Source organism: Elgaria multicarinata, chromosome 21, assembly GCF_023053635.1.
Source record: "Elgaria multicarinata webbii isolate HBS135686 ecotype San Diego chromosome 21, rElgMul1.1.pri, whole genome shotgun sequence".
NCBI classification, from domain to species: Eukaryota; Metazoa; Chordata; class Lepidosauria; order Squamata; family Anguidae; genus Elgaria; species Elgaria multicarinata.
In genome coordinates, this window is record NC_086191.1 from 10,981,969 (window position 1) to 11,233,582 (window position 251,614).

At 49.6% G+C, this 251,614-nt stretch overlaps 16 protein-coding genes and 3 non-coding genes across 23 annotated transcripts; 8 read left to right on the top strand and 11 right to left on the bottom strand.

The window, feature by feature from the left end:
- Positions 1-19,520: 19,520 nt before the first annotated feature.
- On the bottom strand, positions 19,521-29,542 carry MPZ (myelin protein zero). Its single transcript, XM_063145621.1, has 6 exons — positions 29,320-29,542; positions 23,969-24,135; positions 22,689-22,902; positions 21,847-21,982; positions 21,353-21,410; positions 19,521-20,263 (listed from the first exon to the last, which is right to left on the bottom strand). The coding sequence occupies exons 1-6, from the start codon at positions 29,384-29,386 to the stop codon at positions 20,159-20,161; spliced, it is 747 nt and encodes a 248-aa protein (XP_063001691.1). The 5' UTR covers positions 29,387-29,542; the 3' UTR covers positions 19,521-20,158.
- A 3,981-nt stretch (positions 29,543-33,523) lies between these two features.
- CFAP126 (cilia and flagella associated protein 126) lies at positions 33,524-38,658 on the top strand. Its single transcript, XM_063146268.1, has 5 exons — positions 33,524-33,561; positions 34,405-34,467; positions 35,090-35,170; positions 35,553-35,729; positions 38,011-38,658. The coding sequence occupies exons 1-5, from the start codon at positions 33,535-33,537 to the stop codon at positions 38,656-38,658; spliced, it is 996 nt and encodes a 331-aa protein (XP_063002338.1). The 5' UTR covers positions 33,524-33,534.
- A 3,399-nt stretch (positions 38,659-42,057) lies between these two features.
- On the bottom strand, positions 42,058-57,120 carry SDHC (succinate dehydrogenase complex subunit C). The gene is made up of 6 exons (XM_063146092.1): positions 57,053-57,120; positions 51,681-51,737; positions 49,566-49,667; positions 47,566-47,627; positions 45,314-45,477; positions 42,058-43,279 (listed from the first exon to the last, which is right to left on the bottom strand). The coding sequence occupies exons 1-6, from the start codon at positions 57,070-57,072 to the stop codon at positions 43,175-43,177; spliced, it is 510 nt and encodes a 169-aa protein (XP_063002162.1). The 5' UTR covers positions 57,073-57,120; the 3' UTR covers positions 42,058-43,174.
- A 7,054-nt stretch (positions 57,121-64,174) lies between these two features.
- LOC134412461 (U2 spliceosomal RNA) lies at positions 64,175-64,365 on the top strand. Its single transcript, XR_010026420.1, has one exon. It is a non-coding gene; the product is annotated as a U2 spliceosomal RNA (small nuclear RNA).
- A 2,678-nt stretch (positions 64,366-67,043) lies between these two features.
- On the bottom strand, positions 67,044-76,722 carry TUT1 (terminal uridylyl transferase 1, U6 snRNA-specific). Its single transcript, XM_063145963.1, has 10 exons — positions 76,640-76,722; positions 75,418-75,608; positions 73,488-73,697; positions 73,231-73,345; positions 73,014-73,144; positions 71,891-72,123; positions 70,419-70,528; positions 69,355-69,477; positions 68,828-68,920; positions 67,044-68,241 (listed from the first exon to the last, which is right to left on the bottom strand). Exons 1-10 carry the CDS (start codon positions 76,719-76,721, stop codon positions 67,181-67,183), a joined length of 2,349 nt encoding a protein of 782 aa, XP_063002033.1. The 5' UTR covers position 76,722; the 3' UTR covers positions 67,044-67,180.
- A 3,005-nt stretch (positions 76,723-79,727) lies between these two features.
- Positions 79,728-94,276, bottom strand: MTA2 (metastasis associated 1 family member 2). 2 transcript variants are annotated; one of them, XM_063145597.1, is made up of 18 exons: positions 94,148-94,275; positions 89,996-90,063; positions 89,666-89,759; positions 87,527-87,644; positions 87,161-87,224; positions 86,935-87,052; positions 86,722-86,824; positions 86,525-86,624; positions 85,237-85,425; positions 84,702-84,776; positions 84,442-84,500; positions 84,241-84,338; positions 83,843-83,982; positions 83,282-83,510; positions 83,099-83,188; positions 82,478-82,596; positions 81,734-81,882; positions 79,728-80,620 (listed from the first exon to the last, which is right to left on the bottom strand). In XM_063145597.1, exons 1-18 carry the CDS (start codon positions 94,173-94,175, stop codon positions 80,449-80,451), a joined length of 2,013 nt encoding a protein of 670 aa, XP_063001667.1. In that variant the 5' UTR covers positions 94,176-94,275; the 3' UTR covers positions 79,728-80,448. The 2 variants fall into 2 exon arrangements, with proteins under 2 accessions (XP_063001667.1, XP_063001668.1); XM_063145598.1 differs by lacking the exon at positions 81,734-81,882 and having other exon boundaries at positions 94,148-94,276.
- A 1,988-nt stretch (positions 94,277-96,264) lies between these two features.
- On the bottom strand, positions 96,265-124,862 carry EML3 (EMAP like 3). The gene is made up of 24 exons (XM_063146091.1): positions 124,684-124,862; positions 115,935-116,117; positions 115,095-115,191; positions 113,535-114,071; positions 111,934-112,041; positions 111,383-111,411; positions 110,598-110,633; positions 109,800-109,923; positions 109,140-109,289; positions 108,092-108,161; positions 107,233-107,343; positions 107,007-107,102; positions 106,285-106,419; positions 105,345-105,483; positions 105,033-105,184; positions 103,171-103,296; positions 102,936-103,067; positions 100,727-100,794; positions 100,323-100,411; positions 99,633-99,730; positions 99,089-99,176; positions 98,181-98,279; positions 97,902-98,032; positions 96,265-97,096 (listed from the first exon to the last, which is right to left on the bottom strand). The coding sequence occupies exons 1-24, from the start codon at positions 124,712-124,714 to the stop codon at positions 96,905-96,907; spliced, it is 3,021 nt and encodes a 1,006-aa protein (XP_063002161.1). The 5' UTR covers positions 124,715-124,862; the 3' UTR covers positions 96,265-96,904.
- A 5,530-nt stretch (positions 124,863-130,392) lies between these two features.
- Positions 130,393-138,096, bottom strand: B3GAT3 (beta-1,3-glucuronyltransferase 3). 2 transcript variants are annotated; one of them, XM_063146316.1, is made up of 6 exons: positions 137,976-138,096; positions 135,917-136,006; positions 134,607-134,784; positions 133,652-133,982; positions 131,945-132,235; positions 130,393-130,990 (listed from the first exon to the last, which is right to left on the bottom strand). In XM_063146316.1, exons 2-6 carry the CDS (start codon positions 135,996-135,998, stop codon positions 130,892-130,894), a joined length of 981 nt encoding a protein of 326 aa, XP_063002386.1. In that variant the 5' UTR covers positions 135,999-136,006; positions 137,976-138,096; the 3' UTR covers positions 130,393-130,891. The 2 variants fall into 2 exon arrangements, with proteins under 2 accessions (XP_063002386.1, XP_063002387.1); XM_063146317.1 differs by having other exon boundaries at positions 138,069-138,087.
- Positions 138,097-139,615: 1,519 nt separating this feature from the next.
- Positions 139,616-164,235, bottom strand: GANAB (glucosidase II alpha subunit). Of its 2 annotated transcripts, XM_063146314.1 has the most exons (25): positions 164,187-164,235; positions 160,912-161,013; positions 160,557-160,665; positions 159,396-159,523; positions 158,579-158,758; positions 156,661-156,726; positions 154,235-154,334; positions 153,233-153,326; positions 152,208-152,304; positions 151,798-151,978; positions 150,807-150,960; positions 149,944-150,179; positions 149,219-149,345; positions 148,224-148,303; positions 147,973-148,116; positions 146,980-147,076; positions 146,761-146,862; positions 145,715-145,958; positions 145,482-145,546; positions 145,005-145,081; positions 144,515-144,589; positions 143,472-143,585; positions 142,561-142,673; positions 141,366-141,466; positions 139,616-141,161 (listed from the first exon to the last, which is right to left on the bottom strand). In XM_063146314.1, exons 1-25 carry the CDS (start codon positions 164,210-164,212, stop codon positions 141,052-141,054), a joined length of 2,922 nt encoding a protein of 973 aa, XP_063002384.1. In that variant the 5' UTR covers positions 164,213-164,235; the 3' UTR covers positions 139,616-141,051. The 2 variants fall into 2 exon arrangements, with proteins under 2 accessions (XP_063002384.1, XP_063002385.1); XM_063146315.1 differs by lacking the exon at positions 156,661-156,726.
- A 1,715-nt stretch (positions 164,236-165,950) lies between these two features.
- On the bottom strand, positions 165,951-171,922 carry INTS5 (integrator complex subunit 5). The gene is made up of 2 exons (XM_063145886.1): positions 171,815-171,922; positions 165,951-170,378 (listed from the first exon to the last, which is right to left on the bottom strand). Exons 1-2 carry the CDS (start codon positions 171,901-171,903, stop codon positions 167,570-167,572), a joined length of 2,898 nt encoding a protein of 965 aa, XP_063001956.1. The 5' UTR covers positions 171,904-171,922; the 3' UTR covers positions 165,951-167,569.
- A 2,824-nt stretch (positions 171,923-174,746) lies between these two features.
- Positions 174,747-178,709, bottom strand: C21H11orf98 (chromosome 21 C11orf98 homolog). The gene is made up of 4 exons (XM_063145633.1): positions 178,609-178,709; positions 177,690-177,814; positions 176,652-176,749; positions 174,747-175,693 (listed from the first exon to the last, which is right to left on the bottom strand). The coding sequence occupies exons 1-4, from the start codon at positions 178,645-178,647 to the stop codon at positions 175,560-175,562; spliced, it is 396 nt and encodes a 131-aa protein (XP_063001703.1). The 5' UTR covers positions 178,648-178,709; the 3' UTR covers positions 174,747-175,559.
- A 968-nt stretch (positions 178,710-179,677) lies between these two features.
- LOC134412459 (small nucleolar RNA SNORA57) lies at positions 179,678-179,818 on the top strand. The gene has a single exon (XR_010026418.1). It is a non-coding gene; the product is annotated as a small nucleolar RNA SNORA57 (small nucleolar RNA).
- Positions 179,819-184,362: 4,544 nt separating this feature from the next.
- On the top strand, positions 184,363-184,553 carry LOC134412462 (U2 spliceosomal RNA). Its single transcript, XR_010026421.1, has one exon. It is a non-coding gene; the product is annotated as a U2 spliceosomal RNA (small nuclear RNA).
- Positions 184,554-187,597: 3,044 nt separating this feature from the next.
- Positions 187,598-195,004, top strand: CSKMT (citrate synthase lysine methyltransferase). Of its 2 annotated transcripts, XR_010026375.1 has the most exons (3): positions 187,598-187,722; positions 188,544-190,293; positions 194,887-195,004. XR_010026375.1 is itself a non-coding variant. In XM_063145638.1 (2 exons), exons 1-2 carry the CDS (start codon positions 187,599-187,601, stop codon positions 189,212-189,214), a joined length of 795 nt encoding a protein of 264 aa, XP_063001708.1. In that variant the 5' UTR covers position 187,598; the 3' UTR covers positions 189,215-190,741. The 2 variants fall into 2 exon arrangements, 1 of the variants encoding a protein (XP_063001708.1); XM_063145638.1 differs by lacking the exon at positions 194,887-195,004 and having other exon boundaries at positions 188,544-190,741.
- Positions 195,005-201,595: 6,591 nt separating this feature from the next.
- LOC134412178 (ubiquinol-cytochrome-c reductase complex assembly factor 3-like) lies at positions 201,596-202,967 on the top strand. The gene is made up of 2 exons (XM_063146004.1): positions 201,596-201,771; positions 202,566-202,967. The coding sequence occupies exons 1-2, from the start codon at positions 201,652-201,654 to the stop codon at positions 202,695-202,697; spliced, it is 252 nt and encodes an 83-aa protein (XP_063002074.1). The 5' UTR covers positions 201,596-201,651; the 3' UTR covers positions 202,698-202,967.
- Positions 202,968-206,104: 3,137 nt separating this feature from the next.
- On the top strand, positions 206,105-207,596 carry DMAC1 (distal membrane arm assembly component 1). The gene is made up of 2 exons (XM_063146005.1): positions 206,105-206,368; positions 207,244-207,596. Exons 1-2 carry the CDS (start codon positions 206,182-206,184, stop codon positions 207,300-207,302), a joined length of 246 nt encoding a protein of 81 aa, XP_063002075.1. The 5' UTR covers positions 206,105-206,181; the 3' UTR covers positions 207,303-207,596.
- Positions 207,597-212,866: 5,270 nt separating this feature from the next.
- UBXN1 (UBX domain protein 1) lies at positions 212,867-221,362 on the bottom strand. Its single transcript, XM_063145869.1, has 10 exons — positions 221,270-221,362; positions 220,563-220,654; positions 219,661-219,714; positions 219,431-219,552; positions 218,822-218,900; positions 217,596-217,787; positions 216,511-216,562; positions 215,433-215,561; positions 214,338-214,524; positions 212,867-213,227 (listed from the first exon to the last, which is right to left on the bottom strand). The coding sequence occupies exons 2-10, from the start codon at positions 220,616-220,618 to the stop codon at positions 213,175-213,177; spliced, it is 924 nt and encodes a 307-aa protein (XP_063001939.1). The 5' UTR covers positions 220,619-220,654; positions 221,270-221,362; the 3' UTR covers positions 212,867-213,174.
- Positions 221,363-223,694: 2,332 nt separating this feature from the next.
- On the top strand, positions 223,695-225,600 carry LOC134412365 (proton-coupled zinc antiporter SLC30A1-like). The gene is made up of 2 exons (XM_063146269.1): positions 223,695-224,229; positions 224,882-225,600. Exons 1-2 carry the CDS (start codon positions 223,695-223,697, stop codon positions 225,598-225,600), a joined length of 1,254 nt encoding a protein of 417 aa, XP_063002339.1.
- A 14,077-nt stretch (positions 225,601-239,677) lies between these two features.
- On the bottom strand, positions 239,678-244,436 carry LRRN4CL (LRRN4 C-terminal like). The gene is made up of 2 exons (XM_063145674.1): positions 244,276-244,436; positions 239,678-242,074 (listed from the first exon to the last, which is right to left on the bottom strand). Exon 2 carries the CDS (start codon positions 242,067-242,069, stop codon positions 241,209-241,211), a length of 861 nt encoding a protein of 286 aa, XP_063001744.1. The 5' UTR covers positions 242,070-242,074; positions 244,276-244,436; the 3' UTR covers positions 239,678-241,208.
- Between the last annotated feature and the right edge of the window lie 7,178 nt (positions 244,437-251,614).

The following is a 251,614-nucleotide window of genomic DNA, read 5'->3' on the forward strand; positions in this document are numbered from 1 at the left end:
CTTTTGGGGATGCCATGTTAAAAATGATATTAGCGCAAATTGCTAGTTCTGTTGTTCCTCAAGCTCCCTTCCCCCGAAACATTTGGCACCCGCAAGAACAACCAGTGGTGCCCACAAAGCTCCACACTTCCTGCCCCCTTCAAGAAAAAATTAAGAACAACTTAAACTCACTTTTGGTCAACCAGACCTCCATGGCAGCCGTTATGTCACTAGCCACGTCCTCTGTGGGAAACATTTTGTGGTGGCGTCCTCAGTTCCTCAAATTCCCAAACGTGTCCACAGGTCCAAAAAGGCTGGGGACTCCTGCTCTAGAAATCTAGTTGGTGCACAGATGGATTGTTTCTGGAATAGGGGTGGGCAGACTATTATTATTTATTATTATTATTATTAATTATTATTAATTATTATTATTATCTTGTATCCTGCCTTTTGCCCAATACTGGGCCTCAAGGTGGCCTTACAAAATTTAAAACATATACATTTTAAATCCTAGGAAAAGAAATGTACCCCAAAAAATTAAAAAAAAATTATTTTTAAAAGATTACAATATTAAAAACATTAAACCTTTAAGATACACAATTTTACAAGTCCTTAACATAGATGAAGGACCAGATTATTCCCCAAAGGCCTGCTAGAACAAACAAGTTTTTGCCTACTTCAGAAAGCCCATCAAGGAGGGAGCCAGTCTAGCTTCCCTGGGAAGAGAGGTCCAAAGCACTGGAGCAGCCACCGAGAAGGCCCTCTCCCATGTTCTCACCAAGCGCGCCCGTGAAGATGGTGGGCCTGAAACAAGGGCTTCTCCAGAAGATCTCAAAGCACGGGCAGGCTCATAAGGGAGGATACGGTCTTTCAGATAACCTTGACCTGAGCCATATAGGGCTTTATAGATCATAACCAGCATTTTGAATTGTGCCTGGAAACAGACTGGAAGCCAGTGGAGATGTTTTAACAGGGGAGTTGTATGCTCCCTGTAACCAGCCCCTGTCAACAATCTAGCTGCAGCTCTTTGAACCAGCTGGATTTTCCAAACACTCTTTAAAGGCAGCCCCATGTAAAGCATGTTACAGTAATCCAATTGGGATGTAACTAAAGCATGTGTCACCATGGCCAAGATCAACAACCCCAAGATCCACCAATTAGGAGCCAGATACAAAGCATATACTTGGAATTAAAGAATTCAGAGACCAGGAATAGTTTGATCAGGTACCAGAAATGAATGGAACTCACAGTCCTTCAGACACATTAAACCTTCTCCTGGTTATTCTAAGTTTTCTTCAATTCAGCAGTGCAATTTATGGAGCGGCGTTGTTTTGTTGCTGCAATTGTTAAATAACTGGGAATCAGAAATGCTAAAGAAGCTGTCCGAGGTGCTGAACCATACCTACCCACACACCCCCTACCTAATTTCAGCAACTTGGATAGCTCCCTTTGAGTTCTGACTGGTTCTAATTGAAACCCGGAGCACATTCACCAACCCAGAAGTGTGCCCCCACTAAATCCAGGAAGACTTACTCCCAAGGAAACATGCACAGGATCATGCTGTAAGGCATCAAAAACATGCAATGCCTGCCATTCCACACCCTGCAGCTGCAGAGAGATATTTTGAGTTGTGTTTCTGTGTATACCTTTTTAACAAAAAGAAAGAAGACAACTCTTGAGCTTTTATATTTATTTTTTGAATTTTTTTTCTCTCTTCAGCCCCCAAAAGCTCCTCCCAGAACAGCTTACAAAGATCTGTCATAAGACAGTCACAGCACTCGGGTTTGTAATCTAAGGAACAACACAAAAGGAAAAAAGTGTCCGGAGGGAGGAGGAAAAATGCAAATTCAGGGACTGGTTCTTCATTACCATGTTCTTATAAATGGGCCTTCTGGTAGGGAGGGGGAAAGCAAGCTCCTTGCAGCAATTTCTTCTCTAGCTTGCCATGATGCTTTTTCAGGGAGGCAAAGAGTGCTGCTTTGTAGTAGCCATTTGTCGTCTGGTCGATGGCAAAGACCGGAGGGTGCTTCCCTTCAGTGCCACAGTTCCAGAGCAATTTAAATCTTCAATCCCTGGAGGCTATTGCAAATACTGTAGCATTCCTGCAGAGCAAATAAATACTGATACACATTTTCTGGAGAGCAAAGCCTTCAGCAGTGTGTAGCCATGAGGGTGGGTAAGGTGGCAGTGCAAGCAGTGATCCTTGGTACGAAAAGGGGGGCAGGTGTGATCCCTAGTCTCCCCTGAGCAAAGTTGGAGGAGAGGCGGCACCACATTGAAAACCAACCATCTTAAAATGGGGAGGAATTTTCACACTTTAAAACACACAAAAAGGACTTTTCTCCCAGCTTTGAGGCATTACTGACCAAGAGGTAAGAGCTGGGCTTTATCACGGGGTGAAATCTCCTTGGAATCCAATAGTCAAGGAGCTACACCAAGAGACAAGCAAAAACAAGAAGATTGGGGTGAGTGGGAGAAATACAGTTTCTAGTTAAATAACCCTAAGTTGGTTGAAAAATCATATTGTCCTTCAATCCCTTTGTGTACGACCAGTTTTCGAATGCATCCAAAAAAGACACACCCTGGTTCCTTTTTAAAGTCCAACTATGGAGCCATTGTGGATTTTCAAAATGGCAGAAAGGCACACCGCAACACACATTGTTGAGGAAAGTCCAGGAGACCCAAACAGCCAGGCCCAACGTTCCTAAGAAATAGCAGCAAGCTCTTACATGGTGGCTCCCTTAGCGTGGCTGAGCATATGCCTCTTCAGCTGCTCGCTACGGAGGAAGGAGGCACTGCATTGGTTGCAGGAAAAGGCAAGGTGCAGGCGCATGTGTTGCTTCAAGGAGCGCTGATGGACAAACTGCTTGTCGCAGATGTTGCACATGTAGCCGCCCCGGTGCTGCTTGGCTTGCCTTGGTTCCTTCAGTTTCCAGGAGAGCACCGATTGCCTCTTTGTGATGGCTGCAGGAGACGGCTCATCCTCTTCTGAACTGCTTGACACAATCAACACTTCCTCTTTTTCCCAGTCTGAGTCGGAGTCCCCTCCCACATCACTCTCCACCTCTTCAACAACATAAGTCACTTGTGAACGGGCCTCTCGTAAGTTGTAGGACTTCGTCAAGGGTTCCTGATCAACTTGGGCCTGAGGAGGAGGCTGGAGCACTGGGGATGGTTTCTGGGGGACAACAGGCAGACACTGACTGGTTTTCTCTTGACCCTGTCCCACTGAATGAACAAGAATACAAGTTGTTACATGTATATCCTGTTGGAAAGTCCAGTGTGGCTTACAGCAGAGTTGCATCATACAGAGAAAGCATAGCAACGTAGCATTTGCTGGTCTAGCACATAGCAAATGGCCTAACCAAATGAGACGATGGAAATCTAAATGACAGAACGGAGATCTGATCTCCAATCGCTTTACATTATAGTAAATAGTAGTCACCAGTCAAGAGTGGAGGAGGAAGAGTCGGTTCAGGATTGTGGAACTACAGGAGTGGTGTTTCTTTAAATGTTCCCTTCCCAGTGTTCCGGGGTCCAGAAGAAGTCCCTGCCCCTTCCTTGGCCCCACCCACTTTCTCCCAAACACTAAGCATTTGATAGATTCCCAGCTTTTGTGTAGTGTCCCCCACACTCTGAACCACTAAAATGCCTCTCCTAATGTTTACTTAGAGTTTCAAGCTACAATATGCCAGTATTTGAACGCTGCCCTTTTCTGTTTAGCCCTTCCCCCTTTCCTTTAGCCCTGCCCCTTTGCCTTTGGCCACGCCCACCACTGGAATGTGGTCCAGAGAGCTTCTCCAGAATGAAATTTGCCCTCTGGCTTAAAGAGGTCCAACTCCCCTGGCTGAAAAGAAGAAGTCTGAAACAAGAACCGCTGGAGGATATATAAATGTAAAGCAGTTGAGAAAAAGGCAGACATACCTGGATTGCGGTGCAACATTTTGCAGTTGTGCTTCCCCAAATACTTGGTCTTGCAGAACTGGCACGTCTCGGGCGTCATGGTGGGCACGATTTTCTGATCAGGGACCTTTACCATGATTGTGGTGCCTGGAGGCAGTGTTGCTGGGTTCAGGACAATCAAGTCTGTATTTGGAGCCATGTTTACTGGGCTGAAGTTGCCAAGCAGGATGGCTGACCCTGGACTGTTCAATGGGATTGAGAGGGTCACCAGCCCGGAGCCCGGGGCCACCAGCGGGAAGGTGTGCGGCGGTTGGGAAAAGGGCCTGGCCGTTATTGGGGCTGCAGGCCAGGGCCTGGCAGGAGCGTTGGAAGACGGCGAGGCAACTGGTTGAACTGTGCTCGTAGGCTGAGCGATGGGCACGTGTTGGATGTGCTGGCCCACATTATGACCTTTGGTTCCTAGAGAAGGCTGGGATCCAATCACCATTGTCACAGGTTGAGGCAGCTGTGGGAAAACAACTGGCACCAAAGGGCCAACTCTACGTGAGGACCCAGGTCCTGCCACTGGATGAGTCGCCAGCACTAAGTTCTTTGATCCCGTAGGAGGCCTTGGATGAACTGGATTCTGGGTCAGGCCCTGAAGCCTAACTTTTACCTGGGTTGGTAACGGAGAACCAGGTTGGGGCAATGGCCTCTTGGGGCATTTAGCTGAACCGATTTCTGATGCTTGTGTGGCAGGAGCTTTTGATTGGGGCGTAGCTTGGGCGGGATTTGAAGGCCCGGCTGTTTCGTTATCTGGCAGCACAGAACTGAGTAGGCCTGAGGCCGCATTTGGCTGCACAGGCCGGACTAACTCCTGGGTAGTGTTTGAAGGCTGCTTAGGCTGTTCAGCACAGGTTGGATTTGAGGGCCTGCTTCTTTCCTTGCTTGGGAGCGTGGTGTTGGCTGGAACTGAGGGACGGTCAGTGGAGGAAGGCTGAACTACTGCCTGAGGAGAACCAAAGGGCTGCACCTTTGGGCATCTAGCACTGCCAGCCATGTCTGAAGGAGGCGCCAACCCGTCCTGGCTGCCGCTTTCAGGAGGCTGACCGCCCTGGGCTCTTCTCGGGCAGCGGTGCATCCCAAAAGCCCCGCAGCGTTTGCAAGGAGCCGCGTTGTGCAAGGCCTTGTGAAACATGTACTTGTACTTGAGGGTGAAGACTTCGCCGCACTTCTCGCACACAAAGCTCTGGTGGCGCTTCTGGTGCTGGTGGAGGAGCCGGGTGCCGGCAAAGGTCTTGTCGCAGTCTTCACAGCGCAGTAGGGGCCGGAGGCGCTGGGCGCCTTTTCCAAAGATGTGGACCTCCATGTGGCTCAGCAGGCTGGCCCGGTTGAAGAAGCAGCTATTGCAGTCCAGGCAGGAGAATGGCCGGATACCTTCGTGCTGGCGCAGATGGGTCTCCAGGTGGCTCCTTTCATAGAAGGCCCTGGGGCAGAGGGAACACTGGTGCTGGCGCTCACCTGTGTGGGAGAGCTGGTGCTTGGCAAAGTTGGAGGCGTCTGAAAAGGACTTGCCACAAGCGTGGCAGCCGAACGGCTTCTCCCCTGTGTGGATGCGCAAATGCTTCCGCATGTTGCTGCTGTTTGAGAACTTCCGGCCACATTCGGGACATGGGTAACTGCGGTCACCATCTGGCAGATTCACTTGCAGTGGAACGTTGGGAACCAGCTCTGTTTCCTCTTCTTCCTCCTCGGGTTCCTCTTCCTCCTCCTCACTTCCATCCCCAATGGGTGACCAGTCTTCCTCAGAATCTCTGTCAGACCAACCGTTTTCTTCTCCCGAATCATACCTAATGGCCTTGCTTTTTTGGCGGAAATTGTACCGTTTTGAGGAAGAGCCTTCTGGACTGGAAGCAGAACTTTCTGAACTCTCGTTGGTGTGACCTAGTGCAGAAGAAAAGAAACATAGTTATTTTTTATTAGTATATCAGGACTCTGCCCTTTTTTCCTCCAAGGAACTCAAAGCAGCTTCCATGATCCTCCTCCTCTCCATTTTTTATCCTCACAACAACCCTGTGAGGTAGGTGAGGCCTCCCAATGAGCTTCATGGCCATGGGGGGAGCAGAACCCAGGTAATCCCCCAGGTTCTCCAGGTAGGGCAGGAAAACCTCCTTCCTGAAACCTAGGAGAGCTGCTGCCAGTCAATGTCAACAATACTGGCCTGGATGGCCCAAGGGTCTGGCTCAGTCTAAGGCAGCTACCTATGTTTCTAGTGACATTTCTATCTCACCCTTCCTCAAAAGGAACTGCAGGAGGTGCTCACGATTCTCCCCACCACCGATTTACCTTCACAACCACCCTGTGAGGTAGGCAGAGCAAAGCCAAGTAGAGATTTGAACCCGGGCCTCTCCCACACACACACACACACTGGTGAGAGAAAACCAGCTGCAGCTAACAACGCAGGCAGGGATGCACTCACCTGCCACAAGTCGCTGACAGCCCCCAAGCGCCTTTTGGTCAGTGAACTTCCATCTGGACTGGTCCTGGCGCTCCCGTTTGCTCCCGTCAGCCTCAGTGCGTTGTCTCTTCCTCGGGGGAACGCCCGCCTCGTCTGCCTCGCTGGAGCAGCCGGCACCTGAAGCCCTTCTCAATTCCTCGCAGCTGATGCTCAGCCTCCTCAGGAGAACGTACGGCTTCTTGAGAGCGACCACCCTGCCACAAGGCAGCATGGCCATGGCTACGGAAGGAGAGGCGGGCCTTTCGGGCAGCACCTCCACCTTCACGCGGCTTCTGCAGGCTGGCGCAGCTGCGGCTCGATTCTGGCCCCCGGCTTCCTCGACGGCCACGGAAGCCGGCAGCTCTTCCAGTTGTGACAAGTAGTCTGCAACAGAAGAGGACAAGAACGATTTGGGAAGGGGCCATAATTATTATTTATTTATTTATATAGCACCATCAATGTACATGGTGCTGTACAGAGTAAAACAATAAAATAGCAAGACCCTGCCGCATAGGCTTACATTCTAATAACTCAGCATAATTTCTGAGATCCCAATTCAGCTCTACAGGGCTCCCAAAGTGGCCACACACCACCCTCAAGCCCCCTCCCCCCTGCTTTTTTTTTTTTGCAGCTCCCCCCCCCCATTCTAAAATGTTGAATAGCCTCTCCTGATGCTTAATTGCTGGCAGCCAGAGGTTTAAGCTAAAATGCACTTGCACTTTTGGCCCTGCCCCTTTTGCTCCACCCACCACTGGAATGCGCCCCTCCCCCCCAGAGCTTCCCCAAAATGAAATCCACCCCCGCGCTCAAAGAGTTCTGACACACCTGGCTTAGAGCTCTTTCCCCCTCCTCTACTCACTGCTCCGCAACCTCACCTTGCAAAGCTTCTCTTTCCACTCGCTCCTCGTCGTAATGGGGATCCTCCCAGATGTATCCATCGTTGAGGTCCCAGGGGTGACCCTGCCGCCACTTACCTAGAGAAGGGGAAATACATGAGGATTTATTTATCTATTTAAAGAAGAAGGAGGAGGAGACAGGAAGTAGCAAGACAAGCATTGTAGCAATCCCTTCCCACCCTGTAGGTGTTTGTTAACCCTTTAGCCTCAGGTCAGTGACCTGTAGCCTGAGTTCTGCTAACATAATCTACATCACATCTCCCAAAATCTTGGCCTTTCCAGGGTACAGGAGAAAGCTCTGACAAAGACAAGGGAGGGACAGCTAGTCCCATATCAAGGGGCTCTTTGACTGGAAACGTAGCCTTATCATTATCTTCTGAGTCAGAATAGGAACCTCTAGCAGATCCTCCACCTCCCACGGAAGTCTGAGATTACAGGAACAAGCTCTTTGACACTCCAGCCAGCTCTTCCAGAGGGCTGGAGGTAACAGATCATGGCTGCCTACATAAGGCTTCAACTTGCTGCTGAGACGATGTCCTCCTATGTTTCTCATAGGTCAGAGCACCAGCCAGGCTCACTTGGTGCTCTCCATGGTCCTGTTGCAGCTGCCCTTTTACACAAGAGGGCTTCTGCCTTGGCCTCACTTGGTATGCCTAACAGGACTCTACTGACCTGACTCAACCTGGCCTGCCTCCACCTACATCATCTGGATCTCCTTGCACAAATCTGACCCTACTAGTTGACATTAGCTTCCCCTGTGAGTTCAGGTAACCACAGAATGTTATCAACCATCACATCTTTAAATAGGCTGTCAACACATACACACACTCTCTAAGTACACTTTCTGTACAAAAGGCTCTCCGAATATGCCCAGGGATAGCTGCAGATGGGCTTTCTCTGCAGTGGCCCCACACCTCTGAAATAAGTCACCTGCCACTCCCAGCATAGACAATACTAAGCAAGATGGATAGATGCTCTGACTCACTATTAAGGGAGTTTTCTGTGGTCCCAGATACTATTGGGGCATCAGATAACAGGCCACTGGAGAGCCCAGCTTGAAGATCAAACACCCACCTACCCCACACCCACTCCTCTGACCATCATCCTCTTCCATGGCACTTACTGATCCTGTCGGTTTCGGGGCTCAGGTCTTCGTCACCTATCGATGGCCAGCGTTCCCAGGATGTCATGAGTTCTTCGATCTCTCTGTCTAGTTCCTCTGATTGCTCATCCAGTTCGCTCCTCCAGACTTCGAGAGATAATCGAGGAATTATCACGGATGCATGCTTCGAATCTGCAGGATCCCAGAAAGATGGAGAGAGAGAGATTTTATGAAGCTTGAGTTCAAGATCATCAAGCCAGTATCATGATAGTTTTATCTAGAAAAAGACGTTAGGATATAAATCTTATTATTTTGTTTGTTGTGGCTATGGGGATTTGCGCTTAAAAAATTACCATGACACCAGTATTAAGAGCCTACTGCGGGAATACCCCGATTCAGACATATGCAATGCGGCAACTCAGGAGCAGCAACTCATACAGAGGTACAATGGAGAGCCTTCTTTGAATGCCGTGTGAGTGCCTGGCAGGTTCAAACCACAACTGATGGAGAGCGACCCAGGGGAACTAGGAGGCCAACACGAGATGAGGCTGGGCCAGCACCGTGGACTCACACAGAGAGACAATGGGCAGCCTGCTGCATGCGGAAAAGGGTGTTTCCACTTCCTAGGAACATCGCATCTTCATTTCCCAAAATCCTCTCTGTTTGGATCCACCACCATTTCTCCAAAATGACATTTGGCCCTCGGGCTGAAAGAGTCTCAACACCCCTGATTAAAGGGAAGTCCCTAGAACCCAGTGGTACCGGGCATGCAAAGTGTCCCCCCAAGACCCTCTGTGTCCCCAAACAGCTTCCCTGAAATGGAATTCAGCTCTCAGCCTAAAAGAGCTTCTGCAGCCCTGCCCTACACGCCGCTCCGCTTCCCATAGAGGCACCCAGCCCGAGGTGAAAGCCAAGACGCTGGCAAACACAGGCCTTTCCAACTGGTGCCAAACAGAACAGCTGCTTCAAAGGCAGAATTTATCGCTCATATCCGCCCAACCAGCTGACAAAACCCCCCAGAAATCGAGAGAAGTAAAAACGACACAAGGATCACAATTTTCTTACTGGCTGGAGGAGGAGAAGGCAACAAACATTTCCCAGCTGTCCTGCTCTCTTGGGGAGGTGAGGAGTCATAACCAGGGGACAATGCAAGAGGCAGCTCATGCCGGTTACTGTCCAAAGGAACCACAGCAGGGGAGATACCTATGACACCAAAAAAAGCAAAAGCAGCCATGTCAGACATAAGAAAAACCCCAAAATTTGTATTAGTGTTCATACCTTGATTAGGCCAACTCGAAGATCAACCCCTCCCCAAAAAGAGGGAGCAGGGAATGAGGAAGACACATCCTGCATGAAGCCATGGAGAGATGCACGTCAGAGTACCCCCAACATGGTGTCCATGGGCTCCAAGGTCTCTACCAGGCTCCCTGCCCCTCCTGATTTTTATTTTATTTCCTAATAAAATAGCGGGTGGTTCATTTGTCCGGCAAGGTGATTTTTGCCCTGTCCTGGACGGGGTTGCACTCTCCCTAAAGGATCGGGTCCATAGTTTGGGGGTGCTCTTCGATCCAGAACTGTCACTTGAGGCAGTGGCAAAGAGCACCTTTTATCAGCTTAGGTTGATATACCAACTACGCCCTTATCTGAACAGAGATAGCCTAGCTACAGTTATCCATGCTCTGATAACCTCTCGTTTGGATTACTGCAATGCGTTATACGTGGGGCTGCCTTTGAAAACAGTCCGGAAACTTCAGCTGGTACAAAATAGGGTAGCCCGTTTACTAACAGGGACTGGCCGGCAAGATCACATTACGCCAGTCCTTTTACAACTTCATTGGCTGCCAGTCCAAGTCCGGGCCCGATTCAAAGTGCTGGTATTGACATTTAAAGCCCTAAACGGTTTGGGGCCAGGTTATTTGAAGGAACGCCTCCTCCCGTATGTACCTGCCTGGACCTTAAGATCATCTACAGGGGCCCTTCTCCGTGAGCCCCTGCCAAAGGAAGTGAGGCAGGTGGCTACTAGGAGCAGGGCTTTCTCCGCTGTGGCACCCCGGTTGTGGAATGAGCTCCCCAGAGAGGTCCGCCTGGTGCCTACACTGTACTCTTTTTGTCGCCAGCTGAAGACCTTTTTATTCACTCAGTATTTTAACACTTAATTTTAACTTAAATTTAAATTATACTGTTTTAATTCTGTATTTTAATCTTATATCAATTTTGCTGCGTGGTTTTATCCTGGTTGTGCTTTTTATATTGTATTTTGTATTTGTGTTTTTAACCTCTTGGTTGTTTTATGATGGTTTTAATTTTTGTGAACCGCCCAGAGAGCTTCGGCTATTGGGCAGTATAAAAATGTAATAAATAAATAAATAAATAAATTTAAATTGGGAGGGTACCTTGCCTCAAAGCATAGAGCTGCTCTCTGGCGCCATCTTGTATTTGGGAACAAAAGTATGGTTTTGCACTTTGGAGCTCACCCTCCCCACCTCAGCCTTACTTTTCTTTTAGCCTCACCACTTTGCTTTCTGGGAAATGAGTGTTTTGCCACCAGCCCCTGCTCATGGCATCCATTTTGTGATAGCACCCACAACATCCGCTCAAAGTTCAAACTGTGCCCACAGACCAAAAAAAAAAAAAAGTTGGGAAACCCCTGGAGTATATACATGAATAAACTGAACTGGTATCGGGCATCTTTCTATGTACTATTTTTCTTCTCCAGGTTTAACATGATTTCACATTACAATCCTAGACCTGTCTGTAATAATACTCAAAATGAAGCCCCTGTGAGGAATTTTGCATCAGCTACTTTGAGGGCAAACAATTATTCACCTACATGATGTAGAATTGTGGGCTGCAGCCCAGTACAGCACCCTTTCCTGGAGAACACGGACCTGGCCATGGTTACCCATATATGAGGAACATCCAGCTGGACTACTATGCCATGTTCTACATGGGGCTGCCCTTGAGAAGGGCCCAGAGATCTCCATTGGTTTGAACTTCATCTCCCATCAGCCCCAGCCAGAACAGGCAAAGGTGAGGAACGCTAGGAGTTACTATCCAAAACATCTGAAGGGTGCCATTTTGGGGAGGGCAGTAGGGCTACTGTGGCAAATAAGAAGGAAGGGGTGGAACACGTTTCTCACCATCAGCGCAAGTCGAAGGGAATGAGGCATCCGTCGGAGGGCTCGTGGAAAGCAGAGTGTGGACCCGAGGCTCTGACCAACGCCGTGTCTCGGAAGCCCTTGGCCTCACCAGAAGCCCACTGGGATCTATGCTCTTTACTAGCATGCTGAGCTTCTCCAGGAAGGAGCTTGAAAATGGCGGATCAGCTGCAGAGTTGCCGGGTGGGGAGAGGAAGAAAGAATGCGGTCAAGCAAAAGAGGTCAATGTAAGCAACGCAGGCACCTTTTTATTCCTGTGGGGAAAGGGTGGGTAACTTGTCACCCTCCAGATCAAGTCTAGGCATGGCTGGGTGCCTGCCGAGGGCCCACATCCCCTGTAGGGGCCCACCATCGAAAGCTCCCAGGACAGGCTCCTGCTTTTCAGCACTGCAATGTGCTTGTTCACCTCCATCATCCCGTCTGCCCATGTCCAGGGTGGAATATAACAACCTTCACCCAACCTGATGCCCTAGGGATGTTTTGGCTGCAACTTCCAGCATTCCTGAGCCAGGACTGGCAGCAGTTGTAGTCCAAAACCTCCCTCACAGGTTGGGGAAGGCCCGACCATGGTTGAGAGCTCAGAGTTGAGATTAGAATCATAGAATAGCAAAGTTGGAAGAGGCCTACAAGGCCATCGAATCCAACCTCCTGCTCAATGCAGGAGCAACCCGTAGCTTTATACTGGAAGCTGCCTCATATTGAGTCAGACTATTAGTCACTGTTAGCCCGATATTGTCGACACTAATTGGCAACAGCTCTCTGGGGATCATTTTTTCGCCTTACCTGGAGTTGCTGGGGACTGAACATGCAAAACAGCTGCTCTACCATTGAACTACAGCCTTCCCCTGTGGTTATATACTGACCCTGCGCCAAACAGCCCAGAGAGCTTCGGCTACTAGGCGGTATAAAAATGTAATAAATAAAATAAATAAACCCGAGTAAGGCTGCTATACAACCGTGGCCACAATTTGCTAAGAGAGGAAACAACCAGAAAAGTGTCTTGCGAACCCTTAAAACGCCACTTTATTGTGGTAGCCAGTTTCCTGGAGGCAACGCCCACTGAACTAAACAAGAAGCAAACGTGTCAGGCGGCAAAAGTGATCGCAGCTGGAGCAACCTCCAGTCCTTCGCCGGGCGCACCGCCCTCCCCAAACGCGGCGCGCTCTTTCAAATCTCCCCTCTCCAAAGCCGTGCGCCCTAGGCGCACGACCCTCTCCAAGCGGCGTCTATTCCGCGTTTTACAAACCGGGCACTCGTTCCCCTTCACACCAAATTCCCTGATGTACAATCCGGAGAAAAGGGGAGCCTTGCCCTCCACCCCCACCCTCAAGAAACCCTAGAAATTTAATTCAGATTTACTCTTCGGGGGAGGGGAGGACAAAGAAAAGAAACTCAACTTACCTTGCATTGTGCTTCTAATAAAATCGGCTCTTGATACTAACCGGAGATCTGTCCCCACTCGTCCTCTCCGAGTTACTTAACTTCAGCCGGGATGTTTCGCTCAAAAGGCCTTGGAGGGCCTCGCCGATACAGAGAAATCAGGAGGCCGGATGTGGATTGGGAAGGGTGGAGAGTCGAAGGATGGGGCGACACTTGAAAGCTGGATAGTTTAGATTAGCTTTAGCCACAGGATTGCGACGGGGGAATTCCAAGTTCGTTGATGGATAAGGCCCCCGGGGCATTTTGATGGGTTGGGTGGGGTACCAAATGTTCTTTACCATACCAGACGTTGGCGCGAAGGAAGTTCAAGGAAATTCATTCCTATCTATAAATTCATTGATATCCTGCAGGTGACAGACTTGACCTTGGGGGAGCTAGGGGTGGCGACAGCCGACAGAAAGCTCTGGCGTGGGCTGGTCCATGAAGTCACGAAGAGTCGGAAACGACTGAACGAATAAACAACAACAACAACAACACATAATAATATTGTGCCTTTCAGTCATTTTTTTTAAAAAAGCATGTTTGTGTGATTTATTTATTTTTAAAGAAATGAATGAGACTGGAAAAGGTCCAGAAATATATAACTGGTGCTCCTCCAAGAAAAAAAAAATGGACTTCTAATTCCAAAATCCGTATTAGTGTAAAACTTTTCTTAATAAAACCACCAAAATATGCAAGCTTCAGATTTCTACAGGGGCTATCTGTAGGAATATCTGCATATTCAGAATCTTAAGTGTTTCCCAACTATTAGAACACAAAGGGATCACTCCAAGAAGCTGATAGAATCTAGAGCCTAAAGCCTAAATTTCCTTTCCCCCTTTCTAGCTCCCAACCCCATTTCATTTTGTGTCATGTTTTTCTAGACTGTAAACTGGTTGGCAGGGACTGTCATAAGAATTAAAGCAAGCCGCCTTGAGAGCCTTTTCTGGCTAAAGAACAGGATAAAAGTGCTATGATTAGATAGATAGATGATAGAAAGAAGATGGAAGATAGATAGAAAATAGATAGAAGGAAGATGGATGGAAGATGGATGGACAGATGGAAGATAGACGGTTGATAGATAGATGGTTGATAGATAGATAGATAGATAGATAGATAGATAGATAGATAGATAGATAGATGAATCAGGGCAAATCAAAGGAAGGACTTCTTCACACAGCAGGAATGTAGTGATGGCTACCAATTTGGATGGCTTGAAAAGGGATACATTCCTGGAGGGAAAGGTTATCACTGGCAATGGTCATCATGTGCTACTTCCAGTATCAGAAGCAGTAAGCCTATATGTACCAGTTGCTGGGGGACATGGGCAGGAGAGCGGTCTTAGGTTCTTGTTGGTTGGCCTAATAAATGCCTTATACCAGCCTTCCTCAACCTGGGGCGCTCCAGATGTGTTGGACTGCACCTCCCAGAATGCCCCAGCGCCCCAGGTTGAGGAAGGCTGCCTTATACTAACATGGGTTTTGGAATCTTACTTATGGTCAACATGGCTACCTTTGCTTCATTTTAATGGAAGTGTCCTAGCCCCTCAACAATAATCCAAGGAGATCTTGGATTATGTGTTTCATGCAGAATTACATTTTTAATTATTTATTTGTGAAATTTATATCCCACCTTTCTACTAAAATAATGCTCAAGGCAGCTAAAAATAAAACATGAGGAGGGAGGGACATGACAACACTATAATTAACTTTGTTAATTTTTTCAGAGAGCCAGTGAGGCAGAGTGGTTTGAGTGTTGGACTGGGACATGAGAGACCTGGGTTCTAATCCTCACGCAGCCATGAATGGCATGGGGAGACTTTGCACCAGTCTAACTCCCAGCCTACCATCCGTTACAGGGCCATTGCGAGGATAAATTCAAAAGGAGGAGGATTGTGCATTACACCTTGGGCTCCTTGGAGGAAAAGGCGCAACATAAACGTAACTAAATAGTTAATTAATTTTGAGGTGTTGCCACCTTATGGAATTCTCTCCTAAGAGATATGAAGTTGGCTTGCTCTGTGGGCTTTAACCCTGCTTATTTTTAAATTGCTTACTTTTAAAGCATTTTTATAGTTTCACATTGTTTTCTTTTTCTTTTTATTTACTGTATTTTAAACTGCTTACAGATCTTATTATATAAGCAGCATCCAAGTATTATTACTAAATGAATAAATGTTAAACCATCTCGAGAAATTGAAAGGCTACTAGGAAATATATTTATTTGTTTTAAAGAAAGGTATTAAAAACCCAGCCAATAATAATTTGTCTATTAAAACACAAATAAAAATAAAAGCAATCAGAAAGAAAGAACAGCACATAATGAACCAAAAAGAACCCTCCTGGACTGGAGCACCAAGAACTGCAGCTCTGTAATCAAGCACATGCTTGTAACCCTTACCTGGAAAAGTCCCAGTATCTCCAGAGAGAGAGGAGTAAGAAATCTTGGACAGCTGCTGGCTTAGACGATCCAGTGGTTTGACCTAGTATAAAGCAGCTTCCCATGTCCACACATTAGTGATGGAAGACTCCACCCGCCCTAAGGAAGGCCTGATTCTTGAACACAAGCTGGGAAAAAGGTTGCCAACTTTTCTTTTCTTTTACTGCCCCAACTCCTGTGACTTTGACAACAACGACCCATGACGAAACACAGCAAGTGAAGCTTTCGCATGGAGACAGGTGGATAGGAGAGAAGCTTAAATTTGCTTCCTTTCTACATCTTAGGTTGCAATTAAAGGCACAGGAGCAGGGCTGGTTTTTAAAGTTGACCACCTTAGTTGCAATTGTTTCAGAGCTCAGAAGTGAGTGTTTCCGAGTCCTGCTGGTTTTTACTGCTGGTTGCTTCCTAAGTGAAACTTGCAAGCAAATGCATTTAAAAATGCTAATAGGACACTCCTGGGGTTTGAGATGTAATCAAGTTGGTGGCCATTGTGTTAACTAGCTAGAGCTAATTGGATAAGCCTTTTTGTTAGCAATGATGAGTGAGTCAGGCATGGTTTACATTTCTAAAAGGAGAGCTGTAAGTAGATTGTAATTCCAGCTTTCTACACTTTAGCTAAGACAGAAGCCTGTAAGAGATGCTCTCAGCCAAGATGGGAGAAGCTGAAATGCTTGATTTTAAAGGGAAACATATCTATAGTGGGCATAAGGGAAACCAGGTGAAACGGAGAGAACCTGTGTGTGTTGGGGGGTCATCTCTGGAAGTATTGGGGCATAGCATTTTGTCAAAGCTGGGCAAGTGGGATACACTGAGCCCCCATTTCTATAGGGCTCTCATGGGGGGCATTTTGGGAGGCCCATAGCTCCTCAAAAATGACTCCCAGGCCCCCCATGTCCTGGGGCCCTCAATAGGGGCTATAAAGTCCCCCACCTCCCAGAGCCCCACAGGATTCCCCAAATCCCAAAATCTCCATAGGTCCCCAGAATCCATTTTGTGCATAACCTGAAGGATTGTTGTCGCAGTAGAGTGTGCTTCAGCTACATGCTCAGTCCATTAAATAACATGAAAATGTGTTAAATAACGTGGTTAAACCAGGAGAAAATTCTTGTTGGATTTCCATCATTAAAAATCTCATGCGGAAGAGACCTTGTAAATGTTATCGGAACACCTGTGATGCATGTGACACAGATACATCTGTGTAAAAATTTTAAAAAACACCTCTGGACTTCTGAGAACCATACCTCTGGTCTAGTGGTGAGCAGCGACCCAGGCCACACTTCACATCTGTTCACCTTGGACTCTGCAAATTCCTGACCTACGAAGAGATGGACCCGAGATCTTTCCGTTATGGCCATGTGTACCCACCCTATCCCTCCAACCAGCCTCTTTCCATACGTTCAAGTGCTCTCAGGATTCCAGAGATTGGCAGGAAGGCATTTCTAGGCTGCTACAAGTTACTGTTAAAATCGCTGATTGCCTTCTAAAAGAAGCTTGCTGGCAAATGCATTTTAGATGGACTAGCACAACACTCCTGGGGGTTGTGATCTAATCAAGTTGGTGCCCATTATTGTGTTAACTAGCTTGAGCTAATTAATTAAGCCCTTGATTGGTGATAATCAGTGAATCAACCAGGGCTTGGTTTGAGATGTGGAGTCGTTTACTTTGCCTTTCAGGGCAGGGGCAGATTCCTTGTCTCATTCAAAACCTGAACCATTCAGTGTCAAAGAGATGCAGATATTTGGGAGGGGAGGTGAATAGATCCTTTCGAATCTCTCTGGCACACAGCTGTCAAAGGCACAAATCAGACTGGCCTGAAAAAAGCAACAGTCCCTTGTGCTCTTTTTGTCTTCATTTTGATTTCACAAATGTTGGACTTCTGCTTTTTCCCTCCTCCCTCCCCAGGCCTTTCCTTTTATGTCATGTCTTTTAGATTGTAAACCTGAATTATTATTATTTATTATTATTTATTACACTTATATACCGCTCCCATAGCCAGGGCTCTCTGGGCGGTTTACAGAAATTCTAAAATTGTGGTAAAAACAAGTATACAGAATTTAAAACTCTAAAACACAGGAACTGTCTCAGTATAAATCGATGTAAGCTGCTCTGAGAACCATTTTGGGCTGAAGAATAGGGTAAACACTTATAAATAAATTTGGGCAAGAAAGTTGAGAGCAGGAAGATAGACTTTGCGAGTTTTTCTTTAAAAGGCACAGCAGGAACAAATGGAAGGAGCCTGTTAAACATATTTCAGCTGCTTGTTTACACCAGGATCGCAGAACACAAAGGAGACTGTCTCTGTGTAGAAATGTCAGTCTTTTTATTAAGTTTTTTGTTTTAATTGTGTCATTTTTGGTTGTTGCTGTTTTAAGCAAATGTACATAAAGTTGAGAAAGCCCCACCACCCCACAAAGAAATAAAAGAAACACACCACCATACATAACATTAAAAACAACAACGCAGTTTAGTCTTCTAGGACTTTTCACTGACAACATTATATGCTACACAGAAAGCGTATGTGTATGTGTGTGGTTTGCTATATACATTTCTATAGCATCGCACATTGATGCTGTAACATTCCCCGCTCACAGTGGGTGAGCGAGATTCTCAAAGGTCATAGGAAGGGAGCACATACGTGATATGGTAGAAGATAAAATAATTTGTCCAAGCTCAGGTGGGAGATGGGATGGGGCCCATTCCTCAACAGTATGGCGTTTTGCTGGCCTAGCGGAATGGCTGCCCTCCAGAAAATTTGTACTTGGCGGCTGTCAGACCTACTGAGTTGTGGAGTATGTTGTCATGGGCAACAGGAATTAATCTGAAAATGAGGGAGAAGAGCCCACAAAAAGTGTGGGCAGAGAGAAATGGAAAGACTGAGGCCTCAAGAAGGGAGGTTAACCACGTGACGTCATGTGGTGTTCGGTCACAAGGAAGAAAGGAAGACTCACAGAAATATATCTATAGTTAATCATAATAGTACTAATAACAACCCTCCTGTAGATTGAAAATCATACTGTAAGATATCATCATTGTTGAGAGGGCTTGTCCAGGGATGGCTTAATTCCCCTTCAAGGGGGTTAGAGAACAACGTCAATGATGTGGTCAGAAGTCAATACTGGGATGTTCGTGTGGTCTTGAGAAATGGATGTGTGGAAACCTGCCTGAAGATATTTCCTGATCAAAGCTCTTTTCAGCTTTCCTCAGAATCCTTCAGAGGTTTTCCCCAAACAGAAACCTTCACAATTGGCCTAGGATTTTGTTCTGCGACAAATCTAGCGTCAACCTAGAGGTGGGCGACACCCCCTCCCTGAGAAATTTCGCCGGTGGCCTTGATTGAACATGTTCTCATTTTCCTCGAAATCCCTCAGATGTTTCGCCCAGTTAGGAACCTCCAGATTTGCCCAAAGCAAAAATTGGTGGCAATTGGATGGTTTGGTGAGACAACGAGAAGTCACACCTGAGGATGAAAGTAGGCACGGACGGAGTAACAGCAAAATATTACGGCCATTTCAGAAAACAAACATTTTCACCCATGTCTCCCCTAACCCGGAGCTTAGAGTATTGGTAAAATGGGGCTGAGGCCCTGGGAGAATTAAGTAACCAAGGGTGGGAAAGCGTGGGCTATGCAAGGGAATTAAACCATCCTTCTGAATCTCAGAGACATGTATACATATATTTGATCCTTGGATTAAAAAGAAGGGGAAAAAGAAAAATTACACCTGTGCCCGGGTCAGCGAGCAGAAGAGGGTTGTCACAGACGTTTGAGCAGTAGAAGGCACCCTTGTCATATGGTTTGTGTGTCTTTTCTTGCCAATGTTTAAGACACCGGGATTTTTGAGGGGGGGGATACTTCAGGGATGGGACACTTGGCTATCCAGTCCTCACAACCTAGGCCTAGCGACTGATGGGAATTTGGGCCCCTTGTGGCTCAGGTTGAAGAAGGTCCGTTCCCCATAAGAGGAAGACCAACGCTTCATTACTAGAGAGAGTTAAATCACCAGAGAAAAAGCCCTGTTCTGTTTCATATATGTGTCTCATCTCCATTTACAGCTTTCGCACCGAGGCTTTGGTGTTACTGTGGCCACACAGGGTTACTTGGCAGGTCACCGACCCCTCAGAAGGAGCTGTGGAGAGCAGTGACACAAGGCTTTGGTGTTAACTTCCGCAAAGCATGGATATAATGGTGTCCCAAGACTTTTATCTGGTCTGTTTCTGGACTTCGCAGAGGAAGACACTCCTCATAATGAGAGGGAGCATAAGTTGGATCGTTGCCTCTGATGATTTTACCTCAGTTTACCTCATTCTTTTATGTACACACAAAGTCCTAGGTGTTATTAACAATGTTAAATGGGTGTAAATATACCCTGTGCTTTGCTATACATATACGATGTGAAAATCTCTCCGTCAAGGTTAAGGAGAAAAGAGGAGCAGGGACTGAGGAAGTTTCTTGGTGGACAAGAATTGGCCAAAAATCCCATCAGCCCCTGACTAGATGGGCTAATGAAGTACTACGGAAACAAAAAGCCATGAGGGTTGGACGAAGGGGAAAGTATCCCAGGCCTCCGGAAGCGGAGGCCTGGGATCATTCCGTCCTTTCAAATCACTTTTCCGAATCACTTTTGATGATGTTCATGAGCGCATTTTTGAGGCTGTTCTTGCTGGGGGACTTGACGGCGGGCTTCAGGCCTTCAGCCTCGAGCTGGTCCCTCTTCAGTTCCATCTCGATAGTCATGACGACCTTTTTATCGCCCGCCTTCTTCGGGGTACCTTCCCTGCCTGCTAACCGCTATTTCTTATCCTTGCGGAGGTCGCACAGGCCTCCCTTAGACCTTTTGTCACTCGCTGACTTGGTGAGGCGGCTGTGGTCCAGCATAGCGTACAGGACGGGAGGCTAGAGGAGCAGGGAGGAGAAGAACCCAGGAGAGGTTTTGGTGTGGGGAAAGAGACGTCCGTCACAAGCAAGAGCCTATCTATCTACATCTATAGGCATGTCCGGCCATAGAAACAATCCTGAAATAGTCTCCGTGCTATATGTGGCACAGCAGGGGTGGACAACTTGTGGCCCTCCAGATGTTTTGCCTACAACTCCCAGCAGCCCTAGCCAGCCTAGCCGACAGTGAGGGCTCATGGGAAGGAGTTGTAAGCTCAAACATCTGGAGGGATACAAGTTGCCCAACCCTGTGGTAGAATAACATTGGAGCTGTGTCAAGGCCAATCCTAGCATTCAACTCACTATGGGTCCCGTCACTCACAGTGATGATCTTTGTCCATTTTCTATTCAGTTCCCAGGAAGAAGTATGGTTTGCTGTTGCTAGGCAACAGTGGAGTCCTCCCCATCCTCCCCAGAAACCCACTCCAGGTTGCGGCAGATGATGGGAAGGGTGGTGTTTCCCTCCTTCTCCAAGATTTTCAAGCTCCTGTGTGTAATGCCCCACCCTTTGCCCATTTTATTAGTCCCTGCAGCTTCCAATTCTGCAGCTCCAGATTCTGCAGTCATCCCACCCCCTTCCAGGATCCTCATCCCAGCCCCCATTGACCATTTGGCCGATTTTCTCTCTTAGAACTTTTCTACACAAGGGTGTAAATCATCTGTGAATCAGGTGTAACTATTTTTAGTTTTGTCACAGAATTGAGATCCAAGCACTACACAAGGAGTGTTTTCTTTCCTGCTTTTCTGCTACGTAATCTCTAGGTAGCACTGCGGTGTAGCAAAATAGCGCAACACACCACAGGAAATCACGTTTTCTTGCGCTTTCACAGTTAAATGCTGCATTTCCCCTGCTCTAAAAAAACCTAGTTGAAAGTGCTGGTTAGACACAAAAGCTAAACTGGGGGGTCACGAAGTAGACTAAAGAACCTGTAAACAACCATGAGTATTGAATGATGGGCACACGATAAATGCCTTGTGTAGAAAAGTCTTTAAACCATCCCAAGCGTATTCTTCTTCAGGCTCACTTCCTATTCATTCTCTCACACTCACCTGACGGCCTCTTTTTGAAGAATCCTTGCCCAGCCTCAACTTCCCTTTCTCCATTGAGCTAAAATGAAACGAAAACAGAAGCACTTCATTAAACCGTTCAAAAGGTCCTGAATGTTGGGTACCTTTCTGAGCATGCAAGCCCTTAGATTGGAGACTGGAGACTAGGGCAGGGGAGGCAAATACAAGTCATGGATCCCCAAGCATGCAGCACCAAGGACAGCCATGTGGGGAAGGAACGTCTAGGAATCACTAAAGAATTCCCAGCGTCCTTAGAATCTAGTAAGAAGTGTAAGAAATGGAAGTCTAAGAGTGAGTAAGTAGTAAGTGTACGCGTAAGTAAGTGTCACTTACTGTAAGTGTAAGCAAGTCTAAGTGTGAGTTAGAAATAAGTGTGTGTGTGTGTGTGTGTGTGTGTGTGAGTGAGAGAGAGAGAGAGAGAGAGAGAGAGAAGTGTTGAGGGTGACACCCCTTCCGTCACATCCCCAGTGCTTTACCTGAGCCTCCGTTGGAGAGTTGCTTGCCTCCTCAGCCAGCAACACCTGATGAGATAGGCTATCACCAAAACCACAAAGACCACGAGCAGAACACCTCCAATGATGGCGCCCAGCACCACGCCGTACCTGGTAGGGACTAAGAAGACAAAAATAGGAGAGGCCCATGTTAAGATGCCTTATCCCATGCACGGGGCAATTATCCAGAGCTATTTCAGCCCTCCGGCAGGGAAGCGTTGCACATGTGGGACACTGATCCATGAAAGCAGCGGGGTGTCTTCATGATGCCACTATGGCCTCTTGTTCCCTCAAAACCCTGAGCGGTGGGAATAGTAAATTCCACCCTCTGCCCGGCCTTCCCGCGACCTACCCCGGGCCTTGATCTTCCCCTGGGGCGCCCCCAGCCTCACCCTGAAGCAAGGTCACCACCGACAGATGGAGAAAAGAAGGCGGTGACCTCGGAGCAAAGGAAAAAGTCAGCGACTTTTAAAAAGCGCCGTTTTGCCGGTGGGGGGAGCCCATGGTGGCTGCGAGCTGGCGGATGCATCATATAAACAACCCAGCGCCAACACGCAGCCACTATGTGCTAAACAGGCTATATAGACAAGTCCCAGATTTTTGAGCAATACAGATCTGAACTGTTATCATGCAGTTGACTTGGTTGCATGCGATGCTACACATTCAGGCACTTTACACATCTGATGATAGCATTTCCAAATCTGCAGACTTATACACAAACATGATGCAGAGGTTCCTGCACCAGGAGCAGAAGAATCACGGGCACTTTCAACCGCCTTTCATCTAAGAGTATTTCATCCAGGAGTCTTTTCATCTGAAAACATTACCATTTTCAAAGACGTAGAGCACGACCTGGGACGATTTCCCCACGATGTCAGGGGGGTTCTTAACGTCACAGGTAAAGGTGCCGTTGTCTGTGTACTCCAAGTCATGGATGACGATGGAGCCATCTTTCCAGCGGGGGTTCCCGATAAATTCAATGCGGTCCTTGAAGACTCCAACGTTATCTATATAAGCCTGGCCTTTGGCATAGTGGAATATCTGGGCGGGAGGCAGAAAGGAAAGCATGAGCGGAGCAACGGAGAACAATGCGATTGGCCTGCAAAAAGTCCCAGCTTCAAACTGCAGCATCTCCAGGTATGGCCGGGAATAGACATGGAGTAAATATATATTTAAAATAACCTAGGAGACAGGCCTGGCCAGCCCCAAATTATAAAAGATTTTACAATGAGAAAGAAGAAAGGCCCAGGGGTCAAAGCTGAGTCTGCTGGCCACTGCCCCCGTCACAGCCATTTGGGGGACACTTGGCTATGGGCCCCCAAAATGTGGCACCCGAGACCCCCACCTATCTGCACCACTATTTTCCGGAAGGATCTCAACCAGCATCAGTTTGGAGTCAGGAAGGGGCATTGTTAGGCCCTGGCCCCGAATTTCTTTCCCAAAGGCCTGGATCTATTTCCCAGAGCCCTGAGGGTCTATTGGTGGTAGTGGATTTGGGGGGGGGGGTTCTCAGCTTAATTGCCCTGCATGGGGGCAATTTTCAAGAGGAATTGCAGCTGGGAAGGGGAAAATTCAACTCTCCCCCTTCCTACAGGCTTCCACCCACTCCCCACCAACCTTCCCCTGCACGGAAATCACATTTATGAAATGCACACACACACACACACACACACACACTTTTTCATTGGTTCAGGATAACCTGGGCTATGAGGCCAATGAAATGAAGAATTTATTTTCTCTGAGATGATTTGGATGAGACATTAAGTGGCTGGTTTCGCCTCCTGTGAAATTTAAATACATCCTAGTAATTATTTCTAAATGTGCGTATGTAGATATAAATTGCCATGTGCAGACTTTTGTGTCCTATGGGCCTGTCGCGCCTCTCCACACACCCACCCAAGTCTTTTAAGTGCTTATCATCGCCCCTGGGCTCAGGCAGAGAAGCTGGGGAATCAAGCGTGTTTAGGGCTGAATCCTGATCTCTAGGGAAAGAGGGTTTGGATCACACCGGATCACACACCTCCCTAAGGCTGCATCCACCAAAGAGTGTTAGCCTCTCTCTCAGACAAGGTCAGGAAAAGCATGCGTTTCTCAAAACAGGTCTTACCGAAATGGCGTCTCGGCCGTTCTCTGGCTGAAAGCGCCAAGTGACTGAAATGTCGTCAGAGATCCATTCATTTGACCAGAAGGTGCAGGAAAGGGTCACCTTGGAGCCCACCGTCCCGTGGACTTCGCCTGCCGTGTAAACGTTAATGGCCAAAGTTGGAGTTAGCACTGCAAAGGAGAGGAAATTGGGAGCCGGCGGTTAGTTCCAAACCCTGCAGCAGCTCTGGAACCCAGGATCCCAACAGCACCAAAACACACATGCACACACCGCTCCCCAAGTACAGCGTTTAACAGCATTGATGAATGCAATGAATTGCTTTTGGCTGGTTCATATTCTACCTCTAATAAGCATGAATGATTTAGTATCAGCATGAATAATTTGTCTCGCGTCTGATTCACTAACTGATTCTGTTTAAGTAAATCTGCACGTTACTTCAAATCTCAATATTGGTACCTTTTTAGAGATAAAAAAAATTCTTCTATCCCAAGGGGATTGTTCAAGACAGCTTGCAAATAGGTTAACAACCAGGCAAAGGGGCTATAATTGGTCTCGCTTGCATTTGAAGCTAACCCAATGTGTCCGTTTGATCGAAGCTAAGAGGAGACCCTTGAAAGAGTAGGGTATACAGATAATAAATACCATTTTTAAAGAAAGAACCAAATGGTAAAACTACATAAAAAGACCAGCAATCGTTGTAGTCAGGTAAAGCACAGAGATCACGGACACTTCCATCAATAAAAAATATCATTCGGTTCAGTATAATTGTTTCAATATTTAATTTTTTTTCTTTTGCTTTGCCTCTTATAGTAGTGTAGACAGGCAAGGTTGTCTTTAAGAACAATTTAAGGAGAGCCGTGCTAGATTGGAGTCCAAATAATCCAGTCCAAATAACCCAGTATTCAGTTTCCAAGGGTGTTTAGCCAGATTTGTTTGTTTATCAAAAACTTTTCTCTACCGTCTTTCAGCCCAAACAAGGTGATTTACAAAACATAACACACAAAATCAACAGGAATCATAACAGAATTTAATCTAAGCATTAAAACGAAGGAGCAGAGTTTAAATGGTCAATCGCCTATTAAAAGCCAAGTAGAATTAGAACGTTGTCACTGCCTGCCCAAACACCATCAGGAATGGGGTTAGCCTCAACTCCTTTGGGAAGGAACCTGGGTGCTGCCACAGAAAAGGCCCTGTATCTCATGTCCCCACCAGACAAATCTTTTTGGGTGGTGGGACGGTCAATAAGACTCAGAAGGTGATCACAGCTTATGGGCAGGTACATATAGGAGCCCTTTCAGATATCTTGGCTCAAAAATGAAATAAAGAAAGCTTGGGGTAATCAGGGGCTTTGGTGTGGCAGGACCGTGAGCTCCATTCAGTTCCAGTACTAGAAACACATTCCTGGACTTAGAATCCTTTAATTTCTAGTGTAATCTGGCAAAGTGAAAGCATCCTTCCTTTATGGAAGCAGGGCAGGCTATGCGGCAGACAGAGGGAGCAGAGGGAAATAACTGTGGTGCTCAGTAGAAACAGCTGGGGACTGCCACCACTATCCACCCATAGGTGCTCTTGGAGGCAGCCCCCTCTCTCTGCCTAATGGTAGATCCTGCCCCTAAAATTGGGCTCTGCCATTTAAGCGCATTTATTTATTGATAGGATTTTTACCCTGATCTTCAGCCCAAAGAAAAGGGGTGAAGGACACTCCCAATGCGGCTGACAAAGATTAGTCATAAGGAAGTCCTTGCCCTCAGGCAGACAATCTAAATAAAAGACAAACACAAAAGGAAATGGGATTAGGAGAGAGGAGGAAGAAAGTAGCATCTCATGCACCAATTTCAAAGTTCTCATTGCTATTCTTTCAGGCAGGGAAGGAATAAAGGAGCCCCTGCAGCTATTTCTCCTCTGCAGAGTGAAAGGGTTGGGTTGGCTGCCACCTTGACATGTTATTCTTCCTGGGAGACAGGAGTTGTGGTCTTCCAGTAGCCACTGATGAATTTATCATCACCCCTATTATTATTATTATTATTATTATTATTATTATTATTATTATTGACCGACGCACAGCTGATCCTGGTGGGACTTTAATTCTTGCCCCCACCCCCAAAGAATCAAGTTGCCCTGGAGAGATGCCCAGGTATGCCGTAAGCTTAAACTGGCCAAGGCTGTGAGAGGAGGCCTTGCAGACCTACGCAGGCTTAGTAATTGTTCCAGGGGCCCCTGGCATGAGGTGGAGGTGTAGAAAGCGCCTTTGTTCAAGAGGAAGACTCAACTGGCCTCTCTGTCTTGAGAGACTTTTGTTCGGGGCCTCCACCCCCTCATCCATCCATCTGCAACGTAGGAGGTTCCCTTCTGCCAACACAGTGAAGGCGCTGCAGAACATTGCTGAACTACCCAGAAGCCTCTCTGGGGCGACATTTGGAATCACAGGGGGCTATTGTGCACCACACAATCCCATCCTTTTCTTCCACCCTCGAGGGGGGGGGGCAAATTCCGACATGGCGGGCAATTTCCTCGAGCTGGGAGATTTCACGCCTGCTCTTTTTTCGCCTCAGGCTCAAAAGGCGTCGCCATGCGACGGACGGGCCTGCGCGATGCCCAACGCACTGGCAGCAACGGCGGCCTCTCAGGCAGGCATATTGTATGGCCTGAGAGGCCTCTGACTTTTTATTAGTAGTCCGGACCTCCAGCCACCCTGAATTGGATAGACGAAAGTGTGGCGAGTTTATGATAAGAATACGTTAAAGCTGTCCGGTCCAAGCCATTAGAGCCTGCGGAATGGCAGCTGTTTTCTAATAGCTCTTGCTCTGCCTTCCTCTGCTCCCCACCCCCTTAAATCGATTCTCCAAAAGAGAACGGGAGCAAATCCCCCAAACAATCCAATTTTTATTAAATGCATTTCTTCTAGCACACTGCTTGGTTGAGATGGAAGCAATTTAAGTTATGCCTGAAACCATAACAGGGCTGGGTTTCTTTTCTTTTTTTAAAAAAAGGAAGTCATTATTTAATCTTTGTCTCTGTGTCAAGTCCCTCTGCTATAAGTTGAATGTCCTTCTTCTGTTTTATGTCCATGTACAATTCCCATTTTTTCATGTAAAGTTCCTGATGATGTGGTTATAATTCTGTATACTGAAAATGTTAATAAATTATAATGTAGTAGTAACAATAACAACAACAATAGGTTGGATCCAGGTTTAGTTGTCCTTAGAGAAGGTCCACTGAAATCAATCAGTCATGACTAACTTGTTCCATTGATTTCAATGGGTCTGCTCTAAACACGACTATGTCTGGATCCAACCCAATAATAACAAACTTAATAAGGATTTCGTTTCCCCAATGTGGTGCCCTATGGACTACATCTCCCCCCATTCCTACTCATGGACCATGCTGCCTGGGGATGGTGGGAGCTGAACTCCGAAACAAAGACTGCTAAAAGGCAATATCAATGCTTCCCTGTGCTTTCAAAAATTATTGGCACTTATGCCTCACCAGAAGCCATTCTAGGTGTAGCCATTCTAGATGTTTTGGACTACACCTTCCATCAGCCCCATCCAGCATGACCAATTGTACAGATTATGGGAGTTGTAGGCCAAAACATCTGGAGGGCGCCAGGTTGCCTACCTCTGCATTACCCCAGTCCCCGCCTTCCTCTCAGACCTATTGGCATGACACCAATCTCAGATTCCTCTCAGATCTATCTGCATGCCTAGCAACCAGCATGACACATTTATTTATTTATTTATTTATCTATTTATACCCTGCCTAGAGGTTACACAAAACAGAAATAAAGGAATAATCATAACAATGAGAACAATAAATCAGGCTAAAATACCAAAAGCTATTGAAAACAGATGAGTTTTCAAATGCATTTTAAAATCTAAGATGGAACTCGTAGTTCGTAGATTATTTGGAAGTGCATTCCAAGCAAACGGGGCAGCCAAAGAGAACGGGCGAAGCCGGGCAAGAGAGATAGAAACTCTTGGGCAGGAGAGCAACATAGCACTTGAAGAACGGAGGATACGAGGGGGGTGGTAGAGTGAAATGAGAGAGGAGAGATAAGAAGGCGCAAGACCATGGCATGCTTTAAATATCAGCAAAAGAAGCTTATATTGAATTCTATAAGGAATTGGAAGCCAATGGAGAGATTTCAACAAAGGAAAAACACAAACTAAGGAAAGGTTCAAAGATTAATGTGGACATTTAGAGGTGAATATCAACCAGCATAGCTACTCATTACACATTCCTTTCTTGCTATGGGCAGAGGACTCAAGCCACTGAGCTTTGGGAAAGCAGTCTTCCAATGCTTAAAATAAAAATAAATCAAGGTCACTTTACAGGGGGTTTAGGTTTTAAAATAGTTAAGAATCACACTGAATGCTAGTAACTGGCCACATGGTTACCATGCTGAATTTTCCAGTGGTCTAGTTTGGTATTCCATCTCAGAACATAGAACTAAATAGTCTTTCATGCCCACTTTGTGCCCAAATGCCAGATTATCTGTAGATCAGCCCCACAGCTTGACCCAGATTATGCCGTGGGCTATGAGCTGGAACAAACAAGGGACACTGGCTAGAGTGACCCCCTCTCCACCCCACCCTTGCAAGACACGGATTGGCAGCAGTTCTGGATTAACAAAAGGAAGGACTTCTTCACACAGCTACACAGTGCCCCAGCGGGATTCTCTGCCACCAGGCAATGGCCACCCATTTAGACAGCTTTAACAACAACAAAGGATTAAAAACACTCCTAGAGCATAGAGAATATAGATCATTGCTTTAAAAAAAAATCCTCCTTGTAAAAAAACGCTGAGGACAATTAACACAAATAGCGTTAAACGTAGTCACAGAACTAAGAATTGGACCATCCGCAATGAGAGGTAATGGGTGAAAACTCCAAGGTCAGAGGTTAGGGACATTATGGCAAACTTCCTAACGCTTAGATCTGTATGGTGGCTGGAGGCATTTAAACAGAGGATGGGCACAATCTGTCAGAGGAGTGCTGTGGATTCCTGTGCTTAGAGGGAGGGACTGTAACTCAAGGCTAGAGCTCCTACTTTGCCTGTAGAAGGTTCCAGGTTCAATCCCTGGCTTTTTCAGGAAAGGATAGGAAAAAATCCTGCCTGAAGCCCTGGACAGCTTCTGCCAGTCAGTGTCGATAACACTGGGCTAGATGGATCAAGGGTCTGACTCTAAGGCTACTTCCTAAATTCCTACTTAAACTAGCACTGTATTCAGAACCATGAGGACTAGAATTTTGCTTCCCACATTCCTATTCCTGCCTTGAGCAGGGAGGGGGTGGGCCTAGATGTCCTCTGGGTTTCCTTCCAGCTCTTTAAAACAACTGAGAAGTCAACTTACCCATTGTTGATACCAGCACTGTGAGCAGAAGGGGTCTCTCCTTCCCCATGCTGCCCGGAGACCCCATGGCTTCCTCTTTTTTTTTTTGCTTGGGGTTACTGTACAATTCCTAGCCACATGGAGGGGAAGACCCGGCAGCAGGGACCGCAATCCCTTTCTGAAGAGTGCCTCGGAGGGTGGCACCCTTGGTTTAAGAACCTGGCCGGCCTCAGAAGGATGCCGTCTCTGCAGAAACCTGGAGCCAATGGCAGCTTGGCATTCGGTTTCGGGGTGGGGTGGGGTCTTAGGAGCCAAGGTGGGGGAGAGAGGAGGAGAAAAAACCCCAGGGCAGAGAACAAAAGTGAAAGAGGGGCATTTATGTTTCCTGCTGGCGAAAGGCGGGTAAACACGCTCCGGTGGCATAGCTGGGCAAACAGCAGCCATTGTCAAGCCGCATTCTCGGCTGAAGGGGTGTGGGCGATGTCACGGCCTCTAGGAGGAATGCAGACTGGTCCAAGCGAGAGCTGGCATCCCTAAGAGGCGGAGGGACTCGACCAAAAAACCTGCAGCTTTTTGCCCTGCTGCAATGGTGCGGCTAGATCATTTTAGACCCTGGACTTATGGGGCGGGCGTGTGTGTGCAGCTTTAGACGGCCATGTGTATGACTTCAGTGGTGAAGCACACCATCGGTGCCAGCTCCGGATTTTGGAGGGCTCTTGGGTGTGCCCCCTCCCTCAGTGAGTCTGCTGTCCCCATCGCCCCCAACTGTGCTGGGCCCTCAGCCTCTTTCTCAACATGGCTTCCCCCTGCTTGGCAGGCAGGGAGCTAGTTGATAGTAGCACCCCTGGCTTCTCCTTCTCACCACCACCGTTGTCTGGGCCAGAGCGATTAGCAGGCAAACAAGCCAATTGCAAAGGGGAAGGCTTTGGCCCTAATCCTTGAGGTATCCAGGTCCAGACCTACCTCATTTATGCATTGATTAGCAATATTTATGTAACTCCAAAGGTACCAACTCTTTAAACCCTATGATCCTGTGTGCTAACTACTACACCACGCTGTCTCACACCAAGTACCATTTTGTAAAGCTCTGACACGCCTCCTCTTCATTATCTTTCTCACTTCCCTTCCCACCCAAGCATTAGCTTTCTCCAGGAGAGGAAAATAGAAAGCACCACCGGAGCACATGATTGCTCCCTTCTTCTTCTTCTTCTTCTTCTTCTTCTTCCTTGCTCCTGAGCCACGCTTTCCATCGGATCAGGCTCCCGGCCTGCCTTTGCTTGTAGCCACAGCATTCCACCGGGCTGGGGAGATTGAGTTCAGGCCGACAATGGAGACGTTTGTTTCCTAGCTGGGTCCAACAGTCAAACGTGGGCGGCTTGAAAGAGTCGCACACTCCCAGGACTGCTGTTGGGTCCAGAGGAGGACACTGGGAAGGCAAGGGTGGGCGGAGCAAGACAGGCTGCAACAGAAACACAGGGGACCCAAAATCCCCAGGCCCCATCCCGTTTCCCCCAACCACTGATTCTTTGGGGGGGGGGGTTTCCCAGCTTTTGTGCAGTCTCCCCCCCCCTTTCTAAGAGGTGGAACTGCCTCTCCTAAGGCTCACTTACTGGCAATATGGGCTTTAATCTAAAATACGCTGGTATTTTATGGCCCAGACTTTTTAGTTTTGGCCCCACCAACCACTGGAATGCAGCCCCCGAGAGCTTTTCTGTTCGTTAAAACACTTCTAGTGGTGAACGTGAACGATGGAGACGTGTGGCGCTGAAGAGCAGGAGTTACCTCTGAGCAGGAGCGGCCTATCAGAGCGTTGGGATTTCAGAAACAGACGGCGCCTTTAAAAGAAGCAAACAGGGCCTAGCGTTGATTCCTGGTGGGAAGGAGCATAGAATTGGGAGTCAATAGAAATGGCTACTTAAGGGGTTGTGCTGCCAGACAAGCCAACATTCTGCTAATTTTGACATAAAAAGGAAGGTTTCATTCCGGCTTAAGAAAGCATAGGAGAAATCTTGATACAAATGTTTTAAATAAATAAATAAAACTTGCAAGTGGCCTCTCTCCCTTCATGCACCAACTTTGCTACCAGCCTCTATTTCCTTCCCCTGCCAGGACCAAGATCCATCCCTCACCCCATATCTCACCACTTCTCTCCTCTGCTAATCAGTTACACCAAACCATTGCTTTTAGTGAGTCTGTCTCAATCTTTGAACTAGAATTCTGTACAAAAGAACAGTGATCCTTTAAAAAACCCTATTGCTATGATCTGATCTCCTGAATGTGTGCCTTTAATTCCTTTCAATAGATTACTCCTGGGTTAAGCAATGGTGTCTTCAGTCTCTAAACTTCTCCTTAAAGTGCATAGCTTTGGGACACTCGGTGCTCAATGTTAAAAGGTCCCTTTAAGTGTCAAAGTTGCATGTCTGAAAGTGCACTCAGGCATACAAGCAAAGAGGACACTTGCTAAGACAGTTGGGTCTGGCCTAGTCCAGGTTTTGGCAAATTCTAGTCCCATACCAGGATCACACAGCTCTAACCGACAATTCCTGAACATGACAGCAAGGGGGACACACTAACTTAAGCCCCATACATGGGCTAGAGAAGGAACAAACCACCCAGAGAGCTTTGGCTATGGGGCGGTATACAAATGTAATAACAACAACAAGCTGCAGACCTGCAGCCCCTCTGTGCCAGAATAAATATTTACAAGAACGTTGAAACTAAGAAGTGGTGCCTGAGCTTAGCTGCTTTTTTCCTCCTCCCTCCCAATTCCTTTTCCTTTTATGTTGCTTCTTTTTAAATTGTATGTCTAAAGACAGGGACTATCTCATTATTAATAATTGTAAGCTGCTCTTGAAGACTTTTTGTATGTGTGTGTCTTTTTGAAGAGCAGGGTAAACACGCTGTAAATACATCAACAATAAACAAATAAACTTGTTGCATGTTGCGGACCCGCTCCTGGCCAGGAGATGCAAAGCAAGCTGAACTGTCTGACTCATTAGCAAACGGAGCTGGTTCGCTTGTCGCGTCGTCCCATAAAAGCAAACAGACGGTGCTGAAAAACCACAGGCCTCAGAGCTCACGTCTGCCGTCTTTTAATTATCCCTTGTAAATTAATCCGTCGTTTTCGCCCAGTGCATGCAAATGCAATTTAACGATTGCTGGTCTGCATAGCTCCTGGCTCAACTCTTCCTACCCCCACAGTGGCTGTGAAGGAGAGGCTGGAGCTGCATTCGAATCTCCCCCGAGGATGGATTTTATGAAATATTGAGCGAACCGATTAGAGAAATCGGCAGTCCCAAGTCCCCTGGTGTAGAACTGGATCTGGAGGAAGAATCAAGAAAGGGATTCATCCTTCTAGCTCCACCTCAATGCTACACAGGGCATGGTTATTTTAAAAAATAAATTAAACAAAATCTAGATACACCTTCTCAGCTTGTTAGCTAACACCCAGGAGTATTGGGGACCTGTCCGTAGTCATTTAATAGTGAACATTAACTCCGTGCATGCTCAGAGGCACATTTCTTGGATTATTTCCTCACATGGCTCACAACAAAGCTGTAGTCTGGTTACTGTAGGCAATTGCTTGTGACTGTTTAAGGACTACCGCAGGGTGTTTGTTTGCACTAAGTTGCATTGGGACTGTGAATGTATCACGATTCCACACACACAGATGGAAGAAAGAGCACAGAATGCATAAGTAATAGGATACATTATTATTATTATTATTATTATTATTATTATTATTATTATTATTATTATTTGTATTCCTTCTTTTGCCCAATACTTACGTTCAATCTTTCCTCCAAGGAGCCGTTCAAAGTTCTCCCTCCTTCCAATTTATCCACACAACAACCCTGAGAGGTAAATTAGGGCGGAGAGATTGTGGCTAGTGAGCTTCATGGCTGAGCTCAGCCCTCCTCGTCTATTTTGCTACCAAACTAGAGCCTCAGACTCCTAATACACGCCCTCTTTTTTATTTTATTTTTATTTTACAAAAACAAGTCTCTAGTCCTTAAGGAGGAACCGGGAAATGCGGATTAGGTTACTTGAATGGAGCGGAGGGGGAAGAGTTGGCTGAGACACTCCTCGGAATGGGGAGGGGGGAGAGAAGTTGGAGAGGGGGCGTGGTTAAAGAGCTCGCTTTCTCATTGGCTGGTAGCTTTTTTCCTCCGCCGGCCCCGCCCACAGCGCACCGTTGCTAGGAGACGGCCCAAACAAAGGTCCAGAGAGGCCGGAATGGCAACGCACTACAGTTCTGGCCAGGTGAGAGGTTCATTTTTGGGAAGGGGGGGTTCTTCCCCCCCATAGAGACGCCCCACCCCCTTTCCAACACAGAGGTTTGAATGGGGTGGGTGGGATGGCCAAACACAGGGAAGAAATCCCCCCCCCAATTTTCTCTCCCCATTCAGCCTTCCCAAACCTGGTCCCCTGCAGAGATGTTGGACTGCAATTCCCAGCATCCCCCAGCCACCTGGCTGAGGGATGCTGGGAATTGTAGTCCAACACCTCTGCAGGGGACCAGGTTTGGGAGAAGGCTGCTATAAACAATGGGGTGGACTTGATCCCCCCCCCCCAGTTTATAGAGAAAACTGGTTTGGTATTTGTTCCAAAACCCCTGTAAAGATTCAATTCCTCCCTCCCCATCTCCTTCCACCTGCACACAATAAACCCATCTTTATCCCCCACCCCAACCCCCGGTCTATCCCATACCCCATCCAGATCCTTTGCCCCCTGAAGGAGATCTTGTCCCCTCTGCAATCTCCCCCTCCCCACTTTAAACTATTCTGAAACTCCTCTCCAAATTGAGACATCCTTTCTCTTCCCACCCCCAACCTCCCCACCCTCTTTTTGTGTAATTTATCCTCCTTTTGGTACATAGCCTCCCTCACGCCAAAATTGGAAGGCTCCATTCAGCCACATCTCTTGTTCTCTAAGATTTCTCATACACATGCTTCCTTTCATGCCCAGCTTCAAGGCCATGAGGGCTAGAAACTTGGAGTGTTTTTGTTTGTTTGTTTGTTTTAAAGGTAAGAGTCCATTTGCACCCTCTCGGCTGCCTCTGCATTCACTTTGTCTCATGCTTGCCTCCCCCTCTTTGTTTTGCAGTATGAAGACGCCTACATTGCCCGGAATTTGCAGAACTGGAACCTTCCTAGAGTTTCCAAAGAGGTACGTCTCTTAGAGCTTTTGGTGCTGTGGTGAGGGGAAAAAGCATCAGACAAAGCCATGGAGGAATGGAGGCCTCTCAGCTGTTATTAGCAAGGGTAGCTAAATGTACCTTCCATGTACAGGAGCACTCTATCTCTGGGTAGCCTGTGCTGGGGACATAAAACGGGAGGATGATGCACATATGCCCTGCTTCTGAGTTTCCTAGAATGGAACCTCCATATGAGAGCCAGTCTACCTCCCCAGATCATATACCGTATACGGAAACCAGGGTGGGATGGGGCCATTGGGCCGGTCCAGTAAGGCAGGTGTATGAAACCTCTTTCAGCCCGAGGCCTAAATGCCGTGCCATTCTCAGGGGGCCAAAACACCAGCACATTTTCACTTTAAGCTTTTATTGTCAGTAGCAAAGCCCTGGGGCGTTTCCATCCCCCCCCCCCAACAAATAGCAGTCAGGGGAAAGGCAGTGGGGCCTGGGGAAGCCCAGAGGGCTGGATTGGAACCACAGGCTAGCTGGATCTGGCCCAAGGAGCTATGCAGCTGCACCTCTGCTTCTCCTTTTGGCCCCCTTCCTCTTCTGTCTCCCACCTGCCATCATTCTCCCCCCCCTCTTTTCCCCCCACAGCATCCTTCTGCCCGGGAAGGTTACACCCAATTTATAGCCAATGACAGAGGACACCTGCTCCCTTCGATCCCGCGCTCCAAGGTGAGGCTCTTCTCATTCCCCTGTTCACAGTGGATGGACGAGGGGACCTTGCTTTAATTTGAGAGTTGTGCAAAAAACAAACCACAAAAAGACCCTGTTGAATACCCTTGGCCAAGGTCAAGAGTCTTCACGTCAGGATTAGCCCCATTGCCAGGGCCATGTGCACGTTGAGACTCCACAATGACACAGAAAATGCACTGAGTTCAGCATCCAGAGATGTTCAGTTTTCGTTTTAAGTTTCTAGTCCTCATGGCTCAGTAAGCATGAAAGCAATTGCTGGAGAAAACAGCCGCGTTCCCAGCCTCTTAGGGGACAACCTCCTCCCAAGCAGATAAAACAACCGCCTCCCAATTGGATGCACTGCTTTGTCACTGCTCCGCAGGCTTCCCCCTGGGGTACCTATATGGGCACATGGGATATGCCACTAAAGATCCCTCCGGCCAAAGTGAACCTCACGACCCGCTCCGTCAACGCGGCTGCCCATCTCACCGAGTGGATCAGCAAGTCCACGGCCCTGAGCAACGCCTGCAACGGCTTCTGCCCCCAAGTCACCGGCAAGGTAAAAGAGGGGCAGGGTGGGTGGGTTGGTAAACACCTGGATCTTTCCAGTGTATTTATTTTTGGTTTTAAGTACGTCATGCTTTAAGGCACAATCCTACACATAGACAGAAAAAAAGGGTCCTAGAACTCTCAGCATGCCGCATGTCTTAAAACCTGCATAGGATCGTGCCCTTAGTGACTACCCTGTTTCCCCGAAAGTAAGACATCCCCCGAAAATAAGACCTACTTCCAGTTTTGCCTCTCGCTGTAATATAAGGCATCCCCCCGAAAATAAGACCTTTTTTTTTGTTCAACAATAAATGTGTACCGTATTCTTCTTCATGGAAAAATAAGACATCCCCTGAAAGTAAGACCTAGCACATCTTTGGGAGCAAAAATTAATATAAGATACTGTCTTATTTTCGGGGAAACAGGGTAGTTTTTTAATATAAACATTGCACCTGAACAGTCCCTTGACTTGAAACATATTGGGTCTTCACCTGGGTGTTAGAATGGAACAGAATTGTTATTAGCGTGAGCAACAAGCCATTTTGCAACATTGTATCTTAAACACAACAAAACAGATACATCAACTATACAACACTAACATACAATATACAAACCTGCAACACTAATAAGCAAGTAAAACTAGCAGGCTAAAAATATATATTATCTTTTTTGACTGGGAGTGGGTGGGGGGGAATTACGATTCTGGGCACCAAAACAGACCTTATTTGAATGGCAGCTGTCAAAAACATTGCAGTCTTTACTGCCACCCAGTAGAAAAGATCCATACACTTTGGGCCTTCATCTGGGTGTTGGAACAAGCTCTTGACAAGGTATTTTTTTAGTTTAGGTGGGTGAGGGGTGGAAGGCAGCTAAGGAACCAGAGCACATGTGATATAGGTTCATCGAACAATGCATAGCGCAGAAAAAGGGAGAGGTCTTTTTCCTCCCTCTCTCTTCTTATGTACTTACTAAACCAATCAATTCCAGCGCATGCTTCAGCTTTCTCTTTCATTGTATGTCCCAGTGCTCCCCTCCGAAACACACCACACGTGCTCCCTTGTTCCCAGTGGCCCAGGGAGGCACCGAAACCGTCCCATCACCTGATATGGCCAAATTTGAATGTCTGCATACCTCCCTATATGCCAGTGTGCAAATATCATGCATCAAGCTACCCTTTTACCGTCCTGCCTCCGGTTTCTCCTCTCCCCACCGTCCCTGACAAGCCAAGTGGCTTTTGTTACATTGTGCCTGGCGGAAGTGATCTGGAGGATTTGAAAACCTGCACATTTTTTTTAGCGACCTTTGAGTTGGCCTAATAAAAATATTACACCAATATGGAGTTGGGATTCTCACCTCCAACAAGGCTGCCTGTATCACAATAAGTTTGTTCATCTGTGAGATGGAACAACTATTGTTTTTGCTACCTTGCAGGGTTGTTGGTAAGAATGGCTGAGATTGCCAATACAATGGGCTTTGATCGGTTTACCAGAAGGAGCGCCTTCTCCCATAGGTTCCTGCCTGATTGCTAAGCTAGTCTCTGGAGGCTATTCTCTGGCTACTGCCACCCACAATCATTCAACAGGCGGCTATCAGGGAAAAAGCCTTCTCAGGAGTGCTCCCCCACCCCCAACTGCAGAATGCCCTTCCAAGAGAAATCCGCCTGGCATCTTCACTATAGACAACAGCTTATGACCTTCCTTTTCCAGTAGGCATGTCATTTTTAACCTGTTGCTCTAATTGTTAATTTTACTGCTGGTTCCTCAATGTTTTGTTATTTTGATACTTTTATTGTTGAATGTTTTGTTATTTTGTTGTTTTGCGGGGTCTTTTATGATTGCAGACTGCTCCAAAAGCATTTGCCAGTTGGGTGGCATACAAATCTAACACATCACTCCAAAATGTCAGTTCCTCATATGTATTTTGAAAAGATTAATCAAAGGCCGCAACCTGATACAAAATTATTTGAGCACAGTAGTTGAATGTGGTTTGTTTTGAATCATGGGTTAGCATATTGTCTGAATGCAAATCATGCAGTGTGACTTCTTAACCACCCTGAACAACCCAGCAACAAACCATGGGTTCTCAAGGTGGCTTGTTCAAGAAAATAAGCCACACTGCATGGTTAACAAGCCACTATGGCTGCGTTCAGTCGTTATAACCCACCGTTCAACAAACAACCCACAGTTCAAACAACCCACACTCAGTTAGTGTGTTGTGCGAACAGCTCCTCGACCTCTCTCTATAGGCAGAGAGAGAGAGAGGCCTGCGATAATGCCTTTTTTGGCCCACAGCCAAGCGACCCCCCGGCACGTATCGCGAAGGAGACTTCTGCCAAAGGAGGTCAGCCCTCCACCAAGGGTTCCGAGTGTCCCAGTTTGGCGGGGGAAATGCCTGCTGAAAAAGAAACTGAGCACAGGGGAGCTACCACACCCAAGGGTCCCCTCTCCCGCCAGCCCGGTTCTATTGACGTCCGGCTGAAAGAAGACTCTTCGCCTGATACCCAGGCCTCCCAGCAGCTGGAGGCCAAGGAGCAAACGAGAAAAAGAAACAGCGAGATTCCCATCTCCCGCCAGCCAGGCTCCATGGATGTTCGTCTGAAAGAGGCTGCAAGCCCTAAAATCCCTAGCCCAAACCGCCCCAGCTCAAGAGAGTCCATGCCCAGGAGAGCCGTCTCGGCAGACGCCTCGCCAGCGGGTTGGCCCAGGTCAGCGGAAGGGAAACCCAAAGGTGTTGCCACCCCTGAGCTATTGGCTTCGTACCGCACGGGGTCGATGGAAGCCAATCCCAGAAGTGGCCGTTCACCCGAGGCTGTGCCGTCCAGCCAGCCTTGTAACAAAGGGCAGACACGGTTCAGATGTTCGGAAGATCCCGAAGGAAACAGATGTGGATCGGCGGGAAAGGGGAGGCCTCCCTCTTGCCTAGAAGAACAATCCAGTTAAACCTCCGTCCGAAGGTCAAATCAAAGAATTCTATTACCGATGACTGAAAGTTAAAACAAGCCATTCTGCTCCGTCTTTCCAGTCATTCTGGTGTGTATGTGTGTGTTTTCTTTTCTTTTCTTCTCGCCTGCCAACTGCCTCATCCCACCTTGAAGCATCTGATTTCCCTTCTCTCCATGGTCTCTCCCACAATTTCATTTCTCTTTGGCACTTGCAACTTAGTATCTCTGCAGGAAGGACCGTCCATCGAGTTCAGGCGAGGGCGAACTGGTGTACCAGCAACAGCCGCGCATTACTCCCAACTTGTTCCAACCCCAGAAAAAGGAGAATTAAATCTGTACTTCCCAAAACAATGCCCAGGAGAAGACAGGCCCAGCTGGTCAAGGAGCAGCAGAACAACCTGAGCTTGGCAACGAAAGAATAAAAAATAAAATAAAAATCACACGGACTGCTGAGGACAGAATGGTCATGTCACACCTAACGGGTGTTTTCACGGTAATCAGCACTAAATAAAGTGAACACAACAATATTTTTTCCTCTCCCAAGAGATTTCCCACCCACCCCCCAAAAATGACCCATCCCCTAATTGGACAAATGTCAAGTCAGTTCATCATATTGTTTTGATAAGATTAAACTCTGCAACCAAATGAGGATTGCACCCCCCTTGGTGTGGGGGGAAGGATTCAGGGATGTGATCCTTCACCTGCAGTCTGGGGTGATAAGAGATTTTCCACCACAGCATAAAGCAGCCCACCTCTGCCTTGTACTTTGGTTCCCGGGAATATTTTCCTTTTAGCCTCACATTTGCCTCCTGGGAAATCCATGTTCTGTGACCAGGCATGTTTACAGGGCAACAGCCATTTTATGAATGAGCTATCTCCTCCCCCTGGCAGCCATTTTGTGAGAACGCCCATGATACTCTCTCCAAATCCCAAATAAGCCCACCAACACCAAAAGCTTAGGGCCTTCTGCTCTACGCTAAAGGGCTTTAGATGCTACCCCTTACGACAGTATTGTGTATTACTTCACTTACTTTAAATCGGGATATGCATTTTAAAAGCCATCCCGCTGAGTGGGGCCCTGGACTCCTGCCCCAAAGTCCTACCCTGACTGCACCGCTGAACGTGAGAGAGAACATGAGATGCCCTTAAGGAGCCACCAATGTTGCTAATGGTGGGCAAGCCACTCTTTGGGAAACTATTGATATTTTCTATTAAGGAACTCTCCAATAAGTTTCTGGGGAAACTCCTGGGAAACTCCATTGGGTGGGGGGGGAGAGAGAGACCACACCAGAAGAATTCTGCTCTGAAGGCTTTAGATGAATCACACCATTTTCCTCTTGTTTATGCCAAACACATCTGCAAAACTGGTGAGAGGGGGGGAGAGAAACCCAGCTAATTAGTTTGCCGAACGCCGACGGAATCCATTTCGGGACTCGCAAGCTTTCAGACTCATTAACACCCAGGCGCATACCGAAGAACAGAGAATTACAAAACACACATGCACACCCCGAAACCAATAATGGAGGAGGGGGAGGGGGGGAAAGCAGAGAGTATAAAAACATCTTTTCGGTAATGGGCACGTGTAATTGGCTTAACAGAAAAGAAGGCATTGGCCTCGTGTTCCGGAGGAAAGCCTTGATCTTTTCAGCATCAAAGCGGCAAGCTTTTAAAGAGACTTTCTGAAGCCACCAGGGAGATCTGTGACTCGTCTCCCTTTTGATAAGACTGTGTGTCGTGGGAAGAGAGAAACAAGCTCAATCTTCTCCCTTCCTCCCCCCCCTCCCCGCCCAAACTATTTTTAGCATCAGTAAATTGAGGCACTGCCTAGGTTGAGGGATTCTGTATCTAGGTGCTCAACGTTGAGTGCTTTGTTGCCGTTTGTAACGGTAAAGAAAATGGCCTTTTCTTCATGGCGGAACATCAGTGGGAACTCTGCTTGTGAATACGGACCCCTCGGCCACTGAAAATCAAGCGCCACCTGCCATTTTCTTAATTTCTAAAATGGTAGCCGTCTTAGACTTGCAGCAAAACCATGAAAGAGTCTTGTGGCACCTTAAAAAACAGCACGTTCGTTTTTTCTGGCATAAGCTTCGGTTGGACACACACATCTGATGAAGTGGACCATGTCTATGAAGAAATACCAGAAGAAATACACTTGTTGGTCTTTAAAGCACTACAAGACCCTTTTGCCCTTTTTCTTAGTCACACTAAAATGGGCACCAGGCCGGCCTTTTTATAGCGATCCTACAGACATCATTCTCAGAGCATGGATCTGTATGTAGCCAAAATGGGGAAGGTATCAGCAGGTTTTAGGGAAACCTGAAAATTTGGGGGGGGGGGGAGGGAATACCCCCCAAATCAGTTTAGGGAGAAAAAACTTGGGGGACGTTGGGAAACTAACACACCTCCAAAACAGTCCCCAAAGAGGATTGAGCATGCTGAGTGGACAAAGAATATTGACTGTTGGGAGAAGGGAAATGGAATGGCGGGCATGGCTGGCTGGAAACCTAAGCAGGAATACTCCATTGCAACATTTTTTGGAGAAAGGTCCCGCTTGCATATAATAATCAGTTCAAGAGTCACCAACATTTCCAGACCTGTAGCCCAATTGTGCTTTTATGATGCCCGCTCATTCCATACACGTCTGCGAAGGTGCCACTGGCGAGACCCAGATTAAGGCAGGGCTGCGACCCAGTTGTGCACTAGCTCAGAACCACTCTGAGTGCTGACCCGATATACCGGCTCAGAATCAGGTACTGGCAAAATGCCTCTCCTTATAGAGGGGTTATTGAGGGTTTGCGCATTGGACTCCCCCACAGCGGGTGGGTGGGTGTGCCTGCTACAGCATGTCTCTCTATGCGCAGGTAATGGACACCCTTCCCATTACAAGGAGAAGCTCAATGGTGGAGCGCATTGGTTGGATCCAACTTTAGTCACGCTTAGCACAGACCCAGGGTGAAGGTAGCCACAGCTAATTTAGGTGTGGCGGATTTTAATGGGTCTACTGTAAGCACAGACTAGGTCTGCATCCAAGGAGAGTTGGGTTGTGCCGTTGTTCTTAAAATGTGCCGATGCATTTTTAAGCCAGGCCAAGTTCTGCATGCAAGGCACACAATGGTCAGCGGACACGAGCCCTGTGGTGATCCATTTTCTATCAAGGGAACATTGGAAGCTGCATTCTGTTGACTCAGACCTTGGTCCATCTAGCCTAGTACTGTCAACACAGACTGGCAGTGGCTCGCCAGGATTTCAGGCAGGAGTTTTTCCTACCTCACCTGGAGATGCCTGGTATCAAACCTGGGACCTTCTCCCACGAGCCTGGTTTTTCCTCAAAGGTTTCCAAAAGGCTCTTGTCCCACCTGATTCTGAAACATGCAAAATAAAAAAACTCAACCAGCACTTTTGCCTGCTGCACCAAAGGCTGAGGCCATTTTATTTATGTATAGAAAGAGCAAGAACTTTATAAAACCAAATCAATGGTTACCCAATAGCCAAGAGGGAAAAGTTGGGTCATTTGCCGGGAAGAGGCCGTCCGGCTTCAATCGTTTGAAGACAGGATGGCAAAGTTTGGGCTTATATATACACACCGGAGTGGAGACTGATTGGCTTGGCTGGAAACGTCTCCAAGGATGGCTTTTGGTGGAAGAAAGGCAAGCGTCAGATGGGAAAGGTTCGAATTAAATAAGCCCCACTTTCCCACCCAACAGAGACCGTGTCCCAACATCCTAAGCGAGAATGACATCACTTCCTCCACAACCCCCTGGCCTTGGCTGGCAGCTGGCGGGGGGCTGCTTGGCGGCCCACACCTACAAAGAACACAATGAGGCATCTCAGCACGTTGGCATAGCAACCTCAGCACACGGCAGGAGGCTCAGCCACAGGCTACAGGCCGAAGGTCTCGCCGTGAGCGTTCTGGGGATAAAGGTGGGGCACAGGACGGCGACTGGAGGTGGGCTAGGCTGAACGTACTTGCTCTTGCCCAGTTTGGCCATCAATGGAGACCGTTGTCCTTCTCAAACGATACCCACACGCTCGCTCACACACTGTGCTATTGGGTACAAAGATTGGTATTGTCTCAAGCCTTGGGAGGAGTGGGGAGAGAAGAAAGAAAGAACGAACGAACGAACAAGAAAAGTCATGCCTCACAGTGCATTGTGGGCATGTTAGATTCTCAGCCAATCAGTACTCTGCTGTTCTTGGACTTCTACAGCCTCAGGCCTCAGCTGGGGAAACTTCCCCTGAACTCCACCTGGCAATATTATGGGATATCACAAAAACAGGAGGTTCTACAATAATCTGGGCGGATTTAAGAGAAGGCGAAAGAGCCTCCTCATTTCAATTTACAACTAATTACGTGCCGATTTGCAAACCGCATCCCAGCCCACAACAGTTTCTTTAGCCACAGAACTGGTGCCATCACTCCCAAAGGTCTAATGAACCGTACTGCTGAGGAGATGGAAGAAGTCAGGACTTCAAGGGGCGGAGGGAGAAGATGGGAGCCGTCCTGCCCGGGTTCACATTGCCGCAATCCCGATGGAGGACAAAACCGTCAGGACTAGGACCAGGACTCCAGATTGGTAGACCTGAGGGATCTTGAACCCTTTGCCCAGGTCCCACGCCTGAAAGAGAGAAAGAAAAAAGTCAGGTATCTTGACACAAGGATATTTCAGCAGAAGGAATCCAGACCGAGGGGGATGCTGTGCTCTTGGCCTTCTCCGATGCATTGGGGTTGAGAGGGGAAGGGAGAGACAAGAAAACAGAGGAATTATGGGAGAAGAGAAACAAACGGAACCCAGTGCGTGTGCTGGAGCCACCTGAGTCAACTCAGGCAGTGGAAGCTGGTGCCTCTGACATCAGTGGGGCGGTGAATCCACTCTGGGTTGCGGTCAGAACAGTCAGAACTCCAAAGGAGCTTCTCTTCCCAACCATCCCTCTACTGCCATCCCAAACTTCAACTGCTTCTACATTCCTGATACGTTAGAGCAGCAAAACGGGTTTTATTTAAAAAGGAAACACCATACACTCTGAGCACCTGCAGCTTTACAGTTCAAACTCCCCTTAAATCATAGCGCCGCTCCAGGAATAAAAAGGCAGCGCGGTTCTGTAGCTGCTGCTCTCTGGGTGGTCATTTGTGGGGGGGGGGTCTCCTGGAGGCCAGGGAAATGCTTACTGACAGCATGCTTGGAACCCCACAGGGCGTCCGCAAAGCTGATGTGCTCCTTTGCACGCAAGGACTCCACAAGTGGATCCGAAGCCCCCGCGCCAGAATTGGTGCATTACGGCACCCCGGGATGAAGCCTGTATTTTCCCAGAGCTCGCTCTATATCTACAGCCCCCACCTCCCAGCTACGTCCCTCTCTTAGTCTCCTGGCAATATTCTCTCGCTCATTTTGGCAGCTTCCGCAGACAGCAGTGTGTATCTGGAGACAGGAGCTCCCGTGTCTCCCTAATAATGTACAAGGGCATATTGAGGCACAGCGAGCAAATCCATTTTTCGAGTCCAGCGCTCACCAATCAGCATGCCGCTCCCTAAACAGCAGTGCTTGATCACGCTTCCCTGTAAACCAGAATGCCCTCCAGATTTTATTTTTGGGGGGAGGGGGGGAAGAGTTGGGGAGAGGAGAAATCTAGGCAGACTATTTGGAGTGAAAACCAACAGAAGATGCTCATTCGGAGAGGCATGAGATGCCCACGAGCCGAGCAGTGGAGTCGGCACTTGGCCTTTGCGGTTTTATTTCTAAAGACAAAACTCTCTCTCTCTCTCACACACACACACACACATACGCACGCACAGAGCTCACACTTCTCCGGGGGATAATGCCTGTCCAAAATCTCAGCCCCGGGCAACGAATGAAGAGACAGCTGCTTTCAAGGGAATGTTGCTGGGCTCCAGAAGAGAGCATTCAGAACAGTTATTATTATTTTTCATGTGTGTGTCCGTGTCCGTGTTTTTTAAAGGGGGAAATAAAAAGCTGACAGATGTAATTGCTTTGAAAAGTGCCAGCTCACAGTGCAGGGAATGGCAGTGAAGGATACAGATAGGGGAGATGATTTCCCCTTTGCTCCGGGCAGGATTAACCCTTGAAAGGGCAGCTTTTAACCCTTCCCCTCCCTCTTTGCTTTTAGGGACGAAGCCAAGATGGTCTTGCTTGGATGTGGGGTTTGAGAGCTCTCTTGAAGCAGCTCTTGCTTTGACCGATTCACAGCCTTCCCCCAAATTTGGCACCCTACACCACACAATTAATTTTTAAATATCTTAAGAACTAAAATAGAAATTAGGAGGAGCAGGGAGACTCGGGCACCAAGAGAGATGTCCGTGGGCCCATTGGTGCCCACAGGCTCCATGTTGGAGACTCCATTGATAGTCCAATTCATCTGTAGGGCATCAGGTTGGGGGAAGGCTGATTTTGGGGGATTCTCCCCTCTCCTGCAGGACTGGAACTCGGGTCTCCCCGGTCCCAGCCCAACCCTTTTACCCCCTTCAACACACTGGTTGTTCTGGCTGTGGGAATCAGGCCGTTAGAGGGGAAGAGATGTCAGGCCTGATCCTGCAGGGCTCCTTCTGATGTTCTCAGACAGCAAAAGGCCAAAAATTAAAATTGCACACAAAAGTCCACCCGCCCTCGCCCCACATGGCTCAGAAAGTGACTCACCAGGTGCCGGATTCCATTCCAGGTGTGGTAGGTCAAAGGGAAAGCCAAGGCAAACTTTGCAGAGTAGATGATGGCCGGACCCAGGCTAAGGGACTTGACCAGCTCCAGGTAGTCGCCAAAGTGTCCCGGAAGGACCAGAGCACTCAAGCCAAAGAGCGACACCCCTGAGGAAACACGGGCAGAAAGATCGTCAGCCTGAAACAGGAGGCAGGCAGGCCCACCCCAGGGCCCTGTGGGAAGCTTTGACAAGTTTTTGACAAAAGTTACACACAGCTGATCATTAGATATGGCGACCGGGACCACTGGAAGCCCGTAACCCTCGCCAAGCCCTGAGGCTGCCTTAGCACAGGAAGCGGAGGAACGAAGCGAAGCGGCCTGAGACCAAGTCACATCATTGGTCTACCAGGCCCAGAATTGTCTCCACCAGCCTTCCTCAACCTGGCGCCCTCCAGACGTCTCAGGATACGACTCCCATCGTCCCCAGACGGCATGGGGGCGTGATGGAATCGTAGCTCGACATATTTGCAGGGCAGAAAGGTAAGGAAGGCAGATGCACAGCGGCTGTCCACGGTTTCAGACAGCCAGTCGCGCTGAGTCCCTTGGTTGTTTTATTCTGCTTGAAGGTTCGGATTTTTATCATTTATCTCAACTCTCCACTGTTATCGTTTATATCTCAACCCCTGTCTTCCTGTACCGCTGGCACAGAGCCGATTGAGAAAAGATGGCTGGAATAGACCTCTGGCACAGGCCTAGCGTGGGAAGACGGTTAGTGCTGCTCACATCATTTCAATTTCCTGGGCCGGATATCACATTGACTTTCTACACAAAGCCTGTGCCGTTCAACCTTATCAGGGATCCCTTTCCTCCTGAAAGATAGCCGGCCCACCATTACTGACCTTGCCCTGCAACATGCAGATTACAACTACCGGACCTAACAGCTGTGGCTGAATTTCTTCCTTTTAATCCCAAAGCTTTTAAAAACAGACTCCCTGCCTCCACCCCCAACCACCCCTACACAACAATTTTTTAAAATCCCCGACAAATTACAAATGTATTTAAAGACCAGCGATCTTTCGGAAAGCTGCCCAACTAATTCAAATGTTTGCTCCTGAATGGCTCCTACAGCTTTCAACACCGCACACAACTTTAAATCGTCCCCTGGATTCCTGACGTCCAGCAGCGAGCGCTGATCCTTATGTAGCCCAAATGGGACCGTCCACACACAAGAGGGAGGGAACAGCAAGTTCAAGCTTCCGAATAAAAGGGATGAGTTAAACAGGAAGGCAGGGCGCTGCCTTTGCCCCATCCAGATCAGGATTGCCTACCATGGCTGGTGGCGGCTTTCCTGGAGCGTTTTCCACCCCTGAACCTTTTTTTAACTGACCTGTGGTCTGTCCCCTACAAAGGGGCAGCTGGAACCTTGAGGCCTTCAGAGGAAAAGTAACTAACACTGAGCAGTTCGCACACAACAGTAACCCAGGCTTTTTTAAAAACAACAACAACCCTGCTTTACCGTGAGCATGGCCCGATCGCTCCTGCTTGGAACTCTGGTTTGCCTCTCCCCTGACAAGCCAGAATTGTAGGTTCAGACATGCTAAACAACCTAAGTCAGAGTGCCTCTTCCGTTAGCCGCTTCTGCTGGCAGGATGAGCCAAGCAGGGGCGATTGGGCTGTGTGAACCCCACACACTGGCTCATTCATACTTTCCCAGGGTTTTTAAAAAAACCACGTGGCTTGCCGCTGTGTGTAAATTGGGCCAGTCCGACTGTACAAATTACTTAAGGAGTCACTAAAAGTTTGCACCCTTCCAGGGTTTCCTGCTCCCCTTTCCTTCTTGCTGTGCACATGTTTTTTAGGTTACAAGTATGCAAACAGGGATTCACTTCTGCTCTGTACAGCACCTAGATCCGTAGAGGTACTATGATGATGGATCACTACCCCTTCTGGGATTCTAGGATCATAGGGACACTCTTGATCCTGTGCAAAAGCCGAACCAAAATGATTTCTTTGCCCCAGATTAGTCCAAACAATCAACTACACAGCCATCGAGGTGTCTGAAAGGCTGCCGGTTCCTAGGGAACCCAAGCAGAAGGGTGCGATTTCATTCATTTCCCCGCTTGTGGGCTTGCCATACATCTCTGGTCGGGCACTGTGGGCCACGGGATGCTGAACTAGCTGGCCTTGGGTCTCACGGTCCCCCGCACCCAAGGATGGCCACGTTTGTGGACAGGACAGAGAAAAACGCCACATACCTAAGCTCATCGCAACTCCCGTACCCCGGTGGGTAATGGACATCATCATGGGCAGAGACCAACTGAAAGAAAAAGAGAAGAGAGGACACTGAGAACTGATCCGAAGAGTGCTAGAATATCACAAGACTTGCGCCAGAGTTTACTTCCAGTCCTCAACTGGGGTATGGTTCTTCCTCCTCTCTTTCTGCCTCCCGACACCCTACGCCGATGGGCCCACGCACAGACACCCATGCTCTTAAAACCTTTGTTCAAACAAGGAAGAAGCGGCTGGCGTGTCTTCCACCTCAGGTCGGGGGCATGATCCAGTTTTTGGAACTCTGCCCTTTGGTTGAATTCCAATGATCTCACTCCTAATTCACTGGCAGCGGATGCCCCAAGAGGGCTTTCTTCCCCAGATACATACCCCAAGGATTGAAGCTGGGACTTTTTCCGCGCAGAACGTGTGCCCCGCTACCAAGTCCTCCTAAAAAGTGGCTTTCTCCGGGGTCTCAAGCAGAGAGAGACTTTTCCCATTGCCTTCTACCCGGTTGTTTTAACCAGCCTTTTGCTAGCTGCCTTGGGCACGATTTAGAAAAATTTAGATACCGCCGTATACCATTGCTAGGTGGATCAATGGTGTACAGCTGCGTCCCGTTGTGGCCGGACTCCAGCTGTTGGTCCATGCAGCCTTTCCCAGCCCTGCCGCTCAAGATCTTTTTAAACTGGTGATGCCAGGAACAGAAGGGCACACACAGGCTCCGTCATGGAGTGATGCTTGTAAGCAGCTTTGGGAAAACAGAAGGGGCGAGTTCAAAGGAAGACGGAGGGAGAGGAGAGAGGGAGAATTTGGTGAGGCTCCGGGCATGATGGGAACTCCAAAACAGCCCTGGGGTGTGTGTGGTAAAAACGGCTCCACGTTGGCACTCAGAATTATGCAAGGAATCTGGCCAGGAGGAGGAGAAGGAGATGGGACGGAGGAATCTGTGGAGGTGGTTGAGGAATTAGGAATTCCTGGGAGGGCAGCGGAGGAAAGAGCAACGGAGTTGAAGGGAACGGCTCAGGCGTGATGAGACGCACCGTCAAATCCAGAGCCGCCTACAGCAGCAGCAGCTGCAGGGCTCCAGAGTCTAGCAAGAGAACCCAGATCTGGCGCTCTGAAGGCAAGACACAAATCAAGGCCGCGGTTTTGTCAGGCCCATGTAGCAGTTTGCATCAAGCCCTTGGACCACGGAGAAGCGAGGTCAAATTCCGGCTCAGTCACAAGGCCTCGGGCGAGTCATCTCCGCCTAGCCTACCTCGCAGGGATAGTGAGAGGATAACATGGATTAGCATCTGATTCTACCACACCGCACGCCTTGGGAGGAAGGGGGCAGGAAAGCCATTCAATGAACTGCTAAAGTCAGGACACATCCTGATCTCCTTTAATTGCAGCCCAAGCAAATGTGAACTCCCTTCCCACTGCAATAAGACAGTCTTCTGCCTACTGCTGACTTGCAAGCCAGCCTGCTGAAGTTCCTCCTGACTTGGCTCCTTGTGCCCCACCACCACCAGGGTTTCTATGCTGGTCTTGCAGGGTCTGTTATAGATGCTGCCAATAGGGAAGGGAAGGAGACATCCAGGTCTCTCAAGGGCTTTTGGCATGGCCTTGGGCACAACCCCGCTCCCTGGCCTCAATTTTTCTCAGCTGTACAATGGGAAGAAATGTGAGTGGCTTCACAAAACCTCTTTTTCCCCCTAGACCTGTATCTCACAACTGTGCATGGTTGAAGAGTGACTTGCCAAAGACACACCAATATGCTTCAGGGAGCGCCCCACGTTTCCTTTAATCATCTCTTAATTTTTCTTGGTCAATCATCATCATCACAAACCTCTCATCCCCCAATGAAACGAAGCCAGCATACATGCAACTGAACTAAGTTCATATTCTTCCTGCTTCTCTTTGCCTCCTTCTCCCTCACCTATCCCCTAGGGCAGGCATGGGGAAAGGCCCGTGTCCCGGATGTCTCCCCAAATGCTCTTACTTGTAGATGGTGACATGGGGGGACAGTGGGCGGTTGGACCGGGTGTTCTTGTCCCAGAATTGGGCCATTTCCTCCTTTGCCGTTGTTGCCATGGGGACCACACTAGAACAAAAAACACAGGAGAGAAAGAGTCAAGAAATATGCCAGAACACCTGACTGTGGGTAGGCAGCAAGTAGCCCTATGCAGTTAAAGCTGCAGGAGCCCTGCCCTCTTTTGTATCTGGTCAAGACGGCAGGGCATGAAGAGGGAATTTCCCCAGGTGCTGCATTATTATTATTAATCATGTTTGTACCCTGCTCCTCAGCTAAAAAAGGCTCTCGGAGCAGCTTACAATTAGCAAAAAAGACAGTCCCTGCCCTCAGGCTTACAGTCTAATAAAGACATGACACACAAGGAAAAGGAGTTCAGGAGGGAAGACGGAAAAGAGAAAGAGAGAGAAAGAGAGAGATTAAGTGGACTGGCAACAGGGCTGATGGGATTGTCCTGCTCCCGAAGGAGGGGAGTCCAACTGGAGCAGGCCCCGATGTTTCCTCAGCCTGCTCCTTGTCCCCTCGGTCCTTCTTCTTCCCCACAGGGCCAAGATGACAGTTTGCCCTGTGGGGGTGGGGGAAGAGTCCAACTGGAGCAGGCCCCGATGTTTCCACAAAATTTACTTTCAAGTTCAAAATACATCAAAATCTGTGGCAGCATCGTTGCTCCCACTGCCTGCAGGGGACCATCAGTTTTGTTTCCTGGCACTTCATAATTCAGTGCCCCAGGAACAAGCCTAATACTGTTGCCTAACTTATTATCCTCTGTTCCTTGTCTAATCAAGGCACGTGAGTTGAGAGCCATCTCTAGCATGCATACAAAGGACCCCTGCTGAAATGCCCTTTTCTATACAACTGTTAAAGATACAGGAGCCCTGTCCTCTTTTTCATAGGGTCACCCTAAACATGGGGGGAAATGTATTCTTTTATTTTATTTTAAGGATTTAGAAACTCCGCTTTCATTCCCCCCCCTCCCTTCAAAAAAAAAAGGCTTTCCCAATCCCCAGGACTGGGTTACTCAGAGAAAGGCTGCCTTTAAGGGCGCAATATTCAAAAACATACAAAGCAGATACCATAAAAATCAGTAAGCGCAGCCTTGGAGCGCTGGTACTGCAAACAGCATATTAATGACTGAAACGTTTCCCAATGGCAAGAACAGTAAAAAACAGCTTTCAGCCTCTCACAACTATGTTGATGGTGGAATGCTTGAGCTCAGCCTTTCTACTACGCATTTGACTGGTCGGAGGAAACTCCTTTTGCTTGGTTAAGTACACATGCAATTAAAAATCCATAAAAACAGCAGTTACCAATAAAAAAGAATGAAGACAGAAATTCCAAAACAGAAAAAAGAAGAAAAGCCCACCATCAGTCCAAGGTGCTACAGGAAGGCTAGCGAAAACAGGGGAGGGGAGGTCTTCAGACCCTTCCTGAAGACCTGTGAAGAAGGGGCCTGATGAAACCCCAATGAAAGCTGACTCCAAAAATACAGGGCCACGATTGCAAAGACCCTGTCGCTTGTTGTCACCAACCTAACTGTGAGAAGAGCCTCTGTTGTGACCTCAGAGTGGGGGGCAGGCTGGGACAGGTATTTATTCATAGTTCATATTTAGCAGCAGTCCAGGTATGAAACTCTCCACCCCCAGGGAGATTAAGCTGGCTCCCACATCACTGGCCTAGAGATAGCTGGTTAAAACGATTCCAGTGATTCTTGTCGCTCCTTGATTTTTCTCCTGTTTTACTATAATGTTTGTGTTTTATCTGACTAGTTCAATAAATAAGTTGGGGCGGGGAGAAATGGGAGAGTTTTGGTGTGACTGGGAAGCGGCACATAAGGTCTCGAGCCAAGCTGCCGCAGGATAAACGGCGGAGACAGCAGTTGATTTATGGCGCCGTGTGTGTCCAACAAATACCTGCGGGTTATCCAAAGCGCCAATCTTAGCATTGACACCCGGCTAGCCAGCCGTTTTTTAATGGCCTGTGAATTACGGCAGAATGGAAGGGAGAAGAAACAAGAGGAGGAAACCTTGCAAAGATCCAAGCTGGAGGAGGAGGCTGAGCAAAGCCCTTGCGCTGCTAGAAACTTACTGTCGCATGGAGAGCCCCGATCCGAGATGAACACGGAGGCAGCGCCGGCTGGCTATTCTGAAAGACAAGGCAAGAATGGCCATTGAATACACAAGTGGAGGCAAACTGCTTGGCAGTTGCATTCGAACTAAGGGTCTGTGTTTAGACAGGAAAAAAGTCCTACAACTCCCAGCATCCCCCAGCCAGCCATGCTGAGTTTTGTACCTAAGAACATCAGAAGAGCCCTGATGCTGGATCAGACCAAGGGTCCATCTAGTCCAGCACTCTGTTCGCACAGTGGCCAAGCAGCTGTCAACCAGGGACCCACAAAGCAGAACATGGGGCAACAGCACCCTCCCACCCATGTTCCCCACTGGTGCACACAGGCTTACTGCCTCGGATACTGAAGGTAGCACAAAGTATTCAGGGCCAGTAGCCATTGTAGGACCTTTTCCCTGTCTAAACATGCATAGGATTGTACTCTAAAGCTTCAACTCTATACTTACCTTCCTGGGAATAAGCCCCACTAAACTCCACGAGATTTACTACTGTGTAGGCATGTACTGGATTGCACTGTAGGTGTGTTTTATTGGTGATGGTGGTGGGTTCTTCCCCTAATGGAATATTTCCATTCCAATACTTTTTGGCTATCGGGGGGACGGGACGGGGTGGGGGGAATCATATATAGTTGATACGGTGGGTTTGTTTTCTTTTTAGTTCTGCTTACTAAATATAATGATTCAAATATACCGATGTAGGGCATTCCAGACTTCTACAAAGTTTGTGCCCTTCCACAGTTTCGGATTCCGACTCCCATAGTCTCTGACCACTGGCTATGCTGGCTGGAGCTGCTGGAAGCTGCAGTCCAAAACATCTGGAGGATACCACGTTGGCAAAGCCTAAGCTAAAACACGGTTCAGCATCATTAATTTATGTCCAAATGTAGCCAGTGACAGAAATCTCAATAACCAGCAAAAAAAGGCCCAAGATGAAAAGAGACCAAATCAAATCCAAGTGGTAATCAACCTTATTTTGTTTGATCTCTGCCAACCCTTTGCTACTGGTCCCTGCAACGGCCATAACCTGATGCGTGGATGGCCTCTCCCTGGCAAACAGCCCCAACGGCAGGCAGCCGTATTTCTCTTGACCTCACTCAAACTGCTTGCGATCTTTCCTCTCCCTCGTGCAGAGCGAGAGATAATCAGCAATGATATGGAGATGAAACAGGGCACGCCGCCTGCCTCCCCCAGTAGCAGCTCAGAGCTGATTAAGAAGATTACTTCAACATTAATCCCGGAGGATTAGCGGGGTTTGCTTTTCAGTATGCACAGAGAAAGCCTCATAACTCAGTCCAGATGTTAATAGTGGCTGGGAGCACCGCCTTTAAGCCGCAGGTTCGAATCTCACCATGGCCGTTCAGTGAGGCAGCCTCAGAAAAGCCACATCCCATCTCCAGCCTCTGCCATGCCCACCCCATCTGCAGCACGGGCCACGCCAGCCTACCTTACAGGGTCAGATTGAGAGACGATACAGGCAAAGAAGGGTTATTATGGGAGTCTCTTAGCCATTAGTCTAGGCTAACTGAGGCCTCTCTTACAGTGCTGCTACAATGATTGTGAAATTAATGGCCATAAAGCTCTCTGAGCCTACAGGAAGAACTATATTATATTATTACTGCTTCTATTTCTCCTGCCCTCACTCCAAGGACGCAGGGCGGCTGACATCGGCCCTGTTCAGAAGACACCTTAAACCACGGTGGTTAAGCCAGAAAGCCAGGCCGTGTTCAGAAGACACCTTAAACCATGGCTTTAACCACGGTGAATAAGGCTTTCTGGCTTAACCACCATGGTTAAAGCTCTGGTTTAAGGTGTCTTCTGAATGGGGCCATGGTCTCCTCCCTGTTTGATCTTCAGAAAACCCTAAAATGTAGGTCAGGCTGGGAGAGTAACTAGCTCAGGCTCACCCAGTAGGCATTTAAACCTGGGTCCCTTCCAGTCCTAGTCATAAAAACATCAGAAGAGCCCTGCTGGATCAGACCAAGGGTCCACCCTGTCCTGCATTTTGCTCACACAGCAGCCAACCAGCTGCCCCAATGGGGAATCGACGAGCAGGACTTGACTGCAACCGCAAGCAACCACCCAAGTTCCCCAGCAACTAGTGTATAAAGGCTTCCTGCCTCTGATCCTGGAGGTGGCATGTAGCCGTCAGGACTAGTAGCCATTGATAACCTTCTCTTCCATGAATTTGTCCAATCCCCTTCTGAAGCCCTCCAAAGTGGCGGCCATCGCTACATCTTGTGGTGGCGAATTCCGTCGTTTAACGCTGCGTTGCGTGCATAAGTCCTTCCCATTGTCAGATACTTTCGCAACTACATCACGTTAGTCCTCCGACCTGGGGCCCTACAGATGTGTTGAACTACAATTCCCATTCTCCCCAGCCACCACAGCCAATGGCTGTAGCAGGTAGAGGATTATTGGGGTGTGTGTGTTTGTAGTCCAACACATCTGGAAGGCACAAGGTTTATTTATTTATTACATTTATATGCCGTCCCGTAGCCGAAGCTATGGGACAGTTGCTCTCAAGTTTCCAAACTCAACTGTCTCAAGTACTTTTATTATCATGTCAATAACAAGCTCAGCAGAGGGAAAGATTCAGCCTGTTTCCGGACTGAAACCAAGTGATCCACTTAGAATACCAACGCCGACTCTCCCTGCTCTAGTCTAACAGCACCTCTTCCATGCAATTCATCTTTCCACGCTCACGAAACATAAAACCATTGAGAGTGGGCGATAAAAAGGTACCCGTCAGGGGAATCCGCCAAGCAAAAAGCTGTTACTTCACGCTCCTAGAGCCGGAACCCTGAAGAACACAGGTTGGTTGGCTTCTCTCGGGGCGGGGGCGGGAGGAGAAGGGAGAGAAAGAGGGCTCCGAAAACAAACTTGCTTTCATTACACTCTTTTGTCAATGCCATTTGTCACGCCCGAAGTGCAGGCGAGATGGCAGGTCACTGTCACGGCTCAGTGAGCATCGAATTTCTGCTGCAAACAGACACCGTGGGCAAGAGGTAAATTAAGGGTTTCATTTTTATTATTACATGCGCGCACATACACACACACACACACAGAGACCTAGAGGCTATGGGAGCTATTCTGGACAGATCCGGTCAAGGAGCTATTGTCAGGCTGACATTCAAAAGGTGACGCATTACCAGGGAGGAAAAAGGAGAGAGAGAGAGAGAGAGAGAAATGCACAAGCCGGCCCATCACAGCGCAAAGAGTTTAGGGATGAAGAACACATTGGTGAGAGAATAAGGGGCACATAGTGAAGGAGGCTCTGCTTCTGTTTCCAACTGCCCCTGCCCCATAAGCTGCTCTTTCTAAGTGAGGGAGAAAGGGAAGGCTGGGGGAAGAGAGACAGAGGCGGGGTGCAGTCAAAGTGAGGTAGGGCAGAGGAGCAAAGGAAAAGAAATGGACGGTGGGGCGAGAACCGGAATCAGGACTGAGTCCAGCTGACAGCCTGATTCTAAGCATGTTTTCTTGGAAGCAAACAGGGATGTGGGGTGGAGAGGAAAATTCTGCACATGGGAAAATGTCCCGATGCTACATCTTTCGGCAGGAAAAATATATATCCACGTTTCACAGAATTGATGAGTACATCAGAAGAGCCATGCTTGTCTCGCGTTCTGTACACATAGTGGCCAGCCAGATGACCCAGTGTGAAGCCCACAAGCAGGACAGAAGTGCAACAGTACCTTCCTGCCCATGTTCCCCAGCAACTGCCTCTGAAACTAGAGGTAGCATAGATTTTGACATCAAAATTCAATGACACGGCGGTGATTTTCCTCTAAAACAAGTTGTACAGGGAAGCAAAATTGCACACACACACACACACACACACACACACCCCTTCAGGGAGCACAATTCTGTGATGAGAAACACTGGTTTGGAATTGGCACCGAGTGATAGGAAAATTCTGGGTTTGATTCAGACTCAGTCGTACTTAAGACTGAAATCAATGGGAATTAAGTTTGTCGCACCCACTGGGACACGGTCCCAGTGCCACGAACTGACACATACATTTAAGCTGACACAAACACACAGAGATGTATATACGCACACAACTGCCACACATATTCTGCTTGCATTTCTGCTAATGCACATTTGCTCCTCCTTCTCATCACATCCACTGCCTGGACCAGAGTGAGGGAAATGTGAGCAAGCAGGCTAAGAGGAGGAAAAACTCTGGGGACGCTTGGTGCCTGACTACCCTTAACAGTGCTCCTGCAAAACATACATGTTCACTAGTGTTACAAGGGCCATTCCTGCAGTTCACTCTGTGTACATAGACAGCTCCATGTTTGAAATACCATGAGCCAGTTCATACATTTAAACTTGTGTATGCACACACCAAAATGTGTTAGGTATGCATTTTGGCTTATATTCATTTCCACACAACAAAATGCACACATTAGTGTTGTTCAGGCGTTCTCCATGTGTGGAAGCTAAGTGTGGAGAAGGGGTCAGCAAGATGGCTCCATCAACCCCACCCTGATGTCATATATGGCCCTGTGCTCTGGACGCCTGCACATGATGTGGACATCTGCACCAAAGAAGCCTATTGGGTAACAGCCAGCTAGCTGCACACAGACTTTCACAGATCGGAACTCCTGCACAATCATGTAGAATCCTACGCACAAATACTGTTCACACATAAGCTTCCTCTGTGTAAGCCCTGTATCATTGCACTTACTAATGCAAAGGTATGTTTGCACAGGCACAAATACTCACGTTTCAGTGAACAGAAACGTGCATAACGCTGGGATGCAAGCCTAGTACACCTATGAACATCACATAACTCTATACACACGTTTAAAGGCATAGATAAGTTGGGGTCATTGCAAACACATTGTAGGGTAGTTGTTGGACTAGGACTCAGGATACCCATGAAGCTCACTGGGTGACTTTGGGCCAGCCACTGACTCTCAGCCCGATCTACCTCACAGGGTTGTTGTGAGGATAAAAGGGAGGAGGACCATGTAAACTTCCTTGGGTTCCTTGCAAGGGTATATAAATGCAATATTATTATTATTAATAATAATAATAAGTACCCTGCCTGCGTGTAGCACGCGTGAACACGTGTTTGCATATGCACAAGTGCCACAAACCCGCGCATGCCTTTCAGCCTCTGCTCGCAGATAACGGGGCAAAGAGACTCGCCACTAGGGCACAGCCAATGTCACCCAAGGGCACAATCGCGCCCCACACACACCTCCGGCAAGACCCCCTCGCCCACCACTTCACACCCAGGCAGGCGCGAGCCCCCCGGCCCCGTCTTCCGTCTCCTCCTCGCGAAATCCCTCCCAGCGCCTCCCTCCTGCCGCCCCCTCCAGTCACCTCAATAGAGACGCCGCCATCTTGCCAAGGAGCCGCTTATTGCCCCCCCTCTCCGCTCCATGCGCAGAAATGAGCTGGCGCGCGCAGCTATGACGTCCCTGCCCCACTTCCGTCGTCGGAGGCGGAGAAGGGCGGAAGCGGAGGCGAGCGCGCTCTTTCGAACAGGTGAGGCTGAACCCTTTGGAAAGGGCTCTCCCTCTACCCCCCACAGCCTGAGATCCTGCGCACCAGGGTTCCCCAACCTGGTGCCCTCCAGAAGTGTTGCACTACAACGCCCATCATGGTGTCTTGTGCTGACTACTCCTGAGCATGTGCAGAGTGCAGCCTAGCATCTCGTGCTGGGTACTTCGGAGTATGTGTGGAGTGCCTTCAAATCCTGCCATGTGTGGAATGCTTTCAAATTCTAGCATCTCATGCTGGGTACCTCTGAGGATGTGCAGAGTGCATTCACATTCTACCATCTCGTGCTGGGTACTTCTGAGCATGTGTGGAGTGCCTCCAAATTCTAGCATGTTGTGCTGGGTACCTCTGAGCATGTACATGATCCTCACGCACACACCCCTTCCCATTTTATCTGCCTGCTCTCCATTTGCAACCAGGCAGGGACGATCATACTGGCCTACCGGACAGGGTTGCAGCCAGGATGACTGAGAGGACAGAGGCAGAGAGGACAGAGGCCTTTGAAATCCCGAGTCTGTTGATTTAAGCACCCTCCACTGTCATCTACCTTTTCTAACCTTAATTAGCAAAAACATAACTGAAATCGTGTTCTTAATTAGCAGAAGCCCTGCTCAACCTTGTCTGTATCCTGTTTTTGACAGTGGGGCATCCCACAGGAACGAGGTAGGGAGCATTTGACAGATGGGCTTCCCAGCAGCTGCCCACTGCAGCTGGTATGGCCACCAGCCACCAATGCCCACTAGGGAAAAGCAAGCATCAGAGGTTGCCATCAAAACCTCTGGCAAGGCAGTAGCTTTTCTACACATCAAGCAAGGCCAAAGGGAAGGGCACAGGGTTGGCGGGGGAGGGAGAGACAGGCATTTGCACATCCACAGCAGACGCAAGGGCAAAGTAGCATTTTTCTGATGTGGAACAACAGCGGCCCCGTGTGGCCACGGGAGCGCATTTCAACTGAAGCCGTTCTTATGGGGGAATGTGATACAACAGCCCTGCATTGAGAGGCAGGCAACAACCTGGTGCTCTGGTGTTGTTGGGATTCCAGCTCCCATCAGCCCCAGCCATTATGGCTAATGTCCAGGGATGATGGGAGTAGAGTCCAGCAACATCTGGAGGCTCAGAGGTTCCCTCAGACTTCAGATTCTTTATGGTCAAGGCTGGGATATGTAGATCCAGCAAGACCTAAAGGAAATATTAAAATTGAACTTTAAACTAGTACTAAAACAAAACAAACATGATCTAAACAAGTGGTCCCCAAAATGTATTCTGGTTAGGGAGGACAGCCTTAATCAAGATGGCTCTTCCTGGAACAGAGGACAGAGAAGATGTGAACCGGAACTGACAGCATTACCCCATAGGGAAGCATCACCCCGCGTTACCCCGCAAGGCTGCAGCCGTGACCTGGATTCTCTCTCATGGATGTGTGCTTAGACAGATGGCTGGAAGAGTGTGGTTACTGTCATTTGTCCAAGCAGCTGACTAGGGGCGGTGAAAGTTGTAGTCTAACAACATCTGGATGGCCTCAGGTTCCTCATGCCTGGATTACAGAGACAGGTCGTGCGTTTATGGCAGGATAAAAAAAGAGAGAGCGAAAAGCCAGACAGCAAATGTAATAGGTAGAAAATTAAGTCAACTCAATCAGAATTCTTGGGAAAACATCCAAAATAATGCCTTCACCCCGCTTGCTTTTTGTTTACCACAAGATCTCACAAGTGGGAGAGCAAAAACTGATACTCTCTGCGGTAAAAGTTTTACTGTTGCATTATGGTAGACATGGTGTGTTGTCAAAATGGCAGTTCATCAGGAGGTGAAAATGAAGCCAGCTTTCTGTCCTTATATATGGGAAGGTAGGATTGAAATCGGCACCCTCTGATTGGGCAATAACTGAACATTGAAAAGATGCCCATTGGTCCTAAGTTTACACAGAGGTGGGGGTGAGGGAGTGTTGGTCGCCCCAAAGCTGATTGGCTGGAGGGTTCTGACTGGAGTGAATATAAGGAGCTGCGGAGAGTCTGCCAGGAGGAGACCGACTGGAGAGTTGCCTGAGGAAGAGTCATCTGGAAGGGGCTTCGTGAGAAGTTGGGAGCCTGGAGAAGATGTCAGCCAGGGGGAAGAGCAGCTACAAGACCAGAAGGCTGAGCTGAGAGCACGTGAGGCAGACGCTGAAGAAGATCTGCTGGAGAGGAAGACTCCTGAAGCAGCCTGTTGAAGGAAGAGCTGAAGCCTAGTGGTGGTCTGAAGACTGAGCTGAGAACCTGTGAGGCAGAAGCTGAAGGTCATCAGAGGGGAGAGGAAGACTCCTGAAGCAGCCTGCTGAGGAAAGAGCTGAAACCTGAAAGTCGGCTGCTGCTGGGGGTGGTCTGAAGACTGAGCAGCAGCTGGACCAGACTGAAGACTTCAGGAGAAGCCTGGGGAACAGCCCAGAAGATTCCAGGCAGAAAGAAGGCTGCCTTTCAAGGCCTCATTGAAGCCTGTGAGGAGAATTGATAGAATTGGTTTCTAACACCTGATTGGTGGTAAAGTAAAAACATTCTTAAAAACAACATGCTTACTTGTTTTCCTTTGAATAAAACACTGTATATCTTTGAGTGCTTTTGTACCTCTGATCTGTTTTGTCTCACACCTACTCAAGGGGGAAAGGCCTACTTAAAAGGGATGTCTTTCTCCCTGCTAAAACCCTCAATTGTTTCTCTGCTGCCCTTCACGCCTATGATGGTTCTTGTATGTTGTCAAAGGAAGACAGTGTACTGCATTCACAACAGAAAGCAACAGTAGCCTTGTTGGGCTGAAAATTCCAAGAACCATAGTGAGGTAATATTAGGCCAACTCAGAGGTAACAAAAATATGTGAAAGCTTTCAAAATCGCCAGATCTCTTAATTGGGCAAGATATTACAAAAGGCAGCTACTAGAAGGCAGTGTGGTATAGGGGAATTGCACACTATAAACACACTATTCTGAAAAATATTGCACTTTCCTTGATTTAAAATAACCCATGATAATGGCTGCAAAGCATGGGAGAGGCCCTAGAGGGTGATGACATTGTGTAAACCATCCACAAACTACTATGAGTGAATAATCATGAGTTCACAATAAAGCCTTGGGGATGAAGGAACAAACAATGGCCCTGTTCAGAAGACAAGCCTGGATTACACTGCAGGACTGTCGTTATACCACTCTAATTCCCACCCTCACCAGCAAACGGGTGTGACACCAGGCTACTTCGCAGGGCTGGCATAACCCACGCATTCTCAGTCCCACTTCCCTTGTGGCCTGTGGAATGCCCTTCCCATTTGTCTCCTCACACCCCTTTCTCTCTTTATTTCTCTCCCCACCCAATTTGAGACCTAAAATGGACCCCCCCTTTGCCGCTCTAGCCCCCTACGCTCTGTGGTTTCTCCCTCAAGAACAACATTTTGGAGAGGGAAGCTACCAGAAAATGGAGGTCTGGCTAGAGTGTCTTCTGTGGTTTCTTCGTCAAAAAGAGCTTTCAGGAGAAAATGGAGAGTCTTATTTATTTATTACATTTATATCCCACCTTTTTTTCCTCATTGAGGAACCCAAGGCGGCATGCATAATCCTCTGCTCCATTTTAGCTCACAACAACCCTATGAGGTAGGTTGGGCCTTCAGAAGTGCCTTCAGCTGTTCTAGCTGTTTGAGCTCTGTGGTTTTTCTTAAGAGTCACATTCTCATAAATTGACTCATTATTTTTTCCCTCAAGAGAAACAAGAGAAACAGTCAGTCAGTCAATGAGGGGAGAGTATGTGTGGGTGGCCTTCCCATAATGTCTTGAGCTGCTGGTTTTTATTGCTAATTACTATATTTATTATATTCATAATTATTTATTTGTTATGTTGGTAATCATTGTTTTTAGGGGACTCTCATTGGATATGCATATTGATTTTTTATTGCTTCAGTTCCGTACAATTCTATCTTGTTTGCGGCCTTGAGCAAGTTCCACCCTTAAAAGCAGCCTAGAAATAATGTAAAATAAAATAAATGTATATTTCTCTCTGTGTGTGTAGGAGAGAGGGGTGCCCAGGCCTCACCTACCACTGGCTCTGCTCAAGGCCACAACTGCCATACAGCCCCCCACGCTGGGGGCCAAAATGCTGCCCACCGCTGTACTAGATCCTGTATCTAGGGGATTCAGGGCCAAAGCAGATATCTACATTTTTGTTTCGTTTTTCCTCTAGTGTAAAATCAGGGGGAATGATCATTATTTTGTGATATAAATTGCAGGGGATCCAGATCAGGCCCATAGTGGCTGTGGGGTGGGGAGGGGGTTTAAGTCACCCTCCTTCCTGCACAGATCACAATGGTGGGGCAGACCCAGAGAAAGGGAAAGAGAGGGACCTAGTGTGTGGCTTATATACAACCACCATGACGCTATAGGCTTGGACACTGTCTGCCATAGCGGGGATCTATTCAATTTTTAATACCAAACCCGCCAACTGGAGTCAGATGCGGAGTAGTTGCTGACCCCAGTGCTAGACAGACTCCTGTTCTAAGCCAGCAAGTCAATTCTTTACGTTATCATCTTGCGTATCTGAAGGGAAGGATATGCCAAATGCTGAATAATCCCTTTTGGCAGCAAATTTGGACCGTGGTGTGTGTATTTTATTGCTTGTGTGTCTTTGGGCAGTGGGTTCAACACATTCCCTTCTGCCTTTTCTCCAGGTCTTGTCAGCTCAAGTTCTTTGCTGTCCCTTCTCCTCCATCAAAGTGGCCAGAAACAATCCTGCTCTTGGCTCTGTACAAAAGAACCTGACCCCTGGTTCTTCTGCATCCAAATACCTGCTTTCCCTGGCCTTCCCGTAAGTCAGACCCGTTGGCTTTTATTGGTAAGTTTCGTTTTTAATTATTTTAATTGGCAATCTCTGTTTTTATGGATTGTATTGAAACACGTTTTTATGTTGTTTTTAACTACATCTGATTAGGGTGGTTTTTATCTCGTATGTCGCCTTGAAAGGGTTCTTCCTGGATTGTAGCAACCGGGAAACAAGGGCTTGGTTGCGTAGGGCTCTTTCTGCATTGATGTGTGCCTTTGCGTTTGTGTTTGGATGCAGGAGACATGCGTTGCGTTTTCACTTTAATATGAGCTTAATAATTTTGCACTGTCAAATCAAGATGTGAGCCCAAACTCGGTTCTCCTTTGAAATGCGCACTTCTGGGAATTTTGCAATCAAAACACGTACAAAAAATGCTTATGTGTGGGGGAAAGCTCATACAAAAATGTGTATCTCACTGAAAATAACATTAAAATGCATTATGGCAGGAAAATTGCTTGCTCAAAATGTGTACATAAGGATAGACCTAATGCAATAGGAGAAATGCATACTAAAATGCATATGGATGTGTAGTGCTAGTGTCAAAGGTAGGCATGGTCAGGCACTGGCCAACAGCCCGCACCCCAACAGGGTCCCACTAAGTAGCTGCTCCTATTAGCTATCACATCTCGCTTCTCGCTCTGGCCCAGACAATGGCAGTAGTGAGAAGGAGGAGGACGAGACGCTGCTCCCTGCCCACTCTCTGCTTGTCAGGCAAGCAAGTGGTAGCAATGATCAACTGATGACAATGGCAGTGAGATGGTAGACTCACTGAGGGAGCGGGCCCACTGGGGTTTCTTGCCCAGGGACCCTCAAAAACCTGAATATGGCACTGTGGAGGTATTTTTATTTTATTTTATTTAAAAAAAATTCTAACCCGCCTCTCCATCCTGATCAAGGCGGGGAACAACGTCATAAAACACATAAAACATTAATGAAAACATAATATATATTGTTAAAACTGCCTAAAAACATACTAAAAGCATCCTAAAATTCCACTGGATAGGCCTGCCGGAAGAGATCAGTCTTCATAGCTTTCTTAAATGCTAAAAGACTGTTAAGTTGACGAATCTCCTCCGGCAGGCCATGCCACAGTCTGGGAGCAGCAGAGGAAAAGGTCCTCTGGGTATATGAAATTTTGTTTGGTATTCTGGGTTTTTGGTTTGTTTTTTTCTAAATTCTGAAAGTGTGAGACAAACCCAACTTGATGGATTCCTCCATTCCTAATTTGGACGATGGGCACATCTTTTGCGTGCCCCTCCCACCTCTTCTTATTGGTTCCATTTATTTATAACAATTCCTTCTGTCCAAGCTTTCAGGACACAGATCCCTCCAAGGCAGCTTATAAGTAAAATCCATGAAAATGCATTAGTAAAATCACAGTAAACTGAAAATGGATTCTTTCCACGGGGCAGTTGGGGATTCATTTTGAGGTGCTTGAGCTGTACTGAGTTAATTTGGGGGGCGCGATTGCATTGTCATTAGGGAAAAGCAATAAAAGGGAAAAGCATTATAATTTCTCAGCATACAGCTGTGCATCCCATGCTCAAATCCAAACTGTGAAGAGGAGTAAAGAAAGTTTCTCAGGCATTTACTAGCAAATAATTTTGAAGGGAACACGAGGCCAAAAGAGTGCTGTGCCTTTGTGATGTACAGAAAACGTGTTTATGGCATTGCATCATTGGATGGGGAACACTTATTCTGTCTGCACCCCTTTCTTAATAGTGTTCAGTTTGCACATACAGCTGAGTTTTCACAAGAAAGGAATCAATTATGACCTCTGCTGGCAGGCAGTGATTTTACTGTCTCTCGCAGAGGATGATGGGGAAATGGGCAGGTTTATGTAAATATCAGGCCAATTGCCATCAGAGGAACCAGGCCGACAGCTGAGAAATTGACGAGATCTAGAAAATCTACAATTTTAGAGATTAAATTGCCTATGGAGTAGGCTGCTTACCTGGACGATGGACGCCGGAATGTTGCCAGAGTACGTTCTGTGGAATTTACAGACCGCGGAGACCGATGTGGGGCTGAGCTCTGTGGAGCCTCGATTCGCTCCCAGTCCGCTTGAATACCACTGGAAAACGAGTCTACCCTGCCTTTTTGAGGAATCAGTATCGCTTCTCGGCCTTTTGGCTAAGATCAAGTGTAGTATCTGTTCTTATCAGTTTAATATCTGATATGTCCTCTATTTGAGGACTATATATTAAATGGATTTTTGGAACTGGGAGATGGAATAGGAGCTTGCTCCATCCACTCCACGCATCGACCTGGTATTGCAGTACCTCCAGGAACGGTGCACCTCCCCTCTGGGGAGAATATTACTGGTTCAAAAATAGATGAAACAAGTCTGGTTTAAATAATTCTCAATCTTTTCCTTGCAGAGACTAAAAGTTGGTACCTTTGCAGTTTAATTTCTGTGAGAATTGAATGGGATTTTGTATTCTCTATGTGATTACATATTAAACTCTGCACAGGACTCTAAAAGAGCCTTGAGCAATTCCAGTCTCTTTGTTTTCTGCTTTTTCCTTCCCCCTCACAAAAGATGCTATCATAAATTTACATTCATAGACTGCTGTAATTTCTCCAGTTTCTACTTCCAATTTTCTTTAGGCTTTTCTGACTTTAAGACATTAATTTTCTCAGCCTTGGGATCTCGGAGATGTCTAGGAAATCCCCACGGAAGTATGTAGAAACGCCTCCCTTATTTTTGTGCTGCCCTATTTCACTTCCAAATGCTAGGCATTCAACCACCTGAGTTCACTATTAGAGGGATAATGATACTTTCTACACATCTCTTTTTTCTCTTGTTAATGATTTCTTCTTTTTTCTTTTCTATTTTCTTTCAGTTGCACTGAACAAAATCTCCCATAAAATAGGTGGGAGAATGAACAACTCTTAACAGGCGTGACAAGTGTGCTAGTCAAAACTTCATTGTGATCAAAAATACAAAAAGAAAAATAAACCCTTTAGAGATTGTTTTCGTTTACAAAAAAGCACAGATCAAATCAATGGGACCTAATTTGATTACTCTAATGGAAGATGGGAGACAAACATGGAATGGTCTCAACCCTCAAACATATAACTTGACTCTGGGGTGCCCTATATTATTGAAGAGAATATTCACTTTAATTCAGATACATGTCTCTCAATCCTTCTGGCATGTGGGGGGTAGGTAGCCAGGCTTGCAGTTAAAAGATGGGACAGGCCTGGGAGGCCTGGATGGGTCATAGTAACCTCTCCAGCGTGCCTGGGTCCAGCTCCAGCTGAGAGCCCCCTCCCTCCTACTGCCAACTGTCACTGCTGAACTTTGCAACTAAGAATGTAGTGCCTGAATTTGCTTTTCTTTCCCCCTCCTCCACCTCCCTCCCAATCTCCTTTCCTTTTGTGTCATGTTTTTTAGATCATAAGCCTGTGGGCAGGGACTGGCAAGAAATATTTTTGTAAGCCGTCGTGAGAGCCTTTCTTGGCTGAATGGCGGGATAAAATTGCTTAAATAAATAACAACTGGCTGCCATTTCAAGAGACATAAGAACTTCCTTACATGACACACAGCAACCTGGGGTACTCAAGATGCATTGGAATACAATACCCATCATCCCAAGCCAGCATGGCCAATGGCGATGCGATATCCCACATCTGATGAAGTGGACTACAGCCCACCTGTGACAAACCCCTACTTCTAGCATAGATTTACAGTGCCCCGTAGAGTATTTGACCAGTTAACACCTTGCTGGGCAACCTGAATAGTTTTACTTAGCCTCACTTCTCGCTTCGTCCTCCAAAATGTGGAACAAAACTGTAACCCCTTTTCTTGAATAGGCTGGCCGCTTCCAACCACCTTGGGCTTTTAAATTAGGGTGACCCTATGAAAAGGAGGACCGGGCTCCTGTATCTTTAACAGTTGCATAGAAAAGGGAATTTCAGCAAGAGTCCTTTGTGTATATGGAGAACCTGGTGAAATTCCCTCTCCATCACAACAGTTAAAGTGCAGGAGCTATGCTAGAGTGACCAGATTTAAAAGAGGGCAGCTTTAACTGGTGTGATGAAGAGGAAGTTTCACCAGGTTCTCCATATATACAAATGTCATCTGCTGAAATTCCCTTTTCAATACAACTGTTACAGGAGCCCTTTCCTCCTTTTCAGATGGTCACCCTGTTTTAATACAATCATTAAGAAGGTGGGTCCAGGCACTAGGTGATTTTCTGATTTGCTGGCAAGACCACTGACATCAGAAATGGAAGCTATCATGGTATTGGACTGACCCCCATCAGCGTCTGCAAAGGGGTTGGCTTTTACTGAGCAGAGATTCCCATCAAAAAGATCTAACTGGAAGCTACATGTCCTCTCTCTCTCTCTGTCTCAGTTCATAAGATCTGGGACCCAAAACTCTAGTCAAGTAGATAAAGTAACTAGATAAGTAAGACTGACTTGTTAATTTTTATTTGGAATTCTGCATATGTGTTTGCTGCCTTCCCTGATCCCTGCTGCCTTTTCTTCTCTTTTTTTGCCTAAATAAACTCCGTTTTACATTTGGACATTTGACTGTGCTGTTTTAAAATGTATTTCTCACTGAATTCTTCCCCATGTAAAAGACCACCACATGGTTACAAAGCTACCACTTTTAAGATTTTGTAAAAATCTCTGCCTACCAGATGCCAGTGCAAACATCAGGCAAGGTTTGTCAGCCTCAGACTTCGCTTGTAACGTTGCCAGAGGTTAGCCGCTGGAAATACGCCCGTCCGTTCTTTCGCTTTTTAAGCAACAGGAATCAGGTCCAGTGGGGAGACACTCTCTGCACGCGCTCCTATGGATATTAATGAGAATTCACCTGCACATAAAGGAGCAGGGACAAGGTGCACAACTGAAGTCATGCAGGGGGAACAGGTGCCCCTTCCTCAGCCACCTGGAGTACACTTTGCTGTAGAAAGGCGGGAGAGAAACGACTGAAATAAATAAGAAATGAAAAGAAGGCAAAAATACCATTTTGCCATTCACTGCTTTAATTCTCACGGGCGGTAAGAGAAAAATATAAATATACACAAAACTGTAAAACTGTCCATAAAAATGCGGCTCAATAGTGTCCTCCTTGGTGAGGGTGTCTCCACTAAACACGGGCGCCTCAGGCCACACTTGCCAGGTGTTGCTCCACCATACGGGGCAAAAAACCTTGCAGGAAGTGGAAGAACTCCTGGAAGGTGGCGGCCTGTTCAGGGGCCGGAGCGAAGCTCAGGCTGATGCGTGCAGCTTGCTCTCCAGACATGCCGTCCCCGGCTCGGGCGCACGCCACGAACCGCAACAGAGGCTCTGCCGCTTCCCCTTCCTGCTGCGAAATGGCCTTGGATACTTTGGCCTCCAGCTCCAAGGAGCCAGACTTTGGTTCCGAGCCAAGCTCCAGTCCGTGGAGCTGTCGGCGGACACGCCGTCGCCCCAGCCACACCCGGTGCCAGGCGTCGCAGTTCCAGGCCACGCTCTTTCCGGCGGGGAGCAAAGTGTCGGCTCGCGACCTCTTAGAGGGAGGGGAGGGAGCGCCTTCTTTGTCATTGTCATCGTCGTCGTCCTCCTCCTCCAGGGAACGCTTGGACCCTGCCAACTGCTCAGTCTTGGCTTCTTGCTGCTCCTTTTCCTGCTTAGATCCGGTGGCTTCCCATCCTTCCTGGGATCCCTGCTGCGTCTCCACGCAGCTACATTTCAGCACATCCCTGAGGACAAAGGCTACGGCGGTACAGACCTTCTGAAACCAGCGCTGGTGGAAATCCCCAGCCCGGCACAGTACCTCCTGGGACTGGGCAGGCAGCACCGTCAGCATCGGCGGGAGGTCGATGACGAAGCCCTCGGCGCCTGGGGCCTCGGCCTCATGGCTGCCTGGCTGGAACAGGCGGACCAGCCCCCAGATCTTGCCCTTGCTGGATTTGCGCTGGTACTGCAAGCTCCGGCAGTACTTGGCCGCAGCGCCGCAGCAGCGCCGGAAGTGCAGCGCCGTCTTCTCGTTGATGTTGGCGGCCACGTTGTGGCTCAGCTCGAAGGGGTCCTGAAGGTTGAACGGCCCCAGCTTGAGTTTGTGTCCCACCTCGGAGGCCAGGAAGCTGGGCAGCGGTAGCGGCCGGCCCTCCCGGAGCGAGATCACGCAGCCTGCAAAGTCGTAGTTCTCAAAGACGCGGAAGAACTCTGCCAGGAGGGAGCCTGGAATGAGAGGTAGACAGGCCAGACAGAACCCGAGTCAAGCAGGGTCACAAGGAAGCAAAGGAGTGGGCGTACGTGCGTGCTCACACATGTGCGTTAAAACTACCAGCCTCTTCAGCGCATCTGTCAAATCCCCAGGTATCTTTCTGTTTTCCAAATCTGAGATCCACAGGGATTTGCGTGTGTGTACGCATGGGAGCACCTCTTACAATGGTTCACAACAAGTTCCAACCATTAAATCAAAACCAAAGAAGCAAGAAAGAGAGAAAGGCTTGCAGGATGCTGAATTCTACGCCCAGTGCACAGTGTCTGTACCTGCGGTTGCAGAACCACAGAGAAGAACACAAGCAGAGCCCAGGAGATCAGCTGCCAAGAAGAGAGAGCCAAGGCAACACCTTGCTCCCCGGCAGTGATGCACTGTGGCCTGGAGTGTGTTTGGGGGCACACTTCGCCTCCAAAGAGGAAAGAGGGCGGGGTGTGATTAAAACCGGTTTGCCAGGAAACGTCCCGGGCCCGCAACTGCACCTTAAAAAAAGCAACCACCCTCCACATCCACCTAGGGTTTAGCCTCCAGATGACAACTCACAGAGGTTTTCCGTGTTGCTGCTGGGCTCCAGCCGGGCTGAATCCTTGGGGAAGCTGCAGTCCCAGCCATCGACTGTGGTCTGTTCCTCATTGCCTGGGCAGGAACAGAAAACAAGGCCACCAGAAGCATGAGCAGGAACTTCATTTAATATTTGTGATCCCTGGCTTACCCTTCTGCTTTTAATATTTGCACTTCATTTTCCCTTTTGCTATAATCTGCCCAGAGAACTGGTTATGGGGTGGCATATCGATAATAGTTTCAAAAAGAAGCCTGACATCAGGCTGATGTCAGAGGAGCGGGTGAATCCACCGCGGGTTTCAGTCGGGCCCAGTCAGAACACCAAAGCAGCTCTCCAAGGCGGTTCTGACTGAGTCCCAGAGCGGATTCGCCGTCCCACTGACACTGGAGCCACCAGCCTCCACTGGCAATCTGTCCAGTGCATCAATCCAAAAACATCAAAATTGCCAGCCTCGCACAAATCAGCCTTCTCTAAACAGTGCAATACCCCAGCTTGTGGGAGGACTTACCTGACAGTTCCCTCAGGTGGTCAACCGTGGGCAGCAGCGGTGGGCTGCACGTCTGCAGAAAGAACAGCACTAGCAGGGTCAGGGCGTAGTTATTGAGGAGGGGTCCTCCACCGAAAGGATTCCCTGTGGGAAAAGGGAGGAAGCCATTCAGTCAGAATAACCCCCCACCCCACTGCCACTGGACGCCTCCGACCTCTACTGCAAAGTCCAAACAAAGCTTTATGGCACGGGGGCAGAACCTCAAGCTAAGACCCCTTTCCCTGCCCTCCACTCCATTTCCCCCCAACCTCCCATGATTTGTTGGGTTTCTCGGCCTTTGCCCAGTTTTCCCCCTATTTAAAAAAACTTGAAATGCCTCTCCTAAGATATAGTGACTGGCAGTAAGAGCTTTAAGCTAAAATAGGCTGGTAAGAACATCAGAAGAGCCCTATTGGACCAGACCAAGTGTTCATCTAGCTCAGCACTCCGTTCACACAGGGACCAACCAGCTGTCGACAAGGGACCCACAAACAGGACATGGTACAAAAGCACCCTCCCACCCATGTTCCCCAACGACTCGGAAGGACTTCTCTACCTGAAGCCTAGGTCAGCTGTTGCCACTCCAGAGCAGACAATGTGGTTGTCTTCTGATCTGGCACACGGCAGCTTCCCATGTTCCATTTATTTATTACAGTTCAATACCGCCAGTAGCCAAAGCTCTCTGGGCAGTTTACAATTACAATCATAACAAACAGCACGTTTGATAGGGGCACCCAGAGGAGGGCTTCTGGAGATTTATCTTAGGGTCCGGGCAGGACACTTAAGGGAGAGACGGAGCAAGCCATTTAGGGCTTTGAAGGTTCAGAGCAGCCCAGGAACAGATAGGCAGCCAATGCACATCTCAAAGCACTGGAGTCTTATGTTCAAATTGACCATGTTCTAAATTGCTCTCTCCTGGAGTTCCGTTCATTCCGCTGGGGTCTGTGTGCCACAGTAATTGTTGCGTGCACACAAATGGCGGCATCTTGATTTTCTTTGTCTCGTGTCCCGAGTTCTCACACGCCACCCCACTTCTCCCACTTCACCTGCCAGCGCCTGCTGCTTTGCCCAGTAGCGCAAGACATAGACCAAGGGACGCACCCGCTCATCCGCCTCGGTGCAGAGCTGCAGGAAGCGTGTGTTGCAGAGCGCCAGCCTGCCCAGGAGACAAAGCAGAGGGTGTTACGCAAACCGACGGCTATTTCCTGAACCTCCTCACACTTTTCCCCTGTTCTCTTTGACATTTATCTCTTTAGGAGTTTATAGTGAGAAAAGATAGCCAAAGCACCAAAGATACAGAGAGAGAGAGAGAGAGAGACAGGCAAAACGAATTATTCTCTCCGGAGCCGTTCCTTGAAACTTGATGTACTGTAGTGACTAAGCAAGCGTGTTGTGCTGGGTGTGCACTGAACACAGGAAGTACTTTATCCCAGTGGCTCCCCAACCGAGAAATCAAGAGGGTGTTATAGGAGAAACGTGCAAAGACATTTTGAGAAGCTGGCGTATAATTTTCAAAAGCAAAAAAGAGGAACCCTCACTGTAAACTGAAGAGAAAGGGAAAAGATCCACCAACACTCCTGAAGCTGAGCGCACAATATATAGGGAGCCCAATGTGTTGTGCATATACAAAAAGCCTCAATGCGATTTATCCAAGCCAGCAGTCGTATAGTAAGTGTCAATGGACATTTAGCAAACATTTAATAAACATATAGCAAAGTTACTGGTGATTAATAAGGAGAAACACATGTCTCTGGATTGTATGCACTGTTTCCAACTTTGTCAGTAATACACGTTTTCAATTTTCAAAAGTTAAGTGTTCACCACAACCTAGAAGCTTGGCATGTTGGCTGCAGGTACCAACCCCCATGGTAGACTGTTTGCTTCTTGAAGGAAAATGTTGGACTCTATGTCCAAAATTGTGGAAAGGATTTCTAATCTGTAATTAACAACTTTTAGAGACAGCACGAGTCTAGAACCTGCAGCCAACATGCCAAGCTTTTATGTAATGGTGAATGCTTAACTTTTGAAAATTGAAAACGTGTATTACTGACGAAGTTGGAAATGGAGCATACAATCCAGAGTCATCATTTAATATTACATTTATTCGTTTTCCCTTGTTTGTATTCTTTCATGTTTATGACATGTGTTTGTCCTTATTAATCACCAGTAACTTTGCTATATGTTTATTAAATGTTTGCTAAGTGTCCACTGACACTTACTATATGACTGCTGGCTTGGATAAATCGCACTGAGGCTTTTCATATATGCACAACACATTGGGCTCCCTATATATTGTGTGCTCAACTTCAGGAGTGCTGGTGGATCTTTTCCCTTTCTCTTCGGTGTATAATTTTCTTCAGTGCCTTCTGAGGTGTGCCTCATATTTTGAGGAGGGGAGAACGCCCCAACTACCCCTCCTCACATGTAGAGGCAGCAAATTATTAGATCTTCTTGTAATGCAACTATGTGAACTTCACCAACGCGACTGATGTGCTTGCACGCACACCCCTATACACACTTGTTGTTTATGGAGATATCACCACGCAGGCCGGACTCCTTGTGCCAAAACTTGACCACCGGGCAGCGGGCATTTAGCACAGCTTGGACGTTGTGCACCCCCGGGACACATTTACGCAGCACGGTAGCGACTAACTCAAGCACCTCGGGCACCGTGGCTGAGGCCAGGTCAATATCACTCAGGATTGAATCTTCCGAGCGTGAGTCCCGTTCGGGACTGGCTCCGTTGTCGGCCTGAACGAGAAAAGGAAGACATGTTTGCAATGGATGCCGCTGCCCCTGCCTATGCAATACAGCGGAAGACTGGTCCGTGGAGCACAGTACAGTCGACACCAGGGGTGGGCAAAAGATAGATCTCTAGATGGTTTGGACTTCAGCTCCCAGAAGCCCCTGCCAGCATGGTCAGGAATGCTGGGAATAGAGGTCCGAAAACATCTGGAGAGCTACCTTTTGACCACCCCTAGTCTACACTAGCAGCGGCTCACCTGGAGATGCTGGGACCGACCCTGGGGCCTTTTGCCGGCAAAGCAGATGCTCTACCACTGAGCTAGGGGTCCTCCCAAAGTTGCAGAATACATATGAAGCTGCTTTGCACCTAATCAGAGCTTTGGTTCTTCTGACTGGCAGCAGCTCTCCATGGATTCAGACAGACACCTTTCCTAACCTTGCTAGCGTTGTTTACCTGGAGATGAGAAGGGCCAAACTTCCCGCCTGCAAAGCATGTGCTCCACACCTGGATTATGGACTTCCCCCGCAGTTGCATACTGTAAGTTGCAGTCCTATACATGCTTAGACAGAAAAAAGTTCTACAACTCCCAGGATTCCTCAGCCAATATTACTGGGGGGTTGCAGGATTTTTTTCTGTCGAAATGTGCTTAAGATTGTGCCCTTAATTAACTGCTGCAATTAATCAGCTAAAAGTTTAGCTGCACTGCTTAGCTATCTAGTTTTAAATCTGTCATTAATCATTTCAAGGTGGTAACCTTGTGCACCCAACGCCTTTACTACTCCAGATGTATTTATTGAATGCAGAAATACGGAGCTGGGAGAACGTAATGGTTCCCAGCCACGGTGACGCCTTGCAAAAGGACAATGAACCAGCTGCTCCCTGTCCCCGGCCTCACCTGAGCCTCACTAGGCCCCTTCGCAGATGCCTGGAAGCTCTTTGTCTTCTCGAGGTCCAGGAACAAATCCAGGTCACAACCAGAGACGTCAAAGCCGTTCACCGAGGAGCCGAAGGGGAGGATGGCGGAACCTAGATGTGGGAGGCAGGGGGGACAAAGGCTATAAGGGAAACATCAGAGCAGTTGTCTGAGGCAGAGGTCGAGAATGGTGACTTACCAGGGAAAAACTCTAGGAACACCTCCTGGATGAGACTGACCAGCAAGTCCCGCAGGCGTCGCTCGCTCTCTGAAAACTCAAAGAGCTGCACCATCAAAGCCATCTGGGCATCCACCTGCAGGGAGGGGACCGATAACAGGGCTTCAGATGAAACGCCCCAAGCAGGTGACGGCCTACTTGGCCAACCTTACTCAGACTAGCTCCTCAGTATGTCCCGTTAAGGGTACTTAAAGGGCCAAAGCCCAGAATTCACTCACATCATCAGCCTGGCACAAGTTCTGCGCCAGCTTCTCGGGGCTCAGCTGTTCTCGCCTGGCTGAGCCCTGCTTCCTCGGGGGAGTGTATTTGAAATCCTTCTTCTCCCGAGGCTTGACCCGCAGCTTCTGCCCCCCCAGGCTATGCTGGGGTTGAGCCAAGACTTTCTCCAGCACCTCCTTGTTCTGCAGCTCCACAATGGCATAAACCCCCTAGCGGCAGAAGACACGAACGAGGCAAAAAGAATATTAGTTTCTGGATCAAGTCATCCCACTGTCTTCCTACCCTGCCAATCTTCTCCAACATACGGATAGCATTACTGGTCTACTACAGGCGCCTGCAAATGTGAAGTATTTGCTCAGCCTTAGCAGGGCCAATGCCTTAGAAATAGGCTGAGCAGATCAGGAGGAACATCTTTTCTTCCCGCTAGACACTGTAGAGAAGACTGGGAAGGGGAGTGTAATAGAAGTCAGGGTCCACCTGACGTCCCTGCAAGGTAGGCGCCTGGACCAAACGTCCTAGACTCCCAGGCAACCCACCTCCCTGTCGACAACCAGGATGAGCCAGATGTTTATTTATTTATTTTTATTTATTTATTTATTTATTACATTTATATCCCGCCCCACAGCCGAAGCTCTCGGGGCGGTTTACAACAGTTAAAAATGGTAAATATTAAAAAGAATAAAGCACAAACACACATTAGGGACCAAAGCAGGTTTATTAACACCATTAAGACTAACATGTAAGGCCTTGGTCGGTAAAAGCGAAGCGTTAGGGAAGGGAAGGGTTGGAGGAGGAGGGGAGGAAGAAGGAGTGAGGAAAGAGATTGAGGGGGAAAGGCTAGCAATTACCCCAATAAAACCATCAGTCATTCCATCACCCCGCCGCAGCAGCGGCTGACCTTGTCCACAATACCCCAACACATTAAAACATAAGAAAAGCCTAACTAACTTCGAGCAGCCCCCTTTGGCTGCCCGAACCTGACCTTCCCCTGACACGCGTGTCGTCCAGCAAAGAAGATGGAGACTCTCCAGCACTAAACACTTTATCCTTTTTCGGCCACCTGGCCCCATGATCTACACCAACCAACCAATGCCCTTCCTGGGCTTCTGGTGACCCCTCCCAACAGGAGCGAGACCCACATCTTGACAACATTCTTTCCCACAGCTGAGACGAGTTGACTTCTAGGCACCCCTGATAATCCCCAGGTGCTATGGTGAGAGTTGGAAATGCCAGGCAAAGATGACCTTGGCAAGCGCGCCCAGCTCCTTCCCTCCCACCCGAGCCTGGGACAGCAAACTTGAAGCACAATGAAATACACATTCTGGTAGACACAAAAAGCACCATTATGCAGGTTTACCCAAAAGTATGTCACAGTGTTCAACAAGGCTTATTCCCAATAAAGTGCGCCTAGGATTGCAGCCTCGGTCTCAGCTCTATGACCCAGGCAAATTGTGGGTTAATTATCAGGCCACAGCACACTCACTCCTGCTTGTGCACAGCAAACTGTGGGTTCACTAAGCCACATTTTTGTCATTATGTTTGAACTGGGCCTTTGAAAACTGACAGTGCAGTCGCCATACATACATACTCAAAAGTAAGCCCCATTGAGTTCATAACGTTTATTCCTAATTCCCTACCCACCCCCACATCGTAGGACTATAGCAAGTTATCAAAGCTTATCAAATGCACATGTTAAGTGTTGTTGGCGCTGAAAAAGGAGATTTCATACACGTTTGGTGACACTGCTCTTTTTCAAACCATTTGGAGAAAGAATGAAGACACATTTTAATATATCTGTTCTCTCTTGTTCTTTGTAAAAACAAACAAACCACAACTATCAATTATTTTAAAGATTTGACCATGATTCCTAAAAAGACTTACTTAGGCATGCTAGGATTTTCATTTTCATTTGATTTTTTTAAGGTTTACCTTATCCTTGTCCATCACCACATTGGCCACCTCCCCATAGGCCTGGAAATAATCGCTCAGCTCCGAGGCCAGCGTCCCCTTGCGGAAGCCACTGACAAAAACGCTGCGAAGTTCTTGGGCCTGGCGGACAGTGCGGAGATTTTCCAAACGCTGATGTTTCTTCCCATGCAAGTGGTCATCCAGACTGGGCTCTGCAGGTAGGAACCCAGACGTTTCAGTTAGAGCTTTGTGTCTAACAAGTCTGCCCCAAGAAAGTTCTTTAAACTGGCCTGTCCCCTCACTCACACTCAGGATGGAGAACATCTTTCTGTGGAGCAGTTCACACATAAAGACAGCTGTTGGGTTAAACAAACTGTAGGGGACAAGTGGGAGAGAATGGGCATGTTGCTTGCAGCACATTTCTGCTTTTAATCAACAGCCTATGATTGGCTCATTCATACGTTGTTGAGTGTGATGTGAATCTGGACCTATGAGTTGCTTAGTGGCTAAACAAACCAGCAGTTGACCCAACAGCAAACCATGAATTTACGGCTGAGTTGTTTAGCCCCTAAAGAAGCCATTGGCTTGGGTTGGCACATTATGCTCAACAACCTATGAACGAGCCCTCATAGGTTGTTGAGTAAAAGAGGAAGGTAAGGTTGTGCAAGAGGCACTTGCTCTCTCCTGCTCGTGCACAACAACCCATGGGTTATTAAAACCATGATTTGTCATTATGTGTGAATGAGGTCACTAATTCATTAAGGCCACGCTAGGAGTGTCACGACAGCTTTGGGCCCTGCCTATCTAGACGAAAACAATATATTGGAAATGGTATAAAAGAGAACGAATCTGATTTTACCACATGGGGATGATTTCACAAGACTACTGACCTTATCTATACACCAAAAGGTGGGGGGAGTGATTGTGCACCAGCTCACATGCGGTTTTTAGGGATTGTACACACCTTTTAGTAGCACTAGCAAAGCAGGCATGGGAGGATGAATGTCAATGGATACTGGGTACAAAATTATAAAGAAGCAAAACTATTTACTTAAAGAAATCAGGTTACAAGTATTTGAATAAAAGAGAAGAGTGCCTCCCCTGACCACCTCACTGATTGCTCTCGGTCAGATTGTGGCTTCCAAGGAGGTTTCAGCCCCAGAACCTATTATTTATTATTATTATTGGATTGATAACCATCACTGCAGCCACCGGACAGACCCCCAACGTTGACCCCACTCACTATTGGCTACAGTCACGTGGCAAAGGCGGCAGCGAAAGCCCCCGCGGGGCAGAGATTCCACATCTTCCCCCAATTCCGCCATTCCCGCCCTCTCTACCATCATAGCCGGAAGCCAGTCCGTTCTCCAAACACTTCCCCCGTGTCCATGCTTTTTTCTGAAAGTTCCGCCGGAAGGACTTGAGGCGCTTTATTTTTTTAACTCTATGGTTCTGCCGGAAAGGGCTGGACTCTCCTTCCACGTGCGCGCGTGAGGCCGCGTGTCCGCAGGATTTTTGCTATAGAGAGCAAAAGAACTTGGGCGTAGTTATCACTTCCGGTCCCCATTCGGCCGCCGCCATATGCGTGCCAGAAGCATTAATGCAGAGCAGAAAGAGCCCCTCTCCCCATTCCACGTTCAGTTGAGGACCGGAAGTGTAGTTTTTCATCGAGTCTGTGGCCTCCCCATAAAGACAGAAAAAGCATGGTAGTCCTTGTCATGTTCCAGGCCTTTAATACAATAGTCTTGATCGAAGCATTTCCGGTCTAGAACTGAACGCGGGGTTCTCCGCTCTGAACTTCCCATGCAAAGTATATTAAAGGAGTTTCATTATAGAGGTGCCAAGGGATAGAGTAGGTCCATTTCCGATTTTTACCGGAAGCTGCTCTTCCGCACTCTATGGCCCTCCCCACCTACGCGAGCGGGGGGGGTGGATTTTATTATAGATATGCTAATGTGGGGCAGCGATCTCTTCCATTTTCATCAGGTTGAGGCGTTGGCCGAGAACTTCTTCCTAGGCTTCGAATGAGCCTGTCCGTCCCATTCCCATAGTAACCGTCCTTATGTGCCCAGAGCTCCTCACACACATGCTAAATATAAATATATATATAGTAATAGTTGATTTATTTGTAGGATTTTTATGCTGCTCAACCGAAAAGGCTCCCAGAGTGGCTTTTATATAGACATGACAATAACGTTCATTTTTATGTGAAATGTATTTATTAGGTGTACTAAACAATAAACATCTTGACAGCAAAACACTTTGGTTCCCTCCTCCTTTAGCTGCTGCGATATGAAATGTGTATCTACGTATTAATATCAAAGGTGGCAAGGCCAGAGTGGTGGATGGGGTCTTTGCTCAACTTTGACGGGGAGCCACAGAGGAAAACCCCCAAAGCAATGCTTGGGAGTTTCCCAAAGGACACATAGCCTAGAACTGAGTGTTACATTTTTTTCAAAGCTGGTTGTGTGCCCTTGTGACTATGGCTGTTTGTAAAACATTTGAAAAAGCTATATATTACGTAATCTTGACAATGGAACTGGCAAGAAGGAACAGATGGAAAGCTGAAACGGAGAATTCTTGCCAAGGATTGATATCAGAGATGGCACTTAGACCTACCATGGAGGAGACTGGCTTTGCTCCACTCGTACCTTCCCCCTGCCTTTTACCATCGCTAGCTGCCCTGGCTCCTGTCTGAGCAGCAAGCGCTTCATGCGCGAAGTTCAGACAAAGGCAGACAGCCCAAGGCAACACTGAGAGATGTACTTCCGAGCAGAAATCCCACAGTGCCTTCCCAGAGAGCTTGAATTTCCTGTTTGTGGCTCAGAAGCCACAGAGTTTGTCCTGTCTTGCTCAGGAAGAAACCCCCCCTTGTGCTTGAGTGTTACTCAGCCTTCAGGCTGTCTCGTCATGCAGCCTTACTGGTGAGGGTGTGCAGATTGATCCTGTTTCTCTTCAGGCCTCTGTGACATCTAGGCCATTCTCCCCTCCAACACATTTTTTCTCTATCATCCTTTCGTGGCTTCTTTAATCCAAAGCCCCTACGAGTGAGGATGACAATTGCTAAGGGATTCATGAACTTGTACCAGTCACCAGAACCTCACCCACTCCAGGGACCTTTATAGTAATGAGTGAGAAACACGTGGGCTTTTTCAGCTAAGTAGGGGGAAGTAGCACTGGCCCGTTGTTTTACATGGCTTCCTGTTCCTCCCACATCACTCTCATGCCAGGAGTCCTGGCTTCCTGAAGGTCTCCCGCACCTCCCTACTTCATCGCTACTTTGCGGATAGAAAGAAGCCCCAATCCTCCCCACCCACACCCCCAGCAAGCTGCTGTGCATTTTGTTTTTCACAACCAGAATGTATATTGGTCCACAACTGTTTCTGTAATATGAGTAGTTTACCCCAGGTAAAGACAGAGAGATTAGCATAGAACTGAGAACCCATCAAAGGAGGGATTTGACATAGAAGATTGTCCGGGTGTGTGCGTGTGGAAGTACAGTGCTGTTTCCCTTCCCAACTTCTATGAGAACTGACATTTTTCCATGTTTGAGCAAGTAAAGAATACTTTCCACCACCACCCCTCCAGATGTGTTAAATTGGGCCACACTCCCTGTTATTCCATCAGTGAAGTGGGAGCTATTGTTGCAGTAGGAGGACAAGCATTTTTGAGGTTGCGGTCCTCCCCATTTACTTGCAGGTAAGCTCAGTTGGAAGTCAATAGGGCTTACTTCTGAGGAGATGTGTAGGGAATTGTGCTGTTATTGTCCTTTGAAAAAGTAAGCCCAAGAGTCTCCAACTTGCTAGCTTCTGTCTATCCTGTCTTGAACAGAGAACAGAGTGAAGAGTCCAAGGACCAAAGACTAATTCCTGCTTCTTTTTAATACAAGGCACTCTTGCACTTGGGCCTCAGTTCTCTAGGATGGCTCACTCCAACTTTGTGCCTTTCTGATGTTTGGGTGCACTCCCCACCCCACTCCTCCTCAGTCCGCATGGCCATGCTCACTACGGGAGTTGCACTCAAGCACATCTGGAGGGCACAGGGTTGGAGTGCTCTAGGACGTGAGTGACAATCTTTTCTTGCATGATCCTGACTACCAGTCAGAGAGAGAGAGGGAGGGAGGGAGGGGTCATACCCAACTCAAAGCTAGTCAACCCACTGTTATAAAAGACAGACATTTATCTGAACAGAGACTTCCATTGCTGAGGGAAGCCACTTTTAAAAAATTAAATAAATACAAATTCTCCAGGCCAAACACGTTCTTCAAGTGATGTTCACCCACCTCTTGCTGCACCTCCTGCACCCCTCAAAATAAAAAGAGCAGAGGAAGCTGTGAAGAAAACAGCATTTATTCATTTTTTTTTGTTGCTATAAGAACCAGAGGCTGACTTAAAAAAACCTGACTTTTCCTCTCCAAACCATGTACAAAAAATGGGCTCGTCAAAGGCTAGGGTGGATGGGGGTGGGAAGGTACAGGGGTAGCCAGGTTGACTGGGACTGCCCCTCTTTCCCAAATACGTGAGTAAGTGGGACCAGAGGGCAGCTTTAAAAAGACACACCCAAAAGAAGAGACACGCAGACAGAAAAAAGGAAGGAAAAATAGCTGCTGAGGGGTGGGGTAAGAGGAACTTAGAAAGAGGTTCTGTGTTCCTCTAATTCCATGCCCCCCCTTACAGTCTCTCCCCCACCCCCAAGGAGGAGGGTGCAACCTACGTTTATTGTGTTGCCCTGGGAGGGAGGTGGGGGAGGCCAGCTTTGTGCGCAAGTCTGAATTGTCAGCAAGGGGGGGCAGGGTTTTAAAAAAAAAGGTCAAATGTGGAAATTAAAATATATATATATATAAAAAGGAGCATGAAGGACGTCCAGGATAATACACCTTGGGGGTGGGGGAAGAGATGTCCCCTGCTGCCTGACCCAATCCCAGCAAATACTTGGCAACTGGAGCTTTGAAGTTCCCTCTGCCAGGTAGGCCTCGGACACAGAAAAGGGGAGCCGGTGTCGGGTGAGATGGCTACAAGGATCCTAGAGGGGGTGCCAGAGAAGCGACAGCACTCAGTCTTCCAGGATGATGGGCTCGCTGGTGCTGGCAGGATGGGCTGGGGGCACGGGCACCAGGGGGGCCACCACAGGCCGGAGGGGCAGCGCCGACTTCACCTTGAGCGGCAGGTTGGGCCGGCGGGCAGCCCGGCGCATCTCCAGGTGGCTCAGGGCCTTGCGGAGTGCCCTGCGGAGAGGAAGAAGCACAGAACGTGAGGTGGGACAATCCTGCAGCCCAACCGCAGGAGGCAAAAGGGCAGGCCACGCAGCAGGAGGACGCGCTGGGAGAGGCCGCTTGCTGCCGGGAAGAAGCCAAAAACAGGCGCCGTTTTTCTGGGGTCCATAAATCACCTTTATTTGAAACATCCCCCCATCCTTCCCCCCCCCCCCCCACTCTAGCATTTCCTCCTGCCGCTTGCTACTTTCAACAGCCTGCCACCACCCGCTGCAGCTCCGGCCTCAGAGATCTGGACTGTTTCAAAACACAGCTCAGCACCAGCCGGAGTTGGGGAAGTCTTGCTACCACTGCCAAAGCCGCACAAAGCTGGAACGTCTGAAGTTTCCTACAACAAAGGGGGAATCTCACCTCGGAAAAACAGAAAGGGATGAGGCAAGATTGTGGACTGGGCAGAAAGGACTCTATGAGGAGGAAGTCGCTGCTTCTGGGACAGGAGCCAGGCACTGAAAGTCAAGCCACAGTCTCTCCACGTGCCAGGCTGTCCGAATTGTCTTAGCATTTATTGGGGCTGCAAAGGGGGACCTCTGGCCAGCCGACAAACAGCAGCTTGCACCAGGTTCATGGTCCCCCTTGCACAAGCCTCCCTTTCCTGTCTTGTCAGAAACACCTAGAATTCTAAGAAAACCCACAATATGCAATAAATATGCAATCTAGTCCCCCCATTTAGGTCACAACCTGACTAAAATTCCCAGGTGACCCACAGGGTGAATTACCACCTCTCAGCCTAGAAGCCCCCGCCCCTCCCACTGTTCAGAACAACAGAGTATTCCTCCCTGCCCCCCACCCCCACCCCCGCTCAGTGCGGAATCCATAAAGAAGCACAGGGCCATTTCCAGGTCAGCACGGGGCCATCCGACCGCCGCAGCAGGTGGGAGGGATGCCACCTCTTCTTCCCACGCTCCCCAAATGTGATCTGTGGCAGGAGGACTGAACAGAAGAGGCCAATGCCAACCCTGTGCCAGAGAAGGGATAGGCTAAACACCCGCCGCCCGCCGCCGCCGCCCCCTTTCATCGCCTTCCTGCTCGCCCCGACTGCATTGTCCAACATCCCTTCCCCAGTACCTGGTGTCCTTGGTAGCCACAAAAACGACAGGGTTGGGGGCGTCGGCCGGGTTCAGCTTCTGACGCTTGATGGCGGGCTGAGCGCTCGACCTCATTCCGGAAGTCATGGGCCGCCCGTTGGCCGAGAAGGGGAGCCCGCCCCCTGCCACCTGCACCCGGTCGCACACAGAGCTATCAGCGAGAGGAACCCCCAAAGCAGCGTCCACCTCTTGCTGGCGCCCTCCCCCTCTAACCCGAGTCGGCCTCGCTCTGCCCTAAAATAGGAGGGGGCGGGTGGCCTTAGCGCCTGGCTGCGGGCTCATGTGGCTACCCACCCTCCTCCCTGTTGCAGTGAGGGATTCGCACAGAGCGCCCCGAAAGACGGAAGACCCCAGAAGCATTCTCCCTCCCACCACGAGGGGCGGAAGGGGGCGGGGAGAAAAGGAATTTCTGGAAAACGGAAAGCGGCACCACAACAATTCCCTCAGTCACAGCAAAGGCGACAGAAATCCAGTTTTTCAAAGGCGAAAACCAAAAGCACGCTCTGCCATTTCAGCCCAGTTTCAAAAAAAATAATAATATCGGGACTCCCGTGTTCCAGATACCCATCCCGTGCGCGGGCCTCCCCCTCTCCTACACGCAGAACACACGCTTCCAAAGTTCCGCCTCTCTCCACCACTTCTGCTCCCGCCCAATGCTTGGATACGCTTCCAAACGCCCTGCCCGCCCCGCGGCGCCTGTTTTCCAGAGCCCAGCGTCACTCACACTCTCGTATGCTCGCTTGCTCACGATGCCAGCCAAGCCTCGGTTCGGGGTCAGCTGATTCCGGTTGATGGGCGTCTTGGTGCCGCGGGGGGTTTTTGGTTTCAAGGGGGCTTGCGCGGCTGGAAGAACAGGAACATTGTGTTGGGGGAGCCCAAACTGAAATATAGCCAGACCCAGGCCTTTTGCTCCCCACCTCTTGGGAGTTTTTTTTTAATAGTTTGAGATTTGGGGAGGGGAGCTGCGTCTTGATAGGATCAAAGCTTCCTCTCGCTCCCCTGGTCCAGTGGACAGTTGACTTCGGACCTCCTACAGACACCATCCCCAAAGGTGCACTGAGCTCTTTGTGTTGTATGGGATTTTGTCATTCATTTTTTCTCCCTTCCATGATCTGCGATGACCACTTTGCCTGATAATGGCACTAGCCAGGACTGTTTGCAAACCATGGCTTGGAGGCCATCCTAGTTAACACCAAAGTGCATCATGGGATGGGGAGAGAATTCACATGCAAGGGGAGAGTACAGAAGCCTGGGGCAGAGTGTGACTCTCCAAATAGTGGACTGGAGACCAGGCCGGTGTGAAGATGCAAACTGGCTCGTTCGCCTCTTGCTTCCGTTGCCTTACCTAGCTCCTTGACAATGGTAGCCAGGGGAAGCCGCACCAGAGGGTGGATCTTGAGGGGCGTCTTGGCGGCCTTGGGAAGCCGGATGGAGCCTGGAGGGAAGAAGCAGCCACTGGCATGAGCCTCCTCTAGCTCCTCCCCCTTTTCCAGGCCCCCCGCGGCAGCTCTTCCCTCTGCCCACGTACATTCAGCCTTGATGGCGTTGGCGTTGATGGGGGCGTAAGGACGCCGGGCGGCTCGCCGAGGCTGCAGGATATCCCGGCACATGCGGCGTGCAATGCGGGTCAGCTTGGTGGTCTGCAGCAGGAAGGTCTGCCGGTTCTTTGCCAGGAGCTTTGCCCGATTGGCGCTGGTCGTGTATGGCGAGAGGCTCTGGGCTTCCGGCCGGGACATGTGGCCCCGGGAGTGTGGCTCCTGGAAACCGGGAGAGGGGGGAATGGAGTGAGACAGCCACCCAGGGAGGGAAAGGGCCAGCACATGGCAAGATCAGAAGTGGAAAAGCTACAGTTTACTCCACAGTTAGACAAAAGGAGCTGAGCAGAAATATCCTCTCAGAAAAGGCTCCTTAACTATTGCCCAGGCTGCCTGTTCTCACTCTACTAGGTATTGTTCCAGGCAAGCCCCAGAAGAACGTGGAACAATTTAGGGGCTTCAGTGAGGGCAGCAAATGTGATCCTTAAAAAAGTAAGAGCCAGCCTCCCATCGGGGACTTCTCAGAGGACAAGGGGTATCTGCGAGGGCATTACCGTGACGCTGCGGGCCGCTCCCTCAAGCTGTGTTGGGGTCTTCAGGCCCCCGTATTTCTTCCAGTAGATCCAACAGGAGGCACAGAGACGGCACTGCATGTTGGGGGGACCCCAAGCATACCACTGTGCTGACTGGGTAGCTGTGGAGCAAGATGAAGGCAGAGGAGATCAGACTCAGCTAGGGGAGACCCCAGATGCCGCCACCTCTACCTCCCTGCCAAGTCCAGGAACGGTTCCTCAATGCCCACCCTATCCACATCGGGCGAAGGCTGCATCACCAGACCATCCGAAGTCAGGGCTGAAAAAGCACTGTGAGGACAGGGGAAATGGCACAGGCTGGGCTGCCCCTGTAACAGAGACAGGACCGGAGGCCCTTGTCGCCCTGGACGGGTACTCACTGTGGCAGCTCTCGCAGGTCAACCCCTTCTGGAAGCCAGCTCCGTTCATGCCGGGCTTGGAGCCCACAGAGATGATTTGGTTCGGATTGGGTTTCGTGCTGGGCGAGACAGGGAAAGGCAACCACGTTGAAAAGGCCTGGCCTGTGCCCCCTACCCCTGTGTGCTTCCCCTGCCAAGCCTCTTCAGGGTGGGGATACTCACTAGGTGGGGATGTACACCTGCTTCAGCTTGCTGTCAGCTTCAGCCGCTTTCAACCTTTTCTGCAGAGAAAGGGAAACGGTGAGCGGTAAAGAAGTGCCGTCTTTTGTGGGACTTCGGCCAGATCCGAGCCCCCAAGCATTAAAGGCAACTGGCTCCAGAGACTTACAGCTACCGGGGGCAAGGAATATTCCCACCCAACGCATGGTCTCCCCCATCTCGGTCTGTCTCCTGAGACATTTGTAAGCAATCCATTCACCCACCTGCTGGATATATCGGTCCGTGGTTTTCCACATGTAGTAGAACTGCACAATGCTGGCCAGGGACTTCCACGGGAGCTGCAAGGGACACAGATTTCAAGAGCATGCCCAGTTCTAAAGCCACCCACCCACCAAGGAAGTGTAGCCTCGAAGGTGCACAACACACACTCCAGATCCTCACAGCACTTGATTTAAGGAGGGGAGTTGGCATTTGAGCCAGGAAACCCTGTCCCCTGATAAGTGTGTGTGTGTGGGGGTGAACTGCAGCTGCTTAAACAGTGTGGGGAGCAGGTCAGAGGAGAAACGAAGAAAGGCACCCTTGTGCACGTTTACTGGCTACGTGCGCTCCTGGTTTAAATTAGAAATGGTCCCCGCCTGCATGCCAGAATGAAAATGATGGCGCCCTCACTTTTTCAGGAGCAGGGGGTGGGGGAAATCATCCATCCCACCTCTGGGGGAAGCAGGGATGGTGATTAAAAAGCTGAGCCACGGGACACTCCAGCGGTTCTGTTCCACTCAACCCACAAGGCTGACTCACAAAGTCCTGCCGGATGTCGTTGAAGTCTTTGCCGTATTTCTCCAGGGCCTCCTCAAAGAGCATGGCTTCCGAAGCGGACCACTCCTCCATCTCGTCCCTGCACAGCACGGGGCCCCCCTGGGGCACCAGCGTCGACATCGCCTTGGCCAGGTCGTAGCCGTTGCGCTGCAATGTATCCATTGCGTGGAACTGCCAAGACCGGGGGGTGGGGAGGGGTCTGTCAGAGGAGCAGGGTGCAGCGCGGCCACCTAAGAACCTGCGTGACCTGCAACTGTGTCCCCAGGTTGCAAGAATTCAACTCCTTCAGCCCCGAGGCTCAACTTAGGCTTTTGTCAAGCCACGGTTCAGGAAGTTTAGCTATGGTTTGATGTGATGTCTGAATCAACGGGCCAAGGCGTTGGCGACTGGCTGGCAAACCAGAAACAAAGACCACTGTTTCTTTGAAATGGATTTGTAAATCGGTCTGTGCTCATTGTGGTTTGGTGTCATGTCTGAATTGGCAAAACCTAGTTATGGCCGTTGACCTGTCTCTCGAGGCCCCTGCACCTACAGACCACCATGCTGAGCAGTTCTAAAACAAAAGCAGGCAAACAGCGACAAACCACCTTTTGCCTTGAAGCTCAAATTCAAGTTTAAGTCTTAAATGATGGTTAGCACGTGGTTTGGTGTGATGCCTAATCTGAGCGTTTGCAGTGCCTTTTGTTGTTGTTCAAACACACAAGTTTCTAACCCCTCCTGTTAAAAAACATAGGGCCCATTCACACATCACGTCAGCAAGTCATGGGTTCAGTGACCCATGATTTTCCAGGCTGCATGTAAGCCGTAATCAAGCTCTGATTGAGCCAATTGTAGGCTTCTGCGTCACATGCAAACCAGGACACTGTGGGTAAAGAACGCAAAGTTAGCTTCACAACTAACCATAATTTAACTTTGAGTTGTTTAACCCACAAATAATCCACTGTCCAGTTTCGCACACATACAGCAACTTATAACTGGGCTAATCAGAGGTTGATTCCGCAAAGCGGAAGTGGATCCCAACTCTGCAAACCTTCGGTTAATTATCACGTGCGAACCAGGGCCTTGCCTTGAAAGCACGTGGCCAATGCCCGGGGTGGGTTCGAATAAGGATCTAGAGGTCAAAGGCCAAGTTCTCGTATCCTGTAGTTCTCCCTGCCCCCTCCCCTTTATTAGAAGAATTATCTCTCTTTTCACACGGAGCACGTACAGCCCTGCCCACCCTGAGCCCCTCCACAGTTGCTGCCCTTCCCTCCCCCCGGCCCCTCCTCACCAGCGTGATGTCCCGGGAGGCAGCAGCCGCACTCATGTGGAGGCTGGGCTGCCGGATGGAACTGCTGCAGTCGAGGGCCCGAGCGAAGGTGCCAACGGCTCTGGGGCGAGAGAAAGGCAAGAGAGGGTTAATGACAAGCCGGAGCCGGAGTCTGCCCGACAGGAGGAGCCACAACACCACCCCCAGCTGGATCTCACCGAGCCACCACCAGGAACTGGTCGATCTGCCGGTCAGTTAAAGGGTTGTCAGGATCCCACACCTTCATCTCCATCTTCTGCTGGTTCCGGTTGTCGGATTCCCCTGGGGCAAAGCAAGGAAGGGACTCTCTGTCTATACACGTGGACCATCCTGCTCCCACCAACCCAGGGAAGCGCGTTTCACCTGGCCGCTGGGCCCTGTCCCCAGCTCACCTTCTGCCAGCCGCTCAGGGATCTCTGCCTGGTACTTGCAGCCTACCCGAATCTCGCCCTGGTCAGCCAGGAGAGTCTTCTGGACTGGGTCGAAGACCAGCGAGTAGAAAAAACAATCCTAGCGGGAGGCAAGGGACAAGATGACCCAACGGGCTGGGGGGCACCACGCTGCATGCGCCCAGAACCTCAGGACAACGATGGACATCCACTACCCAACGGGCCTCACCTCTTTGTCTAGGTACTGGCTGAGAATGTCCGTCTCGTTGAGCAGCGTCACGCTGCATTTCCCCCTGCAAGGGCCAAGCAGAACCTGTGTCATATTCTTCCAGTGCCTCCCGCTGCCCGCTCATGTTCGTACAGGGGTGAGGGGGATGTCTGGCCCTCCAGGTGTCGGCAGCCCACAACTCCCAACAGCTCCAGCTAGCCCAGCCAATGGGGAGGGCTGACGGGAGTTGCAATCCAACAGCATCTGCAGGGCCACGTATCGCCCATCCAGTCAGACGCCGCCCTCGCAAAGAAGCCCTCTTCCACGCCGCAGCCCAAGAGGGCAAAGGCCCCAGGATCCGACCCATCCCCTCCAGGCTTCCCTCACCGTATGTGGGTGGCAGGCAGAGACTCAAACTGGCGCGACAGGAAGAGCTCACGGTGCTTTAGCTGGTGCCGCTGCTGCTCTGACACAGAAGGCTGTTTTGATTCTTCTTCAAATTCTCCTGTTGGAGAGAATTGGGGGTGGGGGGGGGGGAGAGAGAAGGAAGAGAAGAGAATGGGTAAAGGCCACCAGCTGCCTACTTCCAGGAATCCCATCTTCCCCAGAGACTACACGATTTGGCTCCTCTGTTCAGCCAGTGAACATCCCTTAGCCTGGCCAATCTGGACACAGTTAGTCTTCTCCAGTTCATCAGAACTGTTTTGTTGGATCCGACCAGCGGCCCATCCAGTCCAATGTTCTGTCCCCAACAGAGGCCAGGCAGACACACCTGGAAACTCAGACGTGGTATAAGAAAGGGATGGCCCTTTCCTAATTCTCCCTGGTGTCTGAGAGCCAGGATGCCAGTAGTTAAAAGCACCAGCCTTGGACTGGGAAGACCCAGGATTGAATGCCACGAAGCTCCCTGGGTGACCCTGAGAGGATAAAAATGGGGCACCCCTCAGGAACGCCACGTTTATCTTCTTGAGGATGGCCGTGATAGAAGTGTGAGAAATAAATGGAATTCAAATGGTGTACTGCCTTTGAACACAGACGTTCCAATCACTTACTCAGGCAAATGGCCATTAATAAGCCCGTCCTGAGCCACCCGCTTCTAAAATCCACTTTTTAAAAGTCATCTAGGCCAATGGCCACCACCACATCCTGTGGCAGCAACCACCAGGATTTCATTACGCACGATGTGTGAAAAAAGTCCCGCCACTCAATTTCATCCAGAGTTGTAGTACAGTGAGAGAGAAAGTCCCCCGGCTTCCTGTACACTCCATTCGTAGCCTAACTTCCATCATGCCGCCCTCCATTTTCTTTTCCTGAACTAAAGAGCCTCAACCACGTTGGCTTTTCCTCAGATAGCGAATGCTCCAGGCCTCTGGGCATTTTCAATTGCCCTTTTCATCCAAGATGTAGCATGGTGCCTGATTCTAACTGGAAGTCCTCGCTGGCATTTCCGCTCCCACTTCCCTCTCCAGCAACACAGTATGCAGGCATGTCAGTTTCTCTCTCTCTCTCTCAACACACAGCCATCCACCCTCCCAGGAGCAGTGGCGGCCACCAAGAGGCGCATTGTTCTCCCAACCCCCTCCTGCTTCTAGCACTTGGCAGCATCCCAGGGAGGAGGGAGGAGAGGAACCCGAGGGATGCTGGCTCCTCCCCCACCCCCTTGCTTTTTAGCTCAGGAAACCCTCTGCTGGGATGGGCGGGCGGATTAGAGGCAGCCTTGAACCAGCCCTCCTCCTCCTCCTCGCTTGGTCTGATTGGGCAGAGCCAAGGTCACAGCCCCTGCTCAAGAGGCCAGGAAGCCCTAAGCAGAGTCACGCATGCACGCTCCGCCCCCACAGCCCGCCCGGCACAGCTGGGATCCCACTTCTGTTAACCCTTCAGTAGCTCTCGACTCCCGTGCTGTGCGTGCCAGGATTCAGAGGCAACGCTGAGGGGGGCCAAACCAAAGTACATAATCTAACTCCTGCCAAAGTTTAAACAAGTCACTATAGGCAAAGAACCACCTATCGCCCCAGTCTGTTATACTGTGTATATGTGTACAAGCACACATATTGAAGAGAAAAGATGAATCCACAGGATTCTTTAACCCTTAACTTCTGCCAGGGTAGAAAGACGTCTCCCAGAGCTCTCCAAGACTACTGCTCCAGGCATAGGGTGGGGCAGCCTTTCACCCACTCCCTTCCTGGACTGATTCCCTCCTCCCAATCCTCCTCCCATCGCTACAACCCCAGGGCGACAGCTCTGTACCTGCCCCTTTGACTGTACTCTTCTCCCCGCTGCCTCCCTGCAGCTGCTGTCACCAGACAGGTTGTCAAATCACCCGTTCCGGTGCCCGCCACACAAGCCCTGCCCTAGCAACCAGAGACCCACAGCACCACCCTCATTGCCCAAATCCTTCACAACCCTGGGCCAAAGCCCCACCCCCTGGCTTTTTCTTTGAGGCCACTGGCTCTGAACAGCTCCCAAGTTACCACAGTCACACACACACACACACACAAAAACATGCCTGGATCCCCTGCTACTCACGGGCATTGCTGTCAGCGAGGCTGTTGAGGCTACTGGAGATATCACGCCGCCGAAAAAGGCAGACCACCTTGGCCTCTACATTGCCGTTGGCCGTCTGGGGGCGAGAGAGGAGGATCCGTGCTGTTTATGGGTAATCAGGCTCGCAAGCGGATGGCAACGTGCACAAATGCCCCACCGTACCCAAGAGCTTTCAACCTAAGTCGCATTCCGCTCCATTCCCCCAAAACATCCTGGCTTCTTCAGCCACAATGGGTCCGGCAGCCCCATGGAACACAGGGCAGCCTCCGCCCCACACTCATTCAGTGCCCGCACAACCAGCGCTGCCCTTACCTTGTTGAGTTCTTCGATACGGCGCACGAGGTAGGGGTTACTGGAGGAATTCTCAAAGTAGACATAATCTGCAAGAGGGGTGAAGCAAAAGGCAACGAGGGAGTGAAAAAAAAAGAAGAGACTGGAAGGCAGAGTCAATATCCCCGGGAGACCTCCGGCGACTGCAAGAACAACACAGGCTTCTTGCAATTCTCTCTTAAGTTGCTCTAAATGCTTCATGGATCTTATCCAAGACAAGGCTTGCGATTCTTACTGGAACCCTGAGGCCCACAACCAGAGCCGGGTGCAAAACTGTGGCCCGGGGAGAAGACACACGTTTAAGATTAAAGGACAGGGTTGTCTGAGTTACACGCAAAGCCCAGGAATTTCTTTGCACTACAGCGATCTCTCAGTCTTTTCACATGAGAATCCAGTCCTCCTTTCCCCCCAAGCCTTCTTCATTTCAGCAACCTAATTTGGAGGGGGAGTTATTGTTGAACAACGAGAAGCCAGAAACCCTTGCTGATCAACCGCAACTCACCCCAGAAATAAAGCACCTGATTACTTTCTGCCTGCTCCACCCTATGAGTACTGTAGCCTGGGAGAATGTGGCTTGTTTAAAGCTACCTGGCAAGTCCACAGGCGAGGCACTTGAACCAGGGACTTTGCTGTTTAGAGCTCATGCTCATCAATAGTTCTCATAAACATGCCCTCCCCTGTATGCTGCTGCCGAACACGGAGGTACCGTTCAGTCATCGTAGCTAAGAGCCAAGGGCCAAGTGTGCATCAGAATGTATGCAATGTGTATCCATCACAGCCATCAAAGTACCACAGCAAAAACATGAAGATTCCTGCCATCTAGACCCTTCTCATCCCCTTTTGCCCGAGACAAAGAAAACTTTTCCTGTTTCTCTCCTCTGGTCCAGCTTCAAGACTTCCCACCTTCCACTTCAGCCTCTGCCCATTCCACCCAAGGCTACGAGTCTCCCACTTCTCTGCGCCTGTGCTCTGTGGCAGAATTCAATACATGCAAAACATGCAAATTCTCCCGATTTGCGTATTTCCTACAGGGCACAGAATTATTTTTATTCTGCCAAGTGCAAAGCATACATATCTGTGTGACCAAAGCCTGGGATGGCCCACAAGCCTTCCTGCCTAAGAGCACTTGGCGTCCATAGGTGTTCTTCGTAACAACAATCATGTAAAGGATTTTAACATTCCCACGGGAAGGCTGAGAGATGGCGGTTTGCCGAAAGCCATCCAACAAGTCTATAGCTGTATTGAGTCTTGCAACTGGGGACTTTCAGCCCATGGGTCCTGAGCTCCACTAAAAGTTCTCAAGTAGTAGTTCTCAGCCCGGGTGGGGTTGCCAGCTATTTGACACTGGGAAAGGGTTGAGGTGCCTCTTGTGCATCCACACGGCCTATTTCCACTATTACTGACAAGTTGTTTTCTTACCAACTAATTGTTTTTCGGTCTAATTATTGATCCTTGTAAGCTGCTCTGAGAATCTTTTGACTGCAACATGGAATAAAACTGCTTTGGATAGATGGGTGGATAGATAGATATTGGTGCTAGGCACTGTGAACAACATACACGTGACTCAGATCCAACTCACATTAAATAGGTGGAGAAAACGGGAAGAAAAAGGTCAGGGTCACCGACAGGGTCGGAGGGAGTCAGGTGACAAGGCCAGGGTGGAAAGGAGAGGTATGACTGAAGTAGTAAGTCTTCAGATGAGGGGTCTGGGGAATTCTCAGCAGAGAGGGGGAGGATGTTTCAGGTGAAAAGAGCCACAGGGTGGTTTTTAGAGATAGAGATAAGAGTGGGAGGAGGTGACTAAGGGGTCCAACAGCTTGTGAGTAGGGAAGTAGGAGGGAATCAGGGTAGCAAGATCTAAATGTAAGAATGAGAAGCTTGGAGGCGCCGGAAGTAAAAGACAGGGAACTGGTTGAACATATGAAGCTGTCTTATATTTATCTGGCCATTTAGCCCAGTATTATCTGTCCTGATTGGGAAAGCTCTCCAGGGTGGTCTGACGTGGTGGTGGTGTGGTATGCAGGTCTTTCCTAGCTCTGCCACCTGATCCTTTTAGCTGGAGATTCCAGGAACTGAACCTGGGACCTTCATCTACATGCAAGGCAAACCGCTCCATCACGGCCCTACAGCACAGAGACTTCAGGAATCAAATAACCTCATCATGGCACAGTAAAAGAAAAAGAGAGAATACTGATAGACATGTTCCCTGCTGATTGTAGAGGAAGAATACAGGAATTGCCTTGCTGGATCAGGCCAAAGTCCTAGTCCAGCAACCTATTTTGAACAGTAACTCTCCCTTATGGTTTGTCCCCATCATCTGGTACTCAGTGGTACCAGATGGTGAACGTGGAGGTTCCATTTACCTCTCATGCGGCAGGCGAGTTAAAAGCTCTTCTTAAAACCAACTTTCCAGCTTCCTGTTCCCAACTCCTTGTGCACCCTGTCACCCCACCCCAGTCTGACAAGCATGAATCCAATAAGGTCCTTTGCTCAGCCTCTTAACAGCAGGCCCTTTAGATGTTTAAGAACACCTCTATCGGTTTCTTAGCTCCCACCCTCCCCCCAAACCAACCACATCCTCCTCAGACGTCCCTACACAAACAACCCAAATTTCATCTATCGACCTGTACACCTCACCACTTTTTCCATAAGTCTAACTTTGCTGCCTCCCCCTGCTGATCTTTCGGGCCTCTCAACCCCAACGATCCCATCACACTTCTCACCTGTTCAAGAAAATCCTGTATTTGTGGGGGTAAATGCTGCAAGGATTTCCCAACTAAATTCAGTTTTTACTCTCCCCCCTCCATGCTTTCATGCCCAATGCTAATCTCTAACAAGATCCACTTGACCTCCCCCCCTCAAAATAACCACTACCTCCTCAAGCCTTTTCTTACCTCCAAACCACCACCCCACTCCTGATCAAGGTACCCTATGAATTCCTTAGCCAACCCCAACCTTCTCCTTAATTCCCCCCTCCCCCACTTGTTTAGGATAGCCTTCCAACCAACTCCCTCATGCCTCAACCCCCAGATTAACTCCTGGCCTAATCCTTCATACCCCTGAGTGATTCCTTCACCCCACCCTCCAATAGGAGCCTACACCCCATCCCTGCACACCCCCTTGTAGTTCTAATTTTTGTGCCACTTACCTCCAACTACTTCCTTAGCTCCTCCGCACAACTTCTTAATGTCTCCTTAACACTACCTGACCAGTTCCAATTTAAGCCAGCCCCCCTCCGCAAGTCATTTATCTTAAAAATTAACCTAGACCCACCCCCTTTTCCAATCTTCATCCCACTAGCTGGAGCTAACCCCCTTAGGGTCCACCTGATGCCTTGTTACCCTCAGCCTCCCACCCTTATTTTGACAATGCTCTTCCACCTACCCCTTAAGAACCCCAACTGCCCCCTGACCTTTTCCATGCAGCAACCCCACTCCTAAATGGTCCCCTTGCCCCACACCTCTCCAACTTATAAATCACCCCCATCCTGCCCCCCTTTTCACTTGACAGAGGAGCCTAGCCCCCTCCTCCTTCGAAATCGCTATCCCACTACTTGGATCTAACCCCATTATTATTATTATTATTAACCCCCCTCAACAACCCCAACACCTGTTTAGGCTGAGCTCCCTCCACCTTCAACCCACAACTCTTTCGTGGCTCAACCAGCCTTCGTCTCACACCCCAATAACACCCCCCCCAACCCTTCACATTTAATGTCAGCCCCCCCCCCCTCCATCTTTCAAATGGACTCAGACCCTTCCCTCCAAATATTTGCCCCACTTCCTGGACCCCTCCCCCCCTCAGCCCCCCTCTCCCTTTCTTCTTTACTCCCCCCAACCTCCCTAAATAGACCCAGCCCCTCCACCTACTCCTCAATAGCCCCCAGACCCACAAATACACGAACCCCCCCTTCTGCCCCCCTCTAAATCTTTATTTCTGGAGCTAAACCCCTTTGGCCCCCTCACCTATTAACTCCTCGTTTCCTGATCACCCCTCCCCACATGCACGCACATATCACCCCCCAACCTACCGCCCCCTCACCGCGCCCCTCCCCCCCTCGTGTCTCACCCCTCCCCCATTTTCCCCACAGGCAAAAAAAAAGGCGCCCCCCTTCGCCCCGCCCCCTCTCCTTACCGCCCACCCGGTACATATTGGCCGCCATGGCGCCTTCGGGGCGCTCCGCCGACCCCCCCGGCCCGGCTCGGCCCCCTCAGGAACTCCGGGCCCGGGCGCTCTTCATCGCCTCCCGCCGCCGTTGTGGTTCTCCCCCCCTCACGCAGCGAGCGCCGGCGCCGGCCAAGCCTCGAGCGCCTCGGGAATCTCCGGAACGCCGCCCTCGGGAGTCTTCGGAGAGACTCGTGTTTTTCCGGCTCGAGCTCGTAAGGAGCGCACGCCTGAGCCCAGGTTTCGCAGATTCGACTCGGGATTTTCCGGCGAGGCTTTCTCAACGCGACGAGAGCGACTTGTCTCTACTTCCATCCCCACCGAAAACGCACGAAGGCGCCTCGTGTTTTCCCGGAAGGCTTCGGGTCGTTCCGTAAAATGCATCTTCCCCGATAAGAACTTAAGAAGCGGGTAGGTGGAGCTCTTCAGCGGCAATAGTTCAGAACGCTTCTTCGTGTCTTTCCGTCAACCTTCGCAAAACAGGGGCAAGGCCGTGAGACTCGGCTATCTTCGGCCGACATCGGTCCTTTCCGGAATCGGGAGTTTAACCCTTTCTTGCCTCCCTTCCTCAAACGGCTGCTTCTCTCCTGAAGCGTTGGCAAGAGGGGTATGCAAGCTTTTCGGTTTCATAGAATTCCTCAGGCACAATTGTAATGCTAGCCCATGCCGAGGTATTCTGTCTAAAAGTGTCTATACATCTACATCATTGTGTTACTCTTTTATTGTACAATCCCTATTATATTTGGATGCTTTGTAAAAAAAGAAAGAATAATCTATTTCATTTGGACACCCTTTCATTTATATAAATGGATAATTCTCTTCTCTGCATTTTTCATGGATCTTACCATTTTACAGACTTTGGGTGTTGTGTATTACTTCAATATAATAGAAATGCACTTGCCATTATTTTCAAATTGTTATGCTCCTTTGCAACAACCTCTGGCCTTGTTAATCCATTTTTTCTTTCTGTTTTAACCGGGCATCTACTGTATTGAAAAATCCTTCAACTAACACTTAATACTTGGTAGTATCCAGTGTTAGAACTATGTAGACGTATTGAAATACTTTTGTAAGCCGCCATGAGAGACTTTTTGGCTGAATGGCGGCATAAAAATCCTTAAATAAATAAATAAAAATAAAAATAAAATGGATGGGGCTTGAGTTCGTTGTGTTCACTTCAGTGAATCTACTCTAAGTAGGACTAACATTTGATTCCACCCACTGTATGGGGGAAGATGGTGAGTAGGAACCTTCCATTTTGGGGGATTCTAAATTCTTCAGACAAAATACCATTTTTACAGAACCTCTCTATACATTTAAAAATATATCTTGTCAGAGGTTCATTGCTTTCCAATGAGAAAGTTTCAGCTGAAGACATCTGTGTAACTCAAAAGCTTGCTACATTGTCCCATGAATGTAGTTTGCTTTTTCTCTCTGCTGTTTATTATGCTCCCTTCCCCTCTGTTTTCTCCCAAATCCAGGGGCATTTTCCAGCCGGGCTTCTGCAGTGCTGCTGAATGTGTCGTGCCCGTGGGAGTGACTGCCTCTGCAACAGGGATTCAGTGCTTCATAAAGCAGCGCAGATCGCCCTGTTCCAGAAACTGGTGTTTCTGTTCCTTTGAACTTGCTTTATGAGGTATCAAATCCCCGTTGTGCAAACCTCTTCCTTGAAACAACCCGCTAATTGTAAGCTGCGTGAAGCAGGGACCTTTTTTCCTTGTGAAACTCTTTTCAAGTGCCACATACATTGATGGGGCTTTGCAGGCAAACTTAGAACACTTTTAATTTTGTATATGTAATTTTTTATGCTGTATTTATATTGTTTTTTATTACTTTGTGAATTGTTGTAAAGCACCCAGAGAGCTTTGGCTATTTGGTGGTATGGAAATGAAATAATAAATAATAATAATTGGATTTTTCCCCCCCCCGCATGGCTATCTTTGCTTTTGTTTTGATGGTGCAAGTTACCCTGAGTTGTTGGGTAACCATGATTACCAGCTAGGCCGCAAAAAACCACTGCAGCCTTTTGTCCCTCCCTTTGCGCACCCCAGTCCAAATCTGGAAAAGAAAGCCCGGCACAACAGGAATTTGGATGCAAAGGTTTATTTCTCTGCGTCTCTCACAGTGTTAAGGCCCTTCCTTTGCTCTCGTTATTTACACATCGGATCCAGCCTCGGCCAGAATCACTAGGAATGTAAACGAAGTACAGAGGTTTGCAGCGAAGGGAATGGGGGGTGAATGGATGCCGGTCCATTTCCCCCTCTTTTCTGGACTTACAGAATCCAGCGTCTTCGAGGCTTGTAGGGAGCAAGGCCGTATCAGCGAGGCTGAGCGGGAACGTCCTCTGAAAAGTTCCCCAAACCTCCCCCTCCCCACAAGTCAAGCTAACCATTCTTTCCAAAAATCTCCCGTTTGAGGGACAACGCACCTCCACCCCCTCACATGCAGTGTCCGAGACATTCATTTTCCTTCACAATGCTAGTTCTCCTGTGCCTTGGATCGCTCACTCTTATATTAATAAAGCAAATCACATTGTTAGCCAAAGGAAATTATGTTGGCGGGGACGGACGGACTCCTGCCTTCCCATAGATTCACGCGCCTGAGCACTCAGTTCCCAGAGTCGGTTGTGGGATGGGAGGTGACCTCCACCATCCTCTCTTGTAAAGGCTTCGTCGCCGTGCTGGGTTTGGTCTGGTCTGGTCTGGTTTCCCCACACAGCCCTCAGCTTCAGGTGCTGACCCCGGCATCCGAAGAGAAGACCGAAGAGAGGGAACGGCTACAGGGCAGGCTACCGCCCATCACCCGCCACTGGAAGATGCTGGTGTCCTTGCCCCCCATGGAGATCAGGTAGCCATCGTTGTGTGTGAAGCGCACGTTGGTGACGTGGCTCCCGTGGCCTCCATAGACGTGGCTTGGTGCCTATGAAAGATAAGGGGTGTGTGTAAGGCCTGGAAAATAAAACCATCGTTATGAGAACTTTGCACCTAAGGCCCGTGGCCCAAGTCCAGACCACCTTGGTTTGCGATTCAGCCGTCCGGGGTTCCCCAAACAGCCGCAATCCCTTCCCACCGGATCATTTAGTGGTTTTACGGCTTTTCTGTGTCCCCTCCCCTCCGCTGCCACCCCCCATTCTGAAAGGTTGAAATGCCTCCCCCTAAGGCTTGACAGCAAAAGCTTTAAGCTAATACCCTATTTCTTCGATTCTAAGACGCACTTTTCCCCCCATATAAACATCTCTAAAAATGGGGTGCGTCTTAGAATTGCGGGTGCGTCTTAGGGTTTTTCTTTCTGTTGGCGGTACTGAAATTAGTGTGCGTCTTACAATCGATGGCGTCTTACAATCGAAGAAATACGGTATATACTGTTCTTTTTTGTCGCAGCCCTTTTTGCCTTTGACTCTGCCCCCTTTTGGCCACCACCAGAATGCGGCCCCTGAGAGCTTCTCCGAAATGGAATTCTGCCCTCAGTCTGTAAGAGCTTTAACACCCAGGCTTTAAGCTCCACGAGACGTTCAAGAGCCTAGAAATGCCCTTAACCCCAGCTAAGGGTAGTTGGGCTGGCATAGATGCAGGCGCGGGATAAGGGAGGATGGTGGAGTCTGAGCAGGCAGGACAGTTCCCCCTTGAACTGTCCTGGCTTCTATCTACGCCCCACAAATACACACTCCATTTTGGATCTGAATTAGCTCTTGACCACACTCGTATCCCATCCCACTCCCTTATACCTTGGGCTTGGCACACGGATACTGGAAAAGGTGCACCTTGCAGAAGTCATCGGCTACAGCTACCACACGCTCGTGGTGGGAGCGACAGAGTGAGTTGATGTCAGTGCCGTCCGAGCCATCGGGCCATACCCCTGTGAGCAACGCGGAGAGGGAAGACAGACAGAGGTACGGAATGAGTAAATTGGCAAACAGGGGGAGGGCATGGCCGCAACCTGCTGAAAACAAGCAGGTTAGCTTCCCAGCGCAAACCCGTTCCTCTGATCTTGCCTCCAAACTCACCGAAGACGTGAAAGCCCAGCACGCAGGTATACGAGGCCCATTCCCGGTCCCTGTTCTCAAACCGATTCCTCAGCAATTTGCAGCCCCCGGCCACATCCCCTGCAGACGAGACACACGGAAGCCAATGAAAACGTCGCAGAGGACAGCAAACTGCCGCGAAGCAAGGGGCCAAACTGCCGCGATCAGTCCTCAGGACTGGATTAAGCTCAGAGACTCGCATCTGTTTCAGGGACCCTACCCCGGTTTACTCTATCTTCAACCAGAGTACTCCTTATCGCAGGAATAAAGCAGCGGAATGACGGCGTAATGCCCTTCAAGGCAGAAGTCTGCAGTCTCGCTTTGTTTTAGAGAGGGTCACGATTCAGAAGTTGCCACTTCAGGGGTTTTCATCTCTAGACAAGCCAATGCGCAGTCCTCTATTCCATTAGGCACGGGACTTTACTGTTAAAAATCATGCACGGCGTGGAGAAAGTGGATAGGAAGGTATTTTCTCTCCCTCTCTCATAATACTAGAACCCAACGGGCTCATCCCATGAACGTGACTAGTGGGAGAATCAGGACACATAAAAGGAAGGTTTTCGTCACACAGCGCACAGTTGAACTATGGAATTCACTCCCACAAGATATGGTGATGGGCCTCAATTTGGATGGCTTTAAAAGGGGATTAGACAAATTCCTGGAGGAGAAAGCTATCAATGGCTGCTAGTCCTCATGGGTATGTGCTACCTCCAGTCTCAGAAGCAATATGCTTATATATACCAGTTGCTGGGGAACATGGGAGGAAGGGTGTTGTTGCACTCCTGTCCTGCTTGTGGGCAGCTGTTTGGCCACTGTATGAACAGAACGCTGGACTAGATGGACCCTTGGTCTGATCCAGAAGGGCTCTTCTTAGGTTCTTACGAACTTACAATACAGGATTTCATAGTCCCCCGAAGTGGACATGATGAACTTCCCATCCTTAGACCAGTCCAGATGTGTGATGAAACTGGAGTGTCCCTGGAGTGGTGGTGGTGCGGAGCAGGCACAGAAAGAGAGAGAAAGTGTGGGTTAGAGAAGGCTTCTGTTCTGATTTTGTTTTCCCTTTCGTTCTTTCCTTATTAGCTGCTCTAGAGTTGAAGCAGTCAGAGCGGCTTAGAAAGGCCATGCAAGAAAGCAAGAAAAAATCACGATTAAACAAAACATAGCAGAGTCGAATAATAACAACACCACAAAATAATAATGACACCACAAAAACAGAAGACACATTGAAAACACCTAAAAGTCATGGGGAGATTTGAGGGTTGGGGAAGGTGAGTTGAAGGCTGACATGAGCGTCCGATCAGAATTCAGGAAAAGAATGTCTCGACAAGCAGAAGTTTAACTGCCTTGCAAGTGTAGCAACTTTGTCAGTTGCGTCTCTTCCTTCCTCCTCTCCCGCCCCTTGACGTGCATCGATCCCCTGTTTCTGCTCACCGTGCAGCGTCCAAAGCGGGTGTATTTATGCTCACTCTCCTCCACGCTGTATATATAGATGAAGTTGTCATGGGAGCCGATGGCCAAGAACTCACCATCTGGCAAAAAAAGAGAAAATCAGGCTCAAAGGCAGAGAAACCGAGTAGGCCGCAGGAGCGGCCGGACGAGGAAGCAAAACAAATCCAGAATTCATCGATAGGTTTAATTCTACTCGCAGAGGCTTGAATCAGGATAAAGAATTCCTATCACACTGTGCACGTGTTGATTGGCTTACCTAAGTACCAGGATGTTTGTGTTAGTCTTTGGCTATCGGGTAGTAGAGAAATGTAGTTAGTTAGTAAGTAAATAAATTTATCAGCAACCGTTGCCTGTGAATGACCTGATGGTTCCTGCCAATTACTTCCTGCTTTTAATTTCCTTCTAACCTCACTGTTTACAATTCTTCTCCCCCGCCCCACTGCATGTACCGTATATCAACCTGAAACTCTGCGTCATGCTTCCCGCGTACATGGAAGCTTATTTCAGAATAAATGGGTTAGGGTGCAACCCTACGCATGTTTCGAAGGGCTTCAAAATAGGAGATAAATAATACACCATGGTGCCATCATACCTTTCGTAAAATTAGGGTTTTTCTTTGTAGTTTTTGCTGGAAACTCATCCCTGTATGAAAAGCAAGCAAAGGGACCTAACCTGGTGAATAGCGCACCACAGAGAGCTGTTCATTCCCGTCTGTGTAGCCCGACAACACCTGCTGCGTCTCTGTATCCAGCACGACCCATCTGTGGGGAAAGAGAATCTCTTAGTGGCTGTTGACCACCAAAGGGCATGGGCCGTCAAAACAGGCTTCTGTTCTTCTTTCTCAGCCTTGAGCAGCTGCATGAAGAGCTGAATCTGGTGAAGTTTTCCCTAACCTCACACCTGCATGCCGGTAAATGGGGGGAGCTGGAGGGAAGCGTCACCTGTTCCGTTTCTGCTTTTCATGCAGCGGCACGGCCCTTAACAACTACGCAGGGCCGCCTTTCCGAGCGCACAAAAGCTGGAGGCAGGGGAGGAGAGCAGGGGAAGAGGAGGAGACGGGGTGAGGAAGTAGTTACCGTCCGGTGCTGAGTCCCACCGTGACCACTTTCCCGCTGGGGTGGAAGTCGGCGCACAGCCCCGTCTCCTAGGGAACAGAGAAAGATGGCCCGTGTGAACGCTCTTGTTCGTACGATGACTTAAGGATGCAAGACTCAGTACAGCGGAACCAGCTCAGTACGTTCAAAGCATCGAGCTGCCCCGTGGAAGAGGAAGAGCACCCGATTTTGAAAAGAAAAAGGGGCAAACGAATGAGACGTACAGACACCCACCCCACCCTCATGTTTCAGCATCTCACAGCACCTACCCACCGGCGCTTTCCTCACCAAATGTCAGCGGACCAAGAGAAAGGTAGGCCGCAGGGACGTAAGCCAGGGCCTTTTTGATTTTGAAACTGGATACACACATCTCCATCTGTGGGATGTTTAAACACACAGAACTGCTGCTGAACCCCCAAGTTACGACGCTGCCTTAGAGAATTGGTCTATCTAACCCGGTATTGTCGCTAGTGGCTCTCCAGGGTTTCAGGTGGAAATGGCAGAGCTGCTTTGCCGGCAGAAAGTCACAGTTTCAATCCTTGGCGTCTCCAAGCAGGGCTAGAAAAGCTCCTTCCTGAAACCCTGGAGAGCCATTGCTGCCAGTCAGTGTTGGCAATATTGAACGAGACAGACCAAGGGCCTGGCACAGCTGCCTATGTTACAAATAACAACAGCAACACAGCTAAAATGGACAGGCTCTAGGCAAAATGAAGAACATCACAGGTTTACAATAAAGTCAAGACCCTTCAAGGAGGAGGAAGAGGAAAGTAAAACGATAACGAGGCTGAAATCAGGATAGGGTGGATTTATTAGGTACTTATAGTGCAGTTCTATGCATGTTTACTCAGCTGTAAGCCCTACTGGGTTCAATGGGATTTACGCCTTGCAGCCTTCGAGTGAGTTTCAACCAAACAACGCCATAATATTATTTACATTGCTGATTCCAGTAAAAGCTCGATGCGTTTCAGCCAGGCGGTACATCAGCAATTCTCACAACTACCTGTCAGCTAGAATAGTATATCCCCATATTACAGATGGGCAAATGAGACTGAGGCTGGATCTATGCTCCTGCTTTATAGCGTTATTGAAGTGCCCTGAGAAGTGTTGGGGCACAAACCACATCCCAGATATCGCTTTCATCGTGTCACTTCCTGCTTTTTATTCCACATTCGTAAAGATTTTACACAAGGTGTAGATCTGGCCTGAGGGAACACAGTTGGTTTGCATCAAGGCCAGCAAGTGAGTTCATGGCTGAGCCAAGATTGATCAGAAAGGCAGAGGTGTGAATTAATGGATACTGTTGTTTTTATATTGTTGTTTTTATGTTTTTGATGGTTTTAAATGTTGTATATTTTTACTGTTTACTGTTTTTAACTTTTGTAAACTGCCCAGAGAGCTTCGGCTATGGGGCGGTATATAAATGTAATAAATGAATAAAAAAATAAAGCAAAGTGAATCAAATAATTTAAAATCGAGCACTGTCTTGTACTGCTTACTAGGGTGGAACGGGGGAATGGGTGAGTCCCCTTCTGGTCATTCCTGCCTTGCTAGTCATTCTGAGGCATGGTCCACCAAGAGAAGTCTACATACATTGAATGTGCTTCCCTATTTTATTTTATTTTTTAAAACTCTGTCCAACATAGAAAACTAAGCATTTGGGAGAAAGGTGCCAGGTTCACCTTTTCCTTGATATGTTAGTTTTTTCATTCTTCCCCTCATAGGGAAACCCTGAAAAGATCTGCTCTTCCAACTACAGTAAGATGTGGTACAATCGGGGGAAAGTGAGCAATCTGTGTAGATCAGGGCTGGTGCAGCGCATGTGCAAAAGCCCAATTGCACTGATTCAATCAGAAAGAGAGAGAAACGGAAAACAAAAAGGAAATGAAAGGGATGAACAAAAGTGCAGTTTCCACAGGGGCACCCTACATCAAAGGTGAGGAATTTGAGGCCCTCTGGTAATTGCTGGACCGCAACTCCCATCAGCCCATTAGGGAACTTTTGTGACCATAAGAGCTAGAAACTTGGCATTTAAATATACGTTTGTATCCGAAAGCTAAGATTCTCGGGAAGCCAGCTCTTGTGTCGGATACCACATTGTGCACCACCGCGGAATGGTGTCATATCCACGCCCCGGGCCTGTGGATCCCGTTCCGAGGCCAAGCCGCGTGTTCCTTCCCGCCAGGTACGGTACCTCCAGCGTGACGCTCCAAGCCAGCGCGTGCTCCCCACCATCCCACATGCAGAGCTGCCTGTCGTAGCCGCAGGTGACAAAAAGGTCTCGCGAGGGGTGAGTGCCTAGCCCCCACAGTTCGTCCGTGTGCCCCTGCAAAGGAAGAGAGCTGAGCAACGGGCCCGAGGAGGAGGAGGAAGAAGAAGTGGCCAGGGAGGGGAGGTGCTCCTGCAGCCGGCCAGCCAGTTCTGCTCACCTGGATGATGGGCCGGAAGCCATCCGCCAGCGTCCCCCGCAGCAAGGCATTGCGCGTGGTCCCTACCAGCAGCTCCCCGCCGTCGCCCTCTGCGATGGTGCGGACGGCACCAAACTGCTCCGGGATCTAAGTACGAGGGAAAGGATCTGTCTTAGATACAAGTAGGAGGGTGTCATGTTTCGTCGATTCATCAGTTAGGTCCATCGATTAAAAAGCTATGCTTGGCTTCAGAAGGTGCCCTCGAGTAATGGGGGGCAGACCTGGTTCACACAATCAAACCACCCATGGTTAACAAACCATGGGTTGTTGGACAGCACACCGGAGCGAGCTGGTTTCTGCCCACTCGCTTCCACTTTCCTAAACACAGGAATGCCCCGTTTTTGAGCTGTTGTCCTGACTTGTGAACCTGGCACTCTGGGTTGTTTAGAGTTAAACAACCCAGAGTTTAACCCTATGGATGTCACAAAAACAACCAAGGCACGGGGGCATTCCTGGGTTGCTTGGGAAAGTGGGAACAACACGCAAACGAGGGGCAACACGCTTTCTCACTGCCGTGACTAACTGCAGGTGAACTTCTTCAAAAAATGTGTCATAGCGTTTTTGGGTCTTCATACTGCTGCTGGCTTTTATTCTGCTTAAAACTCTTAAAGGCTTGACATTATGCTTCTAATTACGTTGTGGTGTTTTATGGTTTTAATTTTCATGAATCATCCAGGCAGCTCTGGCGATTGGGTAGCCTAGAAGTACAATAAAGGAACAAACACTCTAACTTGGCTAATAAGGCAACCCTATTAGGGTGTGGGGGGTGGGTGGGAGGAATATCCGAGGTAGAGAGAAGCTGCCAGAGCCCTGCCAGGCTCCTGCCAGCAGGACAAGAAGGGAGGGGGGCAGCTATCAGGAAAAGACGTTTATCATATCCAGCGCCAGCGTACTTCCCCCAGCTCCAGGGGTGTGTCAGGGAAGAGGAAGGCGCTGGATTGGGCAGAACACAGGAACCAGTACCCGGGATTCTGGTGTCACCTTCACATTTATCATATGTCGGATGCGTGAGTCTGAAGGTTTATATTCTATAGTATATAAGGTGACCTACATGGCTTGGGACCGCAATACCTGATGGAACGCCTCTCCCGACATGAACCTACTTATACACTGCGCTCAACATCTAAGGTCCTCCTCCGAGTGCCTACTCAGAGGGAAGCTCGGAGGATGGCAACAAGGGAGAGGGCCTTCTCGGTGGTGGCCCCCCAATTCTGGAATGATCTCCCCGATGAGACTTGCCTGGCGCCAACATTGTTATCTTTTCAGCGCCAGGTCAAGACTTTTCTCTTCTCCCAGGCATTTTAACAGCATTTAACAACGTTAAGTTTGTTTTGAATGGACCCCAGAATTGTTGTTTTAAATGGATACTGTTGTTTTTTATACTGCTGTATTTGTTTTTGATGGTTTTTAAATTTTGTATACTTTTTCATGTTTCCCATTTTTAACTGTTGTAAACCGCCCAGAGAGCTTCGGCTGTGGGGCGGGATATAAATGTAATAAATAAATAAATAATAAACCTGCCTTACACTGAGTCAAATTCTCCGGCCATCTAATTCTGCATTGTTAACCCAGGTCTGGCCGCAGCTCCCCAGGATTTCAGTCAGGAACTTTTCCAGCCCTGCCTGGAGAAGCCAGGGATCGAACCGGGGACCGTCTACACGCAAAGCAAGGGCTCTACCCAGGGCAAAACCCTTGGATCCCAGATCGTATTTGGAGCCTTTCTCAGCCAAAGCCCCCTACACGAGAGAGTGGCACAGAGCGAGCCCCTAAACCAGGCAAGCGATTCAGAGCGGTTCTCACCCTGACCCAGCCGCCTCCCTTACCTCCACCTCCTGCAAGACGGTGAGGCTGGGGCTCCACTGGACCAGGCGCCGGTCTTTGCCGCCCCCGCTGAGCACCGAGCCATCCCGGCACAGGCAGAGGGAGAAGATGCTGCCTTCGTGGGCCCGCGTTTGCTTGCTGATTTGGTATGTCTCTGCAAGGGGATGTAAGAGGACAGCTCAGGAGCCCGGCACCCAAGGCTGGTCCAGTTTATCCTTTCCCCTAAAGGCCAGGAGGTGTGGGGGATTCCTCAGAGGTCAGCACCTGGCTTTCCCCGCCCTGGCAGCAGCCTCCTGTCCCTCCCCCCAGTGTACCTTTCGCCCCCTTGCCTAGGGTGCGGACGTCAGCAGCCACCCTGGCCCAGGTCAGGATGTTGCCCTCCGAGTCTCCCGTTAGCACATCGCTGTTGGTGTCGAAGACGAAGCACTGGATGAACTTGGGCTTCTTGTATTTCTGGAAGAATCAAGGAAGGGGAGAGGCTGGTACCACAAAGGCCGGGGAGAATCAGGTGCATTTCTGCATCTCCAAGGTTGCAGGAAGTCAGTCTTTTATCCCATCACCACCTTAACCCTGGTTTACTTAAGCTATCCCTACTTATACTCTAAAGCAGCATTTAATTTTGCAGTATTTAAGCAGATAATCATAATAATCCACTACCACACAGGATAAAATGCGGAAGCATAGCTGCGTAGGACGACACAGGGAGAAGAAAACAGAAAGATTAACTTGAACACAGCTAAGCATCTAAAACAGGGGTGGGGGACCTCCGGCCAACGGGCCTCATCTGGCCCGCGGAGGTTCCGCATCCAGCCTGCAGAGCTTCCTTGGGTTCCCCTAGGGGGCGCCATTTGGCCTTGAAGCCCCACCTTCTGGAGGAATCCTCCCTGAAGGAATTTCTGCTGCTATCTCTGAGCTGATACTAGACTCCCCTGAGTGCCGCTCCCACTCCCGATTCTAAAAAGACAGGCAGGGCTCAGTAACGAAGAGAGATTCAAAGCCAGACAAAAAGAGTGTTGGGGATGGACAAAGAGAAAATCAACTGACAGCGGAGGAAGCAGTAGTAGGACATGGCTTAAAAGCAGGTCAAGAGCAGGCCTCAGAATCTGAATGCCACATGCTTGTTATTGAGTCTGTTTTCAAAGGGTGCCTCTGAGCATGTGCCGAGTCTTGCTTCCACCACCACCCTCGCCTCCCTCAGATCCTCCACCCTGCCAGTGACCCTTGCCCTCCCTCCCTGATCCAACATGACCTCACCCCAAAGATGCCCTGTTTCTTCGTCAGGCTGTTTCCGCTCCATGTCCAGAAATAGACGTGAGATTTTCCGGTGGTGATTATGTTGCTGCTTTCTTGGGGATTGAACTCCACCGTCAGGACAGATTCATTTGTGCTCTATAAGGTGTGATGAGGGGAGGGGGGGAGGAACGACACAGGTGGGAGGGGGAAGGCAGGAGAGACCGGGGTGATGGGGGCAATCAGGGCACATTCCCTGATGGTGCAACGAAATGTTGCAGTGTGGATAGTGGAGGCTGGGGGGCTCCGATTCCAGTGGGGATGTGAATCCATTCTGGGTTTTAGTCAGAACCAGCTAGAACTCTAAAGGAGCTGTTCAAGGTGCTGAATCTATTTTGGGGGTAGGGTTCCACATGTTGGACAGCTCCTGCAGAATTCTGGCTGGTTCTGACTGAAACCCAGAATGGATTTACAGCCTCACTGAAATCAGAGCCACCAGCCTCCACTGAGTGTGCGAGTGCTCAGGCTCAAGATTCCAGCCGGCCACGTCTTCTTCCAGGGCACTCCATTCCGTTTTTCCTCCCCCATGGTTTTTCAATCTCCTCACCGCAACAGCCAATCAGACAATCTGTGCGCACTGAACGTGCTCCCAGAAATATCACCACACCGTCGCTGTTTTTAACCCGGCCCACTTAGCAAGGTCAGGGTCCTCTGCCCCGGAGCTCAGGCTGCTTCGTAACGCTCACCTTGATTTCGGCCTGCTTGATGCCACGGGCACAATCCCAAACAGACAACATGTGTTCATTGGACTCGTCTATCACGCACAAGTACGCCCCTTCATCCTGGAGGGGCGACAAACACACACATCAGATGCTAGCTAGAACTACCGGTATTCCACAAGCCAATACAAGGCCCACCCCACCCCACCCACACAGGCAGGGGACAGATACGCAGGGAGGTGGCAACACTCACGGCCGTAGAGAAGGCGAGGGAACCAACACCTCTTTCAAAGCTGCCCAACCCAATTTGTTGCAGCGTGGCAAGCGTGGATGAGTCCCAAATGTGAACGAAAGGCTGCAGAGGCTGCAAGAAAGGGGCGAAAAGGAAAAGGTCACCAGCGCAAGGCGTCACAGCTGAAGGGGTAAAGGTAAAAAAACAGAGCAGTATGCAGAAAGCAGCAGATTATGAACCCAAATGGACCACCTCAAGAGACAAAGACGTGATTTTTAAAATCTTCTGCTTAATAATGTTTGCGGCTTTCCTGAATGGCTTCACACCTGTGTGGTTGTTTGATTTCCAGGCGCGCACATACACACACACACACACACACACACTGGACGTTCCTGACGCAGGGCATTCGTTGTTTGCATCTCGCTGAGAGACGACGGAGAAGATAATGCTTTGCTTGCACCTTGCTGATTGGAGGAGAGGGAGCATTCCTGGTATCAGCTTTCAGCAACCGGGTGCCTGCCACATGTTTTAGATCACAACTCCCAGCATCCCCAACCATTGGCCCCGCTGGCTGGGGCTAATGGGAGCTGAAGTCCAAAATTTCTGGAGGACACTAAGTTGGGGAAGGAGGTTTCCTCGTACTTTTACTGCAAACGAGGAGGCATGAACTAGCATGCCTGGGCTACACTGTCAGCCGCTGAATCAAATGAAGAATTTTCCGTTTTCCTGAGGCATAAAAATCCTGCGGGTTTTTTAAAATACAAAGAGGGTGAAGTATTGAAGCCGATCTTAAGCTTTGGTTAAGCTTGCTTCCAGCCAAAACAGTTTTAAACCCATAAATCCGGAGGACCTCAGAACGCTCCCGACATGGCGGGCTCACCTTGCCATCTTTGTCTACACCAGCCATCTGCCCGGAGGCAACGCGGACTCGGTCAGGGTGCACGGCCAGGCTGAAGGAAACAGGGAATTGTTAAGAGGAAGGATCACCCGGTCCCATCCCAGTCACTTAAGCTGTGTACGCACACAGCCCTGAAATGTAAGGCCGGTTAAGGGCCTACGACACCCAGCATTTCCCAGCCAGCGTTGTCGGGAATTTTTCTGCCCAAACATGCATAGGATTGCATCCTTCATAAGTCATAATTTAATCACACTGTGGGTTGGGGGGGGGGGGGGGACGACACTCTGGTCAGTGTTGGATCCCCCCACTTGTTGAGCAGGCCCAGGAAAAGGCTTGATTTCTGGGAGCCTTTCATGCAGGGAACGCCACAACTGCTCACCAAATTCAGGCCATGGCCCCAGCACCAAAGGCCACTATGATGTTCTGGTTGGTCCAAATAAAGGCAATTCGCATGACCAGGGCCAGCGTCAAGAGGAGGCATGGTCGGGCCCTGACCGAGGCCCCGCAAGCCCAGCAGGGGCTCGCTGACAAGAACACCCCCCTCTGGAGTTGCTCCTCTTCCTTTTCCCCACTGCACTCTGCTTCCTCACCTGCTTCTCTCCTTAGCCCAGACCACCTTGGTGGCGAGAAGGAGGAACAGGAGACGCCCTGGCCTCCTTGCTCCCTGGCTCTCCGCCTGTCAGACAAGCAAGCAGGAGCCGTGATGAGGAAGAGGAGGAGAACAAGAGCAGTTGGTGAAAATGGCAGGGGGAAGATGAACTCACAGAGGGCCCATGGAGGGCGCGTTGCCCTCAAAACCCTGGAGCCGCTACTGACCCTGACTGTGGCTTTGGTTCCCCCCGTCCCTATTGGACGGACCCGGCTGCTTACAACGTTCATCTGCTTTTTGCACCTTGTGCGTAAGTGGGAGAGGGCCTCTGTTCCCACGTCTCCTGTGCCATGAGAGCGGGCAGGCGGCTGCTGCCAGCCTGTACGTGGGCCATACTGGAGTGGTCAAGGAGAGGAGCTTCTCGCGGCCCACGGAACTCACCAGCGCACGCAGTCGGTGTGCCGCAGGTAGTGTCGCTGCGTGCGCCGCTGCACGTGATACAGCACGACCACGCAGGCAATGAAGTAGACCAGCTCCCCCGACGTCAACACGTAGAGGTTGGAGCGGCAGTCGCGGCCCCGGTAGCCGTAGCTGGGCTGTCCGTCAAGGAGCACACGCGGAGCGGGGGGATCCAGGGAGGCCCACCACCCCGCCCCACTGCACCGGGAAGCCACACCATTGCTCTAGAACTGTTTCCGTTGTAGCCGCCTCGGGGTGATGTCCGAATGAAAATCAGGCAATAGATTCCATACATAAATCAACAAAGGAGGCCTGAGTTTCCAATCCCCGCTCAGACGCAAAACTTCCTGGGGACCTTGGTCCAATCACTCTCAGCCTAACCTGCCTCGCAGGGTTGTTGTGAGTATATTGGGGGGGGGGGGACGACACCATGTAAATCATCATGAGCTCCTTGCAGGAAGGGTGGGCTAAATGTCATCGGACTGCAAGTGCTAATGTGCCCATATTTGGAGGAAATACATTTTGGGCCAGTTTGGGTGGTGGGGAGAGGCGGTTTGAATCCACGAGAGCTGCTGCGCTTTTTTAGGAAGGGTGGGGGAAAGGGGAGGGGGAGCGCAGCTCCCTTCCTCAGGGAAAGGATACACCCAGTCCAGCTGCAGTTTTTCGGCCGGCAGCTCCATGCGCAGCTCGTCGTAGTTGAGGAAATCGGAAGGGATGTACATGGTGATGGGGCGGCCACGCAGGAACATCTTGGTGGAAAGTCCTTCTAAAGAGTGGGAGGGAAAGGGTGGGGGCGTCAGCAGAGCCACGAGGCACAAATGCCAGCGCCCACGTTGCTCCGAGAGAGGGGCGTGGTCCGGCCATGCGGCCTCCAGACCTCCCATCCCTGCATCGCTCCGTCCTTCCCACCATCCATCCATCCATCCATCTACAACAGGGGTGTAGAACCTCAGGCCCGGGGGGCCACATCCCAGATGGCCACACCTCCTTCCCATATTCCCCCCAACTCTCATGACCATCTATTTATTCATTTCTATGCTGCTTCCCCACACGGCTGTGCCCGAAGCCGCTCACCACATAACAAAGGAGCAACAGTAAATATCATTTACAAGGTAACAGAGATAAATATAACAATATTTTAAAAAATACAACAGAAACAATTCCAAATAACCCTAATGTTGGCCGATAAACACATAGCAGAAATATCAATACGTATGATATCCATTAAAACAACTAAACGGAGCATGAAACAGGAAAGAGGATGAAGCACCATACAGAACTATTAAAATATATGAATAAATCTTCATTCTACAGTCAGGCATGGGTCGAGGGAAGTGGGCTGCAGGAACTAAATGCACCCCATTTTCAGGGGGATAATAATCCCTCCATGTAGAAAAATAGCATGTTAGGAAGACAGGACTCCTGTTTCAAGATCCTCACCTAGATTATAATTCCCACGCCGAGTGCTCCACGGCCCTGCAGAGAGGGGCAGAAACGTTAAAAATATTCTTAACATGTTTTTGATTTTACTGTAGGTTTAATTCTATTTTAACTTTTGTAATTTATATTTATATGTTTGAATTGTACACGTTTTAATTTTGTAAACCGCCTTGAGTCCCAGTACTGGGGAAAAGGCAGGATATTATTAATAATAATAATAATAATAATAATAATAGCAATAATAATAATAATGGAGGAAGCCTGAACCTATGGGAGCTGAGGCCATCTCCACCTGCAGAAACACACCTAGGGCTGCTGCGTGAAAACACTGGTTCCCGCGTCTATCAGATACCACAACGTCTCTTTATTAAGGGTTTGAACGTACACATTTCAACATGTGCTAACTGGAATTGATACGTTCAATCATGTCAGCATGCTTTTCTTTTCTGGTTTGGTTTTGCTTTGTTGTATTGAAATTTACAATATTTAAAAAAAACAATCACAACTCCTAGGGCTGCTGTGGCCCTGGCTAGCATTTCCCGTCCTAGCCCATGCTGTACCTGCAAAGTGGCCATTTTTTCTCACCTGGCAGGTGTCTCTCTCTAAGCAGGGAATGGGTAACAGCCTACCATTACACATGCACAGACATACACACATATACACTTTGAAAGGGCAACCTCTCAGGTGATTGCGTGCTGCTGTTGACCTGACTACAGCCACTACCTGAATGATTTATGAACCTGCTTTACCCCAGAACAGCCCCAGTGCCACCTTCTAGAGCTCACCTGGACTGAGGGAGGGATCCTTATTTCGGCTGCAAGGAGAAAACAGAGCATTAAGGTAGCCAACCAAGGTGTGAGTGTTGTAGGTAGCTTTTGGGGAGTGGTTAGAGTGCAACTTTGGGATAAGATGGTGCATCTGAGCATGCACAGAGTTCTCCCCCCCCCATCCCAGCAGAGCAAACACAACTAAATCACACACATCTCCCCATAGAAGAACAAGGGAGGTGCACTGGGTGTATGTGCGTGTAAGCACTATAGGTCGCCACCCAAAGATAAGGTGGTGGCAACCAGAGAGAGCACGGCCTTCTCAGTATTGGCACCATATTTGTAGAATTCCTTCCCCAGGAGGCTCTCTTGACGCCAACGTTTTATATTTTCAACACCAGGCAAACATGTTTTTTCATCTCCCAGGCTTTTCAATGTATTTATCGATTCTCTCTCTCCCTCCTCCTCCTCTTATGTTGGTTTATTTGTGTACACATTGCTCTACAGTAGAACAACTGGACTGATGCAGTGTGTGTGTGTGTGTGAGTATGTGAGTGTGTGTGTCTCACTTCTCAAGACTGCTGGAGCGGTTGAAGAGGTTCGCTGAGGATGCCGCCTTCTTGGAGAGCTGCTGCTTGGTTCGGGAGGGTTTGTCAGAGGAGCTGTTTCTTCGAAGTCTGGAAGAGAAAAGCGGGGTTGGGGGGACACGGAAGCCATTTCACAACAGTGTTGTGGATTTGCAAAGTGAGAAGACGACCTTTTCTCTAGGCTTTTGTGTGCAGCTGAGTGGATAAAGATGTTTCTTTAATATGGGCACAGACAGCTGGAAGAAGACGCTTGCTAGCCTTTGACGGCTGGTGGCTACCAGCTATTGGAAAACACCCCACTTACGTGGGTGGGGGGCTGAGGAAAAGTGTCCAGGATAGAGTTGGAATATTGAGTGCCTGCGTAGCCTTAGTGGTTAGACCCCGATTCAAATCCCGGCATGGGACGGATCTGGCCCGCAGACCTGAGGTTCAACAGCCCTGAAGTATGGGACAGGGAAGGATAGGAAGGTAATAAATCAATAGGCGGAGACAGAAGTCTGGATTTTTCCAGCTGAAAAGCAGCCCTGAGGTGTTTCAAGGTCATGCCTTTAGCTTTCGAGGGAACCAATGCTAGTTTGCAGACAAGAACTCTCTGTCCAAGTGCTTTCCCGTACCACGTGTGTATTTTGTAAACAAAACAGACAGCACAAAACACCAGAATAAATCCTGAGCCCGCTGGCTCTCCTTGCAAGAAAACCAAGCCTGGTGCAAAAACTGCTTCTGGGTGCAAAATCAGAGGGGGAGAAGGGGAAGGAGAGGCCCTCATCCTCCAAGGAGGTGAAGCAAGCAGCAGCAGGCCCTTTCCTCCCCGGGAGGGCTCTTCCCGGTACTTGCAGTGCGGGGCCCACGCGCTACCCACAGCTGCAAATAGAGCCTGGTTTATGCCAAACCCTCAATTCAGCCAAGAAAGGGGCGGGGAAGGCCGAGCAAGCAGGAAAGAAGCCCAGGATGTAATGGGAAGGGAGGGGGGCACAGGGCAATGAATGGCCTCAGGCAGCCTTCTCCCACCGGGTGCCCTCCATATGCCCTGGACTGCAACTCCCATCATTCCCAGCATGCTGGGAGTCACATTCTGGAGGGCACCCGGCTGGGGAAGACTGCTATAAGGCATGATCATCCATCCACCCAAGCCCAGCTGACAGGCGACAGAATATTTTCCTCTCCCCTCCGCATTCCTTTTTCCTCGTGGGTCATGTTCTTTTCTCGTTCTTTTTTTAAGATTCTTTTTAAAGATTTTATACTGTTGTTCTTACGTTTCTGATGGTTTTTGAAGTCTGTATACTTTTTCATGTTTACCATTTTTAACTGTTGTAAACTGCCCAGAGAGCTTCGGCTATGGGGCGGTCTATAAATGTAACAAATAAATAAATAAATAAATAAAGATTGTAAGCCTGCAGGCAGGGACGGTCTCCTTTTACACGTAAACTGTTCTGGTGGCCTTTTGGACTGGGGAGCAAGATTTTTAAAAAAATCTTTCAAATAAATAAATAATAAAACTTATTAAACTTGAAAAACATAACGAATAAAATACATTAAAATATTCTTCAGACTCGACTGATTTTAAAGAACGATCCTTCACTCACAGCTCTTTCCTGCTGGTCATCAGGCTCTGCACTGCCGGGACAGGGGAGGCGGTGCTGCTGCTGCTGCTCCCTTCCGACGGAGGCTCCGGGGACGGTGTCTCCTGCCCCGGCGGCTGAGCCGTGGGCTGGGACTGCGCCGCGCTTGGGCCTTTGTCCGTGCCGTCTTCAGGGGGAGGTTCGCCCACATCTTGAGCTTCTTGGAGACTAGCGCTTGGAAGACATTCGCCGAGGCCGTGAACCAGGCCAAAGCCCTGGTCTCCTCCTCCGTCGGCTGACAACTCGAAGGAGTTCTTCACCGGCTCGGGGGCACCTGTGTCTGCTTGGCCCTCGGCGCATTTTGCCTTCCCAGTACTGGAAGGGGCCTGGCCTGGTTTGCCCCTAGCAACTGAACTCTCGGTCGCCTGGTGAAGCTGCCCGTTGCTGAGACGCTGGCCCTGCTTCGTCGCCAGGACGGTGGACTCCTCGGTCTGCGTCCCAACGCTGACCCTTGACCCTGGTGTCTTCTCACGGCTTCCTAATCGCTGTGCGGCAGGTGAGCTGCAAACCAACGACCACCGCGCCGAGTTAGCTGGGGAACGGCAAGTCCTTTCCCTCACCCTTGTAAACAACCCTTACCAAACACGTCCCTCAAAATAAAATAAAACAAAATCCAAGCTGCCAGATGTGTTTCAGACCGCTGAGGCTTCTTTCCAGATGGTGGGGTTATATCAGTAACACAGAGTGGCCTGGAGAGAATCCAGAGGTCTGCACTGAGAGGCCGGGAGGTCCAAATTCGAACCTCCGCTATTTTGTGAACTTCTAAGGAAGAAATATGTCAGCCTCAAGGTCTGTCTTGTCCGGGATCCTATTCCGACAGCTGCCAACCAGCTTCCTCTGGACACTCAAAAGCAGGAGAAGCAGCTGATGGGTCAGTCCCTGGCACCTGCTACTCAGGTACACTGCCTCCATCTCTGGAGGTTCTATTTAGTGATGATGGCTAATGGCCTCCATGAAGCGATCTTTTTTTTTTAAAAAAAGGATTTACCTCAGAAAATGGCCACATCGCCATATCATATTCCAGTGAGCCCATTAAGACTCAGTTTTCTCCAACCTGGTTTCCTCCAGAGGTCTTGGACTACAATTTCCATCAACCATCAAGAGTGTTGGACCGGGTTCAAGTCTCCGCTTGACCCTGATGCTCCACAGGGTGACTTTGGACTGGTCCCTGACTCAGCCTCACTTACCTGACAGAATTGTTGTGGGGATAAAAATGGAGAGGAAGGGGGTCGCGCACGCTGCAGCCTTCATTCCTTGGGGGGGTGGGGGGAATGGTGGGATATACATGTAATAAATAAACACACAAACCCTGGCCATTAGCCATGCTGGCTGAGGCTGATAGGAGTTGTAGTCCCCCAAATCTGGAACGACCCAGGTTGGGGAACGTTGTGCCAACTAGTCCTTTTCTTTTGTCTGTCCTGAACCTAAAGCCATCAAATATTGGAGAGATCCGCAGCTGGGAAGGGGCTGTTGGTGCTGCTCCCCCCACCATAACTTTTGCTGAGGTTTCGACTGGAGCAGTACCTGGAGTCGCTGGAGAGGGCAGGGGGCAGAATCCAGAGGGCACCGTTGCCTTGAGGGAGGACTGCCTGGTCTCTGGCATCCAGTGCGGTGGAATTCCCTGTGGAGAAACACAATTTGTCTTCCCTACAACAGACTGACGAGCCTCTGCAGCAGATTCCCCACCGCTTCTTACCCAACAACTCCAGGTTTCGGAAGCCTCTTGAACAAGAGGCTCTGAGCGAGCCCGCCTCCTGGCCAACGACACCACTGCCCACTTGCTCACCCTCTCCCTCTTGGCCCAGTCCGTTCCACCAAGGGTGGCGGCGGTACCTGGCATACGTGGGCAGCTGCCGGGGTCCCACCGCCCCAGCAGGGCCCGCCACCAACACCTACCGTGGGCCCTGCCTCAAAAGCTCCAGTCCGCCCCAGGGGGCCGGGCCTAGCTGCCATTTTAGTTTCCCACTATGTTTCAGAGTGGCACTACGTTGGGGGCACCGTGGGAGCTTAAAATGGGGGCCAGACCCAGAAACACAGTGCTGCTTGGACACTGCTTCCTGTCAGGCACACTGACCTAGAAGATATGCCCCTCACCCGCCGAGGGGGCTTTGTCTAGGGCCAGCTCCAACCTAAGTTACCTGCCCAGAAGGTTTTGAGGGGAGGCAGCAAGATACCCTCCATGGCCCCCTCCCTCAGTGAATCCACCTTCTGGTTGCCAGCTCCTCCTCCACACCATGGCTGCCACGTGCTTGCTTGGCAGGGCAGAGAGCCAGGGTGTGGGCCCTCGGCAGACGCCCGACCCTGCCCACGTTCTCCACCTACACACACACCCCATTTGCTCCTGGCGTTTCCCGACAGCCTCACCTTCAAGGAGCTGTTGCCTGAGCAGAGGGATCTGCCGGTCGTACAAGCTGAGCCTGCGTAGCGCATCAGCCAGCGCAGACTTCACCAGCGTCAGCTCCTCTTCCTGGCTCCGCAGGCGGGAATCGAGGTCGGTGAGCCAGCGAGGGTCACGAGGGACGCTGTTGCTATCCAAGAGGTTCTCACCTAGCAAGGAGGAGGAAGCAGCCAAGCGATGAGTAGGCCCAAGTACCGAAAACCAGAGCTTTAGAACGCGAGCCTATGCGTGTTTAGACAGAAAGGAAGTCCCACAAGGCCCAGCATCCCCCAGCCAGCCAGGCTTCAGATGACAGGAACTTCAGATTGTGGCAGGGATCAGCCTACCTTTCTGGTTAATAGCTACTTACGCATTTCCTCCCAAAATAGGAAGTGCATTGCAAAAAAACAGAGGGCAAAGGAGAATATGGATTTGTATTCAAATTTGCATGTGCTTTTATATTTATATATGCAAATTTAGATTTGGATCAGACAGCCCTTCAAATAGAGGCCATTTTTCAAATAGAGGACTATTCAGCCCTCTCTTACCCCTTTCATGGCCTCCCTAGTACCAGTAGCCCCGTATCGAGAGGGTCACAGCGCTTTCAGCCCAAGGGCAGAATTAAATTCCGGAGAAGCTCTTGGGTGCCCCATTCCAGTGTAGGCAGGGGCTGAAGGCAAAGGGGCGGGGCTGAAGGCAAGGGGGCGGAGCCAAAATTTTAAAAATATCCTTCTGTAGCTCTTACTGCAACTAAGTAAGCCTCAGGAGAGAGGCATTCAACCTTCTAGAGTGGGGGGGGGACTGCACAAAAGCCGGGGAACTACCAAAGATTGGTGGTTTGGAGAAAGGGGCAGGGCCAGGGGAAGGGGGCGTGGCCATCTGGTTGAAGCTGGGAGGGCCGGATTGCCCCCCTCTGTCCTTAAGTCCCCAGCCCCTGCCCTGTATAAAACACAATCGTAACTTCCCCCTGACCAGCAGCTAGGGCCCACTTGCCTCTTCCTAAGCAGGGGGCAGAATCCCGGCATAACCCCCCACCCACCCACCCCCTCTATCCTTCCCTTCTGCCCAATGATGACAGGTTCTGTGTTCTCCTTAACATCTACGTACACCCAGCGGAGCGAGTCCGTATTTATTACATCTGCAGACAAAACACACACCTTTTGCCAGAACCCACAATGGCCACCGTCTATAATTAACGCAGCAGAGAGAAACGTTACGGTTTCCCAACCTGGGGGATGATGCCACAGTTCAGGGAGGGAGGGAGAAAAGGGAGAGGCCTGTTTGGTTCACGCCGAGGGCCTCCTCCGGCCTCCATCTTGCAGGCACCAAGCCCAGCTCTTGCCTCATGCCCGGCCGGTGTTGTTTGTGCTGGCAGCAAAGGACGGTGGCAGTTGGGAGGAAATGGCTCCCGCCTCAGACATTCCTGACACCACCGTCGGCTACAGGACACGGGCCCAGCGGCCAGGCCCACTGCCCCTGGCGGGCTTGGGTGAGGCAAGGCGGATGGGTGTGCAGTGCCAAGGTCACGTCTAAGGATGTTGCCAGGGGTGGGGTGGGGGACAGAGAACCACAGCTGTGCACACACTTGAGATCACTAATCTCAGCCAGTCACTCCTTCGTACCTTTTTCACAATCGAGACAGTTAGCAAGTTGGTGAAAAGTCAGGAATGTGGTCCCTGCCTTCCTTCCGCCTGCAATTCAGCCCTTGACAAGACCGTTCATGTCCAGACGTACGGAGGGCAGACAGAAGGGTCTGAGGGTTTATCTCAACATACATCGGCCGCTGCTTCTCCATCCCAAAACGCATCGCTAGGTGTAATCGGATACCTGGGACACCGACTGCTGGCTAATTCATTCCGGCTGCACACCTTCATTTTGAGACTTAGGTCTAGGTAAAACTGAAGCCCTGGCCTAGCGGCGCTCATCATGACAGCCCCCATAACCCCCTCGCCCCCACTTTCCAAGGAGAGTCCGAAAATACAGGCAGCTGTGTTGATCCACATCAACAAACCACTTCCGGCAGCTTTATCTCCAATAACAGCAGCTCTTTTGCGAAGCGAATGGATCTTGATTCAAGACCAAGCCACCCCAAGATACGTGGGTCGCCCACAACCGTAGATTGTTGCAGGGAAACCCAGAAACACCTCCGCCCCACTACTATGAACGTGCTCAGAGGGAACAAGGAATTCTGTGGGGCTGCCGGATGATGATAGCGGCCCTGCCAGTCGAAACGTCCGGGGGCTGCATCTCAGCAAGCCCTGACTGCACTACACCACGGCTCATGATCACAACATCCAGCCAGATTTGGGGACTTTCCTGTTCCTTCCTCCTTCCCCTGCAATTCGCACCACTTAGCCTGATGAAGAGTGCCGGAGACCTCAAAAGTTTGCATACTTTTGCAGAACTTTTGTTGGTCCTAATAAAGGTATTGTCCAAATGTCGATTCTGGATCCCTCCCCCTTTATGAACCAGCACGGGTGGTTTTTAAAATAAATGTAACCATAGATCTGTTTCAGAAACTACACATGTAGTTGGGTGGTATATAGATGGGAGTCCACCTTAGGCAACCTAAGTGCCCCATGGATGCCCTCGTGGAGCTCTTTGGTGGGCAGAGAGAATACAAAAAATTACAAAATTTTTGAAGAAAGGAAGGCCAAAGAAACTGGCCATGTTTGCATGTCATTGTAAACCATCAATCCTGACTTAATAAACCACGTCCAAAGTTGGTTTAAAATTGGCTTACGAATCACTATAATCACAGGCTCAGACTTGAAAGGAAGCTGTGCTTAATTGCATTTTCCTGCTTTGCACCTTCTTGGTTTGTTTACCTGCTCACCCGACTGCTTGTGCACATCACGGTTACTTAATCCAGGATTGGTGGTTTACTGGAATGTGTGAATGCCACACTGACACCAGGAGATGGCAGAAAGCCACGCGATGGGAAAGACTGAGAGGAGAATTGTAGGTCAAGATCTCACTGAGAGCCAGCAGGCCTTGCCAGTAGGTGCACAACACACGAGAAAGACCTGTCCATAACTCTTGTATGAATTTCAATTTATAGAAGTAGATGTAAACATAAAATAGCATACTCGGCTTGTTTTTTTGAAGGTACCCAAAACCAGTTGGAAGTTATGCAAAGAAAACACAGGGAGCTGGCAATCTTGCTGCAATGAAGCCGACCAAAGTGTTTTCCAGTCTGAGCCAAGAGTAGCTTTGCAGGGGTTATTTTCTTCTTGAAGACCCCCCCCCCTTTGATGAAACCACAGTGACGCCCACCAATCTCCCAACCCCCCAGCTAGCCAGGACTTGGCAGCTAAGACTGAGAAGTGGGTGGCAAAGAAGGCCGCTGTCCAACATTCAAAGGATGTGGGACTATAAAACAGGCTAGGATCTGAGGAGCCGGTACAAGAAATGGAGATTCTTACTTGAGGAGAAGGGCCCATATACCCTTGTTTTTTTCTCCTCCTCTCTCCCAAAGAGCACAGAAATCGGACATGCTTTAAGGAGAAATCATACCCGAAAACAGGCTCTGCTTTGTCCAGTTCCCCTTCCTCCGCATGCTCATTCAAGAGGCATGGTGAACAAAAACACATTTTTTTTCCAGTGACCTTTTCAATTTACATCCCCCATCTTGGACAACCAACTCAGAAGAGGAAGAGAGAAGGCAGGAAGGCCTTGGCTGGACAGAGCTGCCTGCCTGCCGAAAGTCAGACTGCTGGAGTCAGATGTTGGAGTCCCAAGTTCAAATCCTCACTCTTCTGGTCCCCTGTAATATCCGCAGGATACTGCGGAGAACAACTCTTGGATCACACTTACACACACACGCCTTCACTGATGCCCTTAAAATTATTTTCTGCTTGCAACTGACGGTTTTTGGTGCCACATCTTTTGAGCTATGAGGTAGAAGTCCAGAGTTCAAATCTCAGTTTAGTCCTGAATTCAACAGGTAGTCAATAAGTATGTAAGTGGTTTCAAACACTTGTAAAGTTATATATAAATGTATGTGCTGTTATTAACACCGTAACGTCCTCACAAGGATTACGGAGGTAACGTAACGTTTGTGGCGCATTTAAGTTATCTATCTATTCTCCAACCCCCTCCATTTTTTCTCTTTTCTTCCCTCATCTGCTAAGAAAATCATGAAGTCTAAATATAATTTGTTATTATGAAGGACAATAAAGTAAACCTCCAAGCAGCCAATAGCTCCCACCTACATTTTTGTCTCTGTAAAGTAAAGGGAGAAAAACATTAACTGTACTACCCTCTGTCTATAACTGGATTTAAGTTTGGTGTGTCTTTTGTTTGTCTTGGTATTTAGAAAATTAATAACATATTTAAAAATAAAAAGATGAAAGAAACTCCTAGAAGCAGCCGCCATTTTTGCCCCTTCCTGCTAACCTGACAGGGCCCTGGGGGATTTCTACAATGCTCCACACCCAAAAACCAAGAAAGGAACCTGGGATTTCTGGATTCTTATCGCCTTCCCCGGACTTTGGTGTATTGTGCTGTGTGCATATGTGTAGAAACCAAAGCCAAACGCCAGGGCATCCTTTTTCTCCATTTCGGGCTCTGGAGTTCCCATAGGAAACATCACCCCCACAAATACACACACCCCACCCTCCCTGCTAAACATGTCGGGTGACATTTTTGGGCAAGGTGCTCATCTTAGGAATTAAACCTCTGGAGACAGGCGCCTCCCAGGCCTCTCCCTGGCTGCATAGCAAGCGCAAGAAGAGAGAGGAGGCAAGTCATAGAGTGTCAAAAGGAGAGCACCCGTCGTGCATCAAACCACGGCATTTCACATAATGGCGGGGGGTGGGGGGTGTCACTTTATTTCAAGCAACACAGATCACAAAAAAGTCAGTTTGTTTTGAAATCCTTATGTGGCAAATGTAGCCTGGATTAGGCCATGCTAGTAGGGCCCGACTGGGTTTTTCCCAGGATGGTCATGTGTGGTTCAGTCACTTCCAATTGCTAGGCTGCAAATGGGGGAAGAATGAAAGGAATATATACCACCATCTTGGTTTTCCTCAGCCTGCCCATATCACACAGTTGGGAAGTGAGGTGGAGAGGGAAGAACATGGGTGTATGTTCTGGGTGGGGGAATATGGGACAAGGAGAAAATGACCCAAAGCAAACTTGTCCCCCTATCCCCATTTCAAAGATGACAACTTTAACCAAATGATATTGTCGTCGTCATCATCATCATCATCATCAATTTACCATTTCCAGAGAAGTAGCTGTTTTAGTCTGTTGCTGCAAAATCAACAAAGGGTCTGGTGACACCTTAAAGACCAACAAATTTATTCTGTCATAAGTTTCATGGATACTTTCCTTTGCATCCAATGAAGTAGACAGTGTCCACGAAAGCTTATGCTAAAATAAATTTATTAGGCTTTACGGTGCTGCAAGACTCTTCATTTTTTAAAAAAAATAAAAATTGGCCACACCTTTGGAGGGCACGGGGCATGCGTATTAATCAATGGCTTAAAGAATGTGGTATTTCCACTCTGTTCTTCCTATGTTGTGCCATCCAGGCCAAGTACCAACGAGCAAGAAACCAGAGCTGGCCAACGGATTCCGTGTGTGTTAATCCAGAATCCAATCTCTCAAACTGTTTATGTTCTGCAGAAGTAGGCCGAAAAAGAAGTAGGCCAAAGATGAAGGACGAGATGCTATTTGGAGGCCAAGATTTCGCAATCCTGGCTACGAGACACTGCAGTTTATGGTCTAGTCGACTATCCCAAGGTTGTACTTTTCCCGTTTCCAGCTTCTTTTCCTTTGGATGCTGCTAATTAATCTGAAATACATTCTCAGCTGGGGTGAGGAGAGAACAAGGAATTCAAAACATGTGGCATAGCCTAAGAAATGCGATAGCTATGGCAAACATGGGGTTAGTTTGGAGACGCTCATGAGATTAAATTAGCATTTGTGTACTGCATTTGAAAAGTTCAGAGAGCCCTTTGCTCCTGCTAACTCTGTAATGCATGCAGCAGCCTTGGAAGATAGGCCTGCATTATTCACTCCATCTTGCAGACAGAAGAGGCTGAGGCCAAGAGAAAATAGTTTGCCTAATGCAGCCACTGCGATGGTGCGTGAGGCGAGATTTGAACTGGGGACTTCCCAGATCACATGTTTAGTTACTGCGCTAAACCAGCAGCACATCCTTGCTTCTCAGGCACGCTTGCCACGCTGACGTGTTTACCACAGAATGACAGTGGGGTGCAAAGGATTCTGGATCATGCCCTAGGCTCAGTTTACAAGGGGCATTGGCCAAGACAGCTGGCCTCTCTGTTGCCTCTTTTGAACTGTTAATGCACTCTAGAGCAGGTGTGGACACAGGTCAGGCTTGCAAATCTACTTTGGTTTTTTTGTGTTGCTTTTTAAAAAAATTTTTTTCTAAAACCCAGAGATCCAGAAACTTCCTGAGATCTGGTGAAAAAGACATACAATTAAATAATTATGAGCCCAGGAATTTGTTTTGAGGACTAGACATGGATGGCAAAGTCCCTCCTCCGCACAGTACACACTACTTTCTTCATTTCAGCAGTATAATTTAAGGTGGGCATGTAGAGTCATTTTGTTACCACTATTGTTAAATAACTGGAAGTCAAAAAAATCCTTGCCCAATCTATTGCAAATCAACCAGAAATCTACCACTACATCCAGATGTACTTTTTGCCCACCTTCTCCCCTAGAACACACCAAATATAATCTGTGTCTGTGCATCGCAGAGGAAATTTAGCAGCTTTAAACAAGCTGTTGGCCAGGAAATCTTGCCTGTCACATGAGTAGTCTTCCGATAAGCTCGTGAGGAACCACAGAGAAAAACGTACGATTCTAAAATAGTCACACACGAGGATCTCTTAGTACATGTTAGTTACCCTTTATCTTTACTCACCCTGTTGTACACATGATCCGGGTGATTAAAGACTGGGAGTGGAAGAAACGAAGTTCAAATTCTCACTCCACCATAAATTAAACTTAGGCAAGTCATTCTCTCTCAGCCTAACCTATCTCACAGGCTTGTGGTGAGAACGAAACCCACGTACAGTAGGCCTATTGCCAAAAGGGTGAGATATGCATGTGATAAAACTAACAAACTCTCCATACCTCCATAACACGGAGGTAAAAGATGGGCCATACCTCACAGGGCTGTTGTGAGAATGGAAAACCAATCGAAACAATTGCTGAGCTTCAAAGGCATGGGACGGGGGGATGCTTTTATGTTTCCAGCAGCAAATATTTATGTATTTCATTTCATTTTAAGACCGCCCAATAGCTGGACGCTCTCCAGGCAGTTCACAGAAATTAAAACTATAAATATAAATAAAGAGAAAATGGTGGGGGGGGGGACAGGACTTGAGCAAGGTCTGAATTTAGTTGTGAGGTCCCCGACTTTCATAAAATTTAGAAGCTCTGCCCTGCACCCCCTCCGGCCTCACCCTGTCCCACTGACTTTGATTCCAGATGTTGCAATATGTGGCTTCCTACGCCCCAGGGCAGATAGGAAGTATGTCAGGGGCGTGTGTGACTGTGTTTACATATAGGACCAAGTGCAAACAAGGAAGTTTCTTTGCCCAGAAAACAGGACAGAAGAAAAACGTTGTGGATTTGCAGTGATGTAGGTTCCAAAGAGCTTTTACATTATGTATATTAACTTCAGGGAAATCTTGGCGCCTCAGATATGGGTTGTTGTTTTTTAAGTGGAGGAACACTGGGGGAAATGGATGGCGTGTGTGTGTGTTATGCTCCTACACGCAGGTTGCACGGTGACTTTCTGCATGGAAATTCTGCTCTCACATACCACCGAAACGCACACAAGAGGCACTCTCCTACGATGCTGACGCACAATGTTGACCCAAGCATCCAATCTGGCTTTCCCCGTGCAAGATTCACACAGTGCGTACTTCCTCACACCCTTCCCACATAAGCCAGCCCCCACTTCCTCTGTAACCGTACACCGCATCCAATATACACCTCTCTCTCCCCCTCTCTGACAGGGCTCCTTCGCAACATCAACAAGATCCATTCTGCTCCTCAACGCAACACTCCCTGAACCTCTACAAATCCCATAGTCTTAGGTGCTCTTGACAGGAATAAGAGGAATATGCATAGGATCATGCCCGATCCATCGCATGCTTCCTTGGAAGTAACAGCAATCCCATGCCTGCTCCTGCGGAAGCCAAAAAGGAGGGTAGACTCCCTAGTAATCCTGTGTTTAGGATTGTAAGCCTAAATCCGTCTGTGTTCCAACTTTACTTCCAAGTAAATATGCATAAGATTGCCAGCGGAGCAAACCAATCGTTTGCCCCCTTTTTTTTTTTCATTCTCCCCCGCCCCCCTTCTTGCTTTGCTGCAACTTTGGGCTGTTTTGCTGGGAGCTGCAACTTCTCTTCCCAAGGAAACACAGGCGGATCGCTGACACGCGTTTAACAGCCTGGCCACGTGTTGTCGGGTTGTTCTTGTTTATTTACCCAGCCTGTCTTGAGCACACGTGTGCGTGTGCGGGGGGACGGAGGGGGGGGCTGCAAAGCCAAACGCGGAGAAGAGATCGCCCTGCCCTGGTCCAAACGCGCTTTGCAACCTCGCCACGGTTTGGGGGGGGGGGGGGAGCGGGGGGCAGGCGCTCTCCTCGGCGTCCCCAGCCACTGACAGCAGCAGGGAGACGGAGCGATCGTCCCCCCTCTCATCGCCCCCCCCCCATAATCCAATCGAAAGCAATCTGGGACTCACCGTTTGGGCTGCGCTCTTGGTAGCCGTCCATGGTGGCCGAGCAGCGGCGCGCCTCGCTTCCATGCGCTCCTCTCCGCTCCTTCTGGCTGACAGGGCAGGGGATGGAGAAGCCAGAGAGGTCCCGGGGATTTGGAGGCGGCGGCGGCAGCGCCCGCCCTGTTCAGACCGTGCTGCTGCCGGGGCCGGGCTCCCCCCACCCCCAGGAAGCCAAGAGCGCGGTATGTCATTTCCCTTGCAGAGGGAGGGAAGGAAAGCAGAGGAGGAGGGGGGGGGGGAGATTGCATTGCATCGCGGATTGCATCGCGTTGCGTGTCTGGAAGAAGTTCGTTCCCCAACTTCTCCCCCCCCCCCCCGGGCCCAGAGGAAGGAACTGCAAAGCGGCCGGGAGGTGGGAAGATGGATCCGGAGCTCAGCTGAACCACGTTTCGGGGGGGGGGGGCGGGGAGGAGGACGGGAGATTCCCGCGGCGGGTTCGCCAATCTGAGCGAGAAGTTGGGGAGCCCTCCGGATGAGTACGCCGCACATCTCCCAACACATCTGGAGGGCGCCAGGTTGGGGACGTCTGCCCGAAACTGCTGCATCGGACTAAAGTTCTGTCCAATTAGGGCGGCGGCAGCCCGTTTCCCACAGTGGCGCAGCTCTGTGCCCCCCACCGCCCAAGTGTCTACCCAGAGAGCAGCAGGTGATGAGGGCAGCAGAAGCAAATGCCATTTTATTCCTGTCGGCATAATGGTGCTGTGATTTAAGTGTGTTTAAAATGCAAAACTGCATATGCTCCGCTTATTATTTTTTATAGCAGGATTCGACATGCCCGTACACTACATTCAGCATCTAAGGAACCTCCTCCAGGTGCCTCCTCCGAGGGAGACTTGGAAGGTGGCAACAAGGGAGCGGGCCTTTTCAGTGGTGGCCCCCCAATTCTGGAATGGTTTCCCCAACAAGGCCCGCCCGGCTCCAACCTTATCATTTCGGCACCAGGTTAAGATCTTTCTCCTCTCTCAGGCGTTTGGCAGCATAGGGCGAGGTTTTAATCAGGTCTTGGATTTACTTTAGGTATATATGTTTCTCTGTATGTGCTGTCTATTTGCTTGTACGTAAGTGGCTTTTATAATGCATTTGTAAAGGTTGGATGGAGCAGGCCTATAGCCCTTAGACAGAGTCTGGAGGGCCATAGGATAATCTGGATTCCTGGATCCGAGGTCGGAGGCAGACATCCAACCGTGGTCGAGGAATCCGCGGTCCCTTCGCCCACACAGCTGGCGTGGGGAGAAACGCACAGGCTACTTATCTGAGGTCCCAAAGGCGAACTCTGAGAGGGGGTAAAGGGGGCAGGGCAGGGACTGAGGAAGCCGGGGTACGATGTGTCCCAAGGCTTCCCTGGCCTCCTTCCCTCCTGTTCCGACGCGCCCCAACTAGGCGGCCAAAAAAGCCCACCGAGCCCAAACGCAGAGCAGGAGGAGCACAGGGGCTCATACTGCCACCGCCCAGGAGCTTCTGAGTTTGGAGGCATATGGGCATCGCCGTAGGATTGCGCCTTTAATCTCTGTGAACCACCCAGAGAGCTTTGGCTTTTGGGCGGTATAGAAATGCAATAAATGAAATGGATGGATGAAAACACTTTTGTTTTTGTTTTTATTTTTCTAACATTTCAGGATTGATGGTGGCGAAAGGGTGAAGAGAAATGGCCGTTGCATGCTTCACAACTGAAGTCATCATGTGGCCATCTAAGGCGGAGGCCCTGGAAGACCGTGAAGTGCAACGTTTAAAATGACCTAGCTGCACCGCAGGTTTCCCACAGCGGCTGAGCAGATGCTTTGTTAAGAGCACAAATAGGGCACGAGGAAAACAGCCCCACCTTGCTGTTTGCCTTGCTGCCCCTGGCAACTGGTAGAGGTAGATTGCTACTGAATGTGGAGGCTCCATTTAGCTGTAATGGTTCGTAGCTGCCGACTGGCCTGGCCACTGTGTATTTATCTAATCCACGTGTGCGGAACTTCAGGAGATGGCCACGCCCCCTTTCTCCCAACCCTTTGGTAGTTTTCCAGCCGGTGTGGATGTGTGTGTTCTATCTGTCTGTCAGTACTATAGTGCCAAGGCTGTGAAACCTAGACACCTGAAACATGGACTGCATATGAGGGGAACCCTAGAGGTATGCACCTCGGGGTTGATTTGTTTGTAAAACAAATTTCATTAAATTAATTTAAATGAGTCCGTGTGGTTAAAACCTGCAGCAACAACTTCGGTCACTAGGGGGGAGACTTCCCTAACCAGCACACAGCTTGGAATTCATAACAGTTTGAAGCCAGGGGAAATCAATAGGCCGAGGAGCAGAATTGTAGGCCTGCCCCCTCTCCCCTGCTGTGGGGCAGGGGAATAGAATGGACAGACCATTCCTCAGGGGGCTATAGGGGTGCACCATGGCAGGGGACGTGGCTTTGTTCACAACGGTGCTGGCATGATGTGCCCAACTTTGACAGCTGCATAAGTTTGTTTGATATTCCAACCCGCGGTCCTTTTGCTGGTTTACAATATAACCAGCTCTTAAGCAGGAACCTCCCTGGCCTGAAATATCTTTCCTCTCGTCCCTACATACCTCTGCGAGCGCTCTGTGCATGCTCAAAGCCACTCTCATCTTTGATTCGAGGAAAGAGCTCTGCTTTCAGAATTGGTTCCGGACACAGCGACTCTCAAATGCAAGTCTGTGGACATTGAGGGGAAAGACTGAAGTTAGGAGTCTGGGGGTCCAGCTACTAGGCGCCACTGCTATTCTTCCCCAAGTATTTTGCCTCTGAACTTCAATCTACACATATATAGCTCCAGAGAACCCAGAAAGCATTCCGCTCCCCCAGCCCATAATGCAGAATCGATCCTCCATCATCTCTATCCTCAGATTAGGCACCATAAAAAAGAAAAGCCCATCTGCCATGTCTACACAGCATTCTTTAGCTTCTAGCTCCTTTGGCAAACCTTAGAACTCCAGGAACAAAGCTCTGAAGTCCTTCTTCCCCCCCTTTTTTTCCTGCAGCCTGCTAAAGCTGGCAACCGTCTCTTTTGGGAAGAGGGCGCAGAACTTGAGAATCTTTTCATTCCCAAGCGGGTATTAGAGGAGGAAGTCTGAGAGAAACGTTATGCAGATAAGCAACGTCTGTTGGCTTTGCGCCTGGCCAGTGGTTGCAATTTTGCAGGCAGGGAAATCAGAGGCTGTTGAAGGAACTTCCCTCAAAGAAGGGGGGCAGAAACGCAGGCTTGGGGGACAAATTTGTCCCTCTGGGGGCCTCCAGATGGCCCCTTTCCACCAACCACCTATTTGGTGGTTTCCCAGCTGTTGGGTAGTTTTTCCCCATTCTGAAAGAATGACTTGCCTCTCTTAAGGCTCCGTGACTGGCATGAAGAGCTTTAAGCTCAAATATGCTAGCCTTTGACCCCGCCCCGTTTTGCCTTTGACTCCGCCCACCACTGGAATTCGGCCCCCCCAAGAGCTTCCCCGAAATGGAATTTGACATTCAGGCCAAACGAAGTTCAATTCCCCTGGGCTGGAAGGACAATTGTGGCCAATCAGGAGGGCAGACCTCAATGATTGCACCAACTTAGTTAAGCAATCCAGCAAGCTCCCGGAAACCGGTTCTTCAGATGTCGGCTCTTACATGTTGAAAAGGATTTGGGCAGAAGCTTGACTGTGTCCATAAGACACACCTTCTTCCCTGGAAGCCCAGTGTCTCTTCTGGCTCCCCTCCAAGAGGCCGTGAGGATGGGGGCCAGTTGCGCGAAGATGACTGGAGTCCCGCATGGTCCCGAGTGTCGCCGGGACACCAGGTTCTAGACAACGGGTTAAACATGTCTAACCCGGCCTATTTCAAACGGCACCGAGAGAAGCGGCCGGAGCCATTCAAGACTGAACTCTGGGCCACTCTTGGAGTGGCTGTGGCCCCCATGCTGGCAGGCAGGGCTGTTAGTGAGTGAAATATAGATGCTTAGATGTGACATTTTATTATTACATTTCTATTCTGCCTTTTTTCCTCCAATGAAACTGATCCTCCTTCCCTTCTTCTCCATTTTATCCTCAAAACAACCCTGTGAGATAGGGCAGACTGAGAGTCAGTGACTGGCCCTAAGTCACCCAGTGAGCTTCCCGGCCAAGTAAGGACTAGAACCCGGATCTCCTGAGTCCTGGTCCAACCCTCTAACCACTACACCACACTGTCTCTTTAGTCTATGGTGGATGCATCTGAGAAACTACTCTGGCTTGGATGCGAGAAGCATGACCAGGGAAGATGCATCCCTAAAGATTTCCTGGGATTGGTTCACAGGCAGAAGAAACGGATTTTGTTCTCAGGCCTGGCTGAGGATGGGCCAGGGTTGAAACAAGGAGAAAGGGAAACCCACCCAGGGCTGCAGGGAGGCAGCGGTGCCACCAGAATGCAGGAAAAGTGCAGATCGTAACAGTGGGTGGGTGCAGAATTCTTTCTTCTAAGATTCCTGCCTTTCCTTTTTTAAAAAAATGGACTCTGGCCCACACAGTGGCAAAGCTGTGCAACAGCCCACCCCAAGAGTGGCACAGTCCTGAATAGCAATGTTTGCTTCAGCTGGTTTTCTCAGCAGAGTATGAAATAGGGTGGGTTCAGCATGCTTAACCCTTTGTCTAGAACCTAGTGCAACACTGTCCCACCCCGTCTTCACGCCCTCTCGGAGGGGAGCCAAGAGAGACGGACTTCCAGGGAAGAAGGTGTGTCTGCTGGACACGACTGAGCCCCTGCCCAAATTCTTTCCAACGTGCAAGAGCAACACTTGCCAAAACATCAGAAGGCAAGAAGCATGAACTGCGCATTGGATGGAGGCAGAGCTCAAGGGCTTGGCCTAAGCTCTGGGCTCCTTCCCACACCAGGCAAAAAAAAGCGCACAGTGGCCTGATCTGTTTCCACAGACCTCGCATCATTTGGAGGCTTCCCAGCTTTTGAGAAGTTTACCGCCATCCCTATTCTCGCCTTAAGAGCTTTAAGCGAAAATGCGCTGGTGTTTTCTGCCCCCGAGGGCTTCTCCAAAACGGAATTTGGCCCGTGGGATGAAAGAGGACCATCACCCTGGCCGTAGGGGCAACTGGAAGCTGCGGAGGCGCGAAAACATGTATGTGTGTGTGTGCGCCGATCCTGATTTCCTGAGGCAGGTACAAAAAGGCCCTTATGGAAGGAGCAGGAGTTGATACGTTTTATTGAGCAGTTAACATGCATGTTGCTGGGAGAGCCACTGATACATGCAACTGGGGCATACGTGACACAGAGAGCCTCGTGGCTCATGGGGACAGGAACCAGCCCCTCCCCAGGATCAGGCCCTCGGCTTGGCAAGGGCTTCTCTCCTTCAGAAGAGGGAAGAGAATGCAGTGATTCGGGGTTGGCAAAGAGCTACGAAGGAGTCACTGCTGCTCACGGTCTTCGACCCGGTTCTCCCAGACCTGCAGCCTAACACACACACACACACACACACACACACCTTTGCCTCCCCATTAGATGAGGCCACACATCTAGAAACCATGCAGCATTGTTGTGCTGACCTCCTTCGCTACTATTTTTAGAAGGCTGGGGAGGAGGGAGGAACTTGACCTGGCTAAAATTGAGGGGGGCAGGTGTGGGGTCTGTGGATGTCACTGACAGCCTCCCCCCACCGCCCCCTGCCATCTCCCCAGACCCCTTAATTGGGACCACTGCATTGCAGGAGACGGCAATCAGAGCCTAAGTCAAACCGTAACACAGAAGCGGACGTCCCATTTTGAAGCAAGCATGGAGGGCTCAAGGAAGAGGACAAGGTGTTTCCCCATTTCTGGGGGGGGGATCAGGGCAAAAGGCAGGTTAGGGGTCTTTCCCCAGTAGAAGGCTGCAGCATTCAAGGAAGAAATATTTAACTAGGGTGGGTGGGGTTATGGCGGTGGAAAAATGGAGGCACTTCCCCAGCAAGGGGGTAGCAGCACTTAGCAAAAGTCTCTTCTGATTGGAAGCTGAGCCTGTCCCATCCCCCCACCCCGCATGGGGAGGGGCGCAGAGCGGGGGAGCTCATCTTGAATAAATAAATAAAAAACGTTCCAGTGCGTTGTGTCCCGGGATGAGGGGGTGAGGCAAAGCGCCAGCATCTGTGGCCAATCCACTTCGGCCAGTCCATCCGGCTCTTCCCCGTGTCCCCGCGGGAATGCCGCCACCCTCACAAGAACGGGGTCACCCAGTCACACCTCGATGTTGGGATCGGAGCCCAGGCCTTGCTTCTGCAACAGCTCCTCTTGCTTCATCTTGGGCTTCTCGGCCCGGGTGTGCCAGACAAGCACCTGCAACATGCCGAAGGCGAGACAGAGAGAGAGAGAGAGAAGGATTCAATTTCTGTCCTTTCCCCACCAATATCAGACACATTAAATGGCCCATAAGAACAGGGGTGGGCAACTTTGGGCTGTCTTTCCAGCCACCATCACGCTGCCGGATTTAGTGGTGGCAAAAACCCCAGCTGTTGGCTACTGAAATTTGGCCTGCAAACTACTATGGAGTTGCAAAAAGGGCCTATTTCACTTGAAAACAAGCTCAATCAGGCACAGTTGAGTTTCTGTATGAGTTTGCTGCTGAACCGTGGTGGCGAAGTGCATTTTTCTTTTCTTTTTTGGCCTCTGCCTAGCGGCGGTAGGTAGAGCATGAGCTGCACTTCAGGCTGTGGGGGTGGCATGCCCACCATGGCATGAGAAGGTGGGCCCATAACCAGCAGGGGAGAGCTTATGAAAAAGGGTGGCGAGGGTCCATCTGCCTTGTATGCCAAAGCTCTCAGGTTCGGTCCCCTGATGTTAAAAGCATCTCTGGGGATGGGAGAACCCTCTGCCTGAGATGCTGGAGAACTGCTGCTACTCCGGGCAGGAAATTCTGAGCTCCCGAATTGCTACCTGGCAGAGTTTGTAACTCAGAATTCGTGACAGCTTGCTTTCCCCTGCCCCATCCCTTTTTCCTTTTGTGTCCTAGGTTTTAGATACCAACCCCGGGAGCAGGGACCGTCTCCTTAACTGATGGCCATAAGCTACGGGTGGGCAGGATGGAGAATTCCAGATGTTTTGGACTCCAGCATTCCTGACCCTTGTCCCTGCTGGCTGGGGCTGATGGGAACTGAAGTCTAAAACCCCGGAGGGCTCCAGGTTGGGGAAGCGTGTTCCAGAGAGAGAAACCGAGCCAGCCCAGTGCCACCCCCTCCCCTCACGCGCCCCCACCCACCCACACCCCTGCTGTCTCCAACTTTCCCCCCTCACCTTGGTGCAGTTGTCGGCTTTGGGCTCCAGCTCCTCGATAGACACTAGCGACTGCAGCAGGCTGCTCTCCAGGTAGCCGCGCTCGGCCAGCAGGTCAAAGCGGGCCTCCCGATTGGCCAGGAGCAGCTGGAGGGTCACGGCAAAGCCGGCCATGTCCATGGGGAAGGGGCGGTTGGGCTTCCAGGCCGTGTAGAAGCCCACCACTCTGCCGTTCTCCACCAGGGGACGCTCGAAGCGGAGGCCCCCCACGAGGCCCACGGGCCACACCGAGACACGCTTGGTGGAGCGGATCTGGTGGGAGGTGAAGAACGAGAGAGAGAGAGAGAGAGGGAGAGGGAGAGGGAGAGAGAGAGGAGTGCCTCAGGATAACAACGACAGGAAAAGAACACTAGGGCAAAAGGTACATTGCGCAGGCCACCACGCGCCCTGCTGCACCTGAGCCCTGAACAACCTGCCCATCCCCATCTCTCGTGGCGATCAGCATATTTTGGGTTAAAGCTCTTACTGGCCAGTCACTAAGCCGTAGCAGAGGCATTTCAACTTTTCAGAATGGGGCAGTGGGGGGGGAGATAGGGGATGATCTACAAAAGCCAGGAAACTTCCAACGGATCAGAAGTTGAGGGAAAAGGGAGTGAGGCCAAGGAAAGAGGGTTTGACCCTCTGGGGAACTCCAAAAGGCTGGATTGGGGACCAAGAGCCTGAGATGATGCATCTCTGATGTAAGAAACAATTCTTTCTGTTTACCCCCATCATGAATGAGGGGGCCTGTCACTTGAGGGTAATCACCCCCCCACACACGTAACTGCAGAAAAAGCCGTCTAGCTGATTACCCATTTAATCCCACAGAATTCTCCCCCACCCGCAGCGCCAAGGGGACTGAGGGAATGCTGGCTTGTCCACCCACATTTGTAGTTGAGACCCTCATGTGATCCAACTCCGCTTCTGTCCCTCATCCCATGTTATTTGACAGCTAGGGAGGGATACTCGACAGGTAGAATTTAAAAAAAAACAAAAGCAGATCAAATTGGCTTACTCAAGTTTGCTTCCTTTATACCAGCCTTCCCCAGCCTGGCACCCTCCAAATGTGTTGGACTGCAACTCCCAACTGCAACTTCAAATACTTAAAAGGTTGTCACACAGAGGAGGGTCAAGGTCTCTTCTCGATCATCCCAGAGTGCAGGACACGGAATAATGGGCTCAAGTGACAGGAAGCCAGATTCCGGCTGGACATCAGGAAAAACTTCCTGACTGTTAGAGCAGTGCGACAATGGAACCAGTAACCTAGGGAGGTTGTGGGCTCTCCCACACTAGAGGCCTTCAAGAGGCAGCTGGACAACCCTCTGTCAGGTGTGCTTTAAGGTGGATTCCTGCATTGAGCAGGGGGTTGGATTCGATGGCCTTAGAGGCCCCTTCCAACTCTACTATTCTATGAGTCTATGATTCTATGCCCAGCTAGCATGGCCAGTGGCCATGGGGTGATGGAAGTTGGAGTCCAGCACATTCAGGGAGCACCAGATTACGCCAGTCTGGAAGCTCCTGGGATTCTGAGCTCCCATCCCCCCGTCAGTCGTACAGCACCACGTACATTGATGGTGCTATATAAATAATAATAATAATAATAGTAATAATAATAATAATAATAGTAATAATAATAGTAGTAATACAGCTTCCTTGCTTGGCTGCCCCCCTCCTCTCCGAAGCACTGACCTCATCGAAGAGCCGGAGGCTGTAGGTGTTGTCGTCGTCGGCGAAGTACACCGTCCCCTTGTCGCCGAGCTGCCGGTTCTGCCGCAGCCACTGCAGGGCCAGGTTGCGCTGCTCCACCCCCCGGGGCTTCAGCCAGTTGGGGTCGCTCTCCTTCCGCTTGTGCTCCTTGGGGGTCTCGACGTGGAGGTGCGTGAAGCGCAGGTGGCTCTGGGCCAGCAGCTCCGAGACCAGCTGGGTCTTCGCCGGCGAGTCCTCGACCACGATCCAGTGCAGGTTCTTCACGTGCAGGAGGGTCTGTGACAGGCGCACCAGCTCGGCCTTCTGGACTAGCCTGCGGAGGAGGAGAGGAGAGACGATGAGGCTGACCGGAAGGGAGCCACCGGGGAAGCCAGCTGCCCTAGGCAGAACTCAACGCTTGGCCCCATCGAGGCCGGACTCGCCTACCTCATGGGTCCCCAACCTTTCCGGATCTGTGGGCACAGTTGGGAATGTGAGAAACTGCGGTGGGAAACACCACAAAATGGCTCTAATGGAGGAGGATGTGGCTAGTCCCATAAGGGCCGCTGTGGGGGCTGGTTAGTCAAAAGAGGTTGGAAGGAGAGAAACAGCGAGGCGCGAGGCTGGGTGAGGAAGAGCACTGCAAAGGGGTAGACAGGAATGAGAAAGAGTGAGGCTAGAGGCTGGGAGCCCAGGGGAACAGCCCAATCAAGGGGAGAGAAAGAGCAAGGCGAAGGATGGGAACAGGGAGAGAAGTAGCAAGGAAAAGGGACTGGGTGGAGAGAAACAGTCAGGCTCTTGTGGAATCGCCAGAAAGCTGCATCTTCATAAATAGGCATTTTACGGGTATTTCATTGCTATGGATCTGTACAAATCCATGTGTGCACATTTCAGAAACAGGGATTTTTGCCTTATGAAACAACCACTGCGACTTCCCTCCAAGGATCTGGCGACTTACCTCGCATAGGTGGGCGTGATGGCGTAGATGACGGGCAGTCCCTGCTCCACTGGCTCCGGTACTTTCTCTCGCCCCTGCAGCCGCTTCAGCTCATTCTGCAGCTGGGAGAGCTTCCTCTCCTTGGCGTGGATGAGGTCGCTGGCCGACTTCAGGTGCAGGGTGCAGTCACAGGGCTGTCCTGAGGCCAGAGGAAAGAGCATCAGCAGAGAGCTGCTGCGAAAATATTCGCCTATGCCTGCTTTTTCCCACCCACCCACAGAGGTTTTTGGGACTACAACTCCCATCATCCCTGACTTTCTGGCTGGGGCTGATGCGAGCTGCAGTCCAACACATCTGGAGAGATCCAGGTTAGGGAAAATAGAGCTATATAATGCACTACAATACCAGAACAACATAAGGGAGAAGGAAAATGTCGCCTGTCCCCAAGGAACTTACATGTGAAATTTAGAAAGAAGGAGAGTGAGCCTAACAAGGAACTAGGGTGACCAGGGGGAAAACAAGGCAAGGCTCCTGCACCTTTAATAGCTCTACATACTACTAAAAGTGCAGAAGTCCCCTCTTCTTTTTCCCCTGGCTCCCTTAGAATGAACATGAGCAAATGTATTTACAGATTCTTGTAGCTTAAATGATGCACTGGTTTTAAACGTTTGAATTAGTTTTATGTATTTCATGGTATTTTTATTTGCGTTGTACCCTGCCTCGATCCAGAGGGAGAGGCAGGTAACAAATAAATATATTATTATTATTAAACCTATACATGTTTACTTGTCAGTTAATCCCACTGTGGATTACTCCCTAGTACATATGTCTAGGCCTGCTGGGTCAGGGTGCAATCCTATGTATGTTTAGAAAGAAAGAAGTCCTAAATTTCCAATTGTAAGACTTTTTTTCCTGTCTAAACATCCATAGGGTTGCGGCCTTATGCTTGGATTTAGCTTGGGATGAGGGACAAGACTCCAACTCTTGGGATGAGGGATGAGACCCCAAATTCACGAAGAAGAAATTATGACAGTTAAACAGAACTTCCCCATTCAGATGCAGTATACTTGTTGGCCTTTTGGGCCCCTTCCAACTCTACTATTCTATTATTCTATGCCCAGGGACAAACAACAGGGGAAAGCCATCAGAGTCTTGTTCTCACTGTGAGCTTCCAGAACAACTGGCTGACCACTCTTGGAAACAGAACACTAGGCAGGTCAGACTTCGGTCTGATCCAGCAGTGCATTTTTCACATTCTTTGTACTCTGATACTAATATCCTCTTCCTCCTCTCAGAAACAGGAGAAACACCACCTCCCCTTTGCCACTCACCCAGCTGCAGCAGTGCATACATCAGGCCAATCACTGACACCAGGAAATAGATCACGAAAACATTTTTCAATTTCACCTTCATGGCAGGGCCTGCAAAGAAGAGGGGCAAAGACAGCTAGTCACTTGAAAGTTTCCAAATAAGACTATTACTGTTTTACTCTGTACAGCACCATGTACATTGATGGTGCTATATAAATAAATAAATAATAATAATAATAATAACATCCAATGATGCGAGATAGAAACTTTTACACTACTATCCAGTAAAAATGCATTGTTTCATAACATTAATTAGAAACACTGTTGAATAAACACAATACAAGCCAAATTAGCCAATTGACACAAGACTAGTTAAATCAAAAATCAAAGCTGTAGTTAGCTTTTATTCAGTGACTCTATTGAGCAGCAACTGCAGCAAGCTACAATTAGTATGTTTCCAATTCTTAGTGCCTTCATTTTTGTTCTAAAATCTAAACATAATGGAAGTGTATGCTATTAAATTGTCGTGTCTTAAAATATTTAACCCTACTGAGTGCACTTCAATTAATTTTTCATTCTAAATCAAATTGGAATTATTGGGGGGGGGGAAAACCTTTTCAAAAATGTTATTCAGTACATACAATTCTCATGATATAGCGCAATAAACATGCTAAATCAGACTTCCATTGATTTAGAGTAGTGGAAAACTTCCTAGAAAAAAATCCGGAAAAATTCACACTACCGGGTAGAAGTCAACTTAGGGTGCAATTCTATGCATGTTTAGACAGAAAAAAAGTCCTACAACTCCTACATGCTGGCTGGGGAATGCAGGAAGCTTTAGGAGGTTTTCTGTCTAAACATGCATAGGATTGCACCCTTAGACAATCAAAAGTACAACTTCAAGCCCCAAATGGGTCTCCCTCTACTACAGTCTATACACTGCATTCCCACAAGCCTCAACCATCTTAACCAAAAATCAAGGATTACAGGAGTTATAGTCCAAAACATCTGTAGAGTGGACCATATTGCCTAAAGCTGGATGTAAGAGCATTCTTCCCCAAACAGGCACCCTCCAGAGGCGTTGAACTGCAGGTCTGGTAATTCCCAGCCAGCGTGGCGATTTGCAAGCTGCAGCCCAACACATCTGGAGAGCAGCAAGTTAGAGAAGACTGGTGTAGAGGTTGTCTCTGAACACATTTAAAGTGCTTTCCCATCTCTCTCTCTCTCTAACATACACATCTAGGATATACTGGCTCGCAGAGTGAGAGCAGTCACAAGCCCCAGCACTTCTTATTTTAATCCCCAAATCCTTATTAGGGCAAGACCTATTAGGCCAACCCAAAGTTCACAAAATAGCATGCAAGCTTTCAAGTTCTCCAAAAACCGGCTGGCTTAATAAAGCCCTAGGACAGGGATGTGCAGAAAATACATCTCCAGATGCTTCAACTCCTAGCATTCCTGACCATTCGCCATCCAGGAAGGGGCTTCTGGGAGTTGAAGCCCCAAACATCTGGAGATCTATCTTCTGCCCAGCCCCCTGTGCCCATGGATACATCTAGCCTAACCTTCCCTCCAGATATTTTGGACTACAATTTCTAACAGTCCTAGACAACATGGCCAAATTGTCAGGGGTCATAACATCTGGAGCCCAAAAACATCTGGAGGGCACCAGCTTGAGGAAAGCTGACCCAGCCTGAAGAAGTGTTCTAGAGAACTTGGAAGCTTGTTCACTGTTTGGGGACCTTTGATTTGGCCCTATAAAAGCATTGCCCAAATATGGATTTTAGATTTCCCCCCTTCTTTAATGGCCAACACAGCTTACGTTTGCTTTTATTTTAAGAAACTGTGTCCCTTTCTCCTCAACGCCCCCGGGGCCTCTTCTTAATGCTAGACAAGTTTCAAGCACTGCAACATCACCGAGGTTTTTGGCAGCCCTCTTGCCCTGTCTGGGCGACGGCGGCTCCACCTCGGGCCCCCACCCCGCTCCACGGATTCAGCCCCCGACGCCGGCCATGGGAAGGACGGCGGGGAGACGGTGTGACACCGTTGCCATGGCGACGGAGCAAAGGCCGAGGCTCACCGCGCTCCTGCGATTGCCGAAGGAGCGAGTGCTGGACTGGGTCCTCAGCTCCTCACAGCCCCTCCATCGTATCCGGGGTCCCCACGCTCTCACCTTCCCCCCATCCCAGCCAACACACCACTTCCGGTCCGACGCTTCGGTACTCCTTCAGCGGTCCGCTCTCATCTGGTGCCCCCCTGTGCAGCTACTTCCGGTCTTTCCTTGGCCTTCCTCCTTTTATTTACTATTATTAAGATTATGGTGATTACATCTCTTATATCACTTAAATGGTGTTGAAATATTTTCCCCTCGTCAACATCTCATTTTGCTACCATCTGACGTATTTTGAACTATGTATTTTATTATACAGAGCCAGTGTGTAGTGTGTTTAGTGTTGTCTGTATTGTATTTCTATGTAACAAATGCATTTCTATCCCTATCCAGAGGGATAATTTTAATAAATCATATCCTTAGGATATATCAATCATCATGTACCTTCAAATTATAGTCCTGTGCCAGCTGGCCTGTACCAGTTCAGGAAGGTAGCCCACCAAATAAACAAGCAGTTGATAAGACACCGACTCATTTCCAAGCCACAGGTATTACATATGTGCTCCCAAGTATTCCTGTTTAGCAGTAAAGGTTTGTTGTCTTGTACTTGACAAATTATGCCTTGACTTTGTCTTTATAAAAGTGGTATTTATCCACATTTGCACTACCTTCCCATCCTCCACTGTCTCCACAAAAGCTGGTCCAGACGCAGAATCCATTGTGGGATTACATATTCTTCAGTTATTTTTTTAAAAGACACACTTAGAAGAATATTACAACATCCTATTTTTAATTTTTGTGAACCGCCCAGAGAGCTCCAGCTATTGGGCGGTATAGAAATGTAATAAATAAATAAACCAATCATGCATTCTCAAGAGAGGATTGACACCTTTTAGTATTCCCCGCCCAAAATCTGGCACTTCAGGCACAGTGCCTCGGATCATATACAGATTATCATTTTGCTAAGTAAAGAAACCTCAGCAAAGTGCTTTTGAGTACATGTACAGTGCCCTCTCCTGACAGAAAAAAAACACAAGCAAAGTATCCTCTCTATGCACAAGAGTTACTATCTTGTAAGTCTTCGAAACAAATCTATGAAGAGTAACTGAAAAATTATGGCCTGCTGATGCAATCAGGCCTGCTGAAGTTCCCCAAATGGCAACACCCCCTTATCAATGTCATCAGTCAGTCATTAGATCATCGAGTGTTTCTCCAATTTCCTTTCATTTGTTTTCCGCTTCCTCTTTTCCAACAAGTGGTGTGTGTATTTTAGCCTTTTAAAACCTGTTCTGAATACAGGCTACATAAACCGTAGAGGTTTTGGTTATGCACATTCAGGCTTCCCTACTGTGGAAACAAATAAGAAAATACTGCCAAGAAACTGGCCCAAATGCTCCTGCCCCTTCACCCAAAGACAGTACCCAACAGAAGAAAATATCTTACTGTTTTATCAAAGCTTTATAAATATTTTTGAGGCTGCCTTCCCCCTCCCCACTTTTTGCTCTCATCATTTCATGGCCCAAAATTACAATGCATAGACGTAAAACTAAAGAACAATCCATGCCTCCGACAAGATATGACTAGTATCAAGGAAAGGTCAAACAAAAGACTTCAGTTTTTATGGGAATTTTATTTGTTTGTTTTTATTGTCCATCTTTTATCAAAACACTCAGTCAGTGGAAAGCTTTACCTGCAGATGAAACCACAAATCAGGAAGGGGTAGAAAAGTATGTGTGTGTGCTAAGAAGGAAATTTTACTTTTTTTGTTTTTTGTTTTTAGTTAAAAGCCTTGCTCTGGGCTTTTTGCCTGTGAACACACAAGGGAGAACCAGCCAGAACCAGGATTGTTAATCCACATACACACAAAGAAGACGTCCAAAGAAAGCCACGCAGCCTAGACAGAGGGCAAGAGGAGTGCTGATAGCCAGAAGCAGAGAGTGGGAAATGGGAGGTGCAGTAGCAAAGAGTAAAAAATGCCATCCAGTTCCCCCTCTAGGAAGTGGCCCCCTCTTCTCTCTTTCCAGCAGTGGAGATGCCTCTTTCCTTAGCAGCTTGAAACACCTCCCCCCTCTGACCCCATGCTTACTTTTTCTCTCTTTTTAGGTCCCCTTGCAGGACAAAAACTATCAAATTCTACTAACTCCTCTTTTCCCTTTTCACATGATCTGTCTTGTCGACTTTCCCTGCCTCCCCTCAAAAAAAAAAAGACATAAATAGAAGTGACAGTGATTCACTGACACCTAGATTCCACCTCCGTCCAATATCCCCCCCCTCATCCACAGTAGTAAGGTTTTGAGGAGGAAGGGTAAAAGAAAACCAAGAACCTTTTGGGACTTGCAAGGGGTGGGTTAAGAGATGTCATGATCCTAAGCTGGACCCTTTGCCACTTGCTTATGGTGAGAGGCTGCACGGGGAAAGAGGAATTCTCTATACATTCACCTGTTGGCAAGGAAAGGAAGTTAAAAGGCAGCCCTTGCCAAAGTATTTTTTGTTTTGTTTTAGTTGGTCCAGACACTGGCTTGGAATTCGGGCCAGAAATAATTGTTGGTTGGGAGAGATGAAGAGGAAAACAGAGATAGGTGACTGGGGGAATAAAAGGAGAGTGGATTAACTACCCCTGCCTATTCTGGAAAGGTCCAGCCCCTCAAAATGTCACCCCCAATGTTGCATCTTCAGGAGAGGGGGGGATGGATGAGAAGGGGGTACCTTTCTTAGCTAGCCCGCGGCAGAGGGAAATTGAGTCACAGCCAACTCCAGTCTTCATTCTACAGCAAATATTGCTAAAAGTTAATCTATGGGACCACTTGAAAAGATCAAAGTTCAAGACAGAGTTGAAAGGGGGGAGAGAGCTCTGGCCACCCGCTCCCCAGACATGCCTTGTGGTATGGGATCATGGACCTGAGACACTGCGGGTCGGGGAGCTACCAAGCCTGCCCTGCCCATGCGCCAGTGAAAGGAGGGGTGGCCTGGAGCTCCCCAACACTGCGCAGGTGTCTCCCCTGTCCTTCACCCTACAGACCCTGTCCCCCTCCCCTGCCTCGTGGCATTATCGCAAGGAAATGCTCCAGTCTGCCCCAACGTTGACAGCGGGTTTGCGGATGGTTAAGACGGATGTTTCAGCCTCGTGCGTGAAATCCAGGCGAGTCTCAGCGGCACCTATGGAGGGCAGGGGGTACAGGTGCGGAGGGGGGGGGAGAGAGAGAGAGAGAGAGAGAATGGGCCCAGCTGAAAGGAAAGCGCTCAGACTTCCCCAGGACCATCAAGTGTTAAGTGATTTCCCGGCTTGTGTGTGGTCTTCTCCCTTCCCAAAACAGACGTGCCGGGGATTGAACTTGCGACCTCCTGTGTGCCACCACTCACCATCCTGTTTGAGGAATACTGCTGCTGGCTTCCCAGCTCCTAGGATCACCACCCGTTCAATCCAGGCCGGTGTTTCAAAGCTGCCCTTCGAGTCCACGGAGCTGGAAGATGGGGAGGAAATGAAGAGGTGGGGAAAGGTTAGAGGACAGGGAAGGGATAATGTGGTCGTGACATGGCATGGGGGAAAGACTGTGCCTGCAGGACAGAGTGTCACTCAGCTGATCGCCTGTCATGAGCAGGACTTTCTCTCTAGGCGACCAGGCTCAGAAAAAAAAATCCAAAAATGGGTGGTTTACTTACAAAGGTTACTTGTAGGTGGATAGGATACTAAAATCTTGTCACTTGATTCAAAGAAGCCTTAGCTGGTTATTTCTATAAGTTTAATCGACTAATCAGCTTCTCAAGTACATCCACATGTATTAGCACAGGAATATCACTTAAGTGTCTATGGAGGTGAGAAGAACTCTGTTTGGGGATGCTACGCCCATGTGTCACACTGAAGCCACCGTCTCAATAGATGCTTTACTGTGTGCCAGAGGAACCGCTTCTCTAAGGCTCCCACCACCGACGGGTTTGTACTTCAGCCCTACTTTGCTGATGATGTTGATTAATTTTATCCATTAGTGATCAGGAAGCCCAGCTAGACACCTGCACGTCCTTCTTTCCTAGTTAAAAGCCCAGCTGAGGACGCAGGTACCCAGGATGCAAGAGCAAGGGGTGGGGAGTGGAATATTTCTTCCGATTTTGGGGGGTCCTGGCAAGAACGGACAACAGATTCACACAATCATTCTGGCATGTGAAAATGGAGCTTTGCTTGAGGGGAGCATGGAAGGTGTCCTCTCTGCTTTTCAAGCTGTGGGCACAGAACACTGTTGAGTGACCACAGCCTTGTTCTTAAGGTGACCAAACCAGTGTCTAGGCTGCAAGGCTTCAGGCAGGGGTTTGCATGTTTGAATGCTCATCAGGGCAAAAACCTTCCCCTGCAGGTAGAAGCCAAGCATGTCAGGGCTAGGCAAGTAGAGCTCTCCCTGACAGGGTAGCTTTCTGTGTGCGGGGGTGTATCGCTGGTAGAGGGATTTCACCCTGCAATTCCCCCACCTGCCATCAAAAGCAGGGCAGCTCTGTCCCAAGATGGCTACCCTCAGTAAGAACTAGCGAAGACCTGACAGGCTTAGAGAGGAGGGAGGCTAAATACCTGGCTGTCAGCGTGTTGCCGGAGAAATTGAAGCGGCGATGCAGGTATTGTCCCTTCGTTTCGAAGTTATACGTGTGTCCGTCGTCAACAAAAAGATCTCCTTGAGCTGTGCCCTGTGTGAGAGAGAAGCACGGAGCCCCTGTCAGCAGCCAGGCTGGACACACCAGCTGGGCCCTGCCCTGAGAAGGAGGTTCCCCCTCCTCCCTCCCACGCCGGAATGGAGGCCTTTAAAAAGCCTAAAGTACAGGGGGGGGGAGGCACATTTGGGCAGTGCTGCTGCTGGGCAGAAGCTGTCCCCTCCCCAACCCTGTACCCCCACCGCATTTAGACTTTAAATTTATTTAGGCCTTTGACAGGCATCATTACAGTGGGGAGGGGCATTTTCAAGGGGGTCCGGCTGGGGGTGAACGGCTAACCCCCCTCCCCAACACTGTGGCAGCCCCCCTCCCCAAAAAATCACCTCTCCCCGCTGCAATACCCCCCCACACTTTTTTAAGCCCAACTGCAGTGTGTGAGATGTGTGCGACTGTGAAGCTGTAATTGTGTGTGTGTGTGTAGGATTCTGAGTGCAATTGTGTGCGTGGCCGTGGGATTCTGTGTACAAAGGCCTCCCTAGCCCTGACTTAGAGAGAGAGGGTGGCAAAACAGGAGCCACTCTCTCTCTCTCTCCTCTCAGGGTGGGCTCCTCTTCCAGTCAACCCTCGCTTCCTGAAGAGGACAGGTAACCACTTAGCAAGGTGGAACAAAAGCAGCAGCAGCAGTAGGGGGGCAGGCTCCAGCAGCCAAAGATGGATCCCGTCTAAGGCATGGGCCTTGGCAGTTGCACGAAGATGCTGACCCCTACCCTGGCCCTGATCAAATGATGTGGAGCAGGTCCCCTGACCCCCAAACCCAGCCCCTTCTCCACTCACCTGGGGGCCCAGGGCCACGAAGAGGGTGTAAGGGTCGTTGCGCATGCAGTCCGACGAGCGCCGCACTCGCTCTTTCCGCGCCACGATGCTGCCGCCGCGCTGGTACACAGGAATCTGCAGAGAAGCATTGGGGACGGTGTACAAGATGTGAGGTCAGAAAATAAGACTGGGACCTCCCCCGGGTGATCGGAAGTACATCAGCAAGGATTTCTGACTCCCAATTCATTATATTCATTTGATTATTTGATTTGAATGATATACCAACCGACGGACAGCTGCCCTCGGAGCGACTTGCAATCAAAAAAATCCACCCCCAAACAATAAAATAACCGTCAAAGCCATAAACACAACAACGAAAATATCCAAGTCTTAAACCGCCCAGAGATTTCTGTAAACCGCCCAGAGAGCTCTAGCTATGAGGGCGGTATATAAATGTAATAAAATAAATAAATAAAACGTTAAAAACTCTTTAAAAGCCAGCAGTAGCATTAATAATCAGAGCAATAGATTAAAGAGGAAGGTGTCCTGAGCTGGCGAAGGGGGCCGCTGCAAAGAAGGCTCTTTCCCTGGTGACCAGTCACTGCACCAGTGTGGGCAGCGGCACCCAGAGAAGGATGCCCGATGGCTAAGATCCTCTTGAGCCACCGGCCAGGAACATATGGCGGAAAGCGCTCCTTTAGAGAGAACCAACAAAAGCTTGGGGGAACCAGGGGAGGGTTTTTTTCTTATGACTGCGAGCTCTGTTCAGTTCTGAAACTCAAAACAAATTCCTGGAGGAGAAGGCTATCCATGACCACTAGTCCTAATGGCTATGTGCTACTCCTAATATCAGAATCAGTAAGCCTATATATGCCATTTACTGGGGAACAAGGGTGGGAGGGTGCTGTTGCACCGATCCTGCTGGTAGGATTCCTGTGGGCAGCCTCGCGTGTTAGCGACATCCTGGGGCTGATGGTCCTGAGGAAAACTGCCAGGCTTCCGTGCCCTCCCTGCCCTTTCCCCCTGACTCCAGGGAACACCCCTCCGCCTTGCAACACACTTACGCTGCTCATGGTGACGGTTAAATAAAGAGTTTGGGGCGCGTGAAGCTTCTGGTGGGTGTGGGCATCGTACCAAACCTGCAGGGAGAAAAGGGGAAGTTACGAGAGGGCGTTGGAAAGCAAGAGGACTTGCCAGCCAGGGCTCCGTAGAGAATTTTGGGAGCGCTGGGAAAGCCCAGATTTCATTTAAGGCAGGGGAACCGGCCGCCCGATGCAAAAGCCCTCTGCAAGCAGCCACTTCAGGCCATCTGGCAAGAGCGATCTGCACTCCCCCTGGCAGCCTGCCGGGGAGTGAGGGACAGGGGGAGAGAAGGGGGGGGCTGAAAGAGGGGAAGGAAGAGAGAAAAGACGGTGGCTGAAAGAGAATACACAGGGAGGGAGGGAGAAAGGGGTGGCAGAAAGAAGGGGAAGGGAAGAAGATAGACAAAATGGGGAGGCAGGAAAAGCGAGACCTCAGCCCACTCCTCATTCCGACTCTGCCAGACCCACTTACCTCTCCTTTGCCAGGTAAGTAGACCTGCACACCTCGGGCCCCCTGGGCTGTTACCGGGTGGACCAACAATGCATCACCTACAAAGAAAACAGGATAGGAGCATGAGATCTAGAAACTTGCATTAACCACTCTGTTCAAAATCTGTTTCTGAATGCCAGTACTAGAATGTCAGTACTGGAGAAACACTCTTTAAAGGGGAAAAAAAGGCTACCATTCAACGTTAGAAAGAATGGCCATTTACTATTTTATTACCTTATTACAACACACCAGAAACCAAGTAGCCTCAACAAATTACCATAGCACACCAGAAACCAAGTAGCCTCAACAAATTATAGTGTGCCTCTAAATCCTCAGCTAAAATGTTCAGGTATCAAAATAGGTTTTGGATCTTAAGGTGTAAAAGGTTCATGCCAGAAGGCAGGAAGTGAAGTGGCAGAATCTTGGCTTCCTCCAACCCTGAGGTTCCACTGAACTCACCAAGCAGATACTGGTCGTCAATGGCGTAAGTTGTAACGTCCTGGGGATATTCCACCCAGAGAGGCCTAAGGCGGAGAAAAAAGAGTAACGGTGATGAAGAGACGGAAGGGGGAGAAGTATGACACAGTTGCTGAACCTCCCGCCAGTCAGTTTCATTCCTTGACCCTCCAGGTTCGAGCGCTTGGGTGCAGGTGCTACTTTCCGTGTTCGCAGAAGCTCCCCGCGTGTCTCACCTCATGACCGGCTGGCCAGTCCGGTAACTGTTGTAGAAGAGGGTGTACCAAAATGGCAGCAGGGCGTAGCGCTCACGGATGGCGTCCCGGATCAGTGCTTTGTTCTCCTCGCCAAAGAGCCAGGGTTCCCGGCGGGCGGTGTCCACGTGGGCGTGCGCCCGGAAGAACGGCTGGTAAGCCCCCACTTGGTACCATCGCACCAGTAGCTCCGGCTCCGGGCTTTTGAAGAAGCCGCCCACATCAGCTGAAGAGAGGCAGAAAGAGGAGACCTCTTTGATCAGACTGGGGATGGATACAGTCAGCCCTCTGTTTCCAACTGTGGCCAATCAGAACCAGTGTGGTGTAGTTTGAGTGTCAGACTTCCCTTGACAGAGACCCCAAACCCTTGTCCTTAGAGGATACTGAACCCTTATCCTCAGAAGAAGAAGCGCCACACTTAATGGGGTTGGGAGCAGACTCAGTTATGGAAAGGCTTCCACCTCCCCGGGATCCATTTCCCTGCGTACTGAGGAGGTTTCATTGCCCTCCTTAGACTCTGGTCATGGAGTCACTAACAGGGCACAGCCACTCCTACATTGTTGCAGCTTAAGGCTGCTAAAACAGGCCAGGACTCTTTAAGAGAGAAAGCCTCATGCAGGACTAACTAACACAGGGGAAGCCAAACTCCTACTTAAGGCTCAGTCTTGATTGGCTCCTTGTTGGAGACATATACAAACAACCCTGTCTGACTTCCAGCCCCACTTTGACATTTCCATGGTGCTGATCTCTTCCGGTCCTGTTTGTTGGTGAAACTGACCTATCCAGACCACTGCTAAAGAGCTGACCCATAGTAGAACTTTGCCAACCTACAGCATCTGCAAGTGATGGGAAGCCCTCACCACAAAACAAGGCAGCGCAGGGCACTGACAGGAAATGGTATGCAGATTAAGCGTGGGAAGACCCAAGTTCAAATACCCAGTCTGCCATGAAGCTCACTGGGTGACCTTCAGGTGCCAGGCAATTTTTCTCAGCCCATCCTACCTCGCCGGGAATCCCACGCTGCTTACCTCCACAGAAAGAGATGCCCACAAGTCCCAGACTCAGACACATGGGGATTGAGATCTTTAAATGGTCCCATTCTGCTGCGTTGTCCCCTGTCCACACAGCCCCTGCAGAGGAGGAGGACGGCAACAAGATGCAATAGTGAGCAAACTGGGTGTAGGTTGTCACTTAACTCACTCCTTTCCATTCACACACACACACACACACACACACACGCTACTAACCATAGCGCTGTGAGCCTGCAAAAAAGCCTCGGGTCAACACAAACGGACGCTCCACGCCTCCTGACCGCTGCACCTGCCCCAGCGCTGTTGCCATTTGCTGGGGGAAGAAAATAAGTATTTGTTACAGGGACAGTTCAAACCATGATCGAAACTAAATCCAACTGTTTGGGAGATAACCCAAAAGAGACCTTGCAGACCACACAGCCCAAGACACACCTATCCCCGTGCCTCCCCCACCCCTCCCCGAAGCTGGCACACGTACAGATATAACACGATCCTGAAGGAATATGAAGAAACAAGTGCAAAAGTTGGTATTGGGTGCAGAACGCAGCTTCCTGGATTTTTATTTCATTTTTTCCAAACCACCTCCCCACCCAAGTTTATCTATTTATTTCATTTCTATACTGCCCAAGAGCTAAAGCTCTCTGGGTGGTTCACAAAAAATAAAGCCGCAAGGCCCAGCATAAAATATAAAACGTGGAAGTTTAAAACCACAAGATAGAAATACAACCAGAAGAAAACCTAGCAGCAAAGCGGCGATTTAGAATGCAAATTTAAAACACCAGAGCCAAAAGACTAGGATGCTAAAATGCTATAATTGAGGGAAAGTAAAAAAAAAAAGGTTTTTACTTGGCGCCAAAAGGAGTACAATGTAGGCGCCAGGCGAACCTCTCCAGGGAGGCCATTCCACAGCTGGGGTGCCACAGCAGAAAAGGCCCTGTTCCTGGTTGCCAGCTGCCCCAGACTAATTTAGTGGTGGTGAAGGCCTTTTTTCTGTTTCCCATTTTAAAAAGAAAAGCAACTGGGAGGAAGAAAAGCCTTCTGATCTGCACTTGAACAGTGGGTCCCGACCTACCTACTTGCCCACCCCTGATTGGCGTGCATCACCTGACCTCCTTGGAAAGACAGACAGACAGACGTTCCAAAGCACATTTGCCAGTGGCCCTGAGCCCGTCCACTCGGGTCCCAGAAGCCCAGGGCAACACCACTCACCACATAGAAGGCGTAGAGGTTGTGGACGTCACGGTGTTCCCAGCCCCCTTGGTGCACAGCGTCTTTGTGCATCGTCACCTCAGGCCCGTTGAAGACAGAGGGCTCGTTCATGTCGTTCCAGGTGAAGAGGTTCTCCATGGAGCCCTGGCACCAAGGGGGAGGAAAAGCAGGTTACCAGGGCCGGGGGCAGTGTCTACAGGCTGCGTCCCGGCTGGAGGGCGGCATGCGGCAAGCCAGGGCCCCCCACCTACCTCATACTGGTCGTAGCCGAACATGCTGGACCACCAGTTACGCATCTCTGGGTTGGTGAAGTCCGGATAGCCCGCTGAGCCTGGGTGGGAGGAGGCATAGCAAAGACTTTCTTTCTTTCTTTATATTTCCAATCCGCCCAATAACTAATGTCCTTAGTGCCAAATAACAGGCAAATTGCTATATAATACATTTAAAAAGAATAAAGCATTTAAAGAATAAAATACAAGACAAAAAGTGCAGGAATTGATAAAACAGCCGTAATAACCTAGAAGTAAGTCTATGAAAAGCCTGGGAGAATAGGAAGTTTTTTGCCTGGCGCTGGAAAAAATAACAACGTAGGTGCCAGGTGAATCCATTTGGGGAGTTTATTCCGCAAGTGGGATGCCGCTACTGAGAAGGCCCTGAGGCGGTTCACGCAACACACTAACCCACACTTAGTAGTTGAGTGTGGTTGTTTTGAGTGCGGGTTGTTTTGAACCATAAGTTGTTTGTTGAACCCTGGGTTATTGTGTTGTCTGAACACAGCCAGGGTGGCTTGTTAACCATTTTCTCGAGCAAGCCACCTTGAGAAGCCGTGGTTTGTTGTTGGGTTGTTCAGGGTGGTTAACAAGCCACACTGCATGATTAACAAGCAGCCCAGGCTGCATTTAGACAACATAATAACCCAGCCTGTGGAAAACATGCTGTGTTCAAACAACCCACAGTTAACCCACAGTTCAATACAACCCACATTTAACCACTGAGTGTGGGTTAGTAGGTGGCGTGAACAGCCTCCCGTCTCTTCTAGCCACCTGGCTAGCTTTCTTGGGGGGGGGGGGCACCCCGAGGAGGGCCTCTGAAGAGGATCCGCCCTGCTTCATCAAACCACAGGGGCCCCGTTCGGGTGCTGGAGAGGGCCGCCCCACTTCACCACTTATTAAGGCCGGCCTGGTTGCCAGAAACACAAGAAGCACACCAAGCCTCTCTCCTCCCCACCCAAACTTTCTTTCCTCACCTGGCCAACACCAGCCCTCGTAGTCCCCACCGTCCTTGGTCTTGACGTAAAAGTCCCGGGAGCGAATCTCACTGTGCACCCGGTAGCTGCTGTCCACTTTGATGTGTGGATCCACAATGCTCACCATCTGGGTTAGGGAAGGACAGGCAAGACAGGGGGTGGTGTGTGTGTGAGGGAATAAAGAGGCAACGCTCAGCTACATCCCTCTACCTCAAGGAAAACCAGCTGCGCCTGGTGGAAGCTGGTGGCTCCGACGTCAGTGGGGCAGTGAATCCGCTCCGGGTTTCAGGCAGAACTCTAAAAGAGCTCGCCAAGGTGTGGATTCACGGCCCACTGACATTGAAGCCACCAGCTACACTGACTGCGCGCGGTTTCTCTAACTTTGCACCACACATTCCAGTTTTGACCGTCAAGGGGGAGAAGCAATTTCCTAGGACAGGGCACCAGAAATCGTGTTCAGCCCTTCCCCTCTGGCGCCTGAGATTCCGGCAAGAAGGGCCCACAGGCTTCTGCAGCCACCAGGGGCGAGAAACGTGTCCTAGTTCTCATTCTCAAAGAGCAGGCTGGGGGCTCAGCAGACGAATGGTGGCTCTTCCGCCACGGAAGACTTAAAAGGCTGTGGCGTGGGAATTGCCCATCATCCAACGATGGGATGTGCAGATGCTCCAGGAGCCCCCAGGCAGACGCAAGGCGGAGGCTACGTCCCCGAGTGGATCCCGCCTTACCTTCCGCCTCTTGGACGCCAATCGCTGGAGCATTTCCCGGGGGCGGGGGAACTTGTTGGGGTCCCAGGTGAAGTAGCGCTTGCCGTCGGCGTGCTCGATATCTAGCCAGACGACGTCGTATGGGATGTCGTGCTCGTCGAAGCCACTGTCCACGGTGCTCACGTCCTCCTCGTCGTTGTAATTCCAGCGGCTCTGGTGATAGGCCAGGGCGAAGAGTGGAGGCAAAGCCTGGGTGCCTGAGGGGAAGAACAGGGCAGCTGGGACACCGTTCAGAGCTCCCCTCCCCACACGTCAACTGAACACAAAAAGCTGCCCCCCACTTCTGTCTAGAGGAGGGGGGTCGAACGTTCAAGCAAACCACGGTTGAGTGTGGCTTTTGCACGCTTTCGTTTCCCAGCAGCTCCGCTGCTCCGCTGCGTTGCGTTATGGAGGCCGAGCTGGAACTCCCGATTTATCCGTTCAGGGGTCCCGCTGAACCATTCGTCATCCCAAACCTGGGTTGGCAAACCCACCTCAAGCCACTGTTCCCAATTCTGGTTTTGCCGGCTGTTCGTAACTCAGTTCAGACAGCCGTCACGCCACCCCGAAGGCAAAGCTTCCCGAGTTGTGGTTTGGCGCAAGAGCTGAACTGAACCACAGCCTCAGGGGCAGGACCTCGTTTGCATTGGGAAATTGAAGCTGAGCATTGCAAGATGCGGAATTCCAGGCCCGGGGCCCGCTTCTGCGCTGGGGCGGTTGGAGGCACAAGGCACAGTGAAACCGAATCCATACAAATCAAGCAGGCAAGGTCAATGCCGGCCTCTCTCCTTCCTGCCCTGCTTTGGAAACGGTCCCCGAATCCACGAGCCCTCAGGCCTGCTAACCTGTGAGGGAGGCGTACTGCCTGAAGATATCGTTGGGCGTAGGCCCCAGCAGAAGGAAGGCATCAATGATCCCACTCTCCGACATCCAGCGAACATCCGTCTGCGGGGTCTCACCTCCGCCTTGCATGTAATCCAGCATCTTCCCAAACAGGGTCTGCGAGAGAGGGCGGAAGCGGCACGGGGCCCGGTTGGTTCAGGCAGAACCACAAGCTCTGCGTCGGTGTTACAGGGAGAGAGTTTCCCTCTCCCTCCACCCCTCGGGCCCTCCTACACTTCCCTCATTCACAGCAAGCCCGCCTGCCATTCCATCCAGTCAGAGCCCTGGGTCGGCCTCCAGGCATCCTGGTGTGGCCACCACCTCGGGATCGTGGGCCAAATCTAGCCGGCTTGGAGGCCACACACAGGCCGCCTGGGTTCCTCAGGTAGCCCCACCCCTTTCCTAGACCACCAATCGTTTTGGAGGTGACCCAGATTCTCCCCCTACCTCCCAATCCTAAAAGGCTGAAATGCCTCTTCCTGAGGGTTAGTTATTGGCAGTAAGACCTTCAAGTGAAAATATGCTGGCATTTTACGTGTTTTTTATATTTTTGCCCCACCCCTTCTGCCTTTAGTCCCACCCAGCGCTGGTATGTGGCCCCCAAGAACTTCTCGAGAACTAAATTCAGTCCTGGAGCTGAGAGTTTCCTCATCCCAGCTGAAGCTGTAGAGGGCAGCTGAAGGTTGCATTTCCATGCTGGTCATGGAGGAACAGATGCTTTCTGTTCTCCAGACACCACAGGGATCTAGCAGGTATTTATTTATTTATTTATTGCATTTCTATACCGCCCAATAGCCAGAGCTCTCTCCATGGTACTCGCCTGCATGGAATTTCTGGTCGCCCGTGGTGAGCAGGCAAGTTGTTAAATACAAGGACAACATCCTGTGTCTCAGCGAAGGTTTTAGACAAGAATTAAAGGAATGATGTGCTCACAGCTCTTGGGAGTGACGGTACCTTGCCCGCTGTGTTGGAGGTGACGTCCACCCAGGTCTCTGCAGCGTTGAGCCAGAAGATGCCCAGTGTGCGTTGGGCGTTGTGAGCCAGGAGAACAGGAACAGAGCCGTAGAGGGCCATGGGGTTGTAAAGTTCATATTGGAAGACATCCAGGTTGTAAAGGCGGTAAGGGTCCCCTCCCCTGCCAAGGACGGGGCGATTAGAAATGGCAGAGAAAAATGCATGAAGAACCAAAGGAGGGGCTTACGTCCTTGTACTGATGGCGTTGCACAAGGGGGGGCACAAGAAATTTGCACACCGTCCACCCAAGCTCTGATGGAACACCCACCCACACACCTTCCAACACCAAACACTTGAGATCTGACCCGGGGGGGGGGGGGGGAGCCAGCCCCATCAGGCCCCAGGCTTACTCGGTGGTTCGTAGCCGGAGATTATCCGCATGTTCCGGGATCCCGTACACGTTCTCCACACCTGGGAGCGAGAAATCTAGCCCCACAGACGTTGGGCCTGTAGAACAAGGGAGCAAAAGGAAATGAAGAAGGCAGGAGAGTTCATACTTCAATGCCAAAGCGTGCTTTGCTTTCCAGGTCTGAACTGACACCATTTGGCAAACCATGGTTTACAAGCAGCCACCACCAAACCAGGATCCGAGACTATGGTGGAAGCTTGAGTAATCACATCACGTTACACATCCATTGCCACGGGATTCACCATCTGAACGACATGGTGTGGGGCTGCTATTTGGGACTGCACTGAGAGGTTCCCAGGGGCAAGGAAAACTGGAGAAACCGTGGTTTGTTTGTACATCTAGAACACAAGTAATGGGTTAGAATCTCAAGTGTTAGTGCAAACCATGGTTCGGCATTCCATTTAAACCAACCCAATGGTTGGGTTTTAGGATGTTTTACGGATGTTTTAAAGATGTTTTAATCATGTATGGTATGTTTTAATCAGTTTTTAATGTGTATTTTATATCATGTTTTTATACTGTTTGTTTTATACTTTGAATGGTTTTAGTTTCTGTGAACCGCCCAGGGAGCTTCGGCTGTTGGGCGGTATAAAAATGCAATAAATAAATAAAAATAAAATAAAAAATGTCTTGCATAACTCCTTGTCCTCCTAAGCCATTGCCCCTAAGCTCTAGCCCCATCGCAAATCTGACATTGCTACGCTGAAAATGAGAGCCACGACAGCTTTTAAACTTGGATTGTCTACAACACCGATGGGATTTGAACTTTTGGTCCCAATGTCTTATTGTAATAAGAAAGTATACTGCAATCTAGATTCCCAAATGGATGAAAAAGGGGGGGGGGTTTCAAGAAAAGCATTGCCCTCAAGAGCTGTGGAAAGGCCCTTGATGTTGAGGCTTTGGGAACGGGCAAAATCAATTCCACTATTTGACCCAAAGCTGTGTGACCCGTCACAGGGCTCTTACCATTGGGCTTGCTGTCTGTGTGGGTCTTGAATGTTTCTTCCCAAGCTCCTGGGTCTTCCTCAGCTTCACCTGCTGCTTTGGGTGCTTCCTCAAACTGCAAGGGAAAGAAAAGAAAGAAGAATGATTATGCTGGTGCAGTCAACACAGGATCTGGAAGACCTGGGTTCAAATCCCAGCTCAGCCATATGCTTGATTGGTGACCCCAGATAAGCCATAGGGCTCCCGTATGGAATGCAGCTCCTCCCTGTCTACGTGAGCGCTTTTTATAAAACAAAAGAACTCTTGCTTTCTTTTAGCACCAGCAAACTATGGTTTGTTGTTCAGCGTGGTTAACACGCCACCCTGGGGAAAGTGTCCTGGGTTCAGACAACACGATTCATGGCTCAACAACAATCCACACTTAACCACCGAGTGTGTTGTGTGAACAGCCCCAATGAATGAGAAGCACTCAGAACACCTGGAATACGCCTGCTGTACAACAGGGGTGGGCAGAAGGCAGATCTCCAGATGTTTGGGATTTCCAGTGCCTAGAAGCCCCTGCCAGCATGGTCAATGTTTAGGACTGCTGGGAGGTAAAACCCCAAACATCTGGAGATCGACTGCCTGACCACCCCTCCTGTGCAAAACTCAAGGATCCCTGTATGATTAATGGCATCCCTACATATCTATGGGAGAAGTGGGCCAGACCCAAAGTCTCATCTTTAGCTGCCACTTGCCCCCATTCTGTTCCCTTGTTCCAGAGGTGGGAAACCTTTTCCCTCAGAAGGGCTGTCAACCTTCAGGAAAAGTCAATCATGGCCTGATAGCAGGCGTGGTCAGATCGAAGGGTGGGTGGAACCAAATGCGAGTGGAGCCACAGCCCAAAACAAGCATTTGCAGCATTGTCAGTTCTCTCTCTCTCTGTGCCCTCCATCTCTGTGGGCTGCATGGAATTAGGCCAGCTGTTCCCCACCCTTGCCGTATTCCCCTCCAGAGAAGCGTCCCACCTCGCCCCCCGCTCACCTGCTCGCTTTTCTCCGTGGACTCCTGCTCCTCAGACAAAGCGGCATCCGGCGCCTCAGCGGCCCCCTCGCCTTCTGGCAACGCTTCCTTGGGCGGTTCTCTGGAAGAAACGAAGGGGGAGAAAAGGAAAGCTCAGCCGCACATGCCCCCAATTTCCCCCTTCAGGAAACTCAAAGGAAGAAAGCGAACCAGATTAGCCCCACATGTACACTCCGCCCTGGCCCCCACACAAAACTGCAGGCTCCATTAGTCACTAGAAGCAGCGCACACCAATTCACAGCCGAGCCAGTTAGCGGAGGAGAGGGGAAGCAGGAGGCAGCTGTCAGGGCAAAGGACAGTTCATGACCAAGCTCCAGTGTGTGTCCACCCCCCCCACACACACACTCAATACTCTTGGGAATGGTCCTTTAATGAAGAAATGCCCCTCCTCTCTCCCAGGGAAGCTCATTCCCACCCAAAATGGCCGCCCTTTGGTTCTGCACTCAAGCAGGAAGTGGGCATCCCATCTGTGCCTCCGTTTATCTCAATAAAAGGAAGTCCTACGTACACACACCCAGTCTCTCACATTTAGCAGGCAGCTCCTCACCCCCTCGGGATGGTGGGTCGGAGTAACCGTGGTTTTCAAAACCTCCTCTCCCCACCCATCTCGAACCCTTCCCACACCAACTGCTCGCTGAGGGATGCCATTGGTACATCCGCAGATGAATCCATGTGCATTCCAGAGGATTAGGTGAGCCAGGGTACACAATCTTTGTGGGCCGTGGGCATATTTGGCCATTTGGGAATCTGTCCTGAGCACCACCACAAAATGGCTGCTGCAGCAAGCATGGCAGAGGAAAAGACTGAGCACAAGGCAGAGGTGGGCTCTGAGCACCAACACACTAAATCACAGTTTTCAGCACCAGGAAAAAGTCTATTTCACAGCAATCCCAGTTATGGCTAAGAAAATTCATTAATTCCCAAACCAAACAAACAGTGTTAGGGCACCTTGGTGGGTGCCGAGGAAGTGTTGGGGGGTGCATCTGAGCCTGCAGGCACCCACCCCCCCCCATTGCTTTCTCCAGGGATAAGGCCTTCTCGGACAAGTCCTCTGATCATATACGGCAGGGGTGGGCAGGGCTGAGCCTCTTTCAGTCTGAGGTGAATCCAATTTCGGAGAAGGCCTTACGGGCCACGTCCCACGGCGGGCAGGACTGAAGGCCAGAGGGTCGGGGCCCAAACACTCCAAATACCAGTGTGTTTTAGGTGAAAGCTCTTACTTACTGCCAGTAATGAAGCTTTAGGAGAGGCGTTTCAAACTTTCATGGGGTGCGGTGGGGTGGGGGGAATGTGTATGAGAAGGTAAACTTCCAAATGGTTGGAATGGGGGGTGGAGGTGATGGGGCAAGGGGAAAAAGGCACGGGCAGGTGGGGAAACCTGGAGAATCCAGGTGGGCCGGATTTGCCCCACAGGCCTGAGGTTCAACTCCCCCATCAGGGATCTAGCGGTAGATCCCTTGCGAGAGGTCTGAACTGATCCCTTACACAGGGCTTTTAAAATTAGGCAGAGGGCCACAGGTTGCCTATCCCTGATCTAGACAGACAAGAGGTTTGTCTCGTTCATGCATTACCTTTTAAGGTTAGGGTTTAAAACAGCAGCAGCAGCAAAACCTTAGGAGGACACCGTAAATTTGTGAATGAGCCAGGCCCGTAAGTTAACTACCTTGCTACCGGGTTGTAAATCACACACGCGCACGCACAGAGCACAATCCAGCCAGAGTGCTCATGCAGCTCCTTCTACGAGCACAGGCACATAGCCACTTCTCCCCAAACCCTGCTTTTCCCACCTTGCTTCCCAATCCTCTGTCCCGACCCCACACCTCCGAAGCCCACGTTTTTGCCCACATCAGCCCTTCCTTCCGTTGTTTCTCCACTGCCTGTTTTAAGACGGTGGGAGCAGGGACTGTGTGTACGTCAGCTAGGTGATGCTCCGAGGTTCCAGGAACATCGGGGCGGGGGAACTGGCTGCCCACCAGACGTTCCCGGACTCCCCGCCCCGACAGACGCTGACAGGAGAGTATGAATCATAAAAAGCGACAGCAGTGAACGGGAGAAAGCTAAGCACTGGGAGCCAGCTTTCCCACTGGGGTGTGACAGGGCTTAACTCTGGCTGGATCGGGCCTGAGCCTTTGATTTGGCCACAGCGGATGTCACAAGGGCAGACTTTCAGATAGCCAGGTTGCCCCCAAATCTGAAGCCCCTCCCCTCGCTCCCCACCAGCAACAGAGTTAAAACCAGCTCCTCAAGGATTTGGGAGAAGGGGAGAGAGCCCACAACAACTCCCAAGCGACTTGGGTGGGCAAGGAAGGGCAGAGCGCCATTAACTACAGGGATGGGGGGGGGGGGGGAAGGGTTTTCAGAAACAGTAGCAGAAGCTGCGGATTTACCTAGAGAAAAGGTTCTTGATCCTATCCCAAATGCTAACGACCGTGCTACTAACTTTTTCCGAGAAACTGGGGGGGCCAAGCGGGAGGGGGAGGCACAAACCAACAAAAACAGAAAACACAACGAGAGTCAGTGCACAGCAGCCCCGGAGAAGCCGCGACGCCCTCCGGCCCACCCCCAACACCCTCCGGCCCACCCTCAGGCCCTGCGGGGTAAGGAGGAAAGGAGAAGGATGGAGAATCGATGAGCCCCTTTCCTCCCTGTATGGGGAAAAGCCTGCTGCTTTCCCTAAACCAGCCATCTCCAGAGCGTTTGGGAATGCAGCTCCCTTTATCTCCAACCACCATGCCTGGGGATGATGGGAGTTGCAATCCAACACATCTGAAGGACGCTGGGTTAGGGGAGGCTGCCCTAATTTATACCCCTCTCTCTTCCCCAACACCCTGGGTCAGTCTTCCCCAGCTTGGTGCCTTCCAGATGTTTTGGACTACAGCACCCATCAGCCCCAGCCATCATAGCCAATGGCCAGGAATCCTGGGAGACGTAGTTCAAAAGATCCGGCAGACACCAAGTTGAACAGGGCTGCCTTGGACAGTAAAACCCAACCTCGTGTGACCCGACACTGGAAAACGTGCAAGAAGCCTTCACTCCTCTGCCCATACCCAGATATGGGTTGAAATGGAACGACGGTGCCCTCTGTTGGTGGGAGGCTTGTACTGCAAGTTCCACAAAGCCACACCCCCTTTGAGGGCTTGCCGAATGAGCAAACGGGATTGCTTTTGGCACCGCCCCCTTTCCAGGGAGTGGACCTATAAGGTAGGGGTGCAGAACCTCAGGTCCACGGGCCAAATCTTCGGGTGCTGATCTATCCCTGGCTCTATCCCTTTCCCCTTAACCCCTTGTAGTCTGATGGTTTCGAGGCTTTTACACAGTTTTCACCCTCATATAAAAGGTTAAATGCCTCTCCAAGGGCTTAGTTGCTGGCAGTAAGAGCTTCCGGCTAACACACACGACCTTTTTGGTATTCTGGCCCTGCCCCTTTTTTTCTCTGGCCACGCCCACCACTGGGATGCGCCCCCCCCCCCCGTGAGGTTCTCCAATGTGGAATTTGGCCCTTGGGCCTGAAAGGAGTTCTGCACCCCTGATATAAGGTGCAGCAATGGGCGGGATTGATTGTGAGCACCGCCCATGGGCTCGCCCTCCACTGGAAGAAAAGGGGACTGCAGCTAAAGAGAGAAGGTGGTGAACTTCGACTTCTCCCCCCATCCACCCCCAAAAATCCATCTTCCTGCTAGATATACACAATGTGGCTGTTCAGGCAGCACATGTAACCCATACGCAGTGGCTCAACGTAGGTCGTTGTCGAACTGTCTCTCGCTTGTTAAACCACGTTTGCTGAAAGTCCGCAGGGTGGCTTGCTAACCTTGCAGTGGGGTTTATTTTTCTCAAACAAGCTACCTTGAGAACTCCTGGTTTGTTGTGGGGACATTCGGGGTGGTTAACAAGCCGCGCTGCAGAGGCCCAGACAGCACGCTAACCCACGGTTCAGCAAGCAGCCCACACACAACCACCATGTTGTGTGAACAGCAAGCTAACCTGGCGAAAGGGCAGGGCAGGCCCAGAAGGACAGCGAAGGAAAGGAAGTGAAATGAAGAGGAGAGCGTCTCCTCTCTCTGCCTCCCCATGACAAGACTTTTTCCTAAAACAGCTGAAAACCATCATTGCTACCCCAAATGGAACCAGCCCCCCACTCCTAAGCAGCAGGCTCCCATCTTGACTAGGGAAAGGATGTCTGGCACACATCCATTTTCCCAGTCCCCGCCGCCCAACAGATCCCTTTCCCCCCATTTCTCCTCGAGGAAGATGGCCGCCAGCTACTCCGACACCCCACCCCACCCCGCCGACATCCCAAGTACTCACGAGTCCTTCCTTTGGCGCAGGTGCTCAAAGACCAGCAGCCCCCGAGAGTTGACGCTCAGCACCAGATCCCGCCCTTCCAGTAGGTCCATGCGGAACGGCTTGGCCGTCAGGATGAGTTTGTGCCCCCTGTCGCCCAGGGACAGCTCCACACTGTTGCCGTCCCGACCTGTGACGGACAATCTTGGGGGCGGGGTGGGGAGAAAATAGGTCACGCCTGGGATGAGTATACAGAAGGTTTGGACGGGTAGGGGGGAAAGAGGAAGGAGGAAGAGGAGATCTTCGCCGCTTACGAAGAGCGGTTCTGGAGCCCTGCAGAAGACCAGCGTTTCAAGGGGCCCTGTGCCACCCGCACTGCCATCTTCTCGGCATCCTTAACGAGACAGTCTCCCATTGGTCCTTAACGAGACAGTCTCCTGTTGGTCCTTCCTTCTTTGCTACAAAACCATCAGGAATTGAAAAGAAGTCCTGTAGCTCCAAAAGGAACAACAAAACCAGGGGTGTTGTTGTTCTACAAGCTCCCGTCATGCCTGACTACCGGCCAGGCTGGCTGGTTAACATCTGTGGATTCCCCACCCTGGGCTATAAAGCATTTGGCTATGAACTAAGGAGGTGGAAAGAAACAGCCAAGGGGAGACATGAAGGAGGACTCTAAAAGTACACGTGCTCTGCAGAAGGTTGAAAGAGAGAAAGAGAGAGAAAGAGAGAGAGAAAGAGAGAGAGAGAGAGATCCCTGCTTCCACCTTCTTTCCGTGACCCACACACCGCCCACCTGAAGACCGCCTGCTGCGTCGGGATGCAGGGCCCTCCGTCCACGTACCTGGTGGTGGGCGGATCCTGGACTAACACGTCGGGGACCTCGTAGCGGGGCTTGAGCGGATTCAGCTCGTTGATCCGGATCCGGGTCATGTTCCCTTTCAAGCCGTAGAGCTCGAGGAGGAGAGGGACCTGGAAGCAGAGAATGGGGTCAGGTCTCGTTTGACACCAGGGGTGTGTGTGTGTGTGTGTGTCAAACCTCTTTCTGCCTTAGTGCATTGCAATTTTGCTGATGCTCCTGGAGGGGAGGACATTTTTGGCTTTGGGGCAATTTTTCAACCCTTCTAAAAGTTTGAAATGCCTCTGCTGAGGCTCAGTTACTGGCAGTAGGAGCTTTAAGCTAAAATAGGCTGGAATGCGCCCCCTGAGCAAGGTCCAACACCCCTGGACTGCACTGACTGGTAGCATTTCTCCAGGGTTTCGGGCAGGGGATCTTCCCCAATCCCAGTCCTGCCTGGAGGGCCCAGCGATCGTATGTAGCACCTCCCGCATGCAATGCATCTGCTCTGCCACTGAGCTGCAGGCTGCTCCTTGTATATTTCTGTGCCACAGGGAATGATGAGCCAAAAACAGGGAGGAAAAGTTGGCAGAGGCCAAGGAGATGGAGGTGGTGGGAAGGCAATTGTAGAGAGTGAAACTCTAAACCAGGGTTGCAGAACCTCGGGGGCCGAACCCAGCCCTTCCAGAGTCCCCAGGAAGCCCCGCCCCATTCCTTGGCCCCACCCCCTTTCTCAAAATTACCAACTGCTTGCGGGTTTCTTGGGCAGGATGGCTTCATTCAGTGTTTCTCCATAAAAAAAGGAAAGGTTTCCCAAACACAGAAAAGTAGTTATCATAGGGAAGCATTCCAGTTTGGCCTTCTCCCTGATATACTAGTTTTCTCAATTCAGGGGGAACTCTTTGCATGGTGCAGCTTCAAGCTTGTGATCCTTCACTTGCACCCTGCAGCTTTCCCACCACTGAACCGGACCTAAAGCTTGCTTAAGCCCCCTGAAATCAGCAATATTTCTCGGGTTTTCTTCCCAACTGACCACTTGGGGCGGGTAGCGAGCCACAGGGAAACAGTCTTTTTTCTCTACACGCCACGAGATGGACGCGGCATCGAGAAAAAGGGAGAGTGCGGTCTGTGCGATTTCTTTCAGGGAGTTTCGGTACTCCGATTCACCTTGTTCACTTCGTTGATGAGCTGGATTTTCATGGAATCCTGGCTGAGCTGCAGTGAGTCCAGCAAGGCCCTGTACGGGGAGCTCCCAGCATTCACGCTCCTCTGGCGCCTGGGAAGGGGGAAATCATGTTTACAGGCTGCAGGTTTTCAGTGCCAGGTCTCCTTTATCTTCCCCTCCCCTCTTATGCCAGCGGCAACTTGTTTGTCTCTGTTCTCCTGAATCCCGAGAGGACAGTGCCAGGTGGAGTTCACGGCAGCAGACAATTCCCCCACCCCTTCATCATTTCCTCAGGGGAAGGGGAACCCTGCCGGAGAGATTAGCACCAGCCCTCCTTCCTCCGGCGCGGAGACTTACTTGCAAAAGGCACTCTGGTCGCAGGTCTTGAAGTTGCTTCTGTCCACGGCGGAGATGGCCACCAGGAAAAGCGCGAGCCACGCAAGAGCTGCCATCCTGAGCCTAGCGGGAAGGAGGAGGATTCGTCACACGGCGCATCCCGAGCTCATGGACCCCGCCACAGGAAAACCCGCAGAGCGCCAACTGGAAACTGACTTGCTTCTTTTCAGGACGACGGGCTGAGCTCAGCATGTGCTTTACTTGCTTTCTCCAAGGAGAGTTGGTTAAAAGCCCCGCCTGACACCCTGGAGAGCAGCTACTGGGCCCCTCCAGACGTGTTGGACTACAACTCCCATTGTCCCCAGCTACCAGGTCCAGCAGGCATACTGGCTGAGAATGGTGGGAGTTGTAGTCCAACAGATCTGGAGTCGAGGGCTGGTTTCAATAGAAAAGGAAGATGCCTTATACTAAGCCAGACCATTGGCCCAGCCTACACTGACTGGCTGTAGCCCTCCAAGGTTTCGTGCCAGGGTCCCCCCCAGCCCTACCTGGAGATGCCGGGAACTGACCTGCTCCAGCACTATGCTAAGGCCCCTCCCGAATAAATGGCTGTAGATCAACAGTGGTTCTTTGACTCCCTGTTACTGGACAACAGAGACAGCAAAAGGGCTTCCCACCTCCTCTAAATGAGACTGTTGGGATCCCTTCTACGTAGTTAATCTTGCAGAATTTGCAGTTATATAGGCAGATTATCCCAGTTTCTGGCTCATGGGGTGTGGAAGGCCTCACCCCATCCCAAGACACTATTTTGCACCTGGCTCTGGACAGTAGAAGGGGGGAACTAACTGAAAGAGATCCCGCCTAAAGTCCGCCCACATTGGCTTTAGCGGAACAGACTTGCACACACCAGGAATGGCAAGATTAGTTCAGGCCACAAGCAAAGTTTTCAGTGACCGGGAGCAGCTTCCACCCCTTATAGATACAAAGAGGGAACAAAGGGCAGTTATCTCCGTTGCCGGTGCAAAGGTCAGTCCCAGCCTCCAGACATGGCCAGCAACAGCGGGGCAGCCTGCCCAGGACCTCTGGCTTCTGAAAAACTAGCTTTTAAAAGCCATTGCAGTAAGGGCCCAGGAAAGCCTTTCTTTTGCCTGCTGTGCCTTTCAAAATGTACATTTTAAGTTCCTTCTGACAGCGGCGTGTCGTTTTTTGAGGAGGGGACACTGGCAGGATTTCATAAAACAACACATGTGCACAGATGGTTCTTTGTGACATGAGTACAGCAACCAGAAGAGCACAGCAAAGTACTGAGGGGTGTCATCCAAGCATGTCACAGTCTGAGAAAACGGCAAATTAGGGTAGGTATTTCAAGGGAGTTACCAACATTCACATCTACACACTCACACTTAACACAGTATGAGATGAAACCTAGAGCACCAAATATGTGCAAGCTTCCAAGAATCTCAGCTTCTGCTTTCAGACAAAGAAGGTTTCTAGTCCCCATGAACATAGAAACATACTTTAAAAGGTCACTGTAACTGAATATTAAACAGTCAAAAACCTAACACAGAGCTTCTTCAAGACTGGAGATTATATAGGGCCAAGGTGCTACAACCTGGGTTCTAAACCACAGCTAAGCCATGGATCTGCTTAGGTGCTCTTGGGCAGATCATTTGAAATCTAGCTGTAAAATGGAAATGTTGATCATTTCCCTCGCAATGTCATTGTGAAGATGGATGAGGGTAAGATGAACATTGCTGACTACGAGATCTGTGGCAGCGTCCCCCAACCTGACATCATCCCGATGTGTTGGCCATGCTGAGAGATACCAGGTTGGAAAGTGGGGGCGGGGGGGGGGGAGAGAAGAGAACTAGTCTGTAGGGAGGAGATAAATTAGTGAATATTTGAAAGAGAGAAGCAAGCAACTACAGAGGGAAAGAATTGGGCTGTTGGAAAGTGTGCAGAGGTCTTAAAAGAAGGTTCATAAAAGGTATAAGGTAAGGGAGTTACAGAAGAATGGTGGGGGAGCGTGGACAGGAACCCAGAAACCTCTATTTTTTTTAGGGCAGTACGCCTCTGATATCACAATTAGGATTCAAACAGCAGGAGAACATAAGAAGAGCCCGGCTGGGTCAGACCAAGGGTCCATCTAGTCCAGCACTCTGTTCACACAGGGGCCAACCAGCTGCCCACAGGGAACCCAAACGCAGGACAAGAGTGCAACAGCACCCTCCTGCCCATGTTCCCCACCAACTGGTGTACCTAGGCATACTGCCTCCGATACTGGAGGTAGCACACAGCCATCAGGACTAGTAGCCATTGCTATCCTTTTCCTCCATGAATTTGTCCACCCCCCTTTTAATGCCATCCAAAGTGGTAGCCATCGCTACAAGGGGTGGAAGTGTGCTCTATAGATTAACCACGCACTGTGTGACAAGGTCCTTCTGTTTATCTGTCCTGAATCTCCCACCACTCTATTGCCTTCTGCCCTGCTTCTGAGCTTCCTGGGAGCATCTGGCTTCTCATGGTTGTAAACAGGATGCTGATCTCGATGGACCGCTGGTCCGATCCAGGAAGGTAAGCGGTGCATCCTTATAGAGGTGAGGTCGAGCAGGGGCTATTGGCCACGCGACAGCTAAACAGAACCTCCTTGTGCAGAGGGAGTCTATCTCTGGACACCAGGCACAGGAAGACAAATGGGACTTAGGCATGCATCCTGGCAGCCCCTGGCTGAGGCAACCGTGGGACCCAGGATGCTGGACGAAATGGATTTTGCAGGGTCTGATCTGCAGCGGGGGTTTAGAGGGGGGAATCTAGACATTCAAGGGGTTTGAGGAGTGGAGGGGGACAAGCAGTAGGGAGGAGGTGGCCGTGGGAGAGGAACGAGGACTTGAAGTGGAAAATGGCCGGGGTGGGGTGGGGGGGTATTCTAGATAGGGGACCAGTTTGGGGTTGGGAGGCAGATTAGGGCAGAGACAGGACATATGGCGTGGGGGGGGACTGAGGCAACTGTGGGAAGGAATTGGGGAAGGGGGCTCAAGGGGGGTGTCCCAGAAGTTAAAAGGCACCCTTCCCCAAGCGGGCGCCTTCCAGACGCGTTGGACTACAATTCCCATCACCCCCTAGCCGGCATGCCTAGTCCAACGCGTCCAATTGTAGTCCAACGCGTCTGGAAGGCGCCCGCTTGGGGAAGGGTGTTAATAAGTAGTGAGGGGGATGAAAGTCTTCGGTGGGGAGTGGGGAAGCCCGACCCTCTCCCCTTCCTCCTCCGTCGCCCCCACGACCCGCCTCGCTCTCACCTCCCTAGTCCCTCCGACGCCGCCATCTTGGATCGCGCTCGGCTCCGCCCGCCGGCCGCTGTTGGCCCCGCCCCTCCCGCTTGCTGGTTGGCTCCCGTTGATAGAGCCCGCCCCTTCGCTCATCGAATCGCCGGTCGAGACGCCTCCCGGCGGGACCCGCCCACCCGGAGCTGCATTATTCATGAGCCTGCTCTTCTGTCGTGGGTGTGCCCGGAGGCCAAGAATCCGGGAGGGAGGGTAGCCGGACGCCTGGGTCCTTTTGGGAGGAACGAGGACCCGGAACGCCTGGATCCTATTCGGGGAGGGGACCCCTGGGTTCTGTTCTGAAGAAAATAAGGGGGTTGCCCCTGTGACATCATTCGTGCCAAGTGACGCAAAGTCCCCCAATGTTAACAATACAATTTGAGTCATAGAATAGCAGAGTTGGAAGGGGCCTACAAGGCCATCAAGTCCAACCCCCTGCTCAATGCAGGAATCCACCCTAAAGCATCCCTGACAGATGGTTGTCCAGCTGCCGCTTGAATGCCTCTAGTGTGGGAGAGCCCACAACCTCCCTAGGTAACTGATTTCATCGTGGTACTGCTCTAACAGTCAGGATGTTTTTCCTGATGTCCAGCTGGAATCTGGCTTCCTTTAACTTGAGCCCGTTTGAAAGAAGTTCTTTACAGAGAGAGAACTCCCCTTGTTCCAGCATAGCAGGAGTGCTCGTGAGCTCACCTAGCAGAAGCAAACAAAAACAAGTAGCTCTTCCTCTCTTCCTCAACAATACACAGACACTGCAATGCCTCCCTCTCCTACGTCATGGCTCATCTTTGGGGGACACAAGACGTCAGGAGTCGTTCTGTTCTTTGGGGTGTCTATATCCCCATCTCCCTTGTGAGGACGACACCCAACACCAAGGGTAGCCAGAGCGAAGGAGCTATTGTCATTTTCAGTTAACTGCTTTGGGTAAGGCACAAATGAAACTGTCAAAAGACCCTTTGGGGAAGCAGAGGAAGAGGAAACCAGTATGTGCCCCGTGGCTATGAGTGGGACCATCGCTCAATGGGACAGCCCCTGCCTAGCATGCAGAAAGGCCCAGATTCATTTAGTTAAAAGTATCAGGCCCCATATCCTGGCCTCTCTAGTCCCCTCCCCACCCATAGGAATGCCCCCCCCCTTTCACCTCTCCAAGGTTACGTTCCTGATCTCAGTTTTTTCCATGCCAGCTGCAAGGGAAAGTGGGGCTGAAGCATGGATCCTCACCTCCAAGGTTGAAGGGCTTTCTCCGATCTTGGATCTGGGAATCCAAACTATCTAGGGCCCTAGGGGCCACAGGAATGCTCCCCACAGAAATTAGAAATGATAATTTCCTCTCATAGCCTAACTTCCTCCCCTTAACAGCCCTCGTTTGCTGGCCAATTCACCTCTTACAACGCTAAGAAAACAGACGTCAAATGATGCTTTCCCTGGGCGTAACTGTATATCTGTCCCATCAAGCATATCAAATATTGTGTATGGGCCCTTTTGTCTATAGAATTTGCAGGGATGTTGTTTTTGAACAAACAGGCCACACTGCAGAACATCCACTATTTGTGCCAAGTCAGCTGCAGAGGCCTAAAAGCTTGCTTGGTTGGTTTTAATGGCAGTATGTTCAACCACACCAGATGAAGAAACTAACAGACGCCTGAAAGGAAACTCTTCACTTCTCCGACAGCAAAGGAAAACCAAAGTGGCGAAAGTTTGCTGCTTTTTTTTTATTATTCAAAAAGGAAGTAGCCAAAAAAAAAAAAAAAAACCAAGTGAGCTCTTCTCATGTAAAAAGGAAGAGAAAACCAGCAACCCTCCAGTTCTGTTCTAAACTCAATCTTTGGTGCCTGCCTCACTGCATGAAATAAACGTACCTTCTTTCTAGCATTTGAATTGTACCCGAAAGAAAAGGAACAGCTCCTTCAGGCTATCTGGGCCCAAAAAGGCCTAGAAGAAATCCAGCACTCGCACAAATAGAGGGGAATAGCTCTTCGGGCTGGTCTATGGATGAATACTTGACTGCACAGGGATAAACCCAGGCAGCAATAAATTCAGCTCACTCACAGTAGCCGGTGCAGGTGGAGAAACTTTCTGGAGGATAAGCTGACAGCATATCTGTAATGCCAAGGGAAAAACACTAGTGGGAGATGGTGCCTGGTTCTGACCCACTCCAAGAATCATCCACAGATGACCACCCTGCCTTGCTCAGAGGCAGAACTGGATAACAAAGCCTTACTTCAAGGAAGCAAGTTGGTACAGACAAGGATTGTTGGCTGGCTTCCAAAAATATTAATCTTGGAGCACAACCCTATGTATGTTTAGACAGAAAACAAATCCTACAATTTTTCAGCCAGCTGTCTAAATATGCATAAGATTGCACCTTTAAGGAAACAAGGCAATATGAACTCTGGTTGAAGTGAATCCAGTTAACCCAGACAGTTGACGTACTTTGGGACTACTGAAGAGCTCTATGTAACCCAGAAGTGTGCCAACGTTCCAAGTTACACAGAACTCTTCCGGACAAAACTGCATCGGCTCTGCATAACTATAAAGGCTTGTACACTTTCACATCAAATGATCATGCCAATAAGTGATTATTACCTTGCCTTCCCTTACTAGGTATTTTTGTTTTTTAACTCAAGGTAATTTGTTCACCAAATTCTCTTCCCTTCCCCTTTTTTTGTACATTAAAGAATGCATTTCTGCACAGCCTTTGCAGGCTCTGTTTGGATTCTCAACAGCATTGCTGTGATCCAGATTCTATCACAAGTCCAGAAACTGGCTGTGTCTGAGTTGGAGAAACGAACCAGCAGATTGTGGCCTAACTGAACTGGAAGAGAAAGTGGGGAAAGCCATCCATGCACCACACTACCCAGACGCAGCTACATCAGGTGACCTTGCTTCCCGCATCTCATGATGCACAGCACTGCAGAGGAGGCTTTATTTAGCAACTGTTAGGTCCGGCTTCAACAGAAGCGCTCAGCACTCTTTAATGTAAGCTCTTCCTGGCAGCTACCTCACTTGCAACAGGTTGAGTTTTTCTTTAAGAAACGAAAACGTATTTCTACCCATTGTTTCAACATTGGCTTCATAGAGCCTTTCGTAAACTAATCTGCAGGCACCAGCAAGGGTCATTTTTCAGCCAGGCTGAGGGTATACAAGGACAGGGAGAAGGACATCGGAACCATCTCCAACCTCCCTCCCCCATGACTCCTCCTCCTCCTCCTGCACCTCTGGACAGACTGTGCAACGGCTTTTCAGCCAATTACAGTCAGAATTAGAGTTTTTAAAAGGCAGGACATTCTGGCCCCAAATAGCATCATCACGGCAAGCCAAACCCCCCCCTCCCAAAGGGCCGATCGGTAAAGAAGCGGCTAGGTGTGGAACCGCCCAGAAAGCAGACCCAGCCGGTCAATGTTCTTATGCAGGACGCTGTGTAAAACGCAGAGGTATTTGCCGACGTCGGTGTCTCTGGAAAAGTCCCGGAAGAAGAGGCCCGTGCCAGCGTCGAAGGTGAACTTTTGGGGCAGCGGGCTGTTGTCACGCATGTAGTCCCAGACGCTGAGGAGCAGGAGGTGGACCTCAAAGGGGGCCAGCTGGTCAAAGATCTCGTGCATGTTGCTGAGCACGGGTGGGAGGAGGTGCCCTTCCCCCATGCAGGCCACCAGGGCGCAGGAGGCCTGCAAATGCCAGGGGGAGCTGGTGGTGTCGTTCTCCCGCGAGGCCTCCCAGTGGGCCATGAGGGTCGCCATGAGGCCCCGGAGCAGCACCGAGCAGTAGCACAGGGCCGGCCGCCCCGCCGCCACCAGGTTCAGCAGCTGGAAGAGCAGGGGGTTGTCCCGGAAGGCCCGCCCGACCTGGATGTCCCGTTCCACTGTATTGCGGGTGTGCTCCTCGGGAGGCCAGGCCAGCTCGCTGTTGGTGACGTCCGGGCAGACGGTCTCCACGAGGACCACGGCCACCGTCTTCGCCGCCTCGGGGCTGACAGCAACGCGCTGGGTGGCCTCTGGGCCGCCACGCCCTGCCCCACAGCACTGCAACAGCAAGCCCAGGAAGGTCTGGACGTTGTGGGAGATCTCCTCCAGCTCGCGCTGGTGCGGGGAGTGGGGCGGCTTCAAACCCCTGCCAATCACCCCGGCGTGGAACACCGACCACACGCTGCCGGAGAAGTTCACGGCGGCCATGAAGCGGCGGTTGGTGTCCAGCAGGGAGAGCTTGGCGCCTTCCAGGGCAGCCTCGTTCCCAGCCGCGGGTGGCCTCTGGGCCGCTCCGCCAAAGATCTCGCTGCTGCCCGGGTGCAGGGCTCCCTCCACCAGGCACTGAAGGGTGGCCTTGCCGGCCGTGGGCGAGGCCCCACTCAGGCGGCAGAGGAGGCGGCCCCCATAGCTGACGCCTGCGGGGCACTGACCACGCAGCACCGAGAAGAAGTGGTGCACGGCGGAACGGACGAGGGAGAGGAGTTGAGCCGGCTGGATGGCCCTGGGCGTGGGGCAGACGGAGAGGAGCAAGGAGGCCGCCTGCGCAACCTCGGGGTTGTGGTGCAGAAGGAGCTGGCCGAAGTCGCCGACGTGCCCTGAGACGGCCTGGCCCAGCTGGTGGCCCATGGAGGCGGGCCCCTCGCCCTCCCACTGCATGACCAAGGCCAGGTTTCGGAAGAGCTGGGCCGTGTGCTGCTCGGAGAGACCGCCGGCGTGGACCTGGCACACGCATTTCTTGACGGTGGAAGGCAGCAGGTCGCTCATGCAGGAGCTGAGCACGGCGTGGAGCTGGGTGGCCAAACTGAGCTCCTCCTGGCTCTTGGCCAGGGTCAGCAAGTGGAAGAGGGCCTCGCTAGCGCAGCTGGGGGCGCAGTAGATGGAGAGGAGGACGAGCAGCTGGTGCTGCCAGAGGAAGCGCTTCCTCTCCAACCGCAAGGCCTCCACGCACAGCTCCCGCACGTGGCCCTTCAGCTCGTCCAGGAAAGGCACTGCCCGGGGCGGGGCCTCCGCCAGGCCGGCCGAGCCCCGGTTGTACACCAGCTTCTGGAGGTTGAGCAGCAGGAGTTGGATGACGCGGTCGCACGCCTCCCGCACGCTGTCATGGACGGCAAGGCCCGGGGGAGTGATGACGGACGCCGGCATGGCCGTGCTGACGAGGAACTGCAGGGTGCGGTAAGCGCCGCCAGACGTCTGGCAGATGAGGTGCACCACGATGCTGACCATGTTCTCCAGGTCCTCCCGGGGCAGCGCGGCGAAGTGCCGGTGCAGCTGGTTGAGCACGGCCGGCTTGAGGGAGTCCACCAGCTCGGCCGAGATGGCGCCCAGCAGAGTGGGAGACATGACGGCCAGCTGCAGCAGGAAGGGCACGGTGGCTTTCTGCTGCTGGTCCCGGGCGGGGCCCAGGCTGCTGTGGAACATCCGCAGCAGCTCCTGCTTGATGCTGGCCGAGTGGCGGGAGGCCAAGTGGCCCAGGATGCCCACCACCGAGGCGATCTTGGGCACCCGCTTGTCGGCGGCCGTGGCGCTGGGGAAAAGGAGGAGGTCGGCCGAGGCCGTCCCGTGCATGCAGAAGTCCTTCAGCCCGCAGGAGAGCACCCGGTTGATGATGGTGTTGGGGAAGGACGAGCCGATGTGGGCCACCACCCAGTCGAAGTGAGGGGAGTGCTGGACGGAGGTGTCCAGCAGGGCGTCCACGCAGGCGTCCGGGCAGGTGCTAATCATCGAAGAGAGGCACTGGGTGTAGATCTCCATCAGCGTCCGCGTGGCCTTGCAGGACATCCACAGCTGCAGCAGCTCATTCAGGCTGCTGGCGTGGGGCACGCCATGCCGGCCGGCGTACTTGCTGCTCAGCTGCCCCATCAGATCGATCGACCAGGCCGAGACCAAACCCGCCCATGCCTTGGGGTTCATGCGGACGAACTCGGACAGCACGGCTTGGATCTCCTGCACCACGTCGTCCAGATTGGGCCCCTGGGAGCGGATGGACCCCATCCCGCCATCGCTGCTCTCCAACTCCAGCAAGTAGGTGCACACGTACTCGTCAAAGACGCCCCGGAGGTGGTCCAGGACGGCACTGCGGGCCGGGGGCAGGCTACGCAGCAACAAAATGGCACAGCGGGCATGTTCTTTGATGGTGAGCTTGTTGCCGTGCACAGGATCGACCCCGCTAAGGAAGGCCTTGATCTCCTGTGCCAGCTCTTGGGAACTGCAGAAGGGGGAAAAATAAACACGTGAGGCCTTGAGTCAATGGGAGCTTGACGGGGGAGGGAAAAGGTCACCGCACACTGAGTTTTCTGTTATTCTCCTGCAGTCAAGTTTCCTTGTTAAGGAGTTCCCTTGTGATCAGATTAAGGATATGTGTAGATTTGGGCTTAAATAAACAGTGCTAATATTTTCTTTGGTTCTGTTTTGTGCCCTATAAGGGACCTACTGGTTCCAATTACTACTGGATTAGATTCACCTAACTGGAGAGCCTCCAGTTGCTTCTCTACCTCAGTGTGCCAGAGATCCATTACACAAATTATTATAACCAGAGATCCATTAATGGATGGCTTCAGACTAGGGATGGGGACCCCTTCCTGTAGTGGGTCCTAGCCCTGCAACCTTACTTCCATCTTCTTCCCTTACCTCCACTGTCTCTCTTATTGTTGACATTTAGATTGTAAGCTCCGTGGGGCAGGGACCTACCTTCTTTTGTATCTATGTTATTCTCCCCACATCCCCAGTATACTAGAGCCATCTCCTGAGGCCCTCCATCCACTGTCCAATCTAACAGCAGTGGTAACTGGACCACTTACGTTACTCAGTATTTATTAATTACAATTTTATCCTCTCCCCACACCCCAGACCACTTGATCCTCACAACAATTCTATCAGCGAGGTTGGACTGAGAGAGACTTGAACCTGGGTTTCTCTCATTCCTAGTATGACACTCTAGTCGCTACACCAGATTGCCTCTCTTGATCCGGAGGAAGAGGCGAGTAGTAAATAAATATATTATTATTATACACTGATGATGATAACTAATAATAACTAGGCAAACTACAAGAGAAGACTGAGGGGAGACATGAGAGCACTCTTCAAATACTTGAAAGGTTGTCACATAGAGGAGGGCCAGGATCTCTTCTCGATCCTCCCAGAATGCAGGACACGGAATAAAGGGCTCAAGTTACAGGAAGCCATATTTTGGTTGGACAGCAGGAAAAACTTCCTGACTGTTAGAGCAGTATGACAATGGAACCAATGACCTAGGGATGTCGTGGGCTCTCCCACACTAGAGGCATTCCAGATGCAGCTGGACAGCCATCTGTCAGGGATGCTTTAAGGGGGATTCCTGCCTTGAGCAGGGGGTTGGACTTGATGGCCTTAGAGGCCCCTCTCAACGCTATCCATCCTCTCCCTCTGCCGAGTTTGTATTGTAAGCTATTCGGGGCAGCGACCTGGCCTCTTCAATATCTAAGATGCCATGAACACTAATGACACTATGATGACTGTGATGCAACCTTTTTAAAGCAACCTGAGGTAACGGCAATCAGCGCAACCCTCAACCTGCAAAGTCCCTCGAAATGCGGGGTTGGGGGAGGCTCCAGTCTAGGGGGAAATCCCTCCCACTCCCCAATAGGCAGGCGGGACATCCAGTACCTGAGCGATGGAGGGGCGACTGCCGGTTTGGGGCTGGGGGCGGACCCGGGAGGCCCCGCCACCCCCGGGGCATCACACAGCGCGGACATGCCGGCCGGGGGAGCAAAGTTAGGGAAGGACCAGTTTCTTTTCGCTTTTCTTTCCCTTGCCCCTCTGCCGCGCCTGCGCAGGGTGGAGTATGAGTGGGGGAAGCATAAAAACCGCGCACGTAGCGCGCCACCTTAAAAAAGGTCCGTGCCGCTTCCTAGACCCCACGTACTACTGTTCCGCTTTCCGTCCAAAGGACCTTGCCATGCAATCCTCTAGTGTCTACTCGGAAGAAAGGCCCATTGTATTCAGAGGGACCCAATGGAGGTTGGTGGCTCCGATTTCGGTGAGGCTGTGCACCACAGATCCCTGCCCCAAAGAATTTACAAGCTAAACCAGAGAGGAAGATTAAGGAGATAAGGATAAATCGGAGAGGAATATGTATTTAGTGCAGTCACATCAGCTGCTTATAAGACTAATTAATTCATTGTGCTAAAAGAGTTCATTAATAATTATTTATTATTAATCAATTAATTGGATGCACTGTTTTGTGTTAGTGATCACAAGTACAAAAACAGATGTTAGTTGGAACACGAGAGTGACAACGCCACATATATACAATTAGAGATAGAGTTGCCAACTTTTACTTTGAAAGATGTGTCACCTTCGACTGAGCACTTCTGAACAGGTGTCAAGAGCATCTTTTCAGAGCTTGATTTAAAAATAACATAATTTTCAGTACAAGATATCTTGTTTTGAAAAAGGACTGACTACACAGCTTTTGAGCAGCTAGGTTGTTAATTGTGCTCTGATGAGCAACAGTTGAAAAATACATATAAAAGGACACTGTGGATTACCAAGCCCCTAGAGGGCAGTTTTCTTATTATTTTTTTAAAATGCAGGGGTAAAGATAATGCATGTTTTGCATTACTAAATTACAAAATCTATAGTTTTTCACATGTGCTTTTGTAACCAATCAAAAGCTTAAAATATTACATAATACATTTTTTACTCAATGTTTAAATCCTGTGTGTAAAATCCAACTAAAGTCCTACTTAGAGTAGACCTATTGAAATGAATGGCTCTTAAGTTAGTCATGAGTAACTTAAGTAATCAAATTCATGGGTTCATAACTTTATTTATTTATTTACATTTATATACCGCCACACAGCCAAAGCTCTCTGGGCGGTTTACTTAAGCAATCAAATTCATGGGTTCATTTTTTAAAATTCTAAGTGCATGTCTTTTGCACCAGGCTCTGGTTGATGTATCTAGGGAGAAAATGAAGACACACAAGCCTGATGTCTGTCCCCCTTCTACTTGATCTAGACAAGAAAGAGGTGCACTTTGTCAGTACAACATGCAGTGTGAATTTAAGGGTGCAGTCTGTGCTGGATGGAGTAGCACTCCCCTTAAAATACAGGTTTGTAGGCTGGAAGTTCTCCTAGACCCAGTGTTGACTTTGGATGTCCAGTTGATAGCTGTGACCAGGGGCACTGGTGCACCACCTGTGCCTCTTTCTGGAAAAGGGGAACTGGTTATGGGGGTACATGCCTTAAGATATACCACAACTGCACCACTTTCAATGCCCTCTACACGGGAGACTGGTATTGAATTGAGCTGGAAATTGGTAAGAATTACCTTTAGGTATTTGTGAGTGCATGATCCATAGTAGGGGTTCTCCAGTACAGCACCAGTAAAAGGGTCCCTAACATAGCACCCAATTATTTTTAAAAAATTCCTCCCACTTTTTAAATATACATACGTGGATGTGTATAAATCCATAGCAATGAATAATTTGAAATAGGCTTCAACAAAAGCAGACCAAATATCCAAATAAATTTCCAAGTGTTCAAATATCCAAAGGATTATAAGGTCCTCAATCCATTGCAATATAGGAGTTGTGTGTTTATCCTTTCAATGTTGCAATATCAGTCTTTTCGCTGTCAAAAGGGCATGGAGGAATGATTTATGCTGAGCTTTTGTTAATTTCCATGAAGTAGGTAAACTCTTTCAGAAACTGTTCCAATACAAAATGTATCTGTGTAATAACCTCACAGCACTAAAAAAAAAAAAAGCAATTACTGGACGTTGGCAAAACACATGCTTAAAAAAAGCATTAGCTGTATTGCACTGCCAGCAATTAGCCAAATTAGACAATCCCTTATTAAAGAGATGTTGTTCGCTTCATGTCTATTGAAGATCACGTTTTTGCTGACAGCTTACAATCCAAAGAGGCGAAAGATAAGATGTCAAAGCAATGATCCACCGATTAGGCATTTTGTGGTAGTGCCCACAGCTGTTTCTCAAATTCCCATTTGGGCCCACAGCTTCAAAAGGTTTGGAGAGTCCTATTCCAGACTGGAGGGCCATGCCTTTTGCTTGTTATGCCTGTAAACAGCACACACACCCTTGTTAGTGTTAGGTATGGACTGGCAGGGAGTCTCATAAATCAGACTTCCCCCAACCTGGTGCTCTCCAGTTGTGTTGGACTTCCATAATTTCTAGCCAGCGTGGTCAATAGTGACTGGGCATGATAGAACTTGCACTCCAACACATCTGGAAGGCATCAGGCTAGGGAAGGCTGTATTAAATGTTGCAGACTGAATGAGGCAGCTGCAGCACCTGGATCGGCATTTCCTGTTTTATGGACTGCTTTCCAAACTACGACATAAAAGAAGAGATGCACTGAACCCCAATTGACAAGACCTAAATCAATCACCCTTTCTCCACACTTCTAGAGCATTTCTAAATCACAAGGAATTTCTTGTTTCATTTCTTGATGTACCCAGAAACAATCCCACATCCTTCTCCCTTCCAATATCCAGATACCCACTTCTTCCATTCCAGAAATACACTCTCCCCACCCCCACAGGAAAGAAATGAAAGCCAGGAGGGTGCAAGATGGTTTCTTGTCATTTTATTGGGACGATGTTTATTGCCTTAGAACACTGGAAGCAGGAAAGCTTGCCCCTATGGGAGTTTAGGAACAGATGTTTCCTTCCCTTCCAGTTGAGGTTGGCTAACAACACTGGAAGCCACTCCCCAACTTTAATTTATAGACAGATATTAAGGTGAGGGGTGGGTTTCCAGTGTAGGATACTAGTATCCTATGCATCTTTCCTCTGAAATAAGCCCCATGGAAATCAATGGGTTAACTGCACCCAGGTTAACTGCACCCAGGATAACACCCTTCTAATATCAGCATGCTTTTAGTATAGAGCAAAGCTGGTAATTTTTTAAGGGTGCAATCCTACGCATGATTAGACAGAAAAAAAGTCTGACAACTCCCAGGATTCCCCAATCACTTTGGCTGGCTGCGTAATGCTGGCAGGGTGTTTTTTCTGTCTAGACATGCACCCTAAAAAGATGCCATGCACCCACTTAACGCAACGGGCTAGTTGACTGATCCTTGAAGCTCTTTTCAAGCCCTAAAATTCTAGCCAGTGGTGCTTGGCAGTATAAAGAACCCAAAGCTGTTTGTCAAGAGAAATGAATGAGAACTCAATAGAACTGCAGACTGTTCTTTACACCTCTCAAGTCTTTTGCATTTTTTTTAAAAAGGAATTAAGTCACATCCAAGTTTATGGGGCTAAACAGGTTCAAAATCCAAGCCTTCTGGCTTTTCTGGTTTTGCAACCTTTGTGCCCCCAACGCCCCCTACAAGTCTGCCAGCACCAAGCCACAAGAACAAACAAGGAAACTGGGTTTCAAGACTTCAGAGGCAGATCTCAGCTCTGGGAGCAGGCTCAGTTTCCACCATATCTACATCCAGGCAGTCTGTTACTTTATCCTTTTTCTTCTTTCTCTTTCCAGTCTGAGCACTTTTACTTGGACCCGGAGAGGCATCAACTGCAATAAAAGGACAAAAGAGAATTAAAAAAAAAATCATAATCTTTCCAGCATGCCTTGAAGTAGGGGTGCTCTTCAGACCTGGATCTGCTTTCCTTCCCTATTCATTCCCACATCTCCAGTTAAAAAGAAGTCATTGCCAGTGTAGTGGTTTATGCATTCAGCAAGATCAAGCACCAAAGCTTTCCTTGGGCTGCACCATTTCTGCCTGTTACTCCCCCCGCCCCCGCAAAAACAAAGCACTACTCCCTGCATGTAGAAATCTAGCATGTCCAGGCATGGAGTTCGTGTAGCTTTTTTCTTTTCTTTTTTTATTCTGCAAGTTGGGTCTGCCCACTCTGATGGAGCACACCAATATGAAAATCACTGCCCCTACCTGGCCAAAGCAGAGTACTCCTTGCATGTAGAAATCTAGCATCTCTAGGAGTAGGGTTTCCCTTCCCCCTCAAAAAAGTGGTAAAATCCAGAAAATCTTTCCTACTTGATCTGCTGGATGTATGAACTGGCTCACAGTCCCAAAGGGGCTGCTCAGACAACACACTAACCCATTCTCACTTGTTGAATGAGGGTTGTTTTTGAACGGTGGGTTGTTTGCTGAACTATGGTTTAGTGTGTTGTCTGAACTTCTGCAAGGCGGATTGTAAACCAAGCAGTATGGTTTATTTTCCCAAACAAGCCATCTTGAAAATCTATGGTTTGTTGTTGGATTGTTGAAGGTGGTTAACAAGCCATACTGTGGATGTTCAGACAACACGCTAACCCATGGTACAAGGAACAAACCACACTTCAAAAACAACCCACCCTCAACTATTGACGGTGAGTTAGCTTGTACTTCAAAATGGTGGCGGAACCTTCAATAATGAACCAACAGACAGACCAGCCCTACCCTCCACTTCCTGGGGAAGTAGGCAGGAAGGAGCCCCTGTTCCTAGGCCCAACTGGAGGGAAGAAAGTTTACCCTGCATGTCTGTTTTCTCCTTAGTGGCATGACGGATTTGCTTCAGCAGTTTCCTTCTCTTCTTCCCAGACAGGGTAATGTTTGCTCGAGCACTGGATCTGGAGAAGGAAGCCAAAGAGGTGGTGGGCAAACAGAAGACATTTTAAAGACAGTTCTTTAATAGACTGCCACTTTAAAAACTCAAGTCTCTCTCTGCTTCAAACATGGATGCAGTTGTTCCCAGTTGTCACGTCCTGCAAGTCAAGCAGCATCTGCCCTGTCTTGTTCCAGAACCCTGACTCCAAGAGACCAAGTTTAACCATTAGACTCTACTCCCCATCTTATTGATTTTATTTAAAATATTTTCTGGCTGCCTTTTAGGGCAGAAGCCCTCCCAAGGCAGCATACAATCATATTTCTCCCAAAAACCATTACAGACAACTGGAAACTATCTTGTTCTCATTATCCCCATATCTCTAAATACTAGTTCCCACTTCCACCTCAAGGCTGGGATTGTAATTCAAGAATCCCATAACAAAGCTTCTATCTTATGTGTCTCAGGGCTCAAATCCTATGCATGTTTAGACAGTAAAAAAATCCTACAATTCCCAGCATTCTCCAGCCAGAAATGATATAGTGGCTTACTTGCTCTTGCATGTGTATATACGTATATCCTATTATGTTGCATTATTTGCTACAGCAGCTAAGAGAATTCAAGCAACTATTTATTTATTTGTGGCATTTTTATGCTGCTGAATATAGTAAAATCTCTCAGCGGTTCAAATATTGTGAACAACATGTCAGTGGATTGTAAAGGCAATGCTTTAAGCTGAGCAAGATAAAGACATGACTGGGTATTTTTATGTAGGATATATTTTATGTTAAACAAGAATCAGGCAGCCCAGTTACTCCTGCTTTACATCCTTTTTTTTAAGTTTTAGTTTTGTTTAAATGGCCCACACTTATAATCAATAAACATTTTGTTGTTGTAATGATAAAAAATCACTCCAATTTCTTCTCAGGCTTCCCCAGGCTATTCAGGGCTTAAGCGTAACTCACGAGCGCTTCTTCAGGTGGTGAATGGTGATGAGCCCCGCATCCACAACAGCTCCCACAATCCGGTGTTTCTTCCGCTTCTGCTGGCTCAGAACACGGCGCCTTTTGAAAAGCTTTTTCTTCAGCTCCTAAAACCAAATGAGAGAAGCCGTTTTCAGACATGGCCAGCACCCTAAGCAGATGTCCTCATTTGATTTTTGTCCACAAAAACTGAAAAAGGGGCTGCTGTTGCTGGCACAGCCTGATCTGGATTTTGACATTTTCACAAAGCACAAGGGTGTGCAATGGGTGGCTCTCTGGAGTTTTAGTTTACAACTTCTATCTGCTCTAACCAACACAGCCAATAGTAAGGGATTATGGGATTTATAGGCCGAAACACCTGGAGGCCCACAAGTTCATGTTTTTAAATTGTTGGTTGTTTTTATGTTTTTCATGGTTTTAATTTTTGTGAACCACCCAAAGAGCTTCATGGGTGGTATAAAAATGTAATAAATAAGTTGCCTTCCCCTGACATAGCAGTTCTAACCTAAGAACAGAAGCTGAACGGCTAATATTCTTATTTCTCTTGTGTGCAGGGGGTGGGGAGAAGACTGCAAATTTATTTATTTATTTATTTATTACATTTTTATACCGTCCAATAGCCGAAGCTCTCTGGGCAGTTCACAAAACTATTAGAAAAATAGTTTAATTTTTTGGAAAAAAAGAAACCAGGAATAAAATCCTCAATAAGGTTAGATTATTTTTGCTGTATTTTAAATTACTTCATCGTGATAGCAGGATTGTTCTTTGACTGGCACTTGTTTTCTCAATATTGTAATCTACCCTGGGCTCCTTCTGAAGACAGAGCAAGGAACAAGAGGTTTTAATAACAACAACAATAACGATAATCATAATAGTACTACTAATAATAACAATAAATTACCGTCCGCGGCCGGTTGATTTTGCCTGAAGGAGCCCCCATGTTGCACCCACGTGGCCTCTCCTAGCCCACTTCCATATCTCATTGTTTAATTTCCGGGTAGGAAACGTAAGGCGCGTGATCTTCCGCGAACGTGTAGCACGTCCCTGCGTGCAGTACCGCGTAACCCTAACCCGCCTCTGTAGTGTTCTGATTGGTCAAGAGGAACTTGGCCAACCAAAGCCGGGGTTGAGCTCCGCTACCCCCACCCCACCCATAGTGTCTTGAATTTACCACGTGGTGGCGCCCAAGAGTATAAATGGCAGCGCTGGGATAACTTGCTCTTTCTTTTGATTTGTGCTTCCTTGCGAGGAAGGTAAGGAGCGGGAGTAGATTTTTTAAAAAATAATAGTGGGTGGGTAGATATTTGGAGCTTTTCGTGGCTTGCAGGGTGGGGATGTATAGTGGTTTTCTTATAACCTGTAGAATGCAGCCTGATCAGGTTTAATTTATGGGTGAGATTTAGAAAAGCCACGTGGTTGCAGCATGGCGTCTGAAAGGCCTTTGATGTCTTAGAGCTTCATGTCTTTGGCCACCTCGGTGGACTGCATCCTTTTGCTGGAAAATGTGCAAGGGGAAGAAAGCATTCAAATCTTCCCATCCCGCAGGGTGATCTTGAGCCGGTGACTACTTCCCAGCTCAGCCTACCTCATAGGGTTGTTGTAAAGAGATGTCCCTTCCAAATTGATTAAAACCGGGGGGGGGGGGGTTGAAGATCGAGAGAGATGGATCAGCCCCTTATGAAATAGGGTGGTGGAGGGAAACCCTCCAAACAGGTTAAAAATAGGCAGGCCAAACATCTTTGTCAAATGCTGGCGACGGATGTGATGGATGCCTCCCATTTTGCTCTGGTTTGTGACACTCTTGAGGGCATCTGTCAGGAGACAAGGACCTAGCCATTTGCCAGTTTAGCAATACCTGGTTTCTTAGTAAACTTAAGCCCATTTAGCTATAATCTCTTCCTGCGGCTTCTTTGTTTTCTGAAGTGTATACATTCTGCAAAGGTTAGTGAGCTCATAGTTTTGGTGCAGTGCCTCCTTTTCTTGGCAGGCCCGGGTCTTTCAATACCCGGCTCTGTAATGTCCGGAGGTAAAAGAACGCCCACCCAGTGCTATGTCTTCGGTGCCAGCGGCTTTGCCATCTGCTGGTTCTATCCTCAAACACTGGGACAAAAAGCCATCTTGCCTTTTCCGTTCAGCATGCCCCTGCACATGGTTGTATCTTCCCAATCAGGTGCCTTCCAGATGTTTTGAATTACAGCTCCCATCGTCCTCAGTCATGCAGGCTGGGAGTGCTGAGAGGTGTAGTTAAATAACCTTTACAAAATGTGGAGCCGGTCAAGAGGGGGGATCTTATTTCTTTCACGTAGGGAATGACTTTTGTGTTGTGACATTAGATTTGGATATCTTATGACTCCCTTTTTTTCTCTACAGGGATTCTGACCAGATGGAATTATGCCCCAGGATCCAAAAAGCGTGGATACAAAACGGAAGGCTTCTGGGTGCAACGTCTAAAAGCTTTTGTAGAAGATTAGAACCTTTGAGACTGGCATAGAGAACAGCCTAAAACCAATGTTCCCCAGTCTGGTGCCCTCTGGACATGTTGGGCTAGGAATGCTGGGAGTAGCAGTCCAAGATGTTTGTCATGCACCAGATTGGGGAAGGTTGGAACTCACGGGTTGTCCCTGCTAAGGACCTCTGGAAACATGGGCACACTTCTCTCTGTATTTTAGGACTAGCTTCTACCCCATATGCCCCAAAGGGGTAACAATAGAATTTCAGCTCTCCTAAGTAGATAAATTCCCAGTTTCCCTTCATGGTCATACTGGATAAGGTGGGCGGGGTCAAGACACTGTTTCACTTTTGTTATGTTGAGAGATCTGTGCATGATGCTGTTCTTATATAACTCTGTCTAGGATAGGATTGTTTTAGCATTGTTCATTTCCTTTTGCTGGTATGTATTTCTCCCATTCTTACTTATTTTAAATAAAGCTTTTATGATTTGAAACCTGGGTCGTTTAAATATTTTATTTGGTTCAAGCATCCATCCCATGTAAGTTCTTAAGCTATTTTTGGAGCCTGCTGAAGCCTTGGAAGGAATGGTAAGGGGAATTTATAGAGTTGTATTTATTGGAAGTGTTTTTCACTCCTTTTCAGCCGAAAAGAGGCTGGATAAATCAATTCAAACAGTCCCTGCGCACAGACTTACAATCTAAAATGGGTGGTCAGAAAGTAGATTTCCAGATGTTTCCAACTCTCAGAAGCCCTGGCCAACATAGCCGATGGTCAAGGCTGCTCACCCATGATTCAAAAAGGCAGAAAAGGGAAAGAGATTGGAAGGAGGAAAAACACCAATGAATGGGTGCAGTGAACAAGTACGGGAAGGAACAAAAATATGGAAGTTCCCAGCTTCCTGGGAAAATGTGGCAAGCAGGTGCAGTTACATCACATCTTCCTTCATGGGGGAATTGAAGGCCTTCAGGTACAAGGGCATCAAAGTTACTCTACCACAATATAGTGAGATACTCCAGGCTTGTGAAAAATTTGTGTGAGAGGGGGTGGTGAATCTTGAGGACTGCAGCTTGTAATCTTTAAAACAGCCTTGTAGGGTAGGCAAGGGTCATTCTCCCTACATAGCAGGTGGTAAGGGAGGACTGCTTTGCTTAAGTCCTGTTTGATCATTCCAGGGTGGAGGCATGATTCAAAATGGGCTTCCTCACGTGTAGCTCTTGGCCAGTGCTAAACCAGCTCTCTGAATTGGGATTCCTTTTGGAGAAGGTGCTGTACTTGACTCCATATGCACTCCCAGCTAACATACCTGAATGTGAGGTCATCTGTGTTGGCCACCATATATCACCAAAATAGCCCCTGCACATCTTACAAATAAGTAGCGGCTTGGCTGACATTGGAATGACCAATTTAAAGATTGAAACCCTGGAATGATGTATAGGATGGGTCAAATTCAGTCCACCTAGAGTCCTAGATAAGAACATGAGAACTTCCTGGATGAAACCAAGGGTCCATCTAGTCCGGCATTCTAGTCACACAGTAGCTAACCAGCTACCTGTCGGAAAACCCCAAGTTGGACATGAATGCATGAATTTGTCCAAGCCCCTTTTTAAAGCCACCCAAATTGTGGCCATCGCTACATATTGTGGAAGTGGATTCCATAGTTTTAACTATGCACCAAGTTTTATAGTTTTTGGACAATTCGCCCCTCCATTTTGAAAAGTTTGGAATACCTCTCCTAAAGCTTAATTAATGGCAGCGAGCTTCAAACTCAAAGGTGGTGGTCTTTAAGCCCCTCCTTTTTTGTCTTTGACCCCGCCCACCACCAGAATGCAGCCCCCAAGAACTGTTTTCAGCTTGTTGGAGGAAGGCCTTCCCCTCTGGAGCTCAAGAAGAAGCTAGAAAATACCTGCATGGGAGCTTTCTTTGGCAGAGGTTTGATCCATTGGTCCCTAGGTATGGTTGCTGGCTCTAGTAGTTGCTGCAAAGGAAGAAGATTGCATGAGATAGGGAGCAGTAACTGGAAAAATGCTTAGATTATTTTGCAAAAAGCACAGAGTTACCTTTAACAGCTGGAACATTTCAATTTGCAAGGAAAGCATTCCAGGGCTTCTTATTTGAACTTCATGGCCACCCTGTTTGTGGCCCTAAAGCCAAATGTGACCTCCCTCATTTGTGCATCCCTCATTTAAGCTGCAGCTGAGGAGGGTGCACAAGTGTCCTTTTTTTTCATTGTACAATCCCCACTTCCTGCACTCCATGACCGCCCAGGGGAAGACATCCTGAGGTAATTCTTCCCACAGGGCCTTTTCAGGGCAGGAAGTGCAGGCAGCCTGGGAGGCTAGCAGTGGATAGGTGAGCTCAAAAACACCACAAAAATAATTTATAAAGCACCCTGAGAATGAAACAGGACAACGGGTGCCTCTTTTATCGGGGAAGGAAACTTTCAGGGAATTGGAGCACAGATTTTTGGCCCAACCTCCACCTCTTCCCTGGAGCGGGACACCCACTCCCGCATTGGGGTGGGTGCAAACTGAGGGCCTGCCTGCCAACACAGTAGACATTATTGCAGCACAAAATCCTCAAAAACCCTTACTAAAAAAGCGAAAGGAATTGTGCTACGGCCCCTACCAAAGGTGAGGCAGTGTGGAGAACAGGGCCAGGCAAAGCTGGTAATAGGCCCGGGCCAGATGGGAAAAGTAGGCCCCATTTCAAACCGCTCGTCAAGTATTTTTAATCAGTTCTAAATAGATATGAACTAGAACAATTTATTTAAAAAAAAGAGGTAATGGCAAGCGCTTTTATTCAAGATGTATGTAAGACATCACTTCTTCACATTCAGAAATGCTTTACGTGCTTTTCTTTGGGCAAATTCATCAACAACAGAAAAATAGAGCAACTTTGCCTTGTCAACGTTACTACTGCTCACTCACAGGAGAGCTACTTTGTAACAAATCTTTACCAAAGGGCCCCCTTTGCCTTTACCGGGGGGACTCAGAGTAGACCCCCTCAAAATCATAGGCCCATGCCAACTGCCCCCCCCCTTTGCCCAGCCCTGGTGGAAAATCTCTCCTCCTGTGGGAGAAGTTTGTTAAAACTATCCCTCTTCATTTCTCTGCCCACAAATAGGGTAAGAGAATTTCGAGAGGCCATTTGTGACAGCTCCTAATTGTTTCCTGATTTTTCTAGATGTACCAAGCAAGACAAAACGGTGTTCCCTTCTTCTCTGGGGGCTGTATGGACACAGAAGAGCCCAGTTAACATGGAGGTAACGTCCCTTGCCAAGAAAGAGTTGCAATTGCGGAAGCCTTTTATTTATTTATTTTAATTAAAGGTCTGAGGCACTTTCCCACAACCTGGTGCTCTCCAGATGAACTAAACTGCAACTCCCATCATTTCCAGCCAATGTGGAATTCTGGGAGTTGCAGTTCAACACATCTGGAGGATACCAGGTTGGGGAAGGCAGGTCTGGGGTATGAATTGTAGGAAGATAAAGCTTAAGCAATCTCCACAACAAAGGGCATTATATGTAGCCTTAGGCACCCAATACAAATGTGTGAATATATAAATATATGTATATATATATAGAGAATTTATTACGGTCATAGACCAGCAGACCAATACAAATGAATGGTGGTGTCATTGTTCAGAATGGTGGTATATTTAAATGTCTAAAGGTGAGGAGTAAGCAACATTTCTCAGTGAATCGTTTAAAAGTGACCTGGAGGCCAGGTAAGTTTTGTGCCATCGTGACATGCAGCAGCTTCGTTTATGGCACTGCATAATTTCACATGGAACACATTTTCTGCCCGTCATGCGTCCCTGATGGTGATGCATGTTCAGCTTTTGCACATACAACTCGGTTTTCCCAGGAAGGGAAAATATGGGCGACCTCTGCTGGCAGGCAATGAGTTAACCATTACACAGAGCATGATGGGAAAATAGGTCGGTTTATGCAAATGTTATGCCAAACATGGTGAGATGAGAAATTGACGAGGTCGAGAAAATCCACATTTTTCAAGATTAAATTGCTTTCCAGGAGGCTGTTAACCTGGATTTTCGAAAAAGGAACCTTGTCAGAGTATATCCCATGGAATTTACAAACTACAGAGACCGATGTGGGGCTGAGCTCTGTGGAGTCTCGATTCGCTCTCTGTCTGCTTGAATACCACTGGAAAACGAGTCTACCCTGCCTTTTTTAACACTCAGCATCGCTTCTCGGCCTTTTGGCTAAGATCAAGTGTAGTATCTGTTCTTATCAGTTTAATATCTGATATGTCCTCTATTTGAGGACTATATATTAAATGGATTTTTGGAACTGGGAGATGGAATAGGAGCTTGCTCCATCCACTCCACGCATCGACCTGGTATTGCAGTACCTCCAGGAACGGTGCACCTCCCCTCTGGGGAGAATATGGCTGGTTCAAAAATAGATGAAAATAGCTCAAAGGATAACTCTGCTTATCCCAAGTTGCTTCCTATTCTCCCAAGAAAAGAGCTTTGGCTTGCTGGTTTCTCTTAGGCTGGGGTGCAGATACCACTGTGTTCTGGGTCAGGGTGCAATGGAGAACAGGAAGAGCAACTCCAGGGGGCTCTGCGTGGGCCCCTTCTGGGATGTGGCCCTTTGACAGGTGCCCTACCATGCCTACCTGTGACGCCCTGAAGCAGTACATCCTTCTGTGCCTCCTTCTGTTGCCTGGGCCAGAGTGAGAAGCAGGTAAACAAGCAGGTTGCAGTGGTGAAGAGCAGGAGCTATTTTGGCAAATGGAGTACTGCTAAGGAGAAACGAGTAGGGAGACCCAGCGGTTTTGACAGGTTCTTTTGGCTACTAATATGTCTTGGGATTTCTTCTCCATCCTTCATGGTCTGCCTTTCAGCTGGGCCTGGATATTAGACTTTGAGGGGGTGGAAACCCTTTAGTTGCTACATTTCTGTGTGTCCTGCATTGGCTCTAGCAGCCTTAGTTATAGGGCCAATGTTCCAGCAGACAAGTTCTCGGTTCAAGGAATTTCAGGCAAATGCAGAAGTGATCCAGATAACAGGCGCAGGGTCAAGACACAGGCAATCAGCCCAAGCTATAGAGTTAGGCAAAGCAAGCAAAGGGTCAAAACAGAGTTAGGCAGTCCAATAATACATACATAATCCAGTAGCAGAGTCATGCAGGAGTCCAAGGTCGTAGCACAGGGGGTTCAAGAACAAGGCAGGGTCAGGAGACAAGGCAGGGGAAGTTGGTGAGACGTTGTTTCCAGCAACCAACAAGCTCTCACTGCTGGCTTTTGTACACAGAGACTGCTAAGCTCCACCCAGGCTCAGCTGCTGTCCTTTAGAGCTCTCTGGGCAGAGCCCTACTCAAGAGGAGTTGCTTTTTCCTGAGGAGACCGTCGAGCACTCTTAGAGGAGGCCTACTGGCTTGTCGCTTGAGGTGATGACATTCCTGGGGGTTCAGGGGGTTGCTCAGTCTCTGTTCCAGAGCTAGAGTCCCACCCCCGTTGTCAGGGAAGGACCTGGAGCTGTATCCCCCAAAGGCCCAGGCTCCTCGTCTGGTGCCAGTGCTTGATGTGGTGTCTCCCTGGTTTCTGGGGGGCTCTGCTTCCTCCTCTGAGGAGGATTCCTGTAGTGAGGGCATGACATCGTGCTACAAGCCCCAGACCCAAGGAGAGAGAAAGAAGGCAGTTCCCTCCATCCGTGATGCTTTCTGCCTTAATTTGGAATTAATACTTGTCTTAATTCAGAGGGGAGACGAGCAAGGCTTTCTCTCTCATGCAGGAGAGGGAATTTGGGAGGTGCTGCTTTTCTCTCTCTCTGCAGGGCAAGCAGAATCATAGAATCATAGAATTGTAGAGTTGGAAGGAGCCTATAAGGCCATCGAGTCCAACCCCCCACTCAATGCAGGAATCCACCCTAAAGCATCCCCGACAGATGGTTGTCCAGCTGCCTCTTGAATGCCTCTAGTGTGGGAGAGCCCACAACACCCCTAGGTAACTGGTTCCATTGTCATACTGCTCTAACAGTCAGGAAGTTTTTCCTGATGTCCAGCCAGAATCTGGCTTCCTGTAACTTGAGCCCGTTATTCCGTGTCCTGCACTCTGGGAGGATCGAGAAGAGATCCTGGCCCTCCTCTGTGTGACAACATTTTTAAGTATTTCAAGAGTGCTACCATGTCTCCCCTCAGCCTTCTCTTCTCCAGGCTAAACATTCCCAGTTGTTTCAGTCTCTCCTTTGTTTCCAGACCCCTGATCATCCTGGTTGCCCTCCTCTGAACACACTACAGCTTGTCTGCGTCCTTCTTGAATTGTGGAGCCCAGAACTGGACGCAATACTCTAGATGAGGCCTAACCAGGACCGAATAAAGAGGAACCAGTACCTCACGCGATATGGAAACTATACTTCTATTAATTGCAGCCCAAAATAGCATTTGTCTTTCTTGCAGCCATATCGCACTGTTGGCTCCTATTCAGCTTGTGATCTACAACAATTCCAAGATCCTTCTCGTTTGTAGTATTGCTGAGCCAAGTATCCCCTATCTTGTAACTGTGCGTTTGGTTTCTATTTCCTAGATGTAGAACTCGGCATTTATCCCTATTAAATTTCATTCTGTTGTTTTCAGCCCAGCACTCCAGCCTATCAAGATCACTTTGAAGTTTGTTTCTGTCTTCCAGGGTATTAGCTATCCCATCCAATTTTGTGTCATCTGCAAATTTGATAAGCATTCCCTGCATCCTTCCTCCCCCAAAACAGCTCCCCAGCCACTAATAATGGCTACAGGTTTCATAGGTGTGAATTCTGCCTGGGGGAGAAAATTATTTGTGTTCCTTTGGGGCGTGGATGGTAATTCCGCAGTAAATCACATGATTTGTATGCGGGACGTCCCAGGTCCAGTCCTCCGCATCTTCAGGTAGGGCAGGGGGAAATTCTGTCTGAAACCCTGGGAGAGCCAGTCAGTGTTCAGTGATAATATAAAGCCGGATGGAGCAGTGCTTTGATTTGGTAGAAAGCAACTTCTTGTGTTCCTCATGAAAATCAGACTTTTATTCAGAACGGTGAGGACTAGAACCTTAGGTTGCTTCCAGACAGAAGGCTCTTAGTGCTACCAATCCGAAGATGGTTTTGTTCCTATTCAAATCAGCACTTATTCAAAGCCACAACTTTGAATCCACAGCTGGAATCTTGCTTTATCTTTAAGGGAAAGGCTGGAACTCAGTGGGAGAGAGTGCATGTTTTGTATGCAGAAGAGTCCAGGTTTAATCTCCAGGTAGGGCTGGGAAAAGACCCTCCTGTCTGAGGCCCTGAAGAGATCTCCTGCCAGCCAGTGGCACAGATAGGCACGGTCTGACCCTGTGTACACAGCAACTTCTGCAAGACAATTGGCAGACGGTCCCTGCAGCCACTTCCTGCCAGTGGTATTCTTAGCTCCTCCTCCGCCTTCCCTCCTCCCCACTCTTGAAGATGGCAGCCGTGGCTGGAGCAGCAATATTCAGCTGCCTGAAAGGCCCTTGGGGGTCTTTAAGGACCCTGGGGCGTCCCCTGCATCACTCCGTCTCCTGCTTGTCTTCCTCTTCTGTTTGGGCAGGTGGGTGCCATGCAACAGCTCCGGGAGGGATAAAATCTGCTACACTCCCAGCTCAGACTTCCCCGGCTCCTTCTGAGATTAAGCCTCAATCCTCACAAGTAGTTGAAGGGAAGTGGGTTTCCCCCCAGCAACCAATCTAGCGTGCCCTGAATGGACAATTAGAACCCAGTCACTTGACCAAAGGCTTTTGCTCTTGAGAACGGCTAAGGTGGCTTGTTTGTGATTCAGTTTGGTTCTGAATGTATCCCATTGCATTTTATTAATATCGTGCGTGGCTTCGAGGACTTCAGTCGAAAAGCTGGATAGAAATCCGCTGAGGGCGCAATCCTATGCGTGTTTAGACTGAAAGAAGTCCTCCAACTCCCAGCATTTCCCAGCCGGCTATGGGGTGAGCTGGGGAACGCTGGTTCTGCCCCACGGCATGTCTTGCAATTGACTTGGATCTGCTGTAGTTCACTGGAGAAACTGTCTCTCCCCCTGTTTGTGGGGGGTGTTAATTCTCAAACTATTTGTGGACTTCTTAGCTGCTTTGGTTAAAAAAAGGATCACAACCGTTCCCACCCACCCCACCCCTGGGCTTTGTCCTTGCAACTGAAGCCTGGCACAGTGGCACATAGACATGAAGCAGCTAAGGCTTTCCCCACAATGTCTCCCTCCATGAGCTGCTACATTTCTGCACGCAGGGGTGGTGTGTTACAAGCACAGACCCAAGGAGCGGGGGGAGGGGGGAAGGCAGCAGCCTTAATTCATAGGCAGCCAAGGACAGCCTTGTGTACGTCCACCATCCGTGATGCTTTCTGCTTTGTCTGCCCATCCCCCAGATGACCTGCTTCGTCGAATGGACCAGCGCGACACCTGGGACCGCTTCTATGCCGCGAAGGAGGAAGGCGCAGCGAGCCCCAGCCATTTTGACTGGTTCTTTGGCTACAGAGACATCTCGGGATTTCTACTCTCTGTCCTTCAGGGCCTGCCGTCTGGCCAGGCCTGGATCCTAGATGTGGGTTGTGGCACGTCTGCTTTGGGTTTGGGGCTGTATCGAGACTCACCCCGACAGCTCCACGTCACTTGCTTGGACTTCTCGCCTCCGGCCATCGAAACGCTGCGCCAGCTCCTCCGGGACAGCCCCCCGCCATCACACCCGCTCTCCGAACTGCACTGCTGCTTGGCCGACGCGACTGATCTGGCGGGCAGCTTCGCCCCGAAGTCTTTCCACTTGGTCCTTGACAAAGGGACCTGCGATGCCATGCTGCGGTGCCCCCAAGGCCCAGGAAAAGCCAGGAGGTTGGTGGCTGAATGCCTGCGGGTGCTGAAACCCCAGGGCAGCCTGCTCCAGTTCTCAGACGAGGACCCTGACGCCAGGGTGCCGCTTTTAGAGCAGGCCGGGGGCGTCCCCGTCACTGTAAAGGAGATCGGGCAATTTAACGGCATCAGCTACTATGCCTACGTTCTTGGAGCCCCGGACTCCTCTGCAATTTGCAGGACAGGCGAGTAGAAGGGAAACGCGAAACTTTACCCCGACCTGGTCCCCTCCAGATGTGTCAGACTTCAGCTCCCATCTTTCCCAGCCAGTATGGCCGTTTCGTAGATTGGTGACGAAATGAGAGATGAGGTCCGAAACGGTCTGTCATTTAGAAAGGGAGACATGGATTGCGATCTTGGAAATCCAGGTTCAGATTCCAGCATTGCCGTTCCTCTTTGATCTCAAAGTCTGGAAAATGGTCTATAAATCAGGATTCAGACGCAGCAGGGGGTCTTGTCCTCTGTGGGTCCTTAAAAACTGGCTCCCAGCCCTGGCCTTAAGCCTGCTCCCCAACTACTGGAAACACCATTCAACAACTCTTCAGGCTTTGGAGATTACCCCATAGGTTGGCCATGTGTTTTTTGAGTATATATTCACAGCCTTAAGGACTAGAAGCTTGTTTTGATTTGATTTTTTTTAATGAAAGGATGAGATGCACATGCTGCTGGATTCTGCACCCAGTTCGTACCCTCCACAGAATCACACCCATGTGCATGGACCTGAGCATGGACAAGCCGTCAGACTGAGTAGGACCCACCCCTGCTGAGCAGCAAAATGCTACCCCATCGAAACAGCGATTTCTCACCAGAATAATCACATCAGGCATATAGCAGAAGCTGTTTATTCCTGAGTTTTTAGATGAGGGTTTGTGAATAATGTTGAGCCAACAGACTCCTAAAAAACAGACTCATCTTAACATTATTCTTTCCCAAGTATAATACACAGAAGAACAAAAATTGCCCTGCTCAATTAGAAAAGGAAAGGAACCTCTCGTGCAAGCACTGAGTCATTACTGACTCTTGGAGGGACGCCAGCTCAATTAGAACAAAACTCAATTTAATCCCAGCATACTGTTTCCAACACAGGACAGCAGGAAACCACCACCAAGGCAAGAATCTTCCTCATGTCTATGCCCAGCATCTGGTACTCACAGTTATCCTTCTGAATCCAAAGATTCCATTTTAGCTATTCTGGCTAATTTCCACACATATATTTTAAACACAAGAATCACCTCCGGCCTGTTGACCTTCAAAGGAATTCCTCTATAGAAGGTAAAATATAATAACAATGTTCAATCAAGTAATCATTTAGAGTAGGGGGTGGGGAAACATCCGCTCCCATCATCCCTGACTATGTTGACTGAGGCTGATGGCGGGGGTGTTGGGGTTGAGAGTCCAACCATAGCTGGAGGACCACCAGTTCCCGTGTTTACTTTGTACAGCACCCATCAATATACGTGGAATGTTTGGAAGATGGGGATGGGGGAGGGTAGGTGTCTGCCCCAAGGATCTTACAATCAGAATTTTGACAGGCAAGATCACAGGTGGAGGGAAGGCAGGTCTGGAGGCCTCGACAGCAACAGCAGTGGGTACAACAGAAAAAAGGAGCTAGTTCAGAATGAGATGCATTTATTAAAAAATAAAACCAACAGTAGCCGTGTTGATGGGGAAAAACCTTCCAAAATCCACATTTTGTCTAATACCTTTATTAGGTTAATGAAAAGGCAGCCAAAACTGCAAGCGTTTGAGATCTCCAGATCCTTTCATGGACCCAAGATATTCTCTTGCCTGATGAAGAGATCTGGAGAGCTAGGAAGCTTGCACAGTTTTGACCATGTTTTGCTTTACCCACACATTCATTTAGGTTTCTTTTTGGTTGAAGAGGAAAAGAAAGGGGTTAAAGTGAAGATCTATTCCCCCTATTGACAACCTCTCTAGGGAGAATGTAGCAGAAGTTACTGCCCTCAATAAGGTTTTGCTTTGAGCCCCTTTGGCCTGCCTGCCTGGCAGGGCTGTGATTACCCACCACACAGACACCTTGAAACAGATGAGTGCCATCCGGAGTCCATTTGGCCCCTTCCAAGAACCCCACACAACATAGGTTTAAAGCTAAAAAAAGTCACCAAATTTAGTTTGCCGGTGGATGAGGATGGAAAGGCCTTCTTTGTCCATCTGTCCCAGGAATAAATAAACGCCACAAGCAACGTCACAGAAGCACCTCCTCCACATCGCTTTCAAAAGAAGACAGTCCTGAAAATACAAAAAGAGCAGAGGAGAAAGTCACAGGAAGCAGAAGGTGGGGAGATTCAAAAGCTACCGATTGGGTTGCAAGAGAATCCTGGCGCCTATGCTGTGGCAGGGGTCCCCCAACCGGTTTTGGGCCAGTGGGCACCTTGGGAACGTAGAGCGAGTGTTGTGGGTGCTCTCACGAAATGGCTGCCACGAAGGGAGGGGCTTACTCTTTTATAAAGCACAGCCCCTGGCCAGTCCCAAAACACACATTTCCCTTAAAGGCAAACTGGTGATGCTGCAAGAAAAGTAAATTCTCTGAGAACCTTTTGTAAACTGCCAGAAATAAAATAAAAACCTGGAGCGGTAGGCACCAAGAGAGGTGTCTGTGGCCACGTTGGTACCCGGACCACCACATTGGAGGCCACGGTTTTAGGGTGCAACCCTGTTTCACGGAGGGCATTGGCCACACCACTGGCCTTGTGTGACCTTAAATATGCACCCTCAAAACCCACACGCTTGATAGACCGCTGGGGATTTTAAAAAACATTTATATCATGTTTCTCTTGGATGAAACCAAAGTAAGGGAAGAATAAGGAAGCCAGTTAAAAGCGAGGTAAAGACAACAGGAATAGTTGCAGATCACGAAAGCAGCCTGCAAAGAAGGAGGCTGTGGCCCCCTGGGCAAACGGAGCCAGCAAAAAAGCACCGCTTGTCCGTCCAAAGGCTGCCTGAAAAGGCAAGGCTTTGATTTGGATTGCTAGAACACTGAATAAGGGGAGCAGGCAGGCAGGCTGTCCTGTGGAGAACGATTCACGGGAACGATGCTGCAGGCCCCTGCCCCTCATGGCCACCCACCCTAGGTATCAATTCCAAGATGAGTTTCCCAAGGTTCCCTAGAACGCATTTTGAAAGCTGCTGCCCTAGACGGACCCACTTTCAGGCCGAGGGCCGCCTTCCCTTTTGAATTAGGCAGAACCAAAGGCAAACGGTGGGGGACGTATTGTAGCTTAAAAGTCTTGTGACTATAACTAAGTGTTAGGAAAGGCATTGAAACCTTTTAGAATTGGGGGAAGGGGGGCAGAACGGCACAGAAGCCAGGGAATCGCCAAACGAGCGAGGGTCAGAGGACAAGGGCCATGGCCATTTAGCGAATCAGATTCGGACCCGAGGTGGGCTGGATTTGCACCCCAAGAGGTTCTGCCCCCTTGCTAGTAAATGTAATGTAATAAAATGTAATAAAATAAAATAGTAAAGGGACGAGTGCTCGTACCCATTGACACACACACACACACACACCCCCCATGGCCTGGCTCACCATCCCCCAGCGCCTCCTCCTCGCCTTCAGCAAAGAGCTCGTCTTGCTCATCCTCCTCTAGCAGCGAGAAGTCGTCCGGGGGCCACCGGAGCTCCCCGCTTTCCACGTCACCCCCTTCGCTGGGTTCCACCACAATCGAGGGCAGGCGGGCTTTCCCGGCCCAGGGCTCCCCACATCGGTCCTCCTCGAAGAGCCCCTGGGCGGGTGCCTTGCGCCCCTCCTCGCACGGCGCCCCTCGGGACCTCCCCTTGCACGGAGCCCCCGGGACCTCTCGGACACACATCTCCTCGCATGGCAGCTCAGACAGGTCCTTGCACATGTCCTCAGAGGTCTCGCTGAGGAGGTCCTCGCACGTCTCCGTGGCCGGGCTCCTGAAGGAATCTGCACTCAGGCCCTGAGGCAAGGCGAGGAAGAGCTGGGGACAAAAGCACAGAAAGTTCAACCCCAAGTCAAAGAACCAAAGGCCACTTCACATGTTCTGGCTAGTTCTGGGAAGCCTAGATTTAATGGGCCTGAGTTACGGGAGGGTAGATTTCGGTTGGACATTATAAGTAACATCTTAATTGTTAGAGCAATTCCGCAGTGGAACTAGTTAGAGCCAGTGGTGCAACTGTTAGAGTGTTGGACTTGGATCCGGGAGACTTGGGTTCTAGTCCCTACTCAGCCGTGAAAGTTATGGGTTGACTTTGGGCCAATCACTGACAATCAGCCTAAACTATCTCACAGGGTTGTTGTGATAAAAAATGGAGATGAGGCAGACCAGATAAGCCACCTTGCAAGGAGAAAGAAAGGTCAGATGTAAATGTAATAAATCATCCAGGGAAGGCTCTCCCTTGCTGGAGGTCTTTTGGAGGAGTTCTAGCTCAGGATACTCAGCTTCGAGCAGAGGGTGGTGGCTGGAGTTGGACTAGATGGCCTCTATAGACACCAGCAGCTGTATGCCTAATCTAAATGCATCCAAACATGTCATGACATTTTATTTTATTTTGAAATAAAGTTAACAAAAAAGAAGAAGAAGGACATACATAATAGTAAATCAAAATCACTACCGAAACAAAGCTAAATCCCATATGCCCAACAGGGTGACCATGGGCACCAGTACTCCTGGAACACCTCTCTAGGTGCCCTCTCTCTCTCTCTCTCTCTCTCTCTCTCTCTCTCTCACTCTCTCTCACACACACACACACACATACCCCTCTGCCTTGACTTAGGTTCTTGGGCAAGTGATTTTTCCTTTCATCCCATCACTTTGCCCTCTGGGAAATCAGTGTTTTGTGGCCAGGCATGCCCACCACAGCAGTCATTTTGAAAATAGGCAAGTCCTAACCCTACCTGCATGGCAGTTTGTCAATTACTTTCTTAAAATGTGGCTCCCAGCTTGACTAATGCAGAATCTAACATCCCATGACCTGAGCACTATACTTTGGTTAATGCAGCCTAGCCTAAGACATTCTTGGCACTGGGCCATCTTAGATGTATACACTGCACACTTCTAAAGGAATATTGAAAGGTATGGGGAGGGGACAATCAAAATAAACTGTCCATGTATGTCTCGCCATCTCCACTTTTAGTTCTGCTCTGTTGGCAAATTTGGATGCATTTGTGCAAGGCTGATTTCGCCTCCATTGATCAACTCCAGTTCACCAAGCAGCAAAGCAGGTGAGCTCATGCAAAGACGCTCTGCTTTGGACTAGCAGCTCAGCTCTTGCACATTTCATCTTGTTTATCATAGAATCATAGAATAGTAAAGTTGGAAGGGGCCTACAAGGCCATCGAGTCCAACCCCCTGCTCAATGCAGGAATCCACCCTAAAGCATCCCTGACAGATGGTTGTCCAGCTGCCTCTTGAAGGCCTCTAGTGTGGGAGAGCCCACAACCTCCCTAGGTAACTGATTCCATTGTCGTACTGCTCTAACAGTCAGGAAGTTTTTCCTGATGTCCAGCTGGAATCTGGCTCCCTTTAACTTGAGCCTGTTATTCCGTGTCCTGCACTCTGGGAGGATCGAGAAGAGATCCTGGCCCTCCTCTGTGTGACAACCTTTTAAGTATTTGAAGAGTGCTATCATGTTTACCCCAGTTGAATGAGAAAACACCAGCGAGACAACTCACTAGCTTTTCTAGATGAAACTGCTGAGAGGATTGAGAGAGAAGATAGTTAAGGGAAATAGCTCAACTAAAGATGAAGGAGACGGCCGTTGTCGATTGCACACTGGGGCTTACCTGGGTATTTAGAGATGCTACTGGTAGGGAACAGTCCTCCCTAGATGATAACCATTGCATCTCCTGATCAGTGCTTGGACCTGCTTCCTCACTCACAGCTGGATCCGAAGTCTCCGCTGGCATCTGGCATGAAGCACACGCCTCAGCAGACGTTTCGGGACCGTCACAGCCCCTCATCATTTCTGTCATGACAGCATCTGCAAGGTAAGGGCCGGCCCTGGGAATACGGGTGTTTCCTGTCTGGGCAAGGAGCATGTGTGGGAAGATAATTATAACGAACATCAAGTCATAACAACAATAACAATTAATAATTATCTTAATAATCAATGACAGTGCCAGAGCAGTGTAGTGGTTAGAGTGTTGGACTGGGAGTCGGGAGATCTGGGTTCTAGTCCCCATTCAGCCATGGAAACCCACTGGGTGACTTTGGGCCTGTCACAGACCCTCAGCCAAGCCTACCTCACAGGGTTGTTGTGAGGATAACATGGAGAGGAGAAGGATTATGTCCTCCTTGGTGGAAAAAAGGGGGGATATAAATGAAATAAATAAAATAAAATACTTATCTTACTCGTAATGACAATTAATCATCGTTATTGTAATGGCAATCATCTTAATTAACTGCTGTCTTCTAGCTTATATGGGGGACTATATTTCTACAAACGCGGAAAGAGAGGCACACACTGGTGCTAGTGAAGAACCTTATCTTTAATAGACTCTTCTTCAGTACGCTCTATGCATTTTGGATAAAAATCCTTCCTCAGGAGCTGAAGAAAGACACGAGCTGCTGAAATATCAAACAATAACTCAAAGGTCCTCAGCTTCTTCTTTTTGTTTCGGGCGTCCCCGCCAAGAACTGTGTTATTCGTAGCATGAGTAGTTTTTTTTTTTTTTTTAAGTTAACGCCGTTCTTGGCGGGGACGCCCGAAAGAAAAAGAAGCAGCTGAGGACCTTTTAGTTATTGTTTGATATTTCAGCAGCTCGTGTCTTTCTTCAGCTCCTGAGGAAGGATTTTTATCCGAAATGCGTACGTACTGAAGAAGAGTCTATTAAAGATAAGATCTTTCACTAGCACAGCGTGTGCCTCTCTTCCCGCATTTGTTTGTGGTGCTTTTCCTGTCTTTTCTCCACCTGGGCTATATTTATACACCAGACTTGCAGAACCTCTTTTCATCCTGAGAGCCAAATTCCATTTCAGAGAAACTCTCGAGGGCCACATCTCAGTGTTGGGCGGAGCGATAAATACCAGCCTATTTTAGCTTAAAGCTGTTACTGCCTGTAACTAAAAGCCTTAGGAGAGCAGTATTTGGACTGGTTTTGCTCCCCATGGGTTCCACCCTGGAGGTGCTAAAATACAATGCCCCGTTACTCACCGGGCGGCAGCGAGCCAAGGGCGGGGCAGCTTAAGAAGGATTAGGGCCGGTGTGCCCTGGCCTAGGAGCTAACAGATGCCTGAGTCACTCTAATCTCTTTGTCCTCATGGCCAGATAATCCTTCAACTGCAGAAAAAACAACCGGCAGCCACAAGATGTGTCCCTTACACACACACCATTGTATGTAGGGCAGGGCTTGTGGTGATGTGACCCTAGCAATGTACGGCAATTTCCTGCTCGCTCTGCAATCTCTCTTTCTCTCTCTCTCTGCAGTTCTTGCCTCCAAGATATTGTTCCATCAATGCGAGCAAATTAGCAATGACTCTGCCCTGCATGGCCCCCGTTTATACCGCAACATACAGATAAAAATCAATTCAAGCCGTGTGAAACGATAAAACATTTGCACAGCCAAAACGTAGCTGCCCTCTCGCTTTTATTCCCTTGCTGAAGAAAAACTTCACTTGCTACATTCCTGTGTGTGAGGCAGCTGTTAAAAGGCATAGCAGCACAGCCACGAAAATAGTTGGCAATCTTTATAGCAATTCATGAGGACGTTGGATACGGTTTGTGTGATGTCCTCATCATCAGCATTTTGAATCAGGCCTGGAAGTTAATAGGTAGCTGTGGCAGCTAAGGAGAGAAATACATGACTTCCCAATGGCTTTACCGCTTCCCAATGCAAAAAAATATGACTCCACCACACAGTCTTAAGAGGTGGACGCAAGAATTTTAGGACCCCCTGAGTGGGCTCTCCTTAACTTGGAAGTGGCCAAGTGTGGCAAACCGAGCATTTCTTCTGACTCTGGTCCATCACACAAAGTGAAAATGGTGGCCTTGGGCCTTGGGGGGGGGGGCGTTTCTAAGCGGGGGGGTATCTAATGCCCAATTTTGCCAACCCTGGGTGTCCAAGAGATTCCCTTGCTGCAATACAGAGGATCTTGAGAGGCCGAGATTGGGTGGCAAACTCACTTCAAGAAGTGCAGTGGGACAGCAGGTGTAGTGGGAATTTGACAAGAAAAAAAACCCCAACCCCATTTCACACACACACACGCACACCTTCCTCACCTTCTCCTGCTCTCTGATTCTGGGTGGATGCTGTTCTGATTCTCAGCGCTCACCTTCTTGCCACAGAAAAGGAAGGCCCTCTCTGGCCCCCTGCCGCTGGAATTGGGTGGGGAAGCGTCGCACGCTTGCCTGGGCTGGGCAAACAGAACAAAGTGTTAGTGGGCCAGAAGAGAATCAAGAACCCAGGGGCGAGGTTACCCCAGGACACTGGGCAGAATGATCAGCCATCTACTCCCTGGGTATTAATCACCTTCTGAGCTCATGGAAACAGCTAATGAGCTCAGGGCGAAAGAAGGAGATTGTTGCTGGACTCTCAGCACGAAGGGCGGGGAACGGGGAGAGATGCCTTACTAAAAGGAGAGGGTGTCTGTCATCTTGGCATGTGCAAAACCTTATTAATATCAGGGTCTCACAGAGCTGCCAACTGACCAAAGAAACCCAGTCTGACCAGCTCCTGTGCTTTTCACACAGCATGACTCACTGGTGCGCTTTAATCTGCTACAGGGATAATAATGTATTATTATTACATGTATAACCCAACCCCAACCCCCACATTGCAAAGAACCCAAGGCAGCTTACATGGTTCTCCTCTTCATTTTATCCTCACAACAGCCCTGTGAGGTAGGTTAGGCTGAGAGCAAGTGACGGGCCCAAAGTCACTGACTCTGACTTGGGAGAACCTACACTCTAGGTTCTCACAACACCACACTGGCCATAATAAATACGAAGGCCTGCTAATGTTTATTTGGATGGGAGCAGGAGCTTGCATACAATTTGGCAATTCAAGGAGTTCTTCTCCAAGCACTGTCAGTCTACGTTTGATTTTCTGTGCCATCCAGGGCTTATCCTTTGAGATTGTATTTTGGACCAGACCTAACTGAGATCTAAAGTTGCCTCTTTCTTTTCTTTTTTTGACTTTCAACTGGCTCTGCTCCTGGACCTTTACAAGCAAAATGTCACACAGAAATTAAGCAAGTGAAGAATTCCTCTTCACATTTATCTCTGCGCCAAAAAAGAGCATTCCTGGCTACGTAGATGTCTCTCAGCCCAGGGTCCGCGGACCAATCCCGGTCCGTGGCCTGTTAGGAACTGGGCCGTGCAGGTGAGCTGCTTTCACCCATCCACCCCCACCCCAGCATATCTGGGCATGGGGCGCCATCTTGCCTGCCCAGCCGAAGCGAAGCTAGGATGCTGGGGTGGGGGTGGGCGGCTTCAGAACAGTGCGCCCGGCCGGAAGCCGCTCTGGGAGAGCGACTTCCGGGCGCGCCGTTCTGAAGCCACCCGCCCGTGCCAGCGTCTTGGCTTCACTTCAGCTGGGTGCCCACCCAGCTGAAGTAAAGCCCACACACACACACACTCCATCATCTCTCAGAGCCGCTGCGGGAGAGCGGCTTCCGTGTGCGGCGGCAGGGGTGGGGAGGCTGCCGCAGCTCCGCTCCTTCCTCTCAGGGACCAGGCTGGCGAGACCCTGGCCACTGCTGCTGCTTGCAGGCAGGAGCGGGCCTTGCGTGTGGATGGACTGGAGGCACACAGTGCCGTCGGCACTCCGAACGCGGTGCAGGTTGCAGCTTGGGCTGATGCTTGGTGGGAGGAGGAGGGAGGGAGGGAGGGTGGCTGCGGCTGGCAAGGAAAGGGGCGGCCCACCCCTTGGTGCCTCCCTAACCCCTCAACCCGCCCACCCTGGTCCATGGAAAAATTGTCTCCCACAAAACCGGTCCCTGGTGCCAAAAAGGTTGGGGACCACTGTCTCAGCCTACTGTTAAAAAGCTCAGGGACAGGATTAGTTAGGGCGGAGGTAGGAAGCAACCCTGACTGTAATTCACAAGTATGTGGGTTGCATTTTGAAGTCATGCATTTTATCCCTAGTTCGGGACCCCCTGATGGATCAACAGGGCTGTAGTTTTGCCTCTCCCCACCTTTGTTCAAGGGTGCAGAGGAGGGCAGAGGTGTCGCTAGGTAATTTTAGATGTAGGACGCAATCCTATGCATGTTTAGACAGAAAAAAGCCCTAAAACTCCCAGCATTCCCCAGCCAGCCATGCTTTTTTCTGTCTAATGATGCATAGGATTCTGCTACCTGAAGGATCGCCTTCTCCCCTACAATCCGCCCGCCCCGCACACTCAGGTCTTCTGAGAAGAACCTACTTCAGTCAGCAAAAACTAGATTGACAACTGTTACCCAGAGGACCTTCTCTTCTGCTGTTCCCAGACTGTGGAATGGCCTGCCAGAGGAGACTCATCAACTTAACAGTCTACCAGCATTTAAGAAAGCTATTAAGACTGATCTCTTCCGGCAGGCCTATCCAGTGGAATTTTAGGATGTTTTAAAATGATTTTAGGATGTTTTAAAAATGGTTTTAGGATGTTTTAACAACGTATATTATGTTTTAATTCAGTTTTATGTATTTTATATTTACTGTTGTTCCCCACCTCGATCAGAATGGAGAGGCGGGTAAGAAATAAATTTATTATTATTTTTTATTTTTATATGGGCCCCCTTTGCACAGACATCTGTATTACTTGGGCTGAGAATCAGACAAGTAACATTTCTCTTCCTTCACACCCTCATGTGTTTCTACATTCCTGATATGTTGGGCGAAGGGAGACACCTGTTTTTAGAAGGGACCCTGCTAAAAGCAAAGCAAGGCCCAATACTCTGAGAATGTGCAGTTTTGCATTTAAAACTTACTTCAGTCATAGCACTGTCACAACTGCAAGAATAAAATGGAGTTTGCTTCTGTGGCCCTGACGCTAAATACATTTACCTGGGAATAAACTCCATTTTGTTGTAGAACAGGATAATATATATTTAAAAGTAAATAATAGTGATAATGAATAATAATAAATAAATGAATAAATAAATAAATAAAATGAACATCTGTACATTGTACGTACATACCCAGTTGGCTATGGATTCCTGTAATGAGCAGGGGGTTGGACTTGATGGCCTTATAGGCCCCTTCCAACTCTACTATTCTATGATTCTTTGATTATAAAATGTTTTTAATGTAAGAAGAAAGGATACTGCACCACTGGTGGTGTCATCTATTGTGACTGAGGTAATAACAAGGCATTATTATTATTATTATTATTATTATTATTATTATTATTATTATTATTATGCCTTTTTCCCAATTCTGGACCTATTGGTGACAGATTAGCACTGAGGAAGTTGGAGCATGGAAAAAACATCAAACAGGCTGTAAATTTCTTTCCTTTTCTCTGATGAAGTTCCTACTTAACACAATTTCAGTGGTAACACTTCTTCACCAGGTGGTTTGCTTTTTTAATTAAAAGATCCAGCTTACACTTCATCTGACTAAAGCAAGTGATGTGCAGTGGTTAGAGTGTTGGACTGGGCCACGGGAGATCCCAGTTGTAATCTACACTCAACCATGAAGCACACTGGGTGACTTTGGGCCAGTCACTTAACAGCCTAAACTACATGGTTGTTAGGAGGATAAAATGAAGAGGATGAAGACCATGTAAAACCAAAAACAGAAGGAGGTAAGCATCCAATGTACATCAGAAAGAAGAGAAATGCATTCTCAGGATGCAAAATGTTTATTTTCAGGAAGCCTGACATGTTTCAGCCTCTACTTTAATTCTCAGGGAGTAGTTAGAAGGAAGGGCAGAATTTCTTCCAGCAAAAATATTGTCTCCTGTGGTCTATGGCAACTGACCATAGATTAGTCAGGGGGTTGGCAGCCTGGTGCCCTTCATATGTTTTGGACTACATCTTCCATCAGCCCCAAGTTAAGGGATTATGGGAGTTATAGTCCAAACCATCTGGAGGGCTCTACGGTGCTTGCCCCTGGAGTAAACCACCCTCAACCTGGTGTCCTCCATATGTTTTAGACTCCAACTCCCAGCATTCCTGACAATTGGCCATGCTGGCTGGGGCTGATGGGAGTTGAAGTCCAATATATCTGGTGGGGAGAGGCTCCCCCCCTCTCCCTTAGGGAGAAGCAACAGCTGCCTATTGATAGCAATATTGGAGTAATTCAGGTTTTTTTTTTCTTTTTCACATTTCCTTATGAATAGTGTACTACATTGCAAGGCTGCCGTACAACAGCCCTCAGCCCCCAATATGGGGATAGGGATAATGGTCCGTATTTGTATTGACGCTGGCATTTGCAGGGCATTAAAAAAAAAGTTTTAAAATACAAAGAATTACATTATTTCCCACCCGAAACAAGCCATTGTTTTCTCCGTAGAAAAGAAAAGCAGAGTCTAAAGAAAGCTACAACCTGCATCTCCCAGTAATACACATTACCAGTCTTCCCTTTTCTTATCTCTATGTTTTGTTCAGGGCACTCTGGCCGGGACACACCTCCTCGTCTCTATGGCTGTGCTCCGCCTTTTGTCTTCCTTCCTCCTCCTTCTCCTTTGGTCCGTCTCTGGCTTGTGGAAGGGGCTGCTTGTTTCCATGGGGACTGCGTCGCGCGTAATCTCGGGGCTCTTGGCCATGGCGGGGTCCTTAGGCCTGGCGGGTGTGCTGTGGATTGCGATAGTGCCGAACAGAAAACGCATGGAGGAGATGGACAAGGTGGGCGAGTCCTTGTGGGCGAAGGGGGGCGGGCGGGGCGGAGCCCAGGTTCAGATCCATCAGGCCCAGTCGCCAGAGGCAATATTGAGACGAGATGAGAATCGCAGGACCAACAACATCTGGCAGATTGATGGGGAAGACCTTTCCAAACCTGAACGCTTTGCCTGTCAAGAACAAACCAGGAACCTGCCAATGGGATCCCAACCCCTATCAGCCCCAGCCTCCAGTGTGGTGTAGCGGCAAGAGTGTTAGACTGGAAGTCGGGTTCTAGTCCCCACTCGGCCACAGAAACTCCCTGGGTGAATTTGGGCCATTCACAGACTCTCAGCCCAACCTACCTCGCAGGATTGTTGTGAGGATAAAATAGAGAGGAGGAGGATTATGGTCACCGCCTTGGGTTCCTTGGAAGAAAAAAGGCAGAATGTAAATTTGATAAAAATAAAATAAAAGATGCCCAGAATCTCCTATCTCTGGTGTGAGCTAGATAGATCAATAGTATGACCCAGTAGAAAGCACCCTCCTATGTTCACTAAGAGCGCAATCCTCTTTGCCTGTTTAGACAAAAACGAAGTGTTACAACTCCTAGCATGACCCAACCAGCTATGCTATTCTGGCTGGGGCATGTTGGGGGTTGTAGGACCTCTATCTAAACAGGCATAGGATTGCGCCCTAAGCTGCTTTCCACCCCAATGGACATCGATGCTTCCTTAAAGCCACGTAACTCTCTCATCCGCCTCTGCCTTCCTCCAGCTTACCTTTCTAACGTGTCATTTCTCTCCCCACACCCCCTTCAGGAGTTCCGTGAATCCAACCCTCGGCTGTGGACAGAGAGGCAAAAGCAAAACACCCAGATCATGGCGATCCTTAAAGAAGCAGCTGAGACCAACGAGAACGTGGCCAGTAAGCCGTGGCCCTGGAGGAAATAACTGCAGGTGTGGGTGGGGAAATCCCTGGACCCCTGGGATGAACCTAGCTTAACAGGTGTCTGGCCCGATTCAACTTAGAACTCAGCAAGACTGTCCTTGGCAGATGCCATGCCACGGCTGTGTGGTATTGTAGCATGGGACTAGGAAGATTTTGGTGTCCCCTTGGTGGGGAGATCACTCCGTTTTTGTGCTGCACCCATACCCTTCTTGCCCATGGGGTCGCTTTGGAGTCAATGGCAAGCGATAATAAAGGATCGTCATAAATTACAACGGCACCTTGAAATGCCTGTCATTGTGATGGACAAGGTATGTGTATGCGTGTCTATTGGGAGGGGCAAGGGCTTGTACATTGCAAAGTTCCTTGCAGGGTGCAAGGTCTACGTGTGCAGAGATGTATTACAAGTACCCCTTAGAACAGAGCTGTGCCAAGGGCCAATTTCTACTTCATAGAAGCTTTCATGGGCTGCAAAAGCCAGAAAAAACACCCATGATTAGTGGATGGGGAAAGCGTTTGGAGCACAGTGAAGGGATGTGGCCCGTAAACACCATGTAACATTTCCCCACAGGATGCGAAAGGCAAGGATTCACTTGTATGGGAGAAAATACACATCGAGACCATTTGAGAGGGCACTAATCTGTGGCCCTGATTTATCAGACTCAAGCTGCCTCCTGCGACTTCTTCCTCCCTATTTCCTTTTGCTTGCAAAGCCTCATTTTGGACAAAAACTGGTTTCTGTAGAGGTGGAGAAGCAGGCCAAGAGCTGGAACTAACCATGGGAATCTCGTTACCTATTAAGCAGGATGCTGCAGCGAAGTGGCTAATATCCCTTTCCTGGGCAAGGTGCTTGAGCGGGTGGTTGCAGGACAACTCCAGGCACTCTTGAATGAAACGGATTATCTAGATCCATTTCAATCGGGTTTCAGGCCTGGTTTTGGAACGGAAACTGCCTTGGTCGCCCTGTGGGATGACCTCTGCCGGGAGAGAGACAGGGGGAGTGCGACCCTGTAGTTTTCCTCTCCCCTCCCTCATTACTTTGCAACTTTTGCTCTTCATGGCAGAGAAGGTATTGGGTGGGCTTCATACCCAAGCAATGCTCAGGGTGGGAAATTGTAATAAACCATTGATAAATGCTGAGAGTTGTAGGGCTTTTTCTGTCTAAACATGTATACAGGGCTCATACTCCATATTCAAGTCTATTTTAGGGACTTTAGGGTGCTGCTTTCAGGTCAAAACAGGGACCTCATAAAAACTATGGAAACAACAAAAACATCACTCAAAAGAATGTTGTTGTTGTTTTAAAAAAAACACCAACAACCTACCACTAAGCCTGTTAAGGTCAAACCAAAAAACTTTTTTTAACTCTCTCCAATGCATATTAATTCTTTAAGTTCAATTTTTAGCTTGTCTATTAACTTTAACTCAACTTTTAAGTTCATCAATTATTTTAGCCATATTAAACGACTAAAAATAAGGTTTTTTAAAAAATAATGTATGTAATTTTTTATGATTTTCAATATATTTTTTTAGGCAAGTTGCAGCAATTCAGGCTTGATGGCTTTAAAAATTGGTAAGTTTCAACCTTTCATCCCGGGTACGACGTTTCAGAATGATTATTCAAAACAAAAATCATATACCCATTTTTAGGGACTTTAAGGACCTAGGATTAAAAAAAGGGACTTTTAGGGGCTTTGTTTCAGTTTAGGGAGTTTTAGGGACTTTAGGGACCAAGTATTGTTTATTTATTTATTTATGGTATGAGCTCTGTTATAAGAATGTGTTCTAAGACTCAGGTTTTCAGCAATATGGAGAACCTGTTCAGGTTTTCAGCAATATGGAGAACTGTTACCTCCGTAACATATTCATTACTGAATTATTTACTTTTTGTTGTTGATACGCCATGATACTGAATGATCTTGAAATATTACAATGTTTTGTTAAGTAAAATCTTCTGATGTCATGAGCTGCTTTGGTTTGTAAGAGCAGCATTACAAATAAACTGATTATTTAGGGAGCACCACTGTTGTTAGGACTCAAATTTCAACAGTGTTCTGCAAAATGTTAGGATGTTAAAATGTTAACAACAAGCCAGAAGCATCAAGTTTGAAAACTGGTGTCAAAATAAAGGGTGTTCTTGTCTAGAACAGCTAAGGCAGGGATGGGGAATGTGTAGCACTCCAGAACTTGTTGAACTAAAATTCCTACCATTTCCCTAGTGCTGATGGGAATTGCAGTCCAATATCTTGAGGACCACATGTTCCCCACACCTGTGCTTCAGCATGGAATATGGGGGGAATCTTTTAAAAAAAGAACCATTTACACGTTGATCAAAAAACATGTTAACTGGGAGATTCCACTGTCTTTTGCAAGAATATTTAAGGAGCTGGAACATTCGGGGGGGTGGGGGGAGGAGAAGAAGTGGGGCAGCCCTTGAATTGATCCATAGCAATTTTTTTAAAAAGCGGACTTAGACAACCATAACCTAGAATTATATGACAGAGAGGGACAGAAAAGCAATAATTACAAATTAAACCATCCAATCAGAATGTATTTTGGAACTACCATGAAGGTACATGATTTGGGGGGCATGGGACATTTTTTGTGGGAGATCCTATAATGCCTCATCACTACAGCCAGTATTTGTATTTGTTTTAAAAAAAATCTGTCTGTTCTCATGCATTCAATAGTCCTTTTTTAGAACATGATTTCTTCTGGTCTTATACTATGGATACAAATACTCAAAACAACAAGGATGCAGATCAACAACCCTAATCACCGGTTTCAGTAATCACAGGTGCATCTGCTTGCTCTTTTAGCAGAAACACCTTTCAATCTGAGGCAAGCAGCAGCTGTCAGAAAGGAAGCCTAATATGTTGGTGATTGTTGTAAACCGCCATGAAATCAACTGTGATGCCAGGCAGAATATGAAATATTTTAAATCACTAGAATAGTAGCTTTGCTCAGCCATGATGCTGGTTAGTCTTAAGTTTGTACTCCTCTCAAATGGAGGAAGAGGAGCAGAGGAAGCATGTAAGTCATGCTGAGCTGCTTGGTGGGTGAAAGGAACCGAATTATAATAAATGACATTAAATTAAAACACTCAAAACACATTTCAGATACTGCTGCTTCAGGGTTATAGGAAGGGGGGAAATACAGCTAAAGTTGCAAACATAGGCTGCTACTTGCTTGATGTTTCCTACCAAATAGCCCTTCAAAAAAGACAGAGAGGGGGAAAAACACCCTGTATTGAAATTAACAATAATTCATAAATATTGGCAAAGCTAGCGTTACCTCTCCAAGAGCAACAAATGACGAAGGGAGATGTTGCCGCCCGGACGCTTGTTACAAGCGCACGCCGCCTCTTTCCTTCTATAGAGACGGGGAAAGGAAGCGTAGAGCGGTTTCCGTCTGTACTTCCGGCCGCCCCGCACAAGCGACTTCCGGCGTGGCTTGCTGGGCGCTGCCATTGTCCTCCGGAGCGGGGCCATGTCGTCCGAGGAGCGGCCTCCGGCCCCTCAGAAGCATCCCTTCTGGAACTGCTTGAGCTGCCGCGTCGTGACCGGGACGGCGCTGCTCGGCTCCGCCTTCTGGGTCTACCTGGGACCCCGCAAGGTCATGAGGCGGGGGATCCCCCCCAACATGTGGCACATCACCCAGATCAGCTTCGCCTGCGGTAAGTGCGGCGGTGCCCCAGCCCGGGGCCTACTTGACTTGCTAGAGGTCGGCCGTTCGGTTGAAGCCTCTGAGCATGTGCAGAGCGCCTTTGCGCCTCATCATTGTCGAGTGACTATATTCGTGTCGGGCCCTAGAGGGCGAGGGTTTCCAGGCTGTCGGGTAGACTAAATGTTGTTGCATTGCAACTCCCACCATCCCTCACCATTGGCCATGCTGGCAAGAGCTGATGGGAGTTGCAATCCACCGAGATCTGCAGGGCTGCAATTCTCTCCCTCCCCTCCCCTCCCCGTCAACGTAACAGCTGTATCCTTTTGCCTTATCAAAAGATATCTCTACTGTTGCTGTTAGATCTTTGCGGAGACGAGGTACCAAGTGGCAAAAACAAACAAAACTTTGGCAGGATGCAACAGCTGTCCCATGAGGAACTGTGTTGGACTTGTATTGTTCACTATATAGAACCCCCTGTACCTATTGCCCATATAATGAGATTTGTTGATAATGAGCAGCCCTTGCTTGTGTCTTAAATGTTACAAGTGTCATCTGCAACAAAGTGTTGCATACCATACCCCCCTTGTAAAATAATCCATTCCATTCAGCTGTTTTTTCATGTTCCCCCCAATAGGTACACAGCATTCGTTGGCCACTAAACATGCTCAGTCCGCATTCAACTGCTTGTTTTTTACACTTCAAATCTTGGGGTTTCTCCAAGCATGCTGATATGTCCCTCTCGTCGCCCCCTCTTCTTCCTTGGTTCCATTTTTGGCTACATATTAATTGGCACTCAGCACCTTTGTTGGCTACTTGAGGGAAGTTTCTTTGCTCCCTTCGGAATCATGTGTATGCTGCTAATAATCTTTCTTCTTTTCCTCCCAGGTCTTGCCTGTTGGGGTTTTTTAGTGTTGATAGACCCAGTTGGGAAACTGAAGAAGTGATCACAGACCTCCTTACCATCCTTTTCCAGAAACAGCATCACTTCATAGCACGGACAATAAAAGTCAAATGGAGTTGGCTTTGGTTTGCCTTTGTTTGTGAGGACTGCTGTAAAACAGCCTATGGAAAGCCACAGCTGTGCTGCTGTCTTCCCCTCGCTTTAGCCATGCAGACAATTATGTCATTAGCTTTCCTGATTGCTGAGGTCATCAGCACAGGAGTCTGTGCAATGTATCACACCTGGGAGGGATGAAGGATCTTCATTCTTGTATATTAAAAAAACACACCACAAAACACTTGGTCTCCCATTCGTTTTTGGTCGTACTTACAGCCGCCTGTAAACAAGGGGCGTTGAACCACTTTCAGCCTAGCACCGTTCATGATCTCTCAAGACTGCATGGGTCCATCAGCATTCTCTCCCTTTCTGATGTCTGGGCTGTGAGTGCTGTTGCATGCGCAGCCGAAACAGCAGCATCCATGGACAAGAGGGAGGGATCAGCAGGCAAGGTTTGCAGAAGTCCCCCCACCAAAAATTGGGGTGGGTAGGGGACCTCAAAAACAGCCCAATGATGGTTGAGCATGCTCAGCGCTGCCTGATTGTTGGCAGGGGCGATGGAAGTGGAGTGTGGGGGAGGAATAGACTTGGGTTTGCTGTGCCACAAAATCTCACTCTGGAGATCTACGTTTTGCTCATGGGGGGGAGGCATTTAGGGGGAGGGTTGCTGCTAGTGAGGAGTCCCTCCTCCCAATAGTTAAGACCCCTCCCGCACTTCCTTTAGGCTTGAAAAAGTCTCCATTGATGCCAAGGAAGCCCCTTCCTATGCCTAAAAGGAAACGCAGTGGGAGGAGGGGCAGAGGCTTACTGACTAACCCCACCCTCACCCTGTCCCTAGAAAACTCACCTCTTCTATGCTCTGGTCTGTCCCAAATCCCACCATCAAGGATAGTTGGTCTTGTGATTGCCCATTCTCACAAACAAGGAAGTTTTCTCATGTAACACCGCCCTTTAAAATTCCCACAATGCCCTCAACAGAGCTCTAGTGCCTTGTGGGAAATTTAAAGGGCACTGGGAGCTCTACTGCTAGGTGAGCACATCAGGAGGCACCACTGCCATGGAAGAACCAGTTTGGATCAAGGCGGTAGCAGAGGGAAAATGTAAATTGTCTGTCTCAGCTTTCCCCAACTTTGTGTCCTTCAAATGTTCTGCACTTCAACTCCCATCAGCCTCAGCCCCCTGGGAGTTATACTCCAAGACATCTAGAAGGTTCCAGGTTGGGGGAGAGTAATTTAACACACACATGGCCCCAATCCGGACTGCAACTATAAACAAACACACCACTATTAGCTACAGAAAAGAAAACGGTGCTTATATTGGGTGCCCTCTGGTGGCCAAATATTAACACTGCAGCCTGCTGACCGCCATAGGTCTGTTTAAAACATAGGGGCTGTACTTGGGTGCCCTCTGGTGGCCAAATATTATCACTGCAGCCTGCTGACCGCCATAGGTCTGTTTAAAACATAGGGGCCTGTACTTGGGTGCCCTCTGGTGGCCAAATATTATCACTGCAGCCTGCTGACCGCCATAGCTCTGTTTAAAACCTAGGGGCCTGTACTTGGGTGCCCTCTGGTGGCCAAATATTATCACTGCAGCCTGCTGACCGCCATAGCTCTGTTTAAAACATAGGGGCCTGTACTTGGGTGCCCTCTGGTGGCCAAATATTATCACTGCAGCCTGCTGACCGCCATAGCTCTGTTTAAAACATAGGGGCCTGTACTTGGGTGCCCTCTGGTGGCCAAATATTATCACTGCAGCCTGCTGACCGCCATAGCTCTGTTTAAAACATAGGGGCCTGTACTTGGGTGCCCTCTGGTGGCCAAATATTATCACTGCAGCCTGCTGACCGCCATAGCTCTGTTTTAAACATAGGGGCCTATACTTGGGTGCCCTCTGGTGGCCAAATATTATCACTGCAGCCTGCTGACCGCCATAGCTCTGTTTAAAACATAGGGGCCTGTACTTGGGTGCCCTCTGGTGGCCAAATATTATCACTGCAGCCTGCTGACCGCCATAGCTCTGTTTAAAACATAGGGGCCTGTACTTGGGTGCCCTCTGGTGGCCAAATATTAACACTGCAGCCTGCTGACCGCCATAGCTCTGTTTAAAACATAGGGGCCTGTACTTGGGTGCCCTCTGGTGGCCAAATATTAACACTGCAGCCTGCTGACCGCCATAGGTCTGTTTAAAACATAGGGGCCTGTACTTGGGTGCCCTCTGGTGGCCAAATATTATCACTGCAGCCTGCTGACCGCCATAGCTCTGTTTAAAACATAGGGGCCTGTACTTGGGTGCCCTCTGGTGGCCAAATATTATCACTGCAGCCTGCTGACCGCCATAGCTCTGTTTTAAACATAGGGGCCTATACTTGGGTGCCCTCTGGTGGCCAAATATTATCACTGCAGCCTGCTGACCGCCATAGCTCTGTTTAAAACATAGGGGCCTGTACTTGGGTGCCCTCTGGTGGCCAAATATTATCACTGCAGCCTGCTGACCGCCATAGCTCTGTTTTAAACATAGGGGCCTGTACTTGGGTGCCCTCTGGTGGCCAAATATTATCACTGCAGCCTGCTGTCCGCCATAGGTCTGTTTAAAACATAGGGGCCTGTACTTGGGTGCCCTCTGGTGGCCAAATATTATCACTGCAGCCTGCTGACCGCCATAGCTCTGTTTAAAACATAGGGGCCTGTACTTGGGTGCCCTCTGGTGGCCAAATATTATCACTGCAGCCTGCTGACCGCCATAGCTCTGTTTAAAACATAGGGGCCTGTACTTGGGTGCCCTCTGGTGGCCAAATATTATCACTGCAGCCTGCTGACCGCCATAGCTCTGTTTAAAACATAGGGGCCTGTACTTGGGTGCCCTCTGGTGGCCAAATATTATCACTGCAGCCTGCTGACCGCCATAGCTCTGTTTTAAACATAGGGGCCTGTACTTGGGTGCCCTCTGGTGGCCAAATATTATCACTGCAGCCTGCTGACCGCCATAGCTCTGTTTTAAACATAGGGGCCTGTACTTGGATGCCCTCTGGTGGCCAAATATTATCACTGCAGCCTGCTGACCGCCATAGCTCTGTTTAAAACATAGGGGCCTGTACTTGGGTGCCCTCTGGCGGCCAAATATTATCACTGCAGCCTGCTGACCGCCATAGCTCTGTTTAAAACATAGGGGCCTGTACTTGGGTGCCCTCTGGTGGCCAAATATTATCACTGCAGCCTGCTGACCGCCATAGCTCTGTTTAAAACATAGGGGCCTGTACTTGGGTGCCCTCTGGTGGCCAAATATTATCACTGCAGCCTGCTGTCCGCCATAGGTCTGTTTTAAACATAGGAGCCTGTACTTGGGTGCCCTCTGGTGGCCAAATATTATCACTGCAGCCTGCTGACCGCCATAGCTCTGTTTAAAACATAGGGGCCTGTACTTGGGTGCCCTCTGGTGGCCAAATATTATCACTGCAGCCTGCTGACCGCCATAGGTCTGTTTAAAACATAGGGGCCTGTACTTGGGTGCCCTCTGGTGGCCAAATATTATCACTGCAGCCTGCTGTCCGCCATAGGTCTGTTTAAAACATAGGGGCCTGTACTTGGGTGCCCTCTGGTGGCCAAATATTATCACTGCAGCCTGCTGACCGCCATAGCTCTGTTTAAAACATAGGGGCCTGTACTTGGGTGCCCTCTGGTGGCCAAATATTATCACTGCAGCCTGCTGACCGCCATAGCTCTGTTTAAAACATAGGGGCCTGTACTTGGGTGCCCTCTGGTGGCCAAATATTATCACTGCAGCCTGCTGACCGCCATAGGTCTGTTTAAAACATAGGGGCCTGTACTTGGGTGCCCTCTGGTGGCCAAATATTATCACTGCAGCCTGCTGACCGCCATAGGTCTGTTTAAAACATAGGGGCCTATACTTGGGTGCCCTCTGGTGGCCAAATATTATCACTGCAGCCTGCTGACCGCCATAGCTCTGTTTAAAACATAGGGGCCTGTACTTGGGTGCCCTCTGGTGGCCAAATATTATCACTGCAGCCTGCTGACCGCCATAGGTCTGTTTAAAACATAGGGCCTGTACTTGGGTGCCCTCTGGTGGCCAAATATTATCACTGCAGCCTGCTGACCGCCATAGGTCTGTTTAAAACATAGGGGCCTGTACTTGGGTGCCCTCTGGTGGCCAAATATTATCACTGCAGCCTGCTGACCGCCATAGCTCTGTTTAAAACATAGGGGCCTGTACTTGGGTGCCCTCTGGTGGCCAAATATTATCACTGCAGCCTGCTGACCGCCATAGCTCTGTTTAAAACATAGGGGCCTGTACTTGGGTGCCCTCTGGTGGCCAAATATTAACACTGCAGCCTGCTGACCGCCATAGGTCTGTTTAAAACATAGGGGCCTGTACTTGGGTGCCCTCTGGTGGCCAAATATTATCACTGCAGCCTGCTGACCGCCATAGCTCTGTTTTAAACATAGGGGCCTGTACTTGGGTGCCCTCTGGTGGCCAAATATTAACACTGCAGCCTGCTGACCGCCATAGGTCTGTTTAAAACATAGGGGCTGTACTTGGGTGCCCTCTGGTGGCCAAATATTATCACTGCAGCCTGCTGACCGCCATAGGTCTGTTTAAAACATAGGGGCCTGTACTTGGGTGCCCTCTGGTGGCCAAATATTATCACTGCAGCCTGCTGACCGCCATAGCTCTGTTTAAAACATAGGGGCCTGTGCTTGGGTGCCCTCTGGTGGCCAAATATTATCACTGCAGCCTGCTGACCGCCATAGCTCTGTTTAAAACATAGGGGCCTGTACTTGGGTGCCCTCTGGTGGCCAAATATTATCACTGCAGCCTGCTGACCGCCATAGCTCTGTTTAAAACATAGGGGCCTGTGCTTGGGTGCCCTCTGGTGGCCAAATATTATCACTGCAGCCTGCTGACCGCCATAGCTCTGTTTTAAACATAGGGGCCTGTACTTGGGTGCCCTCTGGTGGCCAAATATTATCACTGCAGCCTGCTGACCGCCATAGCTCTGTTTAAAACATAGGGGCCTATACTTGGGTGCCCTCTGGTGGCCAAATATTAACACTGCAGCCTGCTGACCGCCATAGGTCTGTTTAAAACATAGGGGCTGTACTTGGGTGCCCTCTGGTGGCCAAATATTATCACTGCAGCCTGCTGACCGCCATAGCTGTTTAAAACATAGGGGCCTATACTTGGGTGCCCTCTGGTGGCCAAATATTATCACTGTGGCACCTTCTGAAATTGAAATGGCTCTTAAAACAAACAAAAAAGGAAGCTCAACTAGCAGGTCTTGCAGCTGCAAGGAAAAGCGAGGATTTCCGACGACTGCATGACATAGCGAAGGAATGTCACAGGAGAAACGGTCAGGGAGGCACTTGCCTGCCTCTTCGGGATAACTGCACTCTGACAGGAGTGGGCCGCTTTCCGCTTCTCTTCTGGTATATAAAAAAAGTCACAACTGGCAGCAGGAGAGAGGGAATAGGTTTTTATTCATGGTGTGGTGCCGGGGGAGGAGGAGGAGGAGGAGGAGGTGGTGGTGGTGGGGAGAGTCAGGTTGCAGTCGTGCGCCTCCCCACCAAGGGGCCGTGGGGAAGGGCAACGCTTCTACCTCCACCCCATAATTTCTCCTGAAGCCCAGCCTGAGAATGTCGCTGCTTTGGAGTCTCTGCAGTCAGAGCTGAGGGGTGCCGGAGAGGCTGTGGGGCGGCACCCCATGGCGGAGAACAAGGAAAGATGAGGGTCACCGCCAGCAGCAGCAGCAGCAGCAGCGAGGGAGGGCTGAGGCCGAAGTGGGAGGGCAGCCAGAGGGCCATTCAGCTGTTGTTCCCCTTCTTAGCCACGATCAACACGGCTGAAGGCACCAGACCTGTAGAAAAGACAGAGCAGAAAGAGGCAAAAGTGGGAGGCAAGGAAGAAGCCACGCCCAAGGTGGGCAGGCAGAAGAGGCGTTTGGGGACGGTGGAATGGGACAACGGGGCAAGGCCCGTCCCGGATACCCTCCTGGTGGGGACAGCAGGCTGCCTTGTCCAGAGTCCACTGCCAACCATGACCAGTTCTCCAGGGTTTCAGGCCCCTTCTGGGTGAAGCACTAAACGAGTCCCTCGGAGCGACAGTTTTCAGCCCCAACGTGGCCCTCCCTGACCTGCTGCCCTCCAGAGGTTTTGGACGTTGACTCCCCTGCTGGCCACTGGTGAAGAATTATGGGAGTTTTAGATCGGTCCCTCCCCTGTGCGACAATTGCAGCAAACCGCGGGTCCCGGTCCAGCCCCAGTCGCCTCGGACTCACCCAACTCCTGCAGGGGCCTCTCCATGTCTGGAGGGCACCAGGCTGGGGAAGGCTAATTTGTTGAGAGAATCGCAGAGGTGGATGAATGCGTTTAACCAGAGAACGTAACTTCTCAAGCCCTTGAGCATTCGCCCACCTCTGGCTTTTCTCCCTTGTACATTTCCTCTGCGAACAGAAATAGTTTGGGGATACCGTGTCCTCCGAGGGAGGCTGCAGTTTGCGGGGGGGGGGCTGGGGGACAGGAGCCCTGGACCTAGGGGGGGCGGAAGGGAATCCAATGGTTTCAAAATGCAAGGTGGCCGGGAGCTTGGAGGCAGAACCTCAGCGTGGCCCGCAGCTTCAGTCCCCGGCCTCTCCCGTTCAGAGGATCAAGACGTAGGTTCCGAGAAAGCCTCCTCACTGGAAATGCCGAAGAGCTGCGGAGAGCCCTGGGTGGAGAGGGGCAGGCAAACAAGGGCCCTCCAGGCGTCTTGGCCTGCAAGTCTCTTCAGCCCACACGGCTAATGGCCAGGCGCGATGGGTGTTGGAATCCAAAACATCTGGAGGATGCTGGGTTGCCCACCCCTTAAGCAGTGGGAAATGGGGCAGCTTAGACCCGGGAGAAGCAGCACGCGGCAAGACTTCCCTCCCCTGTGCGACAATTGCAGCAAACCACGGGTCCCGGTCCAGCCCCAGCCGCCTCGGACTCACCCAACTCCTGCAGGGGCCTCTCCATGTCTTCCTCGGTGAAGACGCGCCGCGGGAAGCTAGTGAGAAGGTTGAAAGGCTCCACCTCCCCGCCGTCCTGGCGGTTCAGCTGCACGTAGAGGCGGACGGCGGCCAGCTGCTCTTTGGCGCGGAAGGTCTGAGTGAGCGACGTGCCGTCCAGCAGCCTCACCTGCCGAGGAAGGGGCAGAACAGAACAGTGGCCCCGATGGCAAAGTGACGGCTGGTCCTTTCTGTGAACAAGGCAGCCTTACCCCTCTCACAGCGTGGCCGCAAAGAGCGGGATTGGGGCCTCAGCTGCCACGTTCGATGAACTGACGTTTAGCATTGCTTACAAACCCAAAAACTGTGGTTCAACTTGGTGGTTTATTGAAACAAGCCAGCTTGGTTTATTTTATTTATTGATAAACTTTTAAGACGCAATCCTACGCTTGTTCAGACATTATAAAAAAAAAGGCCTAAAGCTAGAAAAAGTTACGTTCTCTGGTTAAACTCATTCACCCACCTCTGCTATTCTCTCGACAAACCAGCCTCCTCCAGCTTGCTGCCCTCAATACGTTTTGGTCAAAAACTCCCACAATCCCTCCCCAGGGGCCACGCTGGCCAGGGCTGGCGGGGAGTTGATGTGCGGAGATGGGGAAAGGGGGCGTTCCCGGGGGACAGAGAGGGGAGGAGACTGGGGCATTGGCTGGGTGAGGAATTCTGCAGACGACCCGGCCTCCTGCCCTCCCTGTTCCTGAAAACGCCCGTCTATTTAAATGCAGAGTGGCAGAATACTCCTAAGTGTCCAATTTTGGAGGCTCATGAGTACCCAAACATTGGCTCATCCAGGATTCAGCCCTAAAGGAGCATTCAGAGTATAGCCGTTCCTAATTTGCCCGAGTGCAGCACATGTTAGCTGTGCAACTGGAATACCAAAGGTTTGCTTTTTAAATCATTCAAACTGCTAAGGTCTAAGCATTTTCTCAAGGCTTTAGAACAGGGGTCAGGACCTATAAGGACTTCTGACGACAAACAGAGTGGCTAACGGTCCGCTTGAGAAACAGCTATGCCCGGGACGCCGTGACTTCGGTCCGTTACCTGTATCCTGCACTGGTCGTACTCTCGCTTGACCGGGGGCTCCTGGCTGGGCGAGGAGGGAACCGGTGCGGGAGCCATCGGCTCAGGGGGGCTAGATGCTTGAGAAGAGCTGCAGGAGCCGCCCCCGAACTAGAGGGAAACAGAGAGAACCCACGCCGAGGCGATTAGGACGGAAACAGCCCCTGTGCTAAGCTACCCAATGCTGATGGATTTGTCCCCTCGCTCTTGACCACTGCCAAAGGGCGTAAGGTCCTCTCGCTCCGCGTGGACATAACGTGGAAGCAGCCGGCCCTCCACCTAACGCTGCAGCCACAGGGAGGCTGGAAGCATCCGCTTCTATTTAGAAACTAATTAGGGTTTCCTGCTACGTCCAAACGCGGGAAAGGAACTCTGGTTAGTTTAAACAAGCCAGGAATGCCCCACTGTACTTCACAGCTCCCCAGAGGCCTGCTTAGGTGCAGTTCTTGAATACAGTGCAAATCTCTAGCTTTGTTGCTCCCGGAATGGAAATAGCCATGCACAAGCAGTTCCCGTGTCTTTTCTGTAAAGTGCAAATTGCCCTAAACTTTCCTGCTATCTTCCCTCCCAACGCTGAAGAAGAACATGGGCTGCTTGCCGGTTGAACTGGTGAGGCTGGAACACCTCTCCGGCAGTAAATCTACCTGCCTGTAGTTGCCCCAGCCTGCTGTCTGAAATGGGGTCTGGAGCCCCACCTGCGAGTAAACGCATTTCTGTGTTCTGCTCTCTGTAAGTTGTGTATTGCAAATGTGTGCAGAGTAGCACCATAACAGAGAGAGGGAGAGACAGTGTAACAAGGGGAAACAGGAAATGCAGCAAGAGAAGTTGCCACAACAGGCCAAACGAATAAATAAATATTCATGTATTCTGTCTTCTCTGCGTGACCCGCACAGCTTCAAACGCTCTAATCTCCTCTTCTAACAGGACAGGGTTGAGTTTTCAAATAGAGGAGAGAGAGAGAGAGAGAGAGAGAGAGAGAGAGAGAGATCCTCTTTGTTCCAAAGCCCCCACCCCCACCCGCCACCCCCACCCCTTTTCCCAGCCTCTGTTGCTCACTCACCTTCTTGGCTCTCTCAGCCTTGTCTCGTTCAATCTTCTCTCGCACTCGCTCCCTGGAAAGGAAAACAATTTTAAGTGGGGGGCGTCACATGAGAGTTTGGGAGCCGAGGGTCCAATCCAGCCCCGGGGGTGGGGGCGCTCTCTGAAGATGGCCTTGGGGGGGGGTTTCTATATATCCCCCTGCCTTCATTTTCACTATCATGAAATGTTCTCAAGATCCCAACATTTCTCACAAGAGGAGCCTTAAAAACCACTAACGCTACACAGCTTGGGTGGCGTAAGGAGCAGGAGTCCACGTTTTAAGTCCACGCACCTCAAATCTTGTCCACTCAAGCTCAGGCAACCACTCTGCCCCCACCCTCCCTGCCCCCACTGCATGTAACAGAGCCGTTCCTTCACGCTATTGCTTAAAACTATTTTCATCCTGTCTTTCCATTAAACCGGGGTGCCCAAGGCTGGGCTAGACGGACCACGGATCTAACCCAGTACAAGGAAGCTCCCCCTGTTCCTACAGAAGGCAGGCTGTAACTTTGTGACAGGGCCCCTGCCTCGCATGCAGAAAGTCCCAGGTTTGATCTCCGGCATCTTCAGATGGGGCTGGGAAAACTCCCGCCTGAAGCTCTGGAGAGCCGCCGCCGCTGCCAGCCAGTGTCATCAACACTGGGCAAGATGGACCAAGGGTCTGACTCCGTATAAGGCAGTCCCTATTTAAATTTGCTTTTATTCAGAACCATGAGGACTGGGACCTTGCTTACTTTTTAGGGGAAGGGGTATAGCTCAGCGGGAGCCCATTTGCTTTGGTCACAGGTTAAATCCCCCGGCATTTCCAGGTAGGGCTGGGGACGGACGGACTCCTGCCTGAAACCCTGGAAAGCTGCTGCTGCTGCCAGTCAGTGTGGGGACAGTACTGGGTTAGACGGACCAAGGATCTCCTGCCAGGGGGAGGCTTCCTATGTCCTCAGGACTTTGGTTTTGATTTGTGAAGGCCGAAAACACTCACTCGCACCCACCCTGCCGTCCTCCCCTGCAGCAGCCTGCCCCCATCCACCCACCCCCACCTGGGTTCCCCCTTCCCGGCCCTCTCACTTGGCCAACTTCTCCTCCAGCTTCTCCCGGCGCCTCTCTTCCGCCAGCTTCTTCATCTCGTCCTCTTGCAGCTTCTGGCGGATGAGGGAGAGCTCCTGGCCCTGCTTCCGGCGCTGCTTCTCCCGCTCAATGCTCTCCCGCTTCTCGCGCTCCTCGCGCTCCCGCTGCTTCTGAGAGATCAGCTCCATCATCCTGAAGGGACAAGCGGCGGAGGTGCTCAGGGGCGCCCCTGCCCCCTAGACAGCCACTGCCCTTCTCCCGGAAACCCCAGCCCTGAGCGCCACCCCGTTGGTTAGACGGACCTCGTGGCACGCTGCGTGGAGGCAGAGCTGTTTCAAAACAAAACGAAACACCGAGGATCTCTGCACGGCAACGTGAGCGAAACATCAAAAGTCCGGGGAGGGAAAAAATCCAAAATCCTTTTATGGCAGGGGTTCAGAAAGCCAAGCTGGCTCGCCGGGCACCCTAATCTAGCCCAGAGCACCTCCTTGATTCCTCTGCAGGGATGCAGGCAGCGGGAAGATGGCAGCCCCACTCCTCAGCACCTTCCTTCACGCGGCCTTTGTGCCTCCAACGGAGGTGTGCGGAGGCACCCACTCAGCCAGCCTTCCCTCCACCAGCCAAGCCCATTTTGGTCAGGCTTATATTTCCCTTTCGCTGCTGAGAAGATCATCACAGGAGAACCTCCTAACGCCCATAGAACTGCCTTTTCTAAATTGTTATAATTTCCTTAAATAAAGCATTTCATGGATCTGAGTTTGTCTTTTAGGCTTGTGGTAATGTTTGCCTGTTCGGACTTTGCTTGGCTCTCCAGCGGAGCGTCTAGAACCCAATGTGGGTTCTTAAGGGAAGGAGGCCCAGCTTCCCAAAGGAGTCGTTCTACGCAGCACCACTCATTAATTTAAAAAGTGGGCCGTAAGACAATGCAAGCTGAGGCTATGTGGAATTTAGAGACCCACGAACCTCAGCTTTCACTTTTAAAAGGAAGCTTCTAGCCCTCATGGGTTGCAAAGGTGTGCATGGCTGTAGCCAAGAGACAGTGAGATGGGAAGGGCTTCCGCCTTGTGCTCCTCATCACGGCCAACAGAAGCAGAAACTCACCTCCTTGCAGAGTTACGAAATCATGCACATTTGCAGAACTGGCTTATCTTAGGCTGGCTGCAGAATCCAGGTCTTCTTGGCGCAGAACGTGGCTTAGTTCGGGGCAAAACCGTCAAAACGATTACCTCTTTGTTTGTTCCCGTTTCTCTTCTTCGCTCAGGGGGCGTCGGTTGTCTTCGTCAGTCAGCTCCTCTAACGTCAGATCTGTGGGGAGGGAATACTGTGATTCTCTTATCCGTGGGGAGCAGGGGAACCAGGGAACAAGCACGCCAATGCCTCAGTCGCTGGGATTTGAGGGTCTGGATCCACACCTTCTCAAACACCCCCAGGGATGGTAAAAGAAAAAAGAGAAATTCACCATGGCTGAGAATTATTTATTTAAACATTTCTAGAGTGCCACCCCAGCATTTCCAGCATCATGGTGCTTTACAATAAAACAGTTTAAACAGTTTAAATCAGTTCAGCCACGGTTCAAAACAACCCACACACAACTACTGAGTGTGGGTTAGAGTTTTGCATGAACAGTCCCCGTGAGAGTGCTGGATCAGCGTCTCCGCTGGGTGAGGGCAAACAAACGGAACTTAATCCAGGCAAGACAGAGGCACACTTAGAGAGTGGTTCCTCTGCCCAGATGAGTGATGGTCAAGCTGATCCGGAGGGGAGTGCTAAAGCAGAGGCGTGGGAGTTCCGCCATACCAGGCCTCCCATGTCAGCTTCTCCAGTTTTGCTCTGACCTGATCCAGTCTGCACCGCCTCCGGCGTCCTCCCCTCGGGGGGCTCCTCTGAGCTCAGAACGTGGCCTGGGGGGGGAACATAGGGCTCATCCAAGTCCAGGTCATTCTCGTGCTCCATGAGCCTGGAAATGAAGAGAGGGCCACAGTTCAGGAGAAGAGTGTGTGTGTGGGGGGGGGGATAGCTGGGAAGGACTGTGCAGTAGTGAGACAGGCACAGAGGCAACACCCACCAGTCCATTGCCGATTCAATGCCCTGGTTCCCAGTCAGCGCTAGAGCCTTCTCTCTGAGAGGAAGGAAACAAGAAATAAGATGCAGTGAGTTACATCTCAACGCTCCACACTTTTTTCCTGCTCTTCTGAGTGCCCCCATGCATAAGCCCACCCCAATTCCCACCCCCTCTATCTAACGCGCAACAAAGAAGTCCATGATGCACGGTTTCCCTGCTAGCTCTGCTTCTCACACATCGTGTTGCAGGTTAAGAACATGAGAACGTAAGCGCAGCCCTGCTGGATCAGACCAAGAGTCCGTCTAGTCAGGATTCTGTTCACGCAGTGGCTGACCAGCTGCTCCCAGGAAATCCACAAACAGGACAGGAGTGCAACAGCACCCTCCTGCCCATGTTCCCCAGCAACTGGCGTACATAGGCTTACTGCCACTGAGACTGGAGGTGGATAGGGCCATCAAGACCAAGACTTTGCCTAACCCCCTTTTAAAGCCATCCAAATTGGTGGCCATCACCGCATCTTGTGGTTCTGAATTCCACAGTTTGACTCTGCGCTGTGTGAGGAAGTCCTTCCTTTGACCTGCCCTGAATCTCCCACCCATCAGCTTCATGGGATGGTATCTAGCATTATGCGAGAAAGAGAAACGTCTCCCTATCCACCTTCTCCACGCCAGGCATAGCTTTGTACGCCTCTTTCACGGGTCAACGTCTGCACTGGGAACGGGGAAGAGCTCCCGCACCACAAAGGCAGCCGTGCACTCCGCTGAGTTCCCACAAAGCTCTGGACGACGTGCTCCGCTTCGAGGACTCCTGAGCAAGGGACACGGGACCTGAACGGCTGGTTTCCCCCATGTGTTTCTCCCCCATGTGTTTCGCCCCCCGCCTTTTGCCCAGGAACGAACACGTACGCTCTGTTCTGGGGGAAGCCCATCTCAATCAGGCTCTCGAGAGCCGTGCTCTCCATGATGGCCTCTGCTGCCACAACTGCTGTCAGCGGACCCTGGAAGGGAAATGACGGACAATAAAACCCTTCCCGCTTACCGCCACCTCTTCCTTGGGGACGAGGCCAACCCCTCTAGAGCAGCAGCCTTCTCCAACTCAGAGCTCTGCAGACGCGTCAGACTACAACTCCCATCATCCTTTGCCGACTGACCGTGCTGGCTGCGGCTGATGGGAGTTAAAGCCCAAATTGTTTGGAGAGCACCGCCGGGTTAGGGAAGGCAGCTCTAGGGCACCCTCCAGCTGTCTTGGACTACAACTCCCATCATCCTTAATCACAGGCTACGCTGGATGGGGCTGATGGGAGTCGATATCCAAATCACCTGGAGGGGAGGAGGGTGGGGAAGGCCCAGCTTGTGTCTCCCCCCCTCCCCCTACTCAAAGCTCATTAGAATAAGTGACCTGGGAAAGGGGAGGGGCCAAGGACGAGCTCCGCCCCCCTAGGCTCCTCCCACATCCCTTAAAGGGACCCTCTTCGCCCCCACTCCCATAGCGATAGCAAGCTGGGGGAGGAAGGGCTGAGTCACGTGTGGGGGGGGGGGCTGTGCGAGTTCTCTCTCCCCCCCTCCCCATTGCCGCTTTCGAGGGGGCGGGGGAGGAGCGTCCCCCCCCTCACCTGAGGCTCCGTGTCAGAAGCTCTTTTCCAGGTGGCTGCAGCAGCAGCGACGGCGGCACCGGAAGCGGCGGGTCCGTCGCGCGGCTGCTGTTTGGGTCACGTGGCCGAGTTACCGGAAGTAACGAAGGCGGCCGTCGAGGGACAGAAGTAGCGCCGGACGCCCTGGGAAGAAACTTCGCCTTAAAGGGGCCGCGTGCCGCCAGGCGTCTCCAAAGCTGCTTTTTTCCTGGCTGTCATTTCTGTGCCTATTAATTAATTCGTTCCAGTATTTCCCCCGCCGCCTTTTCTTCTTCCATTCTGCTACATTTCTTGTTCCAGCTGTTCATCTTTCTCTTTCCCCCGTTTATTTTTCATTCTACCTTTTATTTTATTCTTTCATTATTATTTTTCTATTTTACCTTTTCGTTTTTCACCTTTCCATTAGTCCGTTTATTTCCTCCATGCTGCCTCTTCCCCCTTCTTTCATTCATTAAGGACACTTGAGGAACAAGTGGCCCCTGATGTGCCTAATGGATGCGGTGGCTGACTTCGAACAGAGATCTTACAACCCCCATCATCCCCAACCAGGGACAGTGATCAGGGATGGTGGGAATTGCAGTGCAACACACCTGGACGGTGCCTGAATTTGGCCCTGTTGCAGACTCCGAACAACATACGGAGTAAGAGCATGGCCCTGAGCATGCACAGAGAATTTTCACCAAGTCTTCATCAGGGGGTCACGGTTTCGGAATAGAAATATATAATGGAACTTCACAAATCAATTAGTCCGGGTGGCATTTTTCTTGGCGTGGGGTCAATATGAGGGGACCATGAATCCCAAACACCTCTCATTTCAGAAATTAGGCAGTGTGATAACTTGTGATCGCACACTCGGGGAGAAAACACAGACCTGACATTTCAGAGATGGAAAAAGTGAGGTGCCTGTAACTCCCCCAGTTCTCATGGCAAAGTGCCCCCCTCCATTACATAGTTGAAGGATCTTCACCATTTAGAGGGATTCTAGGTTTTGAGGGTGCAAGAAGGAGTTTTTGTGGGGAGAGGTTGATATTGGGCCCCTCTAGGGCCTTGACAGGTGCCTGATAAGGCCACCCCCTAACTCTGGTCCTGTGTTGGATGCTGCATTCATTCATTCTCCAGTAGCCTGTCCCCCACTGATTTTAAAAAGCCACAAGTGTTTGATTCTTTTGGTTAAAAGAAAGGTTGGGCAACTTTTAGCCCTCCAAATGTGGGACTGCAACTCCCATCAGTCCTAACCAGTAATCCCGATGAGGGATGATGGGAGTTGCAGTCCAACAACAGCTAGGTTGCTAAAGCCACGGTTTAGATCTTTGCACTGTTTTCTCTCTGCAGCTGGTTTGATCTTGCTTTTACCCTGATGTTATCTCATTCATTCTATTTCCACACCACCCCATACCCGAAACTCTCCAGGCGGTTCCCCCAATTTGCACCATTCAAAATACATACAACGCGCAAAACAATTTACACAAAAAACATAAAAGTATATCTAAAATAATTTCGAACAATATCTATCCAAAAGAACGATCTGTTTTCTCCTCTTCATCTGATCATCTTACATTTCCTGTTTTTAATTCGTAACACCGTCCAGAAATCTCCAGTAATTGGGTGGCTTAAAACTGCTATTAAGTGAACAAATACATGAATAAAAACTCAGCCTCAACTCCTAGAAAGAAGAAGCGTTTCTGCCGTGAAGAAGTTCACGTCACACTGGCCTATTCGTCTCTCCCTGTTAAGTTGGCAGAGGCATTTGCTAAGCTTTTGGCTGCCTGGTAGCTTGGAGGAAGGCGGTGGAAGGAGTTAGGCTGGTGGAAATGCCTGGCAAATAAAATTGGAATGTTCCCCACACCCCAACTGCCAAATGTGACCTCACATGGCCTTGCATTGTACCCTAGCAGAAGAATCTCTCTCCCACTTCACTCTGATCTCTCCTATTGTGCGATGGGGAGAATCATATGAATAATTATGACCTTCTTTCTGCAGCTGGTAGATGCCTGGGAATGAGGCCAACAGAGAGAAAGAGAGAAATGCCTCTTTAAAGGACCCCTGGAATCCCAGGGGCTGTGTGCACCGGCTACTCCGAGTGCAAAACTTTATACGAGTGCAGAAAATCCCCGGGAATAGGCAGCAGAGCTGAGGACAGAGATGAGGCTGCCAGGGAGGGCTTGCGGTGGGAGAAAGCGGGCAATGTAGAAGGCTGGAAGTGAGCAGACAGGGGATGGTGGGAGGGCGGAAAAGTCAAGGCGCAGGGCCAAAATCAGGCAAGGACCAGAGGGCGACTGATTAGGGATCAGGTCCCAGGGGCGGAAGGACCAGGATGGTCAGACGGCACAGCAAAGGCACTGGCGCCCATTGAAAGAGAGACGAGGCTGAAGCGGCATCCCAGGTGGGGGAGAAGCAGGTGGCGAGGATGGGGGCCCAGCAGAGGAAGAAGCCCTGGACAGGTGGGAGCTCCTCCCTGCGGGTGGGTGGCTCTGCAGGCTGGCCTGCCGCTCAGCTCGGCCTCTCCGTCGGCTTCTTCCTGGTGGAGGTGGCAGCCAGCCGAATGACGGGGTCCCTGCTTCTGCTCTCGTCTGCCTTCCACACCCTAGCAGGCGCCCTGGCACTAGCAGTGGCCTTGGCGGATGCCTGGCTGGCTGCTGAAAGACCCTCCAGAGCGAGGAACACCTTTGGCTGGGCCCGGGCCCGGACTGTCGGCACGCTGGTTGGCACCGTCTTCTTGAGCGCCTTGTGCCTCGCTCTGGTGCCCGAGGCGCTTCGCCGGGCAGCTGATCCTCGGGCCACGGAGCACATGCTGGCGCTGATGGGCATCGGGGCCGTGGGGATCCCCATCCACCTGGCCAGAGCAGGGTTGCAGGAGGGGCGTCCCCAAGTTCCAGGCACCAGACACTGCTGTAGCAGGACGAAGGTTATCCAAGCAGGGGGTTGCGCCCAGGAGATGGAAGGTGAGTCTGTATATGTGTGTGTGTGGATATACATGAGTGTGCATAGGAGAGGAATGCAGTGGGAGGAGTCAAAATCGATGGACTATGTAATCCAGAGGTTCTGAAAACTGATCTCTAAAGACCGAAGGAAAAATATAGAAGAAAACAGTGGGGGAGGGGGCAAAGATCCGTAGGTGATTCCAGTGTATGATGAAGAGGCAAGCCTGCTTTTTTCCCTTCTTCTGAAAAGTGGCTTGCCTCTTCAGCAGTTCAGGTGGTTGGAGTGGGATGCTAGAACTCAGGATCACCAAGAGAGGGAAAATAAAGTTCTCCTTCACCCAACATAACAACGTATAGATCTCGCCGCTGCAAGGGGGGAGCTATAACCAGCAATTTGAGCTTCGAATCTAGGATAACAAAATGGAGCCTCTGTCGTCAAAGCCAGGCAACTTCTAAATACCAAACATCGGGGATGGGCAACAGGGGGCAGTATCCTGGCCGCACTTCACGCCCTGTTTGTGAGGTTCTCAAAGGCACTCGGCACCTGCGTTGAGGAACAGTGTGCTGGGCTCAGATGAGCGTTGGTTCTGACCCAGCAAGCCAGCCCTTCGCTCCTCTCTTGTCATGCCTCGGTCCTCCATTCCACACTCTTGTTCTTATTCCTCCTCCGCAGACCTGCTGGGGAACGGATCCTCCACAAACGGACGGCGTTGGATGGAGGAGGAAGACAGGGAAGAGGGCACCTTGCTGACTGCGGAGAAACCCGGGCAGTGGCAGGCGCTTTGCCGTGGCTGGGGGATGGCTTGCTTGGGCCCTGTGGCCGTCCTGCTGTATTCTCTTGCTTTCCACCTGCTGCGTCTGGGTCACGCCACCTGCTTCCATCACTGCTCCAAGTCCCCATGTTGGCCCTGGGGTGCTCCTGAGCCGTCGCAGCGCGAACGAGCCCCTTGTTGGCTGCTCTACCTGGACCCCGGGCTGGCTGTGACTGTGGCCGTGGCTCTGCTGCGCGTGGTGTGGCCCACCGTGCGTGGCTCAGCCCTGGTGCTCCTGCAGGCCGTGCCGGAGGAACTGGACCTCCGGCTGCTGGAGCGGCACCTGCGGGCCACAGAAGGGGTGGCAGCATTGCTGGAGCTCCACGTGTGGCAGCTGGACGGCCACGGCAGCTTGGTGGCCATGGCCCACGTGGCCTGCCTCGACGTGGCGGCTTACGAGGCCGTGATAAACAGGGTCCGGCGGGTGTTCTGCGAGCACGGCGTCCACGACGCCACGGTGCAGCCAGGCCTCGGCACTTGCCCAGGTGGGGAGTGCCACAAACGGTGGGGCGAAGCGTCACACAAGAGGGGGCCAGCAACCAGCCCTGCCGTGATCATGGAGTACGAGACCACGGTGTGAGCCAAGCAGGCTGAGCCCTGGAGGGAAGATGGGTGACGTGGAGGATATCTCAGAAGCTTCTAGAACAGCCTAGTCGTGCTCCCCTTGTGCCTTCTTTCCGTGGTTTCTGCTGTAGGAATCCTAGCGCCTAGCTAATTACAACAGAACAACATGAGCTGCAAAGGGGGCAGGTAGAAGGACTCCAATAGAAGCGGGGAACCTGTGGACATCCAGATCTTGGACTACAACACCTATAATCCCCGGCAACATCCGGAGGGCCACCAGTTGCCAACACCTGGCCTACAGGAAAGAAATGAGCAAAGATTTCAGAATACAACCCCACTCCGTCCTTCCAGTAAGATCCAATACCTCACCTCACAGTTTCAGAGAGAGGCCTGTGTCCCCAAAACGCTTCTAGCCTTTACCTCACAACTCTCTTCCAGCTTTCTCTCCTGTTCCCCTCAAAACCCCTCTTTTCTTTTTTCGCAAAAGCTTAAGCCAGAATAAATTTCTGGGCCTTTAAAGTGCCACCAGATTCCTTGTTGGTTTTGCTGCAAGGAACTTAATATAGCTACCCTTTTGGGGGGGAAATATGCATACATACCCACATCCTGGACATTAAGTAGATGTAACACTGCAGGACTCACCCAGTGCTGTGGAAACGGCATCACAGTGACCTGCTGGTCTGTTCCAGGGGCCTGGGTGTTCTGAGTTCCAATCCTACCATCCCTGCTATCATGTAGGTCACAAACACAAGGCAGATGGAAGAGGAGAAGACAAAAAACGTAGATGTTTCAGGGGTGACTTGCCCTCCCACTTGGGTTCACCCCTTCCAATAAAGTGTACAAAAATAAACAGCCTAGGAAATAAAATCCAAGGGACGTTTCGGTGTTTTATTGCTTGCTAGTTGCAGTGGATGAAGAAGGGAGGGGGGCTAGCTGCGGAGGGCAGGGGCGGAATCAAGGATCGTCCAAGGCTTCTACACCCTTTCGGACAATTCCATCATAAGCTGCCCTACAATGCTGGAAGAAAGGACAGAATTAGTGCCCTGCCCCACCAAGCTACCCGCAATTTTAACGTTGTATAGTTTGTGGAGTGTAAACCTTCCAGAATTCTGACACATTAGCTGGGTTCACACGACACGCTAACCCACATTCATGGCCGAGTGTGGGTTGTCATTGAAGCGTGGGTTGCTGTGTGGTCCAATCCCACCTGTGCCAACAAACCATGGGTTGTTAACCGCAAGCAACCCATGAAGAGAACCCATGGTTTGTTGTTGGGTTATTAACAGTGGGGTTTTCATGGTTTGTTAGCACGCCTGGGTTCAGACAGTACAATGACCTCATGGTTCAACGACAACCTACACTCAACCTTGAACAGAGGTTACCATGTTATGTGCACCCAGCCATTTTGCTGCCCCTAGAACAGGGATGGGGAACCTTTAGTCTATGGGCTGCAGTAGGCCCACAAAGCTTCCCCATCTGGCCTGCAGAGTGAATATCCCACCGCCCTCCCCAACGGGCTGGCCAGTCATTTTGCTGCTTGAAGTGACGAACAAGATGGAGACCCCTCCCATTTTATATACAAAGCTCATTGGCTTGGCTGTTGGAATCTTCCTTCAACATTGCCAATGCAGCAACGTCCTCCGCTGCACCTGAAGCCAGCAGGCTAGCTTAGGGGGCACAGTGGAGGCCACGTAGCCCCCACCTCTCTCCTCCAACCCCTTGCTTCTGCCTCCCAGCATCTGCCGCCTGAGGCGACTGCCTCACTCTGCCAAATGGTAGGGCCGGCTCAGAGCTTATTCAGAGGGAAATGGCTTATACGAGATTTGCAGAAACTCAGCCCTGTGGTGCAAATCCGGCCTCCTGGGGGTCCCCCAGATGGCCACGCCCCTCACCCTATTTGGTACCTGGACTTGTTGATGCTTAAGACACTGCCTTAAGCACTTCAACCGGGTGCTTCATCCGGCGTAATTTCCAGCATCAGATCTTCTTCCGGCATGAGGTCCGATGCTGATGTGGGTTTCTCTTCCAACTCTGGCTCCGATTCTGGTTCTGGTGTGGGTCCTGCTGCTGGCTTCACCTCCATCTCTACCTCTGGTGCTGGCTGTACTTCCACCTTTGCTAATGAGCCCGGTGCGTGCTCGCAATTGTTTCTGGACCTGTTCCTGAAAGCCACCTTTATGCCATGGCAGATGCTTTTGACTTTCTCATTGGTGTCCACATAGCCATTGCCGGCCTTGGAGAGAGGAGAAGAAATCCCTTACTGCCCCAAAACAGTCCACCCGCATGCTTCTGCAGAACAGCTCCCGAGGCAGTGTGGTGCAGCGGTTAGAGCGGCAGGCGAAGATTGGGGAAACCTTGCTTCAAATCCCCACTCTGCCACAAAATCTCCTGGGTGACTTGAAGCGAACCATTCTCACTCTGCCTAACCTACCTCACAGGGGTGCTGTGACAAGGACATCAGGAAAAACTTCCTGACTATTAGAGCAGTACAACAATGGAACCCATGACCTAGGGCGGTGGTGGGCTCTCCCACATCAGAGGCCTTCCAGAGGCAGCTGGACAACCACCAGTCAGGGATGCTTTAAGGGGGACTCCTGCATTGAGCAGGGGGGTGGACTCGATGGCCTTAGAGGCCCCTTCCAACTCTAGTATTCTATGACAATAAAAGGTTGGGGGTGGTATCTGAGCAACTTGGGGTCAGATACCACCCCCAACCTTTTATTGTCATAGAATACTAGACAATATTTTATCCCATCCTGACTTGGGGTCAGGATGGGATCCGGTTGATTGATTTTGAAAAGTTCTCCAAAAACTCACAGTCATGGTCAACAAAGGCAAAAACATTCCCCAGGTAGCTATCCTTCCTTCAGCTCTTTGAAAAAGTCATCCGTTCTGATCGCTATCATTTTAATTTAATTTAATATTTATTTATGTATGTATATTATTGATTCTCTCTTGCCTAGCCCACAGAATAGCTGTCCGTCAGGCATGGGAACACCCCATTTTCCCTATGGGTTCATAGATGGCCTCTCTTTGCCACTCACTAGCCAGTATCAAAGGCACGCCTCCGCACACACGTCCCACCCTCCAGACAATCTTTGGAAGTATTTGTGAAGGGGGAAAGGGGGGGGAGACTTGCCAAATCAAAGCCTGCCCCCCGCCCCCAGTACTTACCGTCTTAGAGTGCAGCACTTCGCCAGTCTCTGGAAGAATGATCTCAAAGGCACCACGCTCAGCAATCTCCCCAATCTGCCAGAGTCCAGGGAAGAAGAATCAAGTGGGACAGAGAGAGAGAAAGAGCCAGACGCTATCTCTTAGCCTAGCCTACCTCACAGGGTTGTTGTGAGCATCAAATGCGGGCATGGGGGAACCAATTACCCGCGCAGTGCTTCTGGGACAAAAGGGACAGGTTTAAATGTAACAATACCTATTATTATTATTATTATTATTATTATTATTATTATTATTATTTGTATCCCGCCTTTTGCTCAATGCTGGGCCTCAAGGCAGCTTTACAAAATCAAAACACTGACACCATGGTTTCCTGCCCATGCCTTCTCCGCTGTAGTTTACTGAACTGCATGCTGTTTGTACTATCCTCCCCGAGATGTGCTGGAATACAACTCCCATTGTCCACAGTCAGCGTGGCGCAGGCAGCATGTCCATAACCCATCCTCCACTGATTTAAAAGCCAAGAGGGAGGTGAAACTTTTAATAAATGACATACTTGGAGTGTATTATGTGTGTGTGGTATGTAGCGTTCATGCGCTTGCATTAAGATGCATGCGCACTAGAGACCCAGGCGCACATTACACTGTACATCTGTGATATGCAGCACAGCCTTATACTCGGAAGCACTTCCCCCTGGGTTTCATGGGATTTACTCCCAGGTAAGCATGCATAGGATTGCAGCAAAAGTAGGGGCAGGGATTGACACTGGCTGTAGAAGAAATGGAAGAGGTGTTTTATTTTTATTTTTTAACTTCAAATTGGGGGCAAAGGAATAGGGAAAAGATGGCTGCCGTAGCAGCGGAAACTCCATAGCTCACCCTTCCCCAGTCTGGCGCCCTCCAGATGCGGTGGACTACAGCTCCCATTATCACCAGGGAGCGTGGGAGTTGAAGTCTCTGCGTCTCGGGGGCACAGAGTAGGGAGAAGGTTGTCACGAGGCAAAACGACCTTTGCTCACTAGCCCAGAATGAACGAACTTCTGAGTGCACCATTCTGTAAAAAAAGAAAAAAAGAAAGAAAGAGGAAAGGCGAGAAGAAGACGAACCTGCAAGTAGAAAACTAGCAGAACAGGGAGCAGCCTGGCCTAGAACCCTTTCCCCCTGGTGTGCTAGTTTATATTCCTTTCAGGGCGTTAGGTTTGTTTGTTTTTAAAGGGGGAAAACATTAAAGACAACGACACCAGCACTTGTCTAAAGTGGTACAGTCTACTTTACCACCTCAAGGCTCTACCACGTCATTCTGGCAGCTGTGGACCAGGCCTTAGCAGTGGAGGGGTTGCCATGCTGTCAGGAACGTAGGGCAAATCACCCCTTCCTTTCTTTCTTCCATCACCCACCACCCTGAGATCTCCCCACACCTCTCCAAGTTACTTACAATTTCCAGCTTGTTCGGGAAGTATTTCTCCAGGAGCTGTTTAAGCTGAAAGTACTGAAAAGATGGATCACAGCAGAACGGAGTCAGTTTTTCTCCTCCCAAATGTATGTCTGGGGGAGAGCGCACAAGGTTCTGCTCCTGCACCTTATTGGGGGAGCAGAGACACAGGTACCCCCAATCTTCAAGATTGGGCTGGCGAAAATAAAATATGGGGGGGGGAGTTGTTTTTTGAAAAAGTGGAATAAGGAAGCACAAGTGGTGTGAAGATTAAGGGAAATTTAGTATGTGGGGGGGGGGTCAGGATGGAATTGGGGGACCGAATACAAAGCAAGGAATTGGGGAGTCCTGCAGGGTTACTTACCCGGCTTTTGTAACCTCACGAGCCTCTACAAAACAAAAACAGCAAAATGAAAAGTTGCTGTGTAAGGTAGTATCCAACAATTTTTTAACTGCCCCTTTCACCTCGAACTTGACCCGCAGAGGTTAAGAGAAACGCACTCTGCCTATACTCTGAGCCACTTCCGTTCATTAGGACTTCACACACGTGAGGGTCAACTGTTTAAAAGGGTTTAGGGAACTGTGCCCTCAATTATCTTAACCCCCTCCATCACTGCGTGTGGAGGCCCAGCCTTTGCTGTGAGACTGAATCATCAGCTCTGTACTGGTCGATCCAACCAGTCCAAAACAAAGTAAATCGCTCGAGGCAGTAAGCCTCACTGCTGCAGTGGTAGGCAGTGGCTACCAGAGGCAGGGACTTCTCAGTGGTGGCTCCCCAGTTGCTGGAATGCTCACCCCAGGGAGGTTCACCTGGTGCCTCCCTTCTTTGAGAACAATTTAAACCTTTCAATGTACTACTTTTATGGGGTTGCAGCATTTCAGCTTATGGGGGTGGGGGGCATTGACGTTTTAATGGTTTAATTCGTTTCTGACAACGTATACAATGGAAATGTGGATTAAAAATACTTCTAACAAACAAGCCTGACACCCTCCGCTCCCCTGACTTTGATCCCGATTTGAAGCCTCCCCAAAAGACATTTTAATGGGGCACCAGTCCCAATCTTATCTCTGGGCCTGAGGCAAGGAAAGCCAATTAACAAAATTAGGATAGAATTAAGGTACGGAGGTGACCCTTCCTGTCTTCATAGGGGCAGCTGTCCCCACTTGGTCGCCTTCCAGATGTCAGTGGACTACAAGTCCCATCATCCTGGCTGGGGCTGATGGGAGTTGTAGTTCTAAATATCTAGAAGACACCTGGTTGGGGAAGGTTTCCCTTGCGAGTGGATAAGAGAGAGGCTTTGTGCTCTCAGGGGACACGACCCCCGCCTCACCAAAAGAGGATCTTCACTCGGAGCAATGATGTTGAAGACATGGCCAGCTTCTAGGACTGGAGCGATCCACTCCCCCACCTGCCTGGACCTGAGAAGTGGAGAAAGAGGCGAGAGCTGTTGCCCGCTCAATTGGGGTGAGGCCCCTCCTGAGGGGGTAAAATAGGATTTGGTCCCCAAGAGAGTTTCAGAAGATGGTGGCATGAGGACCCCCTCCAGGCCAGGCCTCGGAATTCATGCTGCTAAGCAACCCCAGAACGTTCTCTCTGTCCGCACACAAAGAACACATGAGAACATAAGAAGAGCCTTGATGCTGGATCAGACCAAGCGTCCGTCTAGTCCAATATTCTGTTCACATAGTGGCCAACCAGCTGCCGGTGGGCATGCGTGCCGTGGCACCCCTCCCTCCCTCCCATGCTCCCCATTAATTGGGTCTTCAGAGGTGTGTAGCCATTGTGACTAGTAACCATTGGTAGCCTTCTCCTCCATGAGTTTGCCTCATCCCCTTTGCAAGCCATCCAAGTTGGTGGCCATCACAACCTCTTGCGGGAGCGAATTCCAGAGCGGCACTCCACGCTGTATAAAAAAGTCCTTTTTTAAAAAAAAAATCTGTCCGGAATCTATTCGGCTTCATGGAACTAACAGACATCTAGGACCTACGTGCCAACTCTGGCAACAGGCACAGGAGACGCCATGGCCTATTTGCTCACTAGCTCTCTGCCAGTCGAGCGAGCGAGCGAGCGTTGAGTTGCAAAACAAGACACCCAAACAGAAATTGTGTGCTGAATCGACAGCGCTGGACATTTTTAAGAAAAAGGGCAAGTCAACATCCGTCCATCTGGGGTGAGGCGGTTCTGCTTCCATTAATCCCTCTTCAAAGAGAAACTGGGAAGGCTGGGAGGGAAAACACATACCATGGTATGCGCGTGTGGGGCTGTGATCAGCCAAGACTCCGGATTTATTTTTAGTTTTATTTGGACCAAGGAAAATAGGTATTAAACAAGGAGTTCTCTTCACAAACAGGTAAAAAGCGGCCAAAGTGAACAAGGCGCTACTGAGAGACGGGGCGGCACGACCCATTGACGGAATTTGTGGAATGTGAACTCCAAACTAGACTTCTCAGACTTTTCCAGATTAGCACATGTTTGCACGGTAAATGTGCAGTTGTTATGGGAAATGGTCAACTGCCCTCCTCAGCTATATTACTGGATGACCTGAGTCCAGTCACCTTCTTTCTCAACCTAATCTACCTCACATGGTTGTTGTGAGGTGAGGATAAAATTGTGGGTGTGGAGAGAACTAGGTAGGGTGGGCAGGGCCGGACCACAAGGCATTTTGCTGTCTGAGGCAAAGGAACAAGATGGTGCCCTCCATTCCATACGCAGAAGGTGGCATTTGGATCTTAGGTTGACACTGGTGAGAGCATAGCGTCCTCCTGCTTAGCAGCAGGCTAGCTTTGGGGATGGCGGGTGAAATATATAGATCTGTCCTCCAACGCCTTTGCCCACTCTTTGCCCACTCCCTGTATTTGCCGCCTGAGGCAGCTGCCTCACTCCACCTCATGATAGGGCCAGCCTTGGGGATGCCACCATCAATGGGTCAAGTGAAGTGGATTTTGCTTTGTCAAGGTTTGATGAGGTTTCAGTGCATCAGGGAGCAGAGACTGGCTGTTCTTGGCAGGGTAGAACCTGACCAATTTTGGCTCATCTGGACTCAGGACCAGTTGGAGTCAAGATTTTGGTCACCAGAAAAACAACAGTAGAATAAAAGTTTCATCTGGAAGTACCCCTAGACATCAAAAAGATAAAATACCACCTGATAGGTGATCCTCATCTCTTCACTCATTGGTAAATTACTTTTAGAATCCTGATAAGGTTTAATGACGAATTAACTAAATAATTATAAAAGGGGCCCAGTCAGGGCAAAATAAGGACAGTCTACTGGCTGGCGTGTGCCATGCGATGTGGCGTGATCAGAAGTCACCATATTGGAAACATCTTTCCTTGCAAAGAAAAATCTGTGCCTGTACGTTTTTGCTTAAAAAATAAATAAAACCGCTTTCTTAAGCAAATTCACTCTGAGGCTCCTAATTTGGTTTCTTGGCATTGACAGGTTTTTCCCAGGCTCCATTCATACATTTCCCACCCGGCTTTCTGAGTTTTTCTTGATGAAACCATGGAGACAGCTGCTTGCGAGGAATTTAAAACTGGGCTTGGAAAGGCCTAGTTTCCTCTCAATGCGATTTGACATCCCTGAATGAAATCAAGATTTTGCCTGGGCCACACAGAAACCAGAACTAGAAGATGGCTTGATCAAAATATTTTTAAATCCCCTTGGTGGAGATTCTTTACAAGGCCCAGATATCACTTAAAACGGCTGCCTCTGCGTTGCGGGGTAGTTAAGAAAATGTTCCTTCTTGCTTGCGTCTTTGCAAGGAACGGCTTACGTTGTCATCTTCCTTTGCAACAACCCTGTGAGGTAGGTTATATGCAAAATATCTCACCATAACGGGACAGGCTGTGACCAGTGGGCCGGCTCCCTCTGCTGTTCAGGTGCTAACCGTTGACAGCCAGCTTCAAAATCTCTGCCTTCCTGGCTTCTTATGGCTCTCGCGATCAGATTCGGAGCAGACGCAACCATTCGCTTAGAGCGTCTCTGGAAACAGAAGCCTTTCAAATAGAGGACAACGTATAAGCTTCCTAATGCAATTCAAATCCATTGCTTTTAAGTAAAAAGAAAACCCGGAGTTATTCTGTGTCACGGCTGTTCTCTCGCTCTCATATACACTGTGCATGTGTGTGTGTTGCATGCTACTATTCGTGTTTAGGAAGCAAATCCAGGCTGGATGGGTTTGTGGGTACTCAGGTGCTCGTGTCAGGGAGCGTGCAAAAGAAACTGGTGCTGCGTACCCATGTGTTTTTGAGGCCTAGACTGTTTATGTCTAAATTCCCCACCCCTACCCCCAATCTCTCCCCCCTCAAAGTCCATAAACACTTCCTGCCCGGTGCCGCCCTCCGGCCCTTGGAGGGGAGAAGGTTGCTGGAAAAACTTAAGCCAAGTTTTAAAAGAGACATATGATTCACTTCTGTCCCTGGCATCGAGCAAAGAGAAGAAAAATCCCAAAAGCATAAACAGATGAGGCGTTAGGAGGGATGTCACAAATGTTCAGCCAGAACACTGCCTCGGGTGGTGTTCACCACTTCAAAACGCGGTGGGCTTCTACCTCAAAATTTCTTCCTAAGAAACAGCTTCGCAAGCCCTTCGCAAAATCCACCCCTTAGGGTGGCCAGGGGGTCGTACATAGAGGGCAGTCCTCTATTTTGGAAAACTGGCACCTCATTTGAAGGTGTCTTCTATTTGAAGAGGTGTCCTGTCCAAGTCTGGTTAAAAATATTTTTTTTAAAAAAACTAAAAAGGGAGAACAGAGCAAGGCCTTGAAATTGACTATCCTTGGGAGATGGGGGGGGGGGGCTTTCCTCCACTGGAGTTGTGTATGAGGATGCTGAACAGCCATCTGTCAGGGATCCTGTAGCGACACCCTACGATGCAGAGTCTGCATTAAGTAACAGGATTGACTAGCTGACCTTCAAGGTTCCTCCCAACTCTATGATTCTAGAACTGGGTGTAGAACCAGCCTTCCCAGGGTCTCTCCAAATCCAAACAGCTATTTTGCCTTCTCTGGATCCACCCTCCTTTGCCCAATCATCCATCATTTGCTGGTTCCATTCTAAGAGGTTGAGAAACTCCTCTTCTGAGCCTTCGTTATCAGCAGTAATCAGCTTTAAGCTAAAACTTGCAGGTATTTTTTGACTCCACCCTTTTTCCCTTCAGCCCTAGAACAGTTTTAAAAGGTGTGGAAAACTTAAAATGCTTTTTGCCTGGAGTCCAACAGATATTAGAGTAAAAGAAAAGGAAACAGGAGGAAGTCTATGAGAGACCCACAACCGCGCTGCCACTACCGAGCAGTCCCTGTTTTAGACTTTCCGAAGCACTGCACGTATATTATCTTGTGATCCTTACAACAACCTTGTAAGGTAGAGCAGTACCATTATCCTCCATTTTGCAGATGTGTGGTGAGATTGGGGGGGGGGGGGGGACAACTGAGCCTGAAAGGCAGCCGCCTAAGTCTTGCACACTGATTTCACATCTGTGGTGAGATTCGAACCGGTGACTTCCTGATTTGCAGCCACTACATTACATAAAAATCAGGACCATACATGGGGAAAAAAGAGTTAGATGGAACTTGTACATGTAGCTCTACCTGTGTCATTCCATCTCCTTTTTTTGGTGTGTGTGTTTTTTAAGGTTGGGCAGGACGTGCTGTTTACTCAGAGCTCACCGTAAAGATTCCAATGACACACACACAGGCATTTGCTTTCCAATAAACATTAAAGAAGGGGAGAAGGTTCAGGCATGAGTCAAACCCGCTCCCAAATAAAATTAAACTGCTGCGCTTACGTGAAGGAATGAATCTGATGACAGAATTGTTGGATCAGAGTGGAGGAGAAACCACAGAGACTGCGCTGAGGCTGGTCGCATCAAGAACCCGTGGGCATGTAACGTGAGGCAGGGCAAGAATTAAATGTGTCCTAAGAGGGTTTTTAAAAAATTACTCATATATCCTGAGAGGACGGCCTGATCAATGATCAGTCTGTAGCACCATCACCAGAACTGAGTGTCACAGTCTTTTTTCCTGTTGCATGGCTTCTAGCCGCAGGCTGGCCGTAAAAAAGGGCTTAGCTTAATGCTGTCAGGCTATTTTTCTACAGGCAGGGAGCTTTCACTCTCCCTGCCTCTGCCCAATGATATCATGATACATGTTTAAGTGCAGACACCCATCACGACTATTGCCGTAGCCCCAAAATACAGGCAGGTGCATTGATCCAAACCAGTGCTAGCCCTTTCCTCTCCACCAGGAGCGGATCCTCTGCGTTACAACTTCTAGGGATGTGCGAATCAACAAAACCCGAACTCTGCCAAATCCCATCTCAAAGTTCATTCTGAACTGAGTCTGTATCGGACTGCAAGCTTTGTTTTTCCCCCTATCCACGTGAAAAAGCCACGCACACTTCTCAAAATGTATGCATCCGTTGTGTGCAGTTTTGCCATGTACACATTCTCTCCCCCCCCCTTAATTAAAGCGTATTTGTGCCCCACTACGCCTGCTTTTTTGGTCCGCAAATCGCACCGCAGACTCGGAAAGGTATGAAGGTTGCGTTAGAGTCTATTTTCGGTCCAGAAGGTGCGAAGCTGGTCAAATCCTGATCAAAAACGAAGCAAAACGAACTTCGCCTACAGCTCAGGTGACAACAAGGGGCGATTCAGTGATGTTGGGAAAATTCGTTTCCCCACGGCTACTTGTGAGGATTGGGGCGAAGCTCAGAGCAAAGAGGATGGTAGTGGAAGATGACATCATCAGCCCTGCTAATCAAAAAGTCTCCTGGTGGCTTTGGCCCTGTGATCTCTGCCTTCACTATACCACTGCCTCCCCACCCAATGGAGCATTCAAAACACGTACGCATACCGCACATCACCATGTACAACAGGGGAAGGCAACCTTAAAAGTCTTCTGCACGCGATTTGTTCAGTCCTCTGCCCAAAGCAATCTGTGCCTCCCCGGCTATGGGGAAGGAGGCATATTTACTTGGGGGCCGTGGCTATGGGACAGTCACAATGAACGTCCGCACTTCAAAATTCCCCACTATACCACTGGTGCAAAGATTCTCAGAGCAAGCAACCAGGTGATGGTGGTGGTGGACGCATGAGAGAAAGAAATCTGGGAGTTTCACAGTTGAGGACAGCGATGACACGCGTTTAACGGATGTGGGGGACCGACCGCACACGCTCCTGCCATGCAATGCCGTGCCAGCTGTCGCTCGGTTTGAGTGTGGCGGGGCACGTAAACATGACCAATATCTTTACACTTCTTTCCATACCAGCCGTTTCCTGCTGGTGTTATTACCCAACCAGAAGTAGGAATTAATCACACACACATCAACACTTCCTCTGCCATGTGCTCACTCGTGCTTGGAGTGTGTTATACACAGTGCATGGAGTGCATTATGCACAACTGTTTGACGAAACCAAATCACCGCCTACGCTTCCTTCCTTCCTCTCAAATCTTCCTTAACAAATCCGGAATACTTTTTCTTAAAGGGGTGGCAGGGGGGAAGCGTGGAGGAAAACTTCACAGAGAGCAAATGAAACCAGAGACATCAAAGCTCGTTCAGCCCGAGGGCCGAATTCAAGTTCTCGGGGGCCGCATCACAGTGTGGGCGGGGCCAATAGTAAAAGGGGCGGGTCAAAAGGCCAGCATATTTCAGCATAAATCTTTTACAGGCAATAACTGAGCCTTAGAAGGCGCAATTAAACTTTTTAGAATGGGGAAATCCACGCAAAAGCCGGGAAACCACCCAGGTGGAGCCGGGGAAGGGATGTGGCTATCTGAGGAACACCAGGGGGACAGATTTGCCCCACAGGCTGACGTTCAACACCCCTGGATTAAACTCTGGTTTCTTGGCTGCTTCCGTTAGCAATTGCACTCTCCCTCCATTCTTATTATGGGAGAAGCCATGCCCTGCAGCAAGTGATAATAATTCCTACTTCACACAACACATATCTAAGCTATGGAATCCGCTACCCCAGGATGTAGTTAGGGTCACCAATCTGGATGGCTTTAAAAGGGGATTGGACAAATAATGGAAGGCGAGGCTAGCCATGGTGTGCCAAATGCATGATTACAAGATGGGGGATACTTGGCTCAGCAATACTACAAACGAGAAGGATCTTGGAATTGTTGTAGATCACAAGCTGAACAGGAGCCAACAGTGCGATATGGCTTCTAGAAAGGCAAATGCTAGTTTGGGCTGCATTAATAGAAGTATAGCTTCCAAATCACGTGAGATACTGATCCCTCTCTATTCAGCCCTGGTAAAGCCTCATCTAGAGTATTGCGTCCAGTTCTCGGCTCCACAATTCAAGGACGCAGACAAGCTGGAGCGTGTTCAGAGGAGGGCAACCAGGATGATCAGGGATCTGGAAACAAAGCCCTATGAAGAGAGACTGAAAGAACTGGGCATGTTTAGCCTGGAGAAGAGAAGATTGAAGGGAGACATGATAGCACTCTTCAAATACTTAAACAGTTGTCACACAGAGGAGGGCCAGGATCTCTTCTCCATCATCCCAGAGTGCAGGTGTATAGGGGGGGGGGGTGTGCATGTTAAGATCCTTGCACTTTTGTTAGCTTTTGTTTTTTGTTTTTTTAAATCTAGTTTTATTCTGTTTTCAACTTTTTAATGTTTATATATTACGTGTCATTATGTTATTCTGTTTTAGGATTTTTTTGTGTGCATGTGAAGGGGCCAGAGAGGTTCAGCTAAAGAAAAAAAAAGGTTTTAAATAAATAAATATTGGATGGCATAGAAATGAAATAAATAGATTCAGCATTACTTCTAATTTTTGTACTGCACTGACTAGTTTTAAGTACTCGATGAAATAATAACTTTAAGCAGGAATAGAGTAACTTATGGACGACAGGAACACATGCCTGCTAAAGAGAAAAGCTCTGAGCAATAATTCTCATCACACTTTAAAATTCACTCAGCATCCCCCAATGTGTAACGTGGGTTTAACTCTGGCCTACCTTACAGGGTTGTCAGTATTACTGAGAAAATGGCTGCGGAACGAACATTCTAAGAGTGCCGAAATGGTTTTATGCAACTCTCGCAATCCAGAATGCAAGAGGAACAGAGAATGGCACTTCAAGCTGGGGATCTTGGCTTCACATCTGCTTTTGAGATCGTCAGGCAAGGAACAAAAATCCCACCCCACCCCACACCCCCTCCTCCTCATTTCCCAAGCCCTATGGGCACATGTCGTCCCAGCTAAGCCGAGAGCAGGGCACTCCCATTCCAGATGTTCCCATCCTTTCCTCCAACGCACACATCTGGAAAACATTTGAGTTTTCCCGGATACTGCTCAACGGTATGTTCACCCTGCCAAGACCCTGCCAAGGACAGCTTCTAATGGAAATTTCGGTACAGCCCTGGAGTGCTGACACACGGGGGTCAGAAAAGAGTCTGTCACATTCCCATAACTCATCTGAGATTCGGCGGGAAGGAAAAGAAGAAAAGAAAGAACGGAAGAAAGAAAGGAAGGAAGAAACACCATGTATTGACAGTTTAGTGTTTTATTCTCCTCCAATTCTTCCAGTGACAATAAATTAACATCAATATGCAGTTATGGGACACCCACACCTCTCGGTGGAAGACCGTGTTTTGCCCAGAAATGTCCCTGGTTCTTTATCATCAGATGCACGCTTGAAAATTCTTGCTTAGTCCAACTCTCATAGATGGAAAATGAACTAATGGAGGTTGGGAGGGTGAAATGTGACGACCATCGGAGGAAGGTCTCCAACACCACTCACTACAGAACTGGCGAAAAGCTCTCCTGGGTTTCAGAAAGGAGACTTTCCTAGTTCTTCTGGGAGATGCCGGAGACTGAACCTAGGATATTTTACATGCAACGCATGCGCTCTATCCACTGAGCTATACAGTCTGTTATAATAAATGTTTTTGTCTTTAAAGTGCACAAGACTCTTCGCTGGGTTTCTTTGCTGCAACAGACCAACACGCTGGCAGTTCTCCCTGGGTTTCTTCTCCCGTCCTGCCTCTTTAGTACCTCTGTTTTATTATCATTTCTCAAAGTCATACACAAAATAATAAATACATAAACACAATCCGCACATCATCACGCCTGAAACGACTCTCTACATTCCGACCAAGAGCACGCAGCCTTTCTTCTTGTTCTTCTTCTTTTTATATAAAGGAAGAAACAGTTGCACCTTCGTCCAGAATAGATTCATTTTTAAAAATAGAAAAATGGAAATAACGATTCGGCGGAGGACGAAAGACATTCAGGTTTTCTTCAGCCATCCACACAGATTGGACCGGGCGCTCGTGGAGGAAAGCGAGGCAGCAGACGGCAAAGGTTTATAGCGTCCCTCTTCCCAAGTGAGGGCTGGGAAACGGCACCTGGGGCAATCCTCCCTGTGTACTCTCACCCTCAACACCGCAAATAGATATACCTAAACAGGGTGGGTGTTGAGGGCCGGCATGGTTGGGCAGCTGCTGAGGGCCCAGAGCACAGCAGGGGCCCACTGACCAGAGCCCTCTGGAGTAGTACCTCCTCTTCACCCTTGCAACTTGCCTCTCGCTCCAGCTAAGACAACGGTGGAGGAGCAGGAAATGCCACGGCCTCCTTGCTCCCTGGCTCTCCGCCGGTCCAGCAAGTAGGTAGCAATGATGGAGAGGAGGTGGGAGCAAAAGCAGATGCAGACAATGGTGGTGAGAAGGCAGGTTCACTGAGGGAGGGACCCATTGATGGAGCCTTACCCAAGGGACCCCCAAAACCAGAGCCGGCACTGTTCCCAAATTCTCGGCAATCGATGGCACAGAACGGCCGGCCCCTCCCTTCCGGCCCTGAGCCTCCATCTCCAGGGGAAGTCCCACAAAAGCGACAGGGCTCCTGTCACTCGCAGCTGCTGAGCCCGACGCGACGGCATCGCTGTGGCGGAAGGCAACAGCCACGAGGCCCAGCCGTCCTCCTCCAGCCCCACTGGCTGGGTCTTCTCTCGAGAGCCCGATGAGACCGCGAGCGCTTGAGGCCCATGGAGAGACCTGCCGGGGCAACTCTCTTACAGCTGCTCCTCGCTCCGGAAAGAGCTGTTGGCAGCCCCGCCTAGGCCCGGTTCGCCCTCCAGGATGTTATCCAGGGATCCGCGGGGGACACGCTTCTTTCTGCGGCAGAAGAAATGCCACGACAAGGCGGAGACGACCACCAGAACAAGAGCGGACGCCAGTCCTGCCGCAACATAGGCGTACGGCATCTGGCGGGCCGGGGTTCGGACGATGCGACACGGCCCGTGTTCCTTTTCGCCGTCGTCCGTGCGGCTGGCCCCGGCCTGGTTGGAGGCCACAATACAGAACAGGTATTCCCGATTCGGTGACAACCCTGAAACCGCCGTCAAACGGAAAGTGTTGTTAAGAGCCGGGCCGGAGGCGAAGGCCCCGTCGACCGGACGGTACTGCAATCGATATTCTTGCACCGTGGAAGAAGGTGCACACCAGTGCAAGCTGGCTCCAGTTTCGCTCACGAGGACATTCTCCAGGCGGGGCGGCTCGGGGGCCACGTTCGGGCCCGTGACCCCGGGACACGAGCACCCAGTGGCATAACTGAGCTCCACGCAGGGCACTTGAAGGTGTTGGCAGTGGTTGTAGGCGCAAGGGCGAAGTGGGGGCCGGGCGGGGCGGGGTGTCTGGGGCTTCACGGTGTTGTCGTAATCATAGTCATCCGGGTAGTCCTGGAAAGGGTGGGCCGTCGTGGGCGGGGACAACCTCTCTTTGTGCACTGCCGGGGTGTTACTCCCAGAGGGTCGAGGGAAGAGGTGGTTCTCTCTGAGGGGGACAGGCAAAGGGTGCCCCATGCTGGTCGACAACCCCGGGGGACAGAGCCTCAAGATCCAGGCTGCCATCAAGAACAGTGCTGGGATTTGCATGGCTCCTGTCAAAGAGAGGAACAGGGAGAACACAGTTAGGGGGGGAAATAGCCTTTGAGAATTATATAATAATTATACCATAACACTGGTATATATGACACCTGAGAGCAGGGTTGCAGAACGTCAGGCCTGCGGGCCGTCTCTGGCCCTCCTCGGGGGCCGTCTCTGCCCTGCCCCGCCCCCTTTATCCCAACCACCAATCATTTGATCTCCTGGCTTTATTGCAGAGTTTTCACCATTCTGAATGCTTCCCCATCCTAAGGCTTAGATACTGACAGTGAGAGCTTTAAGCAGAAATATGCTGGCATTTTTTTTTGGCTCTGCCGCTTTTGCCTTTGGCCCCAGCTACTACTGGCCCAGAATGCTGGGACTTGTAGTCCAAATCATTTGGTAGGCACCAGTTTGGGGGCACGAAGATATTAAAAAGGAGTCCTGCTGCATCAGAGCAAAAGATCCATAAAGCCTAGTGTTCTGCTTCCAACAGAGGACAGACAGGTGTCTCTGGTCAAATTATGGGGGAGGAATGTAATGGGAGGGCCCCCTGCTTATCTCTCCCCTCCTTTTAGCAACGTTATGGCCCAACCTGTAGACATCCAAAAACAAAAGCTAATTCTGCTGGCCCCTGTGCTGTGGACTTGGAAAGAAAGTGCCTTAGCTCAGACACTCAGAAACCAAAGAAGAGGGCAAGAATCACAGACGTAAACCCTACTCTTGCGTAACAACTCCTTTAAATTTGTCATCCCATTCAAACTGCAGACTTGGGCACATTTATTTCTCTGTTTATTTGTTGCATATGCCACCGCCTGGCTGTAAAACAGCCAAGAATTACAAGAATGCAGATAAGAATCATAAACATAGTAAAACATTAAAAACCCAAATTAAAAACATGTGTCCACCCCCTTCCTAAATGCAGAGAGTGGGGACACTCCCCGCCCCTGTCTCTCTTCTTGATTAACTATGCAGCTACAATGTTTTCCTTTCCCTCTTTCTTTGTTTAAATGTAACAATAAAAGATTAATGATAAAACCAACAAACCAAGAAGAGTCCTGTTGAACCCAAAAGCTTGCTCACTGGTGGCTTTGTGACTTTTAAGTTAGAACTATGTAGTAGGCTCCAGAGTCAGAGACAAGACAGGTTTTTTGGGATGTGGCTGCTGCCTCCACTTTCACGCCCTGCTAGTGAGCATCCTAGGGGCACCTGGCTGGCCGCTGCAGGAAACAGGCTGTAGGGCGAGACGGACCGTTGGTCTGATCCAGCAGGGCTCCTCTTTTGCTCTGTCATTTGCACCGTGCATTTCAAGGCGTTATAGTGGATCTCTTAGTTAATTCTTACAACAGCCCTATAGGGCGGTCCTTTTCTATCCTTTTCATACTACGGATGTGGGTAGGAATGGGATAAAGAGCTGGAAGGTAGCCCAAGGCCACCGAAGGGCCTGACTACATAATATATACTCATGGTGCAAAAAAATAGCCAGGCTCTTAACTAAACTGTAGGGACGCAAGATTACTTCATGTTCACGTCAACGGACTAAAGTTGGCCTGCCTGGTCCCCCCGCCTGGCTTGCTGTTCTGTTGCGGGGTGCGCATGGGGAGGGGAGGCTGTCCCACCTTGTGGGAAGGGACCCCAGCTCCTGGGTTCAAGACCTAGCATCTTCCTCCTCCAACCGCTGAGTTCTCATTTTGCTTACTTCCTACTGCCTCCCCGGGGGAAAATTAGCTGCCCAAAAGATAAGATAAGAGAAGCATAAGAAAATAAAACTCAAACGGACGCCACGAGGCTGCATGCTGCAACCCTTTCCATCCACAGCCAGTGTGGATGGTTAGTGTTGGATTGGGGAGACCCGGATTCAAATCCCCACTGACTCTCCGCCTAGCCTACCTGACAGGGTTGTTGTGAGGATAACAATGGAGAGGAAGCGGGTTACGGAGACCGCCTTGGGCTCCTCAGGGGAAAAGCAGACTATAAACGTGAGGGAACATAAAAACGTCCCCTGCCTATTTTCAAAATTCCTTGGCCATCGGCCTTGACGTACACACAGTGACCTTTTTGGGGAGGGGTGGAGATGCGGCATGAGGGACGTAACGTGTAGCCGGCCGGAGAGGCGAGGCCTGAAACGGGTTTGAAAGGAAGTGGAGCGAACCCAGTGTGAACGCGCCGTAATGGGAAAAGGGAGGACGAACGCCTCAGACGGAGGGTCTTCACTCACCTGTCCTCAGGTGGAAGGGGAAGTCGGTGTTCAGCGGCGGGCCAACAGAGGTGTCAGCGGAAGGTGCCCGGGCCACCACTTGTTATCCAGGCAATGCCACAACCAGTAGCCAAGACACCTGGTTTGTGGAAGGGTATCTTCTTCTGGACTCACAGGGCTCAACGTCCAGGGACCCGGAAAGCGCGTGGTGGGGAGACAGGACCTGAAGCCGTGCGATTTTCCGAGCAACGCAGCTGCGTGGCTGAGGGGGCAGGTTCTCCACGCACTTGCTTCTTTCGGGAGCACTGCACAGCTGCCTCTCGTGTGGCTGCAGAGAAAACTTTTATATCCTACTCACAGGATGACCTCATCCTCTCCCCCGCACCCCCCCTCCACAACCTCTTCCTCCTTCCCTCCTTTACAGCTGGGCCCAGCCAGCGGGAACCGAGCAAAACGCAGCTGGGGGGGGGGAACCCACGCAAACCCGCTTGCTTGCCTTAGACAGGCCCCCCCTGCCCCATTGCAGGTGTCAAGAAAGAAAACAAACAGAGCCTTATAAGGGACTGTTCACCAGCTCCTGGGCATGGATCTGCTCAGCCAATTTCTTTAAAAAACCACAATAATCCCCTCTCCCTGAAAGAGAGGGATTAACCGAGACTTGGGAGGGGAAACCCATACGGAAAGAGGGTGGAGGCCTGGTCACAAGCCCCAAAGCGAAGGATTATTCCTGGATGGGCGGACAAGATAGAGGAGACTCATCCCAGACAGACAGAGTTTTCCTAGTACCAGCCCAACCCTGCCCAGGAGACAGAAATATTCAGTTCTCCGCCACTCACTGTAGAATCATCAGGCTGTCTGTCTCTCGGGGTGAGGTGGCAGAAAGTGGGTCTTCTTCCATCCGAAGTGGAGCCCAGACTGTCGCTTCGCCACAATTCTTGCGACGTTGCAAAGGCTCCTCGCCCATCCTTTTTGGTTTTAAAACGATCCAGCATTCTTACACCCGTTTTACAGACGAAGAACCGAGGCCAAAGATCGCGACGGACAAAACCTCGCGTACAACAGTCCTGGGTCAGACCACAAGGCGTAATGGATCTAGCATCCCCTTTCCCGGAGTGGCCTACCCAATGGGAAGCCTGTAAACAGGGCACGAGGGGGACTACAATTCCCATCACATCCATATGATGGGGGAAGCAATCCCTTTTGTAGTACTTCCTTTTTATCTGTCTGGTGCACAGCAATAGGTAGGGTGGCCGTATCTCCCGCTGCCCCTGAAAAGCCAAGTTCCTGTGCTCTTAGCAGCTGTGTGGCAGGCAGATGTTCAACATGAAAAGCACTGCTGACTGCATCTGTCGGATTTATGCCCTTCGCACAGCTGTTAAAGGGACAAGGTAGACAGGTGTGTGTGTGTGTGTACGTGACAAAGAGATAAAGTTAGCAACATTAAACAGCAGAGATGAGACAATCATGAGACCTCCATTTCCAAGTATCTCCAGACCGCATGAACTGACAGGAAAATGACTAGGAGGGCAAAAGTCCTGCATTCTCACTTATTGATGAGATCATCCCAAAAGCAGAAGACTCATAACACAGGAGACCGATTCTGGCCTGCTTGCACTGGCTGACTTTATGCTTCCAAGCCTGATTCAAGGTGCTGGTCTTAACCTATAAAGTCTTACACAGCTAGGGAGCGCAATATCTGATACCTACTGGTACAACTATGCTCAGCATTTGAGATCCTCTTCCAAGGGAGGCTCAGAAGGCGGAAACAAGGGACAGGGCCTTCTCAGTGGTGGCTCCCCAATTCTGAAAAAAAAAAACTTTCCAAAGAGGCCCACCAGGCAGCAACATTGCTATCGTTTCCACACCAGATAAGAGCTTTCTTTTCTCTCAGGCATTTGGCAGCATATGATGAATTTTAATCAGGTCTTATGATTATGGTTTATTGCTCAAAATTGTTTTAGATATCTGCTATCTCTTCTGTCTACTGCCCAGGTGCTGCAAACCCTTGATGGGTAACTTCAAGGCCCATGTTGCTTTTCTTCCTTATGGCTCTTTGTTTTTCAGCCATGCTTGGACTGGACTGCCCATCAAAATAGAGGACACCTTGAAACAGAGAAGACTCCTCTATAAATCAGGACACCTGACCACCCTAAATCCATTAGCTAATTAACATTTGAAGCAGCAGGGCCACCAGTTTCCCACCTACAGTAGAAGCAACGTCATTTTTCAACCAACGTCCCATTCCCCTCCCACCTCACCACATTCCTACCCACCCTCCGTTCCACTCATAATAATGTGTGATGGCTCTTGCTCCTTGCAAGAATAAATGTGAGCTTTTGGCAAGCTCTCAGCTGCTCTGCAAGCAAGTTAGGCAAACAAGCACCCAGACGTGGTAACGGCTTTCTAAGTGAAGTCCAGCCAAAATGAGACAACGTAAAGAAAAAGAAAGACGCAAAGCTTTGTGTAGGAATGCTTAAAGACACGGATTCCCCCCCCCCTAAAAAAACCCACCACTGCCTTTTTTAAACTGCTTGTCAGAAGGGGAAGGTATTTTTTGCAGAGGCCTCAAAAGCACTTTGCCTTTTGTTAAAATGCCTTTTTTTCAGCCCTAAATGGTTTGGGACCAGGTTACCTGCGGGATCGCCTTCTCCCATACAGTCCGCCCCGCACACTCAGGTCCTCTGGGGTGAACTTACTTCCGTCAGCTAAAACTAGGCTGACATCAGGTTCCCAGAGGACCTTTTCTTCTGTCGCCCCTGGATTGTGGAACGGCCTGCCGGAGGAGATTCGTAAAATTAACTCTCTGTGTGATTTTAAGGCAGCTTTAAAGACTAGCCTTTTCCGGCAGGCCTATCCAAATCAATGTTAAATCATGAATTTTAAGATGTATTGATTCCTGTTCTAATGTTGTTCCCTGCCTCGATCCAAAGGGAGAGGCGGGTAAGAAATAAATATATTATTATTATTGAGGTGGGTACTCTGTACATGTTCAGGGGCACCTGGCCTGTGTCAGAATTTGTAAAAACCAAAGTCAATCCAAACTTGAAAGCAAACATCTATATACAAAGCACCGTGGCAGCTGATCTAACTTGGATTAAAGAACGGTGAAATATAGGGCCAAAAATAAATAAATGTCACTTGTCCCTTAACAAGAGCCCAGGAAGGCCTTTTAAATTTAGAAACACCTTTTAACGTCCCACATTTCAAATTACTTTATTCCCAGTTCACCCAGTTCCTCTCAAAGATCCCCTGCTTCATTAAAAAAAAAAGTTCCAGGGACGAGATTTTTAAAAAAAAATATATGGGAGGCTTAATTAACACATTGTTTTACAAATATTTAAGAACAGGACAGTGGGGACTGACTCTATGAGGGGGCGGGGGACGACGACATTAATTACATTTCAGATGGAAATAGGACAAATAATAGGACTGAAGAGTTGTCAAGGTTTTTGTGTGTGTGTCTAAATCTGCTTTTGTCTAAATTTCTGCTGACTCATGATCATCCCTGCTTGACTCAGCAGGGGAACGCATTCCTGAACTAAGGCTGTTTCCAGCAAAGCAAGGAAGGAAAAGGTTTCAATGCGTATGAATTAACCCTGAAACATCCAATTAGCATGATTAAGCTTGAGAAATCTCAATAGAATCCCACATTCGCTCATACCGTACATACCAATTTCCATTCCACAAAGACACATACACATTTTAGCCTTGCAGGAACACTTACATACTGGATTGAAATTCAGTTGAGATTTGCCTAATTTCAGAATGAATGGGGCGTATGTACGTTTTTGGCAGACAAGACTGCGCAAAAAAAATGCTTACTTTACTCAGAACTTGATATTTGAGGTTTCGGTTGGCAAGGCGTGGGTAGGGAACGAGGCGGCAAGTGGAAAAGGAGATATTTGATAGAAAAATGTCTGGCAGTCAAGCAGGAGAGACAGGTGGTACTTATGAGGCATGGGTAAAGCATTTAGGGTTTTTTTTTTAGTTTGGAAAACGGATGGGTAAGGGATCAGGGAGAGAACTTAATAAAAAAAAAATAACTGAATTGAAGAAAATGGAAAGAGGACCGGCCCTACTATTAGGCAGAGTGAGGCAGTTCCCTTAGGCGGGAAATGTCGGGAGGCGGCAGCAAGGTGTTGGGAGGACAGAGCTGTGTTCCACACAACCCGCACTGTGCCGCCGAAGTTGGCTGTCTGCCTTCAGGTCTGGCAGAGAATGCGGTCCCCATTACCAGTGTTGAAGAAAGGTTCAATGGCTAGGCCTGGCGGGTTTTGTACATGGAATGGGAGGTGTAACAAAATGTCTGTGGGGAAAGAGACTGTGGGATCAGTAACAGGCTCAGGACAAACAGGGTGAAGGACTATTTCACACAGGAAATCATTAACTTTCTGGAATTCGATTCCATGAGTAAGCAGCACACAGGCACCTAAGTTTCTGCTGTTGGGGGCGTTGAAGGGACACAACACGAGCCACTGTGACCCAATGATCTTTTAAAATTATTAGTTTTACTTCGATACCCTTCCGTTTTTCCTCCAAGGAACTCAACGCTGCTCACGTGGTTCTCTTCCGCTCCATTTTTACCCTCACAACAACGCTGTGTCCCCATTCGGCCATGAAGCTCACTGGGTGACTCCGAGCGAGTCACTGACTCTCAGGCTGACCTACCTTACAGGGTTGTTGTGAGGGTAAAATGAAAGAGGCGAGGAGGATGTAAGCTGCTTTGGGTTTCGTGCAAGAGGGGAAAAGGCGGGATATAAATCTAATGAACTACTGTGGGGAAACAAGTTGGTGGACTCAGCAGGCCTTTCGTCTAATGCAGCAGGGGTCTTATCCAGAAAAGTTTTGGGAAGACATGGCGTGGGCTATGTAACGTCAAGACTTAGCGCTCCGAAAAATGTGCTTCGTCACCCTAGCAAGGTTTCCAAAGCAAATAAGTAGGACGGATAAAGAGGTATTGCTGCAACATGCCAACGGTTCATAGAATCATAGAACAGAGCTGGAAGGGGCCTCTAAGGCCATCGGGTCCAACCCCCTGCTCAATGCAGGAATCTACCCTAAAGCATCCCTGACAGATGCTTGTCCAGCTGCCTCTTGAAGGCCTCTCGTGTGGAAGAGCCCACAATCTCCCTAGGTAACTGGTTCTATTGCCGTACTGCTCTAACAGTCAAGAAGTTTTTCCTGATGTCCAGCTGGAATCTGGCTTCTTGTCACTTGAGCCCGTTATTCCATGTCCTGCATTCTGGGAGGATCGAGAAGAGATCCTGGCCCTCCTCTGTGTGACAACCTTTCAGGTTTTTGAAGAGGGCTGTCATGTTTCCCCTCAATCTTCTCTTCTCCAGGCTAAACATGCCCAGTTCTTTCAGTCTCTCCTCATAGGGCTTTGTTTCCAGACTCCTGATCATCCTGGTTGCCCTCCTCTGAACACGCTCCAGCTTGTCTGCATCCTTCTTGAATTGTGGTGCCAAGAACTGGACGCAATACTCAAGTTGAGGCCTAACCAGGGCCAAATACAGCAAACCCGCCCGCTCCCCTTATTTCATCGAACGTAGGCGCGCCAACAAAGCAACATGGGAACGGGCGGGGGGGAGAACATGTGACCTCCAGTCACCACTGGAAGCAAAAACACCACACAGTGTGGATCTTACAACAGAAGGCGGATACGCCCGGCCAGAGGGTGTGGAGCAACAGGGGTCACAACCACTAGTACCAGGGTGGAATTTGATGTGAGAGTTACTCCTCACGTCTGGAATGCAGACAGCCCTCCTTTCTTGGAAGAACACTGGATCGTTCCTCTCCAAGTTGAACAGAAAATATATACATATATCTGCAAGTCCGATTGGGCTGCACCCTCTGCATACGAGGATTCTCAGTTAAAAAATATACTAATTGAAATAGCAGCTGCCAACAGCCAAGGAAGACATGACGCCAGCGCTGTTCCAAGCCAGCTTTCCATGAGTGTTCCATGCTGGAGACACTAACACACAAAATGATCTTTCCCCAAGCAATCCAAATCCCGCACCCAGAAAACCGAGAATAAATCAGGGGGGTTGAACAGATCGGAAAGGTTGTAAATTGTAATATTTGCAAGCTGATAACCAACGCAGATTTGAAAATTGCATACAGTAGGCAAGCTGAATAGAGTTGCATCTCATTTTGCAGAATTTATTCTGGGCTTGCAAGTCAGAGGAAGTGGGAAAGGTCTAAAGAGGTCAAGGAAACACCACCACCACCCCATCCCAAAAGCTCAGTGTTTTATTCTGCCCCCATTTTGGCTCCTGGAGATTCTAGCAGACCACTCCCCAACGTATTTCCAAGCATATTCTATCAGCCTAGATGGCTAGAAACTTGCCTTTTCATCTTGAAAGCTTTAGAGAGTCTCAGAAAGCTAAATTCTGCATCCGGTAGCACACACTGGCCTCCCTCAACGTGGTGTCACATGCCTGCATCACCCGCAACCTAGAGAAAAGCGGGCAGAATTTAAGCAGAGCTGGGCACAGTGAACATCTGGAGAATCTCACCTTCCCCCCAACCCCCAAAGCAAAATTTTACCCTTGTGACTCAGCAAGCTACTTTGTCAGGGGCCAGATGAATGCTGCAATTCTGTACAAGTGCAGGGAAAAAAACACAGTGAGCGGTGCTAACGCAGAATTCAGCTCCCTGAGAATATCTGCTTGCATTTTCTAAAGATAGGTTTCTAGTCCTTATAGCTGAAAATCTTTCTCTCCACCAACACATACACACACGCATATCCCTGCACAAAATATCTGGGATTTCCGGAAGCCAGAGCACTGGTCAAGTAAGATTTCTATTGGCAAAGGGTTTGGGCTTTGGTGCCCTTGCTGTTATGTATTATTGATGATAATTTATTATTATTATTATTGGCCGCCTTTCAGGGCAGAAGCCCTCCCAAAGCGGCCTACAATAATAGAAAACATAAAATGAATACAATATTAAGAGCGATTAAAAACACAACCAAACAATAAGAACATGACAAAAACAGCCACAGCGGCTTCACCCCTCCCCGGTGACTTACAGATGCAAAATATGTTATACAAAATGACAGGCTGTAGGAGTCAGACTTGCCTTGTTGCAGGAGAGGGCCTTTTCAACAGTGGCCCCGTTTGTGAACGCTCTCCCCACTGAGGCTCGCCTGGCACCAACACTGCCATTTTTTCGGCACCAGGTTGAGCCTGCCTTTTACTCCCAGGCATTTCATGGCATAGGATGGGGGCATTTATGTCTGAATAGGTCTGTCTGAACAGGTCTGCTCTTTCAGAGAAAAAGCTTTTAGCCCTTTAAATTGCTTTTAAATTTTGAGCATTTAAACTTTTTACACTGTATTTTATATCTTGCGAAT

What these genes read in the sequence shown, in the direction of transcription:
- INTS5 (XM_063145886.1), bottom strand. Translation starts at nt 171,903, where the DNA reads ATGTCCGCGCTGTGTGATGCCCCGGGGGTGGCGGGGCCTCCCGGGTCC. An exon ending in GTCGCCCCTCCATCGCTCAG is followed by an intron (nt 170,379 to 171,814) that starts GTACTGGATGTC and finishes CCCCTTCTGCAG; the next exon opens with TTCCCAAGAGCTGGCACAGG.
- DMAC1 (XM_063146005.1), top strand. Translation starts at nt 206,182, where the DNA reads ATGTCGTCCGAGGAGCGGCCTCCGGCCCCTCAGAAGCATCCCTTCTGG. An exon ending in CCAGATCAGCTTCGCCTGCG is followed by an intron (nt 206,369 to 207,243) that starts GTAAGTGCGGCG and finishes TTTTCCTCCCAG; the next exon opens with GTCTTGCCTGTTGGGGTTTT.
- GANAB (XM_063146314.1), bottom strand. Translation starts at nt 164,212, where the DNA reads ATGGCGGCGTCGGAGGGACTAGGGAG. An exon ending in CTCCGGCTACGAACCACCGA is followed by an intron (nt 151,979 to 152,207) that starts GTAAGCCTGGGG and finishes CGTCCTTGGCAG; the next exon opens with GGGAGGGGACCCTTACCGCC. An exon ending in ACTGGCCAGCCGGTCATGAG is followed by an intron (nt 145,547 to 145,714) that starts GTGAGACACGCG and finishes TCTCCGCCTTAG; the next exon opens with GCCTCTCTGGGTGGAATATC.
- CFAP126 (XM_063146268.1), top strand. Translation starts at nt 33,535, where the DNA reads ATGGCAACGCACTACAGTTCTGGCCAG. An exon ending in CTTCGATCCCGCGCTCCAAG is followed by an intron (nt 35,171 to 35,552) that starts GTGAGGCTCTTC and finishes ACTGCTCCGCAG; the next exon opens with GCTTCCCCCTGGGGTACCTA. An exon ending in GCCCCCAAGTCACCGGCAAG is followed by an intron (nt 35,730 to 38,010) that starts GTAAAAGAGGGG and finishes TTTGGCCCACAG; the next exon opens with CCAAGCGACCCCCCGGCACG.
- UBXN1 (XM_063145869.1), bottom strand. Translation starts at nt 220,618, where the DNA reads ATGGAGAGCACGGCTCTCGAGAGCCTGATTGAGATGGGCTTCCCCCAG. An exon ending in ATTGAATCGGCAATGGACTG is followed by an intron (nt 219,553 to 219,660) that starts GTGGGTGTTGCC and finishes CTTCATTTCCAG; the next exon opens with GCTCATGGAGCACGAGAATG. An exon ending in ACGACCAGTGCAGGATACAG is followed by an intron (nt 214,525 to 215,432) that starts GTAACGGACCGA and finishes CTTCCTCGGCAG; the next exon opens with GTGAGGCTGCTGGACGGCAC.
- EML3 (XM_063146091.1), bottom strand. Translation starts at nt 124,714, where the DNA reads ATGGACGGCTACCAAGAGCGCAGCCCAAACG. An exon ending in CCGTCTTGCAGGAGGTGGAG is followed by an intron (nt 103,297 to 105,032) that starts GTAAGGGAGGCG and finishes CCTCGTACTTAG; the next exon opens with ATCCCGGAGCAGTTTGGTGC. An exon ending in ATCCGTGTGCCAAGCCCAAG is followed by an intron (nt 97,097 to 97,901) that starts GTATAAGGGAGT and finishes TATCTTTCATAG; the next exon opens with GCACCAAGCCACGTCTATGG.
- TUT1 (XM_063145963.1), bottom strand. Translation starts at nt 76,721, where the DNA reads ATGGCGGAATTGGGGGAAGATGTGGAATCTCTGCCCCGCGGGGGCTTT. An exon ending in GATATCTCCATAAACAACAA is followed by an intron (nt 70,529 to 71,890) that starts GTGTGTATAGGG and finishes TCTCCTGGGCAG; the next exon opens with GCTGGCGCTCTGCAACACAC. An exon ending in AAAGCAGCAGGCGCTGGCAG is followed by an intron (nt 69,478 to 70,418) that starts GTGAAGTGGGAG and finishes CTTTTCCCACAG; the next exon opens with GGAATCCTTTCGGTGGAGGA.
- CSKMT (XM_063145638.1), top strand. Translation starts at nt 187,599, where the DNA reads ATGGCAGCCGTGGCTGGAGCAGCAATATTCAGCTGCCTGAAAGGCCCT. An exon ending in TTCCTCTTCTGTTTGGGCAG is followed by an intron (nt 187,723 to 188,543) that starts GTGGGTGCCATG and finishes CCCATCCCCCAG; the next exon opens with ATGACCTGCTTCGTCGAATG.
- LRRN4CL (XM_063145674.1), bottom strand. Translation starts at nt 242,069, where the DNA reads ATGCAAATCCCAGCACTGTTCTTGATGGCAGCCTGGATCTTGAGGCTC.
- C21H11orf98 (XM_063145633.1), bottom strand. Translation starts at nt 178,647, where the DNA reads ATGGGGGCTCCTTCAGGCAAAATCAACCGGCCGCGGACG. An exon ending in AAATCAACCGGCCGCGGACG is followed by an intron (nt 177,815 to 178,608) that starts GTAATTTATTGT and finishes ATTTGGTTTTAG; the next exon opens with GAGCTGAAGAAAAAGCTTTT. An exon ending in GGAGAAAACAGACATGCAGG is followed by an intron (nt 175,694 to 176,651) that starts GTAAACTTTCTT and finishes CTTTTATTGCAG; the next exon opens with TTGATGCCTCTCCGGGTCCA.
- LOC134412365 (XM_063146269.1), top strand. Translation starts at nt 223,695, where the DNA reads ATGGGGGCCCAGCAGAGGAAGAAGCCCTGGACAGGTGGGAGCTCCTCC. An exon ending in TTGCGCCCAGGAGATGGAAG is followed by an intron (nt 224,230 to 224,881) that starts GTGAGTCTGTAT and finishes CCTCCTCCGCAG; the next exon opens with ACCTGCTGGGGAACGGATCC.
- SDHC (XM_063146092.1), bottom strand. Translation starts at nt 57,072, where the DNA reads ATGGCGGCGTCTCTATTGAG. An exon ending in TCGGGGCTCTCCATGCGACA is followed by an intron (nt 49,668 to 51,680) that starts GTAAGTTTCTAG and finishes TTTTTGTTCTAG; the next exon opens with TGTGGTCCCCATGGCAACAA. An exon ending in GGGAGTTGCGATGAGCTTAG is followed by an intron (nt 45,478 to 47,565) that starts GTATGTGGCGTT and finishes GTGTTTCCTCAG; the next exon opens with GGGTGTCGCTCTTTGGCTTG.
- MPZ (XM_063145621.1), bottom strand. Translation starts at nt 29,386, where the DNA reads ATGGGGTCTCCGGGCAGCATGGGGAAGGAGAGACCCCTTCTGCTCACA. An exon ending in AGTGCTGGTATCAACAATGG is followed by an intron (nt 24,136 to 29,319) that starts GTAAGTTGACTT and finishes TCTCCTTTGCAG; the next exon opens with TGCTAACTCCAACTTTGGCC. An exon ending in ACGGCCGAGACGCCATTTCG is followed by an intron (nt 22,903 to 23,968) that starts GTAAGACCTGTT and finishes CCTCCCGCCCAG; the next exon opens with ATATTCCACTATGCCAAAGG.
- LOC134412178 (XM_063146004.1), top strand. Translation starts at nt 201,652, where the DNA reads ATGGGGACTGCGTCGCGCGTAATCTCGGGGCTCTTGGCCATGGCGGGG. An exon ending in GCATGGAGGAGATGGACAAG is followed by an intron (nt 201,772 to 202,565) that starts GTGGGCGAGTCC and finishes CACCCCCTTCAG; the next exon opens with GAGTTCCGTGAATCCAACCC.
- MTA2 (XM_063145597.1), bottom strand. Translation starts at nt 94,175, where the DNA reads ATGGCGGCCAATATGTACCGGGTGGGCG. An exon ending in CAATATGTACCGGGTGGGCG is followed by an intron (nt 90,064 to 94,147) that starts GTAAGGAGAGGG and finishes CCCCTCTTGCAG; the next exon opens with ATTATGTCTACTTTGAGAAT. An exon ending in GACCTGCGAGAGCTGCCACA is followed by an intron (nt 83,983 to 84,240) that starts GTGAGTACCCGT and finishes CTTGCTCCACAG; the next exon opens with CTACCCAGTCAGCACAGTGG.
- B3GAT3 (XM_063146316.1), bottom strand. Translation starts at nt 135,998, where the DNA reads ATGAAGGTGAAATTGAAAAATGTTTTCGTGATCTATTTCCTGGTGTCA. An exon ending in ATCACGCCCACCTATGCGAG is followed by an intron (nt 133,983 to 134,606) that starts GTAAGTCGCCAG and finishes CCTCCTCCGCAG; the next exon opens with GCTAGTCCAGAAGGCCGAGC. An exon ending in AAGCCGACAACTGCACCAAG is followed by an intron (nt 130,991 to 131,944) that starts GTGAGGGGGGAA and finishes GGCATGTTGCAG; the next exon opens with GTGCTTGTCTGGCACACCCG.